The sequence below is a fragment of the Dromaius novaehollandiae genome, chromosome 2 (genome assembly GCF_036370855.1).
Source record: "Dromaius novaehollandiae isolate bDroNov1 chromosome 2, bDroNov1.hap1, whole genome shotgun sequence".
Taxonomy (NCBI): Eukaryota; Metazoa; Chordata; class Aves; order Casuariiformes; family Dromaiidae; genus Dromaius; species Dromaius novaehollandiae.
This window is the reverse complement of record NC_088099.1, coordinates 160,154,672-160,443,029: the sequence shown is the minus strand read 5'-3', so window position 1 is coordinate 160,443,029 and position 288,358 is coordinate 160,154,672. Positions and strand designations below refer to the sequence as shown.

Genomic DNA, 288,358 nt, shown 5'->3' with positions numbered 1-288,358 from the left:
ATGATCCCCTTAAAAATATCCACAGAACTTTTCCCCCACATACCTCCTCTCTCCAACATTTCTCTCTTACCGTAGTGCCAAATTCCTTCCTCTGATTCCTTCCTCTGCACCTGACTCTACCTGACATTTAAGTGGGATGTACACCCACATCCGAAGGTGGGCTTTGGCTCTTTGAATGCAGACTTGTCTTTGTTTTATTTACACAGAACAGAGCGCAGGGAAGGCAAAATCATTCAAAAGAATGATTTATGGGCTGCTCTCATCAGTTTTCTGCACTAACAAGTTGTTCTTTCACACAGGAAAAATTTTCATGAAATGAAGATTGTTTTAGACAAAACAGTCCACACATACCTGTTTTCTGGGGGATGAGAATTTTTTGGTTTTGTTTTTTTTTGGAAACTGTCTTCTATTTTGTTCTTTTAAGCAGTTCCAGTAACTTCTGTGTGCAATGTGTTGTGCAAAAAGTCATTAGAGGTAACAATTTAGATTAGAAGATTAGCACGGTCTTTCTGGAGATCATATTTTGTTAAGTGTAAAGATAGTCTTTTAAATTAAGCAAGTAATCTATAAGGTGCCTTGCCAATAGATTTATGTATGGATCTGAGAGGCTACTCTTGGATTAGTGATGCTTTTTCACTTAAAACTGCTGTTGTGTTAATGGAACCTAATTTTGAAATGAAATCCATGCAACAATGTATTAATCCATTCTTACAGCAACAATCTACCACTAAGCTCACTGGATATAGTGATTTAATAATAGCATAGTTTGAACACTTACATTATGCATTTATTTTTGAAGTGTGGACACATGCTCATCTGATTTCCTTGAAGGAGTTCCAACATTTTTCTTATCACATAAATATTTATAATAGATGGACTGAAATAGTCTTCAGAAAATACAAAGTCAGATGTTAATAGAAAAATTTTACACAGATGAAGGAAAAAAATGCTGTTTTATTTTAAGTGCAGGAGAATAACTTTCAATGTTTTATTCATAAGTGGAATTTCTGAGAACTACTTGTTCAATTCTCTTTGAGTTCACAGATAATGATAAACTGTGGAACTGGGGGTCAAGACTGCAAAATACAGGATTGCAGGGGCACTGCCTACAGGACGCTGAGGCTCTGAACTCTGGTTAACTTAATGGAAATAAGTTTTAGAAATTGAAAGAGCTCATTTCTGCCCTCAAATGGGTACTCCAAAACCCCTTTGAAATCACTGCAGTCGATCAGGCTCCAAATATAAATACTGCATAAACTCACCTCTTTCAAATGATATTTTCAGTAACTTAAAGTAAATCAATGGAGACCAGAGATGTCTAAGCAAAACAAATACTTTGATGAAGGCTATCATGAGCTGCTAATTACACAGTGCTCTTAAAATGTGATCCTCAGTACTATGGAGGCAAGGAATAGAAAGAATTACGGTGTGAATGTGGGATCAATTCCTTATCATCCAGATAGCCCTCTCTCCACAAGGAAAAAGCCCCACAAAGACCTCAGGACTCCACTTGTCTTGGTTCAGCCAGTGCCTCAGCACCAGAGGAGCCAACACCTGTTGGAAGCATAGGAAGGCACACTGCTTTGTCGCTAAACTATAGAAAAGACAGGAAAATCTTGCTTCTTCCTTCACCTGCAGTTTGGGAATAAACGGACTTTTCACATCTATGTCTCTATTATAAAGTAAGACCAGTGGTCTGGAAGCTAGCTCATGCTGCCTGACTTTGAGCAAGGCTGTTAGCAGGACAAAAAGCACTGTGCAAATGGCAGGGAGGTCTGTTTGCCCCTTTTTCGTAACTGCAAAGGCAGCTGTGGGTGTCCCTGTCAGAACCAATTACTTTCCACCTGGCTTGTTCACCATCATCTGTGTTTTCCAGAATACATTTTTAATAGTTCTGTTCCTGCTGCTGCTACTGACAGCAAAATGTTCAATGGAGCAGCTGCGGCTGAGAGTCCCCGTTCCTGGAAGATGCTGCCGGAGACGTTCCCATGTCCTTATCTATACCTGGAGCTCAGACCTGAGAGTACGAGGCTCACCAGGGAAGCAGTGAGAAATGGTATGAATACATTTTTTCATGGCCATTGTATTTCCTTCTCTCTCCAGCTCTGCAAGAGCAGAAGCTCTCAGGGAGCCAGCCCTTCGCTTCTGGTTTGCTTGCTTGCACGTGTTGTTGGCACATTGGTCCAGCCTATCTTGTTGCTAACTGTATTATATTTCTGTATTTTTGAAGTATGCAGCTCCTTGGTAGAGGAATTTGTGAAACACAGATCTGCTGCATGAATATAGCTGTGTGGCTATATATAATCTTACCGTTATTGCATTTATACAAAATATAAATAAATATAAGTATATACATTATATATTTATATATGTTTATATATGTACCCATACACAAATGTCTCTATAGAGCCATGACTTTTTCTTCTCAGGCTCTGGGTAGGTTTCCCATGTGCTACAAAATTGCTGAAGTCTTGAAGCTAGAACTTCTCTGTCACATACACACAGCAGCTCACACAACAGATCATGAGTGTGATTGTACGAGGTCAAGCAGGTTATTGAACAATCCAGTATTATTTCTGAGGTGGCCGTTTCCACTAAGAAAATTGCATCCCAGGTGGAAATGCCAACTAAGGAGCCTACAGAGTTCTGAAGGCAGCAGATTGCTGAGCCCCAACCCCCATCCAAATGCCGCATCTCTTCCTGGACAGCCTGACCCAGCCTTAAGGTCCAAACACACTAGGAAATATGAGGATTTAATTCTAGTTTAGGATTCGAATACCGAGGCAGAAGCTCAGCTGACAAGGTATCGCAGATCTAGAATCCAAGCGAGCTTTGCAAACAGATTACTTCTCTATTGCATTCTTCCCATGTTGGCTTCAAATGCACACCTTTGCCATGATGTAGTTGTGTGTACTAGAGAAAAAATGATAACAAAATAGAAACACTCAGTTAACCTCTCCACCCTAAACTTGGCTGTCTCTAGAGCTCCCTCCTAGACTTGCGCTGTCCCCCTTCCAGACTGCAAAGAGGCAGCAGAAGCCCTTGGTGGGGGTGTTCTTGCCCCTGTTGATACAGTGAGTCAGCAAGATGTGCTGGCATCTTGTCCAGTGAAAATGAGAAGGAAAAAGAAAAAGAAAAGAAAAAGCCTTTGTAGGAAGAGCTATGATTAAAAATAGAGGTTTTATCCTAGCCAACTCAATTAACTATGGCACTGACAGTCTGATTTGTCACCAGTCAACAAACATGAATCCTCATATTTATAAACCCTTCTGTACACAAAATCCCTTTCCCACCACATCCATCCTTGATGCAGATTGCTGAGGGAGGAAGTGCTGTCATACTGCCTTGAAGCTTCAAAAGTTCAATGGACTCACAGTCTTCTCTGAGGCTCTTTTGGGGAGGTTGTGTCTGAATCACTGCCTTCACTTCAGCAGGGACAAAGGCTAAAAGGAGGGACTCCAGAATAATGTGGAGAGCACTGCATGGAAAAATTGCTGAACACAGAGATGTCATCGCTGCTGATGGTTGGCAAAATATGACAGGCTTCACCAAAATAGAATTACGGAAAATAGAAGGGCTTGTACATCGACTACAGCTCCATCGTTTTAAAAGAAGTACAAAAGGTCTGTGATTAAAGTATAGAGAAAACTTATTTAGAGAGGATTTTAATGTGCAGTATTGAATCAAAAGCAGTCCCTGCTATGTCATGAGGAACACTACCTTACTGCTTCTTTAGCTTCTAATACGGTTTCAGTTATCATGTGAGCTTTTAGAAATATTTAAAGGTGCCCCTATCCCACCTTATAAAAAGCCTCGATGCAGTCTGCCCAGAGGGAGACTGCTGCTAGAATTTTGGTCTGATTCTGGGGTTTGGTTATTACAAACAGCTAATTCTTGGATTTTGGCCAATTTTGACATATAGAGAACAAATTCTAGCACTAAAGAGTTCACAATGTAGGACCAGCACCGAATTATTTTGATGCAGTCCTGAGGAGGGGATGGGACAGTCTTTCTGCCCCCAGGAGGAAAACCAGAAGCCCACAAATCCATCTGGAAGAATATCATTTTGGCAGCCTTATGGGTATGCAGCTCAATGGCAGATGGCAATGAGGTAGGTTTCTCTCAGCTACTGCTGATCACTTTGGTGAAATGTAGTGAAGTTCCTAATACTCATTTAAAAATGTCCTGCATGAAAGAGAGGAAAAGGAGATGGTCTCTTTGCATTGTTCCTGGCTTTCTCTGTGTAGTCATGAGAAAAGCATCTAAGATGTAGTCCTGAGATTTAAAACTGAATTGCAATTGCAGCTTTCATAATTGAAAATTCATAATTGAAAATTCAAATTCCAGTTTATTTCCACGCATGTCCAGGACATCCAAGAACAGGCACTCAGGTGCTAACTCATTAACAGATCAGTTTTCACTTCAGTTTCTGAAAATGTCTTCTCATTTGTTAGCTGTTGGCTTACAATACTTCTGCATTTTATTTCTCTTTTGTCCAAGCATCCTTCATTCCCGTCTGTTACCTACCTCCCCCCTACTCACAGTACTGATAATATGCTAGACACTGTCCAATATGCTAAATATTATTTAAAAAAACACATTATAGAGAATAAGCATTCATTTCACCCAATTTAAAGTTTCTTCCTCCCACATTTAGCCTCTTGATGCAGAGCTCTTCAACAGTGAGAGTTGACAAATAGCCTGGCAAACATATTAAGTTGTATGGAAGCAAATCTCTGGATTACCCATCTTCAGAGGTTACTGTCCCAAGTCAATCCCAAAGACAGAGTTCTGCTAACACACCACTCTGAAGTGATGTCAACGTCGGCACCCACTTGATGTGGGAAGGAAGGAAAACTCTGTTCAAATGTCAATTTTAGGGAGAGTTCAGAGACACAGAATGTAATTTCCAAGGTGGCACTGAGTCAGTATAATAAGGATTAAGCTCACATATTAAGGAAAGTTAAGTTCAGAGCTGGCATATAGAGCAGTGGAGGGTCTAATTCCTTTCTCTAAGGCACAGCCCACACTCCAGAGATATGCATTTTTCTTCTCAGTTCTTGGGCAGGGGAGTCAACATCAATGTACTTTTAGCAATGAGGATCTGGAAGAAGGAGTATGACAATTAGATGAAGCTGGAGCAACTCAAGTGAATATTTAACCCTCTTATTCCCTCACTGTCCTTATCACTGTCTCTCTTCCTCTCAGGCAGGGATTTCAGGCAGGCCACTGCATTCCCAACAAATTGGCACCATGTCCCTGGCCTGCCTTGTGCCTTGCAAGTCTCATTACCCTTTGGAAACAGCTTGCTCTCAATTTGCCTCACTCCAGTGCAATCAGCGCAGCCAGATGGAAACGGCTCTGAAATTTACTTTTTAAAATCTCAGCTTCTTATTTCTCCTTTGATGTTTCCTGTCGGGTTTTCTGGTTTGTCCTCGCCTCTCTCGGCTTGCTGCGGCTCCCTCTCTGCAGGCTGTGCTTACCCTGGCTCTCTAAGCATCTGAACTTGCACAGGCATTTCTGTCACGGGGTGGCTGTCACCGGAGCACAAATTCCCACTGCTGCCAACAACGATGTGTGTCACACTCAGCTGCTGTGTCAGAGTTGGACAGCCAGTGAAAGGAAACCTACAGAAATGTTCTGACAAAGAAGCTTTGGAAGCAGCGGCAAGTTACGTTTGTTTAAATACTCGAGTGGGGCTGAGGAACAGGCGATGAGCAGCACCCATGGACAGCTGGCAGAGTGCGGCCTCGGGCTCTGCAGACTCTTGTGTGCTTTAAACAGTTTTGGAGGTCGTGTTGTGCCTCCAAGTGTAGCCAAACTTGATGGCAGATCCGAATTCAGACTTTTTGCTTTCTCACTATTTTTGGTGATAGTGAATAGGGGAATAGTCCCCAGAGGAGCAGTTCTGTTTGTTGCTTCTCTGTTAATTTGGGCCCACACTCCTAGGACTCTAAATAGACACTTTAATAAAATCATTACTACATTGTTTGTACTATGTCAGTGCAAGGACTAAATAAATAGTATTGTAACCCATTTTAAACACATCCAGCAAGGCCGTGATGCCCTCTCCCTCTAATGCAGCTGTGAGCATGGACAATTGCACAAAGCATCTGTAAGACATACCTTCAGACTGATTTCCTTCAGTAATAATAAGAGATTTTTTCCCTCCTATATGCTTGTTGGAGTGAGTATTTCTACAGCCTGGCATAGGATTCTGGCTTTACCCCATATTTCTCTTCACAATCAGCAACCACAGTTCACATTTAAAAGGCAGCTCTCCAGGAGCGGACATGGTAAGAGCGACATCTTCAGAATTTTAGCTTAATCAAGCCAACCAAATGCACTGTGGCAGGTAAATGAAGGGCTAACATGCTCATAAATCAACCTTGCTTTTGCAAATCAGCGTTATGTACTTTGAAAACTGCTCCAGAGCAGGTTGCATAGTCTAACAAATGTATAAATAAAAAAGCAGTCCAAGTAAGTCCTTCTTCAAAAAAGGAACCTGAATCTTAATCAACAAAATTGGCCTGAATAGCTTGAAGGAGAGAGCTTGAAATGAAAAGCTTCCCAAATTTTCTGGTCCTCTATCTATGCACGCCTAATATCACCAGAATTGTGAGAACTTGTTAAAACAGGCTTCCTCAATGGTGAACTCTCTGGAGTAAAGTGCTGCAAGCACAAACATGAGCAAATTCCTACCTATCAAAGTCTAGCTTTTCTATCTTGTATGGTCTTGGTGGCAGATTTTTGTCCCTCCCTTGGATATGTCATTCTGAGCTACAACCTCCGCAGCAAAGTGTAAAATTGGAACAGGGATCAGGATTGTCAAAATAAATGCATGAGAAAGAGAAATTATTATTCCAACCCTACCTTCTTCTTCAGCCTCTCCTGTCTGTGCTGAGTACAATCTCCCTCGTCTTCACTAGGTGATGGGTGATATCACCACACCTGGCACATGTTGAGGAGACGTAAAAGTTTATGGAGTTTCAGCTGGGACATGAGCCCTAACTGATCCATCTGCAAACTAGGACTAAATATACTTTTAGTACGTCTTCACTCTTTCCGCTGCCAAAAGATTGCCTGAGAAAAACCTTAGGGCAGCTAAACATGCCCATGTCTTAGTGAAGAGACTGTGGAGCTTTATGTTCTCCAGGAATTCTCCCCTGTCACAGAAATGATTTGGTATGAAGCTTTCTGCCTTTGTAGCATAGACGGGGATAAAGACGTGTCAGGGTTTAGCCCTTCCCAGGTTTGACTTGCTTCTCACTAGCCATGGTAGAAATCAGAAGAAACCACAAAAATAGTTTGAAAATTTGCTGTGAGAGTGGAATCGGTTTCTGAACTTCAAATGGAAGGGGCTAGAAAGGACAAGAAGGAAAAAAATGAGATATTTTCTAGTCCTGATTTCTGTTATAAATGTTACTCATATTGAAACTGAACTTGAAATAAAACCCAGTGTTCCGAAACAAACTGTAGCCTAGAGTGCTATGGCGCATACACAAAGAAATCTCCCTTTTATATAATCTAGTATCAGGTAGCCAGCATGGGAAGACTTCACACTGCCACTTAGGGGATTTGAATGCTTGATTGTGTTAAAATAATTGCTGAGATTGTTCCTGCTGGCTCCTTTTAGGTCCACTGAAGCAATCTCTGCTCAAATACTCTTGAGGCAAAGAGATTATACAGTAAGCTTTCTCCTTTTAAAGTCTAACACTCTTAATAGCATAGTCCACTCTAATTAGCTTTTGTGAACATTCATCCAGCAGGCAAGTAAGCAATAGAAATAACCAGTGAGCAATACAATAATCTACTGCTTCAGGCACAACATTTTGAAGTCTGTGCCCAAATGATGGCATTACAGTAATATTGCACAGCATAAACTGCAATTGTCCTTTTCCTCGATATTCTAACTGAATGACAAATTCTCCAAGTGACTCACTAGCAGCAAGATGCACACTTACGCACCAAGGCTGCTTTTGGACAGAGAGACCTGGAGTGCAGACTTTCCAGCATGACATTAACAGGTTGTGAATATATTTCCAAGCAAATATTTGGGCTTCTTTGTTGAAGATCTGCCCTTGTTTCTCAAGCATGTTGAACCCTCTGTAGCCTTCCTCTCTCTTTTGTTTCTAGGGAATCACACTCCAGCATATCTGGCCTAAACATACTTATATATCACTCTTATCATTTTAGTTTTGCCAGTCAGATAAGTAGGCATCAAACTGGGGCTACAAAGATGATTCTTTTTCACAGGCTTTTGAGTCTTTGTCCTTGAGAGTCAAGACTGCATATGACTGCTCATACAAAAACATTTACATTTCCACACTGCAAAATCCTTTTAAATTATTTTATTCTCAGTGAGTAATGACAAATCAAATTTTCCAGTTTCCTAAAGTAGTGCCAACCTGCATATCCTCATGTCTGGCAAGATACTTGAGGGTCTAATACAGCATTTCTTCCCCGCTGAAGTTAACTACATTTTTAAGAATGTATTTAACAAAGCTCTTTTACAGCTTCACTGGTTTTCTTGGTCTTGTGCTTTTGCAGCATGCAGCCCTCTCAAAAGCAGAATCACAGCTCAGAAGCACTGCTCTGGAATTGAATGATCCCATCCAAAGGCGAAAAAAGACTACAGCTACTCGCAGGTTCAGTGACACTTGAAAATCCTCCCTATGGCCTAGATTATAAGAGCTCAACCCCAAATCAGCTGAACTGAGGGACAAAAGATAAGGAGGCAGAGTCTGGGAGGCCAGTATAAAAGACAATTAATGTACAAAGAAAATGAATGTTGTTTCTGTCAATTAAAAAAAAAAAAAAGGTTCTAACTGCTCTTTGGGTCCTTCTCGGAGCCTTTCCCTCATAACAGCAAAGGCAGCTCAGTTTACCCATTCCTAAAACTGTCTTTGCTTCAGGAGACAGATTCTTTAGCCTAGCTTGTTAGTAACTGGCTTTTCTTAATTTTCAGGCATGTTAATAATTTAATGAAGTTCTTATTTCAGTTTTTAAGAGAACTGCACGTCCAGTTTCCTTACAGGATGCTAAGTTGTCAGCTCCCTTGAAGCAGGATCCCATAGTGCCATCCTTCATGGTTGGCACTTAGCTAAAACTGCCAGCAATCCTCAGTGAATCTGACTTGATGTCAGTAGCTGCTCCGTTGTCTTTGTCCAAGCTCTCCAACTTTCTTTAAGTTAGGAACAATTTATCTAGAACAAAATAATTTAATAGGAAATGTATCATAAAAACGTAGCCCCCTAGGCACTTACTTGGTGGTCGTCCATCTTGCAGCAAGATGGTCCATGCCGGCTTTGTGCATTTTTAGACCTGTGAAGGATTTGTCCTTGTTATTCACAGTGAGTCTTTAGACAGACTCTCTCTCCCCAGTCAGGGCTATTATTTTTATAAATTGTTGAAACTTACTTTGGTTTGCCTTTAAGCCTTAGCAGCCTTTGTGGTAGCTCCCTTGGAGAATGAGCTTCAAATATCTTGGAAATGAAATTGTTTCAAAGTTGAGAACTGCACTAATTGCCTCTCAGAGTCTTTTTAGTCTTGTAGAAAACATCTCTTATATCTCATTTATCTCAGAATGCAGCTACTGACAAAACCCTAAAGTTAGTTAGGCAACATTTCTAACATTTATAAAGTTAGAGCAATCCTCTTTAAATACTCCATAGCTTGAGAGCATCTGTCACAAATCTTTTTTGGCTTCTTTCATCCTTTTAATATGAACAGAGTCTGCCACACCCCCGAAGCCATCTGTGTATCTTGTATAAAACTTGTACAGGGCTTTTATTTTCCTTGACCACCTACCTCCCACAAATGTAAAGCATCACTTTTATTTTTTTCTCTTAAACCGGCACAACATTACTCCCACTGTGGGGGAACAAGGGTCTACAAAATCCATTCAGCCATGACCCACAGAGAAAGGGTATTTTCCTAGCATATATGTGCCCCAAGAAAGTGCTACAGAAATGGTGGAGGATGGGTAGCTGAAGTAAATCAGTGTCTGGTCTGAGACTTAAAAGAAATGTGTTAAGAGGCTGATATGGCAGGTAGGAGAAGTGGTGTCCCCTCACTGTCCAAGACCAGAGTCACAGCAGAGTTGGTCTATCAATACGCCACTCCCCATTGCTAATGTGATATTTTAGCATCAGTCTGAAGTAACCCTAACAAGCAAAACTATTGTCTCCTTACCTTCTCTCTGCCAGAGGTATGATCAAAAGGGTGAGTCATTTGTTTTTGCTGAATCTCAGTTTAATTCCACTGCATTTTATTTGGATAAAGAAAGCAAATTTGATCTGCATTGCCTCTCAGAACTTGGACCAAAGCTTTCTTTGAGATTTTTAAAGGTTTCAACTCTGCTCTCCCATAAACTTTTTTTATTTCTGCATTTCAAGGATCCACTCAGCAGGAAATCTATAATGCTAAAATGCATGAATAAAGCTATTCCTGGGAAAGCCCCATACCATTTTATAAACTCATTACATTTAGTGCTCGTGAAAAACCTAAGTATCTTTGGCCCTATGGTTCAAAGCCTACTGAAGTAGGGCAGGCTTTTCCCACTAACCTCAGTAGTTCTTTTCATTGCAGTTTTTGAGTAAAGCTGAGGTATGTATCTAAACATCTGGGTTCCTTAGCCAAATTTTTGTCAGTTTGACCATTATTGATTCTAGATTCTAAATGAAAGGAATATAGCCAAGAGGAGAAGGAAAGAGATGAAACTGTTGAAAAAAACTTGTGTGACTGTTGTTAAGATACTTATTTTCTGGTTCTTTTTTGTGAGAGATTAAGACATAGCTAAAAAGCGATTAGAGCCAAGCCAAAAGCACCCTGTGGTTTTTCCATTTGTGCTTCAGTCAGTATAGGCTTGCTGCAGCAATGTTATTCTAGTCCGGGCCCTCTCCCGAGCATGGCAGCTGCTCAGCAGACAAGTAGCCACTAGAGAGCATGACGAGACCACTAACCTCTCTGTGTTTGATCTAGATTAGGACTTAAACTAGGTCTCCTGAGGTAGGATAGTGCTCTAAAGCATCTTTATGACCGTGCCTATTCCCAAAGACAAAAAGCCAACATGAATGCAAATCTTCAAAGGCAAAATAGAAGAGTGTTGACCTTCAAACGCAGTGTATTAAATGAAAGACAGCATGAAACTGTCTCATCTCTCTTGGGCCTTTCATATGAAAATATATAAATGTCTGCATAATACATGCATTTGGACTCAGTGAAAAGTCTTCAGTGAGGGGCACATATAAATATTTATGCTGTTGTTAGTAAACCTCTGAACATCACTGCTTTATGGTTATTTCTTTTGTGTAAAGCAGACTACAAGGTTTTAAACAAGGGGATATAAACAGAAGAAGTAAGACATGTCTAGTATTGTTGGAGGACAACAGCAAGGCTAAATAATGAGTCAGCTATATAAACAGCTTATTTAAATTGTTCTTTTGGCGAATTACTATAGAAAAAAGAGAAATGAGAGACCTTTGGAATGACATGAAGTGCTATAGAGCTTTCACCTTTATCTCCCTGATTTCATCTATAAATCAATATTGGGATGCTATCTGAAATGAGTTGGGGTTTGTAATTTACTTCCTACTATGGAACAGGAAAGTCTGAAAGTTAGGCACATTATCTAAGGATGGAGCAGAATAGGAGGAAAAAGGAATAATTTCATTCACACTGAAAAGAGCTGTTCTTTCCAGCAGCGAGGATAGGGACTGCATTATGCTGGTATGCCAAGGGTCTCTGTGGGCTAAAATCCTGACCGTTTTTATTCAGGTGAAAGATAGCTTCAAGACAGCCACTGTGCTGAACCCAGCACCAGGGAACACCCACCAGTGGGCACCAGAATGGCCCCAGGTCTGTCCCTCATCAGGGCTGGTGGCTTGGCAGTGTCAGCATTTCATGGCACTGGTCCAAGAAACAGAATCATGTGGAAAATGAAGAAGCGGGGGAGATACAAAAACAAAAAGAAAATGAAGAAAATCAAACCCAAGTTTAAACTTATATTTTATGATAGCAAGAGAAGTGCACTTCCAAAAAGCAGCAAGCTCTTGCTGTGTTCAACCTGTGTAGCTGACACCCAGAAAATATGGTGCTACCCTCCTGCAAAAACTTTACCTGTCCTGTTTGGTTATCACCAGAGACATCACCTACTCTTGTAGGGTTTTGCTATCATTAAGAAAAAAAAGATAAAATAAAGCCCAGGAGCTTAGTTCTATAGAGAGGAGTGTGTGTGTGTGTGTGTGTGTGTGTGTGTGTGTGCGCGTGTGTGTGAACCTATGCATGAAAGAATAGAAGGAAAGGTGAGACCGGAGAATGTGTGGGAGGGTCTGCGAAAGGTGAGAGTGTGAGTCTGTGTTAATGTGTGTGTGAGAGAAAGTGAGGTAAAGGACTAAAAATCAGGAAAAGTATATAACTGTTCACAGCTAGGAAGTGTAATGCTGCTACTGCTGTAAGATTGATTAAAGGCTTGAAAGGCTCACTGAGCTGGGTTGTTCACTGCCTTTTTCTGCCAGCTGTCCAGAAGTCATGGAACTGAAAATATCAAAAAGCAATATATATTTCAGAGACTGTTGGCTTTGTAATAAATGATGCTGGGGAATTTGCTGGTGTTTTTCTTTTTGTTTTTGAATAGAAAATATTTCCACTAAATAATTTTTTTCTGGATTGAAAAGGTAAAATCGATATTTTTCACCGTCTCTGTTTTGGTTTGTGTCAGCTTAAATGTAGCTTGACACTGTTGGCCTGCTACACTGAACTGAAATATTTTGTATCAGCTCAATATTAATCTGCAGTCCTCTGGACATCCACCTTCATGGAAGTTGAAGGTCAGCGTCTCTTATCCTTGATAACTACTGCAGGTCAGATTCTTGGCCTGAATTACATTCACTGTACACTACAATACACAGACCTGCTTTGCTTGAACCCTAGAGCCATAAGATTATGGCATATCCTGGGAATTGCTGTCCATCTGGAAAGTCAAAGCCACAGAAGAGATTAGGAGCCTGAAGCGTTCAAACTAAAACTCCTGTGAGGCACTCCAGCTGTCAAGTAAGCTGATCAGTATTGGACCATGATGAAACAACACATTTTGACATTTAAAACTCATATTTAATTGCATGTTCTTTTATATATATATATATATATATATATATATATATATATATATATATATGTATAAAAGTTAATGTTGGCTCAACTGAGGCTGAAAACAAATGTGTCAAGATTTAAATATACCTTCTGATTTTAACCAGTTCTAGTTTGGCTGGATAACATGAAATGTGCTATCATGATGCTGTTCACTCTGCTTGTGTGTATTTCCCTATAGTTTCTTTGGGGCAAACAGTAATGAGAAAAATCTTGGTCAGTACTCTTTCCCCTTGTGCCTCCCCACCCCAATCAGCCACAAACCACAAATAAGATGATCACTTAAGATCTACAGATAGACAAAGAGATATCTTTTTAATAGGCATTGGTGCATTTAAACACACATGTAAAGGATTGACTCTGCTTTGGCCTGCCAATGAGGTCAACATAGGCAATACATTTGCTGAATGGCCATCCAGGGAATTCCAGGTAACAGTCTGAACAAATGACCACGAGGATGTAGAAAGGCTTAAAAAGATTCACAAATCTTAATCTCCATCAGTGCATAATTGTGTTGCCTGTATACATGTGATAAGTGCTATTGAATTTGTTTATCACTATGATTTGAAGTCACAAGTGCAAATGGAAAGTGGTTATTTCCTTCATTTTAGGAGGGAACAGGTTTTTTAAGTATGGAAACAAAATGTGTTTGTTGCACCAAATTCTTTAGCTCAATATTTCACCTTTGGTTACTGTATAAATAATAAGGTAAAAAGGAAGGTAATGAGATGTGAAATTTGCAATATTTTGGAACAGAAAATCCAAAATTAATTTTCTAATAATTATAACCTATTTTACAGTATCTGCAATTTACTTTAATATCCACAGCATGATGTTTCTTTGTTGGACTGACAATGATCAATGCATCTGGCATTCTTAATACATTCACAGTGTGTGCTGTATTGACTGGGATGAGAGAAAGTGTGTGTATTGGAGTATTATAATTTTGTTTGATGTGATGTTCAATTGCTTGTTATCAATCAAACATTCTACTTTATCTAGTCTTGACATCACTGAGATAACAGTAAATCTGGATGTTTTGATGTGCTATTGAAAAAAGCAGCAAGTACACTTTGCCGTAGAAATTTTTTTTGGTATTATTACAAAGTACACTGAGAGAATATATATTTGTCAAGAGTGTGTGTGTGTGTGTGTGTGCGTGTGTGCGTGTGTTGCTGAGGGAGAAGGTTAAGTGCATGCATGCTGTTTCCTATTGATTTCTGTTACTTCTTTGATGGTTTATTTTTGATTCCCTGAGGGAAAAGTTAAATTGGCCAATGGTGTCCCACACTAAGTGATTCCTGAGGTCTGAATAATTGGCCAGTTAAGTAATATTGCATTTTGGTGGTGGGTTAATGAAGGTGGGCATATGAAGGGGAGTGAAGGAGATCCTAGCTGTTACTTGATGGCTTTCACTGCTAGCTTTGCCACACAACTTGAAGCCTCTTACCTCTGTGGTGGGATTCATCTGGTAAAATGTAGCTGTCAAAAATGTAGGCAAGGGCCTCTGAGCTGCTCACTCCAACCTCCTTTTACATTCAACAGAGAGCGTATTTTTAATAATGAAATGTTTGTCTCAATTCATCTCATCTTAAGGTAGATGCCAGCATATGGTCAGATCAATTGATGCCTGAATTGCAGTGACAGTGTTGACTGCATCTTCATCAGTGACAGGGGGAGCCCAGGCAGCTCATGCTGATTTAGACACTCAGGTCAGCACAGTCAGCTATGAGGAGTCTCAGGCCTGAGATTTGCCAGGAGCTCTAGGAGAAGCCAGGGAACTGGATAACAGTGTGAAGACCAGGCCAGGCCAGGTGAGACTCCACCTCACTTGATTACCTTTGCTATCCTCAACGACAGGCACGTGGCATAAGCTAAAACCAGTAGCCTTCAAATTTATTTCACACCATGGCATAGGAGTTATGAAATAGTCACGGACCTCAGTCTGCACTGCACGTGAGCTTTTTTTTCCCCTGTGTTAGGAGTGAGGGCCGATGCCACATATAAAAGATAAAATATCCACACAGGTGATGTCTCTCCTTGGAATGACTAAACTAAAAGAAACAGTAAAACTGTCGCAGTGCATTCTCCTCATTAAGCTATGGAAACAGCCCACATTCCTCTATAGTGAAGATATATTTGGAAAGCTGTTGAGTCAGATCTTATAATTTAATTAAGGCAAAGACTAAATCAAAGGAGAGCTACAATAAAATATCAGCTACAAGGTATAGACTCCTACTTCTTAATCACACTTCCTAATTTGAAACGCCACGACACTACAGCATTAAGGAATAAAGCCATGATAAGGCTGGAATGTGGAGGAAGGCCCTATCACACCCTGATTTCATCTGTCTCTAGATAGACCAATGCTACGTCTGCATGAGACTTCCCAACAGTCTACAATATTCCACTTTGCTTACAAACTACTCATAAGCATCTGATCATACTTACTCATCGTTAATTAAATATTTATGGAATATTCTAGAGTTTTCTTACGATTCTAGCTGGCTTATGAAGCTCCATAGCAATAAAGCTTGGTAACTAAAGAAAAGCCTTCTAATTTTGCAGCCTTTGAAGCTACCTAAAATTTCTAGTTATCATCATTTTCCGTTTGATCCTCTTGTTTGCAAGCGCTGCTTTATTTGCAGAGATAGTAAGCAGAAAGTCTCAGTTTCAGAGAGTAAGCAGAAAGCAGAGATTTGCTGTTTTTTGATCTGTTGCTCTCTGATGAACAGATTAACCTCATCGGTGTTGTCAGGACACCTGTGCACACTCATGTGTTGGGTGATATTTTCAACAGACAGCTCCAGGAGTCATGTGATCTCCTGATATTATTATTTAGTCTTGCAAACAAACAAACAAACAAAAATTTGTCCTCCATGTGAAGAACAAATTGAAAATTCAAATCAGAAAGCAAATAAGTAGGCCTACATCCTATTTATAAAAGAAAACTTCGGGAGGTTTTGCCACCACCATCATGATTTGTATGGTCTGAATCATCATTCAGAACAAAAAACATTACTGTAAATGAGGGAGAGAAAATGGTCTGACTAGTAAAGGGCTTTGTGGATCAGCCAAAGCTTCTACCGGTTTAAAACTAGCTTGCTATGTATATAGAAAATGGAAAAAAAGACTGTGATGTGGCACTTTTCTATAAGTATGCCACCTACATTAGTAATAATAGTTGGAAATCCCTACAGAAAATAGTAAGTATCTGCAAGTATAGCCCTGTCCTTGGGGGAAAAAAAAAAAAAAAACTTCTGTTGATTTCATTGAGATCAAGAATCATAGAATAATTTAGTTTGGAAGAGACGTCTGGAGGTCATCAGGTCCAACCCCTGCTCAAAGCAGGCCCAGCTTCAAAGCTATGCTAGTTTGCTCAGGGCCTTGGCCAGCAGGATTTTAAATTTCCCCAAGAACAGAGGTTTGACTGCCTCTTCGGGCCCACGTTCAGTGTTCAGCAAAAGTTTCCCTCGCTGCAACTCATATCCATTGTTTCTTATCTTTCGCTCTGCAAAATTCAAAGCAGTGTCAGTTTATACTCTTCAAATAACCAGCAGCTAGCTTTAAATCTATTACCTATATGAAGAACTCTGATTACAAATGCCACTTTCAGTCCCTCAAAATATAGTCTTACTTAAATGTAGGGAATAAAGACATATTCAGATCTTTTGCATGTTTTGGTACCTCTTTCTTTTCTAGGTATATCTTATATGAACACTTTTAAGTTAAGGTTAAAGTCATTTTTACAATAAGAGTCAATGATTTACTTCCTAGATGAATTCAAGTACTATAACTAAAAGCAATAATTAATCTTAATGAATGTGCTCAACTTGTCAAAAAAAGTAGTATCTAATTTAATTTCTTCCTGGACCCGACAGAACCCAAGCTTCTTCACAGCAATTTTACCAGAATGAATTTAGGCAGGATGGCAGATGATGATTTATGGTCTATCATTCATTTAGGTGTCTTCTTTTTGTAAACACTTTCCCTGGATCATAAAATGTAACTCTGTTAGAACATTTTACAAACTCACTTGGCCTTCAAATATTTCTTTGTCTTTTTTTTTTTGTTGTTTACCAAAGTCAATATACCCGTCTCTTCTGTTCCAGTGATGTTTTGCATTCAAATCTCTACTTGTTCAGCTACAGGCACAGAATTTAAATGAAGCAGGACCAACTATGTTAGGCAGATGACCATTTTCAAGGCATTTTGCAAAGGAACTCAAGAAGAAAGGGACAGTGGCCTATATCATTCATTTTCCTCCTAAACATATTTAACACCAAGAATTAGATCTTAGCTGTATTGAAAATCCCTTACTGGAGGAAACAAAATATGGAAGTGTGAAAGATATATTTGAAGATACAAAATGATTTATAACACCAGACAAAAAATTGTTCAGGAAGTCGGGAAGTCAAATAAGTAGGAAAAATAAAAGAGAATCAACAACAACAGAAAACAAAAGGTAAAAGAAGAGATGTGACTTGGAGGAATATGACACACTGATCCCCGTGTGGCTGCTGTTCCACTTTGGCAGCTGAATCCACTTTGGCAAATTATGTGACTGGTCTATACATTATTTTCCTTCATGTTTTAATCTTGCATTTTCTGTAAACCGGTCACATACTGTCGTTATTTTTGGTTGATGTGTTTGTTTGTGTTTATCTTTCTTCCTTTGTTCATTTTAAGATGTAACAACGGATTCATAAGGGGATGCTGATTGAAGGTCTGCGACAGGAGCATTCATCTCTGTGAACCTGAGAATAATCAAGCAACTAACCAAGAGAATAAGGTCTCCTGCCAGAACTGCTGTGCAGCACAGAAGATTTGATGCATCTTTCTTACACGCACAATTCCTCTGTGTGTGTGTGTATACACCCACCCACACATTCCCCAAAACAGACAGTGAAAAGAAAGCGACCAGAAATGTCTTCCATTTTCTGTCATTTATTTTTATTTAACAAAGCTCTTTAACATTTAAAGGCTCACATGGAAGGCAATTTTCATAGTTCCTTAAGTTGTCTCTCTATAAACTTTCTAGAAGGTCTTACTTTAGGATCTCTGCTATCTCCACTGTCTAAGGCTTATTGGAACAGAAAAAAAAAAGTGGGGGGGAAGGGATCAGAAGAAGTTGTTCCCTAAACACAGGCTTTTCACTGATCTCCTAGGAAAGCCCCTAGGTTCTTAAACTTGAGATTTTTGACTGGCTGTAGGTTGCTGTTGCTTCTTATTGCTAATCACCATCTCAAATGGATTCATTTGCTGATTTTTCCTCATTAGGCATTCTCATTAGGCAAAAACTTCCTTAAAGAAGAACTGCTGTGTTTTAACCTCTTCTGTCACACTTATTTCCAAGGACAAATGGGCACTTAGCCATCCACTGTCTCTGAAAAACAATTAATGGAAAGGCACCAAGCTCGTCTTCTTTCACAGAGAGCACATCATGTAGCCAACTTGTTTTATTTTGCTGTCTGTATTAGTAATTATTTTTTTCTTAAATAATCTTTCTTTCAAACAGGTTTATTTGACTAGTGAATCTTATACTGCAATATTACATCACAGGAGTATTCGTGATATCATGTGATATAACAAAGAAGCAAAACAACAGATAAAACCAAAATGCACATAAGCTTAGCGAGGTTTCACAGGACATAGATGAAACTAGGTATTCGAAAACTACCCTCCATGCCTAGCACTAATTACCCAAAATAACTTTGAGCACTGACATTAGTAAGAGTATATGGTAAGAGAAATAATGTTGGCTATGGACGTAATATATGTCCTTGAAGATCCCAAGGCTTCACCAGACATCACAGAAAACTAGTAGTCCAATATTATTGCCTTTCAGCACAGGCCTCTCTTCCTACATTAAAGCTCTGCCTAACTGAAACTGGGGGTTTAGGCTGACAGGTTGGCTTGCCAGTGAGGCCAACATGGTAAGGGAGCATCACAGTATGTTTTAATGGCACTCTATTTATTTTACGTATACATATCAATCCTGCAACCATGGTACGTAAGCAAATGCAGAACAATCGTTTTCCTAATGAACCTCAGTATGAAGCAGGGACCTTGTTGCCAGAGCAAAATTCTGCTTCAAGACTTCAAAGCCAAGACCAAAAGCAAAGGAAAGCTCTGAAGCTGCTCCTAGAAGTCCTGTTCCAAGGGTCAATGTGCTGAACCTTGGAGAGCTAAAAATAATCACCCTAAATCTATCTACAAGGGGTGAGTATTGGCTCATGTCCTAAGGAAAAGAATCAGGAAGTTTATATTAATCTGGTGTCATTAGCTTACTGCTGTAACACTGCTTTTGATTGCCATTTAATATGGGAGTTTATTCTTTAAATATACCCCTGTAATATTAGATTGTTGATTTTAAGCAGAAAACCTCTGCTTCTCTTCAGCACTTCAAATGCACATCCTAGTTAATAAATTCTGCTGAAATAGGTATTATTTTGTACCTTTCATAGAGGGAAATCAAAACCAAAATATTGGGTCATGCTTTTCATCCTAAATTTTGTGTTGCTCTGGTAACACAAAAATACTCCACTCAGTTTAACCACCTGACTCAGGGAGGCTTGTCACTCATAGGTAGGATGCAAGGCACCAGTGAAATTTGTTCATCACAGTTCAGGGGCTGAATCATTCTCAAAGATAGAATTTGGACTCAACTGTGTCAGCCTCATGATTTCGTGATTAGACCTCAAAACACATCTGCTTTAGCACTTTCACCTCCCATTGACTTTAACAGCACATGATGGGGGTAAGCCTTTGTAAACTAGCACTCAGCACCATACAGGACTCAATTATTTTCAGCCTATTTTTTTTCCTTCAACCAAGAATATACAAAAATCCCAATGTGAATGGCTGATTTTGCTGTGGGCCACAGGCTGAGCAGTGGGGACTGTCTGCTCTGGCAGAGCATGTTCTTGCAAATAATGCTCTCTGCTATCTTCTTCCCATTAAAATAAAAACAAACTGCTAGTGTTTTTTTTTTTTTTTTTTCACTAACAGGTCTGAGGTTGTTTGTGAAATTTTAATGTCAGCTTCCAAGAAACCGCTCAGTTAATGAATTTCTGTGAGATGTTAAAGCTTTTGTTCTACATGGTGTTATTGGCATATCTGTAGATATATTTTTAGCTCTAGTAACATTGGGAAAACTTGTATTTTTAAGCTCATTAGTAGTGAATATTTCATTGAACAAATAACTTCACTTGGCTGGGTCAATTAATAAACACTTTGTCATGAACCCTCTTCTCTAGTGCCTCCTATTTATATTCTTAAAGGATTGTCACGTGACAGCAGTGCCTGCAAACCCCATATGCTTGAATGTATGACAGAGCTGCTGCTCCATGGAGCCATGTTCCCGTAAAAACCTCTGCTCCAAGCCACTGCCAAACTGTAAGTCATGCTGCCTAGAAGTTGCTTTCTTGCCCTCCCCATTGCTCTGGGTCTGTCCACTCTTATCTTCTGCTTATACTGTATATTTGTGTGTATTTGTGATCTGGACCTAGGCGATGTGTGGCCCAAGGCAAACCAGAGCAAAACCCAAGTGTGTTAGGCTCTGAGGTTGTGCAAGTAGGGCAGAGTCAAGAATATGTCTCCACACTCCATTGGGGTCCTATTGGATAGACATCACCTCCTGCATCCACGTGCTTGAAGAGGGGCCCGTTTGGTCTGCAGAGACAGATACCTCTAGGGAATAGCCATAGTTTGGGCCATTCCTGGTGTGGGTATTTCTAATGGTTTTTTTGCCTCCTTTCTGTGGGGTAAAGATGCTACCAAGGGAGCAGCAGGACATTAAATGGCTCCCTTTTTAAGCCTCTGTGCCCACCTTCCCATGCTATAGCTCTAGCTAGCTCTTACCATCTGAATGGCTTGAGGATTTCCACAAACTCCCACCCCCATTGTCTCTAAATGCAAAGTTTAGCCTATCACAAAAATTAGAGGTTTGAGAAAATATTTTCAACTTTTGAAATGTCTCATATATGTTAATATAAATTTAGTGCAAAGTGGAATGAGAAACTTCCTTTGCAGATTGTCCAGGTCTTGTTGTTCGGCTATCATTTCTTACTGGAAAAAAAAAAAAAAAAAGAAGCAATTGACAGTCTGTCTCTGAAGAGCACTTTATTGTGGAGAAGAAACACTGAGATGATTGCAATTAGTAAATCAAATCAGCATGCCAGAGTGAAAAGTCGTATGTATGGAATACACAGACAGCAACCCATTTATTCAGATACTCATATGTCAGTTTTACAAGAATTGTAGAGGAAATGGAGCCTCCTAATAAAATCAAGTTTGGCTTTTTTGTTTTTGCTTTTTTTCATCTTACTGGATGGGGAATCATTTGCTGTAAGTGCTATTACCGTTAATGAGAGAAAGAGGGTAGTTAATTTCATGCACATTTCATTGGGAATTAACTCCATCCATGAAATAATTTCAGATAACAGTAGGTGGAATACAAACAGGCTAATAGTATGTGCGCGGTGAAGGAGACCAATTAAAACCAGAAGGGAGTATTCTGTAAAAATAACACTTTGGCAACATAATAGAATTTGTCCAGATCCAATTCAAGTGGAAACACATGCAATCTAGACTGCATTAGCTAATCAGAAAGCTTAGTCCTCGTGGTAAATATACACAGCAGGTTGGGCTCTGCAGACATTTCTATTAATTTTGAAACAGCATTGAAAACAAGGAAACAACTCTGACCTCGGTGGCTGTATGAGAGGAACCTGCCTGCTTTTATCTGGGGCTCCTGTGCGCTCTCGCGAAGACCAAGCTGTAATGGGACAAGGTTAATGCTTTTGGATCAGCCAGCCGTAGTAGCCAGTGCTACGCATTCAAGGAGCGCATGACTTTGTTCTCTAAAATAGCTAGCCACAGTAAGGATAAAAGACCTGCTTACTAGCTGTGCTGGGAAGGAGTTCTCTTTGCAGGTCCCACGTGTGGGCAGTCTAAGTAATAACTGTGTCAAAGCTGCAGCACGTGATGGATTGCAGCATGGTCTTGGATGTTTTGCCATGAGAGGCATATTCTGAATTGATCATGGAGGTCAGTAAGAAGAGGGAAGCTCATCAGACCTAAAGGCCTGCAGTTTCAAAGAGGGCAGTGAATTTAAACTCTCAGTTCAGGGATCTCAAAGGCAGATGACAATGTAGTTTATCATCTGGCTGATAATCATTTTCACCTTTTTCATCTTGGTGCCACAGGAATGTGCATGTAAAAGATATGAACATATTTGAGATGCCTGATAATTCTTCCTGATAACACTATCCTACTTTTTATATCAATTTGCTTGTCTCTAAAAATTATTACTTTAGGCAAGGCCAAGAGTTAAAATGCTCCATACCAATTCAAGCAAGCTAATATTGCAGACAACTGGTATGTTCACATCGCCACATCGCTCATCCAGCAGAGGTTCAGTTCCTTTGGACTGTTATTTCTGCTCTGAAAGGGAGATCAAGTCATTTCCAAGGTGCTACACACTCCCCGCTCTGTTACAGCCATCTCTTCAGGGCAGCGACACTCCCTTCTCTCTACCAGGTCATGTTTGATTCCACTACAGTTCAAATAAAACTTAAAATATAATCCAAATTCAGTGCTTTATGTGCCTCATGTCCAGAAGGTGTACTATTAATCAACCTTCCTAAAGCACTCCTTTCTGTGACCAGTTAAAACATGTCAGCCTAATGGAGTAGGTAAGAGAAAAGTAGTAGACTGGTGCATGAAGAGAAAAGGCTGACAGACCAGCAGCTAGACAGCCCAATCATGAAGACTTATTTTGTCAAGAAATTGTGCTAAAAAGGAGAATACCCTCATCAAGAAAAGAGGACAGAAAGATTTGCCCAAGGAACAGAGATGAAAGTGGGTGAAAAAAGGAAGAAGAAAAGAAAAAGAATCTGGTGACATCTGGGGACAAGCTGGAGGAAAAGAGATCCTGGAGCTGATTGTGTTTTCAAAAGTGGTAAGGCTGGATGGTGGTGGAAATTTTCAGATGGGACATGAAGGCAGGATTACGTGTATGTTTAATTTCATTTGGGTGAACAACCAGAATGTGCATAAGGGAAAGGCAGCTTTGGAGAGGGGTGAGTCAGGGTAGGGAAAAGCGTGAGAATATGGGTGACTGATCAGCAACAAATGCGTGGACATCTTCCAAGAAATCTGGCAGGCGGATTCTAGTCATTTTACACAGGGGGATCTGATAGCAGGGATCGCAGGATGGAACAACCCTTTCTCCTTCAAGGCTGACATTTTCACTAATAATCTGGAGATGCCACCTGGGCTGTGTAAGAATATATCTCTGCACTGAGAAAAGGCCAAAGAAAGAGCATCGGAGAGAAGAGAGGCTGAGATCAGAAGTGATGGTTGATCCCAAGACGTGCTCTAGGCTGCAGCAAATGGAGAAGCAATCTGAAGAGGGCCAGTGAAAACAAATTGGAAAATGGCAGTTGAAAATGAAATTATATTTCACATAAAAAGGACTGTTTGAGAAGGCATTTAAGACTGCCAAGTGAGTTGATTGTGTGACCTTAATTTTTCTTTTCTCTTTACTTAGTTGTGTGATCACATAGTATTGGTTGAAAAACCAGCTGTGCTTCACTCCATTCACAAGAAAAGGGCAGAGAATAGGGCAGACTTGCTATATTTAACTCTGTACGATTAAAATGAAGGCATCAAAGAGACACAGACCTGTGCCATTTAACCAAATTAGCAAAGGAGTTTGAGATAATGAGAACTGTAGAATTTCTAGTTTTTAATTTTGTAAGTACAGCACTCCTGGATTTGGAACTTTGTGTAATGTTGGTGTCAGGAGGGTTATCCTAAAGCAAATAACACAGATTTCACGGTTTCAGTAATACTGACAATGAAGAGCTTTGCATTCAGATGTTGGCTAATAAAACAGCTTTCCACTTAATTTTGAAATGTGAACGAATGTGAATTTTAAAATGCCAGCTGGGTTTATGTCTGATAAAATTATTACTTCAACCTGTAAATTTTATCAGGGATTGAAATTTAGATTAGCTTGTCCACAACTTTCCAAACGTTAATTATAACTCCATGATTAGAAAAGAGGATGGAAGGTAATAGTAAATGATTATGCGGAGAGACAAAGGAAAATCAGAATAATATCTATTTCATTGATGAGAAACTCATTATTATAGTTGGCACATCTAGAAGCAGCTTAATTTGGAAAACAATTATTTCAAAACAACACTTTTTCCTTCTGCAGATTGTATTTTGTGGGAACTTGAAGTGATTATAGCATAACCTTAGTATTCTTCTGCTTACAAAAGTTATTCAGTGTAGAAAAGATCAATACATTGAAAGAACAGCAGGAGAACATGTGTCTTCTTTCCAATTAGTTAAATTCTGCTGAAAGCTTATTGAGAAGCAAATAAGTGAGCTGCCCATATCTTTATGAAACTTTGGTGTTAATGGTGAGGTGAAAAATAGAAACTCCACAACTCAGTTTCGGAAGTCCAGAATCAATATGTCTTGTCTGGCTTTTGGAAAGATAGTACTAATGATAATTTAATTTGCTAGTAAAGTGGGAGTCTTTGATGATGAAATCATTAAAGAGCATGGGTCTCCACAATATTTTTGTTAATTTACCTTTCAAAGTAGAACTGTACTTCTCAAAAAAGTATGTGTGCTGCTATCCAGTCAAGTACAATTCAGACAGGAGGGCATTTATCAGTATTTACTCTTTTCTTCTTCCCAGCAGACAGAAGACTCATAGAAGCAGGAAAACTCTCGCTCATTAATTGAAAGAAATCAAGGATAAATAAAGCTATCAGAAGAAATAAAATCCTGTCTCAAACACCATGTTTCAGTCTCACAGGCTTTTGCAGTTGCCTGTGCTTTAGTGTTCTGAAAAATATCAGGGCAACAGCCTGTTAGCATGCCCAGGCTTTTAAAATGCTGTTGGCATGAATAGTTACAGTTAAAGCGAGTTGATGTTAGCAACCTGGTGAAGAGGAGACAGATACCCTCTTTCTCCACAACGAACTCCTTCCTACTTTTTATTTTACACATATTTCTTATGTTTCTCATGGAAATTACTGGTCAAGTCTGCAGAGATGTACAAAAGGAGAATTCCTACCCTCTAGTTGACTTTCTCCTATAAGTGTGTAGGTTTCAAGGGCAAAGTCTTATCAGGAATGTCGTACTGAAAAGCCTCTTGGAGCCGAAGCTCAGGTCACACAGGACTGATGAATCTCAGCTTGCAGGAGGGAATTAGCTCCAAGATGCTCAGTAATGGCAAGTTGTTGCAGTGTCAGGAGATGTCGGGGTTGTATGTCAACAAAGTACACACCGTGGCATATCAAAATCAGTCTCCACATAGCCTGGGTGCAACTGAATTGCTGAGACAGGACAACACAATTTACACTGAGCAGTTACAAATAACTCTGTAATAACAGAACTCTGCTATTAAATTATGGTTAATGGGAATTGGAAATTAGGTTTAAAGCTAAGTTTTCCTGCTTTCTTCAGGCAGAGATATGGAAGACCTCCTCTGTTTGAGAGGTAGTGGTATTAGAGACAATCGTTTTGAAGGAGACCTGCAGAATAGGCATTTTGGGAAAGCTTTGTCTTCTACTGTGACTAGAGATAGCAACTGTATATATATATTAAAAAAAGACATTTTGCAGCACTTGTAAATTTAGATAAATAAAAGAAATAAAGGTGGAATGAAGCAAAGCTTATCAGTTCACAAGTCCAACTCTTTAACAGAAAGTCTTGAGCCATTTTTTCTCCCTGTGTAACCAGAGAGCCACTAGTTCTAGACATAGCCCTTCTTCAGGTTTTTCCAGGGAACTGAACTCCAGCTCTCCCAGTTCAAGAATATTTGTACAGCAGGCAAAGATAAACTCTCAATGTGAAGCTTGCTCTTGAAGGATATACAGACTTTGAAGGGGTTCTTGGACTTAAGTAGCACTGATCCTAAATCTTAGCTTTGTTAGGGTCTTACTCAGCTTTTCAGCTTGACAAAACTGTATAGTACTTGATTCAATTTTAAAGCCAATAGCATTACAAACTTCAAGAACGGCACTGCATTTTATATGCACAAACAGATGTCTTTGGTGGTGGTGAGAAATGTGTTTCATCCTCAGTGCAGTTAATGGGGTAGTAGTTAGTTGGAAGCGGTGAGTAAAAAAGCCTGCTGACTGGAACATTTCTTTCAGAAGAGATCTGAATTTAAGTTATCTAGTTTATACGGCAAAGAAGGCCACAGGAGAATCTTTGCTTTTCCAGGCACGGTGCTCCCAGGTGATGAGCCTGAGCAAGCTGTACTAAATGTATTCTGTGTAATTTTTTACTTTGAAATATTTTATTCATCTTATTCTTTACCCCTGGGCACAGTGTTAAACCTGGGTAGTGCTCTCTGGTTTTGAATTTGGTTACCATTCTTGTTATTTTGTATTCAGAGTCTGCAGTGAACACAGCAGCAATGACGACAAAAATCTCTAGGCTGTCGTATAACAGAGAAGGAATTTTGTCTCCACCTCCTACAGAACCATACTTCTCCATTCTGGTTGTGCTTTCTCCTTAGATTTCAATTTATCAGCTTGCTTCTATTCCCTTGCCAATGAGACTGTTTGTGTCAAACGGTCTCCCTAGTTATTATCCTTCTATGTTTTGTCATATCTCCCTTTAATGACTGATACAGAGGACTAAATATGTCTGCTAAGTTAGGATTTCTTTCAACAGGATAGCACTGGTTTGTATTTCTGGGACCAAACACCCTCAAATTAAACCCAGTTGTTGTCTGCGTAGACCTTTATAACCAACCTTTCCTGGGTTTCAGTGCGTCATGAAAGGTAGACATATGCAGTATGTGGGAAACTACATGATTCATTACTCCCAGGGTCTGGGTTTAAAGCCGTGTGTGCACAAAGTTAGAGCTGTTAGTGAACAGTTTCTCTCTTACAGAAGAGGAGGTATTAAGTCAATTCTTTTACAGGAAATGATTTGTGTGCCAGAAAGCTGTTCCATTCTTCTCTTTAACCAACATGCATCGACATACTGTCTGCAAGAAAAATGAATGTTATGAAGATTTCCAGGCCATTTTCTGCTCTTGAAAACCTAGTTCAAAGTTTATAACGCATTTTTCTGAGACTGAAACTATTTTAATATAGTCTTTAATACCAGAATTCAGCTTACTAACATGGAAGCTTGGGTTGTTTGCTTGTTTCTTTTTTTATGTCAGCAGATTTCTCTCAGAGACTGTTCTGGACAAAGTGGGTTGAAATATATACATACGTACTTACTGATGGCTTTCTTGGTAGGGTTTTTTTTTAATTCCCATGCATGCTTCGTGGCTCAGCCTAAGGAGAATACATTTCAAAAACCCATTGTCCTAGAATAAGATATTTAACTCTGTGATGCTTTAAATGGACAACATAAATTTGCTCTTCTCTAATTTACCTTAAGACTGAAGCTTTGTTTCATGCCCTCTCTTGGTTAAGCAGCTAATCTAGAAAGGCAAAAAGATTCAGCCTTCAATTGCCACGAGGGAAGTAAACGATAAGTTTCCTGAAAAAACATCTTCACAGATCAGTGGCAATTTTCATTGCAAATTCCATTACAGATAATCTGATTCATTCACTCCACTCTTCCCTGCAACAAACAGCCCAGGCAACATCCTAAATTCAAAGAATGTGTTCCAAAGCTTATTAACGCCAGATGAAATATCTCTGTGAGGTTTTACTGAACTAGAAAGCTAGTAAGCTAAACAATGACATATTAAGTACTTCTCTGAAAATTTGTTGGTCATCCTCACATAGAATTGTGGTTTTGTCAGTGATTATGTTCGAAGACCAGATGGCCTATGTTATTCAAATTGATCTCCCCTAGTCCTTAATCAAGGCCTTCTGAGTATACATTTGGTTACACACTATCTTGTCAAGTTGCATAGCTGGTTTCCCTGTCAAACCCAGGCATGCGATGATTAATCTGGTATGTCACACCAAACCAAATTATACAAGTCAGTCTGTATCTTCATTGTTGCAGATATATTTGTAATCCAAAAACCATCAAGTCAGTACAGTTGCATAAATGAATTCACCACAGAGCACCTGGAAGAACTCAAAGGAAGAGTGGGTGGGCAAAATGTAACTTTTGCCTTTTTTTATTTATCCTCCTAAAACTTGCTTATAAATCTTTATTAACTTTTTGTTAATGTGTCTCTCTTGTTTGTTGCCAACAAGTTCTCAACACCACCTTCAAGAGTAAGAGAGCTTGCTATCAAGGCTAAATACTTTCAAAACTGCTGTTTATCAGCAAGGAAGTATTACCTCGGGAACTATTAATAATGCTATCTCTAACTAGCCCTCCTTCATCTGACACCATTTCTTGATCTGCTTACTCTCCAAAGCTAATCTGCCTATGGTTGTTCAATTCTTAAGACAGCTGAAATCCTGGATTTGGAGCAAAATGTATGTCCCTCTGTATATCATCAAAATGGAAAGTATTTCCATGTCAAGAAAATGAGGCGTCTGTCTCTGGCAGAGTGATTCAGAGTGCCAGAATTAGGCATTCAGGCTCACAGTAGAGCCACTGATGAGAAACAGATGCTTCCAAAAGGCACCGCAAAATGCATGCAGAATGGAGAGCTGCCAGGAGCCGAGAGCTTGCTCTAAGCTTGACCAGAATGGATCTGAATGGGCATGTCTGAATTCTCTTATTTTATTAAACAGAGCCACACACAAACATTTCCACCCTGTCAGGATCCTGAACATTGAGTCCTTCTCCAAAGACAGGTTCTTACTCACAGGCTTTGGAGGGAATGAACATGGTTCAGCCTTTCTAAAGTGTAGCTGGAATATCGGGAGATACCTGACTGATGTGTTCTCACCCAGCGCTTGGTGTTGGGGGGGGAGGGCTTAGATTGTGGCGTTACCCCCTCACTGCACTTGTATCATCTCTAGCTGTGTAGGTGCCACATCTCAGGTGGTTACCTGGGCTCACACCATAGTCACTGACATTTAGTCAACATAGTCAATGATGCTGAGAGCGTGAATCATCTGACCAACGTAGAAGTCTAACTCAGACTGAAATGAAACATTCCCCAAACTCCACTAACTGGCTTGATTAGTTATTCATTGACTAAAAATGTTTTTTTAAGTCAATTTGCTTAAGCGTCAAGGCCCATAATGTAGATACCCACACATAGTCATATAAACTCCACCCCAGGAGTTAAAGCTCTTGTTTCCAGTTCCCAGTTGAGTTGTTACCCAAATAAGTAAATATTCAGATACAAGCTAGATACAGCTGAGATTTATTGGGAGTGGCTGATCAACTCATCAGCTCATCAGTAGTGGGACACAGCCAGTCCCTTGGGTGCTGATGCTGTGTTTCCCCATGGGGCTGTTCAAACTCCTTCCCTTCTCTTTGCTGCTTCCCCCAACATTGGTCCACTCTTTCTCTCCTGGCTCAGTCACATTGGGAGCAACAGCGGTTACCTCAGCCTGTGAGGCAAGAGAAAGACAAAATTAGAGAAATATCTGGAAAGTTCTGGATAGAGATCCTGATGGGAGTGAGCCACTGTGCAGAAGCACATGCAATAACCATGGTGGTAGGAGAAAACACACAAAACAGAATAACTCTAGTTGGAGGACACTGCTTTAAGAGAGGAAAGACCAAGGCTCTCCTGCTTCATGTGTTCAGGACTGTTTAAGCACTTTTCATTAGACTGTCTTTGGATTTTTAAAAAAATGAACCTTGAGAAAAATTCCAGATTTTAATGCTCCAAACTCTTCTGGCTCCTCCTAGCTATTCTCTCAAGGTAGCTGGAACACTTTATTGGATTTGTCTCCCTAACTCACAGAATCACAGAATGGTTGAGGTTGGAAGGGATCTCTGCAGATCATCTAGTCCAACCCCCCTGCTCAAACAGGGTCACCTAGAGCATGTTGCACAGGATTGTGTCCAGGTGGGTTTTTAATACCTCCAGAGAAGGAGACTCCACAACCTCTCTGGACAACCTGTTCCAGTGCTGTCACCCTCACAGTAAAGAATTTTTTCCTCATATTCAGATGGAATTTCCTGTGTTTCAGTTTGTGCCCGCTGCCTCTTGTCCTGTTCCTGGCCACCACTGAAAAGAATCTGGACCCATTCTCTTGACAACCTCCTTTTAGATATTTGGATGTATTGATAAGATCCCCCCTCAGTCTTCTCTTCTCCAGGCTGAACAGGCCCAGCTCTCTCAGCCTTTCCTCGTTGGGCAGATGCTCCAGTCCCCTAATCATCTTCATAGCCCCCTGCTGGACTCTCTCCAGTAGTTCCATGTCTCTTTCGTACTGGGGAGCCCAGCGCTGGACACAGTACTCCAGGTGTGGCCTCATTAGGGCTGAGTAGAGGGGCAGGATAACCTCCCTCAACCCACTGGCAACACTTCCTAATGCACCCCAGGATACCATTGGCCTTCTTGGCCACAAAGGGCATATTGCTGGCTCATGGTTATCTTGTCCACCAGGACTCCCAGGTCCTTCTCTGTAGAGCTGCTTTCCAGCAGGTCAACCCCCAACCTGCACTGGTGCATGGGGTTCTTCCTCCCCAGGTGCAGGACCCTGCACTTGCCTTTGTTGAACTTCATGAGGTTCCCCTCCACCCAACTCTCCAGCCTGTTGAGGTCTCTCTGAAAGGCAGCACAGCCCTCTGGTGTATCAGCCACTCCTCCCAGTTTTGTATCATCAGCAACCTTTCTGAGGGTGCACTCTGTCCCTTCATCCAGGTCACTGACGAAGAAGTTGAACAAGCCTGGACCCAGTACTGACCCCTGGGGCACACCGCTAGCTACAGGCCTCCAACTAGATTCTGCACCACTGATCACAACTCTCTGAGTTCTGCCATTCAGCCAGTTCTCAGTCCACCTCACTGTCCACTCATCTAACCCACACTCCTTGAGCTTTCCTATAAGGATGTTATAGGAGACGGTGTCAAATGCCTTGCTGAAGTCAAGGTAGACAACATCCACTGCTCTCCTCTCACCTACCCAGGCAGTCATTCCATCATAGAAGGCTATCCTGATCACCTTCTTTTCCTCCACGTGCTTAGAGATGACATCCAGAATGAGCTGTTCCACCACCTTTCCAGGGACTGAGGTGAGGCTGACTGGCCTGTAGATTCCTGGGTCCTCCTTCTTGCCCTTTTTGAAGACTGGAGTGACATTGGCTTTCTTCCAGTCCTCAGGACCTCACCTATTCTCTGTGACATTTCAAACATAATGGAGAGTGGCCTAGCAATGATAAACACCAGCTCCCTCAGCACTTGTGCATGCATCCTATTGGAGCCCATGGATTTGTTGGTGTCAGGTTTGCCTAAATGATTTCTAACCCGATCCTCCTTGAGCAAGGGAAAGTCTTCCTTTCTCCAGACTTTCTCTTTTGTCTCCAGGGTCTGGGATTCCTGAGGTCTGGCTTTAGCAGTAAAGACCGAAGCAAAGAAGGCGTTCAGTAACCCTGCCTTCCCTGTATTGTCTGTATCCTACCTGTGCCTTCTTTTCAGTGCCAAAGTAGATACTCTGAGTCCTTCCATAGTTGCCCAAGTTCTTCTGCAACAAAACTGGACTAGATGAATCTAACATTGTATTATGACTACAAGTATTGCCTTTTGATTTAATATCAGTGAATCACAATATTTCAGAAATATTGTATTCTGCCACACCAGACATACTAACATCATAAAGAAAACAGTATTTCAGTAAATCCCTGCAAACACTGTTCTGTTCCCATAGCAAGGCATCTCATTCTGGAACCTGCAATGAAAGCTACAATGTTTTTTCTAAAGGCATGTTTTCTCAGTCACCTAGTAGCAAAGACATCAGTTTCATGTCTCATAACATCACTTAAGTTTACTGTTATAAGCATTTTAACACACGCCTTTGAAGGTAACATTGTTGACACTACTAATTTTTTCACTTAAAATTATTTTCAAGACCATGTAATAGTCATCTGCAGCAAATTTTAAAATTCTTACCCAGCAAAATTCAAGATCAAAATATAATTTTCTTTGACACATTCCAGCTATGGTTCAAGTCTCATAAGAACATGGAAATATAATATTTGTGGAAAGAGAAGGTATCAGTTACAAAATAAAAGATACTGACAGCTTGTTCCCCAAAGACCCAGCACTGACCAATGCTGATGAAATTTTAATATTGTAAGAAACAATCATATGCTGCTACTTATAACAAAACTCTGATTAGCTTAGATTTTTGTCTGACTTCGAAATATGATTTCTATTTAGATTTCTTGAAGAGCTGAGACTCAGCTTTTAGCACTTTTGAAAGAAATGTTTCCACTAAGCACATGAAGTCTTATTCCCTTTAGGATATGCATTCCGCTAGTGCAAGATTCCTGCAGTACATTTCTCTGCTATATTTGAAGATTCAGTATAAATAACCTCAATAATGCAAATTCCAAAGTTAAATTTTTGACTCCAGTGTCAAGCAACTGTCCCCAGTTCAACTCAGATGACACCAGGTTCACTAATCCCATCCCATACACTTACTGGTTTCTGGGTTTTTGTTAATTAATTTCCTGCTTCTTAACACTTTGTGAAATCTTGCAATATTCAATGTCTGTTGTTATGGCCCCAGTTTATTTTCATATATTCAAAAACAAATGGCTATATCTCATTTAGCCACTTCACTTTTTGATATTATTGAGTTCAATCATTTCTTGCCACCTTACCTTGAACACCTAACAGCTCGGTTTACCTCATGCTTTCTTTATCATTAACCTACTTAATACCTGTCCTTGTTATATTTACAGTATATATGAGAGGATCGATCCAAAGACATGAGACTTACATGCTCTTAAGCTTGTGGTAGTTTGAAATGCAATCACAGTTTACACTTGTTCTTTGCAAAAAGCCTGTTTTTTCAAAACATAAGGGAACAAAAGACCAAGACCAACTACTGTTTGCAAAAAATCCCAAAATGTTAAGAGATAAGGCTATCTGCAGTCTATTTGTATTTCAATTAAAATATTCTCCTTGGTCTTTTTAAGTCCCTTCAATCACTTTGGCTCCAGTAGAATTTTACAGGTAATAATGTAAGTAGAATGTGCCTCTGCAGATCAAAATGATACAAAAGACCAGGAAATGAAGCCTATTAAGTGAAGAAACAGCACCCTAATACATGAATGACCAATTAAGTTTCTGAGAGTCTATCTGTTGGCAGGGTCAGTTTGTTCTCCACCCAGCTAGTCCATGCCAAAATGCATTAATAGATTCTTCTTGCAGATCTCTCTTTGCTGCTGAAAAACACTACAGAATATAACCTGCTCTGCTATTACACCTGGCAGTTCTGTGTAGGGGATATGAAGAGAAAGATTTGTGTGATCTTTTCCCAAATAGCCTAAATCAACTTTTTGGTATTTTTGTGTAGAAATAAAGGGCTGAATCCTGAAGTCCTGTTTTATGTCTTTCCCAGGGAAAAATAGTATCTGACTGGAAACAAATAAAGATGAAAGATTGCAGGGTTTGATCCAAACGATATATCTTCATTTGACAGATATTAAGGGGAAAAAAACAAAACAGAATTATTTTTGCCATCTCTTGATGTTTTATTGCTACATTTCCAACATTTGGTGATTTTTTGTAATTTGATAAAAATCTCAGCTGTCATTAAAAATAAAATAAATTCTAGCCTTCCTGATGATGGGAAAAGCTTGAAAATATGATCCAAATAATTGTCTCAAAACTCAACAGCTTGAAAACAAGTGCAAAGAATGCCAATTTCTTGTACTTTTGAAAATTCTTGCGATTATGGAATCTCATTCAGAATTTTTAATGCTTGGCCTGGAAAAGGCTGTATTCCTTGAATTCCACAACTTTAACAGAAAGGATTGCAGCTACAAGTAAAAACTACCTCTAAAAAACCCAGGCTTTAGGTGACTCAACACATGCCAAAAGAGGTATAAATAGTAAATGAAAACTTAAACCATCTGAGTTTTTCACTAGAGACATTGACTGAATCATTCTCTTTCCTTCCCTGGTAATGAAGAGTGGAAAAAACTTGAAGTTTTCTACTGCAGAGTAAGGTGTGTAGGCATTCTGCATAGACCAGCTGCTAAACTGGCACCATGAACATTTTTTAAATAAACTCGTGACAGAACTGAATTACATCTTTTACCATTTTTTCTCTTGTGGTTAGTAGAAACCCTAATACACCACTTTCCTCACTGAAGGGCAAAAACTCAATAAAAGTCAGTCTGAAATCAGTCTACTGGATGATCTGTACCTCTTCCAATGGATAGGAGGATGTCAGTATTCAGGAACAAACCAATGGACTTCTGGTGACAGAGTGGGTTGAATGGTCCGACAGAGTGGTCCGGAAGCAATGCTTTCTGGGGGAAGTTATTTTGTAAAGCAAATATACCTACTTTTGGCATTAGCATGATCCATGGAGCACATTCCTTGGAACATTTCACTCTACTGAAGCTTCACAAAGATAGAAGCCAGTCGCAAGTGCTATGCTGAGCATTTTCCTGGCATAAGAAGAACTGCAGAGGGCATAAAACTAGTATACGATATATGTCCCTGACACACTACTTGTGGGTGTTACAGAGATACACAAGAAGAGAAAAGCTGTACCTGAGACCCATCTACGATACTTCTGTCAATGGTACAGAGACACACCATAAACTGGTACATGATAGAGAAATTTTCAATGGAGAGGAAAAACAAGAGTCACATTTCCTTGTCAGCTCTAATCACCTCCTTTTTCCCTCTCCAGAATGGTACCATTCAGAAAGGGAACCTTAATCTCCTAGGAGCTAGGCTAAATCCAAGATCAGCCAGTCTTCTAACCTGTTATTTCAAGGAACTAAATTGCCAGAGAGAAACTGGCAAAGGGAGTACTCAGCACTTCTTCCAGCCCAGTGACAGCTGGACTGGGTAGCAAGGGAAGGAAGTTGCTAAAATCATGACAGATACTGTGGATACAAGCTAATCAGAGGGAAGCAGTTGGAGATGATGCTTCCCTAATCTCTCCTTGTAATGCTGAGGATCACTCAAGTATTTTCTCTTTTAAAAAAATCTCTACCTCTCAGCATTCAACATCCTATCAACATCCTTCTTTTGCAATTAAGTGGAAAAAAGAGGTCAAGTGAAATTCATTGCAACTAACTTGTATCTGTCTATCCAGCCTTTTGATAGAGCCAGCATTCAATTTAATTCATGGGCAGATTATGTGATTTGTTGATTAGCTGTTTTGTGGAAGCAGAGGCTGCAGAGGTAGCTCTAAGCAGAGAGTTTTCTGCTCCTTACACTTTTCTACTTGTCATAGTATCCAAATCACCTGTTACCTGACCTAATGGAGAGTTGATTTTCTTGTTTTCATAATACCATTTTATCCATCCCTGAGCTAAGATTCTATGTGTCCTATAGGGAAAGCTTTCTAACTCTGACCTGAATACACCGAAGAAATACTCATTTCAGTGGTCTACCATACTCTCCTAAGAGACTAAGTTTGTATCTTTTTCTGTGCTACTCATATTATTAGATAGCTGCGTTCATTTTGTGACCTCTTGCTTAATTTGTCTATCTTCAAAACTAAACTTATCTAACAAGCCCCCAGAGCTTGCACACATAATTTCTGACCCACCCAAAAGCATGTTCCTATAGGGGTGTGGCAGGTTAACACACCTGCGAGAAACGTGTTCAGGTTGTCCACAGGCTGCCTGCTAGGAAGAGAAGATGGGCACCAGGCCTCCTGTAAGCAGCTTGCTAAATATAGGCCTTGCTTATTTCCCGGGTCTCATAGGCTGCAGTCACCTGTGTTGTAATGGCACGGCTCCAGGACGTAAAAATATTAACAATTTTCAAGGCTTAATTTGCCAGGCAGATGAAATTATTGGTGATTAAGTTCATTTTCATAACTTCTGGTTTTGATTAATTAGTATTAAGATGTATTTGCTTGGCAGTATTTACCAGACCATCTGTACTTTATTGAATATCTTTCATTGATTTAGTTACAAGACTGATGTTGTCTGCAGAGTCAAATTCCTAGCTCACCTCCAATGCTGGTTTCTCAACTGACAGTCTATTTTATAATGGAAACAAGAATGATTCCAATAAGGGGAAAAAAAGGGGGGGGAAACCAAGATAAAGCCAAAGCCTTTGTTAACCATCTTTGTTAGCTATCACTTCCTGCACACTGTGTGCCTTCACACTCAGATTAATAATGAGCTATGGACTTATTTTAAGGATTCAGAGATCTGTAGAATCTCCCTCTCTCAGTACAAGTTATGTCCCTGAAATGCTTGCTAAATCTGGGAGCATTATCAGGAGAAAATGTTATCTGATAAAAGTTGTCTTTTTGAGCCAGAGCTCAGAACTTGAAGGATCTTTTTGTCCATGTCCATGTCCAATGACCCATCTCTTGTGCCTCTCTCCATTGGGTTAAAAGAAAGGAAGTCAATTTATTTTAGAAAATCATATATTTTCACTGGTGAGGTCTAGTTTTATGAGACTTACCATTCCTAGCCAGAAAAGACATTGATTCATGGGTGTTTTCACTTCAGGTATCATATACAAGCATCGTACTCATTATGTTTTATGCTTTGGACGAGTTTGACATTCAGCTCTTTAATGGATTTTGGGGAGCAAAGGACAAAGGTTTTTTTTGTCTTTTATTAGGCTACACATTTGCATGAAGGCTTACTGCAGTTTGTGTGCAAACCTCTGCAGTTACACTAAAAACCTTGTTATGAAAAAAACAAAAACACATACATAAAGCCAGGAATTCATTGTTGATGGAATTGAAATCTTAACAATCTAATGAAAATGAAAACCAAACACTTATTGTTGGTAAAGTTACAATGATACTGGCGGTCATAAACCAAATTACCTAAAACAGGAAAGTCTCAATGATGATATCATTAAAGTTGTTATAGAAAATTTTCCTAGTACTTTCCCCTTTTCTGTGAAATTATGCTTAACTGTTCATTGTGCATCTGGGGCCTAAATTCAATGGCACCAGTTTTCCTCGATAAGCGGAGAAGTGGAGAGCTTGCAGCAAGTCTTCAGCACCCCACGTTCTTCACCGGAGGACTGTGATGTGGATGGTGGGAGTTTCTTTCTCCTCATGTCCACTTAAGGCAATTTTAATACTTTTCCTAACATGCTGTGCATCCTGCTCTTTCATTATTGGTCTGCAATTCCACATTACCTCTGAATTCACTGTATATGTATACATTCTATATATATTGGACATTTGATCTTTATTAAGTTTATTATCCCTAAAAACTTTTGTTACTCAGCTGCAAAGCTGCATTCCTTTAAGGGTCAGTAACTGAGCATTGCTGAGTTGTTTATAACTGCAGGGCCTCTGGTACCATCCTGTGCTTATACTTTCAAAGCCTGTTTTCTCTCCACACTTACACTCCTTTGTACCGCGTCATTATTCTAGAGTCATAGACAGTTCATTCTAAAGAAAATAATTATTTTAATCACTTCCTGTTACTTACAGAAAACATCCAAGTTATTCTAGCAGTAGTCATTGCACCACACACGTATACTTAGCAAAGCAAAACTAAAATAAATTAGATAATAGTTACCTGCTCACTAGGCAATTGCTGTAATCTAAAACAAAGCTCAAGGCAAGGCTTAGTCAAGCCCAGACACAGCAAGCCTGACAAATCCTAGTTCAGCAGCCCTGCAGAGTTAATTCAAAGCCTGTGGTCTTTTCGTTATTAGCAATGGCGATACTGGAGGTACTGGGTTACAAGGCTATACTGCACAATATTATGAAGATTCCTCATAAGTAAATGGGACTAGTGACACCTCAGTAAAGGCCTGAATATTGTTTCAGTGTACGGGGAGAGGCAGCCTACAATACGGAGTGGCTGCATCTTTAGCTCTGCTGAAACCACACCTGCTGCTCAATGTCTGTGCATTGCCATGGACCGTGGCTCAGACCACTCCTGTCTGCACTGCATAAGATCTCTTGCTTTTCTTCGTCTTTCAGGAAAGACCCTATTGTATTTTTCTGTCCAGTGCCAGACACAATGGCACCACAAGAGGAGACATATAATGTATTGGGAAGGGAGGGGAGAAAATTATGTCCTCACGCAATGCAATAGATTAATTTGTATTCAATATGGGCTCACCTTTATGCTCAGCACGTGGTACAGATGCACTTTTAGTGTGCAAAGTGTTTTGCTTTGTCTTATACATGAAATAGATCATTTGGAAATAATTTTGTACCAGCACAGTCCTAGAAGAGCTGGTCTAAAAGACATTACCCTGTCTTCCAGTGACCACCGGCTAGAAAGGGGGAAGGATGGTCCAGTGGGGAACCCTCAGATCAGTTCTGTTGCTGACTTACTGACTGACGTTGAACAAATCACAGCTCCACAAAGGTATGTAAATGCTTCATCTCAATAGAATTTAGGTTACTAAATATCATAATCTCTCCAGATGAACATATGTCATCTATATGTTGTCTAAACTTTGCATGTGAGTCTGCAGCCATCCCCCAGGCAGTCTGTCTGCAGACAGTCTACCTCTTGCTACACACAGTGATAGACTCATGGGCTTGGTGTCTGTATGGGCAGAGATGACACTAAAAAGTGTCATGAGAATGGTCCTCAAGAAGTAATGAAGACAACTTTGGGGCTGTGAAGTTCTGCCTGTGAAACGGGAACATCATATTTAGTGGTGCTGTGGTGCTGTGACAGCAATAAGGATCATGTAAGTAGATAGCATAATGTTGCTTTTCCAGGCAATACTGCCCCGCAGGGCCTGGGCTGATTTATGGCATAAAAAAATATGGCCTTGAAAAGGTTAGGGAGAGCTTTGCTGTTGACTATCTTATCATCATGCAGCCTAGGTATGTGGGTGAAAATTACTGTTTATTTTGAATACAAGAGCCAAATTTCTTTCCTATTGTTCAAAAAATATAGCCACTGTTAGTGTATGAAAGAACAGAAGAGAGACTTTATGGTCTCTGTTGGCTGTGATTTCAGCCAATAGCAGTTGCAAGTTTAAATAATGTATTTTTGAATAAAACACATTATATTTTGATTTTTTTTTCAAACGGATGCCCTTTTCTTCATTAACTTTTTAATATTGTTCAAATAATTACTAAAAATGTGCAGGAGTTGAAGTATATTTTCTCATTAAAAATTTCCTCTATATGAGTTTCAGTGAGCTCTGTTTATCACTTATGCCGAGTACTTTCTTATTCTGAATATTAAAGCCACAAAAAACAATTTACCTCTTTCTTCCTTATGTCATTCATATTGTAAAAGGGGAATTACATTCATCATTATTACTTGGACTAAATATATATCCGTACCTCATAAATCTACTTTACATCTTTGGATTTTACAACATATCGTAATTGAATTCACATTTTCTGGCATCTGTTAATAACCTTTCCTGGTCTTAGTGAGTGAGGGAAAATGCTCGTAAGTGGATGCAGAATATAACAAAGTGACAGTCTCCTCTGACTCTTGCAATACAGACATTTCATGCAGTCTAGAGGCTTGAGCAGACATTCAGGGCTCAGTCGCTGAGGCTAGTGTAACACAAGCCAAGCATATCTTGTTTTTCTAAGAATTCCAGTGGGATTCACTATCTTGGAGCCCGCTGCGTTTCTCTGAGAGACCTCCCAGCCCCCAAGTTTTGGGGGTTTCCAGAGAGTGCAGGTTTGATTGGTAAGACAAACTTTGACTGAGACAAACTCAGTGAAAGAAATGCAGGCTGGCTGATTGACAACAGCTTCCGCGGTCAGGCTGAGCCTTATAGATATTGGTGACTCTGTTAACACAAATATCCATTCTTCCTTCGTTTATTAAAGTGGCAAGAGAAACACCAAAATGCTTAATTAAAGACTGAGTACTTATAGTAAATGAACCTGATTTTTAATGAGTGAGTAAGTAGGGCTATGGAACCTAATATTTAAGATGTAATCATTTATTCAAAATAAATGTTATTTTCATAGGATAACATTATATTTGGCACAACACAGTAGATGTTTATGAAAGTCTGAGCTCTGGGAGTATTCACAGTCATAAATCTGTGTCATTCCATGTCTAGAATAGCTCAGGTATCTGGGGTGAATTCTTGGCCACGGTGACTTGTCTGGAAATTTCAGCAGCAATCAGCACGTAGAATTTGGTCCCGAGGTGGCAGTGCCTGTACTCTTTGCAAGTGCCCAAAGGCTCAAAGGCAATGGACTGGCAATTCTCACAGCATTTCTACCAACGCGAGAACAGGCACATCAGCTGCAGGATGGAAACCGGTGTGTCTGAATTTTCATTTTCCCAGCTGGTGTACCTACATCATTGTAGCAACTGGTGAAGCATCACCGCTGGTCACATTAAGCAAAAAGGTAACTGAGAGTGTTATCACGAATAACTGCAGGGAATTCATGAGGCTACAACATAATTAATATCAACTAGAAACTCAGTTGTTTACTGTTTCAAGACAAACTCCATGATCAGCTGGGGAAAAAAAAAATTCCAGAGTCCTAAAATTTCACAGAGAATTTGCTTTAGGAAGTGAAGAGGGAGCAAATGTGAAGGCAGAGGCCAATTCTTCACACAGCATCCCTAATAACCTCACTTATTTATAGTCCTCAACTCCCTTCCAGCAGCTTGCTATATCTACCTGTCATCTCTCATTTTATATGAAGATTAAGCTCCCTATAAAAAAAAGTCTCTTTTTTGATACCACCACCAATTCACACTTGGAACTTTTCCTCTTCTATAAAACTTTCACTATCTTTTAGGAAGCTGAAAAAGTAGTAGGTCATGAATATTTCTGTAATTTCTGCCATTTGTTTTTGATTTTTCCAGTGCATCATTCACTGGAAATGAATAGTTCCCAAATGAGAAAAAACCTCTCCTCTTTCCCACTTCTGTACAAATTTCTCATATAAGCTTCAAATTTCAATTCCTGCAAATAGCTCAGTGATCATATCTTCCTGTCAACACTCCCACTGGAGCCTAAGATGGGCTTAATGACTGCATTTCCCAACATTTTCAGTATCAAGATTTTTAATCACAAAAATAAAATAATAGCAAAACATACAAAAAGATAAAAGGTCTATTTCACACTGACATGTACCTAGGAGTCAGGAGAATACCATACCCAGAAAGGCTTTTTATGCCTTATATATCAGGCTGAAACATATATACCAAATATACATATATGCGCCTGAACCTGTATGCCAGTACCTCTTAGCCTCCTACCCTCTGTACGATATAAATGCAACTGTAGTAGTAGTATCTTTTTCCTTCTTTCATCTGATTTATTTGATAACTTAATCTTTTTATCGGTATTTATTTTTATTTGGGTAAATGCAGGCTATTAGCTACTCCTCTTTCTATCTGCAATTGTTTCTATATGGGACATGCATTGAATAATGTTCTTGTATCTATTTGAGTTGAGCTGCTTTGTTCAATGCTTTGTTCCAAATAAAGCAAAACTGAGCAATATCAGAATTAACATCAAATCAGCAATCACAGTGTTGCATGAATTTGGAACTCATCTCCTAGACAGCACCAAAGCTCTGTAAGTCATCACCTTAACAAGGAAGAAGGAGTCAGACTGGGAGGAGCACTTGTCAGTAATGGCGATAGCTGTAAAAAGTAGAGTTCAATCCCCCACACTCAGGACTGGTAAAATTATATTTATTATACTGTTCTACAAAGGTTACATGAGTTCCGCTGGGCATCAGGACAAAATTAGATTTGATATTACGGCTAAGGGTGTTTCCCAGAAGGCAAATGTTGTGACAACGAACTGTGAAAGGGCAAACTCTAAATGCTGATAGAAAAGGTTAACAGCATGCCAAAGAATGTAATATGAAAGAAGCACCCTACACTCCACAAATTTGACATAGAAAGTGTGTGAGGAGCAATTTCATGGACAATGGATACCAAGAGGAGAAGAGAAGTCCACATCATGAAGCAGAAAAATGAGCAAATTCATAGAGGATAAAGAGGCCTTCTTAAAAAACATACGGGAATCTTGTGTAAAATAACACAAGACAGATCTTGTCCAAATAAGACAGATGCCAGGTCTGGTGTAAATGAGAAATAGGGAAAGCGAAGAGATGCTCTGAAAAGTGACAAAGTAAATGATAATAATAACACATGTTATGTTATCCCCAACACAGGAAAGGAGAAAGCACATAAGGGAATACAGGACACAAAAAACAGTGAAAAGAGAAAGGCCATAACAGAGCTTAAAGAAAAAGCAGAAGAGTTTAACATTCTTTTTAACTAATATTTATAGCAAATAAGGAACAGGGAAATTTTTCTACCAAAGGCATTTTTGTAACACTTTTGTATGACTTTAAACTAAGGTCTCTGAAGGGAAGACTTAAAAGAACTTAAAGGTCTCAAGTGCAGCAAATAAGCTGTCACAGTTGCATTTCATCACAGGATCAGAAGGAAATGAAGTGTGAAAAAGGTGATATATGAGCTATGGGCCTGCTGCTCTTCTCCTACAAAGAAACTGTTCTCTAATGCAGAAGCAATAGGGTTTATGTCCCCTGGGCACCCATCTCTTCCTGGACCTTCTTCTTTAAAGTCGCTACAATCTTGCTTATTTTTAACCACGTCTTCCTGGAGCTTTACAAAACCCCTCCAACTTTGTAAACTCATAGGATGTACATAATTCCTCATAATCTCCTACTTTTCCCAATTCCTATATACATCTTCTCCCAGTGTTTTCCACAGGCTTCAAGCCTTTATTCTTGTTCAAGCTTCTTCATTTGTGGCTTCCCTACAGACAAAATATGGTATCTTCCATCTTATTCTTTAGCTGGATATCTGTATTGGCTATTTAGATGTGCAGACTCTGGATGGGAACTGTCTCTCTTGTTATGAATGCTGCCTGGCAAAAGGGTCAGGGGAAAAGGGGCCTGTTGATGATTAAGATGCATCATGAATGTCAAAAAGTTTACTGGTGCTGAGAACGCAGGTGCCTTCACAGGTATCCTCACATTTTAGCTAGGCGAGAATCATTTTTCCAGGTTTAGCCATCCGGAAAGTGGGCATCCAGCTTAATCTTCCTTATTCAATGAAGAGAGATATGTATTTCTGAAGACAGCTGTCTCCAGTCTAAAAGAGAGAGATAATAAGGTGGAAAGGGGGTAAGTAGTCCTCTGCAAGTGCCCATTTCTGATGATGGTAGAAAAAAACCTAGGTAGTAAGCTTAGAGCACAAGTGTGTCCTCACCGTTTCGTTGAGCAAGGTTCATTTAACTTGTACTGTGGTGACAATGTATAGTGCAGCAACTCATGGGAATGAAGTGTAAAATCAGCACGGTTCTTTATATTCATTTTTAATTAACCTATTAAAAATGTTAACCTAATTGTTTTGAGCTTTCTCTAAAATGAGAATGAATTCCAAAGTAAAGCAAAACTGTGTGGGTTTGGGGAAGATTTATTTTCTGAGCTCGAACCATTTGCTTATCTCTAATTTAAAACAAAGAAGAAAAAAGTATATGCCCCCCCCCCGCCCCGTGTTTTTCCTTCATTTCATAGATATCAGGGATCGAATTCAGAGTTGATAAGTTCTCTTGCGGGAAACAAGTAAAGTGACAGCAGAGTGGGAGGAATGAAAGTTGTTATCCAAAATGTTCCTGACACCATCACACCCCTTCAAGTGTTTGTTAAATAATATATTAATAGCACATACAGCCTGGGAAAACGTCATTCTGAACAGATGCTGTAGATAAGGCAAATGTTGTGATCACTGTGGTAACGCAACAGGCTGGGGTCTAACCACCGACCTGGCAGCAAAGCCTGTTCAGTCCCAATTACACTTAGAAATAGTTCAGTGCTACTTGCCATCTGCAGCCGCAGTATCTTTATGGTGCAGCTCTCTCAGGAGCACAAGTTCATCGAGGGCTGCTGTTGCTACACACAACACTCCTCAGTGCATTGTCTTGCCGTCTTTCTTCTGTCTCCTCTCTGCAGAGACCTGCTCTGGCAGGCTGCTGTGAAATGGCCATCACCTTAAACCCCCAAAGTCCTTGATGACCTTAATATCTGGTCTCGGGCAAATGCAAATGATGATCTGCATTCATTAAGCTTATGTAGCTCCTCAAAGCCTGTTGGTTTAGATGCTTTATATGAAATATTAGAATTAACTCTGAAAAGCCAACAGTCTGGGGCTGAACTTTCCCACTCATAGAAAAAGACACCATGCCTTACCAGGCTTTAAAGACTTGTTAGAGGGTTAGCCAAGCACTGACCATGCCAAGCCAAGACGGTTATTAACCTGCCGGGAATGCAGGTAAGACTGTTGGTGCCAGACCCACAGATTTTAGCATCTTCAGGCAGGTGTGGTGAGAAGAAGGGCCAGTTCCCTTTCCGCTTAGGTCAATGAAATGTGTGAAGCGATATAGGAAATGTGAATCTAAATGATCCCAGCAGATGGATCTAGACTTTAAAAAAGGTATGTCCTAAATATTTGGACTTGTTTTGTTCAGGAAATCTTAGATTTCAAGTTGGTGAAAACTGAAATCCTCTGCCGGAAAAACAGGGGAGAGCCTGTGTTTCAGCCAAGCCTCACAGGGTGAGAGAAATTGTTAGAAATTATCTTTAAGCAGGTGGATGCATCTTTCCTTCACTTCACTTCTGCACAGCTTTGCGGAGGTGTCTCTTTTAGATTTAGTAAATGTATCCCTCTTTCACCTTCCCTAACTCAAACTAAGGGCGAATTTCAGGGTGACTGTATTTGGCTACAGTGAGGGCACTTTATATCTCCAGTGTGTGGTGTTTAGGGACTGGGAGGGAACCGGCTGCTGTGCCTGTTACTGCTGGATATCCAGACAACATTCATTTAAACCGCACAAGCTATTTTGGGAAATGGAAATGCGGTGCCCAGAGGGAAGAAGTTCCTTCCACTGAATGTCTATACCCAGAAGAACATTCTGACACTCGGCTTCAGGCAGTGGGAAGCATGCCTGAACCAGAGGTCTCAGAGGAAACTGTGATGCTCCTTAATTTATAGTTTTAGATTTCTGCCATAAAGAGGCCAGGAAAGCCTACGTAGGCAAAAATAGGCCTTTCTTAAAAATAATAATAATAATAATAATAATAATAAGTCTAAACAGAGAGTTTTCTGTAGAGATTTCAATATAAAATTTCATAGCTTGTTTCAGAAAATCATCATTAGAATTGTCCAATCTGACTTAAATTTATAGCTTCACAGGTACTAAACTTCTGAAAGCACCCTTTCTACTCACTGATTGTTGCAGTGCTATTAAACCTGCTTTAATCTTGAAGTACCAGGAGATTCAAGGTCAGTTTCCACTTCACAAATTATACCTAATTATGTCATTTTGAGAGGGGATTTTTCACCAGCACCATCATATTAGTAAAAGCCCTAATAGAAACCCTCTGTAAAAATGACTTACATTAGCATTCCTTGTTGTAGCTACATAAAATCTGATTGTTTATTATAGCTTCTCAACCAGAATATACTGATATAGACCTCTTAATAGTGGAGAAGCAGATTACTGCCATTTACAGGCAGGTTCCTGCCCATTTACATTGCCCAGTCCCAGCTCCCTGCTCACTTGCTGCCAGTCCTCTTTCCAGGTAGCTCCCAGGTTGATACTTCCTTTGGACCTTCTGCAACATTAGCTCCTCTTTTCGACCTCATCCTGAGTGCAGTTCTCAAGTTGGGCCTCTTTTCCCTTTATATGTAAAATAATGGAGCACTGCATTGGCTGGATGTTTAACTAGTGTGAGATAATACTGTAAAGCAAGTGGTTAACACTTGCATCTAATTACATTTTTAACGGACCAAATGCCTTTATCCATAAGAACATCTTCATTTCTTCCCATCCCTTCCCTTGTGTGACACACAAACACCTTAAGGCAGAAAAGGCTTTCAGATGCACTTGACAGTAATAGAGGTTTTATCTCTACAGAAAGAATAAAATGTCAGTGGATAGAGTCGAGAGCAAAATATGATTTAACAACCTAAACTAAAGCTTAGTGGTAGCAGTGAAAACATCCCTGTGGATGACATGAGAGAAAAAGTAAGCAGATATGGAGACTATGGATTCAAAGGTCCAGATATCAAATTTAAGTAATTGCTTTGGAAAGAGCTTAGCATGAAGTTAAATACGCCTCCACACATAAACAGACACCCCCACAGTCTTATGTAAGCTTGTTTTAGAGCAAAAAACAGAGAAAAGGAGGTGAATCTTAAAACGGCACTTTTAGCTTTTGTTGGATTTTTTACTTATCTTTCACTGCATCTGTGCTCCTTAATCACATGTGAGGTTTTCCTTCTTCTTGCTCATTGATGTGCATTTTTTCTGTCTGAGATCGTTCACACAGAGAACACAAAAGAAGGATTTTTTTGATCCTGACATCAGAGGAAAAGTCAGCAGTGTATTGAGGAAAGGAGTTAAACATTACATGAACAGAAGGGAGAGAGTTGGCTGCTGTTCATGCTCTGCACAGTGACCACTGGCACTGAACTCTATTCCTTGGATGTGCGAGAACGGAGGAATAACTTGGTAATGCACTGGAAGGAGCTCAGCCTTCTGTAACCTTTTTGACAATATAATATTATGTGAAGGGGTGTATGCTGCTAAAGGGTATTTAGTATCAACAGTCAGGTTTAGGTCATTTTCCTGCAGCAAAGTGCAAAGTAGTATATTCTACAGTCACTTGTCAGAGCTGTCAGTTACCCTGTCCGTTTTGATTGGCACCCTATGAGTCCTAGAGTTGCTTGACATGGCTCCAGTCAAGGATGTCTGGTGACAAACGTATCAATCACCTCACTAGGAACCTGGCATGCCGACCACAATGTGATGCATATTCTTTATAACCTCAGATTAAAACACACACAGAGAAAACCATTTTAAAATGAGCCTTTGTACTTCAAAGAATGCAAAAAGTCATTAGCTTTTAAAGCAGAGCCATTGTAGTGCTGCTTTGTTTCCCAAAATGTTTAGTCACTTTTATGGTAGCTGCCACTAATTGAGATATTTTGCATTCCATCTGTTTGATATTCAAGCTGAGGGGGAGAGAGAAAATGAGTGCCAAGACAATGCAACATTCAACCTTCCTTCTCCAAATACCATCCTAATACATTGAACACTTCTTTGCATCCTTCTCCAAAATTCATCCTCCAAAGCATTGGGAAATGCCATATCCCAGCACACTCATCCTCATATGCTGCACTTCATATAATAAAAGTTTGTAGTGTGTGTAAGGTACCAACAGTTAGCACCTTTAACTTCCTTGGCAGGTAAGGCACTTGCTGGACAGGCTGTCCTTTTGCACCTCAATACTATGCGAGAGCTACTCTATATGATGGAGACAGTTTGATGCTGATGTTTCTGATTCTGAGGATGCCCTTGCCTTGGTCCTACTCATGAGGACACCCTCGCCTTGGTCCTACTGAAAAGGAAATGTTTCAAGTGCCTTCTCATATCCATCATCAACCCCTGTTCACTCAAGTCCTACAACTCAAGTTTAATGGAGTGCATATTTTACCATTTCAATGTCTGTCTTGCTTTGGTATCTGTAATAGGGAGGATGTGGATGAAATAAGTGTTCATTCACAGCCTTGTTAGCTAATTCTCTTGCATGTGCATGTTTCCTTCTGAGATAATAGTCTGTTCTTGAGGTCCTCCTAACTTTACATCTGCAAGGTCTTTGACTTGTCTCTACATGTCTCTTTTCTTTGTCCTGTTCTTTCTCCATTGCCATTTCTGGTGGCATTGATGGTGGAGTTGCAGGCACCAATATATAACACAGCATCTTGACATCAGATATTGTACAAAGCTGTTCTTAATGAATACATTTTGTGACTGTTTCTACATTCAGGGATAGCCTGCCATAGGTTTTCTTTGATGCTTACAGCTTTCTTTAACAGAGCCTTAATCATTTCAACTGCTAATTCAGTGTTGACATTTGACTGGCTGTGGGATGGTGATGATGTGCTGTGAGTGAATTCTCATTGCCGGGTAAATTGTATAAACTGCCTGCCAGTAAACTGCAGTTTGCTGTCTGAAACAAAACAGGCTGGAATACCAGACCTCATGGAAAATCCTCGCTACTTTGTCTGTGATGGTTGTTCTGACACTGTCAAACAATTTGCTTACTTTGCAGAAACTTGAGTAACAGCTTGCAATACTGAAGTAGTGAAAGAATTAGTCAAAATATTTTCTTCTGCTTTGTCCTGTTATCTGCTGGGTGCACAGTGCATGGATATTACCTCTTCCTTCTGCTTTGCCTGCTTTTCACAGCTTTTATCAAAACTGGAAACAGTCATGATAGCTAGTGGAGGAGATGGAGTTTGCCCAGTAGTAAAATTTATCTGTGCCATCTTCATTGCTTTGGAGAAAACTTATGCCCATCTCCAGCCCTCTCTTATCAGCCAGTAGTTCTTGCACTTCAGCAGCATTCAGAACATGGTTGGTAGCCAAAAAGATGTGACTTTCTGAAAATCTTTCCTCCTAGTGTATGGTCATGTTGCATGTGAGACATCTCACAGTGACTGCAACTCTTCTAGTTGAAGTTCTTCCTTACAGCACACGTCCCTTTTCATGTAGATGGTTTCTTCTTCCTATCAATGAAAGTGGGCCTGACAGGAAAGACACAAGTCACAGGCCAAATTTTGCCTCATTGGCATCACCATGCAGTGTCACTTGCTCATTTGCCCAGAAGCAGTTGAGGTTGGCAATGCTGATTTCCAGGCCCTTGCTACACACAAAATAGTCTGAAGGTTACAATACCCATATTTCTTCCTTGTCCTGGCATCACCTAAGAAATTCAGGCAGTGCAGGTAGCTCGAAAACAAAATGTTGTTGGTTAGTGTTTGATTTGCTATATTTAGGTATGACTCTGCTTCATTGCATTTTATTTGCCCTGGGTCAAGACGTAGCTCTTAGGAGACGAACAAGGGTCATGAATACCACACTAGAGACACTAACAAAGAAATCTCGTTCTGCTGTAATTTCAGCTTCACTGCCCTAGCTCTTCCTAGCAGAGGGATAAGATGATAGATATGATCTGCTACATCTTCCCTCTACTGTGTTTACTTCCAAACAGTGGTGCTGTCAGCCAACTATCTTCAGCTCTGGACAAGCTTTTTGCAGGCCACACAGATGTTCCTTACCACAGGAGTGATTCCAAATGACCTGCTCAGCTGTATATAGTTATCTTTAATGTCCAAGATGTGGTGAGGCAACTGCCTTCCTAATGAGACAGCTTCCAATGAATAGCCCTTGCCAATGCCTGTCTCCAGTCCCAAGTACCCCCATTTTACCCTGTGTTAAGTAATATTTCTTTAACTGTGAGGCTTTGGCAGTGGGCTCATTTTGGTTCTTTAAATCTATGTACCTGTGCAATTTCCCTGGCTTTTCAGTAGATACCCTTCTGCTTACCCAGATTTTGGACCCATTAATGGTGCTGTATGGACTTGCTTGCTTCTGTATACTTCGGATCATTATTCCAGGTTGGCACTGCAGTATGCAAAGAATAACCTGGATGCTCCTGGAAGACGTGTAGGACTTTTGTAGGAGTCAATTAGAAAGTCTATTGCAGAGTTCATAATGCATAGTTACAGCTTAGTATTTATCTTATTTCTGTTACTTATTTTCTTTTTCTGCCTAGATTGCCCTAGGTTTAGTGCTGGTAAGTTTATTCACACATTTTAGTTAAAAGTGCTGGTGGAATATTTATTTATTTATTCATTTATTAAATTCTTTTTAATTATAAGTGGCAGAGGACAGCATCCATCTTCCTCAAAAAAAACCAAAAAAAAAAAACAAAAAAAAAGAAAAGAAAGAAGAAGAAGAACAGGGAGGATTTCAGGAAAAAAAAAAACAGGAATGAAACAGGGCTATGCTAACTTCCCAGCTCCTTCTGGTCAAACAATTAGAATCATTAGGTTTTTCCCTGTATGAGTAGTATCCTCCCTTCCTCCCTGCTTCCCAGACTTTAAATATTAATAGGATATGGAAAATATGCAAGAATAGTGTTGCTGTTGTCACAACCTTAAAATTGAAAACTGAGGCCGAGAAGCAAGAAGTAATTTGATGTCAGGAAGTTGATGACAGAACACAGCTGAGACTCCTGGGGACAAACTGAACCACAGTAAGAGCATTTTTTTAAAGAGCCCTTTAGAAAGGTGATCTTAACAGCGTCTGCAACATTATCTGGTTTGTTAAAATCCCTGTTCCAGATGACATTAATTGTATGGGAACTGGGCATTTGAGTCAAAATCTCATACTAGTTACCTGCTTGGTGAAAAAGAAGTGGAAATGGTAAAGGAACAGGGAGGGATCACTGGAAAATCTGTTGTGCGGAAGGTCGGAATGGAAAAGCTCCAGTTTTATTCTGTTCTGAGAATCAAAAGATATCTGACTGCAGAAATATGCTTTCATTTGAGGATAATGTAAGTTTTTCATTGCAGCTGCTTAAATATTTACACTGTTTTGAAAGAGTTTCTGTGTACAATTCAGTCCACTATAATGGATAAAATGTCTTTCTCCTTTTCTTTCTTCTCTTCTTTTTTTTTCAGGGGATCTAAGCTTAACATTGAAAATATCTGCCTAACATTCCTTTCAAACTGAAACTTTTTTTACGTGCTCTCATATTTTTCCTCCGAAACATCTTTCATCTTACTATGAAATATGTCTAGGAGTTGGAAGAATCTGCTAGCCATAAAGATCACTTTCTTCTCATTCCCCTGCCTTCTGTATATCACTGTCTGTATTTCTCATCTTTTTGAGGGCTTGCTGCCTTCATTCTGTGGTTGGTTTTCCTCTTTGAACACTACAGGAACCCACTGCTTCTGACAACTTTTTTAGAAACTCTTCTGTACATTAGATTGCTTTCAGCAGAGATTTCACATGAAATAACAGTGCACAATTAAACCCATATCAGATCAAGAAAATGATCTTCACTGTGAGTTTGCTTTGCCTATTTTCTTTGTTCATCTTTACCCTTTATTCCAACCATTATTATCACCAATGATCAGCAATTTTGATATTGGCAAATCTCTCTCTTCTATGTCTCATTTGACCTGATACATTTGACTTATCAGTCTGAAGTTATTCCACTCTTGACTGCTATCTGTGGTGCATTAGTTATTCAATGTCCTCTTCTCTCTCCCTAGATAATTAGGTTGAATGTGGAGCTTGGTTATTGTATTTGGTATAATTCTGATGTAGTCATTAAAATATAAAATTTACATCTGTTTGCTTGTCAATTCTGATGTGAGAGATTCACAACGTAAAGTCTGCCTCCTCAAGCTCCTTCTTTTCACGTCTTCTTTCCTGGTCTTTTTATCTTGTTTCTGACTTTGTGCTCTTTCTTCTGCTGCTGCCACTTATACTGCCGCTCAGCTTGTGCTGATGTCGCACAAGTCCCTTCTGCACCTGTCCCCTGTGTCCTGCTGTAGTGCTACATGCATTTCATCTCAAATACTTTTCTTCTAGTGACTATGCATCATTTGTCTGTGACTATCCCCTGCCCCCAAAAGAAAGTGAAGGTGTTGAGTATTTTGGAGTCAGTGCTTTCCAATGGTTTTCCAAAGGCTAGAGATCACAACCTATCTGCCACCTGGATTTCTTCAGTGAACTGTCTAGGTTGGGAGGAAAGGAAGAAAGGTCTCTTCACCGTCCAGCAGCTCTCTGGAGGACAGGTGGGTATGAATAAATGTCTCAGGGGTGTTTGTCCATCAGGAGAGAGGGGCTAGCCCTGGAAAAAGGTGGTAATGTAATTATTTGTCCCGCTCTTAAAGTAGTCAAAACTTTCTAGAAAACTTCAGGGAGTCTAGGCTGAGGTTAAAATTGGGGAAGCTGCTGCCAGAGTTCAATTATCTTACCAATGTGGACTGCATATCCATGGATATAGACCTCCAGATTTATATATGACATCACTCTTTAACCGTAATTCTTCACAATTAACTTACCCATAAGTGGGTTGAGCTCCAATCTATATCTACTCCGGCATTCACCTGAATTATTCATGTGTAACTCCCTCCTACGTGGACACTCACATTTGCTGCTGAAGTTTGACTTGACACTTAACTTCAAACCCCATATGTGGTCTGCCACTTCCTACAAAAAATATTCCTCTACAGCAGTTAAGAGCAAGCTTCACTGAGTAATGGATAGTCCTACACAGAAATGTATCATTCTTACTTTTTCCATCAATTTCCTTTATTCCTCTCTGTGGATACCCCACAGCTCTAACAAGGAACGTGTTTTTTCCTAGGCTAGATCCATCCTTCACTAAATAATAGCCCTCTAAAAGAAGTAATGCTAGGACAGAGCTGTAAATACCATGCTTCCTGTTTTCAACACAAAGAGTACTAAGCATAGGAAGAAGCAGGAATACAGGCAGTTCATAGAAATCAAGTTGCAGTTCATAAGTTGTGTGTAGGCAAATGCCCCAAATCATCACTATACCACTATGGGGAGCTTGGTGTCTTTGCATTTTAGACACTACAGAGCAGCTGTCACCATCCTGGGTAAGACATATTCTGTCGCCAATGAGTTCTCTCCAAAAAGATGCGAATATGAGATTCTGGGTGACTCAGAGACCCATTTGAGCACCAAAAGGTGTTCCTTTTACTTTGAGTGAGGATGGCAGACTGAATCGTGATGTCATGATTGTAGAGTTGCCAGTGGCAACCAGTCGCATTTGTGCAACTCAGTGAGAAAAAAGAAACCCTCTTGGGAGGCACTGCCTTTGATGAATAAACAGGTTGCTCTAGAGGGCAATACAGAGCATGACCTAGTTTGCATGCCCAAAATCACCCAGCTGGTGGTGGTGGTGCTTTTCTCTCCATTCATCCTATAGGGAACCTTGTAAGCTTAGTCTTAACTTGAGCAGCAAGGGATGCATATATGCTAAAACAGTATGAATAGAGTAATAGTGAATAGAGTCACTGGAAGGTAAATATCTATACTGGAAAGTCATCAGAAGGCTCCCTGGCACCATATTGTTCTACACCAACTGGCCACATCTCAACACCTTCCACACACAAGTCAGGAGCTATCACAGGCCACATCTTTCCCAACAGTCAGTTTGGACACAGCCACTCGCTCTGAAAGTAAGCAACTCCAGGTTATGGACATGGAATGGCCACAGACCTATTTAACTTTGCTAGTGAAATGTAGCCCTAAATACCAGGGGGCCAGTGCTTAGGTATCCACATTAAAGAACTCCCTTGAGAAATTCAGAGCTTGTCTACCTAAGGAATTTGGTTTTGAATAAAATTAATATTCGATCTCAAATGGAGCATTTGTTCCAGATTAACCCCATGTGTTGAGATGTTCTTCTGACCTACAGTAAGCCATTTTCAACATTGGGTTATGGTTATACCAGGATAAGCCATTCTTGTTCTAGAATCAGAATATGCACATGCAAATAAATTTAGAAAAGCTAATATAGAATACTTTATTCTCAATAAAGAATATTCCCTCCTCCCAAATAAACCCAAGTATAGATAAACCCTATGCCCCTCATCTACCACCAATTATAAAGGCTTTCACCATGACAGCCTACCAACATATGAAAAGCAACACGGGGATATTTTTTTGAGAGATATAGTGCAAGCCTTAAAAGGTTATCTGAAAGCCGATGGCAACTTCTGAAATTCAGAAGCTGAAGGAAACACCAGTTCCTCAGATATCCCTGATGTTGCTCCACACACTGTGGAGTCCTAACTAGAAATATTCCCGCTATTTAGACTTCCTGAGCTTCACATCCTGTTTGCAAACAAGCAGATTCTTCTAGCTTCTATAGGGGAAGGACTTTCCCTTAACAAACAGCAAAACTCTTTTTCTATTAGCAGAGGAACAGTTATAGCTGGTACTGAGGTAAGGCTCAGCTTCTTTTGCTATCACAGTTTCTCTGAATAATCTTCCAAACCTCCTTTATCATTTTCATTTTCCCAGTGAGAGGTATATTGTCAAGAGACATAGCTTTTCCAGCAACCTGGCTCCACAGACTGCTTTGATCAAGAGATGCTACCTTTTCAAAAGACTGTTAGAAAAGTCTGAAGACTTTACCTCCTGTAACAGCTATCAGGACTTGATCAAATCTTTAGTCATCTCTCAAACTTTCCATATGTTTAAATGTTCTTCTCCAAGAAGGCTTGACATCACTTAGTGAAGTTAGTCCTTTCTGCAGAATCCTGTGTTATTGACTGTGCCACTGGCCCTGTGTATTAAAAAAAAAAAAAAAAAAAAAAAAAGTGCTGTTCGTGAAAAGGTACCTTTGTCCTGTTGTGTTTAACTAAAAGTGATTCCCTAGAGGGCAAAATTATCTTGAAAGTTCTGGGAGAAGTAAACTTTGTATATATTGTCAGTCAGATGAGGACTTTGCCATTTTATATAAGTTAAGGTCTGTTCCCTCATCTTAACCACATAGCTACTCAGAGAATTATATTTAAAGAATTAAATCTCCTACAGAAAAGTTCAGGGAACTCCCTACACAGGGAATAACTATCAGGATCTGAACAGTGTGCTTTTAAGCTGAATTTATGGCATTTAAAAGGGCAAGCAATTCACCGTGAAGAAATCCAAATATGGTGACTTTCAAGAGTGCAAAAATATGTTTCCTTCCTTCTAGTCAAAACTTCAAGCTGTTCACTTGTTATGATTGTACACTGAAAAACACAAATTACACCCTGGAAAGCTTTCCAAAATTCTCACACATGTCCTCTGTTAGCAGCAGCATCCCCAAATAACTTGTCAGCTTCATATTCCAGGTCCTCTCGTCACCACACTCAACTACCGTTCAGATGTTTCAGCAAGCCTAGGACCTTTCCTTTTCCATATATCTGTGTGAGACTGATCAGACTGCTTGAAAAACTGTCTTTCTTCTGTCACTCTGCAAGACCTCTCCTGAGGATTATTTTCTTCTAGACTCTTCTGTGGGGCTGTAATGCACAATATAGGAGGTGGTCTTCCCAGAGCCAAATGGGCCAACCATTTTCAAGCATTTTTCTAAAAATCTTCGGGAAGGAGAATGTCAGTATAGGAAAAGTTCTCTTGGTCCAGAGAAGGAGAACAATTAGCCAGAGAGACATGAGAAATAGAATCATTCATGTTTTTAACTACCACTGTTGAAGGAAAGGAGAGCAGCAGATACATACAGCAGAAATAAATCAAATGGAAGGAAATTTGGTCATGAGTAAGTTTAAATTGGGAATTAGAAGAAAGTTTATATCTTCATATCTACCACTAAGTTCTTAAAGATACCAAGGGACCGTACTGAACTACTCAGGTAGTTCCATGCATCACCTTCAAATTTATGTTCTCTATTATTCCTATATATAATGATATCCCAATATGATATGAAAACAGGAGCTTTGATTTCCAGAACGGAAACATCTTTCACAGTCAGTTCAAAGGTGATCCAAAGCCACTGAATTTTGAAGAAAATTCATCATAAAATCAGTCACTCCCATGTGGTTCTTCATCAAAAAAATATAATGTAAAAAGTTAAATTATTTGCCTAAATGAAATCATATTTTTGTCCTAATGTTAAGAAGGGGGCTTCACCTTGCTACATTTTTATTGCCTTGCTCATCAACAGAGTGGGATAGGCACATCCAAAAAGTAAGTTATATTTCATGCTAGACATCTAGCTTAGAATGGGATGAATCCCCCTAGATGGCTAATATTGAACTGTATTCCACTATTTGGGTATTGTTTTTAGAATTCAGAATGAAACAAATGAAATGATCAGTTATGTTTGTTGAAGTATATAGTGGTGAAGTTCATACATATTTAACCAATAATTTTATGCCAAGAAAAAAGTATTCATTAAAAAAAAAAGCCTACATTAAAGTGTTTTAAATGTCTATGTTGTAAGGCTGGAGTATGTATTTAGGATTTTTTTTAGTTCAGTTGTATTTAGAATATAGCTTCCAGATGAAGCACAACCTTCAACTTTCCCTTTATAAGTTCTGTGTTGTGAAACACTTGTCACATTAGTATTTCTCCAATTAATTAAAATTAAACATAAGCAGAGCAAAATATTTTCTAATTTGCAGTTCAACTCCTTAAATCAGTATTTCTGAGCAATATGAACTGTGTGGTTTAATTAACAGGGGATAGGTCGCTTATATTTGGTCCTGTATCACATCTTGCAAAAAATAATGTTTCTAATCCTGCATTAATTTACTCCCCACTATGACTAACGTAGTTCAAAGACAAAAATTAATATTTTCAAGGCTTAGCTATGCATAGTTATCTAGACTCCTATCTTTTAATCTTGATATCCACCTACGCCACAGTTCCACAAGCAAGAGGATTAAGAAAATAGGACAGTGAATGAATGCATTGCTATCACTGTACTCTAATGCATTTGAAAGTTACTGGAGGATGACATTGTACTTTATCTAACCTCAGACTCCTCCAAAAGTATCCTCTTCAACTCAGATTTAGTTGTCACACTGGGTATTCCAGTATTTTGTCCTTGCACAGTCCTTGACAGTGATGGGAAATGGCTGATGATGTTTGGTATCCATCTTTCACAGAGAGAAGTGAACTAACACATAAGGACCAAGGAGAATTTTTCCCATTCCTACCCATTTCCCTTCTCTCATGTCAGTCCCAAGGTGAGTCATCTCAGTTGGATATGGTATGAGTAAGAGGTCAGAGAAATGTCACTATGGCTGCAGACATCAGCATAAACACGAGTTCCAATTTTCACATTATTTCTCCTTGGGAAGATGCTGATCCTCTGCACCTGCAGCTGCTGTGCTGACAGCACAAATGGCATGCCTTCTGGAAGGGACCACAGCCGTGTTCAGCGGCCAGTCACAATGTTTGGAGACAGGGGAACCAAGTTCCCCCAAGCTGGCAATGCTGTGGTGACAGATTTCCACACATATATCCTCCAGAACACGTAAAACATGCGCTATACGAGAGTCAGGAAGGTAGAGCCCCAGCAGCTGGTTCCTCTCAAGATTTACTCTCTGAAACACTTTTTTCAGAAGGTTCATCCTTGGCTGGGGAGGTGATGACCTCCATAACTGTGTGTTGCTAACCCTCTACCACATGTTCTGCCAGTTAATTGGTGGAGGCAGTGCAAAAAAAGGAGGGCCATAAAGTTTGATTCACTTCAGCAGAATCTAGACTGGGTTTTTTTGTTGTTTTTGTTTTTGTTTTTTTTTTTTTTGCTAGAAGAATTAGGCTATTTTTACACCTTCATCATTGGCAGTGACATAGATTTGCACCTTTCTGCCTGCGTGGGGTAGAGCTCAGACCGTCAGTCTCATTAAATTTAATGATGGCTCCCCTAAGATTCCTCTTCCTGCTCTTCCATTTGGTGAAATGCTTTATTAAAGCCAAATTCTCATTGCTGTTTAATTCTTTGAAGTTGATCTTCCACTAAGTTGTATCTCCATTAGCAAATAAAAAAATTAACATTCATGCCTTCACGCTTCAATAAAGAACTGATACAGAAACATAACCCCTTTGCCTGACAAATGGCTGTGTCCGTTCTATCACATACAATAGATAGAATCAGATAGTATTTAGAAAAAGAATGAAAAAGGAGGAGTGCTGAGGTTGTTAATGAACAACAGGCCTGAACTGGATTTTATGATTTTTGATTTGGACACATGACCAATGTAACCGCTGGAAAGGAATGCAAAAACGGAATGTAAATAGCTGTCCATTTGGTTGATCTTAATTTAACCCATTCATTAGATACAAGGAAGACAAGGCTGTTTCATGGATGTTTTAAGCAAAGTAACATAATCACACAGAGATGACTTAAGTGCATGCACACAACAGGTGGGTTGCAGTTAAACATAGGTGTTTAGGGGCTTTGTCTGACTTCCAGCTGCCAATACGTAAGTCTTGTGTGAGATCTACCAGATCTTTGGTGATAGCTCAGATACCCTGGGGTATTTCAAATGGCACCAAGCACTTATGTTTAGTGAACCGAGTACTTACCAACACATGCTAAAGCACAACTGGCAGGTAGTAGTTTGACAAATTGAATCTTTTTGCCCTCACAAAGCATTGCAGAAAGCTGTTTCATTCAAATGGGTCTCCTTCATTATTTTCAGTACTTGTGTTTTATTAAGTAGCAGGCTTCTTTTCTGAATAGAAAGAAAATACTGCAAACAAAACTTTTAAAGCCTTATTACCCTCAAACTGTCCATAGATGCTCATAATTTTTGAAGTTTCTCAGCATATTCTAAAGTCTTTTCAAGTAAGCTCCTTGGATACCTCATCTATTTTTAAATCACTCTAATGCATCGTCTCCGAAGAAAAAATGACCTTTCTGTAGTCTACATTTAACCACAGCATACAGGAAGCTGTATCTAATGATAATCACATAAAAATAGGCTTATTGTGTCAGATCCAAAGTACAGTTATCCCACTATTTTGTCTCCGACAATGACCGATAGCGGATATCTGGGAAAGAGATAGTACCAGGCAAGCAAGTACTAATACTTCCCAAAAACGCTCTCCTAACCTCCAGCAATTTATGACTCAGTGAATTCTAGAAACAGATGTGCTGTCCCTGTAAATAGTAGCCTGGACAGATTCTTCATCCTGTATGAATAACTGTTTTCTTTAATTCCTTTTCAACTTGCCATTTCTTAGTTTTCTTTAATGGCAGTTGGGTTTTGAACTGGAAAAGACAGCAAACAGCTGATCTCCATCCATCTTCTTTAGGCCATCTAAGGTTTATAGGGCTCTGTCATATCTTCTTAGAACATCTGTTTGCAGGCTGAAAAGACCTGCTATATATAAGAGTGCAGAACCTGTTTCAGAGCTTAGCTCACCCTTTTCCCCTCTTCTTTGAACCTTTCTATTTCTACCTTTCTTTTTTTTTTTTTTTTGAGATATGGGGACCAGAACATCATGCCATACTGAAAATTTGGGTAGACTGTGGACCCGTACAGTGACATAATCTTGTTCTCTGTTTTGTTCTCTATTTCTTTCTTTTTCTTTTTTTTTTGGGGGGGGGGGTAATTCTGAACATTCAATTTTTTTTGTGACACTGCTCATAATTAAACTAATATTTTCACAGAATTATATAGTGGGACCCCAGGCTTTGTTCCTGGGTGACAGCAGTCCACTCAGAACCAATCATTTTATGTGTAAAGTTAGGGCAGTATTACTGCTTGAGCATCACTTTAAATTTAATCTACATTGGATGTCATCTGTCATTTTGTTGCCTAGGTCCTCAGTCTTGTAATATCTTTCTGAAGTCCTCAGTTGCCCCTTGTTTTTCCTAGCGTAAATAACTTTGTATCATCAGCAGACTTTATTGACTTGTTGTTCATACCCTTTTCCAGATCATAAATGAATATGTAGAAAAGCACAGGTCACAGGAGAGACAACAGGGGACTGCACTAGTGACCCCACTATACCGTAAGTCTCATCATTTACTATTATCCCTCCTTTCCTTGTTTTTAACAAATTATTTCACCATGCAGGAACTTTCATCTTATCCTGTACCAGCTTAAATCCATTAAGAATGTTTGGTGAATTTCTTAAATGCCTTTCCCTGGCTTATTCTTGAATATCATTTAGAAATCCAAATAACTACATTGATGGATCCACATACTCACCGAATTTTTAAAGAACTCCAGCAGGTATAGAAGGTATGAATTCTTTTCCAAAGGCTATGCTGGCACACCTCTACTGTTTATCCATGAGTCCATTATTTCTGTTCCTGTACAGGTTCTGCTAATTAGCTGTGTTGACATCAGACTATTACTCTGCAGTTCCTGGAATCTCCTTTGGAAGATCTCCTGCCTTCACATAAACCATCTTCCAGTCCTCTGGAGTTTTTTCACTTATATCTAGATTATTCAATATCTGTTTTGTAATAATCACACCATTCTTCCTATGTATGTAAATTCATGCAATATTTTTGTTACGAAATGAATCTTAAGTTATACTGGATAGGATCAGCTTTAAGACTGTTTATTGTTTACTTTTACAGTAATTACATTACTTCAGTGAGGAAAAAAATACATAATTCATCTTTTTTAATGAAAATCTCCATGAACATAATCTCTGTGAAACTTTTCCCTCAGTAGTTCTGAATGTTATCTAACTTACGGGATACTTAAAAAATCAGTTAGTATAAAACATTACTTCCTACTGTCATTCACTGCTCACTGTTTAACGTTGTTTCTTAAACAGAGAGAAAAATTACACTAGATTCTATGAATAATATCTACTATAAAAGAGTAAAAACCTGACACAAAAAGGCACACTCAGGTATGTTTTAATTTGACTACTGGAACATTATCTTCATCCTGTACATTACCAAATTACCTACTTAGCAAAAAAAACCCTGATAATTTCACAACTAAGCAAGACCAATTCTATTTAAAACTACGAAATCAGGCCTTCACTGTATCTCAGGTAGTACTGTACTTGCATTTGGGAAACAGCACCAGAAAATATGAAAACAATGTTTTTTTTTTTTTTTAATTAGAGTAAACAACTTATTCTTTCACAGCTGAAGTTCACTGTGTTTTTGAAGACCAGTCTTTTCCCAACATAACAGTTTTATCACCAATCATCTGATATTTGCTATTAATTCAATATGGCACTCTTACAAATATGGAGTTAATATCAATACCATGGTCCTGGATCACTGCGGAAATTTGAGAAAATATTTCCTTCAAACACACTAAATATAACCTTAGAAATCTAACCAGCTTCTGCCCATGACAATGTTGGCTAAGGAGTCTATTTTTTAGAAAGAGGTGCAAAATTTTGAGAGTACACAAGACTTATTATGGGATGTTTAGAAGAAGGACCAAAGGTGGGGAAAGGGAGGGATCAAAGTGGTTTGGAGAAGAGCAAGAGTGGGAAAATGGAGGGATAAGGGGATAATGGAGCTGGTCATGTTCAACCAGGTTGCTGGTCAGTACGCTTGTCTGGCCATGCCCTGCACCTCATCAGCGTGCTTGTCCCTTCTCTTTTCTCATTAAACTTCATTTCTAACTATTTACCTGGTTGAGGGACTGTATTCTCTGTGTGTGTGTGTGTGTGTGTGTGTGTGTGTAGGTCTGAGTGTCAGCAGTCAGGGCGGGAACCTGGGTGGCGGGGCCCGTGTGTCTGGGTGTCAGCACCTGGTGAGATCAGAGTGTGCACATACCGTGTGGGTACGTATGTCAGTGTGTGAGCTCTACCGAGTATTAGGATGGCAAGTGGGAGAAGAGGCTCAGGAACCAATTATCAACGTAGGCACAAGTCTGGGAGAGACTGAGAGAACAGAGGGTCCGTGAGTTGGCTACTGGAGGTACCAGGAAGTCCCAACTGACTACTGGGAACACTATAAGGTCTGCGGATTGACTGAGAGGTCTGTTTGCATATGTATGTGTCTTCGTGCATGAGGAAACTGGAGACCAGAGGATGGAAGGTCCAGCTATAGGACAAACTGAGTGTCTAATGCCGGTTACAGGAGGGATCCACACACATCTCTGTCAGGCTACCACATTTGGCACTCCTAGCATATATATTGTATGTATTTCTTTTAATGTATTATAGCAAAACTTCTCTCCAAGATATCACTTCTTTAGAAGAAATTCTTACATCAGGCTACTCCTCTAATGAAAGAAGTTTGAAAATGTAGAGACGTCCAAAAGACATGTGAAAAACATAGTATAGCCTAGGTATGTCTAATCTAAAAGTAAGCATCTAGTCTAAGCTAGTAATTTTTCCTTCTTCTATTATTAGTATACAGATAGGCACTTCCCAAAAATGACTAATCCCATCCTATAATATGTTTGTGAGAGATGAGGTGAATCATTCTCTGAAGTTTCTCTTTCTCCACAGATTCTATAGGGAGCTTGGACACGTAACCGTTAGATAATTAAACTTAGGTGAAATGAGTCCTACCCAGAGAAGCAGAAAAGCTTCAAAATCCATAAAAAACTTTTCCTTCACCCTCCAATTTCCCAAACTACTGATCTAAGTAAAGCGTAAGAGTAGATGGTACCAAAAGGTATTCTTGTACTGATATGCTGTTTCATAAAGGGTACCTTAACCTGTTCTTTCTTCCAGACCAGTGAACTGTCATAATAGGTAAATGTTGTTTAAGGTCTATATCAGGTAAGAAAGAATCCCGCAGGCCTGAGCTGTCAGAGCAAATAATATATATAAAAAAAATGTTTAATACTCACTAGAGGAGTATTTGGCTAAAAACATTTTTGTTACATAAACAGTCATTTCGTGAACAAATAACCTCAATTTTTACCTTGTCCATGGCTAAGAAACTAAATTGACAGGGAAAGCTTTTTTTTCCCCCCTAAAAATAAAATAATAATTAAAAAAATGGCATAACTAGTATAGTTTTGGCACTTAATACTCAAGAATCTTTAAGGCTTTGGATAACAGGTGAAATCAGCTTTTGCAAATTATTTTGTGAATGTACTACCCTGCATGAATCCAGAGGGTCACAGTTATTGCTCTGGGGTATTATAATTATGGGGTATTGTAATAAGGTAGACTTATTACAATGGATGCAATGCAGATACATTATGTATAGCACATGGAGATCTACTGAGGTAGGAATGTTATTTGGACTTTGGTCTCTTCTGCTTTTAGCATTGTGTGAGGATGTGGCTGTGACTGAATCACATGGACTGATCTCAGCAGCAACGTTGTGATGATTTCTCATTCCCCCTCTCAAATGTGCCTGTCTCTGAGCAATCCTCAATAACCTTACCCCTACACACATACACCAAGGTAGATGAAACAGAAAAAAGGCAAGAGAGGGGAAGCATTATAGAAATAGAAAGGTGACCTAAGTGAATTTCAGAAGGTCATGTAAGAAGACTACTCCTAATTACGGATTTGGACCAAGAGATCTGTACCATCAAATCTGCTATCATAAAAGCTATCCTTTTCTGAACAGTCACTGGTTTCAGCCTCATTATTCTCTCCTTAAAATATCCTCAGTAACCACATCCACCTACAGGAAGCTGCCAACTAATAAGCTATGGGAGAAAGGTGTCTGAGGCAAGGGGGTATTTTGGAAACAAAACAAAGACTGAAGACATGCAGCTGATCAAAGAAACCTTCTGGTGGTAAACGAGATACACGGCTGTAAAGGAAGTCAATCTCTTCTACAGATTATTGCATTTCCTTGGAGTTTAGCATCTTTTTTATCTTACCAGAAGCAAAATGCCAAAGAGCCACAGCATGAGAATAAGAGGAAAAGAGAACTTAGGGTGAAGTGGTGCTGGAGTGGAAAGTACCTTCCCTTAGCCCCTCAGTTTGTCTCTCCAGGAGACTTTCACTTCTAGTTTTAAACTATACTAGCACAAAACATGAAGTGACTCTAAACTATACTCAGGCTTGTTGCAGAACTCCTCAAAGCAAATTAATGCCGGTTTCCAGTCTCAGTGTTGTTCCTGATGGATAAGGAGATGGACACACATTGCCTGGACTTTGTAAGCTGAACTGCTTGCACACAGCAAGGGGAAGCAGGAGAAGGGTTACACCTTGCCTATTAATCCCTAGATTCAAGCCAACTTCTAACACAATGATGGCCCTATTTCACACTGAATTCAGCGCTTAAACCAAGTTAGCTCTTTAAAATCCCACCTGATCCTTCACAGCAGTATGTTGTCATGGAAACCTGAATCAATCCACTCATTAATAACTTTCTTCACATGGGAATTTGACTGCAATATTCTTCCAGCTAGAATAAAATTACAAGTTACCCACCAGCCAATAACATCAGAGAAGCTTAAGAAGATACGCTGCATCAGTGATCTGTTAAAATCATGTAAATAATATTTAATAAATGCAACATGTGAAATTAATATGGAGCACTTTAGTGGTTTAAGGCCAGCAACTGAAGAGTCATTGTCATAAGAGATTTGAAGATAGTTTAAATATTAGTATACTTTTATATCAGGATATAAGTACTTGACCATTAAATGAGTTTGCTCACAGTGATAGCTCTGTTTGAAATATCTCAGTCAATTTATATACAATAAGAATTTTCCTTCATTCTTAAACTAAATTATGCTGAGAACTTTAATAAAAGTTTCTTTTAATTGTATGTGTCTATTCATGCTATTCTTGACTATATGGTGGCAGGTAAAAATGCCAGGAAAAGAAACAATATTTTCAGAGCAAGTAAGTAGCTAGTAATGTTCAAAGATGAAAATCTGATTTGATGAGCTTTTGTGCAATGAAAATATTGCCATCCAAAATTCTCAGATAGCTCTCAGATAAATATTTGGGATTTTGTATGAAAAACACACTGAACTTCTGATTCTCTATTATTATTGTCTGTCATTAGAACAGCTGATTGAAATTTTTCTGTTGAAACTGAAGAAAATGATTTTTGATCACTTTTATACATTTTTAAATATCTACTCTGCATGGAAAATAAATTTTTTAAAAGAATATTAAAAAAATGTACATATTCAGGCAAAATCTAAATATTGCTGAGACAGAAGCCAAAATTTTGATTAAAATCATGTCATGCTGTTCCCTGATGACATAGTTTATTTGTCTCTTGCCTCCATTCTCCTTTTATAACCAGCCTTGCTGACCCATATACATCTTCAATAAGGTATCTATGGCTGTGGGACTCTCCTGGTATACTGATGTAACATAGGAGAACAAAATCACTACAGACAAAGTGATTAGTCTGATTCACCCTGCAAACCAACAAAAAACCTGAGAGTACAGTGTTTAAACTGCAAATCCCGTGACACACCATGATAAACGAACTTTTGGGTTTCAGCCAGAACTTTTGGAATAGTCTTTAGTTGTCTGTTTGCTATTTCTGAAAAATCAATGGTTTTTAGAGAGGAAAAAACTTTTTTCTGACAATTGCTAAAATAGTAACTTCTGTGGCTAGACAGCTATAGAAATGCACTGAGAATCAGGAAACCTGGTTTTATTTTTGGTTTTGCCACCCATTGTTTGACATCATGTACACCACTTCACTCTGCTCCCCATTTCCACTTCCATATCTGGCCCATGCCTCCTGAGCTGGGCTCCTCTGTTCCTCTCGGCATACATGAAAGGCTCCAGCCTTAATTCACAAACCTGTGGGTTTTGAAGACAAAATGACAGTCTGCTCTAAGCTCCTGGCCAACACAAGCTGCAGCCTTTCATTGTGGATTTCCTGACTCTTTTCCAACATTTTCCAAACAAAGAATAGGTATCTTTTGAAAGGACAATTTAAAGAATGAAGAAACCACCTAAATAAATATCTCTATAGACTTACTGAACTGGAAAGAGTCTTTTCTTCTTGTTCTTTGTTTTTTCTTTTTTCTTTTTTGTCATTCATTCCTCAAAGCTAGTAGTTAAGGCGTGTATCTAAAATTACATCATCTGGTATCAGCTTCTAAATACTAGATCTTGCTAACTTTTATCTTCTAGACTAAGGACAACTGTAGCTTCAGAAATCTTTACCCCTATAGGTACTTCTGAGGGTTGATTAAATCTGCTCCTAACATCTTTGCTTTAAAGAAACTACATTCAGCTTTCCAACTCCTGTACTGCCAAGAAAATTTCTCAGACCTTGAATCATCCTTGTAGCCTCTTTCTGGGATTTCCAATCCAGCATTGTTTTTATTGAAGGCTGGCAGTCAGTGCCACACACCATATCCAACACCTCTCTCAGGTAACAGTTCCAGTCATCAGGAACAGAAGGACCTGGATGACCATTTGTTACAGGTGATTTAAGTCTCAATAAGTCACAAGTCACCCAAGTTAGGCAAATATAGATATGTTCTAACAGGGTGTGACACAGTGAGCTCAAATCCTAGCTACACACAGAGGAAGAAATAATTATGGTGGAAAGACATATTTGTTGACAGAGCTGAGTGTACCTGAAATCTAAACGTGCAGGGGACATGGGAGCTGCAGGATCAGTCCATATCATTTCCCCGCTAAAACTCCCCTGCTAATAGAAAGGTTCATGGTTAGAAGAAGAAACCAAAAGTTAGGCCTCTTTCTAGCTCAGTTACTGATTGATGCCTCACTTACCTTGCCTATAAGTACATACAGTCATTACAGCCTATAGTCCATGTTGAATTAATAGACAAAATGTCATTCTACCTCATGTAGAAAGTGTATATAGAATCTGTGATACTGACTTTTTCACTGAGCAGTCAGTGTGTCTACTAGATACTAATCTAGGAGATCTCAAAGGTGCCTTATCCAAAGGACTCTTCAGTGTAGCAGCACATCTGGAGACTGTTCCCTGGCTAGGACAGTTAATTTCAGCAGTAGTTGGTGCAAAATAGGTTGCGCCAAACAGAAGGGGACAGAACTGTGTGTTCCTAAAGCTTAGGAGAAACATTGGTATCCTGGTGTCAGGAGTATCCATTCATATCCAAACTGACTGTAACCGTGGCCTCTGTCTACTGGAAAGTCTGCCTCTCCTTTAAGTCCTTTTTGTTATTTTTCAAAACATTTTAACCATCTTAGTTGCAGTCATTAGGAATTTATTGGTGCCACTTCATATCTTTCCTATTGTATTAACATAAAGACAAAGACAGGTTTCATTCTTAAAAAGTGTCCCTAACTCACAGGCATGCAACGAACTTTCCTCACATCCAGTCATTCCTATCCAGAAGACTGACACAAGTAACAGCTTTCATGCAATCAGTGCCCAGATTTCACTGGTATTTACAGATATTATGAAAAAGTAGATTTTTTCCCCTTCAATATCTATCATTACTGCACTTTCTTTGTAAGTCCTGGGTTTTTAAAACTTCATTTTGAATATTTGCCACTGGCAAAATCACAGTCTAGTGTCATCCCTTTGATAAGTCTGTGACTCTGATTCACTCTGATGTTTTATATGTTCATCTGTAATAACCTCGCTGAAGGACTAGTTAAAGACTTGGCTCAGAAAGAACCTTCACTTTTAGCGTATCAGTTCCTTACCCACTTGTTATACAACAATTATTTTGCTGTTTCTTCCATCCTAACTTAAAAATCAATTTTATATAAATCAGTATTTCCAGAAGTCAGTAATAGGTGGTGTTTAATCCTCTTTTAACCTCTTTATCTAAACAACATCTAATGTTCTAGGCAAGATCTAGGCTCTTGCTGCTCTGTCTTGGTCAGAATACAAATATGGCTCAGAAAAGCCTTTTAACTAGGCTACTTAAGCAGCCTAGGTAAATTTAATGGCCAGGAAGGATTTCTGTCCCTCCATTCAGAGGCCATGGAGGTTGCAAGCTCTTCTAGGGACATTAAGTGTTTACAAAGGAAAGAGGAGATAGTGGGGCCAGAGGTCCCTAAAGAGTGATTGAAAGAGGGACTTTCAGGTCTGTCCCACCCGTAAGTGTTAGATTAGCACCAGCATTCACTGGGGAGCACTGGAGGTGCACATAGGACACTATGCTGTCCTAGGCTCTATTGAGGAAGTGCACTCCTTTACTAGCTCTTCCCCTGAGCTGTGTTGAAAGGACATGCTCTGATTCTTCCCACTAAAAAGATCATGCAATCCTTAAAAGATTCTAGGTAACTAATATATCAAGTGGATAAATGATAGCTATAACTCTATGACTGTAAGTAGCACCAGTTTTCCCACTCAGATGTTCTGAGATCCTGTGAGTTTTTGCTCAGGGGAAATATTGCTGTCATCAATACTAAGTGTAGGCCCACATCTTTTTCATGATTGTCGATAGTACTGTCAACTGCTGGTGGAGAAATATTCACAAAAAGAATCCACAGAGTAATAAACAAACAGTTCAGCCAACAGCAGGAAAAACCCATGAATATATCCAACTTTGGAGTGTTTTAGTGGCCAAACAGAACCATATATTACACCAATAAAGCTTTTTTCATTTGGACACAACCCTATCAGCAATGCTGTATTTTGGTGCATTAGTGTGAAACTTCTCCCTTAGCAAGGCAAGCCACATCAGTAATTACTCTTTTCAGTGTATGGATGTCACATCTTTATAATCCTGACTGTGACAGATCTCATCTGACAAAATTTCATAGAGTTGGCTTAGCTTTAGATGGAAGCAATATAAATTCTAAATTATGCTCTAGTATTTACCTTGTAATTCTGTAAATTAGAATTGCTTATTTCTTACCTTGCTTTTTCAGTCTTTCTATGCCACCTTTTCACCAGGGTGAAACAGGTCCAGCAAACCCTGCCTGTGATTAGTGGGCAAGATAGGATGGTCATTTTCTCACAAGACCCGCTCACATCTGCCTTGGGAGAATATTTGGCACACCATCGCAGTAAATTTTCACTAGATTTCTGAAGCTCAGATGATGTCTTGAACTCAGTAAACTATTAAACTGCAGTAATTTGTTAAGCCCTGCTAGGCTAAGTGGGCTAATTTAGCCCTGAACAGGCTAAATTACAATTTTTATAAATGTATATGACAAATTTTGGCTGAGACAATAGGTATTCTGGTCTAGGTCTGAAAGCTGTGATCACTCATCTAAAGAAGTACCTAATGTATAGATCAATCAGTTGATCCTAATTCAGTAGGCCTAAGTGATACTAAATTGTATAAAACAGTATGGAAAACAGCATATCCTAATCATTGTGGACAGAATAGGTAAGACTACGAGACAAGCATACATGAGTAACGTCTGAAGCGGTATAGGCCAAAGAGTTAGGCTAGGTGGAACTTCTAGGATCAGAAAATACCAGATGTGTGAGACAGAGCTGAATCAAGGCTTTCCATAAGCAAAAAAGCTAGAAGAAACCACTTAATTACCAAGTAGGCATAAGCTTTACCTTATTTAGATTGCAAGAAAACAGTGTAATCATATCCAATTACATTTTTATAGATTAAAATGTTTCATACTATTGATTAAAGTAGCAAAAGATGGTTCTGGCAGCTCAGATGTGTTCTTCTGTCCTTGAAATTCAGTTGTTGAACTTAGGTAAGTTAGGTAAAACTTCTGCACTAAAATAAGCAATTCTTCTCTTACAAATTTTCTTTTCATTTTGTATCCACACACCTTTTTATATATTTCTTGTAGATCACTGCAGCACATGCATTTGCTATAGCATATCTTCACTACATTATTTTTATTTACTTATATTGCATGATTACATCGTTAAATAAGAGTCTTTTAAATCTGTTTTCACAGAGACCCAATCTTTCTGCATGGATTTATTCATTTATTCTACTCTTGTGGTTTTGCAGCTAGTATCAGGAGGTCAACAAATCTAAACACAGTTTTACAGAGAAAAAAAATATTTTTCTTATTTCTTATTTCCTTCCTTGAAGATTATTTCTTTTACTGGTAATAAACAGAGCATTTCCAGTTCAGCTGTGTCCACACCATGAATGCTTTGCTGCTATTCCATTAGCAGTAAAGTGCTTCTACTGTACATATCTCCTTAATGTTGAAAGTATACATTTTACTCCCTTGCTTTAATTCCCTATATGCCCTGACTTTATTTAAAAAAAAAAATAGCAAAGTCATGCTCTGCTTTTTGTTGAGCAAAACACAGAACAGGAAATCCCTTGAGGAAAGAAAAAAATAACTAAACCAAAGAATTCCTTTTAAGGATGGAACAACCAAAGGAACATTGCTGAGGAGGTATAAAGCTCATCTTACTGTATTTCAGAGCTTACTAAAATTCAGCATAAGAAGTTGGAACAAAAAAAAGAAGAAACCAGAAACAAAAAGCAGGCTGAAAGAAAAAGCCTGGCTTACTTATCAAAGTGTTTCACTGCAGCATGAGAACAGCGTGGTCTTGTGGTCTGAGAATGGTAATGAGCAGGAAACTCTATGATCTAGCTCAGTCTCTGTGGGTAGCATCCTTCACCTCTCTGTTACCCAAGTGGAGATGATAACTACATTGGTCCAAATCATGAGGCATTCCTTCATCGTCTTCTCTTTAGTACTTAGGTATAGAGATAATGAACCTGTCAAGCAACTGGTCACTCCTGTTGAAAGTAGGACACCTGCAAATAGGATGCAATCAATTGCTTTGTACGAATAGAGAAATTCCTCATCCAGCCAGTGCTTACAATAAAGTCTTCAAGCTCTGTTCCACAAGTTCTGCTCTGGCCCCTCGTTATGTGAATAGAAGGTTTTTATGTTCTAAAATTCCAGAACACTGATCATACATTATTACTTTCTAAATTATTGAAACCCAGGTCACACAGATATCTCACTTGCACATAACAGCTGTGCTCACATGTGGACTCCGTATAATTTAAGAATCTGGCCCCAAACTAACCACACTGCAATTAAGTAGGTGTGAAAGTGCCTCAACAGCCTTCTCTGCTGACGTGTGACTCCAGGCTCTCCTAGTAACTCAGAGCTCTTCCACTGCGAACGTCACTGCTATGTACATTTTGGAGAACTGTAGCATATAGGCCAGAGGTCTCCTAAATTTGAAGTAAGCCAGATGTAGTGTATGGAGCTAGACTTTCAGAATCATTAAGCCCTTTTTACATGATTCTGATAATGCGGAAGTCCCTAAAACCAGTGTAAATATAAAGTATACCTCACTTAAAGTCCCTTTTATAGAGCCAGGGAAATACAAAGGTGCCCTACTGTAAAAAGAATCAGGTTCAAGAGCTACATGAAAGAATGCAAATTAAAAACCAAATTACTTATGCAATAGGTCAGAGAGGAATTTAAACAGCTCAGCTCGCTCTCCAGCACAAGGGACATCTCCTGATGTATTCATTGATCCTCTTGCAAACTAGAACAATCTAAAGAGCACTCGAAAGAGCAGTCCCTTGATTTTTCCTGGAGTCCACTCGCCTCCTCTTCTTGGTATCTCCTGTCTTCTACGCCAACACAGTGCACTATTATGAAACTGCTGGTGTTTCTGTTTGCTCCTGTGCTGAGCAGGGGTGGATGAAATGGCAATTATAGGATTGGGGGAGAGAGCAAGGACCAGGGCCTATTTTGTGGGTTGCATTTTTGGGATAGGAAATGCTGAACACCCACAACGCTCTGTTTTGTAGTGCAGGCTGTCTGATTGCTGCTGCTTCCTCCTCCTCCTATTTGCCTTGTTCAGAGGCTCTTTTTTTCTCTTTCATGTATAGGACACCAAGTCCATATTGCACAAGGTGGGAATAGGCTCCTCCACACCCCTGGGTTTTGAGTTTTATGTTGGATTTTATTTTTCATTTCAACAGCATTTAATGGTCTCTAGCTCTTTCAAAAGAATAAAAGGCTTCTGTCACTCTGAAATAGGGGAAAAAAAGTAAAGAAGAAAAAAGCTTCTCATATAAATGGAAAAATGTACCAATGCTTGCAAAGAATGGGGAACAAGATCTGTCTGCCTCTACCTAACTGAGAAAATCTAAACTGAAAGCGGCTTTTATCTATGCAATAATGAGTGTGCTCTGTACTTAATCCTATCTAGGGCCAAATTCTTGGATTTACCACTATAAATCTAATGAAACTCCAAAGAAGTGAATGACATGGGTCCTCAATTACATCAGCATGAGTGAGACAATATAACAGTAGATGAACTAAAATGATTTCATTTCCACAGCAAGAAATATGTTTGGAGGGCGAACAGATACATTCAGAACGATGAATAGGTATCTCCCTACTCTGTGATGCCCTATGGGATCTAAAGCCAGACATATACATACAGCCAGCATTGTATCACCAGCTACAATCCTCTTTGGGTCATGTTTTAATAACATTTACAACACATCACCTTCATGTCCATCATTCCCTGTTTTAATCCTCTGCAAGAAAGAACCACGCTATAAGGTTTGCTGCTATCAATACAGACGTGTGTATCAACCACTCAATGACTGTAAAGATAAAAGCCATTTTCCATTTTCTCCTCATATAATAAAGCAAGCCCTGGTCTTGTTTCAGTGAGTGTTCTACCTCAGGAAAGAATCTGAGATGGACTTTTCACAGATAAACAAGCCAAAAATTTTCCTGCCTCCATCTAGGGAGATACTTTCATCTATGTTTCACAAGGTAAAAGAAAAAAAAAGATTCCAGTTATGTGAAAATGTTGAAAAATTAAAGATGAAAAAGGTGCACCCATTTTTAGCTGATTTTGAAAATAAGTGATGAAATCACTTCATTCACCCAAAGGGAATATTTACATTCAGTTTATCAGGGATTAAAATTTCACCATTATGGATTTCAGTAACTGTTATGTCTCCCCACAGAACAGCAGCAACTCTGAATTGTTTTGCAGTGTGGATGGAAGATGATGTTAAAACAAGACATCACTTTAAGCAACACATTCTATAGAGAGAACAAAAAATAGACTGATGGTACAAGCAGAGATGTGCTGTCTTTGGAGAGGAGCTCCAAATGAAACTTGAAGTTTGAACTAGTCAAATTTTGAGAAACTGGGATCAGGACCTGAGTGTGCCCTTTCACCAGTTTTTGCCTCATTGTGCTGTTTCCCATACTGGGAACAGTTACAAAGCCTTTGAAATAAAAGACGGTCATCATAAAAGTATACACTACTGCAAGAAGAGTCTGGCACAGGAAAAGCAAAGAGATCTTTGACTTCTGGTCACAAGCACATTTTCTGCCACTTTTATAATGTCCATCATTTTTTCTTCATTATCAGTACCCTGTCAGAATGGTTAAAGTGAATCTGCTATTCTTTTTGTCCTTTTATCTTCTTTTGGCTAAGGTTCTCACCTTTCCATTCCTGCTTTCTGAACACAGCATACCGCACCATAGCTGGGCTGTTTGTTCTCTTTTTTAATGAGCATCGCCATTACAGTCAACCTCATGCGAGGGACAGAATCTGAAGAGAGATCTGTGCTTGTAGGCGCAAGGAAGAGAACATCATCCTGATCAAATCTGGCTCCCTGAATCAAGAGGTCTGTCTGGAAAAAAAAATCAGTGTTTGAAAGATGCTTACAGGAAATTGAACTTGACCCCTGGAACTGGGAATTTATGGACCTATACTGTTATATTTCATTAGTGAGATTCAGGTGCTAGAAATTACAATATCATAACTTCTAACTGCTAGGACTGAACTATGCGTTGCACGGGCAGCACAAGGAATTGCCCAGTGGTTCCAATGGCTCGTGATCATGAATCTTTGCATGTGTGTGGCTTCACCAGGAGAGCTTTGTAGATCAAGAGCAGTAAAAGAAATACAATATGGTGGTTGCACTGTGGGACTTATTCCTGCAATCGCTTCTGCTTTTGAGATTTTTATGTAACTGAGGTGTGCTTTTATTGGGCACAAAAAGACCATACTCCGAGAAACCATATGAGGGTTCCAGATATGAACAATCCATGCATTTTCTTCTTATTATTTCCATCATGAACAATGATGGAGTCAAATCAGCATCAGGATACAAGTATATTTTTAGCTGGCTTATACATCTTCTCTTATTTGAATGTAGTTCACTATATTATTACTTTCACCTGTAATTCACTCAGTTATAAGCAAGACACAAGAAGCAGTTTTGCCCTTAAGGATCTTATAATCAGTTCAACCATGCCTACAAGCATAGTAAAAACTATTGTAATTCTATGCATACATTCTGATTAATTATATAATCTGTAAGTAATTTTTAGGTAACAAAGGAGTGTATTAAGCACAGACAGTAAAAATACCACAAGACATTCCCTACTAGAATGTATCTGCTTTATAGTAGATTAAATTGTAGCTCCAAACTATCTAATTCAGCATTAATGCTTCCACTTTGTCAAATTTTAGTATTAACAGAGTGTGAAATTTTGACTAGAGGTAAAGAAAAGTTTCAGGAAGGGAAAGTTGCTGCTAGCAAAGGGAAAAAGAGAATTACGGAAAGTAACATAGGCTCTGGCTGTGTTGGATGTTTGTATTTTGACCATGAACAGAAAGAATAAATAGAGAACATATGTGACTGGTAGACAGTCAAGGAACTCTTAGGTCACTTATTCTACCCTGCTTCAGGTCAGGAGCAAAGAAACCCACAATAGTCAGCTGAGTATGTAGTATATGCAAGATTTCTAACCTAGGTGATGCAGGATGAAATACTGGCTTTGCTGAATCCATGGTAAAACTCCCACCTATAGTGTTTATATTCCACTGTAATAATATCTCTCCCCCTCAAAATAGCTAATGAATTTATCCTCCCACCACTCCAACTATGAGTGTTTTACAATAAGAATCAAATGTAGCCCTACATTTTTCTGATCAAGATCTTCCGTGACATTCAGGCACTTCCTATGTCAGTGAGGCTTTGGCAATTTAAAGTCTTTGGCATATTTCAGCCAAGGGTCATGGGGCAACATATATACCTAACCACCTACTGCCATTTAAAAAGCTCCCGAAGGGTTGAATCATTTCAAAATTCAACCACAAGAAGGGGTGGGGGAAAAGGCAAGGTATTCTTTCTATAACATAATGATCCGATGTTTAGAGCACTTATATCAAGCATCCTCCACCTGAGAGTACTTGAACTTGTCCCACCCCTCCTGAATATCACCATAAACATTATAGGACATTCTGAGTTAAGGACCTCTCAACTGCTCACTTCTTCCTTTGACATCTGGTCTGTTTTGTATATTGTATTTAAATATTTACTAGAACGAGGAGAGGAATCCCAGTCTCCCCTTTCCCAGCTTCGTGCCTTGATCTTGTTCCATTGCTGGCCCTATGCAAACCATAGTCTATGGGCATCATCTGAGGTGTGTCAATTCTGTGACTCTAGACCTTCAGCTCATATGGTAGATGGGTATGAATGGCATATAGATATAGATGGCATGTTTAGAAGTGGTTTAGAGTGACAAATCTGAGATCACAGAGGAGATCTTTGCACACTAAAGAGTTTAATTTATGACTTGACAGCCCAAGGCTTGTAACTTGGATGCTGCACATTCTCTGCAGTCTTAATACAAACACTAAAGTCACTGAACAGAGCACACTGTTCCAACTGCCTGGAATATCCATCTTTTGGGCTTTCTGGAAGTGTTAATCAGATATCTCCTGATACCTCTTTTTCTGTACTCTTCTATGGATACAAAAATCAATATCTCACTGTTTGGATGATGCTTGCTTTCTACTGATTGGCAGGAACATGGTATATACCCTGATTTGAAAAAAAAATTGTTGTTAATTTTTGAAACTATTGGTCACAAAGAAGTGCTGAGTGGCCTTCAAGCTCTTGTGTGCTCAATAAGTTTCGTCAAAACTGTCAGACAGAGCAAAACACAAGGAAGCTGGCTATCATGAAAACTCTCTTGTAATGAGTTTCCATATTGCATGGTACCTAGATGAAGCCACAGAGGAGACTGAGCAACACTGGGACTTCATTGCCCTCCATATGCTATAGACAGAACTCGCCATGACATCCAAAGGCAAATTTTAGTTGTGCTATATTCCTAGTGCCTGGCAGGAACAGGGCTGTGGATGGAAGTGAATACAGTATGAGTCATCTTGGAGGAGAGGGAAGCGCTGTGTTGTGAGTGGGAGGAAGCAGTTGGATGAGCTGGCAGAAGCTGTGACTGCCTCAGGGTGCAATGATCAGTCATTACTCCTGAACTCAATAGCAGCAGTGGCCGGAAATAGTTGCCGACTTCCTTGGCCTGGTGACTGTACCCGTCCCTGTTGAATGAAGCTGTCTCAATGGTCTTCTCTGAGCTAGTTAGCTCCTGACTGAGGCTTTGGATCATGAGTGGGTTAGGGCCATCTCTGATGTGGCAGGCATTAGAGAATCCAGCTAAGTCCTATGGCCAGGCAAGAAGTCTTCAAATGCCTAAGCGAACAGCTGTTCAGTTTTATTGCATGGACTTCAGTCTTTTGTTCAGCTCTGTTTGCAGGTCAGCCGAACCCAGGGTATTTGTGAGGACAGATGAAGGACATGATCTCATGATGTTTATCAGAATTGCTTTCTCCGCAGGCGTAGAGGCAGATGCAGGATAGGTGATAACCACACACCTCTGCCACCATATCAGGTGAGTGCTTGCAACACGGAGTGATAGGGACAAAAATTCTCTTGAACCTTCCCACCTGTAAGTCTGTGCTTAGTAATTATATGCCCATCACACGTATTTTATGAAATACAGAAGTGTGTCTTCAACATTGCCATGGCAATTTTGACATTGAAGTGAGGCCAGTGGACCTGTCATTGAGACAGCTTGGATCAATGGCTTGGGTATAAGGCAAAGGGTCAGGCATGCATATTTTTCCCTACCATGCTGCACACCTCCCCTTCCCAATGCTTCTACAACATCACTCTTAGAGGTGGTGAAACTAGGAGCCATGGAAGTACCAGAAAGAAGCACTTCCCTCAGCTCAGGCTCTTTGCTTTAGAAATGCTGCTTTCATCCCTTTTGGCAGCTTGTCAGAATCAGAATCGTGGCCTTAAGTGTGTTTATCTTTTTGTTATACAATTAGCCACATTGCAGTGTCCTGTGATTTCTTTTTGTGTCTTAATCTTTGTAACTGAATTGCAGAGCTATCCTAGCAATAGACTCAATAGAAACCTGGGAATAATAATAATTACAAACCTCCTGAGCTTTCCAGTCTGCCAAATTAACGTATGTTTTAATTAGCTATTGGTACTTAATTAACTCCTAGAGGCAGTTTATTTAAAGCTTTCCATGACCATTTTAAAGTTATTTTTATTATTGTATAAGAAAATGAAATCCATGTTTAAAATATCCAGAAAGTGCATGATTTTTGCTCGTTTTCACACTGAGTTTCAGAGAGAAAGAAAAGAGAAAGATGTTTTTTCATTTTACCTGTAGTTTTGCAGTGCAGCACGGAACAAATTCAATGCTTAACAGCCCCACCTCCTGGTGAAAAAGCAATGATAAAACAAAAAAATTGTATTTCTACTGGGAGTATATTTCCCTGGTATTTTTTGCTAGCTCTAGCTTATATAATGGAAATACTTCTTTTTTTCTTTCTTTTTTACCTTTGCATGACTGCTCTGTAGCAGATTTAGAGTTTTTGTTTACTGTTAGGCTTTATTCCATCATTTTTTATCACTTCCCAAGGACAATGTATTTTAATCATAGACATTGCCTCGCTCCTAAGGTCTGCTTTTAACACAGCTGAGAAAGCCATTATCTGTTCTTCTGCACCATCCTATAAGCAAATCTAAAGCTAGAAGTCAAGGAAAACACAGAAGGATGGGGGAACTTCTGAAATTGTTCTTGGGACAGTGTTTGCAGGATTAAAACTATTAGACTATAAGGAATTCCAAGATGATGTAAACCTTGGAGAATTAATCATTACATGACAGAAAATCGTTATCCAGTATCACGGATCAGTTTGATCCTGCCCTTAGGAAGGACATGTCCCTGTCTCTTGTGTACTTGAAACTAGACTTTTACTTCATAGAAGTTCCTTTTTTTCAGCATAATCTCCTAACCACAACTTTGGAAGCCTTTTATCCCCTTCCATTGATTCCTCACCTCTAAAGGTGGACTCATAAAATGAATGCCAACCCACAATGTTTAATGTTGAGAAGAGGACTGCTAGCATGTGTGGATATGAAAATAACTTAAATCCATTCCTTGGAAGCATGATGAGGACAATGAAAAGGTCAGTGACTTCATTGCTAAATGGAGCATGCAAGAAAGGAGCATGGAGTGCACATGAAGAGGGGCTGGATGCTTGACAATGAGAGAAACTTTCAGTATAAGTCATGGGCAAGGTTACTAAAGATCTGCCACTTTTCTGACTCAGTCCCTGCTTCAACCCCTGTGCCATCTTTAGGTTTGCCTGCACCTCTCTCCCAGCTACTTGTCAGCCCAAATCTTGCACAACCTTAGGATTCCCATCATCATGCCTGGCCCTGCATCATCTTAACGAGGGGAGGCTGAGTTTTACACTGAGCTGACTTCTGAACAGGAGCTCTGAAGAGCTGGAGAGGTGACAAAACCCATCCCTCACTCTCTTATAAAACCTGCTGGGTAACTGGGGGTTTAAGAGGGACGAGGAATGGCAAAAAAAGATGTTTCTTTTCTAAGACTGAATGTACATGATTAGAAGGTATGATAAATACATTTTTAAGTGCAAAAAGTACAAGGAATGTTCTGCTTTTGCAGGTACTAGCTAGAACATTTATAGCACCAAGCTGTCCAGCAAATTCATGGTTTAGTTTCCTCACTTGTTTGTTAAATTGTGAGTTAAATTGTATCAGCTAATACTTTCCAACAACATACCTTTAAATACTAATCAAGATAAAGCCTGAAACATTAACCCCTGTTGCAACACAATGCATTAGCATTTAAGGGAAATCTTCTCTGCCCATATCTGAAAGGGACAAACCAGTACTGGGGCCAGCATTTGGCCCCACAGAGTCATTATTCCATTTGCAAGCTTAACAAATGCTGCATTAAATTTCAGGAACTATTAATTGCTCTTGAGGTGGTAATACAAAATCAATCATGGACTTTTGTTTTAGGGAAGGGAGCAGAAGAGGAAAAAGGAGTACATGACAGGATTTAAGAGAAAATGAATATGGTTGAGAGGTATAGGAATGCGATGGGGCCACAAATTCAGAGATCAAAGCCCCATCTATGCATGTTCTATCTGTTGCTCAGACTTCTCACAGGTTGCTTGAGGCTACCTTAAAGGGTCTCATGGCTTTGTTCATCTCCTGTTGGTTGTATGGGCAGCTGTCTATGGTTTGCAGTGTACTCTAGTTTAACAAATAAATTTAAGTCACTGGGGAGGAAGAGAAGTGGAGGGAGGATAACTGTGCACATGCCTTGAGGTTGCACTGAATCTTTTACCATCTTTAAAAGGCTGTATACAGAAGGGAAGAAACAGGAACACTTGGGTGATGTGGGCTTCAGGTCCACCAGTTTCTAGGCACATAAGCATACAAAATATTAAAGTGTTTAAATAATTTGATGAAAAGAGCTAGAGTGACTCACACCTCACAAGATCAAATCCACAGAGTATCTCACCTCATCCACCTTACCTTCAACATTTACCAGTGCAAGGTTCAAAATTAGGTCCATGGTTCAAATCTAGCCCAGGATGATGGATAATGAAAGCCATTTAGGACTGAAATAATGGGCAATGTGGGTTCACCTCCCTGTGGCCAAGTAATCATAACATAAAACACTCTCATACCAAGAGTTGTCTTCCCTGGCAGTGTCATCAAAGACACTTAGAAAAAGACACTGGAAGTGGAAGGTGTAACTTATCACCTCTTGCTGGACTACACAGGGAGCTAGTAATGTTGTTCTCGTGCTGAATTTAACCATAAGTGTGCAGAGAAGAGTTTGTTTTTCCAGGCTGTCAGGGAAATGTCTTTCAGGGCTGAATTCATGCAAAACCACTCTGTCGGTGCTTGGGATTGGTACGCGGGTAATAGTGACATGACTCAAGAATCTAAGGAGTGGAACTGAAGGCTGTATATGGCTGAAGCAAAAGAAAAAGTGAAAGGAAAACCAGGCTCACATGTTTTAAAGCACCTAGAACACAATTGGGAGAACAATATATAACTAATAAATGATATACAGCATTTCACTTCTATTCTTGCTTTCACATTTTCCGTGAAGAAACAGCTATTTATTGCTCAAAAAAAAAAGTGTATAGTCTTGCAAAGCAGCAAATTAGTAAATTGTTCATGAGCAGTTCATTGCAATTTAAACTGTGTTGGGTAACTACATGAGAAACACTGGGTTTGCTTTGTGGACCCCACCAAAGTCAAGATTTAATCAATAGAATTGCTATGTGAGTGAATTCTGCAACAAATGAACAATTCGTGTATTTTATAATTCCATGCTAAATAGCTTTTTAGCAATTGCTTCCTAAGATACACTGATTTAAGCTTGCTATTCCTTTCAAAATTTTTAATTGGCACATGTCCAAGTTGAGTATTGATCTACTGGAATTTTTCACTGATAGAATACAATTAATAAAATCATATATATCAATAATTAATAAAAATCAATAATTGATAAATATTAATAAATTAATAAAGCTGGTAGACAGGAGTGGAAAGCAAATACAAAGCTGATTCTTTCAAAGTGGAGAAACCACTAGGTAGGATTAGGAGACCAGGACTGTCAATAGCCTTTTCTGTGGCTGCGAGCAAGCCATGTCACTCTGGGATGCCTTTATTGCTCTTCATTTGCTTTGCCACAGAGCACAGCAATGCTAGCAGAGTTCCTAGTATGAGTCTAACCTCAGCAATGTTCCCTAGTCTCAGCTGACATCTGTGTAGTTATATCATTACGATTCTTAATAGACAGTATTTCTCAGTGTGTAGCTGTATCTTAATGATCGGTGTTTTTCAGCAGCCACACATTTCCAACCTTGAAATGTTACAGGCTGTTTTAGCAGATTTCCAAATTTCCATACTACCCTGTAAATCTATTGAGAAAGTGTCATAGGTAGAAAAGTGCTGTAGGTAGAAAAACTAATCAGCTGTCATTACAGGGAATAGATCTGGAGTTTTTACTCTTAAGGGCAATGGAGAGAGAATCAAGGCTTGCATTTGAATTTGCAACACTAACCAACTTCTGGGTTCTGCTGACTTTCTTTCTAGATTTTTTTTTTCATTTTTAAGAATTTCCCACTCTGAAAGACAGTACTAAGCTAAATTTAAGCAACATCTCGATAGTTTTAGGACTCTGGATATACTGGGTGAAAAATTCACCCTCGTTTCAGAACTGGGATGATCTTTTTACTTGTTTGGCTTTTTTGGGGGAGGCAAATCATTTAGACAAAATGGTCTTTCTTCAAGCTGCTCTCTGCCAGACTGCGTAACTACGAAGTTCTAAAACCTGACTAGTATTGTCCCATTGCAAAGTTTCTTTGCTCATTGGCTGGGATGGAAAGAACCTTTTCATATAGGAATTCCGTATACATTTTTTCACAACATGTTGCTTTGCATTAGTTCAACCTATTAACTAAATATTTCAGTGGTTTATTAGTACCAAAGAGATGAAAGTTTCCCAATATGGCCCCCTTTCAGAAAAAAATACAGAGAGATATTCTGGCTTCAGACTAGGTAGACACCTGACTAGGGCAGTAGATTGTGACAAGAAGGAAGTAGCCTTGGGAATCTTCGCCACTTGGGGAGTATGGCCCCACCGTCTTCATTACCTCCCATATACATGTAAGGAATGGATTATTTCAGCATCAGATATCTCCTGCTGCCCCAGCTGGCCTGAAAGCTTCTGCTGCTGCACTTGAAGGCAGGGCAGGGGTAGCATCTATGTCTATAGTGGGTCTTTTAGGAGCAGCTTCCACCTGTTGTCACCCCAGCCCTACCAGCACTGACTATGGCCAAAGCAGGTTTAATAAGCTCATCTCCCACAGCTCTCTTTCTCTTGCCAGGTTATAGCCCAAGAAGAGATGTTTTAATTTCACTGTGAGGACTCCACAATGCAGTGAAGCTCTAACTGGGCTGCTGAGAAGCCTTGAGGGAGCCCTGTGCACCCTCTTACACGCTGCCAGGGGCTGAAATAAAAGGAATGCAGGCAACGAGTGAGAACCAGCATGTACATGCTTTCAAGAGCAATGCATTTCTATTCCCTGTTGTGCAGACTACAGAAGGGCGAAGGAGTAAAAGTGTTATACAAATGGTCTGCTGCACAGGTTTTCCATAGCTGGCTACTCTGAGACTCAGCTAACTGGTTAAGCTTCATTGTCTGGGTCTCAAGTGATAGAAGTACTAAATCCCACTGTAAAACGATTTGATTTAGGTTCTCAAGTCAACCACCAGCTTTTGAAAGGTGATCTGTAGAAGTGTGTGTTAGGAAATGAGAGTAGCAGAACTTATCTGTAGGTAAAAGTTTTTTGAATGGGTCAACAAACACACAGAGGATGGTAGACTGAGAGGACCATTGAACAAAACCAGAAGGTCTCAGGTTCGAAACAAATGGGAGTTCTTAGCAGCAGGGAATAGACCAGTGAGCCTCCTTGCCAAAGAACATCATTAACGGAAGAATTTTACATAGGCTGAAGGAGAGACTGGAGAAGTCTAGAAGAGAGATCTAGAAGGTATTACTAAATGACAAACCATGTCAGATTCAGGAAATCCCCTCAGCTTAAAATAATTTTGGACTGGGAGAATAGTAACTAATAGGTCTGTTCTTTTGCTTTTATGATCTAAAAGAGGGAGAATATAGTATCCTGTAAAGGAAATTAAGTCATGTAGAGTCATGAAAAGACTATTTTCAGTAGAATCAGAATGCTGTATCTGCAGAGTCATTCCCTTTATGAGCTGAACATCCTCCCTTTCACCATTTAACATTTTGGAGGCTCTAGGAAAATGTTTTCCTCCAGGTCTTATGTTTGTTTTCATGGGATGGGCAGCACTGTGTGTCTGGCAGAGTGCACGAGTGAGCACATTAAGTCTGGTGGGCCCTTTTAGACAAAGCATCTGCTGCATATTTGCCTGCGATTGCTGGGGATGAGACTGGCTGATGCAGGCGGACTGTTTTTGTGCAGGCACCAAATCAGCCTTCAACACAGCAGGTAAGGGAACTGAGTCACTCCAGTTATTGGGGAGGGCCCGTGGGAGAGAAATGCAAGTAGAGGGAGTATTTCACCCCACAGAAGAGAATTCCCCAAATTATGTTTATCCTTTGATGCATGCATGTTTTAAGCGTTGGCTGGCCCTCTGTTTTTACAGCTTACTCAAGTTAATTTCAAGCCTTTCTTCCTTTTTGTTCAGCTCTTAAGAAACCTTCCTTTCACAAACACACTCCATTAGAGAAAGTCTTGCTCCATTGACTTGGCTTGAAGACAGCAGTTTTGTAAGGCAGCTGCTGCTGTTATCGTTAAAAGGGCTGGCCAACTTTCCTACCTCTTGCTTGCATTTTGATTCATTATTCATATGGAGGAAAAGGAATCTAATCAAAATATTAAGACTTTGCCTGTATTTTGAACTGCATTTTTTTTTCTTTTCAACTTTGAAGAAAAGCTATTGCTGTCTTAAAGTAAATCTCTCACTACTGACAGCAACACTCAAAAATTAAAGATGGTAACGTATGTCCCTGCTGTGTTATGAAGAGAAATTTCTTATATTCTAGTTTATCTTTCTTTTTTTTTTCTTCCTCCAGCTTTCTGTATTTTATTTCTAGACAATGAGAAGAGCAACCATGAAGGTTTGCACTAGAGGGGAAATATCTAAGCATGCAAGCATTTCTCTCATCATCTTGTTTCAGATGAGACAGCTAGAGCCTTCAGCTGAGCTTTTTTAACCTAACTATTAATCCTTCTTTCAAACTCCCTGGGAATTAGTAGGTAGGTACTTCCTGCATGCTCTCCATTATTTGGAACAGATGTTAAACAGATTTGGGGGAAAAAAGAGAGGGTGAAAAAATGCCCCCAAATAATTCCTTTCAAATATTCCCAGAATTTTGATATGCGTGAATTACATTTAAATAGACTTTCTGGATGATGAACAGGAAGGGCGCAATACCCTTTACTGTGCAGTAGAGCATGTTCTTTCACTAACAGAAAATAATAGCTCTTTGAAATGTCACAGGCTATCTGCAAACACTTACCTGCTTCCCGATACCTTTCTACCTCAGATATTATTCTTGTTTGATTTATTGATGCTGTCCAAATTGATAATACAAAGATGACATGTGTCTTGAAAAATTTAAAAGATAGATACTTATATTGGTACAATTGTTATGGTCCAAGTCAAAAATAAGGATGGCCTTGAATCATCTCCCCGATCTACCCCAGACTGCATGTTCAGAATCAATGATACAGAAGTTACAGAAGAGGTAGATAGATGAGCACACTTAGATCAATGATAGATTTGTAAGGAAGCACTAACAGCTATGAGTAGTGTCCATCAAGTGAGAACTCGATCAAGAAGTGGGAGTATTACAATGCTGTAGTAAGTAGTACTCATGGTGCATCATCTGACTAGCCACTTCTGAATGTTCCACGGACTTTATAGTACCTGACAGCTGTAGGAATGCAAATTTATTTATTCTGAGCTATTAGTTGTTATTTACTGGAGAACAATGCTATTTCTGGGAAGCTTGTGCCTTGAACATGGTCTGACTGATCGAGCTCCAGAAAAGCATTCTATGCTTCTGTTTATCCACCCAACGGGTCAGCAATATTTCCTAACAGAACAGCAAATAGATATTTCAGGAATAGATATTCCTGGTTTCATCAGGGAAATAAGCATTTTTCTCTAGCTATAGACTATTTTTCTTCATGGCTGCTTTTCAAGATCAGAGTCATTTACTCAACAAGCTCTACAGAGCTCAAGCACCTCAGCTAAGTTCCCCTAGGCATGCTATCCAGTAAGACAGATGCCAGTCTCTCGGATATTAAGGCAAGTCAGGTCTGTTATTACCCTTTCACCTCCTGCATCTTCCCAAGATCATACAGGAACTGTGGAGCAAATTCATCTAATGCAAAATTAATCCTTAGCCCTGTTTCGAGCTCTGAACCACAGACCAATCATTCCTCTTCTCAAACTCTTTCCAAACTTCAGGTCAACAGCCTGAGTTAGTTCACAAATACAACCCAAGTTAGCATTCTAACTGTTTCTCTTCATTTCCTTTCTCTGCCTTCTAAACACAAACAAGCAAAATCCAGCTTTTCCTGTGAGTAATGTAAATTACTGAAATTATTGTGAGTAGAAAATTTTAGGAGGAAATTAAGAAGAATCTTCACAGACAGCATTAAGTGTAACTAGACGTGCATTCAAAGTGACTGTTAGCCGGTTTATGAAATTCTGCACAAGTTCCCCACTGCTTCTAATCCACAAAGAGTGGTCAAAGAAGCAGTTCTCTCACATCAAACATGGATCAAAACCTGGAAACAGAGGTACTCAAATGATGAAGCAAATTCACTATAGAAAGTAATTATAGGTAGTGCTGTTCTTTAGTCTAAAGGCGGGTATAGGAGAGACAAGGGTTGTAGGAAGTCATGGTATCTTTTATTAGGCAGGCTAGCACAGCTGGAAGAAAAGCAAACTGTTAGGCTTGCAGCCATTTCTTGTGTCAGCTCTTCATGTTATGTCAGTAACGTCCATGTCATCATGGCAGTGTTGTCACAGCCAGACTGGCCTAAGGACATTACTTGGCCAAGGTTAATTACTGACACTGCAGTCCAGTGCTCTGCATCCCGGCCTGGTGAGGCTGAGAGGTCTCACAGGCAGCATCCTCCTCTTGGTACTCTAGGGCCAGCTGGAACTGGTGTCAGTGACACCAGTAACTATGGGCAGAAAAAACAGAAGAGATTTGGAGGTGCATGCAGAGAAGAAACAGGAGTACTAAGAAGATTTCTTTCTCTCTCTTTTGTATTATTATTGTCTCTCTTGAAAACAAAGGAAGAGTCCTAGGGAAACATTTAAGATCTACTATAAATCTATGGAAGCAAACTTTGAAAACATAGAAAAGGACATAGAAAGCAATTTGTGTGTGTGTGCACTTGCATGAGCCTACCCTCTGCCTATAAAGCTCACTACATATTTGTTTGCAGCTGAGCTGACATAACTATTCCATTATTCAATTGTACCATTTAAACATGTGGGTTGATCTGTTCTAGAAAATCTTTCAAATATGTTTTCCTCAAACTGGGGGCACTGGAGCATTATGCTCTCCAAATGATGTGAGAAAATTAGATTCAGCCCTGTGAGCTTTCTTGCTTTCTTTGAATGAAATTCTGCTGTAAATACAAGTGTCAAATGTTGTTGGGAAAGGGTTTTTGCTCCAGGTGGGGACTGTTTTATATTTGTTGCTGAACACATACAGGCAGGAGAATTCATGCTGCAGTGCAGTAAAACCTAAAAAGCTATTAGAATACATTTGTGACAGCATGAGAAGGCAGTATTAAGCTCCAGAATTTTTCCCTGAAAAATTAAGAGTACAAAATTGAAATATTTTCCATTATGACATAAATGACCTTTGTTTTTCACTTATTTACTTGCTTTTGGATTTTGCACAGAATCAAAGAAAGCCAGTGTTTTAACTCACATAGTCTCATAAAGATGCATCCTAGTGATGCCTTATAACCTTCTAATTAATACCTCCACCTGTCATTACAAGACCTGAATCTGTCAAAGATTTTTCATTCCTACTGTACATTAAAAAATCCTAGTTTCACCCAGGGATTTTTTTTCCTGTGAACCACACTGATTTATTGATTGTGACCAACACAGTGCCTTATTTCCTTGTTAATAATTGGACTTCTGCAAGATGTGGTAAAAATCTGGAGGGAGGGAAAGAGACAGAAGAACGCTTCCTTAAGGGAGGTCAGTATTAATCTGAGGACAACTGTAAGAAACCTGAGGTCACTGCTATGCTTCAGTCTTTCACAGCTCTCTCAGGCATAGACATTCACTCTCTAATGAAGCAAATTTATAGAAAAGGAGAAAGATGCATTTGCTTGCCCTTCCCACTGACTCCCATACCTGCATAATTCTTCTTACTATTAACTCCCTCATTTCAAATCACTGTACAGTTTGCAGGTGCCCTAAAGCTTGGCTGACTGGCAAATGGCGGTGAGACTGAAGCCGTCGTACCCATCCAAACAGACAGTAAGAAATCTCACTATCTCGAAAAGCCAACCTAGGAAAAGAGCAATGAAAGCCAAAACATAGGAGGGTGGAATTGTATCCTGAAAAATCATTGATTCTGACAAGGATTTAGGCATTGTAATGCAGAGATCACTTAGCAGGAACTGCAAATTGTATGCCATAACTTACATAATAATAGAATTTTTGAACCTGTTAGTAGTAGAGGAGGAACAGAATGGGTTTTTTTTGGTGGGAGTTGTTTCGTTTGGGGTTTGGTGGGGTTCTTTTGTGTTGTTGTTGTTGTTTTGCTTCTGTATACATCATGGGTAAACCAAAAACAGAATTCAAATGTGGTAGCTAGACTAAGAAAAAAACAGAACAGATACAAAAAAAATGTTACAAAAATAATTAGAGGGCTGGAGTACCTGCCTTCCTATGGGAGACTTGAAGAACCAAATCTATTCTGATTATCAAAAAGATGACTGAAAGGTGAATTGTTTACAAAGTGTTTGTGTTAATGAGGAGAAAATAAAGGACTCTAAAGAGCTCTTTCATCTAGTGGAGAAAAACATAACAAGAAATAATGACTACAAGCCTCAGTCACACAAACTGAAATTGGAAATTTGGCACATTTTTTTTGTAATATTGAGGTCAATTAGAGAATAGTTTAAAACTCCTGAAGGAGCTGCTGCATTCTCTGGTTATGGTTGGATGAAATGCTAAATTTATCTGTAGGGCTACGAGCTGCAGATCAAAACTCCATTGTCATGGCATGTGAGCACTGAGACAGGACATGATCATTCTACTGGTTTGAAACCACTTCAGTGTCCATCTGTCCCACGCCTTTTGTAATCCCTTATTTTCCCTAACAGTCCCTTTCCTGGAATGTCAAATAAAGACCAAATATCAAATACGGGTCCTTTGAAGGATCTTCAAATCTTTACTCAAGACTTTTTGAACCTCAGACCATTGCCCAGGAGCTTATGTAGCATAAGACAAAGTTTTATGGGATTTTACCTTTGCATTGAACTTTTGCTTTCAAGCTTTGTTGATGCAACAGCAAGGCCACAGCTTGGGATAAGCTGCCCTGATCAAGCTTCAGGACTAGCTATGAGTGCTTCCTTTGTCTCCCTAATGCCATTTCTTCCCTCTGCCATCTGAATCAGACAAGGAAGTTAATACTGGGCCTCAGAGTATAGAGGTAAGCTGCTATGCAAGTCCTCTGCTCAGTGGTACAATCTACTAAGCCATAAATTTAGAAGTCCACTGTCAAATAGCATAACTTCCCAGTTCACTCCCAGGTCCTGCTCCCCTGAGCATCCACACTGCATAATTGTTAGTATATTCTTAGTCTCTCCTTTAGAGTGAACCAAGAAATCTCTTTGAAACAAAAGCTATTGGTGCAGTCACGAGTAGCTCTCCCAAGGAACCTCTCTCAATGGGCAGTAAGGACGAGATTGGGATTTGTCGCTCTCAACACACAGTCCTCCAGCAATGTCAGAGCAGATTTTCCATCTTCCAGCATCCCTACATGTTCTCATGCCACACTCAGGAGGGAGGGGGTGGTCAGTTTTATCCTATAAATAAACCTTCACCATTCTCATGAAGTTCAGCACAGGCTCCACATTATTTTTGACACTTTGATTTGAAGAAATGCACAACAAGTGATAACTGTGTCTTAGGGCCATGGGGACCCACATATCTTGGAGTTGTTCTAAGGATTTTGGAATGAGGATGTGGCCTGTCTGGCCAGCCCCTCAAAATGCATTGAAACCACTCTCTAGTACTTGGTCTGGCAGCCAGGGATTATTCTCTGGAGTGGACACATTTAAAAACATACACATAGCTATATGCATTTCTTTATATCCACCAAACAGGACTTAAAACAGGCCATGCCTCACATCGATACTGTGAAGAAAGTCTGCAAGAAAGATAAGGATGCTAATGGGCAGTCTGGTGCTGTAGGGGCTGTCAAACCAACACTACAGTGAGTGCATCCTGAATGGAAAAACACGTGTCCTTTTTGGGGGGACAGGTTCCTGTAACAAAGGAGATCTTCATGGAAAAGAAAATCAGTAGATGATTAGATATTTTATCACTAGTGAGGACTGCACTGACTTGAGTGGCCTGGAAGCTACCTGGGCCTTTTTGTATTTTTTTTTCAACCTCTTGTCAGCTCTCATCCATTTCTGTGTACTCAGCCAGATCCTATGTACTTTACCATCCTCAGTTAATATGGCAGGGATAATAAAATTGAATTACATATCAGATAGTAATGTTGCATTCTGAGACAGGTCCCAAAATACTAAGATTTTGTGCTGATGCTCCCTCAGATGCTTTCACATCCAAGTATTCATCATTTCCCATGGCTTCATTTGCTGTAACTGTGACAGGACATACTTGCTGAGTTTCCCTTGATACAGTAAAATCCTGGACAGAAAAAGGCTGACATTGTCATCAAGTCACCCAGAGTTAGACTTCCTTGTGAAGCGATAGATGTGTAACTGGAAGTGTTGTGGTTTCTGTGGGTTTCAAGGACCTGGGATGCCAGAACCTACAGTTCTGGGTCTGTGGACATAAGCACCAGTTTATACGAAGAAAATAAAAGCCTTATTTCTTGAAACCTGCATATCTGAAGTTACAGACAGTAGCTGTGAAGATTTTCCATAAAAGAATAGCTACGGTTTCTTTTGCTAGTGGTGCCACAGTTCCTGCAGGTAAGTAAATGAACTGCAGCTGGTGAGAAGGTGTGGGTGGTTCCATTGGGGCTTCCCAGAGCCATCTTGTTGCCATCTGCTCCCACTTTATCTTACAAATATTGTGCAGAAAACAGCATACATATGGGAGATCAGTAAGGAAGCTGGGGTCATATTTGACTCTGGCACTGGGGACCCTATGTCTACCAGCCAAGCCACAGCTGCTGAGACAGTAATTTGAAAGGGTCTAATGAGGTCACCTCTGAACAAGCCACAGCAGCATGAGCCAGGGCAACAGGACTGTGGTAGGCAGGTTTGCCAAGAATCCAGCATGGCACAGTGATACTGCTGATCTCAGTGCATCAGGTGCACAGAGGCTTCTTGGCATGCCATGAGCCAGGAAGCAGTTGTGGAAGGCACTGGAGGCATGAACTTCACCAGACCAGCTGGTGTCAACTGCAGTAGACACTCTCCAGTGGCCTACGATACCTTGCAGTGCAGTGGAGTGAAGCCCACCCTTCCTTTTGACAATGACCTCTGCTACAATCCGTGGGCATGGAATATGCATCCCACTGACTATGTAGGTGGGCAATTACATGCCAACAAAATCTGCTTTGGCCTTCTGTGTGCCCACCACCCAGAGACAGTATAGGCTAAGACTAATATCTGTGAAATTTTGCAGATAGTTATCATCTCACAGCCTCTAACTTACAGGCAAAGTTGGAGGAGTTAGAGGTTACCAGCTTCCAAATAAGCAAAGCAGTCCTTTTCCCATGCTCAGCTACACTTTCATGTTGGTTATCTAACACATCATATAAGGGCTAAGCCAGCACAGATGTCCATGAACATAACCTACCTCATCTTTCTTCACCATCAGTCCTTCCTCATTTGTGGCACAGATCCAGCCATGATATCATCTTCTGATATCTTCAAATCAAGGTTGGATGCCTTTTTGAAAGATACATTTTTGCCGGACCTAAGTTACTGGACACAATGCAGAGGCAGCTAGTTGAAACACTCTGACAGAAATAAAAAGAATCACTGCAGATGATATGCTTACACCTTTTAGCCTTAAACTGCATGCACCTTTGACTTTTATTGCAGGCTTTGCAATATTCGGTGTGTTGTGGGATTTTTCTTTTTTTTCTTTTTTCTTTTTTTTTTTTTTTTTTGAGTTTCAGCCCCTAGAACCATTGGGTTTCATGACAGTCTTATCTTTCATTGCAAAAAAGAAAAAAAAAAGAAAGAAAAAGTAAAGGATTTAGTTCTAGGCTATGCCTCTGAAATTGTGGAGAAAAAAATTGGAAGCATGATTTGATTGCACATAATAACTCAGACCCCCAAATGTATTAGTATTTCCTAAATCTCAGTATCTTTAAGATAAACTCATTATATTAATGTTATGATTTTTTTGAATGACTGGGCTGGCAATACAGTTCTGCCCAGGGGTACACCCTAACAGAGCATAAGGCTTTGCATGAAGAGCTGAGAAGTGACATGATGGTGCTGCAGAGGAAACAATACTTCTGTTCAGGGAAAAATAAAACCAGTGAGATCTTTTTAACATCCACACTCTATCAATACCATCAAGCAAAAAACTGAGCAGAGGAAACCATTAGCAATGAGAAGTTTTATTGGAAACGCAAAAAAGCAAAGAGCAACATTGAATATCTTTGAATTCCTTTTATTGGCACCTTATCTTTTGACCAATACTACCTGTACAGACACTTCACTGGGAGAGATGATTGCCCCCTCATTCCACATGCTGAAGCAAACAACAGGACAGGTAATCGGCATTGGGTTAAAACATAGTGCTCATCCATGTACAGTATCCATCAGCTTCAACGTGAGCACTGACTGTCAAAGGTTTCAGTCCTATAGTGGAAATGTCCATCTTTCTTGGAAATCTTTCTACAGTTTCCCAGCCACGTGTATGACCTCACAGAACTTGTACTATTAATGAAATCATTATTCTCCTCATAGCAGCTGATCCTTAACCTATAAACATTTCAGTTTTATAAGTTCAGAGTCATCCATGCAAATGACAGCAGGACACAGAAACAGAAGCTGTTCATTTGAAAAGAAAAAAAAAATCGTAATTCCAAACAGGGAAAAAGCCCTCGATTTGATACTACTCCAAATACAAAGCTTTTTGATTTCTTTTTTTTTTCTTTAAAATAATGGGTCATGGCAGTTAAATGACTGATGAAAGATCATATTTTGCTTCTATTTTTTATTATTATGGATTAACATGAGGGAGCTGAACTGGAAGACACATGCACTGAACTTCCCTGTTTCTGCAAATAACAGACAGTTTCTGTTGGAGCAGGCAAGGTTTCCTGCGTATTGTCTGAAGTTTTCATTTAATTATTTCAGTAAATTAGTTTTATTTGTAGGAATGACAAAAAATGTTGAGACATGGGAATGAAGTGTAGAGACAAAATGGTGGTGGGAGGAAAATATGGTGGAGACCGAATGAACAAGTGATTCATGTCCCGACCTGAGTGACTTTTGGAGGATGGTATTATCAGCAAGTCTTGTGGTCAGTTCTGTGACAGCAATTTGTCTCCTGACTTTAGAGAAGCTGTTTCACCTCGATGGGCAGACTTTTTAGGCATCTAAAGTAAGGAGGTATATAAAATAAGTATTGAAAATGTTTTTCAAAATTGCCTCATTCTGACTTCCAGAAGAATAACGCATCATCTTGGCTATGTGGAAATGAACTTCAAAGTCCCAGGCTCTTCTATAAACTAAGTTCATTTAGAAATCTAAATAAGACTGGATGTGCAAAATCACTGTTTTACTCACGGTTAGGGCTTACACTCAGACAGAGTAGCTGGATCCCTCTGTCCACAGAGCATCAGCTGTAAGTCCACCTGCCTCCAGAATATATAGAGCTTCTCTATTTCTGTTGCTCTGTCTTTCTTATTATGGCTGCATTGTTATTTATAGAGCAGCAGTTAAGATTGGAGATCTAGTCACTGTAAAGAGGCATAGCAAGAAGTGCTGGCTGAAAGTGCTGCATTTAAGCTGTTTGGTTGGAACAACTGATAGAAAATTGGATTTTCAACAGCCCTTTTCTGGGGGGGGGGAAGGTGTCTATTTTCCAAAGAAACTACAAAACTGAAGTTTGAAAATTGCCAAAAGATGCAATATTTGAAACTTCTGTATTTCAAAATGTTGCCAGAGTACGTCATGACCTCTATAATCCAGCTGCATCACGACACCTTTCTATTCCCAGCCACAACTCCCATGATTCACTAAAGCTGAGAACATCCAGAATACGCTGCCTCATCTTCTGAAAAGACCCAATGAGCCATCCTTGAAGACATTAAATAACCTGCTAATGTACAAAAAGGAGATATGGAAATGTCCAACCTATGGCACCAGTGAAATACCCTGGAAGCATTTCCAAAATGAAATACTTCAGGGCTCTGCTCTTTTTTCAGTATTTGAATTTTTATAGTCAAAACAAACAAACAAACAAACTGCTGATGTTGTGAAAGACAAAAGCTCCGAAAGAAAACAAAGGCACAGAAAGGTGAAGGCATCTGCCCCAGAGACTGACTTTATTTTCGGGAACTGTTCATTGCTTGGCATATTGTTGTGCTTAATAAGCTCTAAGACTGGAAGCAAAGTCGAGGGAGGCACCAAAGCAGGCTGTCAGAATGGAACATTAGTCATATCATCAGTCTATGCTTAAATAATCCCCATGTGTGCTGTAACATCAAGCTAAATATACTGGGCCTTATTTTCAGCTCTGTTACACTTACATGACACCATCAAAATTAAGGAATTGCACTGCTATGATGTAGAGGAGAATTAAGCCTATTTTCTTCATTAAAAAAAAAAAAGTTGCTTGTAATTGGTAACTCTGCTCCTTTAAACACATAGATAAACCTTTGTCTTTTCCTTGGGGAAAACAAAAAACAGTGTTTTCTTCTACGTGCCTGCAGCCATTTGGGAGAGAGAATCGGAGATCAGCTGTCATTGCAGAGAATGTCAAAGGAGTTTGTGGCAGCAAGCCATAGTGAGGAGGTTAAAAAAAGCCCTTCTATCTAGCATCTATTTTGTTCACACTGTTGAAGGGAGATTAATGTTAGGATTAGGTTGCCATTATGATTCTTGGGGAACAGGTATAAAGATCTGGTTCACACTGACAAAACTACCTGCTCTTGCATCACATACACAGCAGAGCTAGCACAGGAAAATAATTGGGCTATGGAGGGGGAAAACGAATCACAGGCCAGACAGAGTTATTTCCTCCCTTCTCTCCTTGCATGTCCCCCAAACTGCCACCAAGACTAGAAAAACAAGCATTTTGTGGGGTGTTTTGGACTCGCGGTCCCAGCTGGAACAAAGAGGACGATGGGATGAGCCAGCCAGAAATGCCCCCAAGGGTGAAGCAGCAGCAACAGGAAAGCAAAGGTCTCCCGTGTCGCACCAGTGCCACTCCAACTAGTGGACATACCTCTCTCTCCACTGTCTGACTCTCTTCCCACTTCTTTCTCCACACTAGTGTTAAATCGCTTACCCTGTATCCTTTTCCTTTGCTGTGCCTTTAACATCCACAATCACAATTTTATTTCTCTGTCTGCTTACTCCTTCCCCAACGATAACCTGCCCTAAAATGTTAAAGCTGACAGCAAAATGATAAACTAAAAGGTCATCAGTGATGCAACAAGTTGTTTTGCCAACCTTTTCTTGATCATAATGTTTGTCTGTTGCATTACTTATCCCCGACTCTGCTTCTGTCATGGCCACTAGGTAGAATAGGTTCCCTCTTCTGTTTGCATAGCAAGCCAGATCTGGCTTCGAGCCTCAGATTCGGGTCTTTATATGAATGGAGTTGCTAAGCTACAAGTTTTGGCTGGTTCCTTAAATTTCAGTGGTCTTTAAGAAAAATAACCTGTTTAGGTTATATATAACATGGAGTCATGCTCCCATTTCCCTTTACTAGGGGCCAACCATGGACACAGGACATTCAACATACAGTAAACTGTAGAAACCTCTTTTATTCCAAGAAAAAGTGACGTTTTGGAATCGATGGAAGTGTATGTCCAATGTCCCATTTAAAAGCTGGCAGAGACAAAACCCAATACAATTATTTCTCTTTTTTCCCTACACAGTACATTGCTTCAACATGCAACACATTTCCACTGGAAGCCTTCAAGACCAGGAATTTAGCTGGAGTTAAGGAGGAACTCTATATTCTTATATAGAAGACACAGAATAGCTAAGGTAAAGACAATAGCTAAGATGAAGAAAGGGAGATGAAACCTCATGATACAAAACTCGAGACAAACAGTGACTATTAAGATTTAAGATAAGAGCATTACTCAGGTGGATTATCATGTAGCTGTCTCCTGTGAGATCTATTTCATCGTATTCTGAAATATTTGGTGCTGGCCATAGTCCATGACTGGATAAATGAGTTGACAAATGTTATTTCTGACATTGTGGTAAATCTTGTGTTTCACAAGCAGGGCAGCTGGCAGGTTTTGAGACAGTCAACTAGATTAGACTTTGTTCACACAAATCACAGCAAAGACGTTGTATATGAAGTATTGCTATATTACACGTCTACTGTTATGCCAAGCTTCTTGAATTATTTTTTTTTCCTAAGGACAGAATGCTGAACTCCAGTGAACCTTGATTAAATTGAATGTGGGCATGGTCCAGGCTAGAAGGAAGATTTCTTTAGCGAAAACATGGTGGAATATTTCACTCAAATCTTAATCACTTTCCTTCTGGGGCAGATTTCCAAAGAGACAGGTGAGATGCATGATAAAGAATAGCACCTGCACTGGGTTATCCTGCAATAAATCCTGACTAGCTTTCTGGCCAAAGTGTCTTGTACTGAGAAATCTTAATTTAATTCAGCTACTTTCATTACCTGAGCTTCTGCATGTCTTTTTTCATATCGGAGAATCTATCTTCTCTTTCTTTTCTTTTTCCAGACTTTGATTTTTTCTAGTTAAAGCACCCTTTTTTTATTCTTGATTTCTTTCTCTACCATGCTTCTCCTCTTCTCACACTGGATTTTCTCCTGAAATCTACTTTATAGCATACCAGCTTTCTTTGCTGTTACATATTTTTAGATCTTCCTCATCATCACAAAACCCTTTGCTGGTTTCTGATTCTCTGTTTAAAAAGACATTTGAGGATTCTTCTTTTCTTTTTCACACTTCATGTAAAGGCTAAAAAGCACTGGGTCTGATCAGGAAGAAAGGTCAGTCACTAATAGGAAAGGTTATATTACAAATACACCTCTACACAGTACAAAGCACTGTGCATAGCACCAATCACAGCAAAGGACACACCGGTGCACGGAGCCCCAAAGCACTTCTATTCCAAAGGCATGTTCCCTCCCACTATAAAATCATCGTATGCAAATAAGACTCCTCGGATGGCACAAAATAGCTTCAAATAGACCCAGGAGCTGATAAACATTAGGGGGAAACAAAAAAAGAAAAAAAAAAAGGTCTTTGGAAAATAGCTGGAGGAGTGTAAGAGTTTAAGTGTTTTCCACCTTTAGAGTGCAGAGGGGAAATTTAGGGCATAGCATCATTTCTCCTGGTTACAGCATAGCATGAGGAGACTAGGTCTGTGTTTCTCTTGTTGTTTGTCTTGCTTTATTCTATCATCCACTTGTTGCATGGCCTTGGGCTAATTGGATAACTTCTGTGCCTTGGTTTCCCCATCCTAATTACTGTTTTCCACCAAATTGTATGGAGTTATGACATTTCCAGGGCAAAATGAAAGAATGGGAAATGGTGCTTTGAATTCAGTGTGTGTTCTCAAAGCTCTGCTAGCTACTCTTAGCATCTCACTTCTAATTTGGGGATGGAAGGACTTCAGAACAATCGAAGCAAATATTTTTTTCTCCAGATTTCTGAACAAAACTAGACCCCTGTTTAACACAAGTTCAAGCTAGCTGAATTTTTCATCACTGAACAACCCAGCAAGGAAAGCTCTGAATTCAATAAGAAAAGTTTTAGTAATCACAATGCCTTATACTCTTTTACCAGAGACAGGAATGGGAAAGAGGGAGCTAGACTGGCTGTAGTCCCAGTCCGTCTTCCATTGTCATAGTGTAATGTGCTCAGAGACGTGATTTATTAGCAGCCAAGTTACTGTGCAGCCTTGCTACAATTTTGTGCTTCAAAGTCTTCTCTGTTTGCTCTTAGACTACAAGGTGTTCTCATTACTGATATATCAGCAACCTCCTCATATTTTTTTTTGTGGTGCTTGATATTTACCACATGTTCTTCAAGTATACACTGTGATAGATGGATGATGGATTGATGGATGGTTGGAAGGGGAGAAGATAGTTAACTAAAAAATAGCAGCAGCCAAAATCAGGTTCACATGCCTTATTTTGCAAAATACATGAAGTTTACATGTAAATTCTTCTCAGTTCTAGTAGCGCTAGTTACAGGCTGGAGTCCTTCACATATGTGACTCTCCGCAGGATTGTAGGGTAAAAGAGTATACAGAAATTTTCCACTAGTTATCTTCACTGTTTTACAATCTTGTTTGCAATCTTTCCAATAAATTATATTAAAGCACAGGAGAAGTTAACCCAAGTGCCTGAAATTACGCGGCAGTAGTGATCACATCCACATCTGGAACATTTCTGCCAACCACACTAGCACATGTTTAATTTTTGGCACGCATGGACTAGTTCTACCAGCTACCAGCAAACACCGGTGAGAGCTGGGGTGTGCATAAGTGGCTGCTCGTGCGGGGGGCACACAGAGCGTGCTCGCTGGTTGGGCTAAGGGTATAACCCCAGCTGATGTGTGTTTACTTCATTTGCCTTTGATGACCCTTGTCCATTCCTTTGCTTTACTGTTGAGAAGTTACAGTGAAAAGGGCATTCTGCTTCGACATTTACAATTATGGCAAAATGCTGGCAAAAGTGAAAAGTGTTTGTGTATTTGCAGGAGATATTAAAACAGTCCTGACTAATAGTACATTAGATATTATTCTCATGGAAATGGGATATTATTATTGAATTTATTACCAAAGGACTGAAAAGAAAAATGATAACTCTCCTGGGCATTTGAGATGTGTTTAAAATTTTGTTATTTTCTTATTTTCATTGATTTATTTTGGAATATTTTTGAGATATTTTTCTTTTAAAATGCATTTTTAAACAAGATATTCAATTGTCTATGGGTTACATAAGCAATCCATGAAAAACTAGTCAGTTTGTAAATACATTTTGTTTCCTTTTGAAACAAAATTTAATTCTCAATGCATTCTAGGCATGATACTGATTCAAGCTTGGCACAAGTGGAATACCTTTCCCTGAGTCATGATAATATAAATATTTTTTAATTAAATTCAGAATATAAAGACTTTTCTTACATGTATCTTGCAAGCATGTTATGCAAATTAAACTGAGTGAAGATGACATATGGGACAGACTTATGCACACTTTCAAAATATTGTTTGAAACATTTGTTTATTTTCATAACACTAGTCTGAGGCTCTGGGCTTAGCCCTGGGCAAAGCACAGCAGGGGCTTGACCCACTGCCAAAACGGTTCTGGAAAAGACTTTTGTCTCCTAATCGCAGTTCCTTATTCTGCTCTTCTTTCACTTATTAGCATAAGCATATGCTATTGCTGCCTTTCAAAGATGCAGCAGATTTCCCTCTTTGGATCTGGCCAGTTGTGGACAGAGGTATGGAGCCATGTCCTCATGGTGTTGCCGATCCTTTCCCCCAGCCCCACTCAGCACACCGTGGTGAACTTGCCTGTGACGATGTCCTTGGTGCAAGGTGCAGTGATTTCTAAAGAGCAGAATGTGTTTCCCTATTCTCCGTCATAGGTGTTGGTGACAGGGAGGGCAGGATCTGTCCTCTGCATCAGGTAGAAAGGGTAAGTCTTTTCTGATCAAATATACAGGGAGGATTCCCTCATTTCCATTTCCTATCTGTTCCCCAGAGTAAGAAAAGGATAAATATAATTTTTAATATAGCAAGCAGCGGTTTACAAGGTGTGGGCGTATAAATTCTTAAAGAAAGGATACAAGTCTTCTTCATATGTAGAAATTACTTTTTCCCCATCCACACATTAAGGAACAGAAACAATTATCAGTCTTTTCTTTGCTCATTTAAAAGACCATTCTGATGAGTTGTTTTGAACATCTGCATAGTGTCAACAATGGACTTTCACCCGGAGATTCTTCTATTGAGCCTAAAGCTTCCGGATGGGCAAAGTAGTGGGGGCCAAACCTATACACCTCTCCTCCATGCATCCAGCACCCTCACTGCTCCTCCTGGGCCACAAATCAAGCCACAGAGAGCTGAGATGGGCTCACACTTATGCTGAGCATGTTGAGTCTATGGAGCAGCTGGCAATCTCCTGCTACCATCGTAGAGCCTTGTCCTTGTGGCCCTGGGACCACTGTTTGGAATGGCTGAGCTACCACACACCTTTAAAAACATCCTGTCTTTGCTACCTTATTTAAGAAAAGTAAGATACCTCTATTTTAAATGATCATATACACAAGATTTAGCAACTTCCTTTTTGTGTATGGTCTTTTATAGGACTCACTTCTCTATGTTCATGTCAATGCCAATATCATCTCCAGCCCTCAGTTATAACTCCTGAGAATAGAGGCAGTGCTGAATTGCTACTAAAATCCTACCAACAGTCCAAGTATATCAATATCCCGTTATGCTGGCAGATATGAAATTACTATCGGAAAGGCAGAGACTGTGAGGGAAGATACGAGGCAAAAAGTAATAATAAAAAGCCTCTGGGTAATGTTTTAATTATACTTATACTAGAAATAATTTATAATAGCTCTTCTAATAGACTGAATAAATTCATTCAGAACTATTGTTGCTTCCTCATGGAAAGCATGCAATTATAATCTTGTTCATGTTTTGCTATTAGAATTAGCTCACAAAAAATGTTTCTGCTTTTTTTTGGCCATCAAAAAGACTGTCATTCAAGACTAGAGAGTTAACAACATGCAAAATAAACACTTGTGACACTCCTGTCACCGTAAATATATTGAATTCACACATTTCACGGTTCCTTCTTTTCTTTGTTCCTATTTAGAGTGAACTGGATTTTAAACTGTGTAAAACATTGTGAAGTTCATTATACAGTGGCTGTATGCAAGATAAAACTGTGTGAAATAGAACTGTTAACTCTAAAATAACTTACTGTTTGCAGTTCCTGACAAATTGCATTTACCACCTGCATCTGGAAATTCTTCACATTGTCTGTGTAAAATAATAAGAAACCTAGGATTGAAAATTAACAACTTTCTAGACAGATGTTGATCTTATAATAATAAAGTTACATGGATGACTAACTTTTGTCTTCTCTTTTACATATGATATAATCAACTGAGAATATTTTCCATATATGGTAATGAGACATACCTTTGGAAATAAATGATGTGAGACTGAAAGAATAAAATTAAAATGAAAGGGAGGAGTAGATGACTCAGGAGATTTGCAATAGAGAAATGAACCCATGTTCTGCACTCAGCAGGCAAAATTACTGCATAAGGCAAACAGACAACGAAGGGGGCCAGACTAGACATGCCTGAATGGAAGGGGATTGTACCATTACCTCAGGGTTAGCCTTCTCTGCAGTAATTCGCATGAGCTTGCTAAGGACACAAGCAGATACACAGCTACTACACTACAAAGCCTTCACCTTGCGTGACACCGGTTCACAGCTGATTGACTACCTGTAAGTAATAACAGATAAGTTCACGGGCAGCCTGCAGCATGGTTCCAAGAAGAATGAATTGTCTATTTATTTCAGCTGTCCAGAGAAATGTGTCAACACTGGGAATTATTTCGTTTCCCATAGAGAAAAGTAGAGTTCCAATTTGTACAAATTACTGTAAGCAAACATGTCATTCCGAGTGACCGATAGGAGAATCTACTGTCACATATTTCCTCTTTCCAAAAAAGAAGAGAAAAAGCCTGTTAACTTGTTCCAGCCCAAGAAAGCAGGAGTCTAGTTTTAAAAATGTTGTGGATGGAAAGAACAATATCATCATATCGAAAGCGTCCTTAAATCCAAGGTGAGCAGTGCATTGTTTAAAGGTCAGAGCTTATTTTTCAATTGTATCTTGGAAAACTGCATCTCTCATTTTCCTCGAAATCTAATTACTACTTGAAACAAAGAGGTGGACTTGTTCAATGAAATGCACTGACAGTCTCAGCACAGTCCTGTCCACGTTACAGCTATGAACTGTTGGGGTGGCAGATAGAGCCTATTTGAAAACTGGGCTGACTGAAGGGCATGTGGAACATGCAGATCTGCAAGTGGCATCCTCGCTCTTCTCGATTTTTATCTCAGTCTAGATAGTACATACGAAATAATTCAAGATGTGTTGGTAAGCAAGGACTTTGAATAATGACAAGTGATCTATTTAAGAAGCTATCACTTAGCTACCTGCCTCATTGCTGTAGAGGAATAATGCCTTGTAAATAATTCCTGTTTGTAGTCCACCAGCCACAAGGTGTAGTTTAAAACACTGAAAACGGTGAAATTGTTACTGAGACACCAGACAGTGAACTGGGGTGGCCAGAGCTTAGGCTTTTTCTCATCTCCTTCATATTTGGGTTGGGATGGTGTCTTTCCTCAAAAGGGCAGAGCACACAGCTGAGAAGAATCACTTATGGGTGGTACGTTTTCTTAGTATGGGTCAGAGACCTGAGCGTCTGAATGAGGTGTGAACCCAGACAGCTCTTTGCCATAGCTGGATGCAGGAAGGATCCCAGAAGGATCCATATGGCACAAAACTTCACAAGGGAGATTTCAATAAACTGGAATATTAGAGGAAATATTCCACAGTTAAAAATAAATCAACCAGCAAAGTCACTTATTAAAAAAAAAAAAAAAAAAAAAAACTACATCTCAAGTCTGGAATGGAACTAGGAAGCACAAACAAAAGGGGAAAGGAGGAACAAAAGGGAAGCCAGAAGTTATCTAACATGATGAACTGGTAACATCTAAATAGCAAAATGAGTCAAGCAGAAATCTTCTATTATCTGACCCTAAAGAAACCAATAAAGAGGAACATAAATTAAGTAAATAGTGATTAAGCAAGAAGAAAATTAGAAGGTCCAAGATGGATTTAAAAGAACACATAGCTAATGGTGTGAAAACAAATGTGAATCAGGAAGTCTGCAAGAGATCAATAATTCTACTGAATCATCAGGGGTGAAAGGGATCTACTAAGGAAGATAAGAACATTGATGAGAAGCTTAGCAGCTTTTTTGTATATATTTCATGAAGGAGACTTGTGTAAATACTTACCTTGAACTTGTTCCTTCCTGGCACGGAAAAGGAAATATTTTCAGATATTGAAATGTCGGGAGAAGAAATACTAACTTAAAGTGATAAAATTCACCAGGCCCAAATGATACACCTGGGAGTTCTAAGGGAGCATAAGTACGGAAAAAGTTCTTCTAAAAAATGTGCAGTCTCTCCAAAATAGCCACTCTTCCGAAGGAGAAGAAGGTAGTAAATGTCATATGTAAACAACTGCCGCCAGAATAACAAATGTCTGGAGGATATCTCAAGAGAAGCCCCAGCCAGCCTGACCCTTGCAGAAGAAAATTGCATCACACTAATCCCTTGAACTTGTCATGAATGTATTGGATAAAGGAAATATCACTATAGCAGCATATATATTAAGACACAGGCCTTAGCATTCTGAAAGGTCTGTTATAAACACCTTGAAAGCAGAAACAGCCTAAACCAGGAGGATCCATAACAGAAGAGTGTGGTTGGGTGCTCCACAGTACCACGGCTGTGATTAGCTGATGTCAGAGTGAATATTTAGGGCTCCCTCATTTTTTGTCTGTGAAATCTGCTATATAGTTCATGACTGGTGGGTTTGAAATACTGAGGACCTGCTAGACCGCATAGGTTCTGCACACATGGATGTCACACGCACACTAGGACTACTGCAGGGACGTTGTCATGTATGTCCAGAACACATTGCAATCACTGGGCTTATTCAACATTCCCTTTCAGGACCTCTAAAAATCCATTGTCACTGGCAACGCCACTGTTCTGATTCAGATCAGTGAAGATCTGAATGAGGTGGATACTGGGATCTGCTAGATATATATATACATTCATCTGATGAAACATTTTGACATTGTGGCTAAGAGTTGTGAAGGATGAAAAAATAGGTAACAAACAGGAACAAAAAGAATAATGTCAACGAAAAAATTGGGAACTAAAGTTCCATTACCTGAAAAGGAATGGTATTGATGAGGTAATATCGTTTATCGTTAAAGTTTAACAAGTTCAGGAAGAGAATATTTGAAAAGATGTACCTAATGTAGGTGAACAGACAAAATAATAGTAAATTACAGTAACTGTCATCCTGAAACTTCCAAAAAGGTTCATTACCCAATATTCTTAGAACTGGACAGTGATTGAGCAGCTTAAATGTGAGCTTGACTCTTTTGAAAATCTTGATTTAGATCTTTTGTAGTTTCCATGATGTTCAGAGATTTTTCATCTAGAGAGAAGCATAAATATAGGCTTAATCTTTGGCTGAACAATGTAAGTGGCTGTCCTAGCCTTAGGAAACGAAGACTTTTTAAAAGATCTGCAGAAAAGTTTACAAGATGTGAGACTCAAATCTGCTTGAACAGCCACGAAAAGGGAGCTGCAAAAGAACAACTCCATCATCCCCACCAACAAGGCATGGGTTCATCATCTGACCGGTAGCTGGGCAGGGTAATCATTAATGACTATGAGTCCAATTGTCCAGTTTGCTCTGCTAATAGATTCTCTGCCTTAACAAATAGTCTGTAGTAAAGTCTGGCGTTTCCTTGAAGCTGAAAGGGTTGTGCTTGGATTTCCAGCTGTGGTAGCACAGAGTTGAAACGCTGTGAAGAAGTACACCTGTTTGGGACGGTTTGCTGACTGTTTTCCTCTTCCTTCTTCTAAAATCGTGTGGAAATCAAACAAACAAAAACAATTGAATTATAAGCCAGGACTGCAGCTGAACTGTATTTCCAGGGAGCTGGTATAGGGACACTAATGGACTTTTCTGTAGAGATTTTCAAAGCTCCCGTAGGATCTACACAGCAATCTTCTTTAGCTCCCCCTTCTGCCCCCAGGAAAAGAGAGAAAAAATCACGATACCTCTAGCAAAGCCATATGAAAGAAATTCACCCAGAGAGCACCCCAGGAAATTCCCAAATATGGAGCTGCCTGCCAGGCTGTTGCCTTCAAAGGCTTTCTTGGAGCTTTATCATCTCATAGTGTAATGCCCAGACCATGACTGATTATTCTCCTGTTAAGACGTTCTCCAGTTTCAGTGTATATTGAAGCCCTATTGCAAGGTGGCATTGACCTGATTCTTTTCTAGATTGCAGGGTTAATTCTGTACTAAGAAACAAAATGGACCAAGGGCTGTTCCCTGGCCCAGAAGCCTCATGACATATTTTGCTTTGCATCCATACAGAGAAAGTCATTGACTTGCAGAAGGTATTGCATCCCAGCTGCTGGCTGGGAGTAGTCCCTGGACCATGCAAGTCTCCCAGACATTGTCTGAAAGGATGCAAGTTGTCATGGGACAAGACTTTGCTTAAGACAATGATGAGAGTTTATCAATATAGGGGGCTGCATGCCAGAGCTTTTGTCTGTGCCCTGGCCCTGTTTGATTCACTAATATAGATGTAATGTAGAAATACCCCTTAATCTGACCAGGAGGAATGCCAGGCAAACCTTCCTGTGGCCACCTGACCCATGAGCATGCCTGCCAAGATAAATGATGGAAAATTCGGTCAAATGCCTCTTCTTAAAAATTGACTAATAGCAACATTGTAAGTTCTCCTCAAATATGAATGAGGATGTGTGAGCACGTCCTTACAGTCTGACAGAGGAAGTATTCATCTCATATATAAATCTCTTTTTCATGAGTAACTGTTTTGCAGAGCAGTGCCACTGAAGAGGCTGATAGCAGAGGATAGAAACTGAAGCTGAAGGAGAGAAACACAGGTAGAGACACTTAGGAAACTGTGTTTGTTCAAAATAATGATGAAAGAAGAGGGAGGATCCACTGGGACTGTGGGATGATGCTGTGTAGTAACATGATGTATTTGCATAAGACAAGACCCAGAGGACAAGGATAAGGAGAGAAAGAGAAATCTGAAGATATTCTAACAACTCAGGTAGCAGGAGAAGTGGACTGAGGGGATAGTGAAGGAAGAAATAGCTGAGTAACCTCAGAAGTGAGGGAGATTTTACTTCTATTTTGCCAATAAATTAGATTACTAACTTTAACATACAGTGCAAATTCCCAGCAGGTATAAATCAGAATGGCTCCAGAGATGTAAAAAGTGGTTAATGGTAGAAGGGTAGACAGGGGTCTAACTCCTTATCATCTATGGCTATTTAGAATTCCTCTCACTAGCTGATAACTAGTAACCACGCAAGTGACTGCAAAGCTAGTATTTTCTTTGTAATTCCCAGGTTTAAACTACCTGGCAATATGATTGTGCATTGTTAAATAACTATTGCTCTCTATCATAATGATGGCAGTAGCACTGCTTAACTATGTAATTTTTTCTTTCAGTAAAGTGCCTCAAGACCCTCCCTGTGTGGTGGCAGCTAACAGAGGAAGGCAAGGTGTTTCTGGTGTCAAAGCACAGTGCATTTATCTTCCTGAAGCCTTTTCTTCCATTGCATCTAACAAACTTAAGCTGATCTCACTTGCCTGCAGTCTGTGCTGTGTTTGTTCATTCTCTATCCTCTTTATGCACAATTACAATCCCACGGAGACTGGATGTTTTATTAAAGATATTAAATGTTATCAGCAATCTCCATTAGTGTAAGTGACCACATATAGCTCCAAAGTGCCTTACATTAAGGCATTAAGTGCATTACTCCAATGTCTGAGGCTAAAGTTTTCTGACTTGATTGCTTACAGCATGGCATCTACAGAAAGGGACCTGATTTACAGCTCTTACCTGAAAATCCTCCTCCGTTCTCTGCTATACCCCAGGACACCAGCTGCTCTTTGACATCCACTGCATTTCCAGCTGCCTGTCTGGAGGACAGGGTCTCTTGCAGGCCTTGTGTCATATGCACTGGGCCAGTGCTGAAGTCTTGATAGTATGTCCCAAATGTCATCACAAGTCTGTGTTTGGGCAGCTGAATCATGTTTCTTTGAATTTACCGAGACCTGGGTTTGCTAAGCACTTCAGGAAATCATATGGGTATCTGTATATGGATTTCATGCCTCATTTGAGGTATCCAAACTTAAAATTTTACTTTGAAGGAATTAATTGATTACTTGACTCATTATTTAGCTTTCTGTCTGGAAAGATCAATGGAGCTCTTGCACTACTGTTTTAGAAATTACCCTGGAACTTTCTTCAGTTTATATATAGTTATCTAAAATAAGTGTATATTGATCACATCCACTGGAAGTAGGAAAGGTTAATCCGTGTTGTTTAGCAAAGAGTTTGTTAATTATTGAAAAGATCACAGTTGATAAATAATTTTTTGGGGAACTGTGTTTTCAATTGCCTGACAGCTTTTCTTTAAATTGGCTAACAAAAGTAAGATGGGAACTAGGTGGGTAGTTTAAAGCCAGAAACATAGGATGGACTTAATCTCATCTAACTTTAGATGTCCACGCCATAAAAAAATCTATCTCTGAACTATCCACCTAAAATTTCAATTTAGTTGGTGGAGAAACAGAGGCACTTTGGAGGCATAATTTATGTGTTCTCTTTCAGACAGCTCCTTTTGGATGAGATGAGTGGTACCCATTTACCTCAATAACTTTACAAGCAGTAAGCATAGATGACCAGGCCAAGCGTAGATGTTTACATTGTCAGATGATCCCCATCCACCCAAACAAATAAGGGTATTCGCACCATCTCACATTAGACATCAAGCTCAGAGATCCACACTATAATGCAGATCTTCCTGTTTTCCCTCTCTGTACATAAACAGAGAAAAATTATTTACTCTAACAGGCGATACAGAGCTAAAGTCTAAAACATATGTATCAACTATCACCAACATTTATGTTTGTCTCCATATATCTATTCTGATCCTAGAAAAGACAGCTTTCTAACTTAGGTGCCCAGACAGAGATCCTGCAGTTAGATGGTATGATTACTTCCAGAGGTGGAAGTTTCAAAACAAGGGTCATTTCTTCTTTACATTTTCTCCAGTAGATATCACCACATTTTTTTAAGTATTAGCTAAGGTTTTCCAGGGATATTTGATCCAGATATTTACAATGTATTTCATCTTATTTGGTTTTAAGTGTTATGAAATATTAAAGTAGGATTTAAAATAAAATATCTCTGGAGGGCTAAAGAAATCTGTTTATTTTAGCAGTGTTATTTCACAGCTGGGCTAATTAGCTTAAAACTGATTTAAATGGAGATAGTACACAGATTTGCACATGCTGAAGATATAAGCCAAGGTCCTTATTTCTTTTTTTTAACTACGTTTTTATTATTTTCTGTCTCTCTTTCTTCTTTTATGTGTGATCTGGAGAAATACGAAACTAACACTAGAAACAGATGAAAATTTAGACTGGGGAAGAAATCTGCAGTATATGCACATTGCACCAATATTTTCTAGCCTGCAGCAGTAATTGTGTTCCAAAGTACATTTTCTCTCTTGCAATTTTCTTACCTGCAGTGGAGAATAAATAGTCATTTAGAAAAAAAAAACAAAACCACTACAAATCTCATTTATTTGGTTCTGACAATCTCATCTTCTTAGGTCCCAGACTGCCACTGGCCATTGCTATTCATGTCTGTGTTAAATCACTGGGACACAGAAAGACTGAATGTTGTGTAATATTGCCTCTGCTGGAATAATTGGTTAAAAACATTGAAGTGGTAAGTTCCTGTCTACAGAAAAGGTGTAAGCAGCAGGTATAGACTTGAGAAGATTTGGGTGATGAATGTGTGTGGCTTAAGTTCAAGATTTCATTTGATATAAAAAAAAATCAAGTTTTGAATAAAGTTTCTCTGTGGACAGTTTTATCTTCTAAGGACTTTGCTACAGGCCAGTGCTCTGCTGAATGCACTTTGTCTCGCTAAAGACACAGTTTGCTTCTGCAGTAAGCCACTGAATACATTGATTTACAATTTTTTATTGATTTGTTTCATTACTTAAATTCTTATTCTGCAAGCAGCATTTTGGTAGAAAAAGTAGATACACTCTGGTCAAAAGGTTTGGAAGGAACACTGCTAACTTCATGTATCTGTCACTGGAGAAACATAACAAAAAGTAGTTAGAGATATTATATGGATTCCTGGCCTGTTGTGTATATATATGTTTTTATATATATATATATATATATATATATATATATATGTTTATATACACATATATTATGCATGTATATGTGTGTGTGAGTGTATACAAACACATTTTCCTACTTTTTTCTTGTTTGTGCAGTTAGTTCTGTTTTTAATATTTGCTGTCAGGATTAGAATGAGGCAAGGTTCTCCCAAATTGAAAATTTCATCCTTTTTCTAGGTGCAGTTAGATTTCACGGATTTCATTACAGTTTTCATTTCAAAGAATACATAATAATGAAACTGTGAAGGATTCGGATGATCATTCACTGGTGTCTGCATGGGATTATTGGGACGTTGGAAATTTCACTTTGGGAGATACAATTTGTTTGATTCCGAAGAGGGAACTGGGATGACTCGTGGTGTCAGATGGAGTGTCAGCACCAGGAGCTAACTGGGAAAGATCACCTCAGTAATACTGAGGAGGTTTCTACAACCCTCTGGTCATTGGTGTTCCTTGGGGTTTGACATTAGGGGCAATATTACTTAACATTTTCTTAAACAACTGAGCCAGTGAGATGGAATATATTCTCTGCAGGTTTGTGGGTGACACCAAACTGGAGTGAGCGTTTGATTCACTTGTGGGCAGGACTGCCATTAGGAGATTTCAACAGGTTAAAGAAATGCACTAACAGAAACCTCATGCAGACTTCTGCAGTCAGGATAGAATAACCCCATAAAATGGTACAGGCTGAGGACTGACTGGCTGGGGAGCAGCTTTGCAGGAAAGGTCCTGGTGTGCAGCAAGTTAACCTGATATAGCAGTGTGTTCTTGCAGTGATGAAGGCCAAGAGTGCATTGGGCTGCATTAGTAGGACTATAGCCAACAGATCAAAGAAAGTGATTATTCCCCTCAATTCTGCTCTTGCAAAACGACATCAGGAGCATTGTGCCCGGTTGCAGCCCTGCAGACATTAACAAATTGGAGTAAGTTGAGCAGAAGGCCATCAAGGTGGTCAAGAGGCTGAAGCACATGGCGTATGAGGGACATATAGTCCCTTTCAACTTAAATTATTCCATTATGACTCTAAATGATCAGTAAATGGCATTTCTATCTCTCTTTGTTGCCACGAATAACTGGTGCCTCAGAAAGCTCACCTTTCATCAGTTCTCTTCCCCACATGATGCTGGAAAATAAGAAAATAAGTGGGAAAGAATATAGCCCATGTGAGAAAAGGAAACCTAAATCCCATGAAAGGAGATTGCTCTCAAACTACTTCAACATGGCAAATCAGGCTGTCAGGACCTGTTTATTTTCCATTCATATTGCTGGCTGTTACCCCCGTCGTAACCTGTACACGCTAGAGCTGGCCTCAGGATATCTGTACAAGCGAGAGCTTGGCCAGCGCTGAAGATCTGAGGGTGCTCCAGTTCTCCATTTCTCAGGATATTCCACAGCTGGGGTGGGAGCAGTCCCCTCGCACTGACCTGAGGGTTTACTCTGTGCTCTGGCACTAGGAGAGTCTAGACCTGAACAAACCTAAACACTACTTGATGTACTGCACATTGCCTGCTTTTGTTAGCTACTCTGTCTGCCTTGGCATTGTGTCTGTAGGATCCTGAAGCCAGCAGCATCTTCAAGCCAGGAGGAAGGGTCACTTTCACAGAGACGTTGCAGCCTTTATTGGCATTTTCTATAGAAAGCAGTGTGGTTAAATCATCTCCCTTAAACTTCCTGAAATTTAGCCCTTCAGAAAGGGGAGGCTGTGCTATTTTTACTCCTTCCCATATCAAGTTGCAGCCCTATGTACATGTTTTATAGATCCATTTTCATATAATAGAATCTTCTTGAAAGTAATTAACATTGTGTGTTAAGGGAAACTCATGCGACTGAGACAAGCCAACCAAAAAATAAAACTGGACACTAGGCCCAGAGATCTTCAACAATCTTTCTAAATTAAGAACAAAAACATTTATCAGTCCCTAATAATAATCTCTTATGTACTTCAATGCAACCTCCTGCACAGCTAATGACTGTTTTCCCATCAATGCCCATGATGTGGGACATTGGCGTACTGAGCCCAAGAAGTTTATACCCTAAACTACTTACAACCTTTTTCTGGCAGACATAAATTTTCCTGTGATATAATTTATATACTTCATCAGTCCTCAAGATAGAAGCAATTAAACAAGGATGGATGATTTATTTCCATCTTTCCCTGTACAGCAGTAAGTGTAATGGGATCATGCAGACCGATGCATGCTTGAACATGCAAAGTAAAGCTCTCACAAATGAGGAAACATTAGAGCCTCTAATGTTTCTCGCCAGGAATGGCAATTTGTGCATTTGAGTTACAATACCTTCTTTAAATACCTGATCCTTTATTATTTTGTTACCTTGTCCTGGGATTCAGCCAGACTTGTACAACTGAGGAATCTCTTGGGCCTATTGCAAGAACAGAGAGAAAAGCTGTTTTAATAAGGCGGTAGGCTGCACTGAAGAACTGCACCTTCTCCTCCTTCCCTCTGCTGTAGGCTTCATATGTGATTCTGGGCAAGGCCATCCCAGAAACTGCCCTTCTCTAAGCTCCCATTTTACAGGGAGGGTGCCAAACAGTAGACCCTAGGGCATTATTTATTTAAATGCTGAGCGCTTGCAGCTGCTGCTGAATTCACTTCAAGCTGTGCTTTGAGCAGAGAAACAGACAAAATAATGTAAACATATCTGAAAAAGGAGGTATTAAATGTCTCCGTTGGGCTGATAGTCATAAGGCAGATAAGTCAAGGTTGTGCTGCTTCCTTTTTTGGTCCTTTTAATTCTGATTGTAAATATCTGCCCACACAAAAGCAGAAGAGTGACTGGGACCCTTGCATTTGAGCAGACAATGTCCCCCAAGAGAGCTTCAGAAGAGTCAGTGATAAGTCTTGTGTGGACCTCTTTCTTTTTGTAACATCTCTTTTTTGGATTATAGGAATTGAATCCTGTCCTTTGCCCCTGCTGATTCCAGAGAGTAGCAAGCTGGCCTTTACGTGTGCAGACTGACCCATTGGCATCAGGATTAGAAAATGCATTTTCTTCATGGGGTCTATCAGACTGCTCTCGGGTTGTCTGAGCTTCTCAGCACTGTAGTGTAGTCTCCAGAAACAGAAGTTAAAGACTCTACAGAGGTATTGGATACTCCAGGGCTGTGAACCACTCTACTGCAGCTGAGACCCTGGCCCGTTTTGAGGGATAGATTTAAAGAAGAGAGAGCAAAAGAGTAGGCAAGGTTAGAATAAATGCCTGAAAGCAGTAAAATCTTATCTTTCTGCTTAAAACTATTTAACCAGTAGAATTTTGTTTAAAGCCCCACTGGCATAAAAATAAATGGTACTTGCTTTGTTTTTTTTTTTTAACTTTCTGATATTCCATCAGAATGATGCGCATTCAATTTGGAGTTTAAAAGTCTCGTCAGAGTGGTATAGTGACCACTAAGGCTCAGCAAGTGTTTGTATCCTCTCTGACCTCATTGGGGCTGTTTGACTATTAAATGGAGTTGTGGAATTTTGATGTTTGCTTTTATCTTTGGTGTCTTGTATTTGCTTCTTCCTGGGCTTATTCCACCTCTCTCCCTCAGATGTAATATCAAATTGAATTATCCAGAAACTAATGCTATTATCTTGCTAATAGTGAAGTACCTTGCTTTTAGGTTTGCTGTGTGCATTGAACATTGTGACACAATCCACCCTCATGAGGTGTTCTGTCACATTTATAAATTTGGAATCTATTGAGAATCCATGGATTCTGTGGGAATCCATGAATGCACATTGGAAGTAATGTATAAAAATGGCACTTTGCAGAAGACACTTTTATGATCACATGCAGTACCACAGCACTGTGAAGAAGCTCATGATTTGTCATCTAACTCTTGGGGAGCAGTTTCATATTAGAGTTAACATGATCCAACTCTGTCACCGACACAGGGGAATCCCTTTCCCCATGCCCTCCATCTGTGAACTCACATAGTCCTTCTTGTCTTTAATCTATTGATTGTACAGTCCCAATGATTCACAAGAAAAGTAACTGACTAGAAAATAAATTGAATTTTGTTTCAGATCAAAAAGGTGATCAAGGTCATGCTGGAGAGAGACAAATACTAGATTTTGAACAGGGTATTAGGTGGGAATCCACAGAGGAAGAGTGTGAGACCTGCTCTTCTGGCAGCAGCTCGACTTCAGATCAGGTGAAGTGCAAGATGAAACTGCATGTTTATGTTCAGTGCAATGGCCTAAAGAGAAAATTTTTCATGGTTGAGGGAGGTGGAGGGGGTCATAAAGGCTTTTTTTGTTTCTGTGAATGAGGTCTATAGCTGTCTATAGGCTTGAATGGAGAAATAGTTACCAGAAAACTACAGGCTCGAAAGAGGAAAACTATGTTCTTCGAAGATTTTGTGTGAGAGTTTTCCATGGACTCATGAGCCCTGGACATAGTAGTCCTGTTGGATTTGCAAGAGCTGATAAACTCACAGCCCCAAGGGTCTGCTGAGTCTGTGCATGGACATGAGCACACGCTGGTATCGTCAGCAGGTTGTGTAACTCAGGCCACGTCTGAGAGGAGATGACACCTACATGCAGGTGAAGACACAGGATTGTACATACACCTGATGAAGCAAAGTATTCTCTGAAGGACTTTCTGAACACCTACTTGTTGCATTAAGTGGTAAAAAGCTCAACTCCACAAGCACAAAGGAGCACAAGGGCAGGCAGGGGAACCCAAACTACCTACTCAGAGGAACAAGCACCCTGTCTGGCTCCTCCAAGGGCTGTCCCAAGTCAGCATCAGCCCCATTGTCCAAGTGTGAAACCCAGCAAGATGGCTCAGCCAGAGCAGTTCTGCCGAGCACCTTTTGGACTGAAGAGGATTACTGCCTAGGGGTATGGCACACACTGTGGGATGCAGGGGAAGAGCATTTTGGGATCGTGCAAGACTTATTACGGGCTGTTTAAGGGAGGAACCAAAGGTGGAGAAAGGGAGGGATCTACATGATTTCAGAAGAAACAAATCTGGGAAAATAGAGGGATATGGGGTTAAAAATGTGTCAGTTGCACATAAATGGGCCCCATCAGTACACTGGTTTTGCTATGCCCTACACCCAATCAGCACAAACTGTCCTACACTCTTATTAAATTCCTTTATAGCCATTTTCCTGAGTGAGCGACTCTATTCTGTGTGTGTACAGAAGCTTGAGTGTAAGCAACAGGAGTCAGACCATGGATCATAGGGGCCCACGTGTCTGCAGTGCCAGCAACGGGAGCAAGTGCAATTGCAAGCAAACAGCAAGCTAGCCAGGGAGCAAGCAAAGTGATGTGGGAGCCAGGTTAAGTGTGTGTGTGTGTCTCTAAGGGCCAGACCACAGGAGCAGCTGGCTCCTGGGGAGTCTAGGTGAGTCCCAACTGACCAGCAGGAAGACTGTAGGGTCTGAGGGTCAACTGGGAGATGTGTGTGCCTGTGCATGTGTGTCTGTACCAGCAACTGGAGCAGGGCTGCAGCAGCCTCACACCACCAGGCGATGGGGTTTGGCCTCCTCACTTGACACTACCTAGAAGCTACCACAACTTCCAAGTGAACAACTGGGAGTTGGTCTCTCAGCTGTTGCTCCAACTGAGTAAGTATGTGTAAGTGTGTGAGTGGGCTGAGTCATCGCATAAGTGAATGTTGTATGAATAGTTATGTGCTACCAGGAATAAAAGCTTAATGAGTAAAAGGTATTGTAGAAAAAATATCAACTGTGACCTGTGCTTTCCACACACACACATACAAACACACTTTTGATTCCCTGTTAGGAAAAAGGGAATTCGCAACAGAGGCAGGCAGTGTCACCATTTTGCATTACCTACAGTGACAAAATCATCCTGGATTCAAGTATGAAGACAGAAATAATGGTTAATTTGGAAAAGGCAGGATTTTTTCTTTTTCCCCCTCGGCTATGCAGTAGATTAGCCATATAGGTACGAAGAGAATTTAGAACATTTGACTCAGCATCTCCTGCTTCTCTCATGATAATAAGAAAAACATGAAAAGCAAAGGAGTAGACTGGATTTCATGAGGGAAAAGTATATTCTGCCAACAGTAACTCTGAAGAAAGACTCATGGGAAAGCTCTGCAGTTATTAATATCCTTTGCTGCATCCTTGAATTGCTGGTGTATTCAGCAGTTGTTGCTCATATAGGACATAGGCATCCCAGTTTGAACTTGTGGTCTTCTTTTTCACCCCACAAAAAGTTCAAGGGTGGCATTTCTTAGAGAAGAGTTTGACATGGATTCAGTGGCCACGTGTCCAAGTAAGAGCATTCAAAAGTATATGTACATACAGTTCTTTGATTTCCTGGGCTAACGGCTACAAATGGTGGAAGCAACCAAGTTTGCGAATGGAGAGAATCCTCCTAAGAAAAAAAAGTCTTTAGTAGTTGGGGAATGCATCTGGGATCCTAGGAAAAAGCATTAATGAAGAGGAGGCAGGAAACCTTTGTGTGTCTTTGTCAGGTGATCTACATCTACTACTATTTTGGGGATTAAAGAGCAGGTCTGTGAACCTATCTATGAAGGCTTCCGTGCTGTGGTCAGGAGGGATCCTTTGATCTTCTGTTGTACATGCCCCTCAACCACTTCATCACTCCACAGCCTCCCCATCAGGATGTCATGCAAAGAGCAGCTGACAGCTCTCTGACATTCATCTAGGACCAGCAAGACATCTTTCACCAATTGTGTGAAACCTTTTGATACTCTAACATGAATAATTTGTTTCCCTTTCAGATGAGGGTGATTTTGACCCTCTTGGTTTATATTTACTTTCCCAGGATCCTGAAAACAATAGCACTTCCTTCAGTTACTCACTGTTGCTTAATCAGCCTTGACATTAAAAATTCTACTTTCCTTTTCTATCAAAGGAAAACAAACAGCCAGTCCCTTCCTGCATCATTGGTCAAGCAAATTAGGCTCATTTTCAGATAATGCTTCTCCTCTTACCTGGTTCTTGGTTCCATGAGAACCTGGATTTCATACCCTCCTTTCAGCTCAGCCTTCTGGCTTGGTATCTACTCTCTCTCTCCTAAGAAAAGGTGAGCAGAATAACAAAAATCCAGATCTCAGCCCTTTCTCTTTATGAGCATAAATCAAATTGCTATCACATCTCACAGACTGTGTCAGGGCTCCCTAGCCTTGAGGATACAAGGATTTAAAATAAAACCATAATGTATGTATAATATGTATTTCTGACTAGTTTCTAATTGGTTCTGAAGTCAGGTCAGGTAAAAGCCCAGCTGAAGTGCAGAAGCACGGTAGTTCTGACAAAACTGTAGCAGTCAGTACCTTTTAAACTCCCACTGTCTTTCCATGGTCCCCCCCACCAAGTTTGGCTTCTTTAATCCAGAACTGAGATATAAAATTGGAAATGGGACACAGCAACATTGTCCTCGTGGACATTCACAGAGGGTGACCCAGCCTGGTCCTCAGCTGTTTCTTTATCAATTAACCGAACTGATTTCAGCTGCACTCAGCTGCTTTCTGCCAACTGAGGGCAGGACATGGTGCTCATCTGCTCTTTTCTTTGATCCATGTATGAGTAAATAACTGTACACATAAATGAAACACATGTCTTTGGATGTGAGGAAGTTCACCCAGGATCAGTAGTTCGATGCTAGTAGTTGGAAAAGTTAATTCCAGCTGTTGGCATTAATTGTTGTTTTTTGAGAAAAAACATGTTTAAGAACAAACATGGGTGGATTTCACAAAACAATGATCAAATACATTTGCACATCAGGAAAGTCCTAGCTTTGTATTTCTGATCCTCTTTCCCTCCCATCCTAGCCATTCCTGACACAGAATGCAAACAGGTCTCACTTTCCTGGAGTGATAGACCACAGTGATGCAAACAGAAACTGTGAACTCAGTGAAGGCACATGGAGGGGAACGACTGAAATGAAAAGATCACATCCAAGTGTTTTGAACTGAGCAGAAATAAGGACTAAGAAAATTACTGTCATAAAGAGATGCACTGGCAGCATCACTTAGCTTTTACATATTATTTAAAAACAGAACAAGTTGCAGCTATCAAGCCACAGCAAAAATGGCAAGCAGATCCTTTCATGTCCCATAGCTCAGTCTTGGGTTAAAGGTGCGGGAAGGGGAACAGCTGGAGCATGTTGCCAAATATAGAAAAAGTCTACAAGCTGCAAAGGGTGAGGCAGCAGCACGCATGGCTACACACCTTCAGCCAGTGCAGCCAGGCTGTGCTTTTGGCAGTGTGTGCAGAGGACAGGCTCCTCTCACTGCTTCCCAGAGGGACTGTTCCCTGTACTGCACTGACTTTCTGCGGTGTGGCAGTTTCCTCATGGAGGGGGAAACCTGGAGCCAAGAACTAATGCAAACTTGGGTGGGCAAGAGGAGAAGGCCAGGTTTCAGACTAGGAACAATCCTTCCCAGATGAACAGACCATTCTTCCCAACACAGAGATTCAGAAGCAGAGGTCAAGCTATAACTGATGGTCCAAGACTTAATAAGTAATCACTGGTCACTGCTGGGATGTCTGTCTGTCTTGCTGTGCCTCCTGTGGTGGTTGCATAGGCTATGTGTGCTCATCCTGGAGATGACACTGTCTTTCCTTGTGCTTCTGCTACAAACTTCTGCTTCTGCCCTTGTGAAATGGGGAGCTTCTTAGCTTGGGGGGATGTCTTGAAGCTGCATCCATCAGTATCTACCAAAGCCACTGATTCTGAGAAGATGGGTGTTGCAATGATGCCTAAGAAACAAAACCTGCAGGACAGTTTCTCCGGTCCTTCTTATGGGTTTTGTTTCTTCCTTGACTGGGGAAACTGTTCTGCATTAGCTGGAGCTGGGGTCCCTACGACCCAGGAGCTTTCTCTTAAACCTTGGCCACAGAGAGGTCTTGCCTCAGGAGAGTCTTGCTCTTTGCACAGCACAAGCTTTAACTTTGGGCAGAAGTAAGCAGGCTTCAGGGGAATGGAGGATGCCCCAGCATCTGTTCTCTGTAGCCATGAATTAACTTCTGGATCATGATATTGATGGGCTTGGCATGTTCACATACCAGGAACAAAGCAATGGCTATTGGCAACAGCATGTACGCTCAGTAATCCTCGATTCACCCAGCTGTAAATGGGCCTATGGTCATTCAGGCTGAAGAACTGATATCCCTGTTACCCTTCTATGTGCCACAGGGTACAGGAAACTGGCACACTTACAGTCTGCTTTGTCACCAAGCCTCAGACTACCATTTGCTCTACAGGTATCCATTTTTGGGGACTATTTTCATGCTAGGAGGTGCACAATGACAAGGCAAATGACAGTGCCCTCTTCAAATACAAATGGAAAAGGCAAATGGCAATTCAGGGAAGGCTGAGAAAACAAAGATGTGCTCTAGTCTTAGCTCATTGTGAAGCACTCTTAGACCTAGCTCCCTGTGTGGCCATAAATCTATCAGACCAGATTTACAGCAGTATCTAGACCTCTAAAGATAGAGAGAGATGCCAAAGGAGAACTATTACAGCAGTAAAATGAGTTTTCCCTTTAACTTCCATGAGATTTAAGTTCTTACCTGGATGGAGAATTTTTACAAATCATCCAGACATTTTTAAGGCAGTTAAATACCTCAGTGTCCTGCAGAGAGGTCCCATTTTAAAAGCAGATACACTGTCCAGGCCCTGTGCACAGCAGTGGCATGCTCCTTTTGGAAATGCAGATAAAAGGTATAATCTTCTTTGCCATGCTCATATCTTTAAACTATAATGGCTATAACAGTGCTATGAGTTTAGAATAGATAACTGGGTAAAAGCTGAACAAGCACATGGAACAAGCCTCTTGCGCAGAATTAGGGTGAGCCTCATGTTGCAAGAGAGGGGCTGAGGCACAGAGGTTAAAGGCCTTCCTCACAGCCATGTAGAGGTAGGAGCTGACTCCTGCTCTTCTGAGAGCCTGTCCACTATCTCAGGCTGAGCAGCAGGGATGCTATGAGGAAATGCATGCAGCTCTCCTAGGCAGAGCTCTTTGGAAGCAGCCTGCAGCCTCTGCTTTCACAGTCTTTCATTCCAGACTGGGGCTTCCCTATTTCCAGATGACAAACTGTTCAAACCACCTCACTGTCTGAAATGGCTCACTCTCTGTAGGGATGTCAGCTGGATTCTTCTTCCTCTCTTCTCTTGACAGCTCAGCCCAGAACTGCCTGAACTCCACAGGGAATGTGGTGATATTCCTCCCATTTTGTACCCTGGACAAGAGCCAGGGACAAGCACAGTCAGGGGTACAGGTTGGAAGATATGCTTAAGGCAGTTCGCCACAAGGACAGGATAGAACTGAAGGGTTTATACTAGCCCTGGACCTTTTAGTCACTTCATGCAGTTGCATGATCTGTGAAAGGTCATTTCCACACCACAACCTCCTCAAGGCTGGCCCTAACACAATTCTTCTTTATTAAGAGGGTAATTTACAGGAATGCCTAATTATTAGGCAAACTTTCCTGCATGCATCCCGCCTGAAGTCATTATCCTCTGTATGAGCCTTCCTAATCACTATTCCACAGCAATCAATTAGAAGGTCACTAACAAGCAATTAGGACTTCAGGAGAGTGGATAAACACTCCAGACACTAAGATCTTTTTTCATGTAAGTATGCTTTGCAATCAAGAATGAAATCAAAGAACCACAAAATGTTCCAAAACTGGAGTTAGTCCTGAAACAGAGCAGTGCAAGACAGATGAGCATGGCATTCTACTGACACGCAGGAAGGCAGGATCTCTGCCCCCATGGTCTTTCCAGGAATGTCGGTAATGTGCTGAAACAGAAACTGCTGCTCATGGAGTCATTGTCAAACGTGGTTTTAAATGCAGGAGATTCTTAACACTGTAGCAACAGCAATAGGGAAACCAGCCTGTGCTGTCCAGAGCAGCTGAGGAGCTGAGCTAATGCCTTGGTGACTGACCACTCTTCAGTGCTAGTTTAAAGGTTTCCCAGGTGCATCTGTCTACCTAAGCTGCGTTTGGTAAATCCCTGAGGCAAGGAGGTAGAGTTTTTCATTTTCCTGGGCTGTGGAATCCACGCATCCATCAGCCCTTTGGCTGCACAATGGAGGGGAAAGTCATGTTCCTCCTTCTCGGAGACAGGCAAAAAAAGCCTAGCTGGGTATTTTATTTTTTGGAAAAATGCAGAGTTCAGGTGATGGAAATGGTTTGCAAATTGAAACCAAATTGCAAGTTACATTGACTGGGGAAAACAGGGAAAACAAAAATAACACCGTTGATACTTTTGGGCCTGCTGATTTTTCAAAAGACAACATCTGGATTTTTCACTTGGCAGTGGCATTTCATGACACAGTGAACCTTACTTTAATGGTGGGAAAAACCAATGTAAAAAAAAAAAAAAAAAAAGGAAAAAAAAATCCAAGCAATGTTTTTAATGATTATTATTATGCTGGTCCGATCACTGAATCAAAGATGCAATCATTTGCATGTTGCTATTATTTTCATTCTTTCCCTCTCTGTTGTTCTAGGATAATGTGTACCCTTTTTGACTACAGGAATGGGACTGTCCTTGGGGCAAAGCACCCAGCTGTCTATGTCCTTTGTGTGGGGCATGCTTTGGGTGGACAGAAGTTCCCTGTGGGCATCTGGGTAAATACCAATCAGTCTGGTCTGTATTTCATTGCAGCACATTGCAATGGGCCCAGGAGAAGTAGGAACTGTAGAAGTGACTGGTTTCATCAGCTCTCTGCAGGAGACAACTCACTAGAGATCTTTTTGGGATGTGCATTTTACTGGTCTCTGGAGGTTTTCAGAGCTGTTCATGGAAGCATCTGTTCCTACAGAGATCCTTTTTCTCTCAGAAAGATGTCCTGTTAAATTAACAGATGGGGACAGAAAATGAAGCTGGAAAAAGGTTCAGCTATTTGTAACTTATGGGGTTTTTTTTCACTTTTTTTCTCTTTTCCCTCCCTCTGGGTGGTCCACAACCCTAGCCCTTCTGGCAACAAGTCATCTATTGAAGGCAAGTAGCATGGAAAATCTATGTGCAAAGCAAGTGTTAGTGAAGTTTAAGGCAATGTAATAGCCAGAGGAATGAGGAGTCTGTTTCAAGCAAAAGAAAAGGTCTGACACAGAGAAGGTCCAGGTGGAAAAGTAAGAAAGAAAGGCTGGGCAGAAAGAAATTATTTTTTTCCAAACTCTCTAAAGAGATAAAACAGTGACAATACTGGTTTTGATATCGAAATTAAATTGAAGTTATCTCTGCATGCAGTGTGTTCGGAAAGTACAGGTAGTGCTGGATTCTCTCAAAAGACAATCCCTCTACTACCCTATGGTTATAGAAATAGATGAAAACTTGTGCTTGAGACAATAGTTTCACAGTAGCCAAATTAGGTACTCAGAGTTTTCATCTTGACATACTGTTAGAGGAGGAGATTTGCCCCCCCCCCCCCCCCAAAAAAAAAAAACACAGAAAATTGCAAAAGGATACTGAGAACAGAGAATCTTAGCCTGGAGGGTTCAAAAGACCCAGAGCCATATCAGCAAGGCTTTACAGAGGGATGTTCTGTTTGATTGTTCACCAAAAAGACAGAAGTCTGAAATCCAAGAGGACTTTAAATTCAATAAAAGGATTAATGGGTACCAGAGACTTCATCCCTAGATTTCAGTACAGAAGAACCAGAGTCTTAGTCTCCATGAATGAGAAAGAGCAACAAGCTTGTGGGCTTTGTGTCTGACTTAGTGGATGTGGCTGAACTGCAGGTGCCATTCCTCATACAGGACAGGCAGCAACACTTGTAATGTGGACACAGAATTACCAACTACAGTGATTACTCACCAGTCTTGCAGTATACTGTATTTCCTGAAGCCCTAAATTCCTGGAATTATTTTTCTCCTTTCTTCTTGTATTAAAATGAAGCTCCTGATTATTGAAATGTGCTCAGAATGTGATCAGAAGAGGAATTAAAATCTCTATCTCTCTTTTTTTTTTCTTTCCCAATTTAAAAATGCCTTACTGCTTAATGCAGTCTTGTAATTTCCAACTATTTGGCTTCTGATTCCTGGATGCCAGTAAGCAGGACAAGAAAGGAATCAGCCATCACACAGTGCCCACAGATTATGTGAGACTCTAATAAATAGAAGTAGCCTTGTGCAACAGGCAACTCTTGCTGGTGAGAACAGGACCAGCACTAGTGTCTGTCCCACTCCAACTCCCTTCTCCTCTCCTCCAAGGTAATGTATTAAGCATTACTTAGTTCTGCTCTTGCCTGCCCACTTCTCCACGTCAAGGTCACTAAGTGGAGTAATGAAGAGATTTAATCTTTGTTCCTCTCTATTTGCAGCTAGCAAGGGGCTTTGAGAGTCCAGACACTTTTCTCATTGGGGAAGGCACTTATCTTTGCCCTGACTGCATCTCTTCACCTACCTAGAAGATGGAAGTGGTGAACTCCACTATGAGCAGCAATTGTATTGGTATTATTATTATCCATATTTTCCTGTCAGACTATTAGACAGTTGCCTTTTCTCTCCATCACTTTTCAGTCCTAAAATGCGTAAACCACTTGTACTAGAAGAATCAAAATAATTGCCAAAATGAGGAAAAGTAAACCAAAAGCTGAGAGGTTATTGTTAGCTTTGATTCAGTCTGTGCTACTAAATTCATGTTCCTTTTTGTTCATTCAAAGCACAGAGCAAAATACGTTAGCCCATAGGTGGGCTATAGCATTAAAATACGTCCTGAGTTTAATGGACTAGTGAGGTGAAGGCACATAATTTCCTGTTGCTGATGGCATGCAAAGAACAGCTGGGTACTTCTAATCGCACCAAACCATTTGGCTAACCATCTTAAAGTGGATCAGTTGGGGGTAGCTTTTACTATGAATCTGGAGATTTATTAGAAGTCCTACCTCTGTAGCAAGGGTCATGTAAATGCAAGCCTTACCTAGCTTTCGGCTTTTCCTTTGTGTTTCATACAGCCATAATAACAAACCCCAGTTAATAAGCCAGCGGTTAATATGAACGCTCAGTTCTCTTGGCCTGTCTGCAGCTGGATTGCTCTTGCCACCAGTCTGGGTTTTTTAAACTAAAAATACATACTTTAAAACTGAGCCTGAGAGTAGAAATGTTGAACGGTGAATACTTCCACTGAACACACTTGCTTAAACTGTTATTTGCGCACATAAAATGTGCTGGAACAAGATTTTCTGAGCACCAAACTTCAGGGAGTCCATACATTTCACAACTCCCGGGAGAAAGGAAGGTGTGGCGGACAGATGAGTGAACTTTTGCCTTAAACATTTCTTGGTACATAAGATGTGAGCAAACCGTAACCCTGAACAAACCATCTGTCCCTGGAGGAAACAGGACTGAGCGCTGCGACCCCCGAAATGGTCTCCCTGCGACCACCCGGGACACACCGAGCCTGCGCTGAACCAGACCACGATCAGGCAGAGACTTTGGGACCTGGACTGTAAATTATTGCCATTTAGCACAATTTCTATAAAACTTGCTTGGCATGAGTAGCTAAATTTGCTGAAGCCTTAGGCCACACTCCCTAGTTCAGTGAGAAAGGGCCCCAGAGCTGGTGCAGGCGGGAACGATAAGGGAGTTACCAGCAGTTTGCATTCCTGTGCACTGCTGAAACAGTGCTAATTGCTGGAGTTACCACCTCTTTGTCAGACCTTGAGAGATGATGGCGGGACCTGAGAAATGAAGACACACCTGTCAGCAGAAACCGCAACAGTAAAGATAAGGGAGGGAAAAAAAAACCAGCCTGCCTAGGAAGAACGATGAGACCCAATAAGGAGTAGGAGACCCCAGACCCAAAAATTACTATTGGTCTGAACTACCACGTGGGGGGGTGGGAAACTTAATTTGAAAAAGCTATAATTGCCCAGGGATTTCTTTGTTCGGGGTCCCTCTTTGGAGGCACCCAACTCGAGCTGTAACTACTGCATGCGTGTCATTACAATTTATTTATTTAATTTGCCTTGATTTTGGCTCCGAACTTTTCAGCAGGAACCTAGGGTCAGACCCTGCTTGAGTTGTAATTACCTCATGCACATCGCTAAAACTTACACCCAGGGTGAAGAGGACCCCCCCCACACCAAACGGGACCCCCCCCCACCGCAGAGACTCCCAAAGGAAGAGGACCAATGGGACGCAGCTGGATACATGGGTGGTGATATCTTTTCTCTCTCTCTTTCTCTCTTTTTCTCTCTCTTTTGTTGAATATTGGTAAGATCTATTCGAAACGTGTGGCACGGGACTTGTCTAGCTAGTTGCAGTAACCGCCATTGAATTATCCTATTTGACCACATGCCTTATCTTTGTGTTAATAAATCATAAAACTGGTCGGCTGGTGTCGTTTCACCTTAATTCAGTCCAAGGGCATCACGAACTTGGCCATTGGTCCCAAGGGGAGGGAGGTCGTCCTAAACGACTCCTTTTGGGCTGCGACAGAAGGAAACACAAAGCCTCAGATTTGCCCCAGCTAACTACAGGCAGTGGCCAGAAGTGCCTACATGAGACAGCTGTCAATTTAAACTCCCAATATATTCTGGGGGGACAGATAGGTACCTCCAAGAAAGCAGTGCTGTCCATCCATCTTAGATGTGATGGACTCCATCTCCCTCTGTGAGGGAAAACTGGGCTATCTAAGCTCCTGCCTTACATTAAACCACAGTAAAGTGCCTACTAACTGTAATTAAACTGGGCCGAGTGATCTAGAGTTCACTGGATACAGCAAGAAACATTTACGTCCTAATAAACACTGTGCAGGAATGTCGATGGGCACCAGGCTTGGACTGTGCATATTGCTGAATTCTTCAGGCTGACATCATTTTGGTCTGGGCTATCTAGCACTTTCCCTAGGATGGAGCAGCAGAGAGAAACTCCTCCCAGTAGGTCACTGGTGTTTGAGACAGCAAAGAAGTTAATAGTGGGGACATGAGCTATTCTGTGCCAGTTGGCTAAAGTACCGTTTTTGGACACAGTTTACTAGGGTACATGTAGCTGTATTGACTACTCTGGGGTTTGGATCAGTCTCGCCTACCTCCAGACATCCCCTAACCAATGCCAGATGTAGATATTTTCAGTCTTCTCTTTTGTTGAAATATCACTGCCCATAAATCAATAGTATAACAACATCTCATTTGAAAAACGTGGGCAGCATTTTGAGATATTTCCATTGCCATGTCACCGGGTTACGATCTGCTTCTGATTTAAATGTTCTGATTGTTTTCATTCAGTTCGAACAATTTATGTCTCTCTCTGCGACCTTGCCAATGTAAACATATCAGAGATGAGGAAAGGTCACAGTTTGACAGACCTGCCTGAATAGGCATAGAAAATGGTTCTCAACCGGAGAAGCCTGACTTAGACATTCATTTGCTTTTAATCAAATGGAAGTCTTCACTGGAACAGAACTTGATGCTTAATAAAGTGTCTGAAAGAGAAAAGAAAACAATGATGTGGAATGCCCAGGGCCATTCTTCAAGGAATAGTATCACCAATCCATCATCGTCCAGGGAACAGCAAGTGTCCCAAGGACCCCTGATGCTATTATAGAATTGAAAATGTAAACTAACAATGAATGAAATCAAATGTCTTTTTTTTTTTTTTTTGTAATTGCAGTTATTGAAGTTGTTTATGCTCACTTTGTCCGCAATGAACACATTTAGAGAAAGTAGGTTCAATTTCCCAAATGTTAATCAGACACTAACGAAATTCCATCATGTCCCTGAGACTTCGGTAAGTCATTGCATGAATTTAAGTCAGCATGTGTTTTGCCCCTGAGTTCAGCGAGAATAAGGCCAAGATCATTTTGGACTTTCAGTATGTTAAGAAAGGTCTTGCATCAAACATTCAAAACTGGCTTTTTATTTCTGATGCCACAGTTTCTGTGATCCTCGGTTTATACATGGAAGATCAAATTCCAGGAATATTCAAGCCTGGGGCTCCCACTCATAACAGATGGGGTCTATAACTCTGAAAGTCATGTCTGAGTTAGGGATCACTTGGTACACCAGCATTCAAAATTAAAGGTCATTTTTGAAAATAAGTGCTTTACTGATTTGTCCAATTATCCTGTGTAAAATAAGGACTAAAGTTAGCAAATTCCTGCTCTGAGTGTTACTCTCATGTCTAGATCTTATCTCTTTCCCCACACCATATTTTATATTTCTAGCTCATATTCAGATTGCTGGATTTGTATGTGCTTACTCTTAAGATGATTCGAGAGTGTTCGCTAGAATCATACCTTAGAAGAACAAATAAATATATGGACGATCTTGTAATTTCTGAAAGTGCACAGGTTTCTCTGACATTTCAAAAAAAATCAAAATTTTAATGACATTTTTTGATATTGAAAAATTCATCCAGTTTTATAGTGCTCTCTTATTTTTCCCCAAAATAGCTGTTTGAACAACATTGAATAATGTTCTTGTAGTCATAACTATTTACAGAAGGTTTTGTTTTCCTCAGAAACAGCTCATCTTTTCCAAGAGTATCAGCTGAAATAACAAAAAGATACTCCCTTTTCTATAAACCTTGTTTTTTGTTGTTTTTGTAATGGTCTGTCTCATCAGCAACTCAAATATCAGAGAATTCCAAGCAGACTTCATTTTATAGGCAAATTAATTTGCCTGATCTTCATTTATTTCAAGTCTTTTTTTATATAAAAATCTGGAGAAAAACTGAAGCAGAATCTTAATGTCTCATCTCTGGGCTTCAAATAGTTTTTAATTTATGCCTCTCAAGCAGCCTACGGAGTTAGCAAAGCATAATCATGTGTTTTATTTGCATTCTGAATTGCATGAGTGTTCCTACTACTCTAATAGACTTTCCTGTATTTTATCTAAAGGTTGTTACTACTGAAAGATAAATACTAAAACATAAGAGTAGTTTAGGAGCAGGATAAAGTTCTTCCCCCTTCCCAGCTAAGTGCCATAACCATAGTACCATAATTACGTCCTCATTTGTGTTATTCGTCTAGCCCCAGAAGCCCCTCTTTGGCCAGGCGGACAGAGTACCCTCCCTGTGCAAAACCCACACACTAGACAGGTGCCAAACCCTTAAAGCACGGGGCAAATGCAGTCTGCATCTTCTCAGTTCTGGGCCAAATCCTCTAATCATTAAACTTCTACAAAGACGGAGGCAAAGAGAATCATGATGGGCACCACTGTCAGTTCATAAGTGAAATAAAACAGAGAAACGTGCACTTCTGAGGGTCCCGGTTGGGTCTGGGCATTTACCCATCAGAAAGGTGCCCATGGAGTTCAGGAGCCCCCATGCTTTGGTCCATGAAGTTACAAACTTCATATCCTAAATTCTACCATTTCCTATTAGATAAAGCTTTAAAGATTTTCAAAGATACTAGGGAATATGACACCTTCTGTACCCAGATACCTCCACTTTAAGACTGAAAACTCCCTCTTTTTACCTAATATCAGTAAGTTTCAGCTGATTCAGCTAAGTCACTCCCTGTTGTTGCAATGGCATGTATACAAAATCTGACACAGCACTGGTCTTTGGTTCTCCAAAGGAAAAGAGAAGTTCTTTTCCTTTCTTAACACCGTGAAGGGGAATTTGTGCTGGGCTGATGTGGCACCAGCTACATATAGAATCTAGTAGTAATCTTGGTTTAAGATTTTCCGCCATCTGGTTTGGCAACATTTTCCACTCACTTTATAAAAACTTATCACACCTACAGTGGTATAGGCCTCAGGAGACAACTGATAAATGTACAAAGAGAAGTCTGAAGCCTGAATTACTTCTTGGACTCAATTCAGGACTTACTAGCTTCCCCAGCCAAAACTCTGCAAGACTTCAGATTAAATGATTGAATGACCTTTTCTGCACTTCAGTTCTTAATGGAAAAAAACACCTTAGGATGAGAACGAAATCATAGAAAAACTCAGGTTAGAAGGGACTTCTGGAGATTTCTAGTCTTAACCCCTGTTCAAAGCAGGGCTAGCTTCAAATTTAGATGAGGCTGCTCAGTTCAGACTTGTACAATCGAGATTTGTCTATCCCCAGTGATGGAGCTTCCACCACCTCTGTGGGCCTTTGTCCTCAGGCTTAACTAACATCAGGGTGAAGAATTGTTTTCCTTATGTCCTAACTGAATAATGGAGAATTCCCAATAATCAAAAAAACAGTCAGCCTCTTCCCATGACCCACGCTTAAAGAAATCAGGTGAACAGGGTGTAGAGGGAAGGCCTGAAGTGGTGCTTTCTGAGGGAAGCAGCCATTCGTTGCAGCACTCCAGGATCCTGAAAGGACTGTCAAAAGAAGAACGACTGCAGTGGAGGACTCGGGGAACAATCCTGCCCATCAGTAGGCCCTAAGTTTTTCAAATGAAAAGCTTGATCACAAGGTGAGCATTGCAAAGCTTTCATGCTTCTCATTTTCACAATAATGCTCCAGTTATCAGAATCTTAATTACCAAAACAAACTACAGGGAAAAAAATCCAGCATTCCATTTTTAGCAGCAGCCAGCTGCAGCTGGGCATGAGTATAATAGCAATGATTAGTTGCCCATGGAAATTACAATGATGTTTGTGAAGAAACTTCCCCAAGTTTACATCAGGAGATTATTAAAAACAATATGGTCAGTTGTTTAGTGTGGCCGAGCATTTAGAGGTTCCCCATAGGTGGCTTCCCAGACTCTCAGTGTGTTTTTAAAAAGCAGTAATTTTATTACATCTCATCATTTCTCTGCTAACGCTCTAGACTTATACGAATTTTTCAGTCAAACGATCTTCACTTTTTTACTTACCCTCTTTATAGCACATAGAAGATTTAATTTGGTATTTCAGACAGAATCTTTCCAACAGACATCTAAATACAGCTGAAAGGTTGTTTGAAATCTTTCTCTCCTGCAATGCAGAGAATAACTATCAACCCAGCAGGTCAGTGTCATTTAGATGGCTGGTGAGATAGATACTCTCTTTAAACTGCTAGGTCTATGGAGAAGCTCACATTAATTCGTAATGCAGAGGACTTGAGGGAAACTATCTTAATGTGGCTCGACCAATTAATTAACAACAGAATGACCTTAACAATTCACATTAAACTGAGAAAATTGAGTGCATGAGAGCATGTCTCTGAAGTGATATAAAAGCATAACTTGGATGCACTGAGTGACAGAAGAAAAGCAGGGACTTCACCCCAAACTGCTCTACAGGTGAAAGTCGCATCAGTACAGCTGCTAATGTGGAATCACACCAGGATAGTTAAAGTAATCCCAAAGGCTGTGTGAGTACTTATTTCAGCAGTGGAATGGCTTAGTTTAGATTAGCTCATGACTGGGTCTAACTGAGGTAAGCTGTTTGCCAGAGCTATTTTAGGAATAACTCTTGCACTAAAGCTATTCCAAAATAAAAATCTCCATCATGATACAGACCAAACCCTGCATCACACCCCTTCAGTCCCTTTTGAACACCGCTGTCAGGCAATCAGCACTGTTTCTTTCACTTCTGACATGGTGCAGCTACTCTGGAAGTGGGTCTTGCTCTCCCCGCTAGCCTTATGCCTCCAAGAAGCTCCTCTGGGAAGCCTTTGATCAACTACTGAGAAAAGTGATGTGAAAGACCCTCATCAAAAAGAAGGATTGTTTATTTACTCAAACAGCTGCCAAAGGAAAGGGTTACCCCAAGAGCCAAGCTGCATCTAGTCTAAGGAAAGTTCACCCTCTATTCACAAATTTAGGATGTTCCTATTTAACCCAGATGGCCAGACTTGTTGTCTGGAGCTCCCTGTCCTCCACTGCCTCTTTCGGTCTCACTTCTGCAACATCTTCCTCAAATAGCTTTTTCCCATGCTTCACTTATTTCCCTATCCCAACTCCCGCTTCCCTCTGATTTGTCTATAGGAATGGTTCATAAGAGTTCACTCATCTTTTGATCTTAGACACCAACACTGGACAAAAAAATACCCGTGTACCTGGCTGTAGTCAGATAAATAGACCTTTCCCCTAGGCCTACTCTGTTCTTTTAGGGCATCTTGATACATTCTTTGAAAACATTTTCTCTCTCTCCTAGTTTCATTTTCTGGCTGCTCTTATCAACAGCCATTTGTCTTTAATTCCATGTACCAAGATAAAGAGTATCAAATAGGTAAATTGAAGTATGTGTCCAATTCATAAAATAATACAGACACCTCCATCATCTGTTTGCTCTTCTAGAAAATAGTATTCCAACAGCTGGACCTGGGCTGAAATAACTACTTTACTTTGAAAACAAAGTAATTATTTCAGATTAAATCACTTTTACTGTGTAGTTAAAGTGCCCTGTGGGAGAGGTTTTGTCCTCAGAGCAGCTAGAAGTCATCTGAACAGCTGTAAAGAGGCTGGTTCCTCTCACCTATGTGGGCAGGATGGAAGTTCCCCAGGAACGAGTCCAACCCATCCACTCCCTGACTTTTGCAGTCTCAGGTAGCAGTTCAACTGTGATGAATTAAAAGCTAGTTCAAATACCCTAGCCCTCCCTTAGAGCTTCCTGTGGGAGAAAAGTCACGACTCCTTATTGCCATGTTTCCAACTTCCAGACTGCTTTAAGACGCTAATGACAGAAAACAACCCAACATATATTTCTGATTGGCGAAAGGTGAGTAGGAGGCTGACAGGTGGTGGAGGTTTTTTTTTCCTTTTACAGTTGGAGAGATTAAGAATAGAAATCCTGAAACAAGAAGAGCTGGTATGTACAAAACTATTAGGCTTTACTGTCCATGTCTACGAAGAGTGGGAAGACACAGCACCAATGTTACCAGGGATAGGTAAGAGTGAAAGCTGTAGAAATGATAAGAAAGCATCCCCTGCCACAACTCCCAGACTACCTATTCTTAATGCTAACTATCCCCAAACTTTGTGCTTCACCACAGATGTTAACTGTGAGCAGGGACAGAGCCACAAGCTCCTGTGCTGCAGCCCCAAAAGACGGCTGTGAACATACAGGGCTGCGCTGTGACGGGAAGGAGCTAACATACATCAAAGCAGCTGCATCCTGCCGTGCAGCTGTTTCAGCCCAATTAGTTTGCTGTTCCTTATATTTTCTAGGTAAATATCTGAGGTTCTTCTTCTAGACCTATTTTTATCCTGCAGAATCTTACTGAAGAGATCATTAAAACTAATGATCAGGAATCTGGATTGCAGCTGCTTCTATATCATATTAGACACATACTGGCAAAAATTACAAAGGGTTTTCCCTGCCCCTTGGCAGACATTTGGGCGAAACCTTGTTGTCTGTGCCAGGGCACTGGCTTACAGAATGTTTAGTGCAAATGCAGTCTCTTTGAAGTCACCTACCCACCCTGAGCACACGGTATCAAGCATGATGAGATGGGAGTATTGCTTCTTCAAAAGCAAGCACCGATACCTGTGATCTGTTTTTATCCCTTTGCCGCTGCTGCAAACTGTTCGTAACTGCTTTTTGACATTTTCCAGTTTTGCTCCACAAAACGTATCAAGTTATATTAGATACTTCCAACTCATTACTGTGGATAACATTTTCTTTTTTCATTTTCATGTATGTTCATCTTTCAGGCAGGTGTTTGAAGGGAGAGGGAAAGAAAGAGATTTTAATATTCCAGGCTTCATTAATACTGTTTCCTCTTCAATACAACATCTTCTTATGGCATACTTTATAGTTCTTAATCAGACTTTGTTCTTCTCCTCCATGTCTCGAATAGTCTTTAACAAAAGAGAGACCAAAACCACACAGGCTCCACAAAAGCTTGCATAAAGTTTTCAACACCAAAGGAAGGCACTGAAACCTTTAACCTTCCATGAAACCTTTGCGCAGAAGTTTTCAAAATGTTTAGTTTGGGCATCATTCTGTTACCACTGACTAGGTTATTTTTTTAATCCCATCTTTACCTTTTCTGATGTTCAAATTTTGAAAGAATTATGTCTTAAATAGGAGATTATTCCAACTGCTGGCTGAAAATGTTACATCAAAACTACTTACCAGAAGAAAATTTGGCTTACCAAGGAAATTATTATTTTTTAAGAGTGTCTGATTTCTGCAGAACATTCTGGCTTTTTACTGAAAATGGAGCACAAGTCAAAATACTTCCTTTGGTTCTAAAAAGCTGCTGTAGTGACTCATGATGATTATAGTTTAAGTGCACTACTCTCTTTTCTGGACAAGTTTATCTGTCAGCATCCTAGTTTCCATAGTCAAGGATGTGCTGCCAATGTAATAAGAGCTGGTTCTGGAATGAGGCTTAAGGCTGCAGCCCTAAGCATGGAGCCAAGCATGGGCTGGAGTACATATAACTGAGGTGGGAGAGAGACGATCGGATCAAGGAGCTGCCAGGACAAACATAGTCTTCTTCCCTGTTCAGTGGCCGTGTTTCTATAAAATCTCTGTCCTGTATTGAATTCAATGGATGGTTTGTCCTTGTGGCGAGAGGGCAGGGGAAGGGAAGAGGAGCAGGAACCATCTGCCAAAATCAGTATGAGAGAGAGGCTTCCCGAACTGAGCATGATAGAGAGAGAAAGAAGAGAGCATTATACCAACCTAAGGAGTTCTCACCTCCATGCTGAGTTTGTCATGCAATTCATCTGTGGTGTTTAAAAGGAGCTGAGATGCCTGGCAGCTGAATTGAGTAATAACTGGTCAGCTGAGGGTCTCTGCAAGAGCCATTGACAGCATAGCTGTCTCACACGGATGCCTGGGGCCCGCGAGGTCCCATAGGGATCCTTAGCTGGCCTCCAGCACTTCAGAGACATGCACATCTCCCATGGATCCTATGCCATGTCAGTCACTCCCAGCTGCCTTGAATATGCTTGGATGTGTCAGATAACTTATGGCTTATGTTTAGGCAGATTTATCAAGCCCTAGATGTTTATCAGCTCTGAAGGAGCTTAGCCAGCTATCACACATGTGAATGACCAAGTTTAAGAGCCTTAACCTTAAACTGATTGCCACCCTGGGTACATGATGTGGATATCAGGGTCCTGAGCGCACTAGCAGGCCTTAATGGCCCTGACCAGTGTCACCTGGGGCCTCCACCCACACCGCCTGTCCATGGGCCCAGAAGCTCCATTTCAGCTCAGCCCTGGGCCTTCAGTCCAAGCTTGAGCTATGCTGTAGAAGTGCTGGTCTCCAGCCTGTTTTTGGCCCCAACTCCTGAGTGGACCTAAAACATACACTATAAATAGCTTGCCTACCTGAGGTCCCTCCTGAAATGGACCGTTCAAATGTACGCTGTAACTTGTCTCTAGTCCTGTCTTTGGCCCTGTCTTCTGGATCAACTCTGGACTCACACTTGGAGCCTTGTCTCCAGCTTTGTCTCTTACTCCATTTCATTTTGCTCCTGGCTGGGCTCCCTGGATGGACCCTGGACTTGGCTCACTGCTTGCTGTGTGTAGAAGTGCTGGTCTCCAGCCTGTTTTTGGCCCCAACTCCTGAGTGGACCTAAAACATACACTATAAATAGCTTGCCTACCTGAGGTCCCTCCTGAAATGGACCGTTCAAATGTACGCTGTAACTTGTCTCTAGTCCTGTCTTTGGCCCTGTCTTCTGGATCAACTCTGGACTCACACTTGGAGCCTTGTCTCCAGCTTTGTCTCTTACTCCATTTCATTTTGCTCCTGGCTGGGCTCCCTGGATGGACCCTGGACTTGGCTCACTGCTTGCTGTGTCTGAGGCTCTTGATGAACCTTGTTACCACCACCCATCCCTGCCACCCTTGCTCAGACCCTGTGGGACTGCACTGCAGGAGAGAGGGCACAGTCTGTGTTGGAGCCACCCTCAGCTCTCTGTCCTTTACAGAGTAGTTCTCCCTTGCTGCTCCCTGACAGAGGGTTTTGACTCTAAAGCTGTGTTTGATTGGTGTTGTAGGTGCTCTTCGTCTCATAGACCTGTGGAGGATGCGAGTTCTGGGAAAATATTTATAAAATGGAGTACAGGGTGGGATCATAGATACCAATGAAGATCTCTTCCTTCCATGATGTAACATAAAGAAGGCCGAGCTAGTGTGCAAATAAGCTTTAAAATTGTTCTCTAGAACCTTGGTTTCTGGAAGGTTGCACTGAAAACTTTCAAAACATCTGGCAGAAAATACTCAATAATTCTGAGACTATAGAAAGCCAGAAACAACATATCTGGAGGAAGAAAATGATTTAGCACCTGTTGGGCCTGCGTATCTTTACAGCCATTCAGTGCCAACATGTGCTATTCTGCTGTTGACAAAGCGTGAAAGAGGCTTTTTCATAACACGATAGCACACCAGGGTTAGCCTAAGTGTTCCAGTATGGGAAGGAGGGGAGGTTTCAGAAGACTACCTGGCAGGAGGAGACATGGGAAGTTAAGTTGTTATTAACATACAATGCAACCATGGGGAATCATCATCAGTTTTCTTTTCCTGATATCTGTGAGCTGAGTTTTCCAATGTTGAGCAATCGCTGCCCACTGGGAAAGAAAACAATTTTTTTGTTCTAGCATTTGTCAAATCATAAATGAGCATATATATGAAAAGTAAGGCACAGCAACCTCCACACATGGCAGGAGCCTGAGAGATCACTAAAGAATAACACCAGTGGTTAACACAGTAATAGGGTTCCTATGATCCTCAGTGAGGTAGGAGTTTTATAATATAGATGAGGCATAAAAGGCATCTGAATTGGGACACTATCCTGGGCTAATAAAACTTTACATGTTGACAACACACTTTGTCTCAACTACAAAAAGAGTTCATGGAGTTGTCCTGAACAAGCGGCATGTGTCGGTCTAATAGTTCTAGAGCTATTCTGACTTATTCTAATCAGGTAGGTGAAGCAGGCATTTTAGGAAAACAAAGAAATAGAGCCACAACAGTGGGGCAAAGGTGTATTCCATCTTCTTCCATAAAATACTTCCCTGAAATATTGACTTCTCCTCTTTCTAGATGCTGCCAATGTATCTGAGAGGCAAGCTAGATTTCAGAACACTGCAGATTCTAATCAGATTTATTCAGCTTTCATCCTCATCCTTGGCAATTATATTATAGGTATGGTTATCCCGAGAAACCACTGTTTTGGAGACAAGAGAATTTTAAATATAATGTTGTGTACACACAAGCTGTTCTTTTCTAACCTTGAAACCCCTTCCACCTGCTCTGCTGCATATTGAGGAGACTGTTGGAAAGACAAAGAGTCTCTCTAAATTGGAGGATCTTTTTGCTAGCCCTAGCAGAGAAATAATTATCTCTCTCCTGTGTATTCTAATGCTCAAGGGCTTTGCTTTTTTTAACTCATCTTTAAGATCTTGAAGAATGTGTGGGATCTGAAGCCCAGGAATTTCAGCCCACTGAAGCAAGTTCAAGAAACAAAAAGATGGGGACTTGTACTGAAAAGGGAAAAGAGAAAAAAAAACAGGATATGTTTTATTTTATCAATGATAGATAAATACACAGGAGACAAAAATATCTTATTTTGTTCCAGGAATGGAAGAACAAGAGCTATTTTATGGGGGAGGAGGAGAAATAGATGGTATAGAATGACACAGAAGAACAAAAAAAATCTCCTAAGAAATAGTCTTATGACAACGTCTTTTAACCAGAGAGAAACATGACCAAGGCAGACAATGCTTCATTTCAGTCATTGAAAAATGGACAACATAGAGCAGGATCCAATTCTGTATAAGCAGAGAGATGGAGAATGTTACTGAATAATAAAACTTTTCCTTCACTCTTATCTCTGAGTCTAAGATATGACAGACAGGAAAGAAGCTGCAGAACAATACACCCTAAGTCTCATTGTCTTCAGAAGGATGTGTGTGGGATTGATTTTGTATTTGGCAACTGGAAACAGAAACTCTTATTCAGAGAGAGGAAATAAAGAGCATGGATGATTTCTTGATTGCAGCTGAGTCAGAAAAGTCTCCTGATCTCCGTCAAAACAGACCTGTTAAAGGCACTGGAGTAACTGCTGCCACAATTGATAAAAGCCTGGTGACATACCCAGCCCGTCTCTTTGCCAGTCTGGATTTCTTCCTTAGATATACTTACAGGACTCTGTTTCCTGCCTTCGTTGTAGAGGCTGATAATGTGATGGACTTTAAGACCTTGGGCTGTGTATCATGATCAGCTAAAGAAAAAAGAGAAGCTTTCAATCGGCAGCAGTTGAAGGATGTTTGGATGGTTTGGATTGAGTTAGTGTTTCTGTCATTTAAAACTCAACTGTCATGGTTTCCATAATCCTCTAGGATAGTGGACTTTGTGATTGCTTAACTGCTCCTCGTTGTTTGTTATGTCCCTGCCTGTTGGGTGCCCTGACAGGAGGAGACGAGAGAGGTTGCTCCAGCCTTGCAAAGGGACCTGCAACCTACCCTGAAGGAGACCCTGACAATGTTTCCACCACAGTGGACAGCACACCAGTATGCCACCGCACACCAGCTGCTGTCAACAAGGCAGCCAGGAAGAGGCAAACTCAAGGAAAGGATGTGCCAGACCTAACAGCCATTTCGTAGGCACAGCTCAGCGTAGCTCTGACAGAGCCCAGGAGAGAGGAAAGCATGAAAGTCCTCTTTAAGAAGCATGAAGTCCTCCTCCTGGTTATATGCAGTAGAGCATTCAGACAGGATATACCTTTGCAGACAAGATACATCCTCTTTGTGTGGCACCTCTTCACCCAACCACCTCCCACTCGTCTTTGGACTGCCAGGTGACCAGCTGGCCCTTCACAAGGGCAGGAAACCTTCCTCCTCAAATGACTCCTCTTATCACTGAGGGCTCTCCTTCCCTACAGGCAACCTCATTTCTCCAAACAGAGAAACTGGCAGGGCTTTCTTTTTTTTTTCTTTTTGTATGGTTTTTTTTTCCTCCTTAAAATGAGAGCCAAAAATGCAAGGACTTCATTCCATTGTGTCTGGATGCTCAATTAGTCAACATAGCCCCCTTCCCAGTGCTTAAGTGCAGCTTTCACCTCCAGCTCATCAAGCTATAGAGGAGTTATATAAGTTCAGATCTCACTTAGCCAAAGGGTCTCTTAAGTACTTCCTCTCCCGTGGCAGTGGGGATCCTAGCCATCAGCCCCCCTCAAATAAACAGGAAAATTTGTGACATGCATTTTTTTTATATATGATGACTTTGAAACTGTTATTTTCAGGATCCCACAGCTATGATAAAACTACCTTCTTCTCAGCCTAGATCATTCTGCCCATTTACTGCTCATCCAACTAAAGTGATAATTATTCTGCTTTAGAAATATTCATTTACGTTTTTCTCTCTTCACTGCAGTAAAAACAATGGCCTAGTACAACACAATTCTAGCCTCAAAAAATGTTGTGGGGATAACAAACACTTCTGATGTCAAAACGTGTATTTTAGGAAAGACGTTACAAGTACATAACATCCCTTTTGTTTTTACAGAGTTTAATGGCAAAAGTCATACAAATTGCATGATATTCAAGTCCATCCAGAATTCCTCTGGTTGTTTAGTACTTTTAGGGGGGGAAAAAATAAAGGTAATTCTATTTTTCTGATGCAACTACTCTAATGCAACCAGAAAATTTATAAGAACGCCCAGCAGGTTTTCTTACATCCAAAGGATTCATAGAGTGAAACTGAGTTTCATATAAAGCATATCAAAATCATCTTGGCAATCCTAACAAAACCTAGAAGTGAATCAAGTGCTTAGACGAGTGAAGACTGCATGCCAAGGGGCAGAGTGAATGACATTGTCCTATCCCCCTACAGCTCCTGGTAATAAATACTTCAGTGTGAGGCATGCTCACAAGTGGATGGGAAAGCGTGGGTGGTTACTCTGAGTGGTGTCCATCTCACCACCAGTTCAAGCAGTCCTTCTTTGTATAAGTGGTTATACGCTCAGTGGGTCAAAGATTGTCTCAGCACCTGTGCGATGAGGTGCTCACAAGAGGTATAAAGATGTAACTTCAAATCCTTCTTTACATCAGAGAAAACAGAATTTTGAAGGTGATTGTTCCTTATTTCGGATGAAGATCCAAACTGTATGAACAGTCAGCAGGCAGTCGTTGGAGTGAGAGTGAGAATTCCTATGGGTGCTTTGGTGTCACCACACCACCAGCTTCTGAAGCCATGAATGAGGAGAGCAGCATTCACCACACAATCCTGGGGTGAGTTAGGACAAGTTTGCTGGGACTGCATCTCCTCACTATACCTACTCTGCAGGAAAGATCATTCTATATGAAAGAATAGGAGGTAAAAATAAAAGTTTTACCTTGGATTAAGCTTTAATCCAGTAGGTTGTTCCCTGAGTCCTCTCAGCTATTGTATATCCAGGGGCCAGGCTGGAACATGGATTCACAATTCATAGGCATCCCCTAATGTCACAGTTCAGAAAATGCGCAAAAATTTGACTCCACTCACGTTCTTCTTCCTTCTTTGCAAAGAGGCAGAAAAAGCTCTTCAATGGCATATCTTTGAAGTGTCATTTTGTTTGATTACCTTTTTGTCTGGTCCTTTTGTTTGACCTGCATGGAAGTCCCATTCCACACTGTTCAAGTACGAGTTTCAGAGCACAGATTGTCAGTAATGGCATCAATCATTCAATGATGTCAGTATCAGAGTTTTATAGCTTCAGGCATCTGGAGTTCATCGTTACATTGATATCCCATGGCTATATAAAAATAAATTGGAGAGAAGATAGCAAGGTGGAATAGATTTATTCTTTAGGTGAAACTAATGCTTCCCAGAAGAGTGCAGCAAAGCAAAATGCCTGCAAGCGTTACTGTGCTGAGAAGAGCAGAACTGGTGTTGGTGGAGCTGGCTTGAGAACAAAGGAGTTTGGAAGGTATAAGAGATTCTGCACCGCTATTCAGCAGCCTTCTCTAGTGCCATTCCCAAAGAGCCCATAGAGCAAGCGAGAGGTAGTGAAGGGAGGCCCAGCCTAATGGGTCAGTCAGTCTGCTATACTGCTGCCCTGAGATACGGTCGGAAATAAAATACATACAGACACCCACTGCACTCAGAGGGGTGAATCCTGCCTCCCAGGAATTAGCTGGGTTACAGGGATGGGTGACTATGTTGGCTCTGGGTCAAACACAGAATTGAAGAGAAGTAGCTGGACATCTGCCAGACTTTCTTTGCTGAGTCAGGAGAGTCTCTATGGGAAGAGAACCTGGCCTTGTATGTTCAGCTCATACAAAATACTGAGGTCTGCAAAAATAAAGAGTACATGTACAAGCATCCATGACTCTGGCTATTGAAATAATGCAAGGAAAATAGCTACATTTCAACAGTTAATAGGCCACTAAGGATAAAAAATAATTCTTCCCTGTGCTGCAGAAATTATTAAAATGGAGCTGCTACAAGCTGACCACATTTCCTTAAAAAAAAATTCTTATCTTGTCCTCTTCCTATCCTGTATACACAATAAGTTAATATAAATTAGCACACAGTAAATGAAGTTTTGAAATACAAAGGTGAATATGAGTCAAGAACAGAATTAGCTAGAAAGTTTGCAAATAGTGATGACAAGTGTCATCACATCTAAGTAAAATCTACAGTTCTCTTTGGGAAATTACTAACGCAATTTAACTGCCTTCTTTCTTCAGTGGAATATGTATCAGTCAGATAGAAATACCTAAATAGTGTTATCCTCTACAGTTATAAAACATTAATATTTCCTTTGTGTTGCTTATTTACCTTTTTGTTGTTATAATACCATTCTTTAATTTTATTTAGAGGTGTTTGAAGGCAATACCTGAAAACACCCAAATAAATGATTTGATATTTCCTGATGGTTTACTTTTCCTACATCTGTGATCATGCTTCCCCAAACTGTTTCTTGAAGGTCCACCTGTTTCTTGATGGACAGTTCCCAAAACTGGTGTCAGGGCCCTGAGGGGTCTGCCAGCCATCCTTGCCCCTGCTCACCCCTGGGCCTCCTCTACCCCTAAACCCCCATTTCAGCCCAGCCTGGGGCTGTCAGTCTCTGCCCCGTGACACTGCAGTGGTGCCAGCTCCACCCCTGCCACTGCCCTGCCCATGCCCAGCCAAGGCCCCCCCAATGCCAACCTGTGGGCACCTACTAGTCCCAGCCCTGCCCCATTCCCATCTCCATCTCCACGGTTGTGGCTGATGCTGGGGCTGGGGCTGTCCCAGCTGTCCCGCTGCCCTGTTCCCAAGCCCCCTCCCCCCGATGCTGGCCCCCAGATCCCCTGGCCCATGCAACACCCTGACAAGTGGGCAGCAGCCAGCTATGGTCTTACCAATACTGAGTAGAGGGATTATTTCACAAGCCTTGAAAGACTCCTTTCCTGCTTATACATCACAAAGTTTGTTTTTCCTGCAGCAACAAGATATTGCTGGCTCAGTTTCAATAACCCCCAGATCATTTCTTGCAGAACTGCTATTTAAACTGCTCTTCCCCATCGTGTACTGGTGTAACTGATTGCTGCATACAGTACCTTGCACTTGCCCTTAGTGAACTGCATCTTTTCTTTTCTTTTTTCCAGACCATATCTCAAAGTAGTCAAAATCATTTTTTAAATCCAGTTGTGTCCTCCAACTGCTGAAGATGCTTCTTGGCCAGGTGCTTAGTAAGAACATCACCCGTTCCATCATCCAAGCTTTTATTCCCAGTAGATATGTCTAAGTGTAAATAATGTAATGCCATTGAAGTTAAAGAAAGTCATTGTTTTACGATCACAGACAAAATGGACCACCAGAATAAGTTTACTATGAACTCCCCATTTTAGCTGATAAAAACATACATAGCTGAATGATCAAGAGCTTCTTTACTGTTGGCGTGGTTTCAGACAACTTTCAATTCAAATCTGGAGGAAGGCTTCAATTCTCTTTCCTGCATTTAGAGCACTACAGCTTCACCTGTTTGCCAGCCATTTGCTAAGGCTGTCAACTTCTGTAAAAAACAGAAAAGCTACTGCCTTGTCCATAGAATCTTAAAACTCTTCTCTGCCATGATTCCTTGTCCATGGAATCTTAAAACTCTTCTCTGCCATGATTCCAGCAGAAATCTCACAAGAATTCAACTATTATGTAAAGCCATTGCTTACCACAGTGGTTGCAACTGCTCCTCACGCTTCCCTTGTTATCCAAAGTTACTTCCATCTCTTTGCTGTGTCTAAGCACTGCCTCCCATCTTGGGCTGAAAATCCATTGGAACCAGAAATATTTTGTTGTTATATATTTGTAGAGACTTGTGCAAAGGGGTTGTAGCCACAAGATGATACTGTCATTCAAAGAAGAAAAATATATGGAAAATCTCAAAGTAGTCAAAGAACACACTGGGCTTTCATTTCATAAGCATCTTATATATTATAATGTAAATCATATAAGAGTGGCACCTGTGTTCAGCAGGCATTAGTATCACAGGGTTCTGATACTGCTAAAACAAAATGTCTGAGCTGCTACAGGCTGAAATCTTCCACTAAAAATGTCTTTATGAGAGAGATGCCAGGAAACATAGAGTAGGCTGCAGCGTGGCTTGGAGCTTCCTCCTTACAAAGTACTGGAATTTAAAACTTTTTTTTTTTTTTTTACTTCCATTATGATTTCAGAGTGATTAATTCTTTTTGGCTTTTTTTGGCCCATATAACTGAAAGCAGCCACAACCATTCTGTATGCAAATTATATTGTATAATTCATGCTGCCATTATAAATAATATTAATCAAAATAACAGTGTCCCTGGTTTGACTTTCATACAAATCTATTTAACTTGGCTTTAAAGCCCTACAGGTGTCAAAGGTGTCATAAGCATTCACAATGCCTGTTTCCTGGAAAAAGCTTTTGGATGTTCCATATATCCATGTATTACCTGGCACTAATACGATATTCTCCTTGGCTCTTAGCAACCTCACAATTTTGGAAACAACACAGATTCAGCCTTAAAAGCTGACACTTCTGTCTCTAGTCATGTAAGAGAGGATCAAATTAATCTTATATGCAGGACAGACCAACCTAGAGGCCCATTTTTCATCTTCGGCTGGAGTACCAAGAACCTGCCATTGCTACCAAAAAGAGGCCACAGAATCACAGAACGGTTGAGGTTGGAAGAGACCTCTGGTGATCATCTAGTTCAACCCCCCCTGCTCAAGTAGGGTCACCTACAGCAGGCTGCCCAGGATCATGTCTGGATGGCTTTCAAAGGTCTCCAAGGTTGGAGACCCCACAATGTCTCTGGGCAACCTGTCCCAGTGTTCAACCACCCTCACAGTAAAAAAAAAAAAAATTCTTATGTTTAAATGGAATTTCCTGTATTTCAGTTTGTGCCCGTTGTCTCTTGTCCTATCACTGGGCACCACTGAAAAGAGTCTGTCTCTAACCTCTTTATACTCTCCAATCAGGTATTTATACATATTGCTAAGATTCCCCCCAAGCCTTCACTTCTCCAGGCTGAACAGTCCCAACTCTTTCAGCTTTTCATCATATGAGAGATGTTCCAGTCTCTTAATCATCTTTGTAGCCCTTCGCTGGACTTACTCCAGTAGCTCCATGACTCTCTTGCATTAAGGAGCACGGAACTGGACACAGTACTCCAGGTGTGGCCTCACCAGGGCTGAGTAGAGGGGAAGGATTACCTCCCTTGATCTGCTGGCAATGCTCTTCCTGCTGCGCCCCAGGATACCCTTGGCCTTCTTGGCCACAAAGGGCACATTGCTGGCTCATGGACAACCTGTTGTCCACCAGGTCCTCTGTATGACTGCTCTCCAGCATGTCAGCCCCCAGCCTGTGCTAGTGCATGGGGTTATTCCTCTCTAGGTGCGGGAGCCTGCATTTTCTTTTGTTGAACTTCATGAGGCTCCTCTCTGCCCATCTGTCCAGCGTGTCGATGTCCCTCTGAAAGGCAGCACAGCCCTCTGGTGTATCAGCCACTCCTCCCAGTTTTGTATCATCAGCAAACTTGCTGAGGGTGCACTCTGTGCCTTCATCCAGGTCACCGAGGAAGAAGTTGAACAAGACTGGACCCAGTACTGATCCCTGGGGGACACCACTAGCTACAGGCCTCCAACTAGACTTTGCATCACTGATCACAACCTCTCAATCCACCTCACTGTCTGCTCATCTAGCCCATACTTCATCAGCTTGCCTGTAAGGATGTTATGGGAGACTGTGTCAAAAGCCTTCTTGAAGTCGAGGTAGAAAACATCCACTGCTCTCCCCTCATCTATCCAGCCAGTCATTCCATCGTAGAAGGCTATCAGTTGGTTAAGCATAATTTCCTCTTTGTGAATCCATGCAGACTCCTCCTGATCACCTTCTTGTCTTTCATTTGCCTGGAAATGGTATCCAGGATTAGCTATTCCATCAATTTGATCTGATACAACAAATCCTGCGACACTAGAGAGTGACAATTTGGGGTGATCTAAAGAAATGCAATACAAATCAAATAGCTTGCTCAAACACGAATCTGTTATCCTCCTTCTATGCCAAGAAAGATACTATTGAATGTAAAAACAAGATAATAGAATAGAGAAACAAGCACTATGCTAATCCCATACACATTAGTGGTATCATTTCAGAGAATGACTAAAGATTGCCATGAGTCAATGATTCCTCCTAAACATTTCATCTAAGAACACCTACCATCCACAGCTTGACTGGCAATGAGCAGATTAACGTTTCAGTTATGACGGGAGCTCAGTTTGAAATAAATCACTGTTAATATCGGCATACCAGGGACCAGTGCACTCTGTGGTATGGCAAGTCACTTAAAGGGTTATTCTACATGCTCCCCTTTTTCTACTGTAGTAAACCTTCATATAGAAGACGAAGGAGTGGGGGGCAAGAGATCTGTTGCTGGGGAAAAGGTCTGCTTAGGAATTCAATTGCATTGAACTTTGGGTTTTTCTGCAGGCCAGCAAAAACACAGTCCTACACATTCATATACTCAGGTATTTGATATATTAGTATATCTGATCAAGCAACATTTCAAAAACATGAACCAGGTTCTTTCAAAATCTGCCTGGCTTCATGTCAGCTCAGTAGCAAGCTGCTGGAGAACTTACCTTGAGGGCTCTGCAGCTATAAAGCCATGGCACGCAGGCTTTGTCAGCCCAGGTTCCCCGCTTTTACCAAAGCTCCCGTAAAGACCGTCCTCACAACTCCAGCTTTCCTGGAAGCAGGGAAGCCCAGCCCAAGCTTCAGTCCCAGGGTGTCCAGGTTCCCCAGTTCGTGGAGGGAACATGCAGGTGCTCCCTGGACTCCCAGGATGCCTGGGACCCAGGCTGCAAAGACAGGAGTTCCCAAGAGCTGGAGAGCTGGTTTCTTTTTTTGTTTGTTTAAAAATTGAATAGGATTGTTTCCCCCCAGATAGATGAAGAAGAAGAAAAAAAAAAGAAAGAAATAAAAAGGAATTTCCTTCCCATTGGAAGCATCAACATTTCTAGGTTTTGTTCCCAAGGTTCAATACATACACATAAGCACAGGCATACACAACCCTACCAGCCTTTCCCCCCTTTGATCTAGCTGACAAGGGGATTTCCTCTTAGAATATGTCTTATACTGCAGTAACCGCAGGATACTGATCTGGATAGACTTAAAATGTGATACAATATAACAGCTCCCTATTTACAGCTTAATTAGATTTATTGTATACATCCACAGGAAATATCTCCATCCTGTAACAAGAAAAATACTTTGAGATCTGCTTGTGAAAACCACTACATAGAGCTAAGAATTACTCCTCTGACAGAAAAAAAAGTTATACAGAATAGCCTTATGTGTTCTTTAATATATTTTTAGTTTCATTTGATTGTCTTACCAATTTAAGTCCCCTTTCTAGTGTTAATTTCAATTGCAGCTTCTCCCATCAGGCTATCACTCCCACCATTCACTGCTTCAGATAGCAAATCAAGTATAAAATACTTGTGAACAGTCTGACTGCCATAGTTTATAAAGATTTCATTTGCAGTGCATTGAATGATGAATTTTATAGTTCTTTTCCTTTTAACTTCTGCTGCAATTAACATGGCAGTCAAAGGTCATTTGTATTAAAAGGAAAAGAAAAAAAAAAAAAAGATGCTCTTTAAAGGTGTCCCATCAAGCATCAACAACTGTCTACTAGTTTGTAAAGAGTATAACTTACTCAGCAGCTCAGGTGCCCCAGGGATTCACTAGTCTAATAGCATTACTGTAGAGCTGTGGTGTGTGCACTGGAGGGAAAGGAGCTGAGAAATAGCCACTCTCCGAAGCCTGGCTGGAAGAGGGCGTAAAGGTGGAGAATAACTTTTGTGTTGCCTCTAGAGCAGGGCAAAGGACAGCAATTTTATTTTGGGTGGGTTTTTTTTGTTTTTCTTTCTTGTTTTTTTTTTAATTACTGAAACTGCACTTCCTTTTGAGTTAGAATAACTGCCCTCCTTTCCCAAGGGAGAAAAGTGTCAGTATCAGTCAAAAGTGTTTTTGTTTTGTTTTAAGAACATTATCGAGTTTTGGGTTTGATTCTAAAAAAACTACCATCCAAAATCAAAATCTGAAGGAATCATTTCAAAAAGAAAATGTCAATTTCACTGTTTTAAAAATGTTTTCCCTCATGTTAACACCTTTCTAAAGGTTAATTTTCAAGGAAATTGTAACAATTGCATAAATAGACAGACCCATATTTTTCAGTGTAAAGCAGCCTGGCTAATATATTCCTGATCAGCACCAATGGCCACAAAGCCACGAGTAAAATATTTGCAGTGGTGACATCTGTTAATCCATTTTAATAGCTTTTATAGTGAGGATAAGGAAGGACTAGACCTGTGAGAGACAGGGGGAAAACATAGAGCTGGTCTGTGCTCCACCCATTGATTAAAAGACAAATTATTCATCTCCAAACCCTTCTTATCTGCCTGCATAGAATCCACATGCTTAGACGTCTTCTGACCCTTATATGTTGGTGTGTGTCTGGGAGGAGAGGGAGAGAGAAGAATAACTTCATTTGGATATGGTATAATTGTTGCTTTGTGACATGCAGAAGCTATAACATGCACTGAAAAGGAAAAAAGTAAAAGTAAAGATATCTTCTTTTAATATATATCCATTAACATTGACATTGATTTCTACTATTTAATTTTATAAATGACCTAAAGATTCTTTTTTTCTTTATATTTTCTTCTTCTTTTTTTTTTCCTTGCCATATGGTATCATTGAGGTATGCAATATTTTGGCTTCATTGCCCATAAATTTTAAAACATTTCATTGAGATTTTCACTACACTGAGAAAAATCATCTGTAAACTCCAGTGAATGTTGATTGTTTCCATTGCCCATTAAGCTATTTGTCCTCATTCTCTTTTTCTCCTTGATCTTACAGTCCATGCAGTCTCACTTTTCTTTCACTATGGCTTTCATTAATCAGTCTGAGTGGTTTTTACAATCTAGAGTTACAGTTTTTAATCTGTTCCCTTATGCCCCTTGTCTGCTTTCATACAGACATCATATTGAGATATGCATTTGTTTAAGAAAAATGATAGACAAGTTGAAGAAAAGGAGAATAAATCGATACTAGAATTTCTTTTATTATTATTATTACTAGAATGCCTAAACTGTTGCCAAGGAGAAAAAAAAAAAAAAAAAAAAAGGAGCTATAGAAAAAAAGCAGGTGAGGAGGAAATGAAAACAAATTTTCTCATATTCTATCATTGCTACCATTACTGAAGTTTCAAATTTCATGTGTGCATGTAGGGATAGATAAGCTATATGTTGATTACTCACTTTTCCATTTTTTAAAATTATTTATTGAAAACTATATTTAAGCAAACGACATGTATAGCATGTATAGTAACACAAGTGTTCTTTCATAACATGTTAGCTATTGAGACCACCTACCTTGGAGAATCCCAGGCTGCTTTACAGAGCATAGTGCCAGGCTTGCAGTGTTGAGGGCGTAAATAGTCCCATTAAAATCAATGAGATCATTTTTTGCATGATTAAATTTCATAATATCAAGCTATGCGTAAATGTTACTACTACGGGGAGAAAGGAGGAGAGGAGTGGGATATAAACTTTCAGGTACATAAGAGGAATGAATTTTGCCTGGTTTCATGCTTCAAAACCCTTCTAGTGACAGCATTCTTTCTAAATGGCTTTTAGTGCTTCTGTGACACTGCTAACTCATTTAGAGCTGTTACGAACAAAAATCAAATAACAACAAAGAGTGAATACTGCACAGTTACTAACCAAGGACCAAACTGAGCCTTGTCAAGATTCAGGAAGGACGCATGAAATTCACTTGTTGGACCCCCAGCTCAGCTCATCCACCCTTTGGTGGCAACGAGGGCTTTGGCAGAGCAATCCCCCTCCAGCTCCCCGGGGCAGACAGCTCTGCAGAGCAGTGCTGCAGTGGGTCCCTACGTTCAACAAGCTCTTGTTCACTCTTTGTAGCCTTGCGCCGAGGTGTCCAGAGGTTGAGATTCATAAACACTTGCAAGAAATGCACCCACAGGCTGTTAATGAAATATACTGCACTACTTTGCCGTATGATTGGGCATAAAGGCTGGAAAAACTATGAAACATTTCAGCAAGGCCAAATGCAAGATGCTTCATGTAGACAGTTGTGCACCTACAGAGCAAGAAACGCCTTCCCAGGCCTTGAGGACAGCAATCAAAGAGGTTTCAGTATGTTGCTGGTTGTGTATAAGGCAATCTTGTGATGCTACTGTGAGGAAGGCAGACATCTCAGCAGAATAGCTTGTAAGACATAAATAAATCTTTCCAGTGTAGAACTGAGTTGAGGTGTGGGCATCTCACAGCTGAAAAGAAAAATAAAATAAAATAAAAAGGCAAACAAAATCATGAAACTAGTGTACAGAATTTGGAACAAAACAAAAAGAACAAGCAGAGATCTAGAAAATGTGACCTATGAGGAAAAAGTGACAGAACTGAGGCTGTTTAGCCTAAGAAGAGAAGAGAAGGAGAGGAGGGAACAAACACAAGAGACATTCATTAAATATGTATAGGCTGTTGCCGGGATAATCTGTTCTGCCTGTCCATGGTGGACAGGACAAGAAGTGATGTGCTTAGTGAATGCTGCAAGGAAAAATCAGGTTAGATATTAAGAAAATGATAAGGATGGAGAAGCACAGAAATAGACTGCCCAGGGAGGTACAGCACCTCCACTGCAGGAACAACAGCAAGGGTAGAGCTGGCTGTGCCACAGAGTTGGAGGATGGAGTAAGGACTTCCCAGGGATCCTTCCAGCATTGTGATTCATTGATTATAACAGCATTAGAGAACTGACAGTTCCCTATCTTGGCATCATCTTATCTCCTATCTCTTCTGAATGGCTGAAATGACTGTCTCTTTAAGCTGCATTACATATTTGTCTTCTTTTTGTTTGATTTAGTATGATTTGTGTTTAGCAGACTGAGTGAGCAAGATTTTTTTTTTTTTTTTTTTTTTTTGCTGTGCTGGGGTAATACCACTAATAATTCTAATTTCTTTGACCATATTATGACTTCCTCACTTATAGTAATGTTTTCTTCTTCAAGTAGTGCTGTGATTTCCCTGGAATTTATCTAGGAGTACAGTTGTGTGTCTCTATTGTTAACATGAAACTAGAATTAACCCTCTCCATGTTAGTAGTGTGTTAAAAGGCCGTGCTGGAGAGAACCCATCTCAGTTCACAAAAGCACCGCTCATTTGTTATCTGGGCTCTCCAGAACAAGAATTTCCTCAGCTTAGATCCCTACAAAACCTGTCTCACACATGGGACACAGACTTGGCTGGACTCCCCAAATCCGTTGTAGTGCAAATAGAGAAACAGTCATTGAAATCCTTCCTAAATCTCCACGCCTTCCTTAAGATAATAATAAAAGGTGAGTTTAATAACGATGGTAGGAGGGGTGTTCATGGAGAGCTACTTCCACTAAAAGATAAGAAGTACACCTGGACTCCCAACAGGAGTCCAAGCTGGGTGAGGTAGCGAAGCCTCCTGTACCAGGCAGGGGGAGAAGTCCAGCACTTAAAATGAGAACTATCCTACCCTACCCATTACACCCAGAAGAAAACGATCTCATCTCACCATCTTACCCTTGAAGCTGCTCACAAGCTAGGCAATTTATATATATGTGTGTGTATATGTGTGTGTGTGTGTGTGTGTGTGTGTGTGTGTGTGCGTGCGTGTGTGTGCATGTATGTATATAATGGGGAGAAAGTGAGTCTTAGATCTCATTTCTGAAGTGTTATTCAGGACTTCCAGGCAGTCCCTCTCTCCACACATATACTCACTCCAGACAGAAGGCAGCTGTACATTTGTCTCAAAAAAAAAAAAAAAAAAAAAAAAAAAATCATTCTTTTCTTCTAAAGCAGATATTGGCAAACTAAACCCCTCTCCTTCTTTGCGGTAGTCTGCCTAGAGCTTTCACTCAGTTTCAGCTGCTTCTTCTGCTGGTAGGGATTCAGCTCCAAAACTCCCTTCCCTCCAGGACAAGGCTTAGCTGCTTGAATAAGATTTATTCTGGACAAAGAAGAGACAGAGGAGGTAAATGAGGGATACCTCCTGCCTCTCTTCTCCAGGCTGCGCCACTGTGCACAGTGTTCAGGCTTGCTGGCACAGAGCAAGCTCACAGCAGGAGTAGGGACAGTTTCACCTCTGAATGTGGAGGAGTGCAGAAAGGCTTGAACTCCAGGCCCTGCATGTGGGATAGTTTCTGCTTTTCATCCATCCATTTTCGGTGGATTTAATGTAAATGCTGAGAGGATGGGAACTATCATACATACAAACACAGAGTGCTTAATATCACAGCCCTGGCAGCTACAGCAGCTTCCTTGGAGGCTTTGAGCTTGCCCAGGCAGAGGTAGAGCTGGTTCCCAAGATTTCCCAAAACTGGGCAAGAGCTGTGATTCCCAAGCAAGGCCTGCTCATGCCCATCAGATGTCTCTAGCTTGGGCGCCTGAGGTGGAGGGATGCTCAACTTCAGCATCAGATCTTAGCGTGAAGCAACGCACGACTCTGCTGGGTCCTCTGGGACAGTCCTGGGCATCTGCAGAAGCAACTTCGGCACCTGGGAGAAACCGAAGCAAAAAGCGGAGGGGAGTCCCCCGGGTAAGCCGCCCCCCCCCCACCCCGAGCCGCCGCCCGCTGCCCCCCGCCGGCGCCGGGGCTGCGGCCGCTTTAACCGGGCAGGCGGGGTGCGGGCAGCCCCGCCGCTGTCGTGGGCATCAGCTGACCGCGCCGGCTCTGCCTCCTCCCGGGCCGCCCGCAGCACCACTCCGGCGGCGGCGGCGGCGGCGGCGGCTGGCGGCTCCGCCGTGCCCGTCCCCGCGGCGCCCGGGGCAGCGCCCCGCCGCCGGCTCCCGCGGCCGCCCGCGCTCCCTGCGCGCCTGCCCCTCGCCGCCTCTCGCCCCGTCCTCCTTCTCCTCCTCCTCGCCACACAGCCCTGACCCGCGGAGAAGTTGGGATGCTCCCAGCGGTCTTCCCAGAGCTCCGAGTTTAGGGCGGGATTTTTCCTTTTTTTAGTCTTTTTTTCACTCTTGCTTTCTTTCCCTCTTTTTTCTTTTTTTTTTTCCTCGTTTCCAAGCCAGCCGAGCGCCTGCGATGGATGGCAGCCCCGAGCCCCCCCCCGGGCAGAGGCGCCCCGTGAGCCCGGGCTGCGCGCCCCGCGGGGCATGCCCCGCCGCCGGGGGGATGCGGGCGGGCAGCCCCCGGCCGGCGGCTCCGGCGCCGTGAGCGAGGATGCCGGCGAGCTGGGCGCCTCTCGCCTCCCGCCCGCGCTCGGAGGGCTCCCCTTGACCGCAGCCTCGGGGATCACAGCAGCTCCCGGGCTCCAGACCTCGGAGCGGAGCCCCGGGACCCCCGCAGCCCTCAGCCGCCGGCCGTGAACGGCTCGCTGCGAGGCGGCTCCCTCCTCCCCCGCGCCTCCAGCCTCCGCGCGGGGCCGCGGACCGCCCGCCCGGCAGCGGAGCTTCGCCCGTAGATGCTCCGCTCTTCCCTCCGCCTCTCCGGACCCGCGGCTCGCCTCCCTCGCTGCTCCGCGCCCCGAGGAGGGCGCGCACCCAGCGCGTCCGGCCGCCGGCGCTGCGCCGCCACCGGGCTCCGCGGCATGCGGCTCCGCGGGGCGCCGCGGGAGCGGGCGCGGGCGCGGGGCGAGGGCCGCCTGCGCTGAGCCGGCACAGCCGCCCCGCAGAGCCCCGCGGCGGAGCCTCCCCGCCGCCAGCCCCGCCGCCGGCCCCGGGGACCTGCCTATAAATGTGATCCCCCACCGCCACCCCAGCGCCGCCGCCACCCGCCCTTCCCCATCCCCTCCCTCGGCTCCATCCCTCCCCCCCGCTCCCCACCCCAAAGCCGGCTGCCCCCCCCCGCCGGTGCTCTGCCCCCCGCCAGTCACCGCCATGGAGCTCTCGGAGGTGCGGTGCCTGAGCGACAGCGATGAACTTTACACCATCAACAGGACCCCCCCCGGCAGCAGCAGACCCCAGCGCCTGCTGTGGCAGACCGCCGTGCGCCACATCACGGAGCAGCGCTTCATCCAGGAGCACAGCAGCAGCAGCGGCGGGAGCAGCAGCGGTGGGGGCAAGGGCTTCAGCTCCGAGGAGACCTGCTGCCCCAACCACCACCCCCACCCGCCGCACCACCACCACCACCACCATCACCACCACCACCACCTCCGGCGACAGTCGGCCGGCCGGAGTTTGGGCGGCGAGCGCCACAACAACGGAGGCACCAAAGTCTTCCCGGAGCGCACGAGCAGCAGTGGGGACCTTGGCTTCCTGCCCCTGGACTGCGCCCCCAGCAACTCCGATTTCTTCCTCAACTGGGGCTACACCTACCGCGGGGTGATCTTCCCCACGCTCCGCAACTCCTTCAAGTCCCGGGACTTGGAGCGCCTTTACCAGCGCTACTTCTTGGGCCAGCGGCGCAAATCTGAGGTGGTCATGAACATCCTGGACGTGCTGACCAAGCTGACCCTGCTGTTCCTCCACCTGACCCTGGCCTCTGCTCCCATGGACCCCATTAAGGGCATCCTCCTGGGCTTCTTCACCGGCATCGAGGTGGTGATCTGTGCCTTAGTGGTGGTCAGGAAGGACACAACCTCGTACACCTACCTGCAGTACAGTGGTGTGGTCACTTGGGTGGCCATGGCCACACAGATCTTGGCAGCCGGTCTGGGCTGTGGCCTCCTCGGGGACGGCATTGGCTATGTGCTCTTCACGCTTTTTGCAACCTACAGCATGCTCCCGCTGCCGCTCACCTGGGCCATCCTGGCTGGGCTGGTCACCTCTGTCCTGCAGCTCGTCATGCAGCTGGTTATCCCCAGGTTGGCTGTGACTTCCCTCAACCAGGTACCGTGGTGAGGAAAGGGTGGGAACCTTCCTCTTTTGCTATCTTCTTGGTCGAGAGGAGGTGTGGAGTGTCCCAAGAAATCCTCTCCCCTTTAGTCAGGTTCTCAGATGTTTGGCACCTAGAGGGGAGACTCCAGACAAGATGCAATCCGTCCCCTTTTCCCCCAGGTGCCCATCCCTCCTGAGGAGCAGGAGATAGAGGCTTGACCTAAGGCTGGGGAGGGGGACATTTCCTGACCACCCCACTCCCTCTCCCCATTCAGTCATTTCACTGCTGTTCATTGAAACAGCTTTCCTGGAGGAAGTGGGGAGGACAAGACGTTTATCACTGTCCCTCTTTGTTACAGCGGTGGTCCATGGGATGGGATGGGAAAGACGATGCTGTCTTGACCAAGCGCTCTCAGTTCTCACCTCTCCTTTTACTTGATTGTGCTTTTTAACTCTGGATCTTCTTGGGATACTTGGAGGACTGGTGCTTTGATATGTGCAGCACAGCTAGAGCTAAGCTAAGGAATACAGGAGCAAAGCATGATGCTCTTTTGCAAGGAGAGCAAAGCAATACCCCACTGAAATCAGGGGAAAGCTCCCCTCGGAGGTTTACTGTGAGCTCCTAGGCTATCTTTGGAGGGCACTCATAAACCTGTTTTGCTGGTGAGCAGGAGAAAAAGACTGTTGTGCTGCATCCTTAGAAGTGATGTCTAGGACAGGGAGTTGTTTGCACAGGGAAGTGGTGGGGCAATAGAAACAGCTAGGAGGCACCGAGCAGTATATGGGTCTGAGGAGTTAAAACCAGGACTAACATGACTTTGCACTTGCCTGACTTCTTCCATGCTGAACTGAGGAGGCACTGAACTCCCAATGTCCCTGCAAGGCAAGAAAACACAGCCTTTCTGCGGCAACTTAATCCTAGAGATTCTTGCTGCTCCCTTTCCCCCCCACCTCTTCCCAGACTGTCATAGCTCTGTGCTACCAATATTTCACAGCAGATTATCATCTCCATTTGGCTAGCTCCAGGGAATTCAGGAGAAGGGGGTGGAGGTACTGACAGATAATCCCCAAAGGGGGGAGGTTGCAGAGGAATGTGTTGTTGCTGTCATGTTGTTTACTTGACTGCCAAAATGTGCAGCTGGGAAGTGGCTGTTCTTGCACCTGGAAGTTTTGATGATCATCATGCTTGGGACACATCTCCAACCCCAGTCCTTCTGTAATCCCTGCCAACCACTGGCTGTCCCCTTCCCTCATACGCACACATTAGCTGTGGGGCTGGCTGCCTGCCCTCGCTTCCCCATGGCCAGGCTCCCCCGGCTTTGAGGAAAGCAAACCTGTGCCTTTAGCCTTGCTGAGCCCTGTGTGTGTAAGACTGGGCAGAGTCTTTGTATCCCGGCTCATGGTTATGTGCTGATGAATGAACTGCAACCATGCTCTGTGTCCCGCTGCCGCACACTGCTGGTGTTATTGGTGCTGGGTCCAAAGCTGTGTGAGTTACGCTGATTTTTTGATGTACTTCTATGCCCTATGCTGGAGCTACGAGTAATGCACTGATACCCCATCATGCGCAGGTTGTTTAGCCGGTCCCCCTGCACGCACGCATTTCCCGCAGACATTCCTAACAAAGACATTTCCAGGGAGAAATACTAACATCTTTATTTTGTAAGCCCTGGCCAGCTGTGTGAGCAGACCGCCTTCGAGCGGTGTGCAGGGAGAGCGCACCAGCCGGGCGGCTGCCTTGACGGACTTGCAAACACAGATCTCCTTAGCGGGATCCGCACCTCTTGCCGCGCATCGGTGCCGATCTACGCGCGCTCCCGCCTCGGCGCGCGCCCGGCCTGGGCCCCCGCGCAGGGCAGCGGCCGCAGGGAGCGGAGGGCGGAGCGCGGAGCCCGGCGCGGCATCGCCGCCTCCCGCGGCGCCGGGGCGCTGTCCGCCGCCGCGGTGCTGAAGGCGCTGCGCGGCGCTGCGCGGCGCTGCGCGGGCCGGGGGCTCCCTCCAGCGGCCCCGGCGGGAGCCGCCGGCCCCGCTCGCTGCCTCCTCCCGCGGCTGGCGCCGGCGGCGGGCGAGCTGCGCGCCCGCGCCTGGGGCTGCGCAGACTCTCGGCCTGCCCCGCTTAAGCCAGCGCGACCCCCCGCCCCGCGGAAGGGCTTTGGGGGGAAGAGTCGGGCTTGGCGACCATGCACTTAGGCGCTGCGCCGTGGTAGCAATCCAGGTGACATCGCCCCCGTCCCCCGAGGCCTGCAGAGAGCGAGCTGCCGCCGGTGCCGTGGAGAGGCACAGCCCACTTAGTTACTTTACAGCTTTCAGGCTTTTTGCTTGTTTGTTTTTGATTTGTTTTGTTTTCCCCAGAGAATCTCAGAGGCCTTTCAAGGGTTAGTGATTGAGGGCTTTTATGGCTGATAACGGTTATGTAAGTATTACTTTACAAGTGAATACAGACAGCTCAAATGACTGTATCATCAAGGTTAGACAGGAAATCTTTGGGACAACACAGATTTCCTGATCTTCCAAGCAAAGCAGTGTCTTTTATCATGGAGCTTATTTTCCCAGGTAAAATAATGATCTTCCCTTCAAAGAAGCCTTATGAGACTGAATGTCCTATCTGATCATATGGCAATAGCTGTGACCATCTTGCTATGGCTCAGGATGCAGAGAGCTGCTTACACTGGACCCAAACCATGAATTAAGGTATACTAGGAACCAGAAGGCAGAATTCTGATCCTGATACCATTAATCTGTTTTCCACTGATTTTGATAAGACCAGAATTTCATGCAGAGAAAATAATGAATTCAATTCTGAACACGAAGAGTTGTCTACCCCAGAGTCAGTTCATTACTGCATCCAGTAGTATCCACTGGGGCAATGGATCTGATTCTCTTCTTAGTCACACTGGCATAAATCCGTAATAAGTCTTTCTAAACTGATGAAGCTGCAACAGTTTATACAAGAGGAAAATCAAGTGCTGTGATCTGTTTTCTCTTAATCTCTTCATTAATTTTGTTTTCATTGATAAATACGTTCACGAGCAGTTTAAATTATTAATAATGCTGAACACATGCGCACATAACTACTCCCTGATTCAGCTTTTTGTTGGAGTTAATAAAGTATGTATTAGCATGAATACAGATAATGCCCACAGTTCATCATTTTCTCTTGCAGTCACGTTCAAGAGGGTATGTGGATTTTCTTCCCTTGCATCTTCAAAATTGATTTGAACCAGCATCCTAGGTAAAGGTGAAGGAAAAATATTGCCTTGAAATTAGTAATTAAATAAAGCAAATCTAGACTCACTAGGTTTAATTCTGTCAGATGCTCAATGCTTTGGGGGAGTTCTGAGAACCCTTTAACCCAACTGACCTCAGCTTGAAATGCTGAGTGATGTTCTGCTGCTCAGCCAGAGAAAAGCCAGGAAAAAAGGGCCTGATACCATGGTAAGGGCAACACTGATATTGACTTGGGTAGATATTCTGTTGGGAAATGAATGAGAAATGCAAGGTCTTACTGGTAAACAAGTAACATGCAACAATGTGTATACCTGGTCAGATACTGTGCTGGAAGTGTTTTTTGCCTCTGACATTCCCAAAAATGAAAGTTCATTTGTATTGTATTTATTGATCCTTTTTCCATGGTGAAAATGTGAATTATAATTCAAAATTTCTAAGAGCAAATATATGATTCAGGCATATGGGGAAGAACAAACAACTCGCAGCTCCTTAGTGTTATATAACGTAGGCAGATGATAATATAGATATGGGTTTTGACAGGCTTGGAAGAATTATGTAAGCTACAAACATACACTGCATTTTAATCCTCTACCCTTGTAACCTTCATTCATATGAGTAAATTCCATTGAAGTCAGTAAGCCTACTCTGGTGAGTAAGTCACCTGCATGCTTTGGAGGATCAAGTCCTAAACTGTGCACATTAAATCAAACTTTTAAAACATGTTTAGAAATAACCTCCATGTGATTAATACCAAGACTGGTGAAACTCATTTTTCTCTTTGTTAGCATCTGTCTTTCAGAATCTAGGCAGTTCTGTGGATTAATCTAGTGAATCTTGTTTTCTTGCCTTTTTTCCCCAAGATCCTATCTCAGGATTGCTTATTATTGATAAAAGAAAATGGAAGAATACGTGAAGTCACAGAAAGTCCTACAGTAATAAGTCAGTACAATTATGTAATGGCAACTGACAGCTTTTATATGTATATTTTGGCTACATGATTTCCAAAATCCAATCACAGACATCAGTACATGCATATCTACAAAACACACTCATCTCTTCAAAATTTCTGCCAAATGCTTGTGGATTATCTTTTAAATCTGTACCGTATAAAGATATTTCAAGACTGGAGAATCAGAATCAAAATACCTCAACCTTTATCATTGCTTTCATATCTTTATTTACTATTCATTTTTCTGCCATAGTCTGTTATAACCTGTTTGTGTGATTTTAGACTGGATTGTGATCTGGTTTCCTTTTATATCCTGTAATATCACCTGACCAGTATCACTGGGTCACAGTATAATTAGATTAGAATTGGATACACTTTTCTCTGAAGCAGCTGCATCATTGTTGTGCTAAGTAGGGTAAATGCATTAGTTCTATTTACAATTTGATGATTAATTGTCTTTAGAGAGTTCCTCCAAAATGGAGGAATTCAAGCAGAAACATGAATGAAACCTGCTTTTATCAGTGAATTTCAGCCTACAATGTAGTTAGTGCACTTGCTCCCAGTGAAAGTTACTTTGTTGGATTTGATGTGACATTTCTTTGCTGTCAGAACATTTCCGGAGTTGTCTCTCAGGTTTTGTTTATCACTTATTTATTGTTTCTCATGATCTAGAAAGGGACATATGCTCTAAAACAGCAGCATCTAATGCAAAATAATCACATGCTGGAGCAGCGCAGTTACAGCTGACAGTTAACAGCAGATCATGCTGGAATGATCCTTATTAGCCTGTACAGAAGACTGAAGGGGATAAACATCTTCAGCCCATCCTCTTACTCCACTTTTCAACCCTGCCAATGATGTGATCTAAACAAGGAATGAGACTAGAACTGCTTAATGGATTCTTTTCTTTCCAAAGAACAGAGAAGGTGGAGACTGGGAGGATTTCTCACTCCATTTTCCTTACTTACAGAACATCTGGATAAGCAAGAGAAAAACTGAAGTATTTCATGTAAAGAGTGAAGTTTAGTAAATAGGAAATAATTATGTTTTTAAAGTGATGCTTAGGCTGATGGGAACTCCAGGCCTGAAAACCCTTGCTCAGCTGCTGCCTAGCACCCAGTCCCAGCAGGCATCTTGTTGACATTGCATTTCTTTAAGTGCAGTGTTCTTGCGCTTCATTGAACTGCACTTCTGCTTCTGAGCATCCTGTGAAGTGCCTCAGCAACTTGGTGTTTAAGCTGCCATTCAGCCTATCCAAAATCCAAACAATGTTTTGGTGGGAACTCATTTCATGGTTGTGCTGCACACAGATGGGCCTGCCTTATATCTTTAGATGAGGGGGACATTAAGCTCCTTCTCTGTGTAATAAAATACAGCGATGAAAATATTCCTTGTGTAAACTATATGGCATCTACTTTAAAGTCTCCCTTTCAGGGGGAGTGGATTCCCATCTAAATGAGTTTGTTAAGGCTTTTTCCTAGGACTAGGATCCACAGATTCGAACTACCTCACCCTGGAACTGAGGGGAAATCAGAAATAAAGTTTTGAGCCTTGTGCAAATGCTCTAAGCTCTTGGGCTTCCCTCCTTCCTAGGCATTCGGTGAAATTGGGTGTAGCTACTAGCACTTATGTGGAGCTCTGTGCTATCTAAAAGGAGTTGGGTATACCAAGGTTTAGATCCCTTTTCTCCAGAGGGGATTCAAAGCCACCTCTCTTACGGCATCAGAGAGTGTCCAGAGCAAACCTTCCCACCTTCCTAGGAAAGCTGTTCTTTTGGGAAGAAAAAATTTAAGACCTGTAAGCCAAAAGAAGAAAAAAAAATCTGACTCTGTAACCAAGTGATTAAGGAATTCATCTGTGGTGTTGTCCTTGCTGAACATTTTAGTGTTTTATATAATGCCATTAAATCATCCCCTCAGGCACATGTCCCAACCAGTAGACTATTCTGTCGGGTTCCCTTTCTCTGACTCACTGAATCTTGAATGTCTTTTTCAGAGTGGAGCAGCTTCCATGGGAAATTCCTCTCCCTCCTTATCTGCTGCCTCTCCAGCTCCTCAAAAGCAAATACAGCCTACAGAAAGGGCATTTTCTAGGGATGCCAGAGGTATTGAATGAAGGTGTCTCCCAGTGTGAGCTTCCAGTCATTAAGCTGCTGTACAGAAGATAAATAGCTATTTTAAAAGACAATTGTGGTCCCCATTCAGTTTCTGAACAAAAAGATATATGTGGTGCCCTTGGGGGCAGAAGAGGGTGGGGACCTGGGGATGAGAAGCTCAAATATAGTGAAAAAAACTTCACTGTGAATCCCTAAATCCTGGGAGAAGCTGAGGTTTAAGACACACTCGCTGTCTTCAATAGTTCCCCCTTAACTGGCTCTGAGCAACTCCCATTCATCAGTGGCCAATTTATCTTCAGTCTGAAACATTAGATTCTTTTCATGCATTGTATAAGGACCCTTAAGAGCATGGTGGCACTCAGCATAGCCCTCTGGTTTAAACTCTTGCAGTCATGTGCAAGCACGTGAGGTGCAGCAAGACGCTATGCTGTGGCTTCTGAGTCTCTTTTTGGATCTAGCCCTGCTTTCCGAGATGGACAGTTTCACTTGACCTGTTCATGGTGCAGGGCAGCTGTGTATCCATCTCCAGCTGCAGTCTGCCCGAGGAGAGGGAGATGAATGCAAATTGTTGTGTTATTGGTGAGGTGAATTTTGAGCGCTCTGGTACCAGTATCGTTCATTCATACCAGGGATGAAAAAGACCTACCTGGCCAAGGGGATCAGACACGGAAGGTAAAGCACAGCACTACACAGCACTTCTTGGAATTGGGGATTGTACTTGGGGATCTTGTTAGGGCCTGACTGACTTGGAGGGTCTCAACAGTTTGATTTAGGGATCTGATTCAAAGCCTTTGGAGTTTAATTAAAAAAAATCCTACAGATTTTGGGAGCTTTAGGTGATCTGAGGGGATCCCTCCCAGGACTGTCTTTAGGAAAAACATTATTCTCAATCCACATTTCCTCTGAAAGAGAACACAAAAGTATTCTGGACATCCAGCTCCTCCAGGAACCTCCTGGAATGGACCTGTCACTCCCACCTCTCCAAACACCCAGGTCTGCAGACAGAGATTCTGATGTGGTTCTGCCTAACCTAGAACAAAAAAAATTCAGAAAATGTACATGGGACAAACTGCAAAGCTAGGCAGCCATTGGCTGGCAGAACAATACTTCATTATGGAAGTTTTGTTTATAAGCAACTATTTTAGGAAGTGCTGCTACTTCATTTGTCAGCTTCTTCTGCTGCAAGGTTTCACACAGTTAGCCCTAGAGGAGAGAGGAAGGCTGCAGAGTTCATTAATTAACCATTGCAGTAGTCTGAGAAACAGCTGAAGCATACCAGTGTAAAAAGCAAAGCAAAAATAACCCAAACCAATTTTGTTTTCACTACCATAACAAATAAGTGCTCTTCTCCCAGATAGTCAAATGCTGGTTTTATCATTTTATGTGGCATTCTTAGTTTTATTCTAAAGCAAAGTTGCTTCTGGTATAAACAGAAGACTATTTGAATGAGTTTGATGATTTGATTCTTCTATCTGCTTACTTCTGTTTTTCAGTTTCAATTTAATCATTACTTTACAAATTTTGATTTTTTTTTAACTTCACCTTCCCTTGTTTGTAACAGCACAGTCTCTTAAAAATAAGATGCTGAAATTTTTCCTTACTGACATCAATGGAAGCTTTCAACAAATGCAGAATCCTAATTGGGAAAAACAGTTAATTTCTGTAGAGGGATCTGATCTTCAGACACTTTATTATTTCTCCTTTGTCCAAACTCTCCTGCTGTGTTTAACTGGTAGAGTTGCTTGGGGTGGGAGCTAACTATTCTGTGTTGCTTGCTTCAGCTCCACCACCTCATCCATCAGGCCAGAGGTATCATCACAATATAAATAAGAAATAACCAGGTAAATCAATCAGCACAGAAGATCTAAATGGTATCATACAATGTACCAGGTGTCGTATAACTCTGCGGTAAGGATCTTACTTAAAGAAATTAACTTTTTCCCATATATACACATTCTTTAATCCTGTGGTTCTCTGTTGTATGTGAAAGTATCTCTAATGCTTATCAGCATTAATAATTTGCATATGCATTCTGCATAGGGTTATAATCAACATAGAGGTCCTCCCACACTTGCTCAGTATAGATGTATTTTAATGTGTTAAGCATGCATATTCTTTTGCAGGAAGGAGTGATATCCATGACATATTTCATCTAGGGACTGGGAATGAGGATTATTCCCATTTCCACACTAAATTTATCATTGGCCTGTGTTGACCCCCACACAGCACTTTCTGTGCTTGAGTTGATTCATAAATTTGCCTTTCTCAGTTGCTGTGATATGTGACTAATGTCTTCAATTGTTCTGAGATTTTTGTGCAAAGGATGTCCATTATCTTCTATGAAGCACTGAAAGAGGAGTACTATACTGACTTGTGTGAGCCGTTGTTAAAGAATGAATGCGGTAAGATATGTTGATTGTAGTGGGATTGCTCACATACAAGTTTACTTCTGGAAAGACCCGATTCTGTATAATTCTCTTCTGCTTTAGCCTGATCATCAATAACTCCAAAGACTCTTTGCATTAGTCCATCTGTGTTAGGGGGACTTTAGAGTAGATGCCATACAGTGTGCGTTCATCACTGGTCTACAGGGTCAGCCTTGTTCTCTCTGTGACCCCATGTTTCTTGCATTCCTGGCAGTGCAGTGGACCAGTTTCAAAAGGAGGAATAGAGCAGATTCCCACCTAGATGACGGTTTTTGTTTTGCCTTATTAGGGCTCTTTCCTAGGACTGGGATCCAGAGATTCAAGCTGCGCCATCTTGAAACTGGGAAAAAACAAGTAATCAAGTCTTGATCCTAGTGCAAATGCTCTAAGCTCTTGGTCTGGAAGCAATTCCTTCCTTCCTGGGCATTCAGTAAAACTGGCTGTAGGTACCAGGACTTCTGTTTAGCTCTGTGTTGTCCTATAGGAGTTAGGCAAAGGTGGGACACATCTCAGAATTCAGTCCTTCTCCTCAAAGTTATACTAACCCTGCGCAGCCAGGGTGCCTGCACCCAAACTGTGAAGTGGGAAAAACTAGACTATGATGATGCCTGAACTATTCTTGGGAATTGTTGAGGGAATATTGGTTGACCACAGCCAAAACTGTGTGTTCCTGGGACTGTTTTAGCTGTTTCGCAGTGCAGACTGCTGCATTCCAGGGAAGTTCCTTTCAGGCTGTCTAACATACAATAGGGCTGTAACCTCCGTGCCTGCCTGCTCATCTCTGAATTGCAATGAAGCTCGGTGGGAGGTGTATACTTTGCCTGAACAAGGTGCTAAGCATGTATAGTAGCCTATACTTGAAGTATTAATGGAACAATGTATTCAAAAATGGAGGCAGAGATTTACAGTCCATCCTCCAAGGCCTAGAGGCCCTTGAGAGTAGTCAATGAAAATTGACTCCGATTCCTGGACTAATAGTAGGTTTTCAACAATAATGGGAAGAGATAAAGAATTTATTATACGTATTCCCATTGTGCTGATGTAACTTCCTTCATCTGCTGCTTTTCATTAGCCACCTGAGAGGCTACAAGAATTGGGACAACACATGAAATGCTCCCATTTCCTGTGTGATAGTACAGGATGATAGGGCCTCCAGTAAACTTCCAATTGTAACAGCTGTTTATGCTTAGAATTGATTTTTCCAATGACTTACCACTTTCTTTCCTGCAGAAATGTACTTGTCTCTACTTATTTTTAAGGGATACCTATGTATATTTTCTGATGACAGCCCCTTTTTTTGCTACTCCTGCACTGTAAAACACCTAATATAAGCCTGTTAGTCCAAATCTCATGAATAATCAACATGATAAAACTGAAAAGCTTTAAAGAGGGATTTTCAGGCATAATGTGACTTTGGAGAAGTGGTATAATAAATTCTTCCTAACACTTTGCCAGTCATTTTAAAGTCAAGAAAATCACTCGTATACTTGAAGTTAGCTATAAGTTTAAGCTGTTTGCCAGTCTGAGGCCTTGATACACAGTACAAAAATTATTAAGGTAGCTTTTCTTTCCTCTTCAAGCAGCTAACAAAGCTTTGGCTGGCCAAATTGTTTTCCATGTTACCAGAACACCCTGATTTCCTTATTGAATTTACCAAGACTGTATCCAAGCACCATTTATTAAAGAACTCTTTTGATGATGTACAAGAAGGAAGCGTATTTGAGACCACTTCTGGTTTGCTTCTGCAACACAAGACTTCTGTAATTAAACTTGACATAGTTGATTTTTTAAATCTAAAAGCAACAGGTCTAGCTAATAATAATAAAAAAATACTCCATAATTAAATTTTTAAAGCTTCCTACTACTTCATAGATTTTCATGGGTTTGCTTTAGATAGCTACAAATACTCAGCAAAAGTAATGCTGCGGAATTTTATTCTTTCTTCTTTTTTGTAATTTGCTTTCAGGTTCAGTAATTACATTTGCAAGTCAAAATAATATTTATAATGTTCCTAAATTTTGTGTATATCTAAAGAGAATTTGTAGGTGCAATTTAAAAAATGGAATATACACATACCATTAATTAAGAGACATTTTTTTCTAATTACTATCATAAAAAATTCAAACTATAATCTGAAAATCAAGATATCTTCTTTTAGCCAATAACAATATGGATTCAGCCATTGCAGACTTGTAGATAAGTTATAAGGTATCAGACCTTAGTGGCCTTTTCCATATGATGAAAATTCAAGAAATCTCAAAAAAACAAAAATAAGTGCCAGCGCATCCACCAAATAAGGCAGGGATTACTAATCCCAATTAGAACCCTCACAGCTCTTATATGAACCCTGTGGTCTACAAAATGTGGAAAAGGAGATGGTCATAGCAATTATGTCCTGGATAGTCATCTGGCCTAGAGCCCATTTCTCCATGGGATCTAGGGAGTTAAAAATGCATGGCAGTAACAAGCAAGATCTTCAACATCCTCTAAACTAAGCTTTAAGGGATCTTAAAAGCCTGTAGTGGGACTCCTTAAGTCCCACTAACTCCCACAAAGGTCCATAGGAATTAAGCAGTATTACATAGTGCAGATTTGATAGACCAGGTGATTGTGCTGTCATTCAGAGGGACCTCAACAGACTGGAGAAATGGGCAGAGGGGAACCTCATGAAGTTCAGCAAAGGGAAGTGCAGAGTCCTACTCCTGGAATGGAATAACCACATGCACCAGTACAGGCTGGGGGCTGACCTGCTGGAAAGCAACTTTCCAGAAAAGGCCGTGGAGGTCCTGGTAGACATGAGGTTGACCATGGGACAGCAGTGCACCCTCATGGCAAAGGCCAATGGGTATTTGGGCATTAGGAAGAGCATTGCCAGCAGGTTGAGGGAGGTACTGGAGCAAGTCGAGCAAAGGGCCAAAGATGATTAAGGGACTGGAGCATCTGTCATATGAGGAGAGGCTGAGAGAGCTGAGGTTGTTCAGCCTGGAGAATAGAAGGATCAGGGGGTATAATCAATGTGTTTAAATAACTGATGGGAGGGTGTAAAGAGGACAGAGCCAGACTCTTTTCAGTGGTGTCCAGTCACAGGACAAGAAGCAATGGGCACAAACTGAAATACAGGAGATTCTACTTAAATATAAGAAAAAAATCTTTTTTTACAGTAAGTGTGGTTGAACACCGGCACAGGTTGTCCAGAGAAGTTGTGGAGTCTCCATCCTTGGAGATGTTCAAAATCTGGGTGGACAAGGCCCCTGCTCCAGCTGACCTTGCTTTGAACAGGGGTTCTGTACTAGACAGTCTCCAGAGGTCCCTTCCAACCTCACTTATTCTGTGATTCTGTGACAGCGGTACAGGTATTTTTTTCAAATAAGTGGGTCCACAGGTCTTCTGAGGATCTGAAAGCCAGAACTAACGTCTTCGAATCTACCCTGAAGCAAACACACAGACAGTGCAGGGAACAGGTCCTGTGCTCGTGGAGTGAGACCTAGTTCAACACACATGCCATGCCTTCTGTACCCACTTAGGTCTCTGAGTCCATTTCAGCCTTGAGACCTGCAGTGGGACTTTACTGTAGATCTGTATCATGTCATCACCTGGCCTGGCAACTTGCTTCATTGTGGGAGCTGGTCTATTGTCTTAGCACCCTCATGTGGTTCGAAGTCCAAGGTAGCAACCTTGCTTTCTCCACTCCCACTGGGTGATACCAGGCTGTCCCAGAGCACAACCTCATAGCAAACTTCAGGCATGCGCACATTCAGTGTTTTTGCTGGGGAATGATTCTGTCTCCACTTATTAAATCTTTGCAATATGAGTAATATTGCAGGTGGGAGATAGTTTGAACAATATCAGTAAGTATGTGTCTTTTGTGTCCATCAGTAGAAAGAGCTCCTCCACCAGTACGAACCATCAAGCTTCTCCCCCTTGTCAGATTGCTAGGTAAGTGTTAGGAGATACGTCTGTGAACTATGGTCTCACCACAGCTTTCTCAGCAATCATAGCCATCAAAAAAAGCTCGAGGCAGGTTTACCCTTAGGCAATCTGCTATTGCCAGGGCAATATTTTGAGCAACAGACACTATCCTTCTTTTAAAAAGAGAGAAATGAGCCTTCTGCCAACAAAACACTGTCTTGATCCATATTGGTCTCAGCTGCAGTTGATTCTGCTAATTTTCACTGCTTCTGTAGGACAGAAGATTGCTCAAGGGAAGAGAAAGCTAAAGGCAAACGTAACAGACTGCAAAAATGGAAGGGGTTTCTACAGAGAAGTGTATTGCTCTTCTGAAATACTTGCTGTATTTCATCTGTAGATAGTACAAGCAATGATGGGCTTCAGCTATAGCAAGGGTATAAACAAGGTGATAGGAGAAACCTTATAACAAAAAAAGATATTTAAATAATTGTGTATTGCTAGGGGGGCTGTATATGGATGAACATTAAGCAGTGTAAAGAAGCATTTTGTTGGGGGGGGCGGGTCGAGGATTGGGCAACATCTAGGGCCTGGAACATGGGTTAAAAGACCTCTCAAGATCTTTTTATTCCCTAGCTTCTATAATTCCGTGACACTGGCACCTAATTCTGGCTATGGTGCAAAGTGTTCTCACCTCCCAGTTTCCAAAGAAGCAAATTATTTTGTATTTCTAGTGATCACTTCACTGATGCCAACAGATTAGTCTGAACTAGCTTCATTTATGTAGCATGAAATTCCACAACATCAGGGATTTATATCTGTGGCTTGCTAAGGACACAGTGGATCAACCAGCAATTCAAAATCAGCTAACAAAATTGCTGATGATGCAAGAAAATGACAGGATCCAGCTGGCTCTCCCAAGAGGCTACTGACTGGTGAAAGTACTGTTCTGTCAACAAAGTCCAGGTGAAGGCAAAGAAATGGAAAAGAGGAAGTCTGTTGAATAAGAAGGAGCCATTTTTTAGTTCGTCATCAGCTCCATTTAATTAACCTTTATTCTTCCTCTCCTTATTCTATAAATTTTATAAACCTGTTCTGATTTGTCTTATTTATAACTACATATAGACACTCAGATCATCTTCTTTATTATGGATATTGTTTGTTATGTACATTTGTAGTGCATATGCTACTTAATTAGTAAGAAAATAGCAAGAATCAGAAATTAGTAAGAAATTAGTAAAAATAAGTATTATCCTTGTTGCTCTAAGGTCCTGACTCAGACAATAAGTGCCTGTATACTTTTAAAGGTATAAGTATTCTCTCTGAAATCTTTGGGGCTACTGCTGACTTTAGAATTTTTCACAGATAAATGGTACACATGCAAATAAGGGAAACAATAAAAGACAGGCCTATACTGTCATAAGTAATTGCAAGGACTAATTTGTGCCTGCTGAGGTCTTCCTTTGCATCCAGGTCTATTCTGTAAACTGAGCCTAATGGGAGAGTTTATCTCCTGCAAAATTTCCCTAAGAATAACTACCAGGACTCAGTCCGCCAGACTCGAGGCTGCTTTATGTTACTGGAGTAGCACAGTACCCTTCCTAGAGCTGAGCAACCCACTCTTCCAGAAAGTAGAGAATTGGGCTTTTCCTTTGAACAGTCAGTCAGAAAACGCTCCCTCCCTTGGCCAACAAAGCAAAGGGCCTTAGCAGCACACACTTGTAATTCAGTGAACATGGTGGCTAATGTTCTCTTCAAGGGCAATAAACCCTGACCTTGCCAGGATATTTTAATCATGTTTTTTCGTGTTGTGAAGGGCAATACATTCATTCAACAACTTGCCTTGGTTTCCAGACTACAAAATCAGTATCAGCAGAGTTCAGAGCAACTGTATCAAAATCTTCAAAAAGGATTTTTAGAAAAACAGTTCTACTCCTTGCCTGCACAGTAATCTCTTAGTAATGATGCATACTTTGCAAACTCCTGCTGTTTTTTGTGTTCAGATGGAGGATGGCATAAAATGCATATGTGGATTATACTCGCTCTTGTTATTCATCTTAATGAAAAGGTAGGCTGGTAGGTAGAGATAGGTCATGCTGCTATTTTTTGTTATGGTTACTTTAAAGATAGGCACATCAACATTTTGTCAATAAATATGCATTTTTCCAGAATGTCTGAATGATCCCATCCACTTCCAGCAGTACTGCTGAGTTCCTGCAAGCACTGGAGCAGGCTACCTCCTGAGCTACTGTCTCTTGCAATTGCAAGTCCTACTGATCAGCAATGTCTGTCCTTGCGATCCAACAAAAAGTCTTCATTGAATTTTGGGGTCAGCAGGAGCCCCCATCTCTCAGAGGAAGGATTTTGCAAGTCTGACAATGACTCTTCCCTTTCAATTCCCACTTGAACTCAGTGGGAACTGGTAGCTGAAAGCTACCATAACCAGATTTTTCATGCCTCACCAAACTGCTTTTACTGCATTCATTTTGAAAAGCACTGGGTAACCCACTGGAGACTCCAGCACCTCTTTGGTGTGCCCAGCTGATGTCAGGAGCAGTGGGACTTCGGGCCAGTCATTGCCTTGTTCAATGAAATTTCTTCAAAGACAGAAATATGTGAAGGAAGAACAGATGAACTGGTGAATGAGAGCCAGAGAGCTAAAGCCTAATTAAAATCCAAGGTGATAACTTCCTTTGGGAGACAATGAGGAGGAATATGTGCAAAATGATGGATTTACAGGAGGTCTCCAGGGACATATTTCTTGTAGCGGTCATGTCTGCCTTGATGGAAAGACAGACCAATGCTACCTCAGCTTGTGTTAGCCTTCAAAATTGGGAGGTTAGGTTTGCTAGGCTGGGTACAGTGCAATGTGAATGGGCCCAGCATACTTCTAGGCCCGAGATGGGAAGTTTGCATGTGGATTTACTGCACTTGGTCTTTGCTGGCTTGATGGCACCTGCATCATGCTCTGCTTTGGAGTACACATCTGCTCCATGAGCAGGTTGTGCCATGCTCCAACAGAGAGCCATTTGGCTAAAGGAGCTAAGGACTAATCTTAAAAACCCTGCTCAGATGCTGCCCACCATCTACAGGTGCCTTTTGAATCTTACATCTCTCTAAGTATCCACATTTTCCCTTCTAGGTGCATCTAGAGGTGTCTCAGTTGAACAAGGCATTTGCATACCTGCAGGGTAGAGCTGCCCTGAAATGCAGTAATGGTATCTATTTACTACTAGCAAAAGAAAGAGAAAATAATGTGGATTTTTAATAATCTCCCCAAGCCTGAAAATTTTAGCACATATGCATACACACACATTTTGGTTTTCCTAAAATATATATATGCATATATATAACTTTACTTGTTTTCCAAAATTGTCTTATTGTCTCCAGTTGTCTCCAAATATCGTTCCCCAAAATAATTTTTATAATAAATGATCTTGTGATGCGTTCAGTTCAACTGATTCTTCTTTTTTTGTTAATATTTTTCTCTTTAAAAAAATATTTGACATCACTTAGAATTTTTTAATTTTTTATGTAATATTTGTGGAGATGATATATGAGAATGTGGCAGAAGGCAAGAAAGAAGGTCAAAAATGCATGACAATAGCTATTTATGATGCAACTACATTATCTGTTTGTAGCTAGAATGTATTAGTTTTATGCTCACATAGTTATGAATTGAGCTGATTTTAACAAATGGATGTGAACATTCATGAGGAGGACATCATAAACAAGGCAGTTGAGTTAGTTCTTCCCCTGAATTTAACATGTGGTTACTTTGCAGTTTTTGTCATTCGATGTTGGCTTAATATCAACAACTAACATATTTGTAGTGCCGTCTATAGACATGTTTTTAATTGCTCACAGCACTGGAATATCTGAACAAACAGAAAATAATTTGAACACTGGGGCCTGACATATTTTCCTTTAAGGAACAAAAATTCTATTGTTTTTGCAGTTTGAAACATTTTTATGTCCCTTGGAAAGGGAATGTCTGTCCACTGGGTTGACTAGCTTAGAGCCAGCTGGGTGGGAGAACTTACACTCTAAGAATTAATTTCATCCTTTTAGAGAGAAAAAAAAATTTAACTGTTACCAAGAAAGACACATTAGTGATTCACTGAGATATATGCAATGCTTCATTTCACTTGTGCTCTGGTAGTTAACAAACCAAGACTTTTGGAAGAAACTGCTTAAAAGCCCATCAGAACCAGTAGGCATATCTCCATCAAACAGAACAGGCTTTTGATCGAGCACTAAATGCTGAGAAGTATCTTACCTTGTTATTAATTGTATACTTTCTCCTTGAGCCCTTTCACAGATTTAACTATCAGCACTGTCTGGCTTCAAAAAAAAAAAAAAACAAAAACCAAAAAAAACACCCATCAAACAACTGGGATGAACAGTTTCTAGAACCAGTTATGTTTAGCTTTATTTTTCCAAGGAATAAAATTACAGTAAATTATAAATAAATCAGAAAGTTTTCTCTCTGCTGTGTGAAATTCCAGTAAGAAACACACTTTGCCTGCTTATTCTTGATTTATATTCTGGATTTGGAGTTTTATTCTTCTTCTTCTCCTTCTCCGTGTGTGTGTGTGTGTGTGTGTGTGTGCGCGCGCGCGCGTGTGCACCATGAAGCACAGCATGGTCAGCGTTGGTATTTGTACCCTAGCATGTTGAAGGTCATGCAGAGTTTCTTTTCGGATGCTCATCTGCTGTGTGCTCCTAGGGCAGCAATGTTTATGTATCATGACTGGTGCTACTTTGATCTATATAGTAGTTACTGGACCTGAGACCAAACACTGCTTTTCCCAGACAAATATTCTTTTGAAATCAATGAGCTTCTCTGTGGGCAGGTTGAGATCAACATTGCTACTGAGTGAGTGCCTATAAACGACTGCCTGAACTCCTGTTGTAAAGCAAAGACGTGGACAGGATTCATGTTCACGCACTGGATCTAATCATGTATTAATTTTTACAGAGCTATACTGATTCAAACCATCAGGGTGGTGATGGGGGGGTCATTTTAGTTTATGTCCATCAAGATTTAATACAGCTTCTCTCATGGTATCAGCAGGATACTACAGCAAGATCAGAGAGAGTGGTTGTTGTGTGTTGTATCATTTATTTAATATTCCACGAATAATCCAGTTTCTATTCCTCTTGCTTGCACAAGCAGTGGAAACTAAGGCATGGCTTGTATTGTAAAGCAAGAAGAATTTGACTCACTGTAAACATCAGGGTTTGATGTTAATCCCATCCTTGTATTACACCAGTATAAGCAACTGCCTTCAAAGGAATTAGTCCTAGGTCACACCAGTGTGAATTCAGAAAAGGGCCTGTGCTGTAAGTCCCCTCTGCTAGCAGAGTGGCAGAAGAAACCTAATCCTTTAATATTCGTCTGTGGCGTATTCTGCCAGGCAAAGGACTGAGTCAACTTTTTCCCACAGCACTCTTTGTACTTTTGATGTCAGTCTGACTTCTCCTAGCTCACCACACTGAAGCATTCGCCGTGACTAATAGCAAAATAACACCCACAGGTTTCACAAAGGAAAATGTTTGTCCTCGCCTAACTCTGTGAGATAAAGTTTTAATCCGGCTGGTCTGGAATGCTGTAACCTCTCGTGGCTTTTGTCTGGTACATTTCCATTTGCTCCCATGATATTTTCCCATTTTCCTTCCAGAACTGTTCTTAAGTATGAGTTAAAAAATGGAGACAAAACAGACTTTTAAAGGTACTATTGGATAATGCTAGATAATTGGCAACAAACTTCCATGTTAGCCTTGCCCAGCAGTGCCTCAGGTCTTTCGCTGCTCCTGGGTGGTACCCAGCACAGCTCTGGACAGGGCGGAGGGCAAAGGCCCCTGCACCCTATTATCCCACCCTAAATGGGTTTTTGCAGGTTGAGCCACATCTTCATGGTTTCTCTCCTTTATGAGGTCTCCCAAGACTCCCTGAGGTCTTATCAGCACTGGTTATCACTGCGGTTAAGGTTGCCTGAAACTCTCTGTTCACCCAGGTTTAGTAAGTACAAGATGGCAAGTCAGAATATTATCCATCACTTTTATTTGACCCATGAATTCTCCAAAGTAAGGGCAGTCCTTAGGTGCTACGATCTTTCATGTTTACAGCCTAATATAAACATCAAGAACAGCTGACAACCTCAGTCATTATTTTTCTTTTTGTTCTGCTAGGAGAAAGACTCTAAAAATGCCATTGCTGAGTTCTGTCTTTTCTTAGCTTTCAGGGGATCATCATAGTCAATAACAAAAGGAGATACTGAGAAAGATTAGAGAGAGATAAATAGATAGAAAATATTAATTGCACTCATTGTGGTTTTCAGGTCCCTTTCAGAGAAACGTCTTAAAATGGAAGCGGAGTAGTCATAAGAAAGGAATTACTTGCCTTATTATTTCAGGGCTAGTAGACCTCCAGGCCTGACCTGGGATCGGAAAGGCAAGCTCTAGCCTACTCATCCGGTCCCACACATCAGCATGTTACAGAGCCTGTGGGCCAAGCTTGGTCTCTATGGACACCTGTGCAAAACGACTGCCAGTAACAGCTGAGAAGTTCATTAAAAATGCTGATATTTAAGTGCAAAGAGTCTTTCTTTTCATGACTGTTTTGCCTTTGTTGGGTTAATAGTTTAAAAAAGAAATAGCTGGGGTGATGGGTTGTTTGCTTGGTTGCCAGCAGGTATCACTGATTCACACAAACAGCTGAACTTCACTTCACAGAAGAGCCAGGCTTTGAAGGACAGCTGTTGTTTGGAAAAGGACACTCAAGGCTATGATATCCCTCGTGCATTTTTCATTACCAGTGTTTTCAGTGCTATTTTACCTAAAACAATCTACTTTTGTATAGTCATTAGTCTCACTCTCATTTGAACTGGAGTGCCTTTCACAAGACAGCCTTTACTTCTTGATAAAGGATCTAAGAATGAATTTAAGGTTATTACTTTTTGATAATACTTTCTTTTTCCATTACAAAACAAAAGGGAAAAAATGATCAGGAAAATCCTACTTCTTCTCTCCACTTATGGCCACAGCTTGATAAGTCAGAGGAAAACACGTACGACCTAGCCCAGCATTGCTATGAGGAAACATGGAAAGCTTCTCCTGTGCAGGCTGTTGCTATAATTCTGCACAATGCACCAAAATAGGGTCCCCTATATACAAATCATGAGGGCTGACAATTCCATTGGGAAGAGACGTAGATTATGTTCTTCAGGTAATTGTTGGGATACACATACATTTGATCAGAGGAAAACAGCAACAAAGTGTGTCAGAGAAGATGAACGGCTGTCAGCCATACAAACATAATTATCCCTCACTCAGTTTTGACATCCTATTTCAGATAAGAGCCATTATCTAGAGCAATAAAAACAGCTGTGCAGAACACCACCATGAACGCACTTAGTAGAAATATAGACTGCCTAATTCTGTTTTCCTTAAAATGTAGTTAAGCTCTTCCCAATGCTGCAAAGCAGCTGTGATAAAGTATTTTCCACCATTCCTCATAATCAGTAGTATAATCTATTCAGGGAAGTACTAGAAGCTCTTCTGCCTTAGCTATCTTGCATTTGCTTAGACAAAACTATTGAAATAATTTGGGGAAAATTTCCAAAGTGGCTATCACTTTAGAGGCCTCAGTTTTAGGGTGTCCAGACTCACCCTCATGCTCGGTGGTGGTCCCAGGCATTCCCAGACTGAGTGTCAGCTGGAACGGGAAGTGTTTGTCACTGAAAAATTAGCTATAGTGTCTGATGCTTGATCCCCAAATATTGATACCTCAGAAGTGAGAAAAAGATATTTACAATTCAGATACCTATGTGTAATGCAAGGTGGAAAAGAAAATCAACGTTTGGTAAGGTTGACCCATAAACCTAGGAAGGATTCCTAATATCCTTCCTAATATCCATTCCTAATATCTAGGATGTTGTGAGTGTGCTTCCCAATTTCAGATTAATTCATCATAAATCCTTGTTTAGATTCTGTAACTTCTGTTAAGAGTAATTAATTTCTCTAGAGGCTTCAAATGGAAGGTGGCTTCTATTAAATGTAATTACCTTGGCATTTGTCTTGAACAGTAAATGTGAAGCTTGGAAGGGAGGTCAACTTCTGCGTAAAAAATGTAGGGGATATTTCAGAGTCAGACAGATTGACCTCCATGAGTCTGAAATGTGAAAGTGCCGAAAGCGAAACTCCACAGGAGCTTTACAGTCCTTCCGAGCAGTGAGCAGGGAAATACCACTACTTCAGCAGTCTTCTAACTTACCCTGACTACCAGCCTCTGCTTCCAGTGTGTTTGTCCATTGGGCAAGCATTTGTGCTGGGCCTTGTTTTTTTACTGTTTTGTGTAGGCTGTTACAGGATCTACTCTTGGGTAGACAGCATGGATAACTTGAAGTAATTCTATACTAGATGTATAATGGTTTCAAAGTCATACGTAAGTATATTCAGAGAAAAAAAAAGAGATTCCTATGAGCCTTTTAAGTTTACCTAAATACACAAAAAGAAGTGAAGTTTTAGGAACTAAATGATGATGACTGGAAGGTTTAGCTTTAGATTTCTCATTGGAATTACCCTGCATGCAGCTGTCTCCGAGCGGAAGGACACAGTACCTAACCAGCACGCAGAAACAATGAATAGGGGATGCTGTTCATCTTGGAAGAGGAGGCTGTTTATTCCAAATAGGAAGATTTCTGGTATCCATATTAACATCGTTTGAGCAAAATGATGACAAAAGAGTGCTGTGCTGCTCAGGGAAAGTGAGATGCGACCACCAGATTTCATTGTGTGGTTCAGGAGCAGTTTCTAGATGAGGGATAGAGAGATGGTCCAGTAGACTAAAGTACCATTCAGCCATGAAGAGCAGTTCCTAAAAATTGTAGATCATTTACCTATCTCTATTCATTCACCTATATGCATGGGCTATGACCCGGACACTGTCACTGTCCCAGAAAGTCTAGTCACTTTAACATCTATAAAAAGAAAAGCACCAAGAGAAAGTTATCAAAAATCCCAGAATTTTATATATAGATATATATTTTTTTTCCTGAAGGCTATTTCTGAATCCTAAATGTTACATTAGCTCAAAGGGAGTTAAATGTGATGTGCTCAAAATGATTTCTCATTTAGAGCTGTTCAATGGCACTAGCAGGGTTATATATTTGTTCACCTGCTTCTGTGCATCACTAAGGCTCTTACATGTCTGCTCTTACATGTCTGATATGATAAGATTTTCCTGAAAGACATCTTCTATTACACTGTGTTGCAGGAATCCTGCCGTATTTGAAAGCTGTTCTGCCAAATTGTATGGTTTGAGTTACCTATGAGCAATTTACTCAGATATTCAATTTTCTGCATTTCTAAGGGATTCAGTGAGAGAGAAAGAGCAAAAAGGAAATAGCTATTTTTCTCACAGCAAAACAAACCTCGCATTCTGAATATTAAAGACATATTTCTGAATTCTCTCTTGAACTAGAACAATTGATTTTATGCAAATGTATCATTGCTCAGATGGAAAATGGTCTTTGTTTTCTAAATGGTTAGAAATGCAGGAGCAATAGCCATGTTAAGTTATTCTGCAAAGCCTGAAGAAAAGCATGTCTGAGACTAGTTATTCTCATTGTCAGTAATCTAATCATTCCTTGAGGTACATCCTGCATTTTGATAGGCAGGTGCAACTTGCATTGCAGTCTATATATTTTATGCACATTCAGGGTCAGACTGTGCCCTAAGTACATAGTGAAGTCCTCCAGTGCCTGCTCTGGAAGGCACAAGACCAAGCTTCTTAGAAGAGCTATCAACTACCCTGGAGGCCTAAATAAGGTCTGAATTTTCTAAGAATCTGCCCATGTCCCAGTGGGAGCTGTGGGCAGCTGAACACTGCAAAACTTAGTTCTAAACTCAAAAGCTTCATTCATTTGTGATTTAAAGCAAATAAAAGGAAGCCTTTTCATTTTTTACAAAAATGTCTGACTGTTTTCACATTCAGCCTACTGTTGGTTGGGAAAAAGAGCTCTCTAAACCAGCATAATGTGTGTTTGACTAAACTTATCATGAATAAACAACATCCCTTTCACTCCCTCTGTCTTCTCAGGTGTGAGTTATATTCTTGCCTTTCAGTAAACTATACATATTAAGATCAGATAAAAGAACTGGCACTCACTCCAGCTGTGAATAGCTGCAAAACATCTGTTGTACTTATTCATTGGACAGTATAGAAGATCAGGGACAAACAAACTTTCTGGAAAGTCATGACAGTTTGGGCATGGTCTCCATTAAATTCTGGTGGAGAAGTATCCATAATCTAGAGCAAACAAAAAAAGACTAGCATGGCTGCTGGCATTTAGCAGAGTCCCAGGAGAAGTCAGACTGGATGAACTTGGGGAGTAAGAAAACTCCTTACAAGGTGGTTTAATGATAAGGCAGCAACAATTTTGCTTTAATGAGTTGGCAGCCATGCCAACTTCTGAACACTCACATGCTTCCTCTCCCTGTGGAGGCTGTGCTGTGAGCTCAATCAGACGACTGCTCTAGATAGGAAAATCACTGCCAACACCAAATGTTTATTTTTTAAGTTGGCCAAGTTCCCTGATATAGTTCACAGTATGGTCCCACAAATAATTGATCTGGCACAACAAAGAGGAAGCTGTGCTGTGGGATCAAGGTGGGCAAGAGGCAGTACAAAGATACAGGTACTTACGAGTTTTGCTGCCAAGCGCTTTGATTCATAAAATCATGGTCTCAGCTGGAGATAGAGGCTTGCCACATCCCAGCAGTGTGAGAGAGTGGTGGAGTCTGCACTGCCAGATGTTTCTGTTCTATACAAAGAGGAGCATTTTGGTCTCAAATCCCACACTTCTCATGCAATCCTCACTTCATGCCTGGTGATCAGTTCCTACGGTCTTTTGATAAGAGCATAAGATATTTTCCCCCAGAATAACCTAAGCAAGGGGATGGTGGTGAAAGGAGAGAGGGGAATGAGGTTTCTGAGACATTTTAGTTACAGAAAACAACCTTGTGGCAAGCTGCTATTTTTAGTTAAACAACTAATGATGAATCAAAATGCTTCTCCAAACCTAATTAACCAATAATAATTACCATAGCAACCAGTTCTTTATGTGGCACATACTGAAAACACTCTTAAAGAAGCACAACAGCTTTACCTCCCCAGTTTTCCCAAAACAGCCAAGAGCTACTCTAATCCATTGTTGAAGCCAACCCAAAATTAGAAAGCAAAATAGGAAAAGAATTAAAAAATTTCCCAAGGGCTCCTTTCAGGAATTAATGAAATTCCTGCTTGTTAGTATTGATCTGCCTTGAAAACGTCTGAGGGGAAATTATATTGAAAATGATTTCTTTAGTTTCATATATATATATATGTGTATATATATATATATATAATATACAAGTTTTTTATGGTCAAATCAGCCCCAGCAATGTTTTGGGACTTTTTTGGTTTTTTTCCTACATGGCAGAATAAAACTACCTGCTGAAGAGGTTAATAATAGGGTAACTTCTGCAGAGAACATTAGATTATTTGTGTGCAGTTGGGGTAATAATACAGTAGCTCCTCAACTTTCTCTCCTCCTTCTCTACCGTGGTTTCCAAATCAATATATGCTACAGCTGGTTGAACTATTCTTGATGAAGATGGTTTGCGGCAATCCCTCTCATTTAGATTTAGTGAACAATTTACAACCATCTTTCCAATCTGTTGGATCCATTAATGCTTTTCCTCAGGTTATGGAGGAAATCAGGCAACCACTATACACTCCTTAAGTATCTATTACTGGCAGGTCTCACAAGGCACTGAATTAGGGGACTGTACAGCTGTCCTTATGGCTTTATACTCCCTGATTGGACAATAGCTTCTTTTCAAAGAAGAAAGATGACAGAATGCAAACACATTTCAGTTATGATTTTTGAAGTTTCAAAAGTTTTGGCAATCGCAAACTGCTAACTCACTCCCAGCTGTTCATAAACTCACAGGACTCTGCATAAACTCCCAATCAAGGCAAACCGAATTTGGTGCTTTTTATGGCAGAAATGCCTACAAACTGGTGTTGTTATGCTTAGCTCCACTCTGCTCTCAAGAACTCAGACTCCCTCACCTGGATCCTACTCAATTTCCTGTTTCCTGAACTACATTCAATTCTGTCTTGATCGTCTCTCTGTGGCTCTGATTTACCTACCACTTAGCAACACACTTTTTGAGATACTTCACTGGCTTTCCAATCAATTCTCCTTTCTCTGTTCTCTTACTCTACCATGCTGTACCTACTTTGATTAATACTTCTTCCTTGCCAGCCGTGTCCAGTGCTTAAGTTTTATTTTTTTCTTTTTTGTCTGAGATCTAGTGGTTCCCAAGTCTATTCAAAATGTTATCTTATTTTTAACTGCCTTGGCAAAGTGCTTTTGATACAGACAAAAAAAAAAATGTATTTGAATCAGTGTGTACTGTTGAATTTAAACTTCTCTTTCTTGTCTGACCTGCTTCCTCTCCTTTTATTGCCTTTGTTTTTCATATTGACTTTGCAAAGTGCCCCAAGGTGCTTTCACAAAGGACACTTTATAAATGTAAATTTGATTTGACAGGTGATTTCTCTGTGAACTAAGCTCTCAATCACCTCCTATGAGAAATATGGGAAGCAGAAATTTGAGGTAAAAATTTTAAGAGCTACTTCTAGCTACCTGCATAATTTTGTCAAGTAACTTTCTTTAGCTCTTTTCATTCTATTATGTGATTATGTGCCAACTGCAGGTTCAGTAGGGACGGTGCTGGTCCTGTTACACTGATACTCCCAAGCACCATGGTGATAGGTGCCTTCTGTTTGCATTTTTACAATAACCAAGAAGCAGACCTCCCCAGAGCCCTCTAACATCAAAATGTATCATTCATGACTTTCAAGATCACTTGCTGTCCCTGCTACAGCTGCCTACTTGAGTGCTGTGGAAGGTACAAATAGACTAAAAGGCTCATGAATGCTGTGAAAAGATATTCTTTTTTTCTCCCCGTACTTCAGCTGTCCTCCTGTATGAGCACTGATTATCTTCAGGTCAGTCAAAAAGATATGAAACTGCACATCTAATGAAATCACAGTCTGCCTTGGCTTGTGGCCCTGATACGTAGTAGAAAATCCTGCAAGACTTCTGGAATTGGCCACAGTAAGCTGCAGGAAAAAGTAGTGGCAAATGAGACACTCAAGTCCTATGTGTCTTTTTTTGCTTGTTTAACTAAAAAGAGCCACAGATTAATATCCTTGCCAGGCAGAGCACTTTACTCTTTAGATTGGCTTGAATCAGACTGCTTGGTGCAAGGAGAGCAGATTCTGCCTCCAGCTGAGTAGACTGTTATTTTACCTGTAGCAAGTTTTACATAATTCCCTTTGTCTAAACTGAATTACGCACTCATGACATCTAATGGAAGATTAGATTCTACCACATTGCTCTAAGGAGATCTGCTGAAGTGAGTGGCACTAGTTCAGAGCAGTAGCAGAGAAGGGTATAAACTGGGCTCGTGTGGAACTTCAATTGAATTTGCAAGCAAACAAGAGTACTGTGCCACCACTTCTGGGGAAAATGTTGATTTCTCCAGCCACCCACAGACAATTTCAGCTGCCCTACTGCACCGCATAATTCCGAACCAGTGTTTTCTCATGTCAGCTCATCATACATCTATTGGTAGCCTGTACCAGAAAAGTATAATCTCATGCGCTAAATAATTGCATTCTCTATTTTATTGTGGAGCAAAGGGGAAGGTGGCTTGTCTGGGGCGCTCAGTTTCTGGAAGAAGAGGACAAGGTAGAAGAGAAGCAAGCAAGAAGGGAAGAAGCAATGAACAGAGGGATGGAGTGATGCCCAGATATCGTGAGACTAAATAGTCCAGAATTCTTCACTTTCATAAAGGGAAGGCTGAGGGAGAGTATTCTATAAGTCAATAAAATCATGACTGCTGAGAGGAAGATGAATGGGGAATGATTAGTCACTGTTTCTCTTATTATAAGCATGAGGGATTACTCAAAGAAATGATAAAGCAGTGATTTAAAGCAAACAAAAGGAAACATTATTATCACAAAGTGCCTAATGAAATTATAGAAATTTTTGCCATTGAATGCCATAGGGACCAAAGGTGTAATTAACTTCAAAAAGGTATCAGAAAAAAATTGCACATTGTAGATCTACTGGGGGCCATTAAACAGATGAACAGAATACGCCACCTCCAGCTCAGAGGTGCTGTAAACCACAGGATCCTGGAAACTAGGAAGATGTAGTAAAGCAAGATCATTGTAATCATGCCCTACTTCTCACAAGTTTTGCCTGAATGTCTATTACGGGCAAAGGTTAGATAGATCTTTCATTGGAGCCAGGATATGCATTCTTACTTAATCATGGCTTATAAACTATACATGAAATCCCTGTGCCATCATAGAACCATGCTCCAAATTCAGAGATACAGGAACACCTAAAGCTGAAGTTTCTGTTAAATGCCCTTTGTTTGATATCAAATTTCATTTTCATATCCCGTCATGAATGAGAGGAATGAGACCTGAAGACCTCAGGCACAATGTCGTAATATGATTAGGGAGTTGTACTAAATGTTTTCTCTCTTCTATTAGAATAAGCAAAATGTTGATATTAGGGAGGCTGTTTATTAAATACCACTACAAAAATACAATCTCTAGCCCATGATATCCCTCAGCCTCAGATTGCTGGAATCTGCAAAACTGTTCTGACAAAATATCACTGAAAGTGTGCTTTATTCTTGTACTTCTACCCAGTGCCTTATTCTTGTACTTCTACCTAGGCATTCTTGTTGGCCACTGTCAGAGATAGGATCTCGAATGAGGATCACCTGGACTTTCTTAGCATGGCTCTTCTTACATTATGTTTCTGAAGGTGTTAACCGTAGTGCTATAGACTGTAGCTGTCGGAGCCTGGATGGTCCTGCTGGGCAGGGGGTGCTGGCACTCAGGATAGTACAGGATGCTCCAAGGGCAGTCCACTAAGGAGAATGAGGTCCTGAAATGTGAGGTGCCCTCAGTGAGCCACCTTTCCAGCACTGTGGCTGTGACTGCTTCATGGCAGAGAGACGGCTGGACGCAGTTAGTAGACTTAAAGCAGGTTATTGTAACCTGACAGCTTGTTTAGCTAATATAAGGGCCAGAGCAGTTTATTCCTAAAACATGCTGTGTTTGAGGAATTTTAATGACTTCTGGACTTACTTTCCACTCTTCACCTTCCCAAAAGGCTGGCTGAAACTGGAACCGAGAAGAGCTCACCTGAACCTGTGACCACTAGCAGAGATGAGGGAGGCTGGATAAAGGTGCTGCGACTGCAGATCCGTGCTCTGTCTATGGCTCACACAAATATTATGCATTTCTTAGTTTCCCAAACAGCCCTACTTCAGTAGTGTTCTTGTGCTCTGCCTCACAAGCATACAAAGCACAAAGAGGTATTTATGAAAGACAATTAATCCGCTAGAATTTACACTGCCGAAGGATAAGAGCCTGTTTGGCTCTTTTAAGTTCATACATCAAAGGAAAAAGCTGTGACACACCTTCTACAAGGAAAGGAGAGTGTATCTTGTAGCTGTTACACAGGCATCAGTGAAGAAAGATGTCTGTTTACACAAGTACGGCCTATGTAAGCATTTGATTATCCTTTCAGCTTCTCCTGTTGAACAGTTCAGGATTCAGATTATGGGGATTTGTGCTTTGGCATCGGCTGAAAATGAATTTATTTAATTTGGTTAATAATAACAGAATAACTATTATCACTGGTATTAATTCTTAGCTAATTGACACTCTTTATTTTCCTTAATATGGCTTTGTTCTCAAACTAAGCCACAAAACAAATAGCAAAGTTGCTTTTACAGAAGAGGCAGTGCAAAAACAAATTGTTAATTAAGTTTGTAATCATTCCTGACTAGAGTCCTGTGAGTCAGTTCTTGGAAACATCATTTGTGGTTCATGTAGAGTTTAATGTCCCCAAATACTGCATATTTCTTCCTCAAGGCAGAGAGAATTTTATAGGTTTGATGTCTTTAATTAAGATCCAAGAGATTCTTTTATGCAAACTTTCCTAACTGTTTAGTTTTACAGCCTGCACAACTGCAGAGCATTCATTCCCTTTCTCCTTCCTTATTTTTCAGACATATTTTTGCCTCTCTTGTCTGATCAAATCCTGTTTGTTGTTCCTTTCAGATAGCGGCTCAGGCAGTGTTATTTATGTGTATGAACACCGCAGGAATCTTCATTAGCTACCTATCAGACCGAGCACAACGTCAAGCCTTCCTGGAGACCAGAAGATGTGTAGAAGCCAGACTGAGGCTAGAGACAGAAAACCAGCGACAGGTACCAGGAGAAACACTCCTATTTTTGTGTTAACTGGAATTGATAATTTGCCAAGAGCAGGGCATCTGCTCATTTGTAACCTCACTGTCTCCAGTGCGATGCCATCTGATTCGTGCAGGTTAAGTGAGCTGCATGCTGTTGTTTTTCTGGTGTGTATTGATCTGATATGACATCTCGGAGATTTTCATTGGGAAGGAGGATGGATAGACAATGCCTGTTCATTGTCTTTTCCCTTACAAGAACAAGGAGACATTGAATGAAGCTAGCAGTGGGCAGGTTTTGAAAAAATGGTTCTTTAAAAAAAGTGCGGTTAAACTGTGGAACGCCTTGTTTCAGAGTGTCGTGGATGCAAAAAGTCAAGTGAAAACTAAGAAAGTTAATGGAAGATAAATCTATCTAGGCAGATAAAATACTAAAACATTTCCTCTGTCTGAGGGATGATTTTCTGGAGCCGTGAGGACATTGCAGGGATGTATCCCTATTTGCTTTCTCTGTTCTTAAATTCTGCCCTAAAAATCTCCTTTTGGCCACTGTCAGAAATAGCATACTGAGCTAGGTGGATGTTTGATCTGAGCCTGTATGGTGGTTCCTATGTAGATCATCTTTTCCAATCCAGAAGAGTCATCAAACGAGAGAAAGTTTGCCGCTTAATATCTAATAGTACCAAGGTAGCTGAATTGAGATTTAATACAAGTTACATACATTTTGTATTGTCATTGAAATGTAAATCAGGACAATGTTCTCCTTCTGCTATTTTAAAAGTTACATTGAGATCAAAATGCAGCCTATATGTATGTTATACTGTTATTTTATTCTCAAATTAACTTAGTGATTTATTTTGTCCTGTTGCATATGCAGATGCATTGCATCTCCTTTGTGTTTTGTTCACTTCTCGAAAGCCATGCTGTTATAAAGAGGTGTAGGAAGATGTCGGGTTCTAGACTTTGCACAAGAACCGAAGAACCGACGGTGCTGAGTAATGCAAGTTATCTAGACTAGAACTTGTCTCCAACCATTGCCAGTAGGGCAGGCTTTGGAGAAAGAGTGGATGCTATCTAGGATTCTCTGTTTCCATCTTAATTGTAGGACCTCATTTGTATGTTTGTGGGGGAGGGTTGGTTTTTTTTTTTTTTGGTTAGGGTTCTCTTTCATGTGCTTGTCTAGACTTTTTTTTTTTTTTTAATATAGCTTTCTGTAAGTTTCCACTTGGATTATTGTTTTCTGGAGTACTTTGTAAAAATCATCATAAAACACCAACAGAAGACTCCCCTATTCCAGATGCTTCTGAGGATTTTCCATCAGAATTATTTTCTTTTCTTTTGGAAAATAAAGTTTCTACGAAGACAGTTTTTTTGTTTTTGTTTTTGTTTTTGTTTTTTTGCGGTGGGGAGAAATTCAATTTTGCCGAAATTTTATTTCCCATTAGCAAAATGAAGACAGAGTGCTCCCTTTTGGACTGTTTGCTTATTTATTTGGTTTTTTGTTTCCCAGGGTGGGGTAAAGTAGGAATCTGCAGAATTTCATTTCTAATCAGATGGTTTGGAGCTCTATATTTTGTCTCGACCCAGCACCTTGCAAGGCATCAGTGCTACATTATCCCTGAGAGGAGAAGTCGTTGTGAGTTACCCCATTGCAGCTGACACTCGCCTGTAACCAAACTGTGGTACACCACAAGCATCTTATGACTGGAAAGGCATAAGGGAAAATGAATTCTGGTCTGGGAAAATGACCTCAGGACCCTAAATGAAATATATATATATGTATATTATATATATATACACATAAAAAAAAATCAGCTTTCCATTCTGATTTGGGGCAACAACAATAGCAAAAAGTTGTGATACTGGAATGTCTTGAGGAATGGAGATTATTTCCCTTCTATTCTGCCCCTTCACTTCCAAAGCAGTGTTCATTTAAGCAATTTCTAAACATATCTTCTTTAAGATGACTGGCAATGTCATGTTTTGGATGGCTGCTTCTTTTGAGCAGCTTGATTGTGCTTACTGGATCAGCATCCTCAGGCAGTGATCCAAGGACTGCTAGCATTTTTCTATCCTGAAGACATATATTTCATGATACAAGGAATTTTTAGTTGAAAGTAAAAATTATACTACCTAGTAATGCACATCACATTTAAAAAAATCAGGATTAAATCCTGATGAGCTTTAGTAAGTTCATTCTATAACTTTCCAGAAAGTACCTCTGATATGTAAAGTTAAAAAAGAGACAGAGAGAAAAAAAAAGAGTATGCGGGCCTGAAACTGTTTGTGGCTTCTGAAAGTTTCTAAAATATGGATGAGGAGCTAAAAATGTGCAGAGTAAATAGAGAAAGACTTCTTAGTGTGATTCTTCCAGATAACAATTCCAGGAGTCACAATGTAACCTTAATGTTTCATAGCCAGAAAAACACCAAACAGAAGATGCAAACAAAATTTTCCCTCCTTACCTGGTGGCTGCAGGGGCTTTGCCAAAGAAATATAACTGCTTAAAAACTAGACACCTAAAATTTAAGTTCGTTTTCATTCTGGAATATACACAGTGGTGAAAGAATAGGAAAAATATCCATTCCATTTTCATTTCTAAGTGACTATATTCTTTTGACATACATATTAAGAAGTAACTGTCTTAATTGTTGTATCAGTATGTCCTCAAAAGAAGATGTTCTCAAATTTTCTGTAATACAAATTATCAGCATTTACTATATGAGCTTTTGTCTTATGGTGGAAAGCAAAAGATGGTATTCTGCATTTCTTGATAAATTTTGTATAGACAAGCTGATATTTTTTCAGTGAGAGCAGTTTCATTTATTCATTTGCCTGTATCCTTTCTGTAGAGTGCAACAAAAATTTAAGGTGAAACTATAAAAATCATAGTTTTTCCCACTCTATTTTGGGGGATGATTTCTTTTTTTTGGTGCCACTTTAAACTGAAATGTGGACAGCTAGATGTGAGAGTGTGTTTTTTGGATGTTGCTGTTCTCTTGCAATCTATATTCTCTTTCTTCTTGGGGAGGTTTCAAGATTGAAGGGTTTCTTGCTCTATTTCAGTGCTCTTGTGCAGTTTTACAGTTTGACAGGCAAAGCCACTTTTCTCTCGGAAAATGTTTATGTGCCATGTTATGATTTCAGTCGCAGAACTGTAAATCTGATTTTACTCCACTGGCCCATTCTCCAAGTAGAAACAAGCTAGAGAAGGTAGCACAACCAAGATAATGTGTCATAAAGTCCCAGTTTACCAGCTATTGGCCAAATCATTAATTCAAATATTTTCTAATGAAACGTAGATATTCACTTGTGCCTAAGTTACAGTTATTTCAAACAACCAAAATTGGTACACATAAAATACTCTCTAGTTTTGTTTTGTCTACCTGATCATAACCTACAAACAGAGGATATACTATGACAAGGTTCTCGGTTTTCTTATATCCGTCTAGTTTCAATGACATCATCAGTTTCCACAACCTGTTTGAAGTTTTGGGTCAATATTTTGATTCGGTATCTTTTCCTTCCAAGGAGGCTTACAGCCAGTGCTGTGCTTTGCTAATAAGCACTTCAAAGAAACAGTCTTTTGTTTCACCTTGATTTCACTGTAAGGGCACAGCAGATAATTCTGTTATCACTATATCTGGGCAACGAAAATGGAAAGTATAACTTTATTTCTTAATTATCTACTACAAAACTTTCAGAAAACAATGAATATGTCATTTGCCTCATTGTGAAAATGCCATGTAATTGCCCTCAGTGAAGAACAAGAACCTGTATTAAATTTCATTTTCATTTCAATTTCTTTTTACACAGAGTCACTAACTTTTAAATGAATGACATAGTAAATCCACACATATATTGAAATGATGTCTTTATTAAGAATTGCACTAATCATACATCTCTGCTGTCTTTACCTGTTCTTTCCCAAGTAATCCATCTTCACTTGAAACTCATCTAGCATTTTAAACTTTCAAATATTACCACTTAGTTATAAAAAAATTACTCAGATAACTCTGTCACTCTGCCCCTCCCTTCACCATCCACACATACACCAAATTATGCACGTCTGAAAACTGTTGTGTAAGGAGGTTAACACTTTAACTTACAAAATATCTTACGACTGAAGTTGGAAATAAAGACTGAAAACTACTGGGAAAGGAAGACCACGAAAGTTAAGGTATTAACTAATTTTGAAAATCTGTCCAATACTTACTCCTAACACTAGAGGTTTTGTAATAAGATCTCAAAATTACAAGACTGCTATGCATAGAAATAATGGCTACACTTTTATTCTTTGTCCAAGACCCCTCTAGACCCACAATGAAACTAATGAAGCCCAGATCAAGCAATAGGGAAATGGGGTTGATTTCTGGTTAAATGATGTTGTTAGAGTGCATCCTACTAGCATGAATGACCTTTGGATTGGACTAGTGTTTCAAAAAAATAACACAAAACCTCTCTGAAATATATTTGCATTGTTTCTGTACCTTACAAAATAAGGATCTGAGCAGTTGTTTGAGATGACAGGTGAAATCAGTGTTGATTTATGTGATGCTTACATTCATCCTCTGGTGAAGTGCTTGTTCTTGTGCTCTCAAGAAGCAGCTGTTTCTACATCATTCATGAAAAGAAAACTCCCTACCTACTGCACAGAGCGCTCACCAACAAGCTGCACTGCCACTGCTGCACTAGGCTATAGAGAGGAACTAAGACTCAAATCAGAAAGAAGTCATCCAGTTTTTAACCTTGAAAAGCAAAATAAATAAAATGATTCTATTTTAATTTAGCATCCTGTTACTGCAGTCTTGGTGGAGTTACCCAATGCTTAACAGTAGAAAAGCCTGAATGCATTGAAGTCTATTTTTAGCTGTAGTTTTGACATCTCCCTCTCAATCTTTAGCAAGCAAACCCTCCCTCTGCAGGCATTTTCTCAAATTCCACCAAGAGAAGTTCCTCTCATATGGATATAAATCTCCTTCTCAACATCTTCTCAAGCCTTATGAATGATTTCAGGGAAAAAGAGCAATTAAGACAGAGAGTGGCTGGAGAAACAACCACTATCTGCCTCTCGTCCTGCCAGGATTATTCAGAGAAGGTGCAGGTTGTCATCATACGTGATCCACCAAGCTTCCCAGGACGTTTCTAACCAAGGCAGTGCAAAGACAAGAATCCACAGGCAGGATCCTGGGACTAGTCAGATTTGTAGGGAAACAAGAAAAATCCCTTCTTCATTAAGTGGTCTGATGAGAAGAGGCATCTTTGAGAACACCCTTGCAGACATTTCTTCACCTGGACATCCTGCTACTGGTTTTACTGGCCACCTTTCCAGTTGATCTGGTTGATCTCTTTCTCTTAAGGGAGTCCATAAATTCAAGTAAAGCTCACTTTGAAAGCTAGAACAGTTTGGATATTATTTCATTTGTTTTCCACAATGGATTTGAACTCCCAAGCCCCAGAGGACCATTTGTCCAGGTGAGCAGAGGGTTGGTTTGTTTCTCAAGATGAACACACTTTCTATTTTTCTGGTGTTGGTACTAGGTCTCTAGAAGGCAAGGACATCCCTTTGTCTTAAGAAGAGCATCTGTTGCTAGCATATTTAGTTTTCCCTGTCTGTTATCTACGTAACAACTGTAATCTTGTCTTAATCTCTTTTTCCATTAGAAAACTGTTCTGTCTGACCATTTGTTTCCCTTCTACCTCTACTTCCAGAGCATTTTTTCACACTTTCCCATGCAACAATCTCTATTTCCCAAAGATTTAAGAAGCTCTCTACAGACTGATGAACTCTGCATTTATTTTTAAAGAAGCTTACATGCTGTGTAGGTTTTATCAGCCTCTTACAAATCTAGATTTTAATCAACCATCACTACTTTGCAGCCTTTAAAGTAATAGCAGATTGGTCTGGGATTAGAAAGGACATTTTAAGAGGGTTAACCATTATAAAGACATCACTTTTATACTGGTGCTAAGAATATGAAAATTCCTCTAAACTGGTATGAGGATAAAGTTCAGATTTGGCTTAAAAAAGAGTAATCTGAGGTTTAGAGATCTCACAACCTTTCTTTTTCACAGCAGAAGTAGTTTGAAACCCTTACTAAATAAAAATTGCGATCACGATAATTGATGCTTTATTTTTAAAGGGCAGGCAATAACCCGCCCAATTAAAAATTCTTTGTAAACTGCTGGCTACAGGTTGCATTTTAGCCAGCTTTTTTCTTTATAAAAACTTGAATTTTAGTTGTATGAATTTTGTGGCAATCATTCCATTGTGAAAGAAAAGTTTTACACTCCCATTCTGCTGGATGTAATGGGCAGGCAGCTCAGCCTTCCCAGCCCGTTGAGTGTGGGATGCCCAGAAAGGTTCATTGCTCTCAATACTTTCTCTCGTAATGGTGTCCTCTTCTTAAGAACCACAACTCCAGCAGAAATTTGTTCTCAGAATTGCTCCTCTGGTACTTAGAGGACCATAGTGAAAGTATGTTGTTCATCCAGCAACCTAAGGAATGGATGAAAATATAAATATTATATTGTTCTTCACAATCCATAGCCATATAGAAAGGTTGACATCTATTCCCTAAATCCCTTGTCATGCTTCTCCTCCTTCTTGGAAACAACTGTACAATATTTATATGCACTTACACTTCCGTGGGTATCAGAGAGCACATCACAGAAACAGCACATCTATTTCTAGATCTTCTTGTCTCAAAATGCCCCATCTGCTCATCTCCACTTGCAGTAGAAAAATAACATTTTACATGTCAGATTTTAGATGCAGTTCCTTCTGATTCTATTTTTCTGCACTTCAGGAATTTGCTGATAATATTTGTTTCTTATCCTCAAAACATAACCTACCCCTCTTGCTTTCAAGTAGGAATATACAGTAAAATCAAGATATAAAGCATCCTCTGCCTTCTCTCCCCTTCCTTGTAAATCCAGAGTGGCAAATAGATTCAAATGAAGTAATCCTGATTTACAGCCAATGCTAGGGAGATGAGAATCAGATCCTGAACTGCAATTTTTACAGGGAAAAAAGTAACCCTAAAGAGTGTCAGAACTTAAAGAATGGGAGCTTTCCCTAGGAGATATTGGTGAGAAAGCAAACTGTGCTTCCCCTCCCTAGTAGATGCCTTCTGGATTCACTAGCGATAAAGCTAGCCAGCCATTGGATTCATTAGCGACAAAGCTAGCCCTTCAAAAATCTGTGTGGTTTTGTCACCTTTAAAACAAGTTGTTGGAGTGCTGTGCCAGTCAATAGTGAACAGGATGGATTACTCATTGATCAGTATCTGGTGGCCTATGTCTCCTGTGCTCTCAGCTCACTGCTAAAGAGAGAGGTGTCTAATAAAGAAAAAAAAGCCATTATCACAGCTGCCCTTGACTAGCTACCCTTGCTGATTGTCTCGGGAAAGTGGACAAGGGTGAAATGAGTAAGGGGAATGAAATAGTTTCAGCCCCCTACAGCGATGAGAGACTTCTGCCACCTGGTCTGCAGTACAGTCATCTCTGCTTAAATAGAGAACTCCAGGCTCTGAATTCATCAGTCTAGTACCTTTCCTGCTCTGAATATACTTAGCCATTTTAAGGTCATTTTTCTTTCTTGTTCAGTATTGGTACTTTATATTATGCTTTCCATAGCACCCCGAAATGACTGCAAGAGGACTCTTTCAAAAGTCCTGTTAGGCATCACAATTAATAGAGAACATGTGGTCCAGATAATGGGTTTTAATTATCTATGAACAGTACAAACTCTAAGTCAGCCAGAGGCAAGTCACTGATGACATTTCTAAGATAATTTAAGATAATGTATAAATTTTAGATCAAGGTTTTTAAATAGATTAAGTGTTTTTTCACAGCCTCAGTATCTAAGCACACCTCAACAAGCCTATTAAAAGGGATCTGATTTTCAGAAAGTGACCATTACTCCCCCTCCAGAAATCTCACAGAGGAAGTTTTATCCAGCTTGTGCTATTTAAGACCGGAGTCCTGCAAGTCTATGAAAAGATAGATTCCTTATTTTGACCAGAATAGATAACCTACTAGCTTTTTTTCCATCTCTTTGTTCTGCGATGACTTAGTAGCATAAAGCTGCAGAATTAATGGTGCCCAAGCTTGCTTTCTGCCACTTTCGATTTCATTAACTGTGATAAATGGTACTATTGAGGCATGTATATATTGCTGAAGTTGCCTAATAATGTCTGAAACAGCAAATAAAGTAACAAAACGCAAAAAAAGAAATGTCTAAATGAATAGAAAGTATAAGCCGTGCAGAGCAATTACATGGAGATTCAACAGCAGCAGGGTCAAAACAATCCTAGAATAGTGGACGTGTACTGAAGCATAGAACTAAAGACATAAAGTCAGAAAGGGCCATTCTGATATTTCACAACAAAATTGACTTGTAGGAGCTGTTTTAATTTCCCTTACTTTTAACGTTTTTTACCTTTAATCTCCCTTACTATTTATATAAAATAAAGAATGTCTTAAGATTATGCCTTTATGGTATCAGTCTCTAGTATATTTTTCTACTGTCTATCTTTCTCCTGCTTCTAGGGTATGACTTTGTCCTTCCTATCCACACTAACTGAATTTTTGGAAGTCAATATACTAGAAGAAAGTACAGTACTTCTAGTTGAGCTCTTTCTCGTATTTCCACATAACTGTTTTTCTTCTAGGTAATTTTCTTCTCTACAATCACCTAACACAGAATCAACAAACAGATCATGAGATTTGGAAGAAAAAAAATACAAAATTGTATAAAATTTGCCTTAAATACATATATTGGATTACTACAGGTCTGGACAATATCACTTGTAAGCATGAATTTTCATGTCAACAAGACAGGATAGTAATATACATTGTTGTGTAACTCCTACTTTTCACTGAATGTCTTTGCTAGATGGTTGAATTTCACAACAGGGTATCAGTCTAATATACTCTTCATTCAGGAAGTAAAAGATACTGTGTCTGGATCCAGAGGGTCTGGGATTTGTAAACATTGCTTGTACTCCATAAAGACACATGACAAGTGTTGTAGACCATACAGGGCACTGAGACTTGTATGGTCCTATCGCCTAAGCTAAAAGACAGTTCAAATGACAAAGCAGTGCCAGGAGACAATTTCATTACACAAGATTAATCTCTTATTTTTTTGGAAATAATTTCATAAATATTTTTGTAAATATTTTACAGAGAAATGCCATTTTTTCAGTTAAAAGACACACACAGCAGCAATAACAGGTATCATGCCAAAAAAAATCCCTCCACAGGAAGGGTCATTCCACCACGTCCCAGCATGCTACAAGATGAGCTAAGTAGTCAGGAGGCCAAAATGATAGTGGGAAGATCTGAAAATACAACCTGGCAGCCCTAGAATCAGCCTTCTACTGCTCAGGAGGCTCAGGGCAAGCAGGCATTAAGATGACGATATTTTTACACAGACAAGTGGCTGATGAGAAGGGTGTCTCCTTTGACACCTGGCAATAGACTGCTAATCATCAAACCCTGCCAGAATTTTATAATGGGGCTCTGATATTTGAATCTTCAAACCGTTCCTCACCCAAACAAGGGAAAGGAACAGCAGTACCTTGCAGTCCTTCCCTTCAGCATGTGCAACATGTATCACCTCATGCTGTTCTGGGCCACATTACTGAAGAAATGATGGGAAGGAATTGTTCTTCCTTACAAGAAAAAGTGTGTGGAAGAAACTGTTTACTTCTCACATTGCAACAAACTTTATAACATTTCTTAATAACTAATTAGGCACTATTATAAAAAGCCATGACTCTCATAAACACCAAGTTATCCATTTGGAAGTGACCCTGAATTGCCATGTTTCATATCCAATAGCTAAAGAAAAAGAGACTCCAAATCCTCCCCTGTTATCTGGCCTTGTTTGTCCTCGAGAACTCCAGATGCCTAAGTGGAGTACACAGCCAAAGACAGGATATGTGGGAATGGTAACTGCCTGAATTCAAATCAAAGAAAGTTGATGTGGCTCATATCGCATATTCCAGCAGCAGGCAGTAAAAGCTAACAGTCGACCTCACAACCTCGCACGTCTGAACGTATTAGTTACTGCAGTTCCTTCCATATTTTGTTAATTACTTGCTATTGTCTCCACAGAAGAGAGATAGAACGGACACAAATAGACTGTCCATTGTGCATTAAGTAAGAATGAAAGAATTTCTCTTCAGAACGGTTCATCATAATGAAAGGTGCTAATTCTCATTTTCTAGAGTGGCAGCTACAATAATTACATCTATTCTGAATATTATCACTTTTTCAATAGAAAACAATACCATTTTTATCTACTTTCTTTAAATGTAATAAAGGTTCATGTGCTCCAAAAAAGCTTAAACATTGCTCTGAATAAGCCTTTTCTCATGCTGTTGAGCTCAGTGCCTAAGACAATATAGCTTCCATGATATTAATTATAAACTTTGTTAAAGCCAAGCTTGACAGTTCCGGCAAAATGATTCATAAAAATCAATATGGGACAGTGTGGAACAGTTTCTCTAGATTCTCTGTCAAGTTAAACATTTGGGGGGTATGTCTGTCCATTTTTAAGGACTGTTTTGGGAATAGCCATGAGCAACTCATGTTCCCCGATCCAGCCACTTCCTCACAAACTCCTAAATCTCCTAAATCAGTCTCCTAAAGGACATTGAAGATAAATGTGTGTTTACCAATCTGAGAATCTGTGTACAGGAGGAAGAACAAAACCTGAAAAGAACTGCCAATTAAGAGGAGCTTTTCGCCCCTGGGTGAAGCCAACCCTAAAAGAGACCTTGAGAAACAAAGCAAAATCCCAGAGCAGCATAGATAGCATAGGCAGCATTTTGCCGATCATCCTGTACTGTCTGAGGGGAGCTGGTGCAGAGCCCTTACGCAGGCAGCAAACCCTGCAGGGGTGAAGCCCTCACACAGTCTGCAAGGAAACCTCGGGGAGATTGACCTTCCTTTTGGCAACCTCCCGCAGGCCCCATGCTGCTCATTGATGTTTTGTGCTTGTCAGGTTTTTGCTCTCTCTGATCAGCTCCAACAGAAAGGTCTCCTGTTTAATTTTTATTCACAAGACCAAGATTTCACGTACTGGTTAATTGAATCTTCTCAAAAATTATTCCAAAGGTTATTATTTACTCATCAGGGAGCTGTCCCACTTTGCTGTGAATGTGCCCAGCTACTTTTGTGCTGTAGTAAGCACAGTCGGTAACCCCTAATTTCAGTACGAGACACAGACATCAGTGTCTGCAGACCACAGAGAAGTTATTCAATAAATAATAACTATTGCAGAAGTATAAAGAAGTGGGCATTAAAGAAAGAATAACGTTACAATCTTGAGGCTCTAAAACAGACTACATGCAACTAATGAAGTTAATTTCCTTTATGACTGCAGGACTTATTTCACTATTCCAAAGTTTTCCCAAAGGACTAGATATCTAGGGTGAGAGTCAGCTCCAGATTCAGGCACCTCCTAAATTAGGTCTATGTGTGCTCATGTGCTCTACACCTCTGTGCTCCCACTACAGCCAGGTGAGATCTGGTCAATACAAACAATGGAGCCCAGGGAGAGCCATAGAGACACCAAGGTAGACATTTACATCTGATTTGTTGAATGTTTCTCCAGACTCACTGACTGTAGTGGGAGCTTAGGTACACCTACATTGTAGACAACAAAATTCAAGTGTCTGAATCTAGACCTGAATGCTACCATTAGTTTGGTACCATTAGTGACCTCAGCTGTTTTTTTTCTTTTACTTGTGGGCCCTGCTTTCTAAATCCGCAAAATGGGAATCATAGTATTTACCTAGGTTAAAGTGGAGTTGTGTGGCAAGGATCGTTATATGAAAGGGCAGTGACTCCTTCATATTCTGTCATATTCTCGAATAACTGAAGACCTTTCTGTACTACTGGGTTAAAGTACGGTGATGTGAAAGGCCTGTCGAGAAAGGATGTCTCCTGGTCCATAGAATATTAGTGTCAGCTGTAGGAGAAGACACAAGGGGCATGATCTACTCTATCGTCCAGCTCTCCTTGCCTGATCTGTGGAAGGGACCTGGTTCAGCACCCCCACCAGCCTATTAGCCTGGCATGGTGTAAGAGCAGCTTAGGACAGCAAAGGACAGGTGTAAGAGCAGCTTAGTACAGCAAAGGACAGTTGAGAGTGATGCCTAGCAAGGGAAGAATTTTCATGTCTATTGAAAATTTCAGTACCAGTTGTTGGACTGCCTCAAATTCATATATGTAATGTACATATACACATACGGAAACATATATGGAATTTATGTTACTTTTATAGTAATATTCCTCCATAGCATAGCATACATAAAACAGATTATGACAAGTGGCACGAGCTCAATATGTAACCTGAGCTGGTGTTCTGACAAGAGCTCTGCACATGCTATAGTATTAATAGAGAAGGGCTGTAATAGAGGCATGCTAATTAACCTCTGTTTTATGGGTCATTGCCTGATCTTATGTGCAGCCAACAACATTTAACTTATCTTAATAAGTAGCATGAAGGTTAAGGTATCAAATATGCCAGGCACATTTTTCTTGGCTTAGTGAACATGTGTCAAGTGAACCAACTTTTATTTTAAAGAGGTGTTGTAGAACCACTGATGGATACCTCCTTAAATGAATTCAAATAAGGAACATAAGCCTTTCCTGGCATGAAAAGAAGCATATTGTCTATTTTTCAGCCATATGTCTATGGAGAAATGGCATTTTCTTATATGCTTTTATCATAGATTTAATAAGCAATTCAATAATAACCAGTCTTTCTGTTTCCTTTCTTTCTTTTCTTTTCTTTTTGAATTTGTATTCCTATTTGTCTTCCTACAAGGATAAGGTAGGAAAAAAATATTTATTTTTACAGTGAAAAGATTTTGTGCTATTGTGAAAGTATCTTCAGAGAACTCACCAAACACTGTAATCATATGGCTCGCGGATACACTGATCTGATTTATTTAAAGGGTGGATTTACTATATGATCATACTGAGCAATCGTAATAGTGAAGTAATAAACAGCTTAAGAGCCTGAAGGACACAAAATACCAAAAATACTTCTGGTCCTGGAAGATCTTAGTTTTCAATCAGCAGCTGTTCCCAAACATGCTATCCTAGGAGGCCCTGGGACATCTGCTTGAGAGTGGTAGAGCTGCCTCGTGGTCAGGCACTCCTATGGGAACCTGGGCTTGCAGGAGTGGAAACGATCCCCTGAGAGACTGATTTAGTTCTTGCTGTCGCAAGCACCACATTCAGTTTTTACACATCAGAAGAAGAGGGGAGGATAGCAGAATTCCCAGGTGGGAAAAGAGGAAGAAAGTCAATACAACACAGTTGTGCTAAGATTAGTACTACTTACATGGGGAAAGGGAAGGTCAAAGCTGGGCTTTTTACCAGAATAAAGGATGAGCTCACTGCATGCTTGCTCACTGCCGACTCTATATCAGCTATCACTGTCTGTATCGTCTTTGCAATGATCTCTTCTCCCTTTAGGCTTTCATTGTGCTCCCGTGATTTTTTCACATTCCTGAAGGCAGCCTTGATTTAGTAAAGTTTTGTAGAATAGGTGGATTACACACTGGCAGAGTCCCTGTACTCTCATCTTCCACGTTAGCATTTTACACAGGCAGGTGACCAGGAGAAAACTGCTATGTCTAAGTGGAGCGTTATGCACATTCACTGCAGCAGAAACTGTTAGCAGTGTGTGTTTTGCCTTCTGAAGTAAATGTACAGTTCACCTCAGCTGGGGCTGCTGTCTAGAAAAATGAAGGTGTTTACTCACAACGTGTTTTCATCATAGCCAGGAATTGCTTATTAACTCCTGACTAGGACTGCTCAGAGTGGGAATTCTTCATGAATTCCACTGTAAAAGATGTAAGTTAGAAACTATATTGCTTCTTATGAATGTTGGGGACAGGTTGCCTCATTTTCTTGGATGTTTCATCTGCTGCTGCATTTCAGTGTCTAATGTTATTGCTGTCTAAGGCAGCAGTTTCATTTTTGCCCTTTGCTCTTATTCCACCTACCATCCTTCATGCAAGTCACACCTTTGCTCTGTTTTGTTCTCTCTGAGCACCTTTGCTCCTCAAGAAAGTGGCATGACCCACAACCTGGATAATGTTACTCTAAGTTATATCCTCCTAATATCAAGTTTCCTAACAACAAGCTTTTGTAATACTAGTTTCTTTGAGAGAAAGCATAAAGTGTGTATAATATGTTTAAACTTCCACAAGAACTTGGTAGTTCAGGAAGGAATTGACCCCACGACTCTTGGGTGCTGGACTGGTACTTGCAAGAGTGGCCCAGGTTTCATCCTTAAATACTGTTTCAGAAACGTGTAAAAACGACCAAGTGGACAAGCAACTACAGACAGAAATAAAGCTAAGCAGTGCAGAGCTAAAAGTCAAGACAGAATTATGGGGCTAGAAGAACCTGAAAGCTCAGGATCAAAAAACATATCCTTTTAAGACTTAGGATTTCAATGCCAAGAAGCATCGTACTTGCCTGCAAAGTGCATTTTCACTTGTACTTGCCTGTGGTACTCACGAGGGACGATCCTGTCTGCAGAGCTGGTAGAAGAATGCACCTTATTCTTCTAATCTCACCCAAAATTGCCTTTTATCCTCAAATTTCTCCTGAATGCAGCCAGTGTAGACCTTTAGGAGCCTAAAACTCTTCTGAGTTCTGAGAGGTGAGGTACAAACAGAACAAAAACCTGCTATATATATATTTATGTATGTGTGTGTGTATATATATGTATATATATAAATAAAATATGTCCCTAGAGAATGTTAGAGGGAATGTTGTAATATTAGTAAATAGACTTTTATGGACTTCTGTTGAATGCTGTAAAAGTTAGAGTCTTCAGCCCAAATTAAGGCAATAGGAATCAAAGGAAATGGCATAGCCAAAGGGTTGTGGGAAGACTAAGTTTTCACCTGAATGGCTGGAACAATCTATTAGAATTTCTTAACACTTTAAAAATTATAAGAATATTGCCAGGACTCTTTTGTCTCTATTAAACCTATAAAATTATTTCTCATGAAATATTTATGACATTATTTTGAATCATTTAGTTATTCCACATTAAAATTTTCAATAAACGGCTTTTGAATTTAGCTCTTTGGAGGTTTTCTTTTCTGAAACGTGTTTCCTGAAATCTTTTTGTTCCCACATCATGTGTGGTATCAACACAAGTCTCAATTCCCAGATCTGTAAAGGGTCTTTCTTATTGTGTAATAGGCGAGATGGGGTGGGATGGAGAAAGGATTTATGGAAATAGCTGCCATTCCCTTACTATGAGAGGGAATAGTTGCTCTTGAATCCCCTCGCCCCATGGCTTGGTACTGTATAGGTGCTGTCTCCACAGTAGTAGCACTGAACTGCCTTGAAAAGTCAGGAGGATATAAACATGCACTGTATTTCCTCAGTGGGTATTTCCTGGGAAGACTTACTTCATCAGTGTCTTCCACCTCATTACTGTCTCCATATATGTCTGCTTTCTGGACTGACTTCTGGCTTTCCCTAGACCTATTCTATTCCCCAACGTCATCTGAAATTTGGTGACAGGTAGCTTACAGAACTGCTAGTCTCTTCTTTAGTCAAACCCCATAGGACTTCACTCTGTGTGATTCTCTAAAGCAAATGATGCTTAATAACTTGGAGCCAGTTCATTGAGAAACTCCTAGGTATTTTTCAAAGCAATAAGGAGTGATATATTCCAAAACTGGACAAATCTAGTTAATCCACGAAAGAAAGACTGAGGGCAGGGGTCACAGTCACAATAACAGTATTTCAGTGCAGAAAGATTGTTACAAGGAGGAAGGTGATCAATGGTTACCATGTCCACTTTGCAAAGGACAAAAAGAAATCGGTTTAATTTGCAGAGAAACAGATATGGGCGGGATACTTGGAAAATCTGTCAGAGCTGTCAAACTGATAAGACACTGAAGTAGGGACTATGTGAAATCTGTCTAGGAATAATCTAGTCTTCATGACTTTCAAGAAAGAATTTAACAATCTTTCAAGGGTTCACCTGGCCCTACATAACTATGGTTAGTATTTATATGACACCAGAGGCTAGAATGCAACATTTTTACTTTACGATATATATACATATACACTAATACACTAATAACAAATGTATATAGGTGTACCACTAGTGAACATAAATATAGTCATACACACACACACATCTCTCTATATATATCACTTCCATTTGTAGCAAATGCTTGCACTTCCTAAGTGTTTCTGAGACACAGAAAAAGCACAGCAGCAATGCTGAATATGTTCTGCAGTGTTCCTAGTAAAGAAGGCTAGTTTGAATGGCATTATTTAAATTCATTTGGTCTCATTTGCATTCTTCCTTACGTAAATCAGTCAGGAGACAAGTAAGCCCTTGGTCATGGGTACACAAACTGTGAATGCCAGCACAGGGCAATCACACACCTTCCTCTAGTAGCAGAGGATGGTCCTAAGCTGCCATTACTTGATGGAACCTATTGCATATGAGCAGTAGATTCAATGCTGCTTAGAAAAGCTGTATAACCCATCCACACGTGTGGCTAGAGCTATGGTACTTGAGTTGTATGTATGAAAATCAAGCTTGCGCTTTAGTTATAACTGGTGTACCCAGCTATCAGACCTGTGCCTATGGGCACACTCAGTAGACCTCAGTAGACCTCACTAATTCACTGGGTGTCCGGCAATTCCCTGGCTAGTCACCTACATAGAGGAGATAATGGACGGGTCTGAGACAACCTTAAACTAGGTGAATGACTGAACCTCCACAATTAAACATTGACTGGTTGTTGCAGAAGCTCTCCAGGTGGCAATTTCAGACAGTTCTAGAAAGTCCTGAAGGCAGCTCCTGCTGTGTCTAGTCCAATTTATACATTGAAGTGTTGTGGTTAACATCCTGGGTGGAGTGTTTCATCCAGGACCTCCTCTAGGTCATTCCTGCAGAAGTGAACAAATTGTGCATAGATAAACCATTTGCAAATATTTAACAGAAACTGTTCCTGCAGAAATAGTCATGTGGAACTGTCTTTTTTAAGTAGTTAAGATATTTAAGATGTGTTTTGTAGTTAATTAAAATGTATCAATAGTGATGAATTACACATGTGCTGGGATGGTCACATAGGACCATGGCCAGCTGGATTATAACAACCTAGCATATCAGTGGTGTGAGAAGTCTTTCCCCATCCAGCTTAAGACACTGCTACAAGGACCCTTGCAGTGGAAACTCCCTCATCATCGGGCAGCAGCCAACTGCCTTGTTCAGGAGATTTGATATTTCTATGTGAGCATCACAATATGCCAAGATCCCAATAAATTAGTTCCATCTTTTTCAGCATGCTCTCTGTCATAAATGTATGTGCAACAAATGGGTGAAAGCCCATCAACTTGCTTAGGGCCTAAAAGTAATAAGATGGCCAGGAACAGGCTGTCATCTGCAGAAGAAATCATGCTCCCACTCCCACATGCTTTCAGGGGTAGGGGAAAGCTATATATTACATGACTGCTTTGGCAGCTGCTGTTTTACAGCCCTTACTACATGATGTGCACAAATGTGATCCCTCATGGGACAGGCAGGTCATACTAAGCCTTTGGGAAAAGAGCAGTCAGCAATGGACCAGCAGAACAGCTCAGCCCACAGTCTGTCCTTGGGGGGTCTATAAAAAAGAGGTGGTTGAAGCAGGCCTCAAGCCAGATGAATTATCCTGGCAACCTGTTTTACCAATACACATAAATGCTTATTTCTGAGATTACACATACAGTTTTCAAGGAACTTTGAAACCTGCTCCCATTTGTTAAACAATGTAAGCACTTCAATTCTACAGACTGTTGAAAAGACTTAGAGATTCCCAAGTCACTTTAAAACTCAGAAGTGCACTTGGAAAGCAAAGTCCTGTTTTCAGAAGTCATTCTGACACAACTGAGTATAAGCCACACTAAAAATATATGTGTCTGAAGTGCTGATATTGATTTCAAAATAAGATCTAGATTTCTAAACTATCCAAGGTTTTTTTGAAAACTTTATTTTTTTGTTTGTGATATATGATATGTTTGTGATATATAGTCTTCAACAGTGACTCACAACTCTTGGCATAGGACAGAGTTGTGTTAATGTGATACGGGCTGAAAATGGGATTGTAGATGAGCTGTACTCTCCAGATAGAGCCAAAGTTTGTGCTAGTCCTCCCATGTGCTTTTGCTCTTCCTTAGGGTCTCAGGCAAACTCAGTATTTTTCATGGAGTTTATAACATCGGTCAGCAATTCATACTTGTCTTCTTCACTTTGCAAATGTGAGTCTGGTATGTGTTGATTAGCAAGGGTATAAATGCTCCATATCAGTTCATAACTTGCAAATACTTTCTTCCATTTCCCATTGACCGAAATGAAGATCACTGGCAAAGTGGATAGGCTCTGAAGATAATCAAAGTCTGCTGTTAACATTGGATACTCCAGCCACTAAATGTACTTCAGTTTGACATACACTGAATGCTACGTAGTTGAAGGTGGTTGCTTAGTTCTTATTAACTTGCGTAACCCTACTTCTAAACCCTACAGGGGTTACTAGTGTAACTCTACATCTAAACTGATCCATGACAAAACTTGCTCCATAAAGCAGGTCTTGGTTGTTGATTAGGCTATATTATCCCTGTCTTTAACCTAGAGCAATAGGACTAAATTTTGTCTACATGTTGTCCTTTTCATCAGGTGAAAAGGATTGAGGCTCCTCTAGATATTTCTTGCTACTACTTGATATCCAGCTTAATTAATAATTATAAAGTTTATGAATATTAAATGCTCAATCTGTAAGTTTTAATAAATAAGCAACAATGAAGATCTGATCTTTCTGCTGAAGAATTTCAAATTCCCCTGCCCTATATCCGTTAATATAGATATGATATGTCCTTAGGTAGTGTTTCATGAAAGACTTGTAATGGACATCATAACTAGTATGTGTCTTTAAGTAATCAACAGGTAAGTCTAAAACAGAGGAAAGAATTTGTTGGGAGAGGGGAGGGAGAAGGGTCTGTGTTCTGGGTTCAGTCAGGTCTGATAGCCTGAACTAGAATTTTTAGAGAGGTGAATCACATCTTAAATGGCCCATTACCCAGGACTCTTGTAACGGCAGAGCTCAACGTGAAGTACTTTTCTGTGAAGTACTAGTTCAGACTGACATGAATGGGCCTGACACTTGGGTTTTATCTTTATTTCAGGAGCGGCTGGTGCTCTCTGTCTTACCGCGGTTTGTAGTTCTGGAAATGATAAACGATATGACCAACGTAGAAGATGAACATTTGCAACACCAGTTTCATAAGATCTACATTCATCGCTATGAGAATGTCAGGTGGGTGGAGGAGCTTCTCTTTAAGGCTTAAGGTCTCAGCTGGTGCTAAGTGTGTGTTGTTTGAGTTTCCCTGCTGTTCCTTTATTCATTCAAAAATTAGTGAATTACCCTGTAACTTGGTTTAATTCCTGAGCAGAGAAGCATTTTCATGTCTTCTTTTACTCATCAGATAACTGATGCATTTGCCATGACAAGAATCATTTGAACTGAGCATTGAGGGTTGGGCTGTTTGGGGTATTTTTCCCTTTGATTAAATTGTCAGGGTTGCACAAAACAGGGAGCCCTACTTGCAGGTGAACACATATTGTACGATGACCTTATTTCCCCTTGTTTAGTGAAGGTGGGAGACCTGATGGACACTATGAACTGAGAAATGAGTTGAAGATTGCAAGACCCTTCCAAATATGTTAACATGTAGCATATCTAGTCTGATGAGTAACTGTTTTCATTTTACCATTCTTCTAGGTTATCATTTTACTTAACTCCATCTTCCTTTTTTTTCCCCTCTAAATTTTGTCTGTCACAAAATTAGCTAGCAGGAAGGTAATAGTTATTCTATGAGCTGCTATTCAGGTAGCAAGTCCTTTCTATACATTTACACAGAAATTATCAGCTTTCACTCCATGATGTTACAGAATCGGAGTGACTCTGTTGTGGTTCCTCACAATCAGAATATTTAGCTAAGCTTACAACTTTTGCTGCAAGTCTGTTGCAAACCACAGAAGCAAAGGATTAAGCTGCCATCACTGAAGCAAGTAAATATAAGCATCCTTGAATAATATGAAAGGGCATGATTTGCTAGGAAAGCATCTACTTTGCCTTTTAACAAAGCCCAAATATAACTTTGCCTGTGCCAGTTCAATAAACATAATGTTGAACTTCTACAAAAGAGTAAATTGATTTTCTGCTTCTTCTGTGGCCTTACAGTAGCTCAGACATACTCTTTTATTAAATCTGGTGGAAAGTATCAGGGAGCTTTACAAAAAGTTTGCATTGCACTAAATTAAAATTTCTTTCACTACCCTTTTTCATTCTCAGTTAGAGTTAGTGTTGCTGTAGAAGAATCAAAATGAGGAGAAGATGGCCCTTCCCTTTGAACCTCAAAAGAAAAGAGTTATAGCTGGGGATGAAAAGTCTAAGCATAATTTCTCCTTGAAAGATATGCAGAGTGAACACAGTGTGTGCTTTAAAGTACAGATATTGGTCTGTTCCTGTGCATACTGCCAGGGACTAGACTTTACCCAGAACTGTGTTTCACTGTGTTTTATTCCTGAATATTGAGCACAGACTACTACATAAATCAATAGGATATGAATCTCTAAAATTAGTATCCAAATAGCCTTTTTGGGTTTTTTTTTTTTTTTTTGATAAAGAAAACTGTAGAAGTTAATTCTTTCTAGATCTCATTTTTATCAAAATCTAAGCTATTGTTAATGTTCATTCTTCTTTGCTTTGTTTGGTACTTAACCTTTTTGCTTTTTCCCACTGACAAAAAATCCTGACCTGGCTGTTAGCCTCATCCAAACCTTTACCAGCCTGTGCACCTGAGAAAGGATGGAATTGTCATTAACCATACTTTACTGTCCACCTCATCATTACTATATTTATTACTGATTACACTACTGATTCTTGGGCAATCTCAAATTGTGATCTAGTCATTCAAGAAACAAATGAAAGATCTTCAGCTAGTCTAAATTCAGATTATAACACCAATCATTAGCTGACTTTAAAGTGCTAATGAGGTTTATTTGGGCTATTTCCAGGCTGTGCCAGTGAACCATGTCTTTCTAAAGATATTTTTTCAAAGCAAGATATAATTTCCTTGTTCTTTTTTTCAGTTTCTAAGTATTGAGAGTATATGCTTTGTTCTGGGCAATAGCAATCTTATCTTCTATGCCACAAGCTACTAGTGCATGTGTGTATTTTTTTCTACATTCACATGTGTTTGTTGTAAGTATAGTGAACAGCCAAAGCTGCACAGGTAGAAGATTCACAGGCTGCAGAAATACTGGATAGACCCTGTTAGGAAACAGCTTCTTGACTAAGATCCTATTGTAACTTTACACGCTTTATCTGTTGCATCTAAATTCAAAGTATCGTCACACTAGGTTCCCTATAAAGTCAATGGAGAGAATGAGGAACCATCCAAATAATGACTCATAATTTACCTTTGTGAAATTTATGTGAAATTCTAAAGCAAAATTATTGAGGGCAGATCTCTCCCCTCCATAAGGAGGGAACTTATTCCTAATTTAAGCACATTAATCAAATCCCTAAAATCAGATGCAAGGAAGCTGGCCAAAGCCTGGGATTTTGCAAGATTGTTGTGAACCTACCTTGTGTCCTGGGATCTGGGTCTTGAGTGGTACATAGCTGAGTCAGGCCTAAAGATAACACTATAAAAATGAAATTGTGAAGCCAAACTCACTGTAAAAAACCTGCTACTCATAAATCCACCCCCTGAGAAACACTGTCAGCTCCTAGCAGAGAACTGGGTGCCAAGGATTTTGTCTGTCTGTTGGCCCTCTCTGTTAGGATTCCACCATGTCTCAGTCTTCTCACTGATAAAATGGGTACAATAGCACTTATTAAGTCTTCGCTGTATCTGCCTTAATCAAATTCTCTACTAAAAGATCCAGAACTGCATAAAACTCATTTTTTTTACTTTTTCGTGCTTGGTAGTATTTATTTTGTCCCTTCAATTTTTATATTTGGTATTTCAGAATCTCTAAAGGTCTACAGCAAATGCGGCATGACCTTAAAATGGTCATTCATTAGTAAATTGCTCCTTCTGAAAACACACCTCAGCCAGGCACACCCTAAGTATAGAGAACATAGTAATAACAATTCATTGAATTGTATTTTATCACACTGTGAGTTACCAAAAAGAAATGGACTTCAATATTAAAATCTTTTCTCTTTTGTTTAGCATTCTTTTTGCAGATGTTAAAGGATTCACCAACCTCTCTACAACTTTGTCAGCCCAGGAATTGGTCCGAATGCTGAATGAACTCTTCGCCAGATTTGATCGGCTAGCACATGTGAGTTAAACACAGTTTGTCTGCAAAGGGACGTGAAGTCAACTGCATTCAGGAGCTCTGGGGAAGAACGTATGATCACTTTAACAGTATTCATTCAGACTTTTGCCCTGGGGATTTTATACAGCTGTTGGGGTTGGAAGATAGTGACAAGTTTTATCAAAAGTGATGGGTCCTTATAGCAAGCAAAAGATCAGGTAGTCACCAGAACTTCATGCTTTTCTAATTCTAGGCCAAGAATGTCATGAAAGATAGTACCATTGCTAAGGAAGCTTATGGTTCTGACCCTTGCTGGAAAACGATTTTTTTTTTTTTTTAAGAACATAGCTTTCTTTTGACTTTTCTTCTAAGAACTGTGGAAGGTTAGAAGACCTGTTCATATAAATGACATACAATCAGCCATCACAGTCACTGCAATGGCTAGCAGCAGGTTTTACAAACCTTTAGGTTGGAGTCTTTCTAACTCTACAGTAAAATCAACTGAACACAATGGTAGAATTTAGTACATTAGGCAGATTAGTTGCTACTTAATTAATACAACTTAATACTAATTAATAAAAAAACAAAGTACAGAAATACAAGCAGAATAAGATCTATGCAAAACTTTGCTAGATTTGCATTTTCTTTTCTTCCTTTTTACGTTTCTTTGGTCCAGGATTGCATTAATCTCATCTATCTTTAACCTACATCAGAGCTAGCTACCTAGCCTGTTGCTGTAGCCAGTGAAGTTCTAGTCAATATGTTTAATGGAGTTTAGGTTATAATTTATCCAACCACATGTAGGAACCTGTGGGAACTATGGGGAAAGAGGAATTACATTCAGAATGTCATTGACCATTTAACTAGCTCTCTACTAACTATGAAGAGAGTCTCTCACGTACAAACCTTACTCTCACGAGCACAACTATGCCCCTCACTGAGCTCTCTATATTTTTAGTTCAGGGATGCAGGATATATGTGCACACATTACACAGACATCAGCAAGACCTTCGATGTTGTCACTTTGCTTACAAATTAAAGTCAAGAAAGACAAGACTTCAGTAATTATTGAAAGCTGTTTCGAGTGAGCCATTTTTATCTGAAACAGCAATGTGTCATTTACAGCGTAATGCTGTAGCCCATTACCTGGGCACTGGCATATTGGTCAGTGCAATAAGGTCAATCTGCAATATTTGTTTTGCAAACAAACAAAATCCACTCTGCACCTGATCTACATTAGAAAGCAAACAAGGTGAAAGAAGTTACAATAGTCATGACTTCTGAAAAGCTTAAAAGAATCATGCCTGCCTCTGTGTGTCTTGGCAAAAATAGCTACTGACTGAAGAAACATATTTTAAACCAAATTCAGAAGTATGTATCTTATGGAGGTATTTTAGGAAGCACATGCATACAGTGTGATTTACTTCCTTTGTTTAGATTTCAATTTTGCCTAGCATTCTTGGTAGAATAGGTTCTTTTTTTATGATCAGTAAATGTATTTACAAATCATGCCATAAACTATATTTAATCTATAGCATAGAAGAGCTAGATCCAATAAAGGACTTAAGGAGAAGGAGGGCATTTACACACAAAATTTTAATCCAAAGAGTCTTCCTTCAGTTGCTACCTAACCCTGAAGGCATTTCTCTGCTTGGTTTTAATATTCTATATGAACTGAAAATTCTGCTTCTGGAAAAGACCACAGTTTCCACATTCTGTGTGGCTGTGTGGCACCTCCTACTTAATCCCACCAGAAATCTTTCTGCTTTAGTCCTAAACTAATAAGTCTTCTTGGAGAACAGTGACCATGCCCACATGGGAGTGGGCATGCCAGAATTTATTCAGTCCTCTTTATTTTAAAGAAACAGTAGTAGATATCCCAGTTTGTATAGAATAATCAAGAAGTTAGAGTTCTTACCCAGAAATTGGTAGGGTTTGGGATAACAGAACTCCTCAGTCTGCAGAGCTTCAGAACCAGGCCTGGCACCTCCCAGGTGAATGTCCCAGTCACTGAATTCACGACTTAGGCTCCTTCAAGTACCTTCTCTACTGGCCTACAAACTTTGTTTTCTTTCCCACACATCATTGGCTAGCCTGTAGTCTAGATCAGCCCTCTGAGAGATGGAAGACAGGGTAGAATCACTGCAGAAACAGAAGAGACTTGACTACAAGGATGAGCTATCTAACCATTATTAATAAGGATTTATTAAAAAGAAAGGCATTGTGGTTGTGTTCTCTGGTTGTGACTACCTAGCCTCAGCAGAGGCTTCCGAGACGTGGAAGCCACAGTACCTGCCTGATGTCCAGAAGATACAGAAGCCCAAAACCCTGGAGAGGAACAGAAATTCTGACACATCTCTGCATGGCTTGTGGGGTTTTGTGGCCCACCCCCAGCAGCCTAAGCTCTCCCTCTGCATTTTGTGGGAAACCAGGACCCCTCACTCAGGGTTCTGGATTCTGACAGAGGGGCCAGATGCCTAAAACATAAGTGCTTACATATTACCTTATGCCCTCGGAAAAATTCTGGAAGTGTAAATTGATTAGTTCATGGCCACAATTTTTTCTTAAACTTGTGATTTCCATGGAGCTAACTTCAACCTGTTCAAGTTGTATGAAGCTCCAGATCTCAGATCTGGCAAAAGTGTATCTTTCAGAAGCATGTGCAGTCTTCATCTGAAGGTCCCAAGTGATGGAAAAATCATCATGTGTCTTGGGAGTCCCTAATCACTTGCACTGTTTATACAGCATGCATTGCTTCTCATTTGTTTCTAATAGCTTTGAATTACATCCACTGATTCTTGCTGTGCCTTATGTTTGCTAGTCAAATGAGCTCTCTTGTAGCCATTGTTTTTTTCCCTGGATGCACCTGTGTGCTTTGATCAAGTCACATTTCAGATTTCCTTCTGATAAAACAGACAGCTCAAGCTCACTGTGAGGCTTTTTTTCTAGATATATTCTAGAAATAGTAATATATATTCCTTCAAATAATTTTTGTGGCTACTTTCCTGGACATTCTCCAATTTTTCAGCATCTTTTAAGGCAGAGGTACCAGCACTGAAAGTGGTGTTCCTGGACTAACCTCCACTAGTGTGGTGGGGACAAATTGTCACCACTCCTCCTACTCACTCTTTCCAGAGAACATATGTTTCTGAACATACACTGACCACACTACTGTACTGAAACTTATATGTTTGTTTTTCAGAGTCTTTCTGTCATGTTATGACCATCCTGCCTACAGGGTCATTGATCATTCTACCAATCTTGTTTCTTCTGCAAATTTTGTCAGCAATGTTTTCATACCTGGCTGTAAGTCCTTGACAGAACTACTAGAAAGTGATCTCGCGAAACCTCCCTAGAAGAATATTCCCCTAAACGAGGATTACACATTCACATCTAGATTCGAGATCTATCACTTAGCTTGTTCTTAATCCATTTGACATAAAGTCATCGTAACTCTCCAAAATACACAGTGTTACCCAAACTCTTGGGTTTTGCAAAGAATTATTACCAAAGCAAAGAGATCAATTGCAGAAAGCTTGAGGCAGTTTCTTTAGATTTTAAGGAAAATCCTTATAAATCCTTATTTACTTCTAAATAAAAGTAGTATTCTATAATCCTATATAAGGGATTGTTTGATCTGCTCCATCATCTTATATAAATCATATAATATTAAAGAAGATGCTATTTCATAGCTTTCTTAGAAATGCAATTTGGCTTAGTTTCTGCTTTCTGTTATTCAACCTTCCTTTTCCTTGTGCAATGCAGAAGCAATGAGAGCTCTGATTTTTTGAGACCTTCAGCCATGGTTACAATGAGCATTATGGCATAAGTAATGCATATAATTAGTAACAACAAATTCCATGATATCTGGACCATTAGCACAGAATGTTCTGAATAAAAATTAGAACTCAGTCCAATATTTCTTAAAAGAAAGAAATGTAACATTATGTTATATACAGCTATTTCCCCCTTCCTAATCACACTAACATATTTGTGAAAGATTTATGGTTATTAAAGATACAAGTGGCAACTGGAAAGGAGGACAAACAAATTGGCATAAAACAGAGCTGAAGAAAAGATTTCTCCATATATCCATCTACTGAAATGCCTGAACATAAACTTAATTAATATCAATATTTTCCTTAGGCAGAAATTTTAAGGAGAGGAGGGAAATAAGATGACATTTGGTAAGATACTTAAGGCTAGAGAAGATCTTGCTTTGATCAAATAATAGCTATTTTTGACATTTGTTTTTCCTTAGTCTTCTCTGCAAAGCTAGATGCCAACCAATACTTTTGCTTAAATTATTTGCCATATTTTTAAATGTATTCAGGCTATATGTAGATTCAGTTCCAGGTATGAAAAAGAAGAAAAGATAAAACCCTAAGTAGAAGAGTTAACTCTGTAATCTTTGCACCAGTAGCAGTTAAGTACTAGTCCAAAGTACTGAGATCTAAAAATAGAATCAAGCCACAAGATTTAAATTTGGAAACGCACACACACAAACGCTGTTCAACAAACACACAAATATCCTTAGATTTGAGTTTGGACTTATGTTTAAAATGAAACATTGATGTTGAAACAGAAATATTCCCATGAAAGATTATCATTCATATGTTTCATATAAAAATAAACTGGGTGGTCTGGGAGACACCTCATCTCTTTACAGTTTCATCAGCTTTTACACCATAATCCAGAATACTGTTGCTTCTTACTTAGAAGGAATTCCTGCAGAGGGATTGCAGATGCTGGGTGTAAGGCTCACAGTTTAATACGAGCCTTTTTTCTCTTTGTGTCAGTAGTGTGGTGTTAGTGGGAGGGCTATTTATGTAATGGGAATCACAGGTTGCTTTTCTTCAATTTTGCTTACTAAAGAACAGATTTCTTTTTTTCCCCAAGGGAGGTGGTCTTATTTAACCATGGTTAAAGTCCGTCTTGGGCAATTGCAGTCAAACCACACAAAAAAAAACTCCTCCAAGAGTGTATTAAAGGTCTTGCTTGGGACTAGTGAAGCAGCACCAGACTAGCCAGCAGACTCCATGGCCAAGGACACATCACTCAGCCCCAGTGCATTGTCTGCACCAGCTCATGGTAAAGAGGGAAAAGTGGAGGGCACTAAAGGCTCCTTAGTCTCCTCAATAAAAGCACTCTTGCTGCAGTGCTTGGCTAATCCCCTGCTACATTTTACCTTGGACTTGACAGTACTTCGTTCTTTTGTGCAATGATCTTTAAGTGTTTAACACACACAACTCTTGAGAGTCCCTAAACAAAACCAGTTGTTTAAACATGCCTGCCGTAAATAAAGGCATGAATTTCTCCATGTATATATACACATATATATATTCATGTATATATTCTGGGTTCTGTATTAAGAAGTAGAGTTAACAGGGTTATGAGTGTCCATATGTGATATTTAATTAACTATAAGGACATATTATAAATTTATAGCAACAGAAGCGGAGGTTAATGTTCTTTTCAAAGTTCTTTATTCTGGGATGTTTTCCCTCTTTCCCAGTGTCCATACTTAATTAAGTAATGTCAATGCATAAATAACAGTGGTAAACAATGTTCTTACTAAAGTTATAGCATTTCAGAGGCTAAAGAGCACAGTAAACCACCAGAAAACCTATGCAGTTAAATAAAACTCCAATACATAAAGCACGTCTAGAAGTGCTTATCACCCATGAACAGTCTACAGGCATTTTATTGAAAAAGTCAGGTTAAACTCACTGAACCTACATCTCAAACACACCATCAGTGATTTAGGGACTAAGGGTCACTTTAGTCCAAACCTAGAAAAACACTTTGGTGACTAAATTGATATTTGGATGAAATTTAGACATCAGGAGTATGGTTCTGAGAAATGTCCACGTAACCCTTTACACATCTGCAGTCCTAGAAACTCTTAAGAGGCACAAAATGTGCTCATTTCCATGAAGAATTGCTGCTACTTCAGTAGGAAAGAAACACTGCCTAACTCACACCTAGAATCTTTAAAGTAGGGATTTTTGCACCTAAAAAGCCTCATGGCTCAATCTGATAATTAATTTAACAGTAGTGGATGGCAAGGGAGCTTGTTCATAAAAAACTGTGGTCACAACTGCTTTCTTTCCACAATATGGAAAAGGATGGAAGTGATGTTACATATGGGGAGACTTGCACAGGAATATGCTTCAGTTCATTCCTCAGCATGGGAGACTCCAAGCTCATAGTTCCCATCAGCCTGCAGAAATCCTAACCACTCAGCTACTGGCTGTTCTCAAAAAGAAGGCATTCCTTATACAAATTTTTAGACTCATGCCCTCTGCAAAAATATCTAAGTGTTCCTTGGTTTAGGCAGAAGAGGAAAGATGGTCTTTGCCACACTTTTCCCCTTATATATATATATATATATATGTATACGTATAAATGTATAAATGTATATATGTATTTATAATAGAAACAGTTCTTGCAACCACAACTCAGATCTAAGGCCCCTCTCTGCCTGAATCACTAGATTAGAGATTTTCTCTCCATCTGGCTCTGCCAAGGTCTCAATTCTGTATTAAAAAATGTCAGAGCTATGATGGGAAAAATTCAGACGGACCTCTCTCCTGCCCATCCAAAACAGCCTGCTGATTAAAGCTGAGAGCTTTGGCCTAGACCCTCTTCATGCTGAGAAATGCCTTTTATCTAGGTTTCCGATATCTTTGGCAAATGTTTCAGGAACTGAGCTATTGTATAAAAAGGCCAAGGCACCACTTCCTCCTATGCTGGCCACATTTTAAAAGGAGTTTTATATACACGGTCCTTTTGTTCTGCAGTTCAACCTCATAATTTCTCATCCATAATGTTCAAAATTTTCAGCTTGAAACTTGAAAAACTGTGAATGTGGACTTTTGTGTGGGTTGTGTTGTTCTCTAGCACATGGAATTCCCTTGAAAAGTAGGGGAAGTAATTACTTCACCACAGTCAGATTTGAAAAATTGGGGAAATTTACAGGATGCAATCCAATCCCTCCTTGTTTCCCCTCTCCCTTTAAAAATTCAGCCTGAGGAAACAAGAAATATTAATGAAGTTTCTTGCTGCATCTTTCAGTAACTTGATATCTGAGCAACTCATTTCTCCAGCGCTGCATTATGCCAATTTGCTTTGCTTCCTTTCCAGTCACTAAGGGTGTATTTAATAAGCTTAAGCATAAATCATTCACATGCATGATGTGATTATTCATAAAAGAATTGCAATTTTTTGTTGCTGTTGTTGTTGCTCTGGAATAAGGTGATTTGGATTGGGAAAAAGAAATTTCTTATCAGTTACCACAGAATTAATATACAATTATTCTTGTTAACAGCTGAGTGATTGTGCCTGTTCAACAACTCCCAGCAAAATTTCTTCTGATTTCAACTGATCTTGGCAGAATCAGGCCCTTTAATCTTTCATTTGTATCAAACAAGAGGCTGCAAGTAAGGAGAAAAAAGCCTTCTAATTGTGATATGCTTTGAAATTAATTGATACTCAAGAAAATGATATTAATGAGTGAATATGCGGAGGGGTGTGAAGCTGATTGATATTGATGTGAGTGTCTGTAAAATATCATCCAAACATGCCAAGGAGAACTTCTGGAGTTGCTTGAGGGAAGGGGAAGAGGAATACAATAAACAAAGAGAAGATCAGAACAGCCTCAGAACAGCGTTAGAATTTAACGCTATAGTGTAATACATTTGCATTAAAATTTCTGTATGACTATTTTGTCTTTCCTTCTTTACAGCATTTACTCATTTTGCAATTTCTTTACACAGTTTTATACTTTTCATTCATTTTCATTTAATAACAACCAGCAACTTTTTAATACTGTTGCAGTTAGATGGTGTAAGGAAATGGGCTTGAGCTCTGCAGTGGAAGGAAAAGTAATCTTAAATGCAATTATTACCATTTTATAACACTGAAAGGTATGTAGGCCCTTATAAAATTTAATCTTATATTTAAAACTACAGCATGGCTACTCCAGGGACATGTTAGCCATAAATCCAAACTTAGTGACTAACAGTAGCAATGCAACCAGCCTGGCAAAGCATCTAGTCTAAACTGTACATGTGATTAAACCATAAAGTAATCACAAGGGATCTCAGATCACCCAGTCACCCCCAGCAAAGGCAGATACCATTAGCCTTCTGTCCTTTCTGGCAGATATTTATCTAGCTGCTTCTAGCTGAAACATTTCCAGTGCTAGGGAATCCATGGTTCATTAGGGAAATGGGAATGCTGGATATAATCAGGGAAGAATAAAAAGGATGAAGACAACTTAATCACACTGTGACACAGTTCACATGCATCACTCAGAATGATTCAACTAGCAGGAAAAATAAGAAAGACAAGAAGTAGTTTAATTGCTCCTTGCAGCTTCTTGTGCAAACAGAGACCCCCTATACCACGCCTGAGGGACGCAAGTCTTGTGTTGCATCTTTTAGTTCCATGTAGGTGTCTCAGATGTCCAGGGGTGTTTCAGGTGCACCATAAGCCTGTAGACGACTGAACTGAAGGCCAGCAGACCATGTTAGCTGTGAGCTGAATCACTCCAGGCTTTGCTGACTGCACTGTCTGGCTCTCCTTTGACTGCACTGGCAGCCTGGACTGCCAGCTGACATATGGACACCTAAATTTAGTCATGTCTGTTTGGATGTCTTTCTCCATAGCTGACTCCTTACTGAGCTTTCACCTAGGTGCCTGTTTGGCAAATAGTCATAGAGACAACATATCATGACAAGAAAGAGTGTATATCCACTTTTAGCTGAAGGGATTTCAGCTGTCACACACATAAATGCACCCACAGGCATTCGCGTTTGCATACAACAAACCCATGTTAGTGGTTGTGTTATGCATAAACATCCTTTTTTCTTATATTTGTCAAAATCACCAGTCTTTTTGAAATGGCCTTTCTTGTCCAGATTTTTAACAAATGAGGAGACAGGCAGACATGTGATGGAGCTCTCCGTAATGGAGTGTAATGGAATTAGTATTTCAGCCCATTTAAGTGGTGCATTGAGATCCAAACAGCAGAGATTTTTCTGCTGCAGACTATGTTCTTTAGCTGTGCTGAATCAGAAGCTCAGTTAACAGGGACTCCCACACCATGGGATAGGCAGGTACTACAGGAGTAAGACTGCATGCAAATGTTGCATATAAAGGTGTAATTAAAACACGAAAAAATGTTCCCATCTTGAAATTATTACCTATACATAACAGCAAGACTATCTCAGACACATCTGTCTCTCTTTCTTTCCTGGAAATGGACTGTTTCTCCCTTTTTTTCTAATTACATCTAATTTTCTAGAGAGTTATCAGCTGAAATCTCATTGCAGTGGGTCCAAACGGAGTTAAAGAATGCGCTTTATTCCACTTCAAACTGATATGACTTTATAAAATGCTCTTACTACTCTGTAGATATAAAAGCAAATGGCAATTAGACATGTGAAATCAATTGAATGACGCTATTAGAACAGCAAAAGAACATCAGAACCTGTCATTTTAAATATCTTTATCCCTTTCCAGTTTGTGTACTGGGAAAGCAAAATCTTTACGTTTAAAGGAGAAAAGTTTAAAGTAGCCCACTAAAGGTTTAACATGCACTGATTTATGCCCATTGAACCCTCAGTACTTGTTGATTCTCTTTAATGTTTGTAGTGTCACTCTATGGACAAAAATTTAGATGAAAAGTGCTGTAAAATTGACTCTTTTTTCACTGAGAAGGAAATTTATTAAAAATAAATGTTTTGGTATTTGTTGCTCAAATCTGGTGGATGTTAGCATGCAAGATTTCTGTTGTAACGTCAGTGTGGCTTTTATAAGGAAAGTTAGCTGTCTTGGGCTTAGCGATAACAGACTTCATTCCATTCTGAAAGGTAGATTATATATATAGATCCCTACGAAACACCCTCGATGTTCATCTGTGTGCGTCTGCAGAGGGGTAAAAGAGAAGGAGACAAAGGAATCTGTGAAATTTGTCCTTTTAGAAGCCTGACCTAACTTCTGAATTTCCTTGTCAAACTTTGCTCAGCACTGCTCTCAGAGCCAGCCATGGTATTAAGTGGAGACCACACCAAGGCTTCTAACACGCTCAGCTCCTACTGATGGTTTAAGGAGATTTCAGGGTGAATCAGCTTATTTTGGTCTCGTGCCCAGAGCAGATTTTACCCTCGCTGGCATACTTAAGGCTTCAGCTGATTTCAGTGACAGCTTGGGGTACAAACAATTAGTTTCCCTTTGCCACATAAGGATTTGAAAAGATTTGTCTGAAATTCATTACAAAGCTGCACTCTTCCTTGGCAAAATTTGGGTGATAACCTGGAGTCCCTTTCATTTGGCCTGTACTCAACCCCGGAGGCACCATCAGCATTCATGTTTGCTCCTGTAGCAAATCCCAATAGGATTGGGATCCCAATGGGATTAGCATACCCCTGTTCTCTATCTCTTTTGACTGAATGTGGCCTCCATCGCAGCTTTCCCAAGAGAAAAAGAAGACAAAAGCTGAAATAAATATTGTGGGTCAAATTTTGCTCTTACCTAATGAATCAGTTTGAGAAATCATCATCCTGCTTCCCAGGAATGGGAACTGGTCTTCGTTTTGATGTTCTGTCTCTGGAGTCTTCACTGACTGAGTGCTAAAATCGCACTTATTATTTCAATGGTTCTCCATCATGAAAATGCTTCCCTGACTCAACTTGTAATGCCTTCTGTCCTCTGACACTTATGGCTGTGTCCCCAGTTTGCCACAGCCCCTGATCCCGTACCTTGACTGTCTCCCGTGGGTGCCAAGCCAAACCTTTCAGAGTGTGTTTGCTTTTAAGGTTTGGTTCATATGTTTTGCTTGTCTGGGAAGTGCAGGAATTTCAGGAAAAGATATTTCTTGTTGCTAGAAAAGGATCTTCTAAAATAATGATCCAATCACGCAGCAATAAGGATACTGTTAATACGTATTTAAGAGATGAAATTCCGTATTTGCTCCTAGGGTAAAGGAAGTTTCTAGTTGGATGCTAAGTAAATATTTACTGCTCTGGTGACCAAGAATGTGGTTTCTCCAGTTTGATGTCTTTGGGATGCAGACACTTGATCAGCTCCTACAGCTGTTGTAAATGTTTCAGTGTGACAGTGGAAATTTTGGGTGGGAAGGGATTCTCAGTGGGAGGAAAGAGGCTGTTCATTCATTTTCAGAGTTTTCAAAGAGGGCAGAAAGAATGCCCTGGAGGAATATAGTCTCAGTGGGTTACTCATCCTCTCAGCTGGCATTTCTGAGTCCTTGGCCTAGCTTCCGGTGTAACCGTGCTGAAACCTTTCTCATCAGCAGCAAGGACATCTGGACAAACATAACACAAAAATTGTTCTATGGTTTTATGCTGAAAATGTAAAGGTGCTTTGTATCAAAACTGAAGTAAATTAAGATCATACCAATTGCAACCAGAAAACATCCATAGCAAGTGTTAACATCTCTTTTCAATACTTTTTTCAACCAATTTCACAGCCATCTTAAAAATGTGAAACCATAACCGCAAATCTCTTCTTTCTCCTCTGATATATTTACACTTAGGAACATCATTGTCTTAGGATAAAGATCCTGGGGGACTGTTACTACTGTGTGTCCGGGCTCCCAGAACCTCGCCAAGACCACGCACATTGTTGTGTTGAAATGGGACTCAGCATGATCAAAACTATCAGGTAATACTTTTTTCTTTTTTTTCTTATTGTTTCTTTGTCTCTGATAGTGTCCTAAACTTTTTACTTGAGAAGGCTATAACTAGACACAGCAAATCCTATGGTGGTTCGAAGACCTCAGGATTATCACTGTGTAAAAGGCAGGACTCTTTTGATCCGTGTAAAAGCACTAGATCCATGGGAACAAATACTAAAGGCATTTTAATAACCTGTGCTGCTTCAAAGCATGTAACACAATAGCTATGAGTGCATTGGGAGCGATAGGTTTCACAGATCTTAACAGTTCTCACTTTATACTATTGTCATGTTTAAGAGGAGGTTGAGGAGAAGGAGAGTGATTTTTTTTTCCTATAATGCCTTAAAAAAATAAAACAACAATAAAAATACAAAATATACAGCTGTGGCAATGCTTTAGCTTGCATACGGGAGCATAGACAAACTCATAAGCACTGCAGGATTTGGCAGATGAGCAAATTTTACTTACTAAAATAGGTTGGTGCTTAAATCCACAAGAACTGGAAGTGTTTTAATTAAGGGATGAGCTCCCATGATGTAAATGTAGTTGTGTTACTGATATATTATTATATTTTGATGCTATCATGATTAAAAATAACAAGGTTTCAGCAGCCCGTGTATAGAGCTAGTCAACTGATTTACCTGGACAGTCACCAATATCTAGTGTTCCAAAAGAAGTTTTCTCGGTCTTTTCTATTCATGATATTAATTTTGCCAAGTTCCCCTTTTCCAAAGCTTTCTTCCGTTATTGTCTTCTCTCGAACAATGTTTCCTAATCTGAGCATTGTCCTATTCTCATGGAAGTTTTGCTGCCAGTCTCTTTGTCTGCTTCTTTTCCATACTGCTTTCCTCCTCTAATCTGCATGTGTTTCATTACATACATTAGGGAATTATGGTGTACTAGAGCTACACTACTGAGATCTTAATAGAGAAAGAATTTGACAAAAATTAATTAATGAAAAATGTAACTGAATAATGGTTATGCAACAATGATCTCTAAGAAGGATTGATTCAATTCTCACAGACTAAATATTGCAGAAAGTAATCAATATTTTGCTTCTGGAATCCCCACAGTGAAAGTGAAGCATGAATTAGAGAAAATATAGATGAAAACTGCTATCAACATTGTTAAAAATACTTGAAGATACACATCAAATCATTTGTGTATGCTTGGTAATACTGTCTGCAGCAAACTTTCTTCTGAGACAGTAATTTCCTCTGAAATATTGCTTGAATTGAATCACCCTGCCTGAATTGAGATTTAGGCATCTAAAGACAGCATAGACAGCAATCCACATCTTTTTAGAACTCCTGATTCTTGTAGGATTTTTAAATTCTTTATGCCAGTAATGTAGAAGGAAATCTTAAATTAGGCAGTCCAGATTTTCCTCTGTAAGTCCTCTAAGATTCCTGTTCTCTCCACTGACAAGAAGTGTTTGGTTACATTGCAAAGATCAGCACCAACACTTCTGGTGAGATGATGCCTAAAAATCTACAGTCTCAGGGTACCATTAATGAATTTTCTTTCTAGTCTTCTTGGTGACTGCATAAAACTCACAAGTGTTTTAATATGCCTTGTGTCCATACAGCCAAATTGTTAATTCATTCTTGATTGAGATTTTACAGTTTGATCTTAAACTCATATACCAGAGCTCCAGACTTCAGCCTCGGTTCTCCTCTTCTCTCTTTGCAGCTGTAAAGAACTGTCCAGGACCCAACAAAACAATCCAAGATCATTACTTTCTCTATAACATTTTTTGCCTCACTTACAAAGCTTATAAAAGAAAAGCTTTTAAATGTTATTCCACTGCACTTCGTTGTACTTTGCTCCCTTAACCACTGAACACAATTGAAATATGACTTTTAGCCATGGGAAGGTTCCAAGAAATCTAATATGTACACTAAAGAGGGGTAGTCTGCCTCATCGCATTCGTGAATGAGCGGGAATCCTATAATCCTGCTGTCTTGTGAACCCCAAGCTCCTGTAAACTGTTGTTAGCTGTGACTAGAAGTACAAATTAAAATAAGAAGAACAAGCTCTTCATGAGGGATCCGTTCATTCAGCTGGTTCTCACGCACTGTCACAGGCAGTGCAACTCTTCCTGCATTTAGATTTACTGTATTAATGCCAGTCTGTACTGACAGTTGATACAAATGAGATAATAGTGGAATGCTTAGTCGTTAGATGATAATGTTTCATTTTAACTATTCTCACCCAAGCTAATTGGAGAAGTTACTGCCAGGGATTATACTGAGGTGAACTAAATCTGTCATTGCACTTATCTATAGAAGAGAGCAGTCATCTTATCTCTATTTTTATATATGCAAAGGGGCAAAGGGGAAGCTGAGTAAGGAGAAAGCAGTCATCAGCCTTTTCACTGCACAAATTAGTGAAAGTTCAAAGCTGTGTTGCAGTCCCAGATGGTTAGAATTATGGATGGGATATGCAATAAAATTCAAGATATGGATATATATTTGCTGTCAGGCAGATATGGAACATGAACTTCAGACCTAACAATAAAGTGAGGTTTGATTCGGTGAGACAATCTCTTCCTCAATGTTGTTGAAATAGATAAGAGAAAGATAGAGAATATAGTAGTAATTCTGAACTGGGATGGTTTCTAAATACCACATGATACTCCAACAGTATATACTGCATGGAGCGTGTGCTCCATATACTCCAATACACATTATACTTGAAAAGAGTATGCAGATTAGCATGTTTGTTCATTTGGGTTTTTAATTCACTGAGTTGGGTAGTTAAAAGAGAAGTAGCTAATAAAGAATAGAAGAGAGACCAAGGGAAGTTTGGGGGAAAGTGGGCTAAAGGAGAAAGGAGGAGAAACATGAAAGGAAGTGGAAGCGAAGGAAGGAAAGCGAACAGATATGAAGGAAATAATCATATGGGGGAGGAAAGAGTACTTCCAAAATGGAAACTACAGAGCATAGTCTGCCAGAGTCAAGACTGAGATGAGAATATTGCATCTTGGTGAGGTGGCTTCATTTTAAACAGCTTGTGAAACATTTTCATAAGAGGGTAGCAAAAAGTCACAAACATAATTTGTGAAGCAGAAGTGCCCCTAAAATAGGAGAATTAAAAACTTTTGCCTGTTTAGCTTATCAAAAAGAGGAGTGAGATGTTAATTGATAGCAGCACATCAATCTTTTTATGAGAAGAAAACACTAGATTAAAAAAAAAGTGAGAGTATTACTGAGACAACTGGTGGTTTTTCTGTCCCTCAGTGTTTTCAGATCAAGACTGGATTTCCTCCTGGAAGAAATACTCCCCTCAGACACAAGTTACTGGAATATAAACAAACATGAGTAGATAAAATGTACTGGCCTGTATCACAGAGGATGTCATGGTGAGCACTGTAGTTATCTCCTTTGCCCCTCAGCTTAGGACACAGTGGCACTATAGGTGACAGGAAACACTTCCATGGGTTGAAGATTGCAGCCTTCAACCCCCTTCTTAAAATGTCCTTATTCCTAAAATCCATGTGGCTGGGGAGAGAGGTGGCTGGGAGACCGTGTGAGGCCCAGCTCTCCCAGGACTCACACATACGATGATGGAAATCTAAAAATCCACATAATGGTGGAAATTCAAACAAACCTTTATGCCAATATAGTTATTTGGCAAGTCGAAGAGTCTTGAATGGCTTCATCTCTTGGATTCTTTCCTATTACAAGGCCAGCTGAAAGACCAATTATTATGACAGAAAAAATAGTTCCAGCATACAGTGTAGGCTATACTCCAGAAACAAGATAACAGCTTGTCTTCATTAAAAGTCTGTAATTAGCTGCTAATATTAACATCAATTCATTAAAAAAAAAAAAAAAACACTGTATTTTAGATGATCTCAGGGATTGACCTGCCAAGTTTCCTGCCTTTCCTAGGAAAACAGTGCTTTTTAACTCAATCTGCTGGGTATTTAAAAAAAAAAAAAAAAAAACACACACACACAAAATGCTCAATGCTCATTAAAGAAGCTACTTAGGCAAGGAAACAGTGAGGAATTGTTTTCATATTCCAAGACTTATTATATAATTGATCCAATTCTGGACTCCTTCCACAGATTCTTTTTTATCTAGTATACAGAGCAAGGCTCAGCCTATACTAGAATGAGCCTTGATTCAGCAAAGAGAGAACAATGCTTCACAAAAAATCAGAAATAACAGACTTTTGCTTACTTTCATTTCTATATGGTGTTGGAAAGGGGCTAGGAGACAACATCTTGCTTAACAAGATTTTTGCAGGTTCTGTCAGCACATTTCAGACTGAAACCACAGAGTGAATAGGTTTCAAACTGGGTCTTCATCATATCAGGACTTATAAGCGTGCATTTCAGCCACTGACTATAAATGAGCAGAGCTTCAGGATGGTATACCTTTTCTTGGTTTTGTTGTTAGGTGAATGTATGAAATGAACTGAGTCATGATTCATAGGTTTGTGCACCCCTGAGACCACTTTTCTTAGAATGTGCCACCAAACACAATCAAAGCAGTACCAGCAATATGGCATAGGAGTATATATATTTATATAGTTTGTTGTAACATGGCTTTGAAATGAAAAAGCAGACTTCTGATAGTATTATTTATACTCATGAAACTCCATTTCTGCCTCTAGAAAGATATTGGAATTCTTTTATTTGTCAAAAGACTCTGAGAATTAAGCAGCAGTTACCTCTGCAGTAGCCCTTGCGGCTTTATGTACTCAAGTCCCTTGTGCTATATTAGTTTCCTGTTTCTCAGAGCAGAGGCAGACATAAGAAAAGGGAAACATCAGAAAGCATAGCTATGGCAGTAGCTCAATTTGTGTTCGTGTTGCTATAGTATCAATTTGAGCTCAGAGCAAGCCAGGTATAATAGTGAAAAGTCTGATGTGAAACTTCTCTAAATAATAGTTGCTGCTGGCTCTGGAATCCAGATCTAATTCAAAGGTAAACCCACCCTGAAGCTATTTTAAACTGGATTCTGGGGATAATACCTGCCTTAAATTGTAAATTCGACACTGTATAAAGTCGGTCTACAAAGTATTATATCCTGTGAGTCATCGTACCTTAGCTGTGTTCTTCAAACCATTCAGTAGTTTAGTGCATCCTGTTACCTAGCTTTTTAAAAATTATAGATGTTTCCTGTGGAAGCACAACACTGTTCCCAGAATCACCCTGAAGAGAGCGCTTACCTCAATTCACCTACTACCATTTCAAGTCGACATGAAAAAGCATTTGAGTTCTTGTCGGAAAATTCCACAAACCTGTTGAGCCCAACCAAAAAGTTTTCTGTGTGGTTGAACCTCAGGATCATAGGTTAGTTCATGCTGTAAGGGACCTCAGGAGATGTCTAGTTCAACCTTCTGTTCAAAGCAGCTCCTGCTATGACCCTCATTTAGTTTAAACAGAGAACACAGAGTTTCGTTTCTTATTACACATATAGGAACACAACAGTGTAATCTACAGATAAATTAAATAGTCCCAGACAACGTCAACTGTCCCTGCTGAAAAGTGGCATGGACTAGCCAACTCCTTTCTGTTAAACTGTCCTCCAGGTTTTGTTACCTCCAAAACCAAATGGTTACATCCCATCCAAGCTGCCTACAGGAGGTGATGTTCAACCGCGTGAACTCCTGAATCTGGGAACTGGTTGTAAGAGAGCTTGTTGGCCGGGGGAAAAAAAAAACCAACTGGGGCTGTTTTAAAAGTCTCAACGCATAGCCAGACACTTGCACAGCTCAACTGATTAACACAGATGTAGCCAGTGGGGTACAGTGTGAACCTGTAAGGTGTAAATTCCAGAGATTCAGTTTTCTGGCAGCTACAGAAAATGTTGAAAATCAGATATCTGACTTCTGGCTCATGCTTTTATATGCAAATAGGAAAGTCTTTAATTAGTAGCACAGAACTCAACTACCCATCAAAGAATGCTGGCCAGAAGGAAACATCAAGGTCCAATTAGATCAATGAAATTTTCATCACTGACGTTGCTGAAATGAGGTATGGCATGAATAGCATCAGTCACAGTTTCCTCTTCCTGGATAAGATATCAGACAGCTTGTGAGGTAAACAGAGCTGCTTTATAGATCATCAATAATGCAGCTTTCTGCATGCACTCTGCCAAAGTGTCTGCCTGTAAAACAGTTAAAGCAAATCCATCTTTTTTAACTAGAAGCTTCATTTATATTTATACAGATATTGGATGCAGAAGAACTAGAGTACGAGGAACAACTGAGCTTATGCAAAGTGAATGTTCTTCATTGTTTCAGTATCTAATACATGCTATTATTTAAGGGAGGTTGTCTCTTTCTGAGTGAGTAAATGACAACTCCCTATTGACTAAGTTGATCCAGTATTTGTTGTTTCTAAGTTTTAATGGCTTTTATCCTATAGCAGTATACAAACAAGACCTTCAGAAGCATGTGGCAGTTTGGCTGTTAGGGAGTTGGATTTGGCTATGGAGATAACCAAGATGAAGTCCCCTCGCTTGCATAGTTCCAAATTCTGTTTCACTCCACATTGCTCCAAATTTTAAAGAAAAGCAATAACTGTGGTTGTTTTTTTTTTACTATACCAATCAATTGCCTCACTTTTCAACCACAGCCATTTTTCTTTATCAAATTAAAAGCCTTATAATAGAAGCCAGTGAAAACTAATGTCTACACAAAACGCATTCTGAACAGCTCTATTCTTAGTCTTGTGTTGTAAATAATAAAGCAATGGGAGCAGGACCAAATCTCTATTGTGCTTTCATCCATGTTCTGGGCAGAGTCTGTTTAAACATACCTCAGACTGCCTGTGGCTCGATTCAGTCGGGTCCCCTCATGCAATTAGTTTCCTACCTGCCAGCGTCAAAGCATGTTGCTGTGAAGGGTGAATGAGAGGAGGATGTGAAGATAGGGCCCTGCAGGGGCACCAGCATGGGCAGCAAACAGAAAAACCGAACAGCCCTCAGTCAAAGGATGCAGGCAGGTAGCCAAATCCCCATGGCCACAGCTGGGGAGCTGGGATCAAATATCACCTGAGCCTCACACAGGAAAAAGTTGCTGGGGATTATGAGAGACAACAGATGAGGCAAGAGGGATAGGAGGCTCCAGCGTCACGCAGGAGGTGTCGTGGACAGCTCTCTTACGTGACATTTCGAACAAAGGCAGAAAGTCCTGTACAGCAGGTTGAGGACACAGAAGCCTTTTCAGGTTATCATAACATTTTTATGACACAGGAAAACCAAAAATCCAGCAACCGTTAGCAAACCCTCTGGAAACAGAGCAAAATATTGTTCAGTTGCACCATCATTTGTACATAGTCTATCTCATGCATTCTGTGTACTTTAGTTCCTAAACAGTGAATAAAGATGAGACTGTAATTTATAGTGTGTATATATATGTGTGTGTGTGTATAGATGATAGACTTTATTATACCATTTTATTAAAATTAAGGTCCTCTTATTGCGTGCATTTTTCAATGAAAAGCTTTTTGCTCTGCTACTCCTCTGGATCCAATTAGCTTTTTATTTCAAGATGCGGAAATCAGTTGTAAAGATAGAAATAATTATCTTAGTCTGAACAAAAGAAAAAGGTAGACTGGGGGAGTGATCATGTGGGGAGTTGTGTGACAATTCCTCTGACAGTTACGAGTGTGAGTTTAACTATTATTGTAGCATGTCTATAAAAATTCTTCACAGCACATTATGAATAGCAGTGTTATCACTGCTCTTAATTGTTCTCACAATATTTAAGGCACTTCTTCAATGTGGAGAGCTTGTTTTCAAGTCCCATTTTGCAGAGCCAGGTATGTGTTGTTTTATTTTGATATTTCAAGCCCTCTTGATTGCAAAGCAATAAAGAAATTTGTAGATGAAAACTATAAACTCAGAATATCAGAACACAGATAAATCCTTTCTCAAGCTTATTCTCTTTTATTAGCCTATGATTAACTTTGTGTAAATCTATTTCTTTTAGATACGTGAAATATGTTAGCTTCCTGATATAGTGAACAAATCTCCCTTAGTAGGCAAACAACTGCATTGGGACATATTATGCTTGCTTTCCTCCAAGGTTTCAGATTATGCAGGAAATGGCAATAAAGATGAACTGCTTATTCTCAATTCCTCATATTTTTATATCACTGACTTCTCTCCACTTCAAAACTCTTACTTCCTTTTTTGTCACACACTGAATTGATGCTTCTCTTGCAACAGTGAAAGGGCAAGTACTGAATGGAGTAAACAATTTATCCTTTTCTCCTCTAGAGAGGGTCTGTCAAGGTCAGGCCTAAGGCATCTGAGGCAATAGTAGTTAGCTCTGGAATTGTGAAAAATGGCTGTTTATTCTTTGCCTTCTCTGCTGTGTGATCTTGCTGTGTTGCTATTGACTTCAGTGACAGTAGAACTGGGACTCTACAGAGAAATAGGAGTCTTGTTTGCAGACCAGCAATAACAAGATATTTTTCCTACCCTGAGCATGCTATTCAAATATTAATGAACACTAACTGCAACACTATTTTTATTGCAAATTGTTGTCAGATGGGCAGGACTGGAAACATGCTCTCTTCATCACCCCAGTAGATATAGGTCAAATAACTTAGCCGTGAGCTTCCCGCAGTGATGTGCTGGAGTATCTTAACAGTGATCTGAAAGAAGCAGTTGTGGGCCTAGGATGCTACTAATGTGCCTGTGGCTGTTCATGACATGTTGCTTTATACAAGGGAAAGAAAATACTATTTTTATATGGTAAAATTCCCTTTATAATCAATAGACTTATAGTAATTGAAAACAATGTTGGGACAAAGTCTCTTTTCTGGAACTGTTAACAAATATGTCTACATGTTTTTACTATGGGGCTGTGAAGTGGTCTTTACCATGATATGGAATGGAAGAACCTTATTTTAGAAGCATATGCTATCACAAAGAACCAAAGCATATTCCAGCCCAATCTACCAAAAATAATTCACCTTTGTGCAACAACTAACTCTGGAAAATTTCAGTCAATAAATTAAGAATTTTTAAATATTGCAGGTTATTCAAAAAATGGAATAGAAAGTACAGTTATACGCAGGTTTGATGACAATAGCTTTTGTTGTTTTGTTGCATATTCTTTTATAATTCCAAGCCAAAAGACTCACAGAGTCCAACAATTCCTTTAATTCAGATATCTATTTCTCTTCCTATTTTTCTATTTCTGTCTGACTGGAATAATATGTGTGCCACTGAACCATGTGTGCAATTAAGTGCTTAATGATAATCCAGCTTTTAGAGTTATTTTATCATTGCCTGTACTTCTCTACCTAGAAAGTTATCTCTTCATTTTACAAGCTAAGGGATTCTTTATATCAAATTGGCATTGTATTTTACATCCTATCTTCTTCTAAGGATAGGAAAACCATGGCATACACTTTCATGAGTCTTTTTTTTTTTTTTAACAGATACGTGAGGTCAAGAACAAAGCATGACATCGACATGAGAATAGGGATACATTCAGGATCGGTTCTGTGTGGAGTGCTGGGCCTGCGAAAGTGGCAGTTTGATGTCTGGTCGTGGGACGTGGATATCGCAAACAAACTCGAGTCAGGTGGAATACCTGGGTAAGGCACCACGTATTTCCCACAGTCAGAAACATTGTCAGCACACAACACTGTTAAGCATGCCAACAGATTAACTCTCTTTACATTGTTCAAGCAGCTGTGACATGTCTTTTTTTGCTCTAATGCAATTGGCAACGATTTGGGAGGATAAGGTCATAAAAGGTGGAAATGGCCAGCCCGCAGAGCTTTCAGAAAAGGCAACAAGGTTTTCTTTCCTTTGACAACTGCTCGGATCTTGACACCACTGTCTCCCAAAAGTGGTCAATGGTTGTATTCAGCCCATATGATACCCTAAGGTAATCCAAATTTCACAGTTAGGTGTTGTCCATTCCTGAGTTTCCCCAGGCTTCATTCTCTGGTCTTTTGCATCCAAATGCTGCTGTGAGGTACGAGGGTGCAATTTAATCCATAACGCACAAAGCGTGGGAACAGTTATGTCTTCATAGGTTGCTACGCTAATAACAAAGAGTTTTGGAGAGCAGGCTCTCTAGGTATTGTTCTAAAAAAATTGATGCTTTAGTAGACATTTGGAGTCGTTTATATCAGCCCATCCGTACGCGAAAATATATTTTATTTCCATCCAAGTACCTAGCTTTCCTTCATCAGAGGTGGCAGATTCACCTGGAGGATAAAATACTATTCCTGCCTGATATAGCCACTATCTCACTGTGGTTTGGAAGTCATAGTCCCTAAATTTGAAGCTTCAGTAGAGATTGCAGGAATGCCCTCTTCACTATCGGTTCCATCTTCCCTTAATGTAGATAGCAAAAGAACGATGCAGCTTTTGGCCACAGAAAGTAGAAGCAATCCATGAAAAGTAGAAGTAGAAAGTAGAAGTATCTATGAACATCTTTATGTAGAAAAAATTCTAAGTGATGTTGTCATCTTGGGTAGTGAGCAAGGCTTTAAGTCATCAAATCTGAGTCATGTGCTGTGCTCCCTACACACACGTCAGGATCTGTCAGAGTGACTGTGTTCCCAGGATGTTATAAAGGTATTTGCTTTATATATGCAAACAGTAGACCCTTCCACCAGTACCCATAGCCCAGCTTTAGATTAATATATATATTTTTAGATGACTAAGAAAGGTCATATGCATCTTTGTTAACATGAGCAAAACGATTAACTAAGTTTCACCATCCACTCCTGCATAAAGTGTAATTTATTACTGTTAATGCATACAACTAATACAGCTTTTAATGGATAATCCTGAGTACACACCACCTTGCTGTTGTCAATAAAAAGCCTGGCTAAGTTGCAGTCTACTGGAGCGGAGTGATTTTCACTCCTGTATATCTGTTTGCTAACAGAGCAAAGCCTGTATGTGACAGCAATTCACTGAGGCCTTCAAAACAGTGATTTACGTCAGACTTTCCTTGGCACAGAGCAGATTTACTAGAGCAGTTCAGGTCACTTTAGCCTCTCCTGCCTTGTCCCCATCCCCAACATTCAAATCCCACTGCCTGCCACGGTGCTGATATCATTCGCATTCCCAAGGCTACACTACTTTTCTCTGCCTCTCCAGCAAAGCTGCCCTCGGGTTGTGAATGGCCCTACTTCTACAACCTGAACAAGGAAACACAAGCAGATATGGATCACAGCCCTTTCTTGAGCACACAGCGGAGTGAAGCAGCTCACCTGCCTGGTGCCGTGATAATCCCTCCACCAAATCTGGGTGCAGGAGGGCATTTCCTCACCGTACAACCTGCACCTGAGGAGAGGGGCTCCACGCTCCCCTCCACAGGATGCATGCACCACCAAGAGCTCATAGACACCAAAGCAAGTATCGCTCAGGGACCGGCTGCTCCTGAGCGAATGAGCCTGACTGTTGTGGTCAGGAAAAATCTGGTGTGCTGAGAAAAAACAATTTCTGGATTTCTGAGAGAAGCAGATGTGTCCGGAACACCTGACAAGGAAACCATATAAGATCCTACAATGTTATTTTAGAGACACTTCTTCTAGGCTCCAAATTTCTAATAGTCTTTTCCCGGTGAATCTAGGTTTTAATCTATTGAACTGGCGTAAAACCTAGCCAATAATTAATTTTCCAGGATATATCATTGACAGGGATCAACTAAAACTTTGGGCCTGATTCTGGCATGACATGTTTTCAAGATTAAGATAGACTTACTGGCTTCAATGCTTAGGTTCCTGATATACTGTGTTTGGTAGAAATTAGAATGTGGCCTTTCCATTATACTTTTTTTTATTTTTTTAAGTAAGCTATGCAAAGGTGAAAGCAGAAAACATTTTTAATCTACCAACTATTTATTAATATTTGATCCATTTAAGGGTAATACATCAATAGCCAGCTCCATGCTGTTATCATTTCCATTATAAAATCCATATTTCACGGCTTTATAATGCAATCTTCTGAAATTATATTAGGTTGAAACTCAGCACAAAGATAGTCACCGTGGCAACTAATGTATCATTTTCTTTCTCTTTCTTCCTTTCCTTTTTTTTTTTTAAATTAGTACTTTACTTAATTTAGCCTATTTGGAATTCTAACCTAGGAAACGCATTGTCTTTCTGAGATATCACATGGTCTGGTTTTAAAGTCCAGGCCAAAAGTTGCTTCCATTCGAGAAACAGTTTTTCTGACATTTGACCACAAAAGAATATTAATCGCTATGGACATCATAACAACATGTCTTCAGACAATGAAAGTTGTACTGAACCTGTATTAACTTCAGTGAGAAGCTGAGACTGGTTTAAAAATGTCTAACATATAAATTTTTGGTCTTTTAATTATATACTGATAGTTAATACTCCTCATAGACCCAGGCTGTGCCAAGTTCTGGTACTTCTGGGCATTTCACAAAGCTTAAAGACAACCAGTAACTTATACAGGACAGTTCTGGAAATGCATGCACATCATACAGGAGCATTTCACCAGTATTTTGTATAACATAACTTTGCAATGGCATCCTTTAATTTCCAGAAGAAAGTCCACAGAAGGTGAGCTGGGACCATTTGCTTCAATGGAACCACGCCATTTTGTGGTGCCTGAGAAAAATGCCCCATTGCATGTCTGTGAGGAATGATTATGAATTTTAGCTGTCTCTGAATATTAGATATTTGATCCCAAGCCTGACTTTGAAAAACTGCTCTGCCTTCAAACTTTGAAAAATGAGCCAATTTTAAAATATCATAAAAGATACACCACATTTACTTGTTTGACTTAGCTAAATGTTTAATGACCATCTCCTCATATTGCATTTTTGATGCTGTATTATAAAGTATTGCCCTACAAACTATGTGGATATGTTTCAGAGGCGTCTGAAATTTCAGCTAAACATAGCAGGTGGGAGATTTCTTGAAAACAGTATTAAGCAAGGCCTATTCTTTCTTTATTTGAACCTCTTCCTATACAGTATTTCATAGCAGTCATAACAATGGATTAGAAAGCCCAAATACCAAAAAAAACCCTAGGTTTGCTTGGAAGACATCTACAGCTCTATCATGCATTAGCAAAACTTACTATCTTCATATGTCTTCTCTTAGGTCCAACTGCACCTTTGTAAAAGCTTTTTTAACTCATCAGTTACCCTTACCAGAGATTATCACTGCACCTCTCTGGTTCTGGAACAGCTCATACAACTATTCCCTAATTCAAGTACGATCAGACTACCAATTTAAATTGTCTAACCTGCCTCAGCTAACTGAAGGAGATTAAAGAGCTTTCACACAAAATGCTCTAATACATAGCATATATTTTCCTTCAACCATATCTACCTGAAATGGCAATTTTGATGTCTCTGACTAGCCTTTTATTTAGGAAGGTCTCTCATTAAACTTCTACTGTGAGCAAAGGTGTCAGGAGTGAATATCAAAGAGTCTTTCCTGTGACAGAACTCTGTGCATTCATGGGAGTTTAGCGATGTGAACACGCCTTGACAGTATTTGCCTCAAATGAAGTTTGTATTTCTAAAGATTTTGGGAATCAGAAATAATTAATGGCATTATGTTGAATACACTATTTTATTTTCAATATAAAAATCATCACAGACAGCAGAAACACCTCTTTTTACCCATCATGTTAAAAGTGATGCCAAGTTCATAATACTCCTTCCTGCCTATATGTACTAGAGCACAATCAGGATTTGCTGCTACTTATTTCACCTCTGCAGGAGAATCCACATCTCCAAAGCCACTCTCGACTGCCTGAATGGGGATTATAAAGTTGAAGAAGGGCATGGCAAAGAGCGTAATGAATTCTTGAGGAAGCATAATATCGAGACTTATTTAATCAAACAACCTGAGGAGAGTCTGTTGACTTTGCCTGAAGACATTGTGAAAGAGGCCGTCAGCTCCTCCGACAGGAGAAACAGTGGGGCAACATTTACCGAAGGATCCTGGAGCCCTGAACTTCCATTCGATAACATAGTGGGAAAACAGAACGTAAGTCAAACTTCCCTTAATGTCTTCAAGTACGAAAGCATGCTTGAGTGCCTTTCAATAATGGCAGCCTCAGAGGAAACAAATTCATCTGTAACCTTTTCTCTAACACACACTGTAAATGCAGGTGATTAAACAAATTGCTTCAGGACAGAATTAACCCATGTATCGAAACTGGGGAAATGCCAGGTGCCCAGGGATTTTTCTCTTTTTTTCTTGTCCAACTGAAATCAAATAATACAGAGCTCAGCTTTAGTTGAACCAATCCTTAAAGAAGTAATCTAAATGTGAAGTAAATGTGACCAAATAAGCTGGGACACTCTGGTCCAAGTATGTATCTTGCATAGCTTCACTGCACTGCCATCGAAGTAAAGAGACGAGCGAATGGACATTCTGCCAGAGGAACCAGCATAGCATAGGTTATTGATATGTAAGACAAAGGAAAAGGTTAGCTAAAAAAAGTACCTTGTGATAAAATTTGACCATTCTTTACTTTCTTTTTTGTGATAAAAAAATAGAAAAAAAGAGCACCTAAGATGTAATTAAGATTAACTGACAGGTGGGCTAGAGTCACGTGTAGTTTAACAGAAATGGGAGACAATAGCAACTGCTCCTGATCAGATCTTTTCCAAAAGCACTGCATGGCTAACTGCTAGCACCCTGGGAACCAGCAATTCTCTTACGGTCATAAAAATCACTTGTGAAGCCTGCTTGCTTAGAGAATTAAAAATGGAAATGTTCGAATGCCCTCAGACACCACTCTTTTCACTGCATTTGAGAGATTGATGAGTCATTATGAAACAAGGTCAGCTGGAGTTGCCTTCCATTTTTCTGAGAGGGATCTGTAATGACATGATATATCCTTTCTTTTGCTGCACATCCTTAGTCCTACTTGTTTGCAATGTCTCTGGGACTTCAAGTGTTGTTGAATGGAGGTCTTGCTTTGTCAACTGTCTTCTGCTTCTTACGAATCTGCTCTGAAGTGATAAACCTTCACAATCTATCAGTCCATGGTGGCATCTTCATCTCTCCAAACTGAACTGAAGCACGGCATAGTCTGCTGTTATATAAAACACTGGTTTTATATATGTTTCTGTACATCTGTGTACATGCATGTATGCTGCATTCACTGTACTTTGTCGACCTGTCTCTTTCTTCCCATTTCATTGAGAACAGAGGTATGAATGCATGCTGCTGTGAATCTCTCTTCTGAACTCTCGCTCTCTATTTCTTCTTTCCCTTTACGGCATTCCAGTTTCTCCGGTCCAAAAAACTCATGCAGATTAGGCTATTATTTTGTTGCTCATTCTCTCAGCTAAACCTGGCCTTGATATCAGCAATGAAGAGGGGAAAAAAATAAAGTAGTGTTTTTATACCAACTTCTGTCTAATAAGATAGTAAAAAGTCTATGAAAATTATTGACATATGTATAAATAAACAATTATCTTAAAATAGATTTTTGTCTTGTGACTACAAACTAAATCAATTTTTAGAATAGTTTTTCCCAATTTCTATTGAAAAAAACTTTTTTCTATTGTTGTAAATTACTATAATTCTATATTACACACGACTTTACAATAAGCCTTTGGGTGGGGAGAAGGCTTAAGAAATCTCCTATTCTATGTTTGATTCAATTGTTATGTAATTTTTAACTTTAAAGTTGAGAAAATATGCATTACTGCTCATAAATAATGGATTTCAGTTCAAAATTCAGATGATAGATTTAAATTATACTAGGATGCAATGGCTTTTTTCCAGAGGTGTGTCAGCCTTGGATGGAGTAAACATTTAATAACATTTATTATGTAGCCTAAAAGTCACTGGCAGCAGCAGATGTTGAGAATCCAAGTAGCAGCACCTCAGCAATGAATCACTCCAGCTGCTTGAACATTTGCTAATAGTATTTAGATGATTTCATTACCCCATATAAGTTACAACAAATTTGTGTAGCTCCACTCACCTATGGCATATTTTTGGCTAGAATTGTGTCTCTAAGAATATGAAATGGCAGAATCTCTTGCCCAAACTCAAATTCATCACAGTCCATATTGTTTACCACAACCTCATTTTGCATGGGTGGCCTAAGTCCATGGACTGAAGGTGTGTTGATGAGATTGAGAAACAGAATAGCCATTCTTTATATACACGGTTATACACATTAACAAAATCTGAATGTGTTTAGAGCACAGTCAGCACAATGTGCCTTAGCTTTAGTTGTGAGGCAAGCCAAGGATGTGAGTGGCTGCGCTGAACTTCAGATCGTGCCTAATATGGATAGAGTTTACTGCTACTGAAACAGGCTTCTGGGGTTCTTTTCTCAAGCAAAGGAAATTGGACAGAAGTCATTTTAAACAGAAATTAAGGGAGCTGATGGAGTTGGATTTCTTCTCTGGGCTACTGCTACAAAATTAGTAGCTGAATGCAGAATGTCATCACTGGTGCTGGAGGCAACCGATGGGACTATAATCGGGTGAATTAGAAAAAAAGCAAATTAAAATTTCTGTGGCTTATATAAGCATATCTTAGTGACGTCTGCAATGAGTTTTATCAGTTATCAAAAAAAGAGATATTTAAAGTCTCCCAGAGACAAAAAATGAGTATAAACACCAGCGGTGGAATTCAGTTTAAAACTGAGACACCAACATTTGTGTATTTACTGATTGTGCTAGGTGTCTATTCTCCCACTCAGCTCAGTTTCTATACACAAGGGTCTACTGTTATTTGAGGTGTTCTAGGGTGGCAGAGCCATCCATGTGTGCCTGATATAACAAGAGACCTATAAAATACTTGTGTTCACCTGGTCTGTTAGCTGGAAGCCATGTAGGAGACCCCGTGATGTGTCCAACAGCATTAGTCACTTATGCTGAAACAAGTGAATCTCCCTAACTAGTGAATTATCTGAATACACTAGGCTCCACTGGCTGTGTTGATTAAGCTGATTCAGCTTCTTAATTGTGGCTATCTATTGTAGTCTGAGATACCCTAGCATACTCCAGCCGGTCCCCAGCCACCTGCCAGAAGCACATGGGCCTCCTGCAGGTCTTGCGTCACACCTCCTAGCTCCAGATTATTGCCTTGGGTAACCTAGGGCATCTTCGTTGACAATAGGTGCGCAAGACTGGGAAAATAAAAGTACCCAGTGTCCATTGTAGAAGCTGAGACACCAGGCATGTAGACAGCTGAATTTAGGTGTCATGTGCCTGAACCAAATCCCACCTGTATCCTGTCTCTTGAAACATGTGATCCTTGTATGTCACCCCAAGACCTGGTTAACAGTATGAAAAAAAACTATTTTAAAGCCTTCTTAGAGCTTTCTAAAGGGTAGTGATCGTAATTTTCCTGCCTTGTTGAAGCCAGGATGATTGGACTTGTTAAATGAAAGCTTTACAGGGATAAAGGAAGTAAAAACTAATTCCCATTATATTTTTTTTAAAATCTCATCTCTGTAAAAATACTTCTAAAGTAGTTCTTTTTTTGTTTATTTCTTTTTATTCATATTGTCATTTACACTCAGATTCAAGTTTGGCAGGGCTTTTTCCTGGCAGAACCTTGTATGCATTCCCATAAAATACGTGATTATTATCCACATCAGGAAAAGACTATACTCATGATTTTCAAGTCAGCAGTGATTTGAGCAGTCATAATGCATTATAATAAGATAGCCTCAGACAGGTAGTCTGTGAAACCACAATAATCAATCTGAATTAGAAGTACAAATAACAACATTGATATGGTTTCCAATAAAGAGCTTAGTATGGAAGTGTAGTGGTCCAAGAGAAATGGAGGGCATTGACAGTGTTTCAATAGTTCCAGAAAGTTTTGGACTATATGATGGTGTGGCAGAATGATACATCTGTAGGGAAAGCTAACTGTGCTACAGTGCACGTGCTAGTTTCATTCCAGGAAAATCTTTACGATTCAACTTCACAGAGCAATCACTATTAAAAATGGTGTTTTCTGGAGGTAGCCAGGATACCATAAAGTTAAAAAATGGCAGTACTAACATTGGCATCTGTCAGCTGGCCCCAGTCCACATTTATCTCCGTAAAAGGGCTGTGCACATGCAACTTTTTCTGTCATGACCAAAGCCATCCAATTAGACAAGAGGCTGATTTTTAAACAAAGTTTTTGAGCCAGATGCTGTTCTTCCCATTCATGTTGCATGGTCTTTTACTAGTGTTTCAGAAATAAAGCAGAACTGATGAGAAGGGCAGAATTTGGTCCATTACAGGAGATGCAACTGTATCTTCCATACAGCTGCTCACAAAAATGTAGGAGAGGTAAAAGGAAGAATCAATATTTCTTTATGTAGACATAACACAATCTTAAAAGATGCATAATGAGGAAGGAGACAGAGTAACATTTGATTAGAACATATTCTTGGGCCAAAAACATGCATGAAATTTTGCTTTATCCTTATTATTGATTACAGGGAAGCGGTTGCCTTAAGTGTATGTATGGGTGTGAGGGAGAGAATCCATCAGACTAAAATGTGAATTTCCTTTTGCTTTTCTCAGGAAATAAATACAACTGCACAATCCAATTTTGTACCAATATCAGTGGCACCATTGCCACAGCAGTGATATTATGGCATGTTCATCCACCACCAAACATAAACCAGTTCATACATTCAGCAAGAAGATGGTTCTCCAAGTTAATTAAGTTAAAAAAAAAAGATTTAAAACAAATTTAATCACTTGTTAGGATGAATTGAGATCATTCCCTCACATAAATGAAACACGATGCCCAACTAAGACTTTAGGTATCAGTGGAGATATAGTAGTATGAATTAATTCTGAGGAATTAATGCACACATCAGCATCTGATGTGATCTTATCCTTTAGTAACTTCAGACCCTTTTGTGAGCTTTCAGCCCAACATACTGAAAACAGCTTTTCTGCGCAGCTCAGTTTGAAAGAGAAGTGTCAACAGTGCCTCAGTCAGTAATACTACAGTATTTTTCCAGTTGACTCAGTGGATTGTTTCTCTGGAGCCTGGCTTTAGCCTTAGAGTTTCCATCTTAAGTCCAAGGCTAAAATATGGATTCAGGTATATCTGAACCGTTATTATCAGAAAGGTTTCTTTGTTTTTCTCCAAACACTGATGATATTAATTTTCTGGAGGGAAGATGGGGAGACCTGAGTAGAGCCGTTTGCCAAACAGAAGCAGCCCTTTCTGTACTGAAGCTAATGGGAAGACTGTCTTTCCCTTCAATAGACAGACTATTTCAGTCCTGATATCCTTGTTCCATCTATATATTTGGCTCTTAAGTTACTCTTCAAAACATAGTACATGAGAAAAAAACACATTATCTGTGACTATGGAGTCTTTGGACTTTAACCACGGCAAAGCAAATTGTCAGTGGAGGTTTCACAGTGTATATGTAAGACCATTCCTGTGTTTTAATGTGCACTGCAAGGTTTGTTAGAAGGTACTTGCTGATTATACTTTGAATATTAACAAGCGAAACCTCCACCTCTCATTGGCTGCATATAATCCCAATGTCCCTAAGAACTGGCTTTCCAGAGAAATCCGGGGATGAATCTATTCCAGCCTCTTATTCCCAGCAATGGCCAAATACAGTAGATCTTTCCAGCAAGGAGCTACAGGATAACTTTTCCAATGCAAAAGAGTATATTTATTGTCCATAATAATTTTAAAGTGTATTCTGCTGTGATGTATGAAGGTTTATATCCTTTCCATTCATTAACATTTTTTAACCTTTGGGAATATCCTAGAGTTTGTTTTCCCATTCAGCCTGTTTCTTCACTGTGGTTTGTATCATGAAACAGTACTATGAGATGGGATTGAGTTATTCTATTTACGAAAGCAAACACTGCCTCTTTCCTGAAGGTGAAGCATCTTTTGTACTATCTCCACTAGCTTTCCTTTGCAAAACTGTGCAAGACTATTTCTTCCTTTTTTTTTTTTTTTTTTTTTTTTTTTTTTGATTTTCAGTAGTCTATGAAAGAATCAAAGGAATAATGTAATGGAGATGACTTTTAAAAAATAATATGAATTACAGTTAAAATATAATGCCTAACTGTAATCTAGACTGGCTGAAATATACCAGTAGTGAAGAAGAGCATATTATCTGAAAGCCGATGCTGAAGTAATCCGAAATGTCATCTTCTTCACTCCTGCCTAAATGATCTGTTCCTTAACTACTCACATCCAGTAACGTCAGTGTCAAGGAAAACATCTTTTCTCCTGTTTTGCTTGTGACTTCTGTTTCTGTAGCTTCCATTCTTAGTTGTTAAAACACACCATAGAGTTAGATACCCTGCTGTGATTTTAGTGTGTACTCCCCTCATGCATGCTCTAATAATTAATCAGCATAATCTGGAAGAGGAAATGTATTCCTAGCATTCAGTGCACCAGCAAACCTCGTAGTCTGTATAAAACAGGACATTAAAGTACCCCACTTGATGTACTGTATGTGTTTAGTGGAACAGACATTATTTTACACTTCTGTAGATTTCATTGAATGAATTGCATGGATGCTGTAATGGTTTGCAATGCAACATGATCTAAAACATTGCATTTTTAACCCAAGGGGACCAGCAGGTTTATTCTGTTTGCATGTGCTTTCCCCTAGACTCTGGCTGCCCTAACAAGAAATTCAATAAATCTGCTTCCAAACCATCTTGCACAAGCTTTGCATGTCCAGTCTGGGCCTGAGGAAATTAACAAGCGAATAGAGCACACCATCGACTTACGGAGTGGCGATAAATTGAGAAGAGAGCATATCAAGCCTTTTTCACTGATGTTTAAAGACTCCAGCCTGGAGCATAAGGTAGCTGGGTCTTGATAGCTGCATTATTTGCAACTCGCATTGTAATAAATGTCCTCTGAATTAGAGAAGCTCTAGGTTCTAGCTTTGCATTGTCTGTTTTCTGGGTTTGTTTTTTGTCTTTTTGCTTTGTTTCAGAAGTTTTCAGAAGTTGTGACTGAGCTGGAGGTCATTAACGAATAGTTTTGTGATGTAGGTGTTATAATACTGCAGTGACTATATTTCATTGTTGGAAAATCCCTACACTGAGCAAACTCTGCTCCTGAAAACAGCAAAAGCCATTTGCCGGATTTCATTTGCTTTCTGGTATAAGCAGAGTTTTTTCTTCAGATGACAGATTGCTTTAGCACAAAGAGTGATTGACCATATTAATAAACTGACACTTCTATTCAATACATATATCTATATTTATATAGATATGTTACTTTCATTTAGTAGTAGGATCCATCTGATGTCCTCTAGTCAGCTGCTATTTTTATTTCTAGTCAAAACCAATCTGTCAACTCTTTGTTTTGGACATCCCTTTTTTAACATCTGCTTCCAAGAGGTAAATGTTGTTTATATCTTTGCTGTTTCTCAACAGCAGCATGATCTCACTAATTCCTGTTTCAGTCTACATTCAGATAGAAATTTTAAGTTTTTAATTTAATTTAGAAGAAAAAGACAAGGGAGAATTTTCCTTGAAAACTGACCACACTGGGACTTTCTGCACAGATTTCAAATTATTTCATTGGTTATTAAAATGCAGTAATAGGAGTTCTGTGATGAGATGTGCACTTAGATGGAAAAGAAAGAAAAATGTCAGAGAACTGCAGCCATGGAGGACTACTTCTCCATCGTCACTCCAAACTCTGCTGAAAAATATACTTATTTAGTTGACTTATGACAGTCCTCAGGTGGTAGCAATTGTAGGAGTTTGATGAAGGCCAGTGGAAAGGAAAAATATTGCTTCAAGTTTATCTGACCCCTTATTTTACAAGTAGTCGTACAGAAGAAAAAAAAGAAAGTTTGTTTTTTTAAAAAAAGAAAAAAAGATAGAGAGAGCAAGAGGGAGAGAGAGAAACACAATTTCCCCCTGAGGATATTTATGATATTGAGACCCTAAAGCTGAATGAGACACTACTGCTGCGACAGAAGATATGAAGATAACACCTCTTTCAGTAAGATCACCACGCAAAGCTGACAGGAACCCAGAGCTAACCTATAGCTAAAGAAAGATGTATTTGAAAACCCACTTCTCTTATCAGGGCAGAGATGATCAATGGTGAAGAACTCTCCACTTGTCCTGTAAGGCCATGCCAGGGAGGAAGCCAAAACTACCAGGGACGAAAGGCTTCAGAGCAGGAGTCTATGGCTTGGCGGCTCAGGGCTTGCTTTGGTGGGGTTCCCTGGATTCCATGCTCTGCTCCCAGGTCTCTTAGTGACTTTATATGAAAAAGACATAGATAAAATTAGCATTAGTCTTAAGAAGAAGAAGTGAAATCCAAGATACCTGATCTGTGAGCTCCCATTGAAAGGCCCAAGTCATGAGTACCTTGAATCTTTTCAAGACACAAGTTTTAAGACAAGGTGAAAAGGTCTAGACCAGAATGTATGTAACTTATCAGGTGGGGCATGGTGAATTTGGGGGTGTATTTTGTGCAAAAGAGGAAAACTGGGTTTGGTTTCAAACAATTTCCTGAGTGAGCAAACTGCTGAATGAGGGTCCCAGACTTAAGTTACTATCTAACATAAACAAGGCCTGACCAAGGGTCAGAGTTAATGACGACTGTCCAGAACCTGAATATACACTTTGTTATCAGTTTAGACTGCACAATTAGCAACCACAAAGAAAATGTAGGCAGAAAGGGTTGGAGCTCATTAAAATACAATTTAAGCAAGAGGGAAAAAAAAGCCAATACCTTAATCCATCACATTACATAGGTCAGATCTGAAATATTAACTAAGTTTTGGATTACACCTGGATGACAAAAAAGTCTTTTAAAAAGTCAGCTTTTTACCAGTTATGATGCATCTTCTTCTCAGTATGATATTTCCAACGCCAGCCTATGTCGTAATGCTTCAAAAGTGGTACATATGTTCCATATTTCCTTAGGTCCTTATCTCAGCCAGCAAGCACAGGCAACGCAAACACAAAACCCCTTCAGTAAAGTGGACTGAGTCTTCTTTCTGCCTTCTAAATTAGGCTAATTTTAAGCGCTGTGCAGAAGTAAAAGTAGAAAATATCAACACTGTTTTATTTGCTCTGCTTCATCCGCGTCTTACAGTTGGAGAGCTGCCAGCCGGCAGCCTCCGTCTTGTGCTCAGGGTGCCAAGGCCACCACGGGCGTGCTCAGCGAGTGACAGGGAATGCACCCGAAGGCAAAGGGATGGTGCGGGTTAAGGACAGGTGAACCACAGTGTGCTCTTGGTTATAGGCAGGGGCAATGTCTCGTGAGAAAATGTGGGACACGTCCCTCCCTCCCCTCCTTGTTTGCCAGTGCAGTAATTACAGGTTTGCCCTGGTGGCTTTAGTGTTAAATCACAGTCTAGAGGCAGTCATGAAAAAATAATGGGGGAATTGTTTTTCTACAGCAGGTAGCTATTTACTCCATGTTATCTTATATTATTATCACTTTTTCCCTTCCTTCTGTCCATTTAGGAAAGAAAACAAAACAAACTCAGATTTAAATTGGAGTCTCATAAAGCTATTTCAGAAGCCTTTTCCCTCTGCTCTCCCCACCCCTATTCTTTCAGTCTGAAATTATGCTTTCTTCCAGTCATTAACATTTTGCGACTGCTTACCATGACCTTCTACATCAGCATCCTGAGATGCTCCCTGCAGTGCTGCTGAGCAAATAGACAGCGTACGTCTATTGGCCTCCCATCTCACACTGCTTTTTTAAGTTTTCATTTGCTGCCTGTCACCTTCAGTTCAGCACAGTGGCTGCTGCAAGTCAGAGGTAACTCTGAAGTAAAATAACTTCTCTTATGTAAAATCAGGTGCAGTCACATCTAGCCATCATGCTTTTAGGCAGCACTGGCCTCTGCCTAATACTTATTTCTTTTCCCTGTGCTTACTTCTTTTCCTAGACTTTGCTTGTAAGTTCTTCTTTCCCTAGACTTACAGTTATTCCATAGATAGAACAGCCAGAGCTCATAGACAAGCTTCCTACCAGTGTTTTGCTTTTAAACTTGCGCAATCAGAATTGTGTTAATGGTCTATACCTCTAACCACAGAAAAGTAAGTAACCGCATAAACAATAAATTGTATTTCTTCCTCCTGCATAAGTAATAGGGCTATGGTGCACTGTGATCGTACATCTTCTTTAATGGCTTGAACGGATGTGAAATGTCATGCTAGACTTGCATTAGCTTCATAAACAGCAAGCTTTTTTTTCATTATGAAACAATTGCAGACAACACACCTACACTAGCAAACAATGCGCTGATTTGCTTCTTTCAAGGTTATAAAATGTAAAACAAAATTATTTCTGGAATCAGGATACCCAGAACTATCCTGGGAAGTAGCGCAGTTCTTGGTCTATAGCAGCTTAAGCCATTAGTATAACTTACTACTCCTCTCCTACCTCATTACTCTTAAGTCCTTCCTGCTGACAGCATAATGTAGATTCGACAGCAAGCAATAACAATTACATGTGTTATCACCTTGAGGTAATATGTAAATTTCCACATGAATTTTGTGAGAACTCATTGATTTCCCAAAGAACTTGTACAAGAGTCCCACCTATAGATTGCTTTCCCAAATGCGTTAGTCACTGCTAGCCTGTATTTCATTCATTAGCACTTGATATCTCACTTGGAGACTAATTCACTCTCAAATTTGCCAGAGGTTGTTTTCACAAATAGGATGAAGGCAGAGAAAGCAAACGAGACATCATTGAAGAGCACTTCTAATGGTCATGTAAAAATACACAGAGAGTTTACATACATATAGTAGCTCATAAAGAAAATCTGATACCACTTTAGATGATTTCCAGTAAATAAAATGTATCATTATGATGTTCTAATTTAGCAGTCGTGATTTGGAAATACCAGTACCATGTGCTTTCATAGAGGATAAAGCAAGGTAATAGGGCAGGGAATTTTGCATTCTGGAAGAGCTTTTATTAAGGAAAGCTTCCAGTCTAAAGATTTGTATAAAGGTATTCTAAGCCTTCCTATTTCTAGTGGGATCCCTAATCTGACTGGGTTTAGAGGTGAAGTGTCTGCATCTCTTCTGGGAGGTGAGCACACTGAAAATATCAAAAGGAGTTCCTCTATTTCAGAAGTTCTGAAGGGTTAAGCTAATTGAAATTACGTGACTAGGAAAGAAATCTTCCCTTTCTACATATTGTATCCTTGCAGAGGTGGGCCTCACCTCTTTCCTTCAACCCAGAAACTTCCAGTAGCTTGCCAAGGTGGAAAATCTTGGCAAACTCTGGGCCCATTCAGTATCTTCTTTTCTGTCACTGGGGAACCCGGTCTGCACATCTACTCTATGCTTTCCTCAAGAGTTCCTCCATCTCTACTCCTTCCTTGGTCTTCCTAATATGTCTGGCTCTGCAGAAAAAACCTCATCTCCTCTTCCACTCAGTAGGTTTTACCAGAGTCAAAGCACACCAGTGGGAATAAGGTTGACAGCCTTCATCCCTGTCACCCAGCCACTGTCTCTAGGTGAAAATGTAACGTGTGAATTAACGTGGTCCATCCCTCCTCATGGCACTCTGAGTGAAGGGTTATTCTTACGTAGGAAATAAGGGAGAGAGCCACCCCAGAATGTTCTGAAGATGTTTGATATATGACCTCCACCCCTTTAAGATTTTCTGCTACAGTAGTGTCTTGAATACCATGTCTTCTTCTGGCCCACTTTAATAGCACTTCCCAAGTCTGCTGGATGTCCAGTACTCCCCTTCCAAGGAGCCCTGGGAGAAGAGAGGAGAGGCGAGGAACAACCAGCGTGACTTGGCAGGAGCAGCATTATGCCCTCTTGACTCAAGCTAGCTTTAGGCTAGCTGGCTGTGCATGCATAAACCACAACAGCACGGAGCCTGACGGAAACGGCTCAGCTCTCTTGGGAGGCAGGGTGAGCCTCCACTGTGCTCTCTGCTGCTGTGGATACCCTGCCACGGGCTGTGAGCAAGTCACACCACCTCAGGTAGGTCTGTGGGACGTTGCAGCTACTGCTCTGATAGCAGAGTAGGTCACGCCATGATCCTTTCCACTGCTCCACTTAGCTCCACCGAGCTACATGCCTCCCCGAACTTGGGGAAGAGCCTCGAGGCTTAATCTATTCCTTAATGACTTGGAGGTACTTTAAAAATGGAAATTGATAGAGAAATGCTACATTTATCATCAGTATTGGTGCTGCCTTAGTGAGGCTAACAACAATTTCTCATCACAACATTGTTACTGATTAAACCACAGCATTTATCCTTTTGACATAACACTCAAAACAGCAGGCAATTCCATGTTTGTGTTTCACTCAATTAGTTTACTATAATTCCCCTAAGCAATAGTTGGGATTTGATGTTAGATTTTAAGAAACATACCTTTCTTTTTCCCTTTAGTTCTTTTTGTGCCAAAGCCCAGAGTCATATAACATAGGCAGACAAAGCCGCCTTTGATAATTCCTCTTGCCTAAGGTATGAAACATTTCAAAAAGAAAAAGGCCTTGTATGTAACATCACTGGATTTTTCTAAAGAAAAAAAATGCTGATATTTAGGAGGAGAAGCAGTTCATGTTTACATAAAGCAGTTGACCCTAACTGAATGTGGCAGTTCTTGTATATATAATTATTATGTCAGTGCTGTTGATAACTCCAGGCCAATCTAGCTAAAGTGAACTCACCTAACCTCACTTCAAAACTCTGCTTCCCTCCTGGTGTGGAAGGTAAGAGTCTGCCCCTGGTAAGTGAGTTGATGAACAAGTAAAACTTTCTGTAGTTTAATTCACTTTTTCTTTTTAAGCAGACTGATACAGTGCTGTTCTCCTGTATATGGCATCAGGTTCAATTCCTCTGTGCTTTCAGCAGCAAAATGAAATGCAGTTGCCTGTGAGCACCATCAAAAATCATGTCAAAGTCATACTGCTGCTGACAGTGAGCAGACACAGGGTGTCATCATGGCAGAGGAAGGTCTAAGCAGAGGAAGGCCAGCAAAGAAACACCTCCTTTATCCACAGCAAATGGGAGCAGGGAAAAGAAAATCCCCTTTTTCATTTCAGGAGCTAGAGTCTGCTTATAGCCAGGATGAAACCCCTACTGAGGGTGTACAAAGTGAGTATAGTTTAAGTCTGCATAGGATCTTCCTTAGAGAGCAGTTTAACTGTAAGATGTCAGGGCTAAAATCTCTCAGTACGTGTTCCTGATACAATTCTTGCTCAGTTTCCATTTTTCTTAATTGTAATTCCCTCTGGACCTTTACAACTCCACCTTCCCATATTTACAAATTCCTTGAGGAAGATGCTGATATCTGATAGCTGTTTGACTCTGATTTGCTTTGTTGTTCTGTATATGTAACTCTTTGCTCCCCAAAAAACTAAAAAAGATCAAATACAATGCAGAAGAGACTGCAGAGAAAAAATGACTGGGGCAGGCACCTGTGGGGTTTTTTATCAGGTAAAGAAAATTCAGTGACACCACTATTGGATAAGAAGTTTCCAAAAATAAGTCTATGGATGAACCTTCATCTTCTGTAAATAATTGGAGTTGAACTGAATCAGCAGTGATTTATATCAGCTGAGGATCTGGGTAATGTTTCCCCTTTAACTGATCCACCTTTATCGGACATATCCAAGTTCCTCCATTCCTGAAGTAACTCTTGTAGAAAGGGTTGTGTTGCAGCAGCTGAGGGAATGTCACCACCTAGATGTTTTTTAGAAAAGTAAAAGTAAAAAAGAAAACAGAATGGCCACAATCCAGCAAGAAAGGAGACACCTCTGCAATGTCATGCATGCAGGTAGTCACTGCTGACTTCAGTGTTTGTCTTCAGGTGAGGAAACATGGTTTCTATGGTTAAGCTATAAAATATTTAATGCTCTACTCAGCAGGATGAGCCCCTAGTATCTACCAGTTCTATTTAATGCCAATACTTTGGAAAAAGAGACAGGCAAGTAAAACAACTTTGTATTACAAATCAAAATTATATGATTTTGGTTACTTGGATAAAGTATTCTATCAGCTTATTTATGAATTTTGTTGTGTTTCATTTTTAAAAACAACCTCATATTTATTAATCTGTTACTGCTAATTTCCCCAAAGCCTCCTAAATGCATTAATCTTTATGAAAACACTGCATGGGTTAAGAGCTGATTTCCTTTTTCTTTTTTCCTTTATTGCAGTATTCTCAAATGCGGGACGAGGTATTCAAATCAAACTTGGTGTGCGCATTTATTGTTCTTGTATTTATCACCGCTATCCAAAGCTTACTTCCTTCTTCCAGGTAAATACAGAAGGGTATTTGTATAAGTCTGAAGGCACTCTTGGGGAACCAGTGGGATAACATTTCTAGGGTTGCTGTGAAATGAGCCAAGAAAATCTACTTGTCCCCAAAAGTGTTTGGAAATACTTGTGCACCTTTTCTCTTCCTTGTTATCTGCTTTTGTATCACATTATCTTCAGTTCCACACTTACGTGTGAGAGAGAGCAGCATCTACTGACGTTATACTGTTATATTTTTAAGCAGAATCCCCACTGAGATATGTGGGAACTTTGGCTTGCAAAAGTATGGCACAGTATGGCTTGCTGCTTCCCGTGTTGAAGTAAAGCATGATCCAGGCTTATTACAGTGTTTCTTTGCGAAGAGACTGGTAATCGCGTTGTGAATCAGTGATTGTTTTGTTTTTGTTTGTTACATGCTACATAAGTAAATTGTATTGTTGTGCTTAGTTACTAATGAGAGGTATCACCTACCCAGGGGAAGCAACCTTGTGCCATTAAGCACAAGGAAGCAGGTGATCCCAATTCTGCTGTGTGACAAATGACAACTTCCTACCGAGGTGAAGACACTGCTGTGACCTCAGTGTCCACCTCGTGTAATGCAGTAAAACCCATCAATCGGCATTTCTGTCTCCTGTCTAATGCTGAGAACAGGAAGAGCGTGTATGAGGAACATGGCCAATTTTCTAGCTTCATGGTGTACCTAGCAGAACATCAACTACTGCTAAAAAAAGCCCATGGTCCTATTTGACCTTTGGTGGGCAAGTGCCACAGTGGAAATGCATAGACACAAAATTCTCAGGTGGCTTTTACTACTGATGAACTTTAGCTTATTTCTGTCTGTAGAATAATATTGAAAATACAGTGCTTGTGTAAGAAATACGAAGATTATGTTATAGTAATGCAGCAATAGTTCTTGGACCATCCCTGGAGGACCAGGTTCACCACACTTATGTCTCAGAATACCAAAATGCCAAATGGGTGCAGGCAGGAGACTGCACACTGGAACAGTGGTGTCCGGTGTATTTTACAGTTGTTCTTAGCTGTGAATGCACTCAGACCAATGCTTGCATTCTGCTGTTCCTTATGTGCTATCTTTCCCTAATATTAGGAAATCGGTTTGCTTTTCTAAAGTCCTTCTCTATATACACATTCAAAATACTGAACTTTTGGTAGCTGTTATTGTTATTTTTTTTCCTCTGTATATACAATAAGATTTATGGATCTTATTAATGGAAGTTTTTTTCCAAGACGATTTTTGTTGCTATAATGACCACTGCTATACCAGCAACAAAACATGACATTTTTCCTGTCTATACAGATTCATTTCTGTTAATTCTCATGAGAGGATCTAGGGCCATTGGAATGAGGAGAAAAGGAGTCACATAGACACCTTGGCTGCAGCCATCTCACTTTCTGGTTTCCCACATTACACAGCAGTCTTGTGTCTCTTTTCCCCTCCTCTTCACAAGTTCTTTGTGGACCTTATTGTCACTGAATATTAAAGAGGCTGTAAATCTAAACAGGTTCAAAGAAAAATTAGATAGATTCTTACAGAATAAGATTAGCAGAGTTTTTTGTTTTTTGTTTTTTTTTTTAACAAAATGATGCAGCCTTGGCCTCAGGAATGCCCTTTAAGGTTGATTGCTGGAAGCTGGAAAGATATTTAGGGAAAGAGCATTTACCATTGTTCCTTTTGAGAGAAAAAAATTAGAGCCAGATAGGTACTTTATGGCAACTCTTATCAGCTCCAGGAGCTGACGATCAGTGTCAGGGATAAGGAAGGCAAATTTTAGCCTTCATTTTTCAAGTTTTGACACTCTGCTTCAAAAACTATTCTCAGTCTTTATAAAGCTTGACTGCTAAATGAGCAGGGTCAGCAGCTAAGCAACCCTAAAATAACAAGATATGGGTGTTTGAGTAAGAAGAAGGTTTAAACATTTTAAATGAGGAAATAACCTGAGACTTCACCTCCCTAAGTTCCAGCTGAGCAAATAAGCCAAGGTATGAGCACATGAACAAGGTATCACAAAGTTAGGCAGGATTTGGATTCAGAGAATCTTATACACTTTAAGGTAACTGCATGCTCATATGTTTATACCTCTAGCAGATACCAGTGAGGTAAACTACTTTGCAATGCCACAAGGGAAGGGAGCATGGACATCACTTGCATGGAATATCTAACAAAGTGTAAAATTCACACACTTCATGGTAAACATACTCATTTCCTAAGGACACCTTACAAAGTCTTTCAATGACTGCTTCAGTACTTTGTTGGACGGGATGGAATTATGCATTTGCTTAAGTATATATTTGAATATTTTGCTGAGCTGAGTCTTCTGGGGATTTCTGGAAGCATAGTGGAAGAAAATATTATTTCAATGAGCATGAAAAATGTTTTATTAAGGATCTTTGGGGATCTTCCCAGACAGGTTGCCTTAGTCTATGTGTTAAAGAAGGCAGTCATCTTTCCAGTATGTATGAGAGTTTTCTGAATTTTATCTCAGTATATATCTGTCTCCTGCAGGATAAATATTCGATCCATTTATATTCTTTCTTGACAGGGAAAGCTCATCACTGAATTTAAGAATCTTTTCAGTAGTTTTCATTCTTTGAAATATTGAGCTGGAGAAATTACTTTGTGACATAAATTAATGTAATATTTCTAGTGTAATTATCCTTTATGAAGCCATTAACTTACACTGCCAACCTTGTAGTGATTCATCTTATCCATCTGAGATGTCTGGAAGTTTGATTAATCTCTTGCTATAAACCTTCTATATGCTTACATGGGCCAATAGATCATACTAAAGTGGCTTTCTGTGCTCATCTTATATATGGCAATTTTTCACAGGGTTGTTCTTGTGAAGAGAGAAAAATACATTTCAAAATTATTGTTCATTTAAACGTTTGCACCTTTTTTTCCATAAGTTTTTCTTCTGGCTCCATGACTTTTGATTTCTAACTATACATTGGGAAGAGGGAAGTCAAAAGCTGCATTTTAAATCACGCTTGAGCTTGAGAGTAAGGGAACCCCTGGAAAGAAAAACATGTGGTCTTGAATCTCTTCTTGAATGAAGAGAGGCTCAAACCCAGAGACAAGTTCTTGGATAGAAGAGAGTATTGTATTTGGTTGTTCCTACTCCTCTAACCTTGGCTGTGTCTTCTGCTGTACTTGATGCCATTGGCATGCTACAAGCATAATAGCACTGATAATTGAACTGATCCTCAAGGACGCCTTAGGTGTGTGGAGTCCTATTTTATTATTTATCTCAAGCAGTTTTAGATGAGAGACAAATGCATTAACGTTCAGTTCAGCTACAATGGAAGAGTTTTATTACCTACATATTTATCATAAGTAGATATATGGTTTCTAAGGTTTCTAAGGCACCTAATCAGGTTAGGCTGAATTTTGGATTGATATCCTCATCTTAGGTCTCTAGATGTTTTCCATACAATACCTTAATACAGCAGTATTGGATCTTGTGCCTGGAGATTGGCAGTCCAAAATAAGAACCCATGTTTAGTATCCTCAGGTCTGACCTCTTGAGGCTTGACCCAAATCCTTTCAAAAGCCTTATTTTGGCACCAGCTGGGTCAGGGTAGATCTGCAGAACTGTTAGGCTACACCTACATATATAGACTGTCTATATATATCTGAGATATAGATAGAAACTATCAGTTCCAAAGAGGATCTCAGTCATTCGGCATTGGAAAGGAGGAAGGCTATTGCAGAATACTGTCGTAGTGTACAATATTGAAGAAACTCATCTCCCATAACTGTAGCTGTTAATGTTCCTAGCCTGGGTTCAAAGCAGAGCCAGCAGAGAACTGGTCAATGCAATCAGTGGATCTCAAGGTGCCATTCATCTAAATAAATATAGGTCACAGCTCTGCAGTGAGATGACTTGTGTCATAACTTGTACCCTAGCTCTCCTGACTAGCTCTCTTTCTCCATGATGATATTGTATAGCTTGTCCCTGGCTTTACTGACTCTTTTTCTATTGCCAGTCTATTGACTGTCTTTTGACTTTATTGCTCTCTATTAACTATGTTTATTTTTTAGCATCTTTTTCACTTGATATTCTACTTTCAGTAGAGATTGTACTACTTCTCATCAGTAAGTAAAAAACAGGACTATTTTATGTCCTCTCTGCTCCATGAAGAGAGGGCTTCTGTCTCCAAGACTATCCATTTCACACCTAACTCCTTTTCCCCAAATTCTGGTCATCAATGTATCCTGAGTGTATCTATGAACATACTTTGTTCTTCTAAAAAACATCACTGGTTGTCTGTGTATTTTCAGAGAAGCTGCTCTCAAGGCATGATTGCACAGTGTCTCTATTTGGTAACATCATCAGAATACTGTCAAAGTTAATACTACCACATAGAAGCTGTCAAGGGAAGTTAATATGTAATTCATCTTAATTCAGTACATTCGATCACAGAACTTCCATTTTAATATCTTCTGTATTTTATTTCAAAAATTTTTGTGACATAATTTGCAACTAGAAAAAGCCATCATTTTATGCATGTAATTCTTATATATAGCAGCTCAGACATATTCCACAAGAAAAACTCTGCCAACTACAGCTTCCTGATTTATTTATTATCTCTTTAGCCCATTTTCTTCTCTGGAATACTACTCTCCAAGTCTCATTAATTATGAGATTCTGAGAGTATTTAGGAGCTGTACTTATAAGTGATACCTGCATTACTGTAAATTATTCTGTGAGGCTTCTGGTCCATTTTCAGAATCTTTTAAATTGATTATACTTCTATGTTACCTAGATTCATTTTAGCAGGTGATAGGTGAAAAAGTTTACAGTAAATGCTGTTAATTTATCCTCATACTTAAGAAAAATCATTCTTCCACAACTTTGTCTGACTGATCAGAAAGGAATTAATGTTTATACAGATATCGTGTTTAAAACACCATCAGATTTAATGTATCTATCATCATAGCTGAATTAGGGCATTAAAAATCAGAGTACTCTTGTAAAAGAAAATGAGGTTTAAAACCAAGCACATTTAGATATTATACAGGAGTAATGTTCTGCACATGAATATCCTTTACTTTTGGCATCCCTGTCTCATGTGTTATTTGTGCCTTTTTCCAACCTCAGCAGCTTATCTGTGACCAACATTTCCCTCACATACCCACTCAAACTTATGTCTATTTTTCCTGCAAAGCATATTTTCTCTTGAATTTAAACTTTCGATTTATTCTGTTTTTAGTCCCTAAAAACACTATTGCTGCAAGGAAGAGGTATCTGCAGTTCTCACATAAGCTGCTTACTGCGTCTTTGGTGCTGCGTCTTTTGTGCAAATATTTTGGACTCTAGCTGTAAACATAGCCAAAGCTAAGAAATGTTGGATCTTAGGCAGACATATTCTGAACCTTTTCCTGCTATCTCCATTAATCCTCTCCTATCATTATCACAGTTTTGCTCCCTTTTTTCATCGAACTCTGTACCTACTGGTTTCTGGTGACTCTTTCTAGAGTGAAAGCTTTGTTGTTATTCATAGGCTCAAAAGACAGATTTGAATTCAGATCTGCCTGAGTTTAGAATTTGCTCCTCTTAGGTGAAATTTGAACAGCCTGAAACAGAAGAGAAATTTCAGTTAGGTTGTGATCTAGTACATTCAGGTTCAGGCAGTGGATCTGGCTGACCTAAACCTACTGAAAAATGGGGAAATAAAAGCTATGGTGAGGTCTTCCCTTCTATTTCTACCCTACACCACTAAATTTGTCTTTCAGTAGGGCCCAAGCATACAAATAGCACTGGACTCTACCCAAAGAGAAGAGGGATAGGAGAACTGTAGCAAAATCTGCAACTTTATATCTTCAGTAAGACAAAACATATATTTACAGAAGGCTCAATGAGCAGAGTACGCCTTACCTGCATTCAGTCACTTGGAAGTGCAGAAGTCTCCCTGGATTGCCTTGATTCTCCTCTTCCAAAGATTTTACTTATTCTGTGAGACATCATAATTAAATCTCTGTACTGTGCTAGCATGTGCAGAACTAGGTTGCTAGAAATTTTAATTACTTAACTCCATGCCTCAATGTTAATCATCCTCTGTACTGCAAAAAGGCAAGAGGAAGCAGAGTGAAGAGGGGGCTGCTCTGTAGAGGCAGCAGTGGAGTTACTTTTCATTTGCACGGGTTTAGTCAAAATAAAAAGCTGTGGGAAAAGAAATACAGAAAGACAATGACTGGCACAAATGGGGACAAATACTTCATCAGTGAGGTGCTGAGTGCTTTGTTCTCAGAAGAGTAAAACAATTTGCCACATTTCTCAAGCATGTCATTTGCTTGAGTGATATCAAGTCCCAGATTTAAGCCAGATGGAAAGAGACAAACTTAAAAAAACATAATGAAAGTCGAACTGGAAGAAATTATGTTTTTAATGGTTTATTCAAGGGAATTGAATCCTCTTTTCAGTGGATATACTTAATAGCACTTGATTAGGGATCACATTATCAAGAAGAAAATTGAGAGGGTATGCCAAATGACATGGTTTACTTAAACATGTTTAGATCATAGAGCACATTTGCATTCGCTCTATATTTTGAAGGGCTTCTGTGAAAACAGTAGATCAATTCTTTTACTTTTTTTTAAAGAAACTGATGAAATTCTTAGCTGCTGTGGACTCAATATTAACTAAAATTGGGAAATATTACCTTTCTGTATTTTTTATATCCTGGTTTATGCCAGAAATCAGACTGGACTATTGTCCTGACCACTTCTTCCTTTAAAATCCATGACCCTCAGTACAGCAGGAGTTTAAGACACTTGTATTGCACCATAAATAAAATAGCACTCTCCTAAACTGCCCCTAGACAAACAGGCTCATACAAAGTGGCATCAGATCCTACAGGTGAACAGATTAGCTCTGAAAGCAACATAAAGGAGAACTGAGTCCTGAGAAAGGGACATTCCTACTGCTCAGAGGCACTGGCAGTGATTTTACTGGCATATATCTTCAGCAGCAGTTTCTCAGCAAGAAACCATGTGAAGCAATGGCCAGATCTGCAGAACAATTGTTTGCTTTCTCTGTGTTTCTTCCTGGAGTAATTGTCTTGGATTTATGACAACTGATTTTTTCCAAGTCTTAACTGCTTTTCCATTTATTTTTACTAGCGGTGGTATTACTTTAACATTTAATGCTGGATTCTCTTTTTTCTTCCCAGGGTGATACCAATGGTCATTCAGTTTTCGATACTGATTATGCTGCACTCCGCTCTTGTGCTAATCACCACAGCAGAGGATTACAAATGTTTACCCTTAATGCTCCGGAAAACTTGCTGCTGGATTAACGAGACCTACTTGGCCAGGAATGTCATTATATTTGCATCCATTCTGATTAATTTTCTGGGAGCCATCATAAATATTGTAAGCTTCATAGGGAACCACGGAATATTATACAGGGAAAGATGATTTATGAATTATTAAGCTTGCTACAGGACTTGCTAACTAATGTGTTTATAAACCAGATATGATTTAAATATAAAAGGCAGAGCACTACAGCTTCAGGAAATTCAATCTGTTGCTTAAACTATGTATCACTGAAATATCTAATTATTTCTCATAAGGATCATCTATTTTTAAAACCCTTCTGCTACTTTCTGTTCAATATATCCACACTTTGCAGAGCAGTTGTAATTTTCTGATATACTACTATAATTTCTCCAGGACTGTTAATCCAAGTGATGCTCACAGATATTAAATTCCTCATCTTGCAGTTCTATCAATCAGGTTATTAAAAAATGAGAAGGGCCAATAAACCCAGAAAAAACCTTCAAGGAAAGGAAGGAGCAGGTGAAGTTGATCCTGTAACCACAATGTGGGGGAAGTTGGAAAAACCTAAATTCTAATCATACCTTGCCACTTGCTCATTTAGTGGTTTTGAAAAGCCTCTTCAGCCTGGATTCACTTGAAGGACCAAACTCTGGGCATAATCATGCTAAGCTTTCTTTATAGTCCGTGCAGAATGACAGGCATCCTCAAAGATTTATTTTGCATGATAGCGATATACTGTAAAGAGATTTGTTTCTTCCCACTTCCCAAACATGGAGTTTAGTCTGATTGGTCTCCTAATTTACACGTCTCTGCTACGTGTCCAAAGTTAAGCATGATAAATCTAGAGCAAAGATTATCAGTGCGTCTATAAGGAAAGCCACGTACTAAGGATTGCTTAGTAACTGTGTTTAGATAAAAATACTGGTAGTTGAATACTGTGGGGCTGGCTACGTACAATGTCACATCATAAGCGACTGGGGTCCTTACGAGACAGGTATAACACCAATGCAAACGTGATAGACCGCTAATTAACTGAATACCTTCAGAAACATGAGAAAGCTTTGCGTGAATTAGGCCGATTATCATGTCAGAAAGCCTGGCAGTTGTTAAAGTCTGCACCAGGGAGAAGCTAAATACCTCACTGATGAATTCAAGATAACATTTACATCACTCCCTCCTCTCCTATAGCACCTGTGGAGTAAGGATCTAGCAGTTTTTTCAGCTGAACTTTGTTCTTTGTAAATATTTAGTTCCTTCTAGGTGAGGCCAATAAAGCATTTATTCATAATAATAACAGTAGCAACTATAACAACACAAAAGCACCAGTCCTGTAGTAATAATTATTTTGATTATTATATTATGGTAGCAAATATGCTGAAGTCTGACACTTCAAGGGTTGGCATCCTCTTTTGCTAACAGATATTAGATTGTATTTTGTTGTATTGCTACCATTCTTCTGTGATTGAATGCAGGTCGCCAGTATGCTAGGATTGAGCATCTGTCTTGGTTTTCTCGTGATCCCATGTGGTCACTGATAGGAGAGTCAGTTGGAGAAGGAAGAATTTAATCACTGATTCCTACACTTACAGAGGAACTACAAGTATGGTAAAATGACAGGAAGTTCAATAGTGCTGAAAACTTGCTAAAGATAAGGACAGTGATACTCTAACATATAGATTGCTGAAGAATGTTATATGATTTAGAGGCTTTTAAAACGTATTTGACAAATACCTGTCAGGAAAGAGTTAAGTGTAATGCATCTTGTTCTTGGAACAAGATGACTTCTAGAGGTCCATCCGTACCCAATTCATTATGGGTATGATGGTAATGAGATTTTATCCGTAGGTTGTTGTGGGTTGTTTTCTTTCTTTCTTTCTTTCTTTTTTTTTTTTTTTTTTTTGAAGTCTGTGTCCACTGTAATTTTATGGGATCATTAATCCAAAAGCAGACAAAAGAAATACAGGGTTTTTTACTATCATATCAGTGGGTTTCTATAAGGCAATAAATTGTTACATTTATTGTCATAGATTTAGAATTACAATGACTTGAGTCAGCAAGTCCTGTCTTCTACAGGAAATCACAGTACTCTCATAATCCCATTATTTCATATGTCAAAATCCTGTCATAATAATAGTTGGAATTTTAACTGCTTCCTGTATCCCACAAAAAAACAGTGACTTTCATGAAGCAGCTGTGTGCATCCACTGAGTTCAGATTGAAAGGGGGTAGAGGCTCAGATTCTTTCCAACAGAGACCATAACATCTTGGTTTCACCAGAAGGGCAAATGAGTCATGTGGTTCTCCACATCAAGTACCTCCTTATCACTATAAAAATAGAAGAAAATTTCTGATCCTTAAGGTCTTTTAAGCAGACACCCAGGATGGCTCTCATGGCACCCTGCACTTCGGAGGGCGCAGAGGCATTCACGGCTGAATACTTCATAAACTTGCAGAAAATACAATTTACTATCAGTTGTCATGGAGGACTGCACAAATAACCCAGAAAATGTTGCTGCATTGCAGAGATGTCTGAGTTGCTGAAAGAACAAACAAGAGAGTTCCAAGTTCAAAATTCATCAGAATTTAATTATAAGAAATTGGCCCTCATTAAACAAACTCTCTAACTCTGTTGGAAAGAGAGACAGGGGAACTAGCTTGCACATACCAGGCTGATTAAATGACCTTATATAAACATCCAGATTGGATTAATATATGTGACAGGATACTTCATCTGTTTTAACTGTCAAAACATTAAATCATTAACAATTTTTTCCTGTGTTTTAGTATCATGATGCATTGCAACTCAAAACTGTCATTTTGTTTATTTTTAAGACAGTTTGAAATACCACTAAAGTGGATGCAGGTCGAATCAGAGAAACGCAGTATTATATTCTCAGAGCCGCTGCATCATGAGCCATTTTCATTCCCTTCTGTTCTAGACAACTCACCTGCAACTCTGGGATCACAGTCTGCTTTCTCACAAGCAAACTCTGCATGACACCATGTAGGTTTTTGTCCTACACCTAGAAGGTTAATACTGTCCATAGACACATGGGGGAGAAAAACACTTTCAAGTAAGTGTACACATACAGTCTGATTTTATGCTCCCAATTTAGTCAGTTCTCTCTATAATTTATAAAGAAGTATAAACATCTTCAGAGGGTGATTCTTAGGAGTCAAGCTTCAGTCCTCTGAAACTCCTGGAGTTACCATCTTACTTTCATTTAGCCCTTGGTGTTTCTCCTGAGGCATCAAGGCTGGTGCCAGTTAGGGAGCTGGCACTGGTTTTTATGACACAGAGAGCAGCAGGTCAGGACATTCCATCCCTGAGTCCCACCAGCAACATAAGCACCTCGCCACCAATGTGCGATATAGCTCTGATTTTGTTTTCTTTCTTTATTCACAGTTATGGTGTGATTTTGACAAACAGGTACCACTGAAGAACCAGACTTTCAATTCATCTGCATCTTTTACAGACATCTGTTCCTATCCTGAGGTATTTATGAGGGTACCTTTGAATCTGAGGCATAGGTCTGCAGAGGTTACATGGTATCTGCTGCCTGAAATCAGTGACTGATGTACTAATGGTGAAGTCAGATGTCTCAAATTCTTCTGTGAATCTGAATCTTAACATCGATCCACATACTGGTAGAAAAAGCAGAGGAGGGCTAAAAAAGGGAATTAATCCTATGAGCTCAAAGCTTCAACCTTTGAACTTCACACTGAACTGCTCTATATATTGAATTTTGTACTGTCCTTGTTGTTCGCCATGTATGCATGGAAATACATAGATAGCATTCAGCAAACAGCTGACATGTGAGTAGACATGAGAGGCTGAGACCTAAGTCTTGCATTTTAGAAAAAGTCAAGGAAAATTTTGTTTCTTTGATAGAATTCATTAGGGCAAATGGAAGCCCTCTGTGGTCACTGATATTCTTGTTCATCAATGAAATCAGTGACATAAAAATACATTGCTAAATGCTTGGCCAAACTAAGCCCTCCAGCTTTCTTTTTATTAACAGCAGAATCTCATTTGCTCTGATCTCTAGCTTTTGCCATTTGCCTTATATATTTAAAAATAATTGCAAACACATCCAGCAACAATTCAGTGTACCTACTGTAATAATACCCACTACTTCATTCATATGAAGCTATTGCAGGAGACTAATACTTCTTACATAGCAAAAGAACAGTAGTGATTCTGCTGTGGTGATTTTGAACTTTCATTTGAAGCAAAGAGAATCCTCTCTATGGTGAGCAAGCAGGTCAGCAAAATCAATAGGTAGATCATTTGTAGATACAACAAGTATGTTGCTTTGAAGTCATATGACAATGTCATGATGTTGCTACCAGTATGCAGCAAAATTAGAGATGCACACATTCCTACAGAGAACTGTGCTAAAGAAAAAGTGTGCTCAAAATAATGAACTCTGCAGTTTTCTCCTAAAACTATGTCATAGGAGCTAATTTAAGCTACATTTGGCCTCTGGGTGCTGGCATTGCTATTTCAAATCTGAATAGCTCATGGCCATGATTGTCCCTCTATATCCAGTACCAACTGCATGGCTTGCATTTGACAAATGACTAATCATTGAGAAAAACGAGACAATGAAGAGATTAGAAAATGAGATATGAATGAAACTTCCAGGCATCACATCTTAAGAGAAGAGTGAAACTGAGCTGGACCTGTAACATTAAAAATAAAAAAACCCAAAAAACAAAAAATGCGCCTTTATCCTCTGTTCAGATAGCATGGGAAAGGGAAAAAGCAGGAATGTGATTCCTTATCCTGATATATGTGGCTTTTGTGGAATTTCAGAGTCCAAAGTAATAGAACTGATTTTCACTCAGTTGACTTTTTGGTAGGATACTGCTACCTGCAGTGTCCCTTTTCCTCTTTTCACTACACAGGATGCTTTTTCCCTTTCTTTGAGTACTATGAAAATATAATAGTGGCCCAAAAGAGGATTTCTATTCTATCAAGTTCTTCCCCTGTAGGATAGAGAAGCCCTGAATTTCCAAAGTAACCTGGACCCTAACAAGACCTAGCTGAGCAATAAAATCCAGAGCAAAAATTTTGATATTTTTGATCATTTGATCATTTTTGTAGATATTTGTGGGGTGAGTATGTAGTCACTGATCGCTGAAAGTGACCACTGGTGTTTTCTCTTCAGTATTTCGTCTTCACTGGTGTGCTGGCAATGGTGACTTGTGCAGTCTTTCTTCGTCTCAACTCTGTCCTGAAGCTGGCAGTACTTCTCATCATGATTGCAATCTATTCTCTGCTGACTGAGACTATTTATGCTTCCCTTTTTCTGCAATATGACAACTTTAACCACAATGGAGAGTAAGTGTTAGCAGCCTCCTTTAGGGGGAAAAAAAAAATGTCTTGTCAAGGGTGTACACATGCTGGATAGCACCATAGTCAAGAATTGGTTGTTGGTTGCAAGAGGCAATGACTAATCCTACAAAATTTATGATGTGATTCTTTCTCAGGCCTTCTAATTAAAATGCTCATCTCATGAGGCCAGTTAAATATTGAGCAGGGATTATCTCTTATGTCTCCCATAGTCCATCCATGTTGCTAAAAAGCAGGTGTTTGGCTATTTCCTGCGATAGGGTCAAGAGTTCTGTGCTGGAGCCAAGATATCTTCTCCACAAGAGCTGTGTCTAAGGTATTACTGCATAAACAAAGTGTACTTAGAAATGTTACTGATCATTTCCAGTTGTGGAAGATTTTTGAAAGGAAGTGAAAACCAGCACATGAAGCTCTGTGGGAATAAGCTAGACCATATGATGGGTCAACCACACAATCGAAAGAGACTCAGGAGAACCAAATATAATAGTGTTCAGAAATGAAGAGAGAAAGGGAGGGAGCTAAAAGCAGGTGCAATAGGGAAGAAGGAAAGCAAGCTGTCACTGTGGTCAGGTCCAGGTCAGGGAAAGAAAGAAGAGGGGAAAAGAAAGCTAAACACAGCTGCTAAACTGTTCAGAGCACGGATACCACCGGCCAAGGTAAGTCTGGAACAGAAAGAAGTAGGACCCCACATTCTGGGCTCTGAGCTAAGCCTTGGTGACGACAGCGTTCAATAGCCCAGGCACAGCACTACTTTGGGGAGCAAAGTAGTCATCTTCAAGTAGCACTACACCAAGTACAGGTGCATGGTCAGACTTAGATCTGTAAATTTTGGAGGAAAAAAAAAAAACTTTTAGTGTAGGGTAGATGTGGCCTGTGAGATCCAGAAGTAAGATTAACTGAGTGTGTGAGCAGGAAGCAGATTCGGGGGAAGGAGAAGAGGCATAAGTGATGATTCTACTATGAAGAGGGTACAATGAGATTCACAAGTGAGTAGCAAAGAGACAAAATGATCGAGCAATATTTGCATCTCATCTGAAATGCTGAAGATCTTTGCAGAATTAAAGACTTAAACTTCTCTGGATTTGCAGGTACAGTCTTGTCAGACATTCTTATTCGCGTTTGTCTGTCCTAACATTTTATGACAGCAAAAGTAACTCTTGATTATACATGAAGCACTACCTATATTTAGGCCATTGCATTTGATTTTGGTGATGGGCAAAAACATGCTTTCCAGGTGGTATACACCAGTTGCTTCTAGTACTGGAAACTCCAGAGATACTGTTTGAAACTCTGACCTCAAATTAAGAAAATGGGAGTGAACTGTTGATTTTCTAAGATAGAATTTCACCTGTGTAGATTTCAAACTATAACATATAGTTGTTAAAGATGGGATGATCCCATTTTGTAGGAGGGCATTTGAAGGACAGGCCTAGGAGAGGAGCCGAAGGGCATGTGGGAGGACAAAAGGTCCACCAACACTTGCATAGTCAGAAGAGCACCAGGTGCTGCAATAACTCTGAAGCTGAGCACCAGTGATTTAGCTCATTCAGGAAAATACTTCCTTTCCAATCTTCGCTACTTGACAAATTTTGTACTGCTGGTGATCGCACCTCTAAGCACATGCCAGCGGGACCGTTCTGTGACAAAGATGCACGGAAAGATAGAAAAGCATGGGTCTGCAGTGCAAATAGTTTTCACAACAGCCACATCTTTAAACATAGTACAGCTGTGCACACTTATCTTTTCCTGCTAGCTTCCTACAGCAGCAAGGTACTGACTTAAATGCTAAATGATCTGGGATGCAATCCTATTTTTAACACTACTTATACTCCAACAGTTTAATGGTATGACATCTGGGCAAAGCCCAGAAAGTATGATACATGGCAAGAAGGGAATAACACAATGACCAAGTACAGTAACTGAAGGTAGTAATCATTATCGTTCTCTCTAAATTTTTTCACTAATCAAACATGGCAAAGAAAGATTCTCCCTTGTGTAAAAATCTTAGAGAATTCAAAATACTTCCTATTCTACATGGCAAGGAAACTCTACAGTGAATTTTATCAGGGAAGAGTCATGAAGTTACATTTTCAAGCACACAGGGGTTTTGTAGTGAACAACAAAAAGCAATCTTTCATGATTACAACAAACACTGACAAAATCAATAACTGTATTTTACTTTGGATTTTTTTTTTCCAGCACAGACTTCCTGGGTACAAAGGAAGCATCTTTACTACTGATGGCAATGTTCCTTTTAGCCGTATTTTATCATGGTCAACAGGTAACGCAAACATTTACTTTAACCATTCCCTATGCCACTTGCAATTGCAGGATGTGACAGTAATTACTTTCAAAATACCAACTGCCTTTTTATCCACTTGAGCATATGACCTTTAACAATTTAATAACCCATGTGCAGAATCTGATTAAAGAAAGCCCACATCTAACACCGCCTAGCAGTTCTCAAAGAACGGCTGCAATATTATATTCAGCAGTAGGCAAGTTATATTGCAGTCGTTAACAGAAGTAGAAGGAGCAAATGGGACCTCACCTGTCCTAAGTACTTGTATAATTCTAGTGGCATCTGACTGCTCCAGTGCCCTTGGGAAGGCAGAAAACCAAAGCAGTGAAAGGGAATCACAAGTCAGAAAATAATAAAACTCCCATGAATCAACTTAATATGTTTGTAGGGGAAAAAACACCAGATTTGAGGAAATGAAATGGTTCTAGTGATCTGAACACCAACACTACCTTCTCTGGGGAATGGACCGTTTGCAGGAAACATTTCACTCGGGTCTGGATTCACCTGGATCATGAAAAGGGTTTAGGTGTCTAAAAGCTTTAGGACTCACATCCTTGGGGAGGAATACATAACCCTGTTTTCTCAGGGATCCAGATAGAGTGCACAGGTAGAGCGAAACATGCTAAAATAAAATTTAAAACACCCAGTGCACTGAGAAGAAGTCATCTACAGCCAGGGTGTTTTCTCCTCACTGTTTGCAGCTGGCAACCCCTCAGCAGCTGCACATTGAACTTTAGACAGTTTCTGTTCACACAGAAGCGAGCAGGACTACTTACATTAAAGGAAGCAGCAGCAGCCACCATTGCCTTTACACACCGTCCTGCATGTTTAACTTGCTTAATGATGCTCCCTTCATTAGGATTAATATCAGCATTTTTGTATCCTAATTTGTGGAAATTCTAAGAAATTCTTAACACAAACAAAGGTGCAAATCTAAGATCTTGGGGATCCTTTAAAGTGAAAGCAAGTAATTAGAGAGAAGACACATAAGGCACTTAGATAGCTGCAGGATTAGGCAGAATCCAAGCAAAGCTCTTCAGGATCACAGTTCTAGATGTAAATATCCATATTTCACATAAGTCTGATCTGGGGTGCTTGATATTCTTGTCCTGCACTGAGGCCCCTTGGCACAGCCCAGCCTACTGCTCTCCTGTTAAGCCTCCCAGTCCTATCAAACGGGATGGCTGCATCCAAACGGTCCTCCAGAAACGGTCCCCAACATGTGCTGACTCCTGCACGTTCTCCCAGACAGCTCCCAGGTACAGACCAGATGCGTCCATGTTTCCTGGCACATTTCCTGGCACTATTTAATTTCCTGTTGTAGAGTTAACCTAACAGTCTCCGTACAAGTACAAAATAAGAAATATAGCAAAATTTGGTCCACAGCACATTAAAAAAACCCAAAACCTATACAATAGCTCAAACTGATGAGGAACACAGTAACTGTGATAAAGTTGTTCTCCAGTACAGCTTTGCTTCTCACAAACTGCAAATGTATTCTAAATAAAGTAGTTTAAGACATGCCTTATTTTAGATGGATTTATAAAGATTAACTTTGTGAGAAAAAGCTTATGGGCCTTTCTGAACATCTAGCTCTCTTCTGTTGTTTACCCAGTGTGATTTAAAGTCAATCCCCACTTTCACACACAGATTTTTAAGTTAGATTTTTAATCAAGAAAAAATAAGTTGTGAAACTGTCTAGTCAGAGTCTTCTTAAAAACTCACCTGCACTTCAGCCAACAAATCTGGAGGGTATGTGATGCTAAAGCCAATTAAAAGTAGTTCTACTAGTAGCATCAGGCTAAATAGGATAATTCCCTATCAGAAATTCAATTTAATCTAGAAACACATATTTTTAACATGAGTAATGCATATTCTAATAAGTATTTCTGCAAACTAAACTTGAAGAAAAAAATATAAAAGAAGTATTTGTAGATAACTTCAATACTAGAATTATTCCATACTGAAACATGTTTTTTGTTGCTTTCTCTTTTTAATGTATTAAGGGGAATATTTTCTATGAAAATAAGCTATCCCTTGAAATGTTATCAAAATGTAATACCACATACAGCCTCCTTCTTCTAGAAATGCATCTCTAGTGAAAACATAGGAAATATAAATTGAAACAGCAGCTTTCAAAATAAACAGCCTATTAACCCTGAGTGCAACCTTCTACCACAGCTGAAAAAGGGAGGGTTTTGATAACTGCCAAGTGGAAACAAAGCTGCCCACAGCTGACTCAGCCCCTCCTGTCACTCCACCCCAATTAGAGCTAAAAAGAGAACTTATAAAACTGAGGGCAAAGCCCCCACCTCTGGTTTCTCTTAGGTTGCAGGTGAGTGGCCTGGTCTAGGTCAGCTTTGGCCTTTGTTGTTGACAGAGAGGTTCACTTCTCTGCTTCTGGGATGCTTTGCTATATGGAAAAACATGAACTTTGCCAGTGCAGGCACAGTGAGCAGTGCACCTAATAACCTCTGGATGTCAGGGCTGCGTCTCAGCTCTGCAGAGCCTTGCTGGAAGGGAGGAAGGACTGACCTCTCTATGCAGAAATTCATCTGCAGCAGGCATGACCCCTTGCACTGCTTAGCCTTCTTCATCCTGAGCAAAAGGAGGGGATGAACGAAATGCAAAGATGCAATTCCTCTAATGGAAAGAGGAAAAGAAAGGAACAGACATACTTAATTCTGATGGTATACTACAGATCTCTTTTGTTACCCTTTCTATATTCATATGTTAGTGTAGTGAAAAAAGCATATTTGCAAGTGCTTGTCCTACCCAGAACCAGATTATTTTCCATAGTGGGAAGTGCCCCTTTGGGATGTCAGTCCTCCCCTTTCTCATTCTCCAAAGAGAAATATTCTGCCTCCCAAACTCTGATTGTTACTTTATGCTTTCCTTATGTGTGACAATTAACTGCAGAGAGATGGGGTTATAGCACTGTTCAAGGACATGGGGACTGTTAGGCATTCTGTGTAATATTTCTATTTTCTTTACTTACTAGTGAAATCAGGGATGTTTCTGAGAGCTACCTGGCAGGGCAAGAAAAGTTAGACATTTCAAGGTTTATATTATGCTTGGTAATTCTGCATTGGCCCCACTGCATAGTCATTCTATTTCTTTACAGGATCAAAAAATAAACCCAAAATTCAACCCTATATTTTTGCTGGTTTTAGCAAATACCAGGCCATAACAGAACATCTTTTTAAAAATGTCTATTTTCAAACTTTCAGTGTGGCTCATCCTTTTACCCTAAACTGATAGTGTCATCTCAGTTCTCTGCTGAAGAGGCAAGAATATTTTTTTTCCTTTTACAGAGTGGTTATAAATAACCAGAATTAAATTATTTAAAATATAAAAGTTATCTGCTACTCTTCAGAGCTATGTTTAGAGATGTTAATTTCTGCTAGCACAGCATTCCCCCACACACCAAAAAAAAAAAAAAAAAAAAAAAAAAAAAAAAAAACCTCATCAGCTGTTAGAAATTTTATTTCACTTTTATTGCAAAGCTCTCTTTGTAGTGGCATTAAATGTCTGCAGCATCAAAGAGCTCAGAATTCACCAGCCACTCCTGCTCCAAGCCGATCTGTAAAATAGTTAGGTCCCCTTGCGATAGTATAGTCAATGTTGCCTTCTCATTCAGTTTGTAGATAAAAAAGGTCAGTTGTGCTCTGATGTGTGTCCTGTCTTCCAGCACAAAATCAAAGGGACCGACAAGCTGAAAAATGTCAGGAAAATGATGTAAGAAATACTTTTTCAGATGTGCAGCTAATGTGCAAGGGAAAGGGAAAGCCTAGGGAATTGATAGCCACAACGTAGAAGATCTGAATTTTAAAATTAGAAAATAAATTGTTTATAAAGATGGCAACAGCATCCAGAAAGAAAGTAAATCATGGCTCAAATGTATACAAGCTCTGAGAGATTATTTCAAGTCAGGCTCGTTTTTAGCATTAGGGAAAAAAGCTTGCTGGAGCCCAATCAACCTGTAAGCCTCCTTTCAAAGTGCTTTGCATTTCCTTCTGAAATGTTTGCCTTTGGTCACTGCCAATGACAAAAATGTGGACAAGATGAGTCACTAAACAATGCCCGCATCTCCTGTTAGTCATTCCCACCCACAGCAGGGTTGCCCTTTACTGTGATTTACATCCCAGCCACTTCCTTAATCCCAGCACTTTTTGACAAGCCATTTGGTATCTCTCCTGGTTATAAAATGCATCTATTTGCTGGTGTAATATGTTTCTATGCTGAGTATTTGATTATTTTGGATTAGAGTATTAAGCCTTGAAAGTATATTCTACCCCCTTGTTTTTTAGCTGCAGCCACCAGGGTATCAGCATTGTGCAGGTACTAAATTGTGACTGTGCAGGCGCTGGATCCGCAATGCAACAGGGACAGTCCTCAGGGGATACCCAATACTATGTCTTTGACTCTCTTTTGAAAGACTTGAAAAGCCAATAAGTGCATGTCCCAACAGTAGAAACACCTCATTTTGGCATCACAGACATGAAAGTCCTCCTTGACAGTATGTTGGGCTGTTACATTTAGTTTTGCTGAGAGAAAGACACTCATCCTTGAGAAGTAAATTACCTCTCTCTGCAAAGTGTTTGGAATCACTCTTGTATTACTTTCTCATGAAAAACATTTCATTTAGAAGCAGATATGAAAAGGGAAACATTTTTTTTCGTTTTGGGACTTAAGGGCTTATGTTGGTAAATGAACTTCCTCTTCTGTTACCTTAACTCCTGTATGACTCCCTAACATCATTACTTAACTAATACAGAAGTGTTTAAGAGAAAAATAACTTTGTGTAATTTTCTATGCACTGAGCGTAGTAGTAATATGACAAATATTACTGGTCCCAAGTTTCCTCTCAGACACTCACCATACACACAGCAAAAAAAATTTTTTTTTTTTTCTGGCCACAAAATCAGATTCTTTAGGAGTCAAAGCTCTTCAACAGCACTGAAGACATTTATATAGCAGGAGTAGCCTTCCAGGATGACAGTACAAGATCTACTTTTATCTCATCAGGTTTTATTTTTGCCTTTTTTTTCTTCCTGGAACTACAGCTTGAATACACAGCAAGGCTGGATTTTCTGTGGCGTGTTCAAGCAAAAGAAGAAATCAATGAAATGAAGGAATTAAGAGAGCACAATGAAAATATGTTACGGAATATTTTACCCAGTCACGTTGCCCGTCACTTCCTGGAGAAGGATCGAGATAACGAAGTATGTATCAGCTTTATTTCTGATAATTTTGTCTAATAAGCAAAAGTAAAGGAGATCTGAAAATGTTTACTGCTTAATTCTTGATAGGACTCAGTATACATAGTTCCTATGTTTGGTATCTGGTCCATATTTAAGGAATTCATTATTATTTTGTATTCAGCACTTCTCAGACTGTACTGGGAGTACTGCGTCCAGTTTTGGGCTCCCCAGTACAAGAAACATTGACACACCAGATCAAGACCAGCATAAGGTCACCAAAATGATTAGGAGACTGGGGCACATGACATATGGGGAGAGGCTGAGAGTGCTGGGTTTGTTCAACCTTGAAAGGAAAAGGCTGAAGGAAAATCTTATTGCTGTCTTCAACTACCTAATGGGTGGTTTTAGAGAAGACAGAGCCAAATGCTTCTCAGACGTACACGGTGGAAGGACAAGAGGCATTGCACACAAGTTGCAGGAAGAAAAATCCCAATTACATACCAGGAAAAACTTCTTCACCATGAAAGCGGCCAAACACTGGATCAGGGACTCAGAGGTTGTGGAATCTCCAGCCTTGGAGATATTCAGCCCTCAGCTGCACAAGGCCATGAGCAACGGGATGTAACTGGCTCTGCTTTGAGTGGCAGTATTAGATGACCTGCAGAGATCCCTTCCAACCTATTAATCTATGAAAATCAAGGATTCCTAAAAAGATACATGAATGTAACAGAATGCCCGTGCAATCTTAAGACAGCCCAGTGTTGCAGAAGTGTTATTACAGTCCTGCATGTTGTTATGCAAGAAATCTGTGTAACAGACAGGAAAACGCCTGGGTTCCCTGCATCTTCAAACCCAAGAGAACATTTTTGCCATTTCATATGGCTCTGCTCCTGAACCGCCTCTTCACATAGTTTAAAAAATACCCATTTCAGAAACATAGTTTGTAGCTATGTTGCTAAAGAATGCATGTAGTAGGCATAGACAAACTTAACGAGTGCAAGCGAAGCATGCTGAAAGCCTTTCAGACAGAGGAAAAACAGGTAAAATCTGCTAATAATGGAGTCTCTGGATACTCCTAAGACAGAGTTTGGAGACAAGTTGCTGGAAGGATAAAGAAAAGTCCAGCATTTGCTTCTGAAAGTCACAGTAAGTCACATGTGCCTTATCTGAAAGAAGGCAAATGCATATGATAATATTATCTGTGAATAAAGCTTATTGTATGATGAAACTGGGATTTTAGCGTGTAATGTTGGAATTACCTTTTCAGATGAAGAGGTGACATGTTTCAAGATCCAGGTTCCCAGCAGTGACTTATCTATTCTTTGGATTCAAGACTCCTCTTTTCTGATTGTACATTTTAGAACTAGATGTAACCAGCCAAATTAGGCTGCACAATGAGGAGTCATTGTGTTCTGAAGATGTGATTTCAAATATCACCTAGGGAAAGACGACATAGTGAGAAGCTACAAGGAAAGGCACTTTAGAAATCAGCCTCTTGAGTAATTTTACACTCTGCAGGTATTAAACTGCAATAAAAACACTGTTCTGCACATGAGAAAATGTCTGTAAAAGCAACCTGGTTAAAGCACTTCATTGCCGACGAAGTAGGCTCTGACACCAGCCATAAGTGTATTTTGTCATGTCTATGCTATTGATTCTTGGGGAATACATGTCCTCTCTTATACATCCATTCACATGTGTTCCCATGCATAATAATTTTGAAAAGCAAACAGATGCCCCATGGATCACTGCTGATGCTTCAATAATTTGCCATTGAATTCAGTGCCACTATCCCTGCTTTTTTGTAAGGCAATTTCCCAGAGTGACTATACTTGGGGATGATTTATGCATGAGCTCGCTGGCTGTAACATCTACCAGATTTCAATACAATCAGTCCTGCAATTCAAGTCTGGCTATTAAGTTAATTCCTCTGCTCTCAAAAAATGAATTCCCAAATGTGTACTGTAAGCGTATTCTCATGGGTGTATTATTTCTGTCTTGATGCTTCTTACCAAAAATAAGGGGGGGGGGGGGGGAAGAGCAGCTGAAGTCTCAGCCAATTGTTTTGTGTCTTCAAGATTTGAGGAAAGAGTATGTCTGAGTGTGTGTGTATGTGCACATACATGCACATTCCTCCTGGCACATGTTGTCTCTTCTCCCATAAGCAGGCATCTGCAAACTAGACTGTATATGACTTTGTTCTGTATTTATGAAAGAGCACAGAAGTGTCCTTTGAGGATGGTTTCCATGGTCCTACAGATATTCTTCAGTGGAACTACATGTGAGGAGAGGGTGGTTAGGAAAACTAGTCATGTGCCCCTGGAAAAAGCAAAACTTTCTCATTTTTCCTGGAGGACACATTGCTAAAGACTCCAGATAGCAATAGTATTAGCAACTGCTGACAGTATTAACAGTGCAGGGCAAGGGTTCAGGATGCTTTTCTAGGGAGAAGCAGGGGAAGGGAAGAAGAGGTGTTCATATTAGGCATATGGTGTCCAGCAGTAAGTCCTTTTCTAACAAAGACACAGCACCAAACCTTCCTAAAACACACTAGCAAGAACATTGCAAAGCAACTGCTTCAGGCTTGAATGTTATAAGAGGAGCCATGAACAGAAATGCAAGTGTCCAACCATTGAGCAATACTACACTGCTTTTTGGTCTTCCACTGTCAAGGGACAGAAAAAATCAATGACTGGAAGCTGAAGCAAGAAAAATTCGACAAAAGAGAACTGGGTGTGTCTGTGGTGTGTTTGTGGTATACTAGCCACTAGGAAAGCACACCAGAAGTCATGGGGGTTCCTGTCCCTGGCATTTTTTAAGTTGAAATTAGTGTTTTTCCCTAAAAGTTTGTTCCAGCTCAGAAAAGAGCTGAGTGTATTTTCACATGTATAATCACAAGAACCCACACATAAATAAATCTGTGATTCAGAGTGAATCATACATGTATCATAAGGTGGGGCTTATCCCAGGGCATACTTTATCCCAGTAGCCTCCTGTGTCTGATCCCTTATAAGCTACTTTCTGTCCCCAGCAACTCCATTACCTCCCCTACTCTGTTCCTCCCTCCTTCCAAACCATGATAGCATGAACCTTTTCCCAGAGCCAGGCAACCAAATGGCTCTGTAGTCACCTTAGAAGAACTATAGGTTGCAGTAGACTGAGGGTTCTCTGTAAACTTACAAGGAAACAAACTTTTAAAGAGCTGCAGTTATCTGAAGTATAAATTATCCACCTGAAAAGATGGTCAATGAGAGAGCTCTTTCATCAAGAGGTCATATTAGACATTTAAAATGGTCCCTGTTAGTCAATAAATCTACAAACATATTCTCATCCACAAGCATTTATGAGGTAGGCTTAAATGTCTTACCTTGAAAACCTTAGGTTCCTTCTACTTGACCAACAGTGTTTGATTCTCTCGTACCCAGACTGCAAATGAATCCTTCATTTCTTTGAATGTTTCTCCATACAAATCAAAATTTGAAATTGTATTTCATTGTTTTCTGTTGTAGTCTCCTGATCTCAGAAGGAGAAGAAGCAGGCTTTCAAACAAAGAGCAAATCCCGTCTACTTTTCATGATTAGAAAGTGAAGTGCTGGTAGCCTCCTCTTACGGAGCCTGGCTAGTCACTAATGCCTAATATACTGATGCTATCCTGAGTTATTAACATATTACATTTGAAAGATAAGAAAAATATATATTTAAGTGCAGACAATGACTTTCTCATCCTTATTTACCAGTTCAACTTGTTTTTATCTGTTGTTCCCTTAGGAATTATACTCTCAGTCCTATGACGCTGTTGGTGTGATGTTTGCTTCCATTCCCGGATTTGCCGACTTCTATTCGCAGACTGAAATGAATAACCAAGGAGTAGAATGTCTGCGCTTGCTGAATGAAATCATTGCAGACTTCGATGAGGTAATACCAGCCATTAGAGAGAATTTGATAGTGTTTAAAAGATGAGTTCCTAACTGCTAAATATGTCATCCTAAATCATCAAATTTACTAACTATTTTGCTTCCAATAATTGTCTAATTTTTGAGCCAATTACTTTTATAATTTTCTATTTTGCTTTTTCTACCTAGTATTGACAAACTTTGTTTTGAATGACCTAGTGGCTGAATCAGTATAGTTACTTGGATATAAACATACATACATAAAACCACAATCTGCTCCAGCATATCTAGAAGTAGAATATGCCTTCATTTTGTGGAAGAAAGAAGGATGAAGATACTTGCAACAGTTCTGGGAAATAATGGCCCAAATCTTAATAGATAAAGATACTGTTTTGCAAACAATGGGTGAATGTTCATGGTAAAATAGTGCCAAGTTAAATGTGAAGAGTGTAACTCATCCCAGAATCGAATGTTGCACAAAGACCGAAAGGTGGTAACATTTTGACTGTGGTCACTTGTCTGATCAGATATGTAGGACAGAGGTTAAGCTACTTGCTTTACTGAAGAACTCAGAGGTGGAGGGAAATAAAAATTTGGACGGGACATAGAGAGGAAAAAGAACCTCTATAAGTACCATGTCCATGGAAAAGATAACCAAAGTTAATTTCAGAAAGGGAGCTGGGGACAGGATAAGACAAAAAAAAAAAAAGGAGAAAAGTCAGCATAGATCAGATCCCCAAGGTAACTATTGCCAGTTTTAAGCAAGGAGAAACTGAAAATTGAAAAAGTATTATGGAGCAAGCTGCAAACTCTGCCAAGTAGTTAATAAGGGTGCCTAGACAGATGGTACTACGTCCAGCAATGAGCCCAAGAGGAATTAGGAGAGAAAGGGGATAAAGGATCGCCCCAAGAAGAATCTTGAAAAAAATTTAAAAACTAGGCAGTGCATGAAACTAAGGCTAAAAGTGTTTAGAATGAGGAATTTGAACTTACACACCGCAAGTGGCTTTCAGTAGCCCATCCTGCACTGCCCAGGTAATAGAAGTAGAATCTGACTCATCGGCATTTAACAGAGAGATTGGACCTGTGTCCCAGGATGGGAAGGTCCATAACGGAAAGGGGGAGAATCATTGATCTGTGACTTTGTTTTTGGAAAAGTGCTTTGAAGAGAAACAGGAAAAAAGAGCCCTTTCAGAATGCTGCTGAGTAAGGCAAGATTGGCACTAATCTGGAGTGCAGGTAAGAGGGAACACAGATAGTAAGAAATCTTTGAGAAACAGTAAAAAATACTACCCAAGAAACTTGTGTCTGTTTAATCTCTGTTTAGCCCAAAGGATTTTTGAGTAATTTTCTGTATTGCAGTATGGTATCAGCTGGAGAACTGAACAGTGTCTCATCAAATGAATGTTAGGGCACACTGCAGCAAAAAAGGAGGAATGCATTTGTTCCCTTAAAAGGGGCCGGATATGTATCTCGCTTCCTACACAACCAATCTAACTATGGAGCAATTGCCCAAAAGAGAGTAGGCAAAAACTCCACTTAGGTTGTGCTTTGTGAAAGGGGACACCTTCCACTGCATTTTGTGTGGCTCACAACTTGAATGGCATTATCAAAGTGCACAAGATTGAGTTTTCAATGGAGGTCTAGAAGGGATGCTTAGTTTTTGGATCTGGATGAGGATGCTGCTTATAGATAAAGCCTGTAGAAAACTTTTTAGAAAAAGCTAAGTATTGGCAGAGTTTAGATCCCTCCAGGGTTTAGATGGAGATTTGAGATTCAGTAGGGGAGGCTGGGGTTTTTTTTGTCATTGTTTTGGTTTTTAATTTAGTTCTGCCTCCGTGTTTAAGCACCTATCTCTCTTTGAGGATTTAGCCTAAGGTATTTTGCTTTGAAGGGATGGTATCTCCAAGGGCTTCAGAGGAAGCTACTGGAGGAAATGATGAAAGTGGAAGGCATCAGACTGAGAAAAAGAGATCAGGAGAAGACATTTCTATATTTTTTTCTTCAGTCCCAAGGAACAAGTATCTAAAGCATCTCACAGGTTTTGAAGAATTTATTGTCACATTGCTCCTCTGAAAGTCACATTATCTTCATTTTAAAGTGAAAAACCGGGGCACAAACGGGTAATTGTCTTTCCTGCAGTTATTTGAAAACAAAGATACCTGTGTCCAAGCCAGAAAATAGAATCCAAATATGAACCCAGGTCAGAGCCTTAACTGCACCTTTATCCTCCCTCACCCTGGGCCTCTGCACAAGGAAGCTTGATAGAGTGGTAGTTCATCAGTGCTGGCCCAGGGTCAAGATTATTAAATTGTGACAGACAACAAAACTGAGAGTTTATCCATATAGCTGGGCAGATACTAAAAGCCCTGATGGGAAGTAGAAGAATTCACAGAGGAATGCAGGGCGCAGCTTGATGTGTCCTTGTGCAGTCTGGCAGGAAACTAAACTGCTCTCCTATGAGACGAGCTCTGCCACCTGCTAAGCCCTTTCACAGCTTTCTACATAGATATAAACATCTAATTCTTGTCTCTAAGATCTTGCACGGCTGTCAGCATGTTTCTTGATTAATAGTTTTGTTTTTCTTTCCAGATATGATTAAAAACATTATAGTTCAAACTGAATACAAAGTCTATTGCTGTGAATTAATTTAAAATATCTTTTCATGCATGCTCATGTAATCTTCACAGCAAAATTACATTGTTGCTCTGGCCGTCATTGAAGACACCTTTTTCGTCAAAAACCCTAACATAATACTGCATTCAGGTTCCTAACACCTCCTCTGTAATTAATGAAGGGACTAATTAGGGACTATATTATATCCCAGACATCTTTAGTTGAATAATAGATATTTTCTTGGTATGGGTAGTAAATGAAATTATGTGATCCCCTGCTGACTGCTAGCTTACTTCCAGCATAGTCATGCCATTAGTTTATTCTGTCCAAGCAAAGCAAAAAGTGATAATCCAGACAGAACAACTGAAAGAAGTAATCCTACCCATGGAAAAGGAACCAGAAGTCATTTCAGGTACAATGTTTCAGGGACAGTAAAGTTTCCGTATGACTATTGACTGCCACTGAAGGGGGGAGTCACTGTCCTTTGTTTTTCATGTTTTTTCCAACATTGTCTACTGTCTTGATGTAGTCCTGGAAGCAAAATGCAGCTTGAGAAGACCTATTAGCCTATTAACCATAGAAAAGTGTTGCTCCTCAGCATTACGTGAACATCTGTGTATAGACACCCACATGTAAAAGTCTTAAGACAGGATTCTGTTGACTAAGCCTGGGTGTCTAGTGCTATCTGGGATGTCGTAAGGTATCTATGGCACCCACATGGGACTGGCAGGTGTGATACTGCACCTTCAGAAAATTCACGCCATTCTGGAGCAGCCCCTGGGGCACAGCCAGGAAGCATGCTCTAGGGCAGCCCAGATGATACTACATGCCCATGTTTAAGCAACTGATTTGAGTCCTTAACCTCAAACCAGGTTGTACCCTGTGAGCCCCCTCCTTCACTTGCACAGGTAAAAACAGTAGGGAAGCTGCGTTCATAGGATGAGGAGCCGTTTCTGAATGAAGGTAGCTGAAAAAAATCCACACAGACCTTGCTTGGAAAGCGTGATGGTGGCAGGCGACTGGTTATTTTTGTTTGTTCATTTTCTTTTATTTTTGAGGACTTTTTTGTTATTTGAGAATGGAAAGGTTACAATCCAGATCCATTATTCTGTCTTCCAGGTACGGGATCTATGTTAGGGAGTCAAAGCCAGTCAAAAAATTGTGAACAGTGGCCTTACAAACCCTGCCATCACCGCCTGCAGAGTAGGAGTCCGCAAGGGACTCGGGATCCAAGGCTAGCTCTTTCTTAGGAAACCTGGTACAAAAGTAGGTATTTGGGAGTAAGTGACTGAAACTTCTCAAAGCACAGTCTTTACTCAGGATTTTTGTTTTTCCCCTGATGGCCCTGAACTGTTGACTTCCAAATTATCCAGGCTTCTTGTCCACTGAGGCAGAATGGGAGGTGTTGGATCCAGACTGACACAAGGAGATTTTTTATTTGATGTGTAATATCATTATAAAATCCGGTTATACATGATTTCTTACTTTGGATACTAGCACAGAGGTGCTGACAGGAACATTTTATGTATCAATAAACAAACACAAGCATTGCAGATCTACTTTTATAATTACTTATCTTTTTATATGCCTGTAGTTTTAATAAGACACATCCAGGGCTAAACTCCCATTCTTAGAGATGCTATACCAAAAAAATAATTCAGAGATATTCTTCTTGTTCTGAAGATTATGAGTCTTGGTGGAAATTTTTTTCTGGAATGTAATATTCTGTCTAGTCTTTTTAATCTATCATTTATGTATCTCCGTGATGGTAGTTTGGGATTTGTGTTTCAATAAGAGCTTTCTAGTTCACATGTTGTTTGTTTGTCTGGGGAGAGTCCCCCTTTTTCTTTATCTACAGTGATTTACATGATATTTATGATGACAGATTTTAATATATTATGTTGCCACAAATATAGATTCTGGTAGAATACAGGATGTTGCTTTCAGACTTCACTGATTACTTCGTAATTGTGACATGTCTTGGAATATTCTATTTTGTACTACTTTGTATACGTTTTATTGCATATGTATGCTACTGGGTCTTACCTGGCAGCCGACCTCCATTTAACCTTGGGTTTACAAGGACTGCAGCATGAAGCTATTTGTTGCTTTTTAGATACCAACGGCATTCTAGTGTTTGAAAATAGTCCCCAGACTATCTTGGTAAATTAGCAAGCCCATTTAAAATGTCAAAAGAAATAACAGCTGATTTAGAACTGACTCTACATATCTTTCCTCAACATCAAAATCCATCATCCTATCATACCCCACCTAAAGCAAAAGGCAAATGGATCATTATTTGAAAAAAAGGAACGAACCCAGCTAACAAACAGGATTAAGCAGGGAAAGAATGGAGATTCAGAAAAAATAATGAATGAAAAGAAAGAATATAACTTGAGATTCTTTCTTCTAAATTGCCTAATAACTAATAGATTATTTCCTTATTAAAAAGACTTGTTTTAGCTATTTACTGTGCATTTTAAATTACTCTGTTGTTTGCTATTGTTTCCAGCAACCACCTGGAAATGAAAATATTTCTGTTCCTTCATCAAAATCATTTTCTCCCCTTGCCCATGCACCTGGTGCTCTCAGATTGCTCACGAAAGCTGAGCTACAAGAAGCAGTGTTTTCCCGTAAGGGAGCATTTGGAAGAGCTGCCCTCGTAGGCGGGAAAGGTAGACAACGGGCTTTGCTAGCGGTTTGAAGAAAATGAGAAGTGGGTCAAGTTTTTGGACTTCCCTGGCTTGGAATGGAGCCGTTGACCATATGGCTTTGCGTTCCCCGCATGCAACGCTGTACAGCCCTCCGTTAGAGACAGATGGCCTGATAGCTGCAGACAAGCCGCAGAGCTTCCCAGACCCCGACTCCGGCTGACGTACGCTGCGGTTAGGTCAATGGCAGGGGATATTTTATGTTATGCCTTTGGTATGTTTCTGTCTTTGAATGAAATAATCCCTTTAGTTTTTAATTGACAGCAAGCTCAAACCAGCAAGTCGGAAAAGGAATGCATGACAGTGTATAAAAGAAGGGGGAAAAGCTTTCATTAATTTTTTGCCTGACTACAGCAAGAATTTTTCCAACTAAGTCCCAACTAAGTTAAGCCTTTAGAACTGAAAGTTTTAAAATTCTTATCTGTGATCTCTTTTTTATTCCCCCCAGGCCTAACTATATTGATTCCTACATTTATTAGAAACCGCCCTGCCTATCTTGACATTTCCCTGGGTGTTTGGGTTTTAACTTCTGCAATCCATATGTCTGAAGACTATGGCAAGGCAATAGGCAGCTGTGTTCCACTTAAATTTCTGTTGTGCTTCAGATTTAGACCTATGACAGCTTGACTTCTGCTTCAGTCTCAAGGAATGTAGGGTTCTAGCCTTTATTTTGTGCAAAATCCTAAATTAGGCTATGAATAGGGACTAGAAAAAGGGCCCAAACTGGCATTCTTACTGAGTGTTTTAATCACTAGACTAAACTTATTGTCCCTCTTGCAGACTCTAGATCTAACAAGCTTTCATGCCTACTTAGCAGCTATATTTATCCTAGGTAGATATAGATATTACCACTTCCTATTTGTTCCCTGTATTTTCTGTAGAAAGGGTAAATACATTACAAAAGTGTGGACTGAACAACCCGACTGACATGCCTGTGTCCAATCCACACAGTATATGAAGAGAGAGAGAAGTATGTGATGCAGAAGGGCTTAATGTCTCATCGAAGTTCTTTGGAGGCACCTACCTCAATCCACTGACTGTTTAAGATGAGTAGGTAGTTATTTTAAGTGGACTGAACTCCCTTTCTCACTGGTCTCATCATCTGAAAGCTTTCTATAGCAGCACTTAATTTAAGCAAACTGAGTTCCCAACAAATAGATTTGGGAATGTTTTTAAGTGATAAAATTTTCTTACATTCACGCACACACAGGGTTTGTCTTCACTAATTTTAGGTGACTACATCTCATGTAATGCAAGAATCATCTGTGTTTGTGTTAGGCTGGATTATATATGCCTTGTATCATCCATTATGTGATTTTCCAAACAGCCTTGCAGAGCACAGCAGGATTTAATTTGACTGTGCTCTGTGAGTAGACAGCGTGGCAACAATTCAGAGCTTTAAACTCAGTGTATCCCAGGACCTGGAATGAACTGTGTGCCACTATCAACTGGAAAAAAACATGAGTGTAATGATTCATTTTGACATCCATGCAAGAATTAGAAATTACAAAAGTAACAGTGTTTTCTTACATTTTATTAGTTACTAGGTGAAGAGAGATTTCAAGATATTGAAAAAATTAAAACGATTGGCAGCACATACATGGCTGTGTCAGGATTATCACCTGAAAAACAGGTAAGAGAGCAGTCTTCTTTAAGAAGCAAAGCTTTTGGTGTGATCTCATCCATCACATTAAAGAATATTAGTGTCATTTTTTGATATTCACAGAGCTATATCTGCTAAAAGAAAACAGACATTTGGGGCTTCTGACAGACAACAGTTGCACTTTTCGATGAAGTGAAATGCCAACTTGTGCTCTGTACAAGAGCCATATGGATTCTTTCCTCAAATTCAGGCTTATAGGAGAGAGAGAAAAAAAAATCTATCACTCTGATGTGTATCCACAGGAAGTCCGTCTATATCTTAGGAGATACTCTAAAGTTATTGCTGTAACTCGGACCAAAATCTGGCTAGTAACCTCCAGTAAACTATGAGTAGAGAGGCAGTTTTAAACTAGCAGCAGCATACTTGCACAAGTGTGAGGTTCATTTTTAAGAGAAGCCAATGCATTTAAACTTTCATTGCAAGGATGTAGCTGTATATCTACAGACGGCAAAATAAACTATACATCAGAAAGAAAATAGACCCATCACTTCAGCTAAACACCATCATGAAGCCAGAAGCCACCACACTGCCCTCCGTTTCAGAGGTGCAAATCAAGCTGAGAGGAAAAATCAAACACAGAGGGGACACACACAATCACAGCCATAAACCTTAAGGAAGCCAGATGAAAGAAATCCGTTCATAATTACACCCAAAAAATTGCCTGAAAGAGGGTTCTCAAGGAAATAAGATAAAGTTCTAAAATACACCTGAAAGAAATCGGCAGTTGTTGAAGTCTGTCTTGCACGGCGAGTGGTGCCTCTCCCAAGGGAACAGCACCATGAACACAGGTGTGCTGCCCAGATCAACCAAGCAGTGGGAATCAGATCTGCCCACCTTGACTGTAACTGCCAGGAAAGCAGAATTCAATTTAGAGAGAGCTTTAAAAGCTAGACAATTTCCATTGTTTGTTTAGAATGCACTACAATACCTGCCAAATGTAACCAGCTGAGCATCTCCCACCTACGGAATCACAGCAGTGATGCTGAAGGCTAGAAATCCACAAAACTAAGTACGCAGGAGATTTTTGTTTGTTCCAGCTCAAATTACTTTTGTGAAAATATGAGCAAAGAAATACTCAGCACTAGAGAAAAGGGGTGCTTACAGGTACATGACTCCTAAGCAACACTTCTGACTCTAGATGTGGGTAAAAACTCAAAGGGAGGAAACCTTCCCTGCATTTCCAAAACTGATTAGTTCATCTGCTGTTTGAATCATATCAGCCTAATGGAATCAATATGCATGTTTTGAATATACTTATCTTCATACATATATGTTTATCACCTTATCAGCATCTAAGAGGTGAGGAGTGCTGCAGGAGTGGTGGTACACTCTGAACTGAATGAGGCTCAGGAGAAGGAAAGAGCAATGTGTGAGCAGAACAGGATGATGCTAAGGAAATGTTTGTGATGAGGATTAAGCATGTGGATGCTCAAATGGCAAAGGGCTGGACTGGACAGCCCAGTGGGTGCCTCCCAATTCTTCATTCCTACTGCCTGGAGCTTCATTTAATGAACAAATTACTCGGCTTCAGAGTAGATGGGACAGCATCATAATATTATTGGGTCAAAGCCATGGGTGTTCCTTACACCGCTGCCCAGTCAGAACACCATTTAGGAGATCTCTGTTCCTTCTGGACAGTCCCTGATCCATGGGAATGGGACACTCCCTGTCCCATGGGAAATGGGAACCGTAAAAACCACTGCTCCTGCCCTGGTCCACACATTGACAGGGGAAGTAGCCTGACAATGCTCTGCTCTGCTTGTACGGGAACCCGGAGAAAGAACCAGGGAGCGACTGTGCTTCTCCAAGCAGAGGAAATTTGTGAGATATGGAATAGCCACTTCTCTGTCACTCACAGAGTGTTAGGTTGCCTGGCTTACACTGTCATTCCTGGCAATTTTTCATTCCTGGGAGCACTGGAATCAGTGCCTTTCCCAGGTGATGACTCCAGCAAAGGAAAACTATGCCTTTCTCCTCTTTTGCTCTACTTCTTGCTTACCTGGGTGATGGCTGATTCTCATTAATTTTTCTCCCTCCCACCCAAGCTATCTAAATCCTCACTGTATTTCCTTTCTCAGCCATTGGATGGATTTCACATGTCCTGTTAATTCCCATGATTGCCCTTCAGATTCCTGATAGAAAATTACTTTCTTCTATACTTCACAGTAAGACTTCTCTGTGTTCAGGTATACAAATGCTGTAATATAAATGGGAAGTGCTACTTCACCCCTAACACTACCCTGCCTCCCTTGGATCTAGCATGTTGAGACTGCTCTTAATTCCAAATTCAGATACTTTGCACTTAGTGGGGATGGGTGGGAGCTGTCATACAGGCAAACATTAAACATTTATAACATATTCTTTTATAATTGACTTCTTAGCAATGTGAAGACAAGTGGGGGCATTTGTGTGCTCTGGCTGACTTCTCCATAGCCCTGAACGAAAGCATACAGGAGATCAACAAGCATTCATTTAACAACTTTGAGCTTCGCATTGGTAAGCAGAGTTCAAGCATGAGAATTAAAATGCAATTTTATCTGCAATGATCCAACTCTGTAAGGGTATCTCAGAAGCACTGCAAGGACATGTTCCTTTTAAGAGACTGTATCCTGTGTTTTTACATTGACTTAATCACAGGCACAGCTAAAAATAGGAAATATTCTGTTCCCAGAATATTGGCCCTAATCTGGGGGGAGGGGGCAGAGATGTCCTAAATTTTTCCAGATTGTCTATGGATAGCATATCTGTTGTCTTTGACAAGTCTGACAAAGAGCCAATATGGTGTAAAAACAAAAGTGAACTGGGAAACCCAAAGCTAACCCCAGGCTTGATACTGACTTGCATCAGTATCTAGTTACTCTCCCTGTACAGAAATGCTGTCTGTCTGTTAAAGGGGAATAGTAGTTTATTCTAAATCCTCTGTGAAATACTTTGGCTCTGCACAAAAACTGAATTCCAGTTCTGACCTGGCCTGACTCAACAGTAGTACTTCTGAATTGCTGTGAGAGGAACTTACTCTGCTGGGTGAAACCACCCGGATGGGACACAAAATGATGGCCAGAATGTATGGTCTACAGCAGGAACACCTCTGGTGGCTTCTCATTCTGGCTGGATCACTTGGCAAAACTGAAAACCTCTCCAAAGAAACGTGCTTTACAGGCAATCCTGCCATGCAAAAGCTGAACTACGTTGATCAGTCACAGCATAGAGGTTGCAGCATTTCTGTCTGTGCTATCTCTGAGGGCTTCTTGACAGTTCCCAAGATTTCTCAGGCCAACATGCACCACTTCTGATGATTTTATACAGCATAAATGTGACACTACTTGGAAACCATTTCTATGACCGATTTCAAAAAAATCTAAAAAAATTCCAAAAAAGTAAGATACTTTTCCCAAAGCTGTGCTTTTCACTGGCACTAGGTTTATTTTTAAAACAGTGCTGTAGAAAAAAATAACTTCTTCCACATTATTGCTTGTCTTGAACTTACCGAACAATCTTACAAGAAACATTCTTCTAATCATTTAGTAAGAATTATTTCAATATTTTCACTTCATGGAACACAGAAATGTCATTTCTTGACTATATAGCACTAATAGAGTTGTCTTCAGCAAGTGTAGAACCAGAAAGATCTTTCCTGTAACATAAGAATCAGTTTGAAGGAGCTTTACAAATAATGCATGGAATTAAGATGCTATGGAAGTACTAAAGTTCCACTGTGACAGGTACCCTGTAAAATAACTCTGAAGATAACACTTTTCATTTTCCCGTTCCTCCTTCCGTTCCTCCTTCCGTTCCTCCTTCCGTTCTCTTTCTCTTTCTTTCTCTTTCTTTCTCTTTCTTTCTCTTTCTTTCTCTTTCTTTCTCTTTCTTTCTCTTTCTTTCTCTCTTCCTACATATTTTCCTTAAGCTTAGAGGTAAGTGTGTCTGAACCAGGCTTCTGTTTCTTAGGTGCAAATATGGTTTTCAGCCATTCTTATCTAACTGGCTCTTTCCTCTTGATTTTTTTTTTTTTTAAATAGGGATTAGCCATGGCTCCGTCGTAGCAGGAGTTATTGGTGCTAAGAAGCCCCAGTATGATATCTGGGGCAAAACAGTTAATTTAGCAAGTCGAATGGACAGCACAGGTGTTAGTGACAGAATACAAGTGCCTGAAGAAACGTATCTGATCCTGAAGGACCGGGGATTTGCCTTCGACTACCGAGGAGAGATTTATGTTAAAGGTATCAGTGAACAGGAAGGAAAAATCAAAACATATTTTCTTCTAGGAAGAGTTCAACCAAATCCTTTAATCTTACAACCAAGAAAACTGACTGGACAGTACTCATTAGCAGCTGTTGTACTAGGACTTGTACAGTCTCTTAACAGGCAAAAACAGAAGCAAATCCTTAATGAGAACAATAACTCTGGAATCATAAAGGGACATTACAACCGGAGGACTTTGCTCACTCCTGGCGGATCTGAGGCAGCAGCCCAGGCAGAGGGGGCTGATAAAACTGAATTGCCATAATCAACATTTTGTTTGTGTTCTTTTTTTTGTATTTCTTTTATATATAAAATAAATATACAAATAAAAAGGGTTTAATTTTTTTTAAAAGAAGTGTGATTATTTTCTGAGTGCGATATTGCTATGAGATTCAAATTCCTTATATTTATCAAATGGTGCCAGCATCTCTCCCCGCTAGCCATGGTTCACCTTTGAATGTCTAGCCCTAGTAGCTGTAGGCTCACCACAGCAGTGTAGGCTCACACTGCTAGTTACCTGCAAAAAAGGGCAAGAATATACCCCTGACTGGACTGATTTAGAACATAAATTGTGGAGGGAGATAACCACGGGAAAGCAGGCAACATTGTTCATGCTGGTCAAGTGAAAGCAAAGGCATAGGGAGATTGAGTACGTTCTTCTCAGCTTTGATTGCCTTCAAGTGGAGACTTATATGCATCTGAGCTAGCTGTCTGGTCTCCACAATGACCAAGGCAAAGCTAGTCAATAAAGCCAATTGATTTTAAGGTGTGAGCTATCTGCCCAGATATGGGAATCTGGGAGACAGAAGAGATGGATCTTGCCCAAACTTCACTCACTCCATTGAGTCCACTGGCTATGGACTGTTAATAGAGCCTAAAATGTCTTGCTTAAGCGATAGTGGACAGAAGAATTGTATCTTGGTATGTCACGTGACCTCTAGCTACCACATCAGAGGGTCACAGCTCTCCTGTAGGCCCTATGACATATCTGTCAGCCCCATTTGGAGGATGTAGATGCCCTAGGATATCTCAAATTACATTAGGGAGAGAGGCCAAGACCGAGGTTACCCCAAATTGTCTGTGTGCCAGAACAGAGACAGTCCTGTTGGGTTGCTACAAGGGCACACCAAGGTGCTACATGCCTGGTATGAAAAGAGGCAGAGGATAACTTTCTTCAGGATGGCTACTCAGTTTCCCCTTGGAAACAATCAACATACTGCAGAGTTTCCTGTATGTATTGGTGCCATGATTCATATGGACTTGTAAAGTGAAGAAATGAACCTCTCATCAAGCCTGCATGCTCAGAGCATCAAGGTTTGTCTCAGCAAATATTATTGTTAACATAAACTGCAGATAGAAGAAGCAGGACCTGAAATCACACATCAATCCCCAGATGAGACCCCTCACATCCAGTACAGTGCAACACGAGGATTCTTTGCAAGCAAACACAGGCCTTGCCTTTTTACAGGCCATTACCCCCTCCTTAGCCAAAACTGAGATTCCTCAAGAATGCCACCACTGGACCAGGCCCATTTTCATAAAGACAGCCGGTGTGGCTGGGAAATCGTGATTCCCTGCATTGTACCATTTACTATCATTTACTAATAAAAAAAGACATCAAAACAGGAAAATGTTTAAGTGTAGTAGAACAAAAATATTGCCTTTCTTTGTAAAATATTCTGAAGATGGGTATGTGGGACAAAATTTAATCAGCTCAGTGCTGGCTTCAGAAATAGAAAATAATATAAATGCCTAAACAAATTCCAGAGAAAATTGCATCACTGAAGGACGAGTCTGAGAGCATAGAGCAAAGAGCTGTCTAAAATGTTACATCCAGTGATAAATCTTCCAGTAACAGAGCTCTTGTTCCAAGCTGATTACCTCTTCGAATTCCCACAGATACTCTCCTTAACCCAGGACAGGGACCTTGGAAAGTAGAGCCCTTCAGACCACCCAAGCCAACACTGATTATGTAGGAGATGTACACAAGGAAGGGCTGAAGCAGTTAAACTAATTTCATATTTAAAGTGGCACTTGAGGCCCTAGAGGAGTAAGTTCTGGCTGTTTTAACCAGCTCATTAAACAGCTTTCCTTCTCAGCTTATTTCTGTACTGGAATGGGTTCACTTCTCCAGATTCTCCAAACATTTAATTCTTGCTAAATATATATCCCCGCTGAATGGATTTTCTGATTCTCACCACCACTGCCAATCCCTGTAATGACAATTAGCAGCGAGTGGAAGGTGTTAACTAGACAATGGGATTCGAGACTGGAGATGTGAGAGTAACTTTACTGCTTCTTAGCACAGACACAGATGGCTTTTTGTGTTATCCCTTTCAAAATCCTCATTTGCATAACTATGTCCCCAAGCAGAATTGTCTGCTAATGAAGCCTGAGTCTGTGTTGACCAGATAAAGAGTTTGCTAAATCAGCTCATTCCCATGGAATGATTCTTTCCTGGAATTTCACCTGTGCCTGCCACAGGTTACTTGTCTACAGGAGATGACTATTTGTCACCCCAGCAATTACATTGCTTGTTTCTTTTCCAAGCATGATGACCTTAAAGGTTCAGCAATGTTATTTCCTGTTGTACGATCTCTTTTCAGGGGAATAGTAGCTGTTATTTATGCACACAGTCCTCTAGTTTTGCTCCATGACTTTATGGCATCATTAGAGTATTCAGGTTTCTCTTACTACTCTATCCTAAGGGTTTCTTGTTCATACAGGTTAGTACTGTTCATACAAGAGGGATCTATAAAGCCAAAACACGTAGTTAATATCCTTTAAATTGTAGACACCTGTGTAATAAAGGCAAATTATCTCGTTATTGTAACTCTTTGGCCATACTAGCTAGCCAATATCGAGGGTAAGAGTCTTCCCATTAAGAGGAGAAAGCACTGGCAGAAATCAAGTATATTCTTTGTCACCTTATTTATTTCTACAAATGTGCAAAACAGAAACAAACCGCAGCCAGCTGCTTGCTCAGAAAATCATACCTCAGTCCATCCAACAAGCTCTGTGCCATAAGCTCTTCTGATTTAAATGTTTTCTAAATAAACAGACTGAAATCCACAGAATGTCTCTATGAAAAGCAACATTCAATCAACTACATCAAGGACAGCTTAAGCCAGCTTTGAAGTACCAATTTTTAATCATTAATACAGATGGAATATTGAATAGCTGAACAATAGTTATGTACTGAAATTATTATTCTGTAATGCTCTGTGTGCATATATCTGCAATCATTTCCCCTATATTCTAGCAGAGCTCAAAGCTGTGGCAAGAGTGCTGGTGTTTGCAGGACTGAAAAAGATTTTAGGATACAATTTATACCATTAACCAATTTTATTAAAAACTGTCTAGAGAGTAACAGTTACCTACCAATACCTGTCAAGGTATCTATTGTTCTCCCACATTAAGACTCAAGAGAGAAGAGAGTTTACCTCTATTGAGAACAAAGCCAAGGCATCATATCATCTAGAGGAGTGAGTGCTAACTGAAAAAAAGCAGTTTAAATAACAGCTTTTGCACATATAAGAAAAATACCCAGTATCTTCAGCTTTAATTCATTCCCAATTACTTCTTAGTCATTCTCACATTTTGAAAAGCACAGCACAAAAGTCTCATCTGATACTTCTCTAATAACTACAACTTCATCTCCCTTTCCTAAGTGCTATGGGAGTTAAGGATTTTCCAGGCTGCAAATATGCAGCTCAGGAAAAAAGGCTAAAGCCAAATGGCCTGTCGCTGTACACTGTTGAGTTGCACCACTGGAAGCTCCTCCAGCACTGACTTGGCAAACATGCAGCAAAATGATCAGAGGAGTACAAAATAACCACATCCTCACTCATACATGGTAAGCGTTGTAATTGCACAGTCAACTTATTAACTTCCTTGTGAATCCCTTTCTGCCACTCATTAGCTCTCCTGGTAGAACAGTATATTTAATTGATTTAGGCCACTTCAGTAGCTTAGGTCCCATTCACCTCCCACACACACAAAAATTCTTTATTTCTGCCCATTTTCCATTGAGCTTTTGTTTAGATGGTGGCTGTCAGAAGTTACAGAGCCTTTCATAGACTGATTCATTCAGCTTTTTCATGTAAAAATGACAGCAGTGTGCAGGGCTGGTAAGACAGCATCTCCTGTAACATGCTGCTCAGGCTACGTTCCCTGAACAAGACCTCCCTCAGCCCAAGGTATTTTTTCTGCCTAATAAATATGTTAACATTGATATCCTGAAGGTCTCTCTGTTTCACAGTGCATGTACATTTTGAGGATCTATAAATCAATGCCTCCTTCAACTTTGCAGTATTAGAAAACAAGAACCACCATTGCCACATGACAGGAACAAAGAGATTAAACAGAAAACAATTAATAAAAGAATGTGGTTTACCGAAAATCTAAATTTTTCAAACAAATGAAGTATGAATGAAATGACTTCTGATTGCAAAACCCACTCCCAGCAGCAGTGACACAGGATATGCCAAGGGATATTTCACAACAACAGGATAGTAAGTATTAATTAACTCATCATTTACTTAAAATAATAAAAATACAACAAAGTCTTCTGACTCATCTTCTCTCACAGTGACAGGCTGTCAGTTTTCCAGGCTTTTTTTTAAAAATCACTGAGTAATTTTGCTTTGAATGAGTGAGTGCCTCCTCCTCATGGGCCCAGATACATACTGTTAAGGCTTTGTCTAGGAACCAGGACCCACATCCCAATCATCGAGGTCTATGCGCTCCGCATGGGTTGGACTGAGACGTGCAGTGGCACCAGCTCTTTCCCCTCCACTCTACTCCCATGGAAAGGGAAACTAGGCGCCTGGGAGCTGTAGCTCAACATGTGTCCCTTCTTTATGAAGGAGGGAAGGAGACCACAGGGCATTCATACCATGAGGTGAGGCCAGATGCTGCCTTTACAGCTGGTTCTTCCCCAGGCTGTTGACTGCAAGTTGTTATAACAGCCATTCAGCAGCTTGGCAGTCCCAGCCCTGTTCACAGGGCAGTAAGGGCACAAGGAGCATCTCCCCCATGCCATACCTGACACTTCCACATACGGTCACCTTCTGCCTCGTTAAATTCCTCCTTTCCTGAAGATCAACTTGGCTGGACCTATTACTTCTCAGAAACCATTACATGGATGTTAACAGGCAAGTCTTCATGGAACCATCTCCAACAGCACCTCCTCTTTTTTTTTTTTTTTTTTAATGGTTCCTGTACTACAGCCACAAAATGTGTTTTCGTATTTTCCATTTTATTTATCCATTCAGAATTATTCTGAAACAAAGCCCACAACCATGTCCAATACTTAAAAATCAATTTAAACAACTTGCTGCCTTCTTACCCTCTCAAGCGAAGGCTGATCATGTCTGTTACAGCATAAGGATCCCCACTGAGCTTTTCTCCCGCAATTACCCCACCCTTAGCTCTGCACTCAGGGGCAGCTATGGGCTATCCCAGATGACGGGTCCACATATGGATTATCTGCAAGGATATTTCAGCCACTGATTCATTCCATCTCCCTTCTCCCATTACTTTTAGAGCTAAAGGACTAGAGCAGAAGTCCTTCATGGGCCTGATCATGATGTGAAAGAAGAAAATTCCTCCAGGAAACAAGTTCCAAGCTAGTTGGAGCTTTACAGCTCAAAAGTCAAGACTTTATATTTCGCTTAAAAGTCATCGTGAACAGAGCACCGCTATCACCATTGCCACTAAAACACACAGTTTCACAGTTTTTCTGGTCACACTGGTTGCTATCTCCAGATTTAATCTGTATTCCCATGCAAAGCATACTGACATCAGACAGTCTTCACTGGTCATGGCAGTATTCTGTCTTTTGGAGCATCTCCTGGCCAACACATGAGAAAGAAAACTTTCATGGCAATGGCTGCAGGGTGAACTTCCAACTTCAGATGCTTAGCCAGACCTTCATCAGTACCCTCGATTAAGAGTCCAAGAAGCATCCTCACAGCTCCAACCTGTTCTCCCCCACCCCTTTTTCATATACATGCTGGAAAATGTGGATATCAGAAGGTATTGCTTCTTATCATTCATACAGTTGGGAAGATTTGGGTTTTATGACACATTCCAGTCATTGTTAATGTTATTTACAGCGACAACAATGACTAATCTGTCTTTGGGGCAAAGACTGTTATCAACCCGGAGTTCTTCCTTTGAGGTGGGAGCCATTATATCCAGACAACAGCCATCCTCACTTTTGCTCAATGACTTCCTTTAAATACAGTGGAATTGGCCATCCCAGTAAACAAGCTACATTATTAAAAACAATCTCTTATCCTTTTGACTAAGTTTGAAAAGAAATTGCTGCATGCCACTTCATTTTGTCAGGAGCTCAATATGCAAATTTTTATTATTTTTCAAGCACCTCCACAAGATCAAGTCCAACAAGGCTGATGAGTGGAGAAACCAGAAGTTATCAAACCCTGCATGAATCTAGGATTATGGTAAACAATAAGTTTCTCAGCTTTTTCAAAACAAAAGCCTTTCTGGGCATAGGCAGACGAAGAGCTTGAAATGAAAATGTTGGGCTTTAATGCATTAGGCAATGGAAATTTTGAGGTCATAATTTCAGATTTGAGCATCTGTCTTCTATATAGGTGCATTTTAGACTTCAGGTTCTTTTGGCCTTGGTTCATAGGTTTGTCATAGCCTTAGTTGCTCTGTCTTGTGACCCCTACAACTCAGAGATGACAAAAATTAGTTCATAATGAATTCTGCTGGAGGTCACTGGCAGAACTGAACCAAATACTGTGGCTTATGGAAACAAAGGATTTTACTGGAGTTAATTGACTTAATTCCAATAAAAAGATGCTTTCATGGGCAGAAAACAGTAGTTTCTGCAGAGCTGTTCAAGATAGCAAAGAAAAGCAGAACAAAAATGATGATGGGAAGTTAAACAAGGTCAAACTGGAAATAAGGTACATGTTTTTGACAGAAAACATGATTAACCACTGGAACAAACTACCATGAAAAACAGTGAATCCATTATCTCCTGAAGAGTTCAAATGAAGATAATGGTGACCTCTGTGGAAATTATGCTTTATTCACATGCGAGTCCTGGGTCTGCTGAGAGAGAACAATAAGGCATTCTACAACCAGTGAAGCACTAAAAGACAGACTGGATATATCAAGATTTTTTTTTTTTTTAATCCATGAATTTGCCATCCACCACTAAGCTAAACCACCAAAGCAAAAAGAAGCAAAATGTTCTGTCTTGGGAACGTTTCACAGCTGCTGCTAGCGATAGGGACTGAAGATAAAGACGACAAACCTTTTGTGTTTCCTGAATTGATTCAAAGCCCTGAAAAACATCATTTCTTATGTCTCACCTTTGTGGAAGACACCAGAGTCATTCTGGACCAATGATTCAGCTCACTAGCAGACACTCTGTCAGACTATTTAGCTTCCTAATCACTTATATAACTGTTTCATTGATTTCAGCAAAAACTCCATCCATAATCGAGCTTTGGAAAAGAAATTTAATTACTCCCCCAACTGCATTCTGCCATTCCCTCCCCATCACCTTTCGTTCTATGATTTTTCCTTACTTACCCTGGTGCTCAGTGCAATAACTCCCCATTTTGTTTGTTCTAATTAAAGACTATAATACCCACCGAGGAAGAGCATTTGTTCTTAACAGAAGGAGTCTGTTCACAGAACATTTAGTGAGATCTCAGGATATCTTACTGCTGATTCAGTTGTATGACCTCAGCTACAGTGAGGGTGTTAATACTTTCCTGTTTAACCGAAAGTGTGACCTTGAATTAAATGGATGAAGAGTCCCCTGCAAGAGTAGCTTTTTATCACAATGTCTCCCTGCCATTTTTATATAAGCATATGATACTCCGTAAGTAAGATATCCAGCCTAACAAGGCTTCTTGAGGTTTTTTTTTTTTCCATGGCCAGAAAAGCCTCTGCTGAATAGAAAGTACAGGATGCAGTGAAAGAAGAATGGAAATAAAAGCTCCCTCTGAACTTGTGTGGAGGGAAGAAAGGGAGGCATGTTAAATGCTCAGAAGGTATCTTCCAAATAACCCAATTACCTATTTGCAACCTATAATTCTTGATGTATTTCTCATACTTTTCAAGACAGCTGATGAGAAGAATTTTCCCCTTCCTTTCCTGAACTGTACGTTACCTAATTCTGCCACCAAGATGAGAACAAGTTAAGTCCTAATATTTCACTTGGATTAGCAGTTCCCAGCAAATGACAGAGGTGAGAGATTTGTGCTGGAAAGTAACAATGGCAAGGCAGAATAAAAGCCTCTGCTGCTTTGAATTATTAATAGTGTATCACCCCAGTGCACATACCAATCACACTGCTCTCTTTTCTATTGCCTCTGGAAAATGGCACATAGTTTTCCAGTGTACTTCAAGCCTTTTAAAAGTGCTTTGAGTCCACCCAGCTATTTCATATCAGAGATAGTTTCAGGGCAGGGCAGACTTCTTAAAGACATATCACTCCACTTAGGCACACGAAATCAGGATTTCTCATGGGTTATTTGGGGACAGCATTTTCAACAGCATCTGAATGAAGGAAGAACAGTTTAGTGCTCCTAAACCCCTCAGGCTCTATAATAATAATAATAATAAAAGTTTGCCATTATACAACCATAGAATTATGCCTGAATTGTTATGCACCAGGATTCCTTTCTGCCTTTGGGCAGCTGATCCCACACGTTATGATGTTTAGATCCTTTTCTTATGCATCTAACAGACTTGATTAGCATTTTGAGGGAGAGGAAAAGCTTCTCCAAGACAGCCATAAAACACTTTGCTTGATCCCCAGTAAAAGTGTCCTGGGATCAGTGTGATTCACAGCAAACACCAGCAAGTGCAGCTCAAGGACGGGGGTATCAGTGATGTATCTTGCTGTGTCCAAATAATGATTCTGAAATATGATGACCTTGCTCACTAAACTGTTTGAGGTTTAAGCTGCAGATGACTAGAATAAGTTATATCCATAGAGCCCTTCATAGCAGACCCCTCTAGGGTTGCTTCTGAACTATGTAAAAAGTCCTTCTTGCAGAGACATTGTTATTTACAGCCTCCTCTACCTCCTTCCCTATCTCTGATGGGTGAAAAGATTCAGGGTATGACAGCCTACAGAGGAATTATCTGTCTTATTAGACCAGTATACCTAGAAAACTCAGGATTGTATCGTAATAGCAGAAGTTCACTTTTTATTATTTAAAAGCAGAAAAAGCATTTAAAACCTGAAACAAGTATAAATGTCATAGCACTCTCTGCTTGCTTCTGCAGGCAGGATGAAACTATTGACCTGAGGGATGAAGAAGATCAAGCGCATACACCTGACCAAGTTACTAATTTTGACTCCTGTAGCAGACAGTACTTTTTGCCATCCCAGCACATAGCTATATTTGTGGCCTGGGAAGAGGGAGCTCATCTCTTGTAGCTCCGCTGGAAGGGAGTTGAAAGGTGTCCCTGGAAAGAAGATATGACTGGAGTCAAGTCTGAACCTTCTCTTCCAAGAATGCAGCCAGAACACTTGAAGGCAAGAAACCCTGTTCATCATGAGGCAGCCAGAAGATGCTTTCGGGTAGGTACCCTCTTTACAATGCCACCACAAGAAGATACAGTATACAGAGCTACGGACACTGCCTGTGAGTGCAGTCCTTCTGCAAGCTGTGCACACAGACCCAGATTTTTATTATCTTGCTCTGAAAGTATCAAGGGCTGGACAACCTAAATAAATGAACTTTACGGTCCAGCAGAAAATTAATGCTTATTTCTGATCTCAGTTACTTTTACTCTATGAACTGAAGCCTGTCAGACTGACAAGTCCTGCAATTTCTATTCCAACCAGTGGAATAGCAAGTACCTTTCTTAATGGTACAAACACTGTATTTCTTCCATAATTCATGGAAATCTAAATTCTTCCAGCTGTCTCTGAAGATTCCTTGCTCATTTCAGGCTTCTGCTGTGATGATATAATTCTCAGTCATGGAGGGAGACATATAAGATCCATAAGAACAAACCAGGCTAAAGTTTTACTGCAGCCCAAGTGAGGACTTTCCTCACAGGTCAAACAGTACAAAATAGTGACTGACCTTTTGGCAGCTCAGACACCTAGGTGATTTTTACTCCTAATCTGACCTTTGCTATCGACTTTCCCTCATAATCATGATCCTACCAACATTAAAAGGCGACTTTAGTCTCGGCAATCTTTATGCCAAATCTTGAACACCTGCTGAATTCAAGCCCCAAAGAGCATGAAGATGTTCGTTACTGTGGTTGCCAAAGCACATTAGAGACTGCTAAAGTTGCACAGCCTTCTCCAACGCAATCAGATCATAACAGATATCTTTCCTGACCTTTTCTATAGCACTTGGCTGAGTTACATCAACTTGTCTGGTGCTGAAACATTTGTGTGCACAGTCTTATAAAATGAATTTAGCAGATGAAACATCCCACACTTGGCATTATATGAACCCTTGTTAGAATTCAGTGTAAATTCTTCCATTGTTTTCTGTAAGACAGCTGGTCCTAAGATCATACTGATGGAAGCTATAAAGGGCCCCAGGTACAGAAATAGAAAGGGTGCACGCTCACATGCAAAACTTGCACATGTGCAAATCCCAATCCAGACCTGGAGAGCTGACACAAGCTGCCATGAAACCAGGACACATCTAAGTCTCATCTCACGTTTAAGAAAACACAAGTGCTAAGGACCAAAGGACCTAGGGTGATTAGAGGGAAAACAAACAAACAAACAAAAAAGGACAATAATACACGTTGCTGCTGGAGACAAGAAGCTTGAAAAAAATCAGGCAGCTTGCCTTAAAAATGGTTTTGGAACACTATCACATCTGCTGACTATCACAGTCTTAATTCATCTGAAAATCTGTCATATTGCTTACAGAGAATAGCATTAGAAACATTTTCAGTGTTTCCTGTGAGATCCGTTTACCCTGTAATCAGTGTTTTAGTAGTTCTGGAAAAACTTTCCCCCTCTTCTTGCCTTCCTGTGACAGTCTTAAGTAGCACTCACTCTTTTACCAGCACAGCATGCTAATGTAGAAAAAGGTCAGCTGTTTTCAATCCTCCACAAAGCATCATTTTTCAAAAGGAGACCTTAATTCACGTGAGCCTTTTACAA

At 40.1% G+C, this 288,358-nt stretch overlaps 1 protein-coding gene and 1 long non-coding RNA gene across 4 annotated transcripts; both read left to right on the top strand.

The window, feature by feature from the left end:
• The first annotated feature begins 50,165 nt into the window (after positions 1-50,165).
• Positions 50,166-60,150, top strand: LOC112991312 (uncharacterized). The gene is made up of 3 exons (XR_003261264.2): positions 50,166-50,251; positions 59,442-59,517; positions 59,830-60,150. It is a non-coding gene; the product is annotated as an uncharacterized LOC112991312 (long non-coding RNA).
• Positions 60,151-149,631: 89,481 nt separating this feature from the next.
• Positions 149,632-277,567, top strand: ADCY8 (adenylate cyclase 8). Of its 3 annotated transcripts, XM_026113701.2 has the most exons (18): positions 149,682-150,685; positions 179,512-179,661; positions 198,882-199,012; positions 201,942-202,053; positions 213,590-213,717; positions 223,146-223,304; positions 227,438-227,708; positions 234,304-234,501; positions 241,820-241,920; positions 249,114-249,315; positions 252,629-252,718; positions 254,397-254,569; positions 256,781-256,862; positions 261,950-262,108; positions 265,856-266,002; positions 272,848-272,940; positions 275,352-275,466; positions 276,990-277,567. In XM_026113701.2, the coding sequence occupies exons 1-18, from the start codon at positions 149,735-149,737 to the stop codon at positions 277,475-277,477; spliced, it is 3,750 nt and encodes a 1,249-aa protein (XP_025969486.2). In that variant the 5' UTR covers positions 149,682-149,734; the 3' UTR covers positions 277,478-277,567. The 3 variants fall into 3 exon arrangements, with proteins under 3 accessions (XP_064363946.1, XP_025969486.2, XP_025969487.2); XM_064507876.1 differs by lacking the exons at positions 275,352-275,466; positions 276,990-277,567 and adding an exon at positions 273,034-273,076 and having other exon boundaries at positions 149,632-150,685; XM_026113702.2 differs by lacking the exon at positions 234,304-234,501.
• Positions 277,568-288,358: the final 10,791 nt, after the last annotated feature.

What these genes read in the sequence shown, in the direction of transcription:
- ADCY8 (XM_026113701.2), top strand. Translation starts at nt 149,735, where the DNA reads ATGGAGCTCTCGGAGGTGCGGTGCCTGAGCGACAGCGATGAACTTTAC. An exon ending in ACATAGTGGGAAAACAGAAC is followed by an intron (nt 227,709 to 234,303) that starts GTAAGTCAAACT and finishes GCTTTCCCCTAG; the next exon opens with ACTCTGGCTGCCCTAACAAG. An exon ending in TCATTGCAGACTTCGATGAG is followed by an intron (nt 266,003 to 272,847) that starts GTAATACCAGCC and finishes ACATTTTATTAG; the next exon opens with TTACTAGGTGAAGAGAGATT.